At 38.1% G+C, this 288,358-nt stretch overlaps 1 protein-coding gene across 2 annotated transcripts; it reads right to left on the bottom strand.

Moving 5' to 3' along the window:
- Nucleotides 1–87,836: 87,836 nt before the first annotated feature.
- LOC149154739 (fumarate hydratase 1, mitochondrial-like) lies at nucleotides 87,837–266,381 on the bottom strand. Of its 2 annotated transcripts, none has more exons than XM_089440812.1 (18): nucleotides 266,223–266,381; nucleotides 251,028–251,192; nucleotides 218,382–218,499; nucleotides 217,487–217,636; nucleotides 196,230–196,340; nucleotides 184,580–184,663; nucleotides 183,714–183,812; nucleotides 183,451–183,501; nucleotides 183,325–183,374; nucleotides 176,140–176,221; nucleotides 145,360–145,454; nucleotides 145,207–145,273; nucleotides 144,796–144,846; nucleotides 94,033–94,128; nucleotides 93,398–93,496; nucleotides 93,242–93,271; nucleotides 93,044–93,109; nucleotides 87,837–88,126 (listed from the first exon to the last, which is right to left on the bottom strand). In XM_089440812.1, exons 2-18 carry the CDS (start codon nucleotides 251,177–251,179, stop codon nucleotides 88,040–88,042), a joined length of 1,488 nt encoding a protein of 495 aa, XP_089296938.1. In that variant the 5' UTR covers nucleotides 251,180–251,192; nucleotides 266,223–266,381; the 3' UTR covers nucleotides 87,837–88,039. The 2 variants fall into 2 exon arrangements, with proteins under 2 accessions (XP_089296938.1, XP_089296939.1); XM_089440813.1 differs by lacking the exon at nucleotides 266,223–266,381 and adding an exon at nucleotides 251,469–251,490.
- Nucleotides 266,382–288,358: the final 21,977 nt, after the last annotated feature.

Here is a 288,358-nt window from a genome sequence, read left to right as displayed (position 1 = left end):
GCCATACCATACTAAGGAAAGACAAAAAGGTCACCAGAACTGACAATAGCATATCAAGGAGTAGGGTGGGGAGGGAGTACAGGGGGAGCTGCAAAGTATCCAGCACAATCGTGCATTTGAAAATCAATATGTTCCACCCACGCTTCTAGATTATGAAGGTGGTCATTCATGTGACACTGGTTGCAACAAAGGCTATCCAGTTGTTTCAAAATTTCATTTTGACTGTATTGAATATCATTTATGTAAGCCACTAACTCATTGCGGTCGTCATACCCCTGTTCCTAGAGAATATCCATATCAACTTAGATGTTTCTAAGTTGCTCTGTTGTGGATTCCATAGTTGTTGAAGCCATAATATGACTTGGGGAACGAGCAGGAGAAAGCGCCACCTCGCCCTTGGGGTCCAAGCTGACCAAGTTCCTGAAGGACAAGTTGTGGCTCGAAGTTGGATGACCCACATTGTTTTGATGACCCCCCCACCATCACGACGAGGCCTTCCTCGTTGACGAGGCATTGCTTGCACTATTGAAAGGCTAGCTAGTGGGGTCGTGAAGTATCCTTCCATGAACCTGCGGGGAGAGGGACATTCACCAGAACCAGGATGCAAATAAATTGACTAGAAACAAACTGGAACCCAACCACAACAAACTTTGGGTCAGGTTGAGTAAGCCTCCCCCGAGGCCAAAATACTATCTAGGGCAGATGAAGCCCACCAACCCACTAACTCCTTGATAAAACGATAATTCCCCGGGTGAACTAAGAGTCTATCCCTAGAATACCAAACCTGAATTGACACCAGTTCAGACAACAATAGGTACTAGGAGGAGAAATACAATGACCTAAAAATTAGTAACCACTAGAGGCGACTTTCAATGGGAAACTAGCGGCAAGACACCCGCAATAACCCAATAGTTGAGACCTCCAAGTGAAGCTAAGAGCAAGGAAACTATAAGGAGATTTAGAAACTTTTACACAGGAGAGAGATAATTCACAATAGTTCTTAGCCCTAAACCCCCAAAGACAACTTGTGTGGCTGAAGAAATCCCACTTAGCTAGGAATATACAATAGGACACAGTTACCTATTCGCTCTCGGTGCAAGAGGCCACCAGGAGCTTGTTGCTCCAAACTGAATGTTGGTGGCGAGGCTTCCAGGAAGAGGCATGTAGACGACTCAAATATTTGGCCAAGGAGGTTCCCGGATCCATGCAAGCCAAATTTGGACCAGACCAAGGCGGATCAGGCTTCCACTTCACATCTCATCCAAGGCCATGACCCCAACGAGTTTCCATGGACCTTGTTCCTCACGCTGCAATACTCCTCCCTTCCTAAATTCAATGCCCAAAATTTCAAATAGGAGCGGAATGCTCGCTTTTCCTTTAATAAAACTAATACACCATTTGGAAAGATCATTGCGCAAGTGGATTGATTGAAGGCACGACTCATTAAATCGAGCATTATTACCACATGGAGGAGGGGAGGAGCCCCGAGGACCTCCCATGTGACAAGTGGTCACTCCCATTGAGGGAAGGGGAATCGACTTCGAGGAGGTCTTGGAGAACTTGAACTTCCCAGGATCTAGGTCTGCGGTACTCAAGGAAACATGTCATGGGGCGGGGGGGGAATCCCAGTGTTGATCTGTCGATCCTCTATTGGCCAACCAATCTACCACTTTATTACCAGCATAAAGGATTTGGCTGATGGTAGAGTAATCAAATATTTCCAAGATAGTTTTTATTCTCTCCACCTGGGACTCTAGATGCCAACTTCTCGCTATTTTGGATGGGGGGGAACCATCAATGGTCTTCTAGGCCATTTGAACAACCAGTTTGGAGTCCCCCACAATATGAATCCTCGAGCAACCTTGTGTGAGAGCTAGAGAGAGACCCTTCTCCAAAACGATTAGTTCGACAACATTATTTGATGTGCATCCATGATATCTATCATATAGACTGATTGGGGATCCCACTGAATTTCACATTACACCACATGTTAGTGTTTTCCAGTCATGTCAGTGACTAGTGATCAAATATGCTCTTACAAAGTTTTTGTTAGGGTCCGATTGCAAATTTTTATGGTTTCAAATAGGTTTTCAATAAAAATTTGGTCACTGGTTAGGTTAGGTAGGTAATCACTACTTTCAACTTCATGGTCAGTGGACATCATCATGGTCAGTGGACATCATCATGGTCAAATAATTCCTTGTTGTAAGGGTGTCATAGTCATTATGGTTATCATTCTGTTCATTCTTTCCATGTCAAGTCATCATTAGGTCATTGGGTCAAAATCATAAAAAATCAGTCATTTCACTATCAAAGTCATCATTTCAAGGAGTAGTGATGGAAAGAATTCCAATAAAGTTTTCAAAAAGTGTTTTATATTTTCAGTATGATGTATTATGATTGATAAAGTTCCAAAGTTGCATTTTCAAAAGAAAATTTCACCACCCATGGTGGGCCAACTACACCACCCATGGAGAAAATCGCATTTTTCAAAGCAATAAAATACCAAAGAACCTCTCATTTTCTCATTTCACTTCCAAGAGACCTGTCTCTATCCTCAAGGAGCTCTAGCACCCTCAGAGAAGCATTCTCTTGCCACCAAAGTGCCTCATTTGGCCAGCGTTATGCTTTTGTTGTGCTTTTCCCAGAATTGTTGTGTTTTCCTCAAGGACATCAAAACTCCATTTCAGCCTATTCTACATCAACACAGGGTTTAAGCTATCATTTACAAGTAAGTTTATCATCTCTTAGCTTGCTTGTGCTTTAGTTTGTGCTTGAAAGTCAGTTTTCCCTCTCCTAGGTTTTTCTTATTTTCATGGTCTCTATGGTTGTCGTGTTAAGAATAACCCTTTAAAAACAACTCACTCACTTCCTACATGTCCTATATATCCCCATAGACACATTCCCATACCCCTATCCTTCATGTACTTCCTTTTTCCCAAAACCCTAACCTAGACCCTACATTCCTAGGCTAGCACTATTTTTCTCTCTTTTGGACCCTTTCCCCTCATCCTTTCACTAAAATTCCACTTTTCCCTACTCCCTCAAAGTCTAAATGGAGGGTTTGTTACAACCTCACCAGTCATTAGGTGTTGGTTGAGATATTATTGTGATCAGTTCCTATACTGAGGGATTTGACCCCTGAGAGTGGGGAAGGTCTTTCTTGGTCTATCTGTATCTATTTTTCAGTCAAACAAAAGGTTGGACATCAGAGAGTGGAAGTCTTGTAGCTTGTATTTCATCACACTTTAACAAGAAACCAAAGGCCAGTTGCAGCTATTATCTAGGGATTCTTGTGGTATGAGTTTGTGATAATGTTTTTCTTCTGTTAATAGCTTATATGAATGATAAATGCATCTCCTTTCCATATCTATGCTCTTCAGTGATTTTCCTAAGAGGTATTAAACAGAATTCTTATGATTAAGCTATGTTTTGTTAGGAAATCATATTTGTGTACTTAGTCTTCTGATAGTTGAATTCATGGTTCACATACTCTTGATTTTCTTATCTTTTCAACCCTACACTACATCGGCCAACTCTTAAAATATCACAAAGGCATACCTACCCTACTCCTTTATATCTCTTGCAACTGAACCCTTGAGACCTGACCTAGTTCCTTGATTTTGACTCCCAATCCAGAAAAACCCTAAAATCTTTCAACCTTAGAGTTGAAATAGACCTAACCTAACATATTTTCCCACTCCATTCATCATTGGCTCTGAGATCATAGAGAGAGCCCTCTCTGATTTGGCAGGGCTAGCTGCTAAGCCCCAAGTGGTCTGAGGTTACCTCCATCAATCTCCTTTCTCAACCTTGGGATATTGTGGAGGATAACATTTTGGCATTGTTGTCAGGGACACGAGTGATATATCTTCCCTGGGATTAGTTCTACAAGTGCATTCAAGACTGGTCCTATGGGTGACAGGTTCCAGTACTCAAAGAAGGTTGATCTAAATCACATCAATTTAAGGTGAAAAATTCTAGCTCCTAAAAGACACACGAGGTCAAACCCTGACCCAAATCCACCTCCTGTTGTTGATGATCCCGAGAAACTACTAAGGAAACTCAAATCTCCTCCTCCTGAAAGTGGAGCTCGTAAATTGGTAAGTACTACTTCTTTGCCTGATCAATTGCTTATCTTCGAATATCTTTCTTTTGATATCAAGTTTGAGCTATCTCTTTTCCGATCGAAGTTTGAAATCTTTCCTTTTAGAAGTAGTATTTGACTGTTGGATTGTATTATTCTTTCCACGACTAGCCCACGTAGTTAACTAGGGGGTTAGAAGGGGGGCGGAGCCCCCCCTTCGTTGTGCCGATTGCATAGCCGGAAGGGGTCACAGGGGGTTTGAGGGGTGCAGGTAACCCCACTCTATGGGGTCTGGGGCACCGCCCCGGAAAATTTTGGTTTTGGACCCTATGTTAGGTTACACGAACCTACCTATGGTTTTGTGCATGATTTTCGCACATGGTTTTGGACGCGATGGTTTTCGGTCCATGGTTTTGGACGTGATGGTTTTCGTTCCATGGTATTGGATTCTTTGGCATGTATAAATATGTATTGTAACATTGAAAGGAACATAATGAAAAATCATGCTAGTAGTCCCAGTTTTGGGATCCAGGGGAAAATCTCTATGTATATGTGTTCTATGTGTTATTCTCTCGCATTGTTTATTTTGAGTGTTTTAGAATTCGTATGCAGGTAATTTCTGTACAGGGTTACAATCTACATTTGGTATCAAAGCTGTTTTGGCTTCAATGGGACGCCTTTGTTGCTAAGGGGCTTCGCTCAGGCCTGTGGTAGACCCTGTTTAGTGGGAGATCTGCGAGATCGATTCTAGTGGTGAAAGAAGATGGTGAGTCGTGGAAAGATAGAGATAAAGAAATATAATGGTCAGAGTTTTGAGTTGTGGAAACTCAAGATGGAGGATCTCTTGGTGGATAAAGATCAATGGATCGTGGTAGATCTGGGTACTAAACCAACGGGAGTGTCTGATGAAGAATGGAAGAAGTTGGATCGGAAGGCAAAGAGCACAATACGATTATGTGTCTCAGATTCAATATTGCTGAATGTATCAGGGGAATCTATGACGAAGGCTTTGTGGGACAACTTAGTGACTTTGTACCAATCTAAGTCTCTGGTGAATAAACTATTCCTACAGAAAAAGTTGTATAACCTGAGGATGAAAGATGGAGACTCGGGGACAGAGCATCTAAATGCGTTTAATACTATGGTAAGTCAGTTATCATCTGTTGATATCAAAATTTCAAATGAAGATAAGTGCATTAGTTTGTTATGTTCTCCACCAGATTTGTGGGATATTCTGGTTATTGCAATAGGTAGCAATGCAACTGCCTTGCAGTTTGATGAAATAGTCTCATCCTTGCTAACGAAAGAGATGAGACGGAAAAATATGGAGAGCCGAAATGGTGATGCCTTGTCTGTACGAGGACAGTCCTAGAACAGAAACAAAAATAAGTCATTGGTTGGGAGATCTAAATCTAGAGGGAGATATAAATCTCCAGGAAAACCTGTAAAGGTGGTGTGCTAGAAATGCAGAAAGGAAGGGCACTACAAAAGGGACTGTAAATCTAAAGCTCCTAACAAAGGAAAGGGATCTAATGATGCTCCTTCTGCAGAGGCGAAAACCACCTCAGATGAAGGTGGGGATGTGTACTTGGCTTCTTCAAGTACACATGTAGATCATGAGGCATGGTTGATTGACTCAGGTGCATCCTTTCACTTCACTCCCCATAGAGAGTGGTTTTGTGAGTATGAGGAATACAATGGTGGTGATGTCTTCTTAGGTGATGATAGGAAGGCTAGAATTGTTGGTCGTGGAAGAGTAAAGTTGAAGTTGCAAGGTGGAAGGGTTAGAACACTTTTGGGTGTTCTACATATTCCTGCATTGGCCAGAAATCTGATTTCTATAAGCAAGCTAGATGATGCGGGTGTAAAAACAGTGTTCGACAAGGATACCTGCAAGATGGTTCAGGGAGCACTGGTATTGATGCGGGAGTTCAGATTGGAACTCTGTACAAGCTATAAGGTAGCACTGTTGTTGATGGGTGCAACAGTTCTGTGGTTCCTGAAAGTGGAGCAGAAAATCTAGTGGTCTCTGGAGAGAAGACCATGTTGTGGCATCAAAGGCTTGGACATATTGGAGAGAAGGGCCTTTGAATACTTCATGGTAAATGTATGGTAGAAGGTATGAGTAATAGCTCTCTGGATTTTGATTTCTATGAAAATTGTGTAGATGGGAAGAAGAATTGGGTGAGTTTCCCCTTTGGTGGTAAGAGGGCCAAGCATATATTAGAACTTGTGCACAGTGTTGTGTTTGGACTTGTGAAGGTTCATCACTGGGTAAGTCTATGTACTATGTATCATTTATAGGTGACTTCTCAAGGAATACATGGTTATATCTCCTTAATAAGAAATCTGAAGTCTTTGATAGGTTTAAAGAATTTAAGGCTCTGGTGGAAAACCAGACAGAGAAGAAGATAAAGGTGCTGAGGACAGATCACGGTGGAGAGTTTTGCAGTAAGGAATTTGAATAATTCTATAAGAAGTGTGGTATAGCATGGCAGAAGACTACTCCATATACACCTCAGCAAAATGGAGTTACAGAAAGAATGAATAAGACGTTGATGGAAAGAGAAAGAAGTATGCTTAGTGGTGCCGGGTTAGGACAAGAATTCTGGGCAGAGGCGGTGGAGACAGCGTGTTACCTGGTCAACAGATCACCTTCATCAGCGTTGGAGGATAAGACTCCACAAGAGGTATGGACTAGTAAGAAACCATCTCTTTCACATCTGAGGGTATTTGGATGTGATGCATTTATACATGTTCCAAAGGAGAAACGAACCAAGTTGGAAAGTAAATCTGAAAACTGCATCTTTGTTGAGTATAAGGATGGTTTAAAGGGTTATAAGCTTTGGAACCCAGTAATAAGGAAGGTTGTGTACAGCCGAGATGTGGTGTTCAGAGAGGTGAAAGATGTTATTAAACATGAATTCCAACCAAAGGAACCTGAGAAGATAGAGTTTGAGCTAAAGGAGGAAGAATCAAACTCTACAGTAGAGGAGGAATCAGAAGATGAAGAGCCACAAAATCCAGGTGTGAGAAGATCAGTTCGAGAAAGAAGGCAACCAGAAAGGTATAGTCCATCTACTTTCTATTCAAATTTTTCTTTATCTATTACTGATGATGATCCTAGAACTGTGAAGGAAACAGTAGATTCAGAGGATGGAAAACTCTAGAAAGAGGCCATGGTTGATGAAATGGCATCTTTGCACAAAAATGAGGCTTGGGATCTGGTGGAGTTGCCGGCTGGAAGGAAACCCATTGGCAGCAAATGGGTGTTCAAGAAGAAGACAAATGCAGAAGGAAAGGTGGAGAAATACAAATCTCGGTTGGTAGCAAAAGGTTATTCCCAGGTGCCGGGAATTGATTTTGGTGATATTTTTTCCCATGTTGCCAAGGTAACTTCTATTAGATTACTTTAATCTGTTGTTGCTGCTTTTGATTTTGAGGTAGAACAGATGGATGTGAAGACAACATTTCTTCACGGGGATCTGGGAGACGGGATCTACATGAAGCAACCTGAAGGCTTTGCAGTGAAGGGTAAGAAAGAACTAGTATGCAAGTTAAAGAAGTCTCTGTATGGGTTAAAACAGTCACCAAGGATGTGGTATCAGAAATTTAATACATTTATACAGGGACTTGGCTTCACGAGAAGCAAAGAAGATCACTGTGTGTATTTTACATCAATTGGTGACCGTGTTATTTATTTGGTCTTGTATGTGGATGATATGTTGCTGGTTGGAAATGACAAAGAAATTATCCAGGATTTGAAGACCCAATTGTCCTCCAAATTCGACATGAAAGATCTTGGTGCTACAAATTATATTTTGGGCATGGAAATTAAAAGAGATCGAGCAAAGAGGAAGCTCTAGATAAACCAGAGGAAGTATGTCGAGACAATATTGTAGAGGTTTAATATGGAGGATAGTAAACCGGTGAAGTTTCCTATTCCTGTAGGTGTAAAGTTATCTGCTGAACAGTGTCCCAAGACACAAGAAGAGGAAGAGGATATGTCCTGTGTTCCATATGCAAGTGTAGTTGGTAGCCTGATGTATGTGATGGTTTGTACTAGACTAGACATTGCACATGCAGTGGGAGTATTGAGCAGGTTTACGTCAAAACCAGGGAAGGAGCATTGGATAGCAGTGAAGCAGGTTTTTAGGTATTTACGTGGCACTAGTGATTATGGTTTGTGCTACCAAGGAAGACCAAGATTCGACAGAGTTTTGGATATCCGTGGCTTTGTTGATGTGGACTGGGCTGGAGATCTGGATCAGAGAAGATCTACAAGTGCGTATGTGTTTAACCTATTTGGAGGTGCAGTCAGTTGGATGAGTAAGAAACAATATGTAGTGGCACTATCAACTACAAAGACAAAATACATGGCAGCCACTCATGCAAGCAAGGAAGCAGTTTGGTTGCAGAGATTGTGTTCAAGTATGGGGTTAGTACAGGGAGCTATAAGGATAGATTGTGACAACCAAAGTGCACTTTTCTTGGCAAAGAACCCTGCTTACCATTCAAAGACAAAGCACATTGATGTTCAGTATCACTTTGTGATGGATATGATAGAAGACAAAAAGGTGTTGCTGGTAAAGGTGGACACTTTGAAGAATACTACAAATGCATTGACAAAATCTGTGAGCTCTGAGAAGTTCTCTTGGTGTAGAGAAACAATGGGCATTACAGGGCTGGATAAATGACTAAGCTCTCTTGTGGCCCCCTATGGAAAGAAAACAACAAGTGGGAGAATGTTGGGTTGTGTTATTCTTTCCACGACTAGCCCACGTAGTTAACTGGGGGGTTAGAAGGGGGGCGGAGCCCCCCCTTTGTTGCGCTGATTGTGTAGGGGGGGGGGGGTTCACAAGGGGTTTGAGGGGTGCAGGTAACCCCACTCTATGGGGTCTGGGGCAGCGCCCCAAAAAAATTTGGTTTTGGACCCGATGTTAGGTTGCGCGGACCTACCTATGGTTTTGTGCACGATTTTCGCACATGGTTTTGGATGTGATGGTTTTCGGTCATTGTATTGGATGCTTCGGCATGTATAAATATGTATTATAACATTGAAAGGAACATAATGAAAAATCAAGCTGGTAGTCCCAGTTTTGGGATCCAGGGGAAAATCTTGTGTATATGTGTTTTATGTGCTATTCTCTCGCATTGTTTATTTTCGATGTTTTAGAATTTGTATGTAGGTAATTTTTGTACGGGGTTAAAACCTACATTGACCCTATCAAGATTGAGTCTTACTTTCATTCTTCTAGATCTTTGTTTTCTAAATATGATCATGAGATTTGGTCAAACTTTAACAAGCACAAAATTCTAGCTAACTAGCTTCAGATCACCACAGAAAAGGCCAACATTCAATATCAACTTGAGAATCTAATTGTTACTACTTCCTCTGCCATACCTCAAATACATCAGCCACATCATCTGTCATTGTCAATCCACCACCACCACCTCCATTGATATCATCATCCCCATCAACACAACCCGTTGTAGTTCCCATACAACCTCCTCTAGCAGTTATGGCAAGGTTTTCCCCTCCAATATTACCTACTCAAATTTCTGCTCTACCTCAAAACTATGGCCAAAGACTTCCTCTTTTTGATGGAACTTCAAAGATCATAGCTCAACAAAATCTTGACAAATTGGTGGGTTTTATTTATCTTGAAGAGGTTGATGATGAGGATGCTAAAATGAGAATCATAGCACAAAGATTTATGGAGAGGTCAAGAAGTGATTTCGTAGTTTGACAACTGCTTCCATCACCAGCTATTGACAACTGACATACTTGTTTTTAGCCTGATGGGAAGAAAGGAAGAATCCATTACAGATTTTGGCTGAATACAACTCCATGAAGAGAAAACCAAATGAAATAGTGTAGGAGTTCACAACTAGATTTAATAAGGTGTAAAATTATATCCCTGATGACATGAAACCTCCCCCTGGCTTAGCACTCCTCCACTATCCTGATGCCTTTGAACCAGACATGGCTTATTAGCTTAGGGAGAGAAGCCCTACCACCTTGGAATACATGCAAAAAAATGCAGTGAGTGTTGAAGCTAATTTGTTGATTAAGAAATCCAAAATGAAGTCAGAGAAGAAAGTTACCATAAAGGAGGAGTCCTCCTCTTCTTCTAATGGTAAACTCGACACTCTTATAAAAACCATGGAAAGAATGATGGACAGAATGACCATTGCAGACCGACAGGTGGATCCTTCAATAAGGAATCCAAATTATAGGGGTCAACAATAGTCACAATTCAGAAATAAGCAGAAAGAGCAGAAGAATCAAGATCCTTAGGGACATCAGCAAATTAGAACTCCGTTTCAGCAAAATTACACTCAAGGCCCGGAAGAAGAAGAAGAAGAAGATATTGTTGAAGCAAACCATTTCTTTGAGTAGGATCAACATGATCATCTACCTATTTTTCTAACTGAGGAAGTTCAATTTTCTCAAGATTCTTTTGCACCAAGTGATTAGCAACTTGTCATCTCAAACGATAATGTATTGGCAGTGTAGACCGAAGAATACCAAAGGGGCTATCATAATGCTCTCATCCATGTGCAAAGGCAGTACAATTTGAGGAGAATAAATGTGCATGTTACATTGAATCAAAAGAGGCAAAGTGCTCAAAGAGATTCCCAAGACAAAGAAACAACCCTTGTCGATCAAAAAAAAGAAAAGGAGATTGTTGTTTTAAGTCGAGACAAGACCAATGAAGCCACTACCAGCAATGTCAGGAAGGATAAGGAGACTCAAATTGAAGGTCAGAGAAAGGATTCTTCTACCAAAGGACAACCAAAAAAGAAAGACACCACCTCAAAAGAGGTAGAGAAGCAATCTAATTTGTTTATTTTATAGAATGATATTTCTAAGTTGAAAGTTTTTATCCCTCTAATTGAACTAGTCAAGAATGATAAATATAAGTTTCAAATTGCCAAGATGTTAAAGGTAGATCATATGTCAGATATGGTTAATGTCACCAATGATCACCCTGGAATTCTGTTTGGTCCAGCCATAGATGGGAGTCTAGAAGATAGTGAAGTCCCACCATTCTACCTTAGTCTAAAAATCCATGATTTTATCCTTCATAATGCCATGTTAGATTCTGGGGCCTCACACAACCTCATGCCTAAAGCCATTATGGACAAACTAGGATTAGATATCACCCGACCATATCATGATCTCTATTCTTTTGATTCAGGAAGAGTGAGGTGTATTGGTCTTATCAAAGACTTGGTAGTGTCTCTATACTAGATTCCAACCAAGAATGTGTTGATGGATGTGGTTGTTGCTGATATTCCTCCAAGGTTTGGCATACTTCTCTCTCGGTCTTGGGAAGAAAAGTTGAAAGGTACCTTACAACTTGATTTCTCTTACGCTACTATATCGGTGTTCGGGCAGCTTAGAAAATTGTACTGAGAGAAAAAGATGAAGTTCATGATTGGTAGTAAAGAGAAACCTAACAATCACCCTATTCATGTTGTACATACCGACTTAGGGTCCTTTATTTTGTAAATGATGTCAGGTCAATTGATGATGACAGTTAGATTATTGAAATTTCAAAAGTTTCAGAAGTTGTTAATAGTGTACATAAGGATTTGATTACAGAAAAAGAGAAACATGATGTAGACAGTTTGTAGTCGAGAAGTTCACCTGAAAAGACTGTTGAATCGGTGCAAGAAACATAAATTGTTGAGACAGTGAGTCATCCTCCAATAAGTAAAACATATCAAGCCTCCAAATTTCAGTTTCCTGATGAAGAAGATGGTCTTTGGACCCTTCAGTTTGACAGAGCATTGGGAAAGGAAGGAGCTTGGATTAGCATGTGGATTCATGGCCCTTGAATCAGTCAGGTAAAGTCCCTCACAATGCAAGATTAAGCTCATATAAGTTGGCTTTTGATTGCTCAAATAACGAGGTAGAGTATGAAGCATTGATCGCTGACCTTAAAATTTTCAAAAATCTGGGAGAAAAGAAGATTTCAGTTTATGACGACTCTGAGTTGGTGATTAAACAGTAAAAGGGGAGTACCAGGCCAAGCATCCAAGGTTGCAAGCTTATCAAAATGTTGTCCTTGATATTCTCAAAACTTTTTCAGAATATACATTGTCTTTGATTCCTAGAAGTCAAAATTTTATGGTTGATTCCCTTGCCACTGTAGCAAGTACATTTACGATCCCCATCCATGACAATAAGAAGTTTTCAGTTAATGTCAAGCATCGTCTAGCTATCCTTGAAAATCTGAGATATTGGCAGGTGTTTTGGGATCATAAGAAAATTAATAATTTTCTACAAATGGAGGATGAATTCTTGCAGTCCCATATTGATGACGTGTATGATGAGAATGATCAGGTAATTGAGGCCATCAAGGTTGAAGTGTTGCAGCTAAAAGACAATAACATTCCATAAGGTCTCATGCCTTTGGAAGAGTTATTTGATCATGATGATGTCGCCAAAAATCCAAAAATGGTCCCCACAGTAGTAGGTGTTGAAAATATAAACATTGGCACAGCTGACAAGCCAAAAATGGTCAAGTTGTCGAAGTCTCTATCCCGTGAGATGAAAGGTAAATATGTTGCTTTAATGGCTAAATTTTCTAATGTATTTTCTTGGGACTATTCAAATCTAAAGGTGTATGACAAGAACATCATCCAGCATACTATACCAGTCAAGCCTGATCAGAAGTCATTCCACCAAAAGCTGAGGAGGATTAATCCAAAATTGTTTCCCTCCATTGAGAAAGAGGTAAATAGACTTTACAAAGCTGGTATCATAGTTCCTATTCATTTTTCTGAATGGATGTCGAATCTTGTGCCAGTGAGGAAAAAGACGAGGGAGATTCATCTTTGTATTGATTTCAGGAATTTGAACAAAGTGTCCTTGAAGGACAATTATCCTCTTCCGAAGATGGACCACATTTTGCAGAGGGTAGTTGGGTCTTCAAGGATGTCACTTCTTGATGGATACTCTGGATACAACCAAATTTTGGTGCATGAAGATGATCAATTGAAAACAACCTTTATGACACCATGGGGTACTTTATATACGCCAAGACGCCATTTGGGCTAAAAAATGCAAGGGCTAAATTTCAATGAGAAATGGACATTTCTTTTGTCAATGAAAAAGATGTATTTATGGTTATTTATTTGGATGAACTTACATTTTTTTCTAAATCTGATGAAGACCATTTGCATCATTTAAGGATTGTTTTTTAGAGCTGCAAAAAATTCAACATTTCACTGAATCCAAAGAAGAGCTTATTTTCCATGGAGGAGGGCAAATTGTTGGGGCACATAATCTAAAATATGGTATTCGCATTGACCCCATAATAGTTGAAGCAATCCAACAGTTGGATTTCCCGATAAACAAAAGAGAGATTCAATATTTCAATGGCAGAATCAACTTTTTGAGGATGTTCATCCCCAACCTTGCTAAACACCTGAGAGAGATGACTAATATGTTTAAGAATGATAGTGAGGTAAGGTGGTCAAGTGATGCAAATAAATCTTTTAATTCATTTAAATTTTCATTGTCTTGTGCTCCCACCTTGATCAGCCCTAATTATACTTTAGATTTCATCATATTTTCATTTGCTTCCGAGCACACTTTGGTTGTTGTCCTAATGTAGAAAAAGGACCAAAAAACTGAACAACCCATAGCCTTTTTCAGTCGAACTATAAGAGATGCAGCGCTAAAGTATAACATTATTGAAAAACAAGCTTTAGCCTTGGTGAAAGCTCTAAAGGATTTTTGGGTATACATTCTTCATTCACACATTCTGGCTTATGTTCCAACTGCAGCAGTGAAGGATGTTCTCATGCAGATAGATCCAGATGGTAGGCAGGGAAAATGGATTGTAGCGATGCTAGAATATGATCTAGAGATAAAGTCGACAAAGTTGATCAAGGGACAAGGTTTGGCAAAGCTCATGGCCAAATATAACTTGCATGCATTGGATATCAATCTAATTGTTGCCCTCTCTGAAGAAGAAGTGGAAGACTTGCCGGTACAAGTATCACATATTTTTATTTCATCTCCTTGGTATTTTAACATTGTCTTTGTACTTCAACATTTGAGTCCTCTGTCACAAGTGCCAAGAAGTAAGAGTATATCCTTGAAATTAAAAGCTTCAAAATACTACATCCTTGATAGTGTCTTATAGTGGAAGGATCTGGGTGGTGTGTTGTTGAATTGTCTTGTTGAAAGTGAGGTAAAAGAAGTAATGAACAGTTTTCACAAGGGATATTGTGGTTGTCACCTCTTCTGGAAAACCATAGCCAACAAAATTTTGAGCTGTGAAAAGAAAACTGCTACCATTGTCATTGCAACCCATTTAAGTCTCAACACCATTTCAGTAGTAGGGTATTGATTTTGTTGGGGAGATCCATCCTTTATCTTCAGGCCAACACAAATGGATCCTAACAACCACATATTACTTCACAAAATGGATTGAGGTGATCCAAACCAGGAAAGCTACTAATTCAGTAATCATTCAATTCATTGAATCTAATATCTTGTCCAGATTTGGTCACCCGTAGAAAATAATCGTTGATAATGTTGCTACCTTCAAGTCAAAAAAGATGATGGAATTTTGTGAAAAGTATCATATCAAATTATGGCATTCAAATGCTTATTATCCACAAGGTAATGGACTAGCTGAATCTTCAAATAAAGCATTAGTCAATATAATAAAAAAGATGTTGGAGGTCAACAAGAAGAACTGGCATAAAAAGCTTATCAATGCTTTATGGGTGCACAGAGTAAGTAACAAGAAATCCATAGGTATGTCGCCTTTTCAGTTGGTATATGGGATTGATAATATATTTCCTACTTCTCTTAATGTCCTAGTCATGAAGATTTTGCAGGAAGTTGACAGTGAACCAAATGATGTACATCAAAGAATAAATCAGATGATTCATTTGCAGCAAACCAGGGAGGAAGTATTTCATAATACTTCTAAACTTCAGGAAAGAACAAAGAAGATTTATGACCGCAAGACTAAAGCAGATGATTTCAACATGGGGGATAGAGTTCTTCGTTGGGATGCACGGAATGAAGAGAAGGGAAAGCACGGTAAGATTGAAAATCTATGGAAAGGACCATACATAATCTCATCTTTCATAGGCAATAATGCCTATTTTCTAGAAGAAATGGACGGACAAGATTATTTAGGAGGAGAAATCAATGGTAGGCTTCTCAAGAACTACCTTACTGGATCAATTTCTAAAAAATTTCATTATCATTGTACATACCAGTTTACTTTTCTGTCAGAGTGTGAAGTAGCTATCATGGGAGCCTAAAGCCCGAGGAGAAGACCATAAGGTTTCTTTGACCAGTTGTTGGTTTGAAAGGTTCAATTTGTTTTTTTATAGTAGAATTTAGGTTCAGTTTGTCATTTGGTTTACAGTTTTGAGTTTAATTTTTTATTTTCGACTCCATGCCCAATGGGTTAGGCTACCTGGTCTACGATGTTCTTGACACATCCTAAAGGAGATTCCATCCCCAACAGGAGTCAATTTTAGTGTTTTTCAGTCCTGTCAGTCACCAGTGATCAAATATGCTCTTACAAAGTTTTTGTTAGGGTCCTACTGCAATTTTTAATGGTTTCAAATAGGTTTTCAATCAAAATTTGGTCATTGGTTAGGTTAGGTAGGTCATCACTACTCCTTTCACCTTCATGGTCAATGGAAATCATCATGGTCAAATAATTCCTTATTGTAAGGGTTTCATAGTCATTATGGTCATCATTCTGTTCATTCTTTCCATGTCAAGTCATCATTAGTTCATTGGGTCAAAATCATAAAAAAATCGGTCAATTCACCATCAAAGTCATCATTTCAAGGAGTAGTGATGGAAAAAGTTTCAATAAAGTTTTCAAAAAGTGTTTTATATTTTTAGTATGATGTATTATGATTCATAAATTTCCATAGCTGCATTTTCAAAAGAAAATGTCAAAGTCCATGGTGGGCCCACTACACCACCCATGGAGAAAATCATTTTTTCAAAGCAATAAAAGACCAAAAAACCTCTAATTTGATAATTTCACTTCCAAGGGACCTTTACATATCCTCAAGGAGCTCTGGCACCCTCAGAGAAGCATTATATTTCCCCCAAAGTGCCTCATTTGGCCAACGTTGTGCTTTTATTGTGCTTTTCCCAGATTTGTCATGTTTTCCTTAAGGACATCAAAACTCCATTTCAGTTGATTCTACATCAACACACATGGTTTAATCTATCATTTACAAGTAAGTGGATCATCTCTTATCTTTCTTGTGCTTCAGTTTGTGCTTGAAAGTCAGTTTTCCCTCTCTTAGGGTTTTCTTGTTTTCATGGTCTCTATGGTTGCCATATTATGAAGAACGCTCTAAAACAACTCAATCACTTCCTACATGTCCTATATATCCCCTTATTCAAGTGGATATTGGTGGCCACCCACCAATTCTACTTGGACCCCCACCATTGCTTCTTTCATTTTTCAGTTTCCTTAATTGTAGCATAGTTTACTATTTTTAGCAGTTTTTCGGGTCTTAAACTTTCGAAGCCGTTTTGAGGCCCTAAACGATGTTTTTTTGGAAATCTATCGCTAGTGTTTTTTTGTCTAAAATCGTTTTTATTATCATAGTCCTCGAAGAGATCTTTCCAACGGGCTATCATGCATGTCAAACGGAGATAATATGACCAAGTCGCGACCCTGTGAAGTTGATTGTCCAACTCACCCCAATGGGGCCCATAAACTCTTGGTGTTACATCTCCTCAGGTTAGGGTTTTGCTTGTTTATGGTTTTCTCTTATTATTAAATAATAAAAAGGCCCTTGAGCCTCATTGTAAGGCAGTTCAGAGGCATGTAGCCGCCACATCTCTTCTCAAAGATAAGCTACCATCGCCCTAGCTGGTTTATTTACATTTCTGTTTGTAAGCATATTTCAGTATTTTACATTAATGAAATAAAGTATTATTTTCCGCTGCATCTTTGTGTTTATGGTTATCTCTGTAATTTGTGGCATTCCTGTTTAAATCCGAATCATCCCCATAAACACATTCCCATACCCCTATCCCTCATCTACTTCCTTTTTCCGAAAATCCTAGCCTAGACCTTAAATTCCTAGGCTAGGACAGGTTTTCTCTCTTTTGGACCCTTCCCCTCATCCTTTCCTTTAAATTCCACTTTTCCCTACTCCCTAACATCCCTCCTTGTCTCCCCAAAATTTCCCAAGAATTTAGAGACCCCCAAACCCCTTCATCTCCCTCAATTTCAAAAATTGCTTAAATCCCTTGTTTTTCCCTTCACAAAAGCCTAATTTCCCCTTCCATTGATCTAGGTTTAACTATAGATTCAGAGACCACTGAACATGGGAGACATCAGGGAGGTTTAATTCAGCACAAGAAATCATTTCATCTCCTTATCTCTTGAAGTCTTTTCAAGATGTTGGTTTCCTTACCTTTTGCCAGAAAATTGAAGAACTTGGTTCTAATGACAAACTCACCAACATTTTTGCCACTAGTTTAAGGAGAGATAAGGTGACCATTAATGGAGTGGTGTTCACTCTTCAAAAGAGACCATTGCTACAACTACATGGATCCCAAACACTAAAGAACTTTGGTTCAAGAACAGAGACCTTGACCTTGAGAATTCAAGATGTATCTGAAACCTTCATATAAAACTCCTCCAAAGCACATCTTCCCTTTCAAACGTCTGTTGGACAAGTATGCCCCTCTCATGAAAATGATCATGAAGTATTTTACATGTGAGGGTAGATTCTCAAGATTGTATCAATACCATGTGAGGCTTTTGATGCATTTCACCAGTGTAAAGGCTCTCAATACCTTTACAGAAGCATGGTTACAATGACAGTGAAGGTACATAGGTAGGGATAATATCATCATGCTAGTTTCTTCCATCATGTCTTAGCGAAGATTTTGGTTTGCCATCATCTGTCACAAATTAACATGTCTTGGGATGGTTTCCTTCAGTCAGCATCTTATTTTCACTCTCCATCTTAGTCAAGTAGTCACTCTACTCCTTTCTTCTCTAGAAAAACAAGAGGTGGCTTCCACAAGCAGACATATCAAAAGAAATCCTAGGGCAGAGGTGACCAAGACCTACACAAGATGGAAAAGGCTTTCGTTTGCTCCATGTTGACATGGCGAATTTTCGCTATACCAACAAGGGGAACTAACCCGATCGTAGAACCCAATTAGATCTGCTTTCATTAGGGGTGGCTAGCTCCTACGGGTTTTAAAGGATCTCGTAAACTATTATAGGTGTTGAGAGATTTCTTCCTGGAGAAAGACTTCAATTAAATCAACAAAAGAAACATCTAACTTATATGTATCAAATCCTATCTACACTACTTCTCACTACTTAAACTAGTCCTAACTATCCTAATCTATCCCGCAGGAGCATAACAAAAAGAGGTTAAACATCATATATAGATTCTAAGTCCAAATGAATCAATTACTGGTTCACATAAGAAAAAGGTTGTATTAAATCTTAATTGCAATCCAATCACTTATACAGGAATACACATTCCTTTCCATACAAATAACACTTGCAACTGATGTTTAACAAAGTTTCGAATCAGCAACCTTTCATGAGTTAACCATGCTATTGAATTATATTCGAATAACCAGGAATAATCATGAACTGTATGTTATCAATATGCACAAAGCAAAACACATTTATATTTATTCCAGCAACAACACTCTGACTCTAAACACATAAAAGCAGAGGAAAATAAATCTGAAACAAAATGCTCCTTCTTAACCCAAACAGTCTTCTTTATTCACAATAAATCAAAAGTTGTTCTGTCCAAAAAAAAAGTCATGCTCTCATCTCCAGAGGTAATACTTATGCAAGAGGAAATGACCCTCGGTCTCCTTTAACTTTTCACCTCCCCTTTCCTTTCAATATACAAATCAGAATATACAGATGTAGAATAGTCGGTGTAACAGCTGACATGTAAAGGGTATAACTCCTAGAGCGCCTCATTTCCTGGGGAAATGAATAGATGCCGATGAGAAGGAGAATGACTGTGTGTCATCTCTTCATGATGAAACCCGGGACAACTTCATTTTGGAATACACAGGAAATGTGTGGAAACCAGACCAAGAACCCCTAAGGCCAGATCTTTAAACATAACACACCCGCATATATGAACTCTTCAGATCCGCTCATGCGTCTTTTACTCCTCGCCTGCAGAGATAATTAACATTAGCTTTATGATTATGAAACATATGGTAGAAATGCCTAAGAACAACTCTTGCCATCATTAAAACTTTATAAAATGATAAGGCGTAATGAAATCAAAAGGAGCGAGTGTGAAAGAATCGGCCCCTGGTTCAGCCAAGGTTGTGCTGCGACCGAGTCGCAATCGCACATCGCAACGAGCAATCATATGCAACATCACCCTATCAGATTTTCCTTTGAAAACCCGGACCACAACATTTTATCGAATACACAGGAAAACACAAGAAAACCCGCGGCCGGACCATAAGGCTGAACTTCAAATATTATGCACCCGGGCATATAATTATCGTTGGGTCAGCCATATGGTATCGCACCTTATGTATAAGCACTGGACTCGACCGACTGCGATTTGTGATTAGGGGAAGCGGACCCGAAATATATATGTTTCACAGTTAGTAATCCCATTGGGTCCACCATATAATACTTTCCTTTGAAAACCCGGACCACATCACTTTATCAAAATACATGGGATAACATGGGAAACTCGCATCTAACCACAAGGCCAAACTTCAAATACTATGCACCTGGGCGTATAATTATCATCGGGTCCGCTCATCGCCCCTTCACATATCGCATGGGCTTCACTTTCACCGACTGCCGATTGCGATTAGCAATAGGCCAGACCCAAAAAATATATATGTTGCATTTAATAATGTCGGTGGGTCTGCCATATCGCATCGTGTTTTATGTATGGGCCATGGGCTCCACCGATTGTGATTAGCGATAGGCTAGACCCGAAATATATATGTGTTATGGTGAATACTGCTGGCGGTTCTGCCATATGGGATTTTCCTTTGAAAACCTGAACCAAAACATTTTATCGAAACCATGGGAATACATGGGAAAACCCTCATCCGACCATAAGGACGGACTTCAAATATATGCACCATGGTTAATACTGTCGGCCGGTCTACCATATCGCATCGCAATGTTCCATGGCAAGTGAATGGACCTTGAGTTTCATTGAAGCACGATCGCGATATGTGATGGGCTCCAGACCCGAAATATATATATTGTGGTTAATGATCTCGGCGGGTCTGGTAGATCGCGGTGCGCCTTATATACAAGCCTTGGACCCTGCCGATTGCAATATGCGATGGGCTCCGGACCAAAAATAAATAGGTGTTATGGTTAATAATGTCGTCGGGTCTAGTGTATAGTGGTGCGCGTTATGTATCAATGTTGATTGCGATAAGCGAAAAGGGTAAGTTATGCATGTTGTAGAGTATTTCTATTATCAAAGCATTGATATAGAAATAAGGATGTGATGGGAGGTTTTGAGGGTTGAAAAAGTCCCGATGAAGGATATGAATGAAGGGCTAGAAAGGGTTATAGATGAATCACGCAGTAGAGATTTATTAAGGGGGGCTTACCCACTAGGAATTAAAGATTTGACTCGGCAAAGAGTTAAAATCCCTGGGATAAAACAGATCATTCGGAGAGGTGAAAGATCAAACTTCTAGGGGACCCATTCAAAATTGCTACGAGAGCAGGTTTTAATAGAGTGGTGGTTGTGGCCACAACAAATGGTGAACCGTTGGGCGAACCAGTTATCTATGTTTCCAAATAAACCTTGGATCAATAGAACATCAGGGTGTTAAGATAAACTTGAAATGAAAACTTTATAGATGGACAGGAATGGGTTCCACTTCAACATTAATTGCTTCAGGTGGGATAAAGACAAATAGCTTCTACTTACTGATAGGGTTTTGAGATGAATTCTCCAATGGTAGTATTATGGGATTTATTGACCCTCCTTTACCTGTTTTCTATTTTCAAAAATCCTTTCAGGGCCATCACTGGTCTGTCAATACCTATTTAGGTGTGTACCTCAGCTCTTTATCGCTCATCAAACTTGATGTAGATATGTTTATCTACACTTTATATAAGAATTTTAGTGCTATATTTTCATATGATTGAATGGGGCACAGTCATGGATCATGCCATATTTTTAAACTGTTTAAGCAAGGTTGGGCTTGCTGTGTCAACCGATACTCTGAGCCCAGCAACAGTCCCTACTCCAACCAGCTTTCCAAACAACCTGTCCTTCCAGATTGGCACAAGGACTCGACATTTCATTTTCTTTTAAATAAGTCCTTCCAGTTTCAAGCACAAGGACTATAGCACAATTGGATTTGCCACAGGGTATATGATAGTGAGCTTAGCCCATGAAAGGAGGTTTACTTGTAGATGACAGGTATTGGAAAACTTAGTGTGGTGGATGGGACCAATGGAGAATAACTGCAAACCTTACAGGCAAGTATAGGCTAGGTCTGAGTGGGATTTTTTTTTTAAATGCAGCATTCTGCCATGCCAGTCCAGCTGTGGTTACACATTTTTTTGTTTTATAAAGATGCCCTTACATGCTCCATGTATCTAGGTTATCAACAGATCTTACCTAGTTCCCAATAGATGCTGATGAGTGGCTTCGATTTGAATTCCACAACTGATTTTCAAGTTCTCATATGCTCATTAAAAGTTTGTTTGATTTGCAAGGTAAGGATGAATTTAGGATCGGAAAACTCATCAACAGGTTAATCAGGGAGGCAAAAGCCGAAGGTGGCGAATGAGGGCAATATGAACAGAGTTATAAAAGTGAAAACGAGAGTGGAGGACCAAAATCCGTTGGTTGAAAAGGACTGAAATTAAAAAAAAAAAAGAAATTAAACTTTGCGGAAACAACAAGAACGGAAGGGACGAAAATATAACTAAGCTAACAACAAAATAAAATGAATTCTAACCTACTCAGGAGGTAACCACCATGTGGTGGCTACTGGAAGTATCTCTTGAGATGTTGACCATTAACAGGGAGTTTTTCAGTTTCTCCCTGTAAAGTTTTCAATCTGTAAGTTCCCTGACCAATTTTCTCCTCAACTTGGAAAAGGCCTAGCCATAAGTGTTGGAATTTCATGTGTTTACCTTTTGGATCATTCAACTTGTCCCATTTCAAGACTAGCTCTCCTATTTTGTAATCTTTATCTCCTGCCAAATGGCGATCAAACCATCTCTTCACAATCATTTGGTTATTTCTAAATTTATTTATGGCTTTATCTCTCAATTCCTCCAACCTCACCAGTTGGTTGATCCTTTCTTGAAGTAAGGCTGAAGGGGTCCCTCTTGAAGCTTGGGAGAGCTGTAAAGAGGGAAGGGTAATGTTGGGAGGCAGGATGGCTTCCTATCCATAGACGAGGAAGTATGGGGAGTTTCCTAATGCTACTTTTGGGGTGACCCTATCGAGCCAAAGGGCATTTGTTAGAGCGTTGTGCCAATTCCTATGGTTGTCGGCGACAGATTTACGGATTATGTGGATGAGGTTTTTATTCGAGGACTCTGCAACTCCATTTCCCTGGGGGTAATAGTTTGATGCATACCTTATGTGAATTGATTTATCAATAGAAAATTCAGTTAATTTCAGTGATGAAAAGTAAGAAGCATTGTCAAATATGAGAGCGTCAAGGATGCCAAACCTATTAATAATAAATTTCTCAATAAATGATATTACCTCGTCTTCGTTTACCTTCCAAAGCGGGATGGCTTCGGTCCATCTGGTGAACTAGTCAATCGCCGTGAGTATATACTTATGTTGTTGTGAAGAGTTTGGAGTGATCTCACCTATGACATCTAGGCCCCATTGCTGGAACGGGTAATAAATCATAATGGGCCTAAGGGGAACAATTGGCTTTCTTTCTCATCCTGCGATAGTTTGACATACCTTGCATTTCTGAGGGTAGGCATGCAAGTCTTTGAACACTGTGGGCCATTAATATCTAGCTCTTAATATTTTGTGAGCAGTGATCTCTCCACCATTGTGACCACCTATTGGGTCGTCGTGCATTTCTTTCAAGACATGATCGGCACCATCCTTTCCCAAACACCTCAGCCAAATTCCATCATATTTTTTTATGTATAATGTGTCATTGGCCAATTGATACTGATTATATTTCAATCTGAGCGCTCTCCTTTGTGATGCATCCATGTGTTCAGGACATGATCTCCGTGTGAGATAAAAGCATATGTCGTAATAACACGACTCAGGATCCAAAAGGGCTTCCAACATTTCACACTCACACATTAGTGTCTCATTAATCCATAGGGGCTCTGTTACACAGTAATTTGTCACCATCCCTGTTACTCCTCTTGTCGTACCTTAGAGGACTCATTCCGGGAGTTATAAGAAGTGACAAGGGCTAAAAACACTTGCATTATGTTCCCCTGAGTATGTACTCCATGTTCCCTGAAGACACCTTCTGCAGATCATCCCTAAAAAGTGCTCTTTTTCCATTGGCGCAAGTCCACAGTATCCTACCCGCGCCAATGATGGAGATCCTCAAAAGAGGGCGCGACCATTGGCGCTCTATCTTAGAGCAACAGTCGCGCCAACCAAATTTAGTCGTGCTTTTTGCCTTAATGCACGTCCGACTGTTGTTTCCTTCATTACATGGAGCTTTTCTGAGGATAGAAAATCAGTTTTTGTCGAGCTTTATCCATCTTTATGGCTTTTGCTAATTCCACGAAAGGTGTCCCGGTTCATCGCATCCTCCTCCCTTCTTCATCTATATAAGCTTGTCATTATGCATTGGACAAGCTAGAGTGCAGGAGAGAGTGTTGGTGTTAGTGTTATGCTAGTGATTTGGTGATTGAGTGATAGTAGTGATGATTATTGGTCATGGAGTGTTAGATGTTGAGTTCTTGGAGGAATGCTAGTGAGTGCTAGAGAGGTTATGCTGCCGGAGAAGAGATGCATGTCAAGATACATATAGTTACTCGCCCAGCCAGGAGAAGGGTCGACGTCAGAACAATGGTTGTAACTTTTCCTGTTTATTAATTGATGAGTGACTGCTATTATAGTTCCAATCTCATTATCTATCATGGTGATATGTTGATTTATTTCCTTTCTGACTGAAATATAGTTGTGCCTTGGTAGTTTTTATGTTGGTATCTGTCTCTTCCTTTGCATGTGCAGGTATTCGTTATGATCTGTTGGAGCAAGGGAGCGAGGATATCAACTCTGCTTCAATCATAGCGTTGGACTCCAGGTTAGTCTTCTTGATTCACCTTTGATGCATAACTAGGAACTTGCGTAGCAGCGTGGTTTGTTTGTGGCTAGTTCTGTGATAGGCTAGTGGGATCGCCTCTGTCCGCAGAGGGGATTTACCTTACCAACAAATTGGCGACTCCACTGGGGAGTAACTCTTTGATTTATGTCTTGCATGTTAATTTTCTTCTGCTTGCTTGAGTGCATGAGCTTCCTGAGTCAGTTTTGAGTTGATTCTTTACTGTTTGACCCATCTGAGCACTGTCAACCCGACCTGAGGTCGTATCATTTATCTTTTTAGTTGGCAAGCTTAATTGGCGCGGTTATTTCTCTAACAGTCGCGCCAGTTGATGCATGTTGCTCAAAAGCAACTCGCGCCAATTCCGTGGTAGCGCAAGTTGCAGGCTGACAGTCGCACCAGCTCTGTAAATTTTGCCTGTGTGTGGGTGGAAAGCTCATTCAGTCTCTTTATATATCTCTTTTAGCCTCTGGAACTGTGTTGAACCTCTGCTTGACTGGTTTTAGCCTGTATCCCTCAGCTGTTTGCTTATTTCCAGTGACTTTGCATGTCTAGCCTTCTGTGAGAAGTTTCGGTCTCTTGATCATCCAGTCAGCTTGTTGATTGTTCTACACCTATCCAGTGCTTTGTTAAAGCTTGATCTTCTATACTCTGAATACTTCACTTCTAGCCTCTTTGAAGTTCACTAGTTTTTGTGTTTTTCCTTGCTTGCATGGTTCATTTTGTGTTTTAGAATTGGTTCTATTTCATTGACTGAACTTGGATTGTGCATATCTCTTAGAATTTGTTTACATGCATCATGCCATCTTAAAGGAAAGAAAAACAAAAAATCTATTGCATTATAGTAGTTAGCATTTATTGTTATTTGTTGCTATTGAAAAGAAAAAAGACAAAATTTCGTTTCTTGTTATTAGCTGCATTAGGATCTTTGTTCTTTGTTGAAGTGATCATTTCGTTTGTGAAAAAGATCTCAACCCTCCTGTAGATAGAATTCATCGAATCAAATGATTTAATTTCGGCATATAGTTTGCATGTAAGAAGTTTTCGAGATATCACATACGGTAGGACCAAAAAACTGAAACATAATCAAAGATAAACTTTAAAATGAACTCAATGAACATAACAACGCATTGGAACATAACGCAAACACTCTAGAGGTCTAGGTTAGAGACGTGTTCCGGCGTCATTAAACCTGGTAGTTTATCGTCGAGTGGTTGGGTGATTCCTCCACGGTGAAACGGTAGCTGCCAATACGGATTGTGCTCCCACGTACCGTCGAGTATATATTGGGAGACCCCTATAGAAATAAAGCCTTTATCCATAGGAAGCCGTGTCAGCCGCCGTACGATTCACAATGCAGTGAACACAGCATTCACGAAGATCGACCACCTGTACCCTAAAAAGTATTCTGTGGTTTTGCGAAAAGTTTGGCACACCCTCTACCTAGAATTCCAGAGCAGTCACTTTTGATCCTTTTCGGACTCCTTAAACGAAAAGGTGCCTGTGAGCGTCTTGTCACTTCGTGCTCATTAAATATTTGAAGGAGACTAGAGTCATCTTTTACCCTTTTCTCGACTCTTAAAAAATGAAAAGGTTAAGTTCAGTGTCTTAAAAATTATTGGCCACGATAACATCTACCCAATTAGATTTTGTTTGTGTTAGCTTGAGTAGGGTTATTCCTCGTTCAATGGCGGCCTTTCCGGTGCCCACCGGCCAAGGTGTTCCTCCTGATGGATACCCTCGCCCATTTCCTTCTGTTGGAAATGTTGGTGTTCAGTATATCGCAACATTGTCTTTGCCTGGGTTGACCATTGGTCTACCCGTATGGTTGTTTTCAAACTCGGTGGTCTCAAGTGTGATGACTCCTGTCCCACCACCACCTCCTCCACCCGAACAACACCATGTTGATCCTAAGGTGGACCCCTTCCCTTCTTCACCTATTGCTGCGTCCTCATCTTCTACTTCGCCTGGTGAAACCTTGGATTTCACTAACCAGGTGGCTAAGAAGAAGAAGAAGAAGACCAAAAAGAAGAAGTCTCCTAAGGGAAAGGTCGTATCTACCATGAAACTATCAGAAATGGAACCACCTTCTGCTCCTCCGCGGAAGCTCCGGTCTCCTTGTCGATTATGCAAAGGGGACCATTTTCTTTCTGATTGTCCTGGCATTCCCAGGATCCTAGATATATGGTCCCGTGACCCGACTCGCTCCTTGCTGTCACAAATCGACGATACCTTACTAGTTGGTAACAGAAAAGGGAAGGTTCGTTTCCCTTGTCGACTTTGTGAAGGTAATCATCTCCTTCGCCTTTGTCCACTTATGGATGAAGCTTCCCGTCTTTTGGCAAGTCTGTCGGATTCCTTACCCCAACTACCCGCTGGATATCAGCGTCTTGTTACACCTGCAGAGCGTCTCTCCACTAACCAAGTGATCAAACATAATTCCTCTTTGGTCCAGCTTTCTCTTCCTGAACCTACCTGTGCTCATCCTTCTCCAGACCAATCCCTGGTCGGAACAAGTGATTTATATTCATCATCTACGCACTACTTGATCATCAAAGATGAACCCCCTGAGTCCAAACCAATCGAAAGTCCACAGTTCAAGCTTACAAGTAACCCGGTCTTTCAAAAGGTCCAGCTTACAAGTGACCCGGTTTTCCTACAGAAGTTCCATCTTTAGCTGCTCTTACATCTGAATCTAAACCAGACGAAAGTCAAAAGGTCCGGCTTACAAGTGACCTGGTTTTGCTTTCAGAACTTCCACCCCTAGATGATCCTACATCTGAATCCAAACCAGACAACAGTCAAACGGTCCGGATTACAAGTGACCCGGTTTTGCCTTCAGAAGTTACCTCCTCAGATGATGTTATCACTGCCAAGAATGACGAACCCACCGTCCAAATTCTATTCATTGACGTAGACGTTAATGATCAAGTGAGCATCCCTCTCATTTCTTCACAACAGGAAGAAAGTCCATTAGAGGCATATCCGGTTGTCTATCCAGTCCCACCTCCGAGCAACCTAGTTATTTCCTTTAATTGGGATCAACTAGTCAATCCTCGGTTACCAGCCTCCATACCATTTCGAATTATAGTTCAAGTCTATCGCATGGTTATTGCTGGTACAATTATTAATGAAGGATATCCTATGAGTATCCTTTCTTCAACAGCCTGGGAAGCACTTGGTTCCCCACTGCTTCTACCTGAGATGCGAAGCCTTATAGGTTTCCATCGAGAAGTCACTCGACCTTTAGGAATTCTTCCCAATGTACCTATCACGTTAGAAGGGAAGACCATCCAAATGGGTCTCATGGTAGTCCAAGGTCCATTAGATTACAATTTACTCCTTGGACGAGACTATATTTATCGCATACGTGCTATTGTGTCCTCACTCTTCAGAGTGATGTGTTTTCCGCATGAAGGAAGAACGATCAAAGTCGTAGACCAACTTTCATTCCCCGGTTCACACTTCACATATAGCCATTTGCCATTCCTAAATGGTCTTATTTCCACAGGAAATGCCCCAGCACCCACCCCGTCATTCTGATGACGGCAGCTCACCCGGGCGCGTGACTGAAGCCCGGGGGCATCCTCCAATCGAGTCTTTCCAAGTAAACCTTCATTCCATCCACTCCGTGAATGCCATGAAGCTTGGGGGGCATGTACCTCGATTGGTATAATCATGCTGGGGGCATGCAACAAAATTTTTTTTTTAACAAGCATAGTTTTTCGTTTCAAGCTTGTGTAAAAATGAAACCGAATCCAAGCAAAGTTCTTCATGGTTCAAGCTTGTGTAAAAATGAACCCAGTTACATCCCGTGATTGCCTTTTATCCGCTAAAATTCTGCTAGATGAGCCTTGGTTGTTTCATTCCATCGCCACCATCTTTTTGGCCGATCATATGCTTTCACTTGGTTGTTTCTCCTTTCCTGAGGAACCGCAACGATGAGTGGTCTTATTAGCCAGCCTCTTAACCTTTACGTGTTTCAAGTAAAGTTCCACCATTACCGGAACTAGTTGCTATCCCTTATACCACTCGTTCCTTCAGGACGAGTCACCTTTACGCTCTTTTCTGACTCGTAAAATATGAAAAGATTGCCGAGTATTTTTCCCTTTTTGACTCATTAAAGAGAATAAAAATGGAGGTCCGCTTTCAGCTCTTTTCTGACCATTTAAAGAAGAAAAGATTGCCGAGTCGCTCCTCTTGACTCGTTAAATGGTGATAAGGGGCGGTCGTGTTAAGTTCTTTTTGTCGATCGTTAAAACATAAAAAGATTACCGGGTTTTTTTCGTTTCAAACTTGTTAGTGGTTACGAAACGACATGGTTTTGACCGCTTTTTTACTTTTTCAGGTCGAAGTCACTAATCATGAAAAGTACTCCTCGATCGTAATGATCGGGCGGTTCTTTCGAGTATTATTTTATACTTTTTCGGGCCCGAGAGACACAACTTTACGAAAAAGGACATCCCTGGAGTTTCCTTTTCTGCTGTCTTTTCAAACTCTCTAAACAAGAAAAGACGCCGAGTTCTTCCTTTGTCAGACTCGTTAAAACTTAATGACATCGGATTTTGTCACAACACAAGCATATGCTATCCCCATCAAGCTTGTTAAAAATAACTGGGGTACTCGCCAGAAATGGTGGGGGAAAATAAAATTTTTTTGAACCATAATTGTTACCGTAACGGCAGTATGTCGCTCTTGAACATAGCACTTGTTGCTTTCGTGTCCAGGGCGGGGATATTTCATCTCATATCTTTCACTTGCTTCCATGGATTTGGGTACCCTATTTGACCTCTCATTCACTCATTGCCTCGTCATAATGACCTTTGATACATTGATGTCAAATACTGCCAATTCCGTTAATGTGCCGCCGATATGTTCAAGAGAAGTTGACCTCTGCAAATAAACAACCTCCCTCTGATAGTTCGCACAATCTTGATTCACGACATTATCTCTCTGTCTCGTGTTGATGATGTGGGAAACATTATGGCCCACCTTCGATCAAGGTCACTCCCTGTCGACTTCAGCTCATTATCCAGGAAGTTGACCTAGAGACTCCCTTCCGGTGCCTTGGAGCCTGCATGCCTCAATGGCAGGTTCTTCGTGTTCGACGTGAGGTTTTTATCATTGGCCTCCGATCAAATGATTCTACGGGTGTTCGACTTCAGCTCATTAATTCACACGCCGTAGATTGTACCTATAGTACCTTGAGGGCCATTGTCATTATTGGTCGTACCTCTCGCGTCTGTTAACAGTTTCCATTATTGACTGGTAATCAGGCGATGTTCATGCATGTTCGACTTCAGCTCATATATTCACATGCTTGGACTTGTACTCTTGTTCGGGTCAAGATGGAGCGCAAGACCCTGGATTATGTCTGTTGTAATCCAGGCGTGATTCTTGGTACTTGACTCATTCACTGGATGGCTGCGACCATACCTAAGTCAGTTCATTGATCCTAACCAGATGACTGCGTCCATACTATGGATCCAGATTATTTATGTACTCTCTTATGGATGGTTGCGACCATGCCATGTACATCATGTAATTGAACTATCAGTCATGTCTCTTAATACAGCTCCTCGGCGGCAGTAACTATATGTGCTCTTGTGTGCTCTTATGTGCGTTCTGGTAAAGCATTTCACCCCTCTCCACCTCTCGGACTTCATGCTTTAGGGGGCATCTGTTACACAGTAATTTGTCACCATCCCTGTTACTCCTCTTGTCGTACCTTAGAGGACTCATTCCGGGAGTTATAAGAAGTGACAAGGGCTAAAAACACTTGCATTATTTTCCCCTGAGTATGTACTCCATGTTCCCTGAAGACACCTTCTGCAGATCATCCCTAAAAAGTGCTCTTTTTCCATTGGCGCAAGTCCACAGTATCCTACCCGCGCCAATGATGGAGATCCTCAAAAGAGGGCGCGACCATTGGCGCTCTATCTTAGAGCAACATTCGCGCCAACCAAATTTAGTCGTGCTTTTTGCCTTAATGCACGCCCGACTGTTGTTTCCTTCATTACATGGAGCTTTTCTGAGGATAGAAAATCAGTTTTTGTCGAGCTTTATCCATCTTTATGGCTTTTGCTAATTCCACGAAAGGTGTCCCAGTTCATCGCATCCTCCTCCCTTCTTCATCTATATAAGCTTGTCATTATGCATTGGACAAGCTAGAGTGCAGGAGAGAGTGTTGGTGTTAGTGTTATGCTAGTGATTTGGTGATTGAGTGATAGTAGTGATGATTATTGGTCATGGAGTGTTAGATGTTGAGTTCTTGGAGGAATGCTAGTGAGTGCTAGAGAGGTTATGCTGCCGGAGAAGAGATGCATGTCAAGACACATATAGTTACTCGCCCAGCCAGGAGAAGGGTCGACGTCAGAACAATGGTTGTAACTTTTCATGTTTATTAATTGATGAGCGACTGCTATTATAGTTCCAATCTCATTATCTATCATGGTGATATGTTGATTTATTTCCTTTCTGACTGAAATATAGTTGTGCCTTGGTAGTTTTTATATTGGTATCTGTCTCTTCCTTTGCATGTGCAGGTATTCGTTATGATCTGTTGGAGCAAGGGAGCGAGGATATCAACTCTACTTCAATCATAGCGTTGGACTCCAGGTTAGTCTTCTTGATTCACCTTTGATGCATAACTAGGAACTTGCGTAGCAGTGTGGTTTGTTTGTGGCTAGTTCTGTGATAGGCTAGTGGGATCGCCTCTGTCCGTAGAGGGGATTTACCTTACCAACAGGCTCCTCCCTGAATTCTACTTGTGCATTGTGCATGCTCTACGTTTTTGGTTCTTTGGATGCCCCTTCTTTATCCGCCAAGGTTTTGCTGCTAGCCTACACAATCCCTGCCCTCGAACTATCTTTGTCGGCTTATTCTCGAGGTCGAATTCTTGAAGTGTGGTTATCTAATTCCCTCTCCATTCACCCATTTATTTCTCCACGAAGAGGGCTTTTACAACAGGATGGGGAGTGATTACTTTAGTCTTGGCCTTTAATAAATAAGGGCATAAGTGTTTTACAGCTTTAAAAACCACAAAGCCTTGTTTCTCCACGTCTGGGTAGTTCAGTTCTACTCCCTAAATATTAGAACTCGTATAAGAATTAGGGACTTCGTTGCCATCATCATTTTTTTTGAGTGAGGATTGCGACATACGAAACATCAGAAGCAAAAGTATACAAGAAGAATTCCTTGTCAAAATTGGGGCTGACCAATGCAAGAGCTTCTGCAATGGCCTCCTTAATTTGCTAAAACGATTTCTTAGCTTCATCGCTCCACCTATACACAACGTCTTTCTTCATCATTAGCTACATGGGACACACTATTTTAGCGAAACCTGAGACAAATTTCCTAACGAAATTAATCTTCCCAAAGAAAGGTTGCATTTCCCTTTTATTTGCAAGGGGTTATATTCTCATGATGGTCTCTATTCTTTCGGGATCAATAACAATCCCTTCTTTAGAGAGGATGTGACCCAATAGTTTCCCTTCTGTAACTGTGAAAATGCTCTTCTTGGGATTCAATGATATTCCATACCTTCGACATCTTTCAAAAATTTGTTTCAGGTGATAGATATGATCCCTTTTGTGATACGAATACACAGTAATGTCATCCATGTACACTACTACTGATATGTTAATCAATCCTCGGAAAGCTATGTCCATAGCTCTTTGGAATGTGGTGCCTGCATTAATAAGTCCAAAATACATTTTACGATATGCGTAAGTGCCCCATTTAGTGTTGAAGGTTGTCTTAAGCTGATCTCCATTAGATACCAACACTTCATTATATCCTGAAAACCCATCTAATAGGGGCAACATTTCAGACCCAAAAACGCACTGAAGAATGTGTTCCATAGAAGGGATAGGATAGTTATACTTTTGTGATGCTTTGTTCAGGTTTCTGAAATCGATACATAGCCTGATGTCTCGATATTTCTTTCTTACTAGCACGAGATTGGCTACCCAATGAGTGTGTCTGACCGAAAAAATGATTTTAGCATCTAGCATTTTGTTCAATTCTTTCTTCACCAACGGTTCTAGGCTTGGATGCATCTTACAAAGCTTTTGTTGGTAGGGCTTAGCCTCCTTTTCCAAAGGAATTACATGCTGCATAACGTTGGTACCGCAGGTTTTTAAATCATCATATGTCCATGCAAAGACGTCCTTGTACTCTTTAAACAACTTGACAAATGCAGCCTTTTCTTGTGGAGAGCACCCCAAGCCCACATTGACATTTTTTGGATCTTCTTTGGTTCCAAGGTTGACCGATTCATACTTCATGGATGAGCTATGCATTTGTAGTTAGTCGGCTTCTTGAATTTATCATACAAGTCATACAAGTGCTCCATCATGACAACTGACTTGGGAATCATATTGGGCTAATCTCTTTCCTCATCTTCCCTCTCATTCATAAGCCTGTCATGCTCTTTTTCATCGCAACGGACAATCATATGCAACATCACCCCTATCGAATTTTCCTTTGAAAACCTGGACCACAACATTGTATCGAATACACAGGAAAACACGGGAAAACCCACGGCTGGACTTCAAATATTATGCACTCGGGCGTATAATTATCACCAAGTCCGCCATATGGTATCGCACCTTATGTATAAGCGTTGGACTCGGTCAATTGCTATTTGCGATTGGGGGAAGCGGACCCGAAATATATATGTGCCGCGATTAGTAATCCCATTGGGTCTTCCATATAAGATTTTCATTTGAAAACCCAGACCAAAAAACTTTATCGAAATACATGGGAAAACCCGCATCCGACAATAAGGTCGGACTTCAAATATTATGCACCCAGGCATATAACTATAGCAGAGTCCGCTCATCTCCCCTTCGCGTATTGCATGGGCTTCACTTTCTCCGACTACCAATTGCGATTAGCGATAGGTCGGACCCGAAAAATATATATGTTGCATTTAATAATGCCAGTGGGTCCGCCATATCGCATCGTGTTTTATGTATGGGCCATGGGCTCCGCCGATTGCAATTAGCAATAGGCCGAACCCGAAATATATATGTGTTATGGTTAATACTGTCGGCGGTTCCGCCATATGGGATTTTCCTTTGAATACTCAGACCACAACATTTTATCGAAACTATGGGAATACACAAGAAAACCTGCATCCGACCATAAGGCCAAACTTCAAATATATATGCACTGCGGTTAATACTGCCAGCGGTTCTACCGTATCGCATCGCAATGTTTCAATGGCGAGTGAATGGACCTTGGGTTTCATTGAAGCGCAATCGCGATATGCGATGGGCTCCGGACCCGAAATATATATATTGTGGTTAATGATCCCAGCAGGTCCGATAGATCGCGGTGTGCCTTATATACAAGCCTTGGACCCCGCCGATTGCAATATGCGATGGGCTCCAGACCCGAAATAAATAGGTGTTACGGTTAATAATGTCATCAGGTCCGGTGTATAGTGGTGCACGTTATGTATCAGTGTTGATTGCGATAAGCGAAAAGGGTAAGTTATGCATGTTGTAGAGTATTTCTATTATCAAAGCATTGATATAAAAATAAGGATGTGATGGGAGGTTTTGAGGGTTGAAAAAGTCTCGATGAAGGATATGAATGAAGGGCTAGAAATGGTTATAGATGAATCATGCGGCAGAGATTTATTAAGGGGGGCTTAACCATTAGGAATTGAAGATTTGACTTGGCAAAGAGTTAAAATCCCTGGGATAAAATAGATCATTCAGAGAGGTGAAAGATCAAACTTCTAGGGGACCCATTCAAAATTACTACCAGGGCAGGTTTTAATAGGGTGTTGGTTGTGGCCACAACACTCCAGACATTGTTGAAAGGGCCAAGCCTACATCATCACAACAACATGAGATATAATGAATAAAGAAGCATAGATTCATCTTGACACTAATATGGCATATTTAGAATTGCATGAAGAGGAAAAACCTTCCGAGGAGATCCTTCAAGAGAAAGAGGTTGAGATTAGAGAGTTGAGAGATAAGTTGTCAAAGGCTAAGTTTGTGAATTTCTTCCTTCAGCAAGAGAACAAACAACTCAAGGTCAAGCAATTCTTGCTTGACAAACCTAAAACAAAGATAGAAAAAGGTGATGCCAAGGGTAATACAATCATAAACCTAGAGGAGATTGAGGCCATAGGTTTTCAGCTCAGACCTAGGAGGCCTAAGACAAGAGGATTGAGGAGGAAAGAAGAGCACATCACTGAGCTATCTTCTCCCATGAAGCAGCCAAGTTTTACCAAATATCTTGTGGAAGACTTTGGGGAAAATAAGGCATAATTGTTAGAAAGGATTAATTATCACTTGGAGGATCTCCTTAAGAAGGCCAACAAGTCCACTAAGCTTCAGAGGCACATGGTCATACACTATTGCACTAGAAACAATGTCTTGCAAGTCAAAATCAAGCATTTGAAGGACAAGTTAAGGCAAACCCTAAGGAGGCAAAAGGACAATGACAAAACTGATTTTCTTATTGTGGCCTACCTCATTATTTGACATATCATTCCACGGTGCCATGGACCAATTTTTAGCAAATTTTGAGGAAGTTTTGTGACTTTTGGCAGAATGTGAAGGCCAGTCAGCCAAAAGGTGTTGCACTTTTTCCTCAGCGCTCCAAATGCCTAGAAATTTATATGCCTAGATATATATTTCCCTAAGGATCTCATATATCAAAATTTTCAAGCATGACAACAAATTGGTTAGGATAAAAAGACAAAAAAGAGGTAAAAACCACTTTCTGCCACCTTTTCAAACCAGGCGCTGCGCTTTTGGAGTACTTGTGTGAAAATGTATTTTTCTTAGTGATGGAAGCTTCATTTTGACTGCTTAATGTATCTAATGACAACTAGATATCCTAAGATTTCCAGTGGTATGCTCATTTTTCAATTTGGAGCAGTGGAAGGCCTTCAAAAGTGAGCTGGAAAATGGCATTGCACTTTTGTCGGAGGCATTGCGCTTTTGCAGAGATGTGTTGCGCTTTTGCGTGATGGTCACATTTTCAAGTTTCTTCAGTCAATTTTGGTTTTTCATGATGTAAATCTTCTTGTTTTGAGTTGACCTAATGTAAGTGAATGTAAATATTTTTGTTAATGTCATTTTTATGTAATTATGAAGCTCATTTATGATGGGTAGGTTAGTCAAAGTCTAAATGGAGGGTTTGTTACAACCTTCCTAGTCATTAGGTGTTGGTTGAGATATTCTTGTGATCAATTCCTATACTAAGGGATTCGACCCCTGAGAGTGGCGAAGTTGTTTTTTGATCTATATGTATCTATTTTTCAGTCAAACAAAAGGTTGGACATCAGAGAGTGGAAGTCTTATAGCTTGTACTTCATCACACTTTTACAATAAATGAAAGGCCATTTGCAACTATTATCAAGGAATTATTGTGGTATGAGTTTGTGATAATGTTTTTCTTATGTTAATAGCTTATATGCATGATAAATGAATCTCCTCTCCATATCTATGCTCTTCAGTGATTTTCCTAAGAGGTATTAAACATTATTCTTATGATTAATCTTTGTTTTGTTAGGAAATCATATTTTTGTACTTAGTCTTTTGATAAATGAATTCATGGTTCACATGCCCATCTTGATTTTCTTATCTTTTCAACCCTACACTATAGTGACCAACTCTTAAAATATCACAAAGGCATACCTACCCTGCTCCTTTATATCTCTTGCAACTGAACCCTTGAGACCTGACCTAGTTCCTTGATTTTGACTCTTGATCCAGTAAAACCCTAAAATATTTAAACCCTAGAGGTCAAACGGACCAAGCCTAACATCTTTTCCCACTCCAGCCATCATTGGCTATGATCTCATAGAGAGAGTCCTCTCTGGTTTCTTAGGGCTAGCTGCTAAACCCTAAGTGGTCTGAGGTTACCTTCGTCGATCTCCTTTCTCATCCTTGGGATATTGTGGAGGATAACACCAACATAACCAATAGGCCCTGGATTTCCCTTGGAGGCTCCATCGAAGTTTATTTGAATAAAACCTAATGGAGGTTGTTGGAAGACTGATGGAGATGATATTGGAACTTCCACTTGCGGTGTTGAAAAGAGGGGGATCATATCTTGGGATAAATATAGAAGAATCTCTTCTTCTAGAGGATCCAACTTCCAATCGCCAGGATCCCATTTCCCCGATAAAATTTTCTCCCTTGTAATTTCTTTGACTTCACTCCAAATGGAGGCACTAGAGGGGGTATGTTCTTGAATTATAACACTATTCCTTTCTTTCCAAATATTCCAGAGAATAAATCCAAGGACCAAGCACCAAGCTGTGTTGACAATCGGGTTTTTGAAGCGATTGTTTGGCCAATTTACAATTGTCGAAAAAATTTCATACCGATTGCGATCAAAGGGTAAAAAGAGGGAAACTACCATATTCCACACTTCTACAACAATTAGACAGGAATTCAAAATATGAGGCATGGTTTCGTCTTGGTGTTTGCATAGGGCACATTTAGAAGGACCCATAAAACCTTTCTTTAACAGCCAATCCCAGGTGAGAATTCGCTTGTGTCCAGCTAACCATAAGAAATGCGCGACATTTTTGCCAAAATTTCCCACCTCAAATTTTGCTCCAAATTTATTGTCGTGGAGTGGTATGAGCATTGAACTTAATGAGATAGGCTTCTTTGAGGGAGAAGTTGTTTGTAGTCGAATAACCCCATCTGTGTTTGTCTTTCTCCTAAGAGAAAGGAATTATCCTCTTTTGTAATTGATGCGATAGAGTCTACCAAGCTTCCTGAGGTGCTGTCATATTCATTAGGCGCTTTCCACTTCCTCCAGCTCTGGTGGGTGATATTATCAATCAAGAAGTTGGAAAATCGTCCCTCACTTTGTAGATACAGATGGTTCTTGAGGTCTAGAAGGGAAGCGTCCCTATCTAAATGAGGAAGTTGTTACCATGATTCTTCCAAGAATAGGGAAGACATACATCCTTAATTTCCCAGAAGAAGTGATCACAAATGAGATAGCTATTCTAGTTAGATAAATTCCATATGGAAAACCCTAGAGGGAAAGAGGGTCCCACAGGAGCATGCATTAGGACCTTCCTTAACTATATTTTGAAGCCCATATTTGTTTCCATTGCTCAGTACCACCCTCGATCCAATGCCATCATATCTTTGCCCCTAATGTTGCATTCAAATGCTTAGGATCTCGCAAGCCCAAACCCCCTTGAGCTTTGGGAAGACAGATTTTATCCCATGCCACTAAAGGCTATTTATTTTCAAGGGTGGCTCCATGCCACAAAAAATTCCTGAAGATGGAAATCATTTCTCAATATATACTTTTCAGGGAAAGAAGGACTGAGAGTTGATAGATCATTATTGCTTGGAGTACTATTTTAAGGAGTGTTGCACGCGCAGTCAGATTAAGGACCTAAAATGTCCAGTTAGACAACTTGTTTATGATTTTGGAGCATAAATATTTCCATCATGCAATATGTAAATGGTTAGAAAGAAGAGGAACGCCCAAATATTTCGAAGGGAGAGAGTTGATGGAGAAGCCTAATATACGAGTGAGGAAGAGTTAAACATCATGAGGAGTATTAAAGAAGTAAATACTAGATTTTTCCTTGTTGAGGAGCATACATGAGGAAACTTTGAATTCAGTGAGGATCCCATCGATCATTAAATCTTCCCTGACCTTGGGCTCTCCATACAAAATATCGTCATCAACGAATTGTTGGTGGGTCATGAGTATATCTTTGCTTGGGAGGTGAAGCCCTTTCAATTCATTTCTTTGTTTAGCTGCCATAATCAACCGACTTAATCCCTCAGCATCTTTGATAAATAGGAAAGGAGAAATCAGATCTCCTAACCTAAGTCCCTTCCAAGATCGGAAGGTTGTTGAGGTTGCACCATTTAGGAAAATTTAGAAAAAGGGGGTGGATATTACTGAGTGTATCCAGCTAATCCATTCCTATGCAAATCCAAAAGCTCTCATGAATGAAAGGAGGTATGCCCAACTGAGATGGTCATAGGATTTGGACAAATCCATATTCAGAGACATCCCTTGTTTCTTGTGCCTCATAAGCGAATGAATGATTTCGTGAGCAGGAACTATTCCATCCAAGATTTGACGCCCTTCTACAAATCTCGATTTCTTCGGGCTAATAATTTGATGAAGAATGGGTTCCAGCTAGTAGACGAGGATAGAGGAAAGGATTTTGTAGATCACATAACATAAGGAAATATGTTGGAAACCACTTGGAGTGCTCGCCTCCTTTGATTTTGGAATGAGGGTGAGGAAGGTGGCATTTAGACCGAACCAGATTTTCCTTTGTCATCGAAACTCCTCCACCAGCTCTACGATTTATGGGACCAAGAACGACCAACATGCTTTCAAGAATTCAGAGGTATATCGATCAGGGCTAGGCACCTTGTTATGAAACCAGCTCAAGAAAAGATAGAAAAGATAGATCAACGCCTTAGAATTCAGCCTCTTCGAGGGGGCAACCTCCTTTACATTACATAAATGAACAATTCTTGGATGATACAAATGACAAAACCTCCTTTCTATATATAGGAGTCTAAGGAGTCACAATATAATCCAGCCGACCTAACAATAATAATATAAAGCCACAAAAATAACAATAGAGGGATTCTATGGGGCACAGAAATAACAATATGGGGGTAATAGGGGCACAACAATATAAATAAGGGGTATAACTACAATAGTAATGGGGTAATCACTAGTATTATAGGGACCCAACATGCCCCTCTCCTTCAAAAAAGTGTTGTCCTCAACGCTTGAGTAGTTATGGATACTTCTGCATAAAATTCTCATCCTCCCATGTGGAATCTTCAGCGGATAAGTTCTTCCACTTGATAAGATACTCTGAAATTGATCGATTTCGTAGCTGTCGAGTTCTTGTTTCTGTGACTGCTTCCGGTTCCAATATAATTTTTCCTTCCTCGTCAAGTTCTGGCAATATTGTTTGAATTGGGAGCTTGTCACCTATAACCTTCTTTAAACATGAAACATGGAAAACTGGGTGCAATCGAGAAGCTGCAGGAAGCTCCAATTTGTATGCCATAGTACCAATCTTTTGCAACACCTTGTACGGACCATAATACTTTGGTGATAATTTATTATCCTTCTTAGCTTGCTTTAGGGACATTTGCTTATATGGTTGTAGCCGTAGGAATACCCAATCACCTACATCAAAACTTCTTTCACTGCGATGTTGATCTGCCTGTTGTTTCATTCTATTTTGTGCCAACACGAGGTTATCCTTTAAGAGTTGGAGGACTTGTTGTTGATGTTCGATGTGATGTTCCACTGCTTGAACCTTAGAATTTTCTCTTAAATATGATGTGATGGATGGTGGTTGATACCCATAAAGTGCCATAAATGGGGTCATTTTTGTTGCTGTATGGAAGGAAGTGTTATACCACCATTCAGCCAGAGGCAACCATTTGACCCATTGTGTCTGTTTATCAGATACAAAGCAACGAAGATATCCTTCCAAACATTTGTTTACTATCTCAGTTTGCCCATCAGATTGAGGATGATAAGATGAGCTATGAGCTAACTGAGTACCAAGACAAGAAAATAATTATGTCCAAAAATTTCCAGTGAAAATGGGATCTCTGTCACTTACAATAATCTTTGGGTTTCCATGTAGCTTTTGAAATGTTTCCATAAATGCAGTAGAAACTGTACTGGCTTTAAATGGATGTGATAATGCACAAAAGTGTGCATACTTGGTAAGTCTGTCAACTACCACCATGATGACACTCTTTCCCTCAGACTTGGGTAAACCTGTGATAAAATCCATTGAAACCTCCTCCCAACGTTGGCTTGGAATGGATAAAGGTTGTAATAGACCCGGTGTCTTAATTGTTTCAACTTTATTTTGCTGGCAAACCAAACATTCCGCCACAAACTTTTGAATATCTGATTTAAGGCCATCCCAAAAAAATTCCTTCTTAACCCTGTGGTAAGTTTTTAAAAATCCTGAGTGCCCTCCTAAGGGAGAAGTGTGCAATTCCATAAGAATCTTTTGTTTTAGCTGGGAATTCTTACAGAGGTATAAGCGATCTTTGTACCATAACGAATCATTTTGCCAGCTAAATGTATCAGAAGTACTGGAATCTTGTTGTAGCTTTCGAATAAGTGCCCACACTTCTTCGTCATTCTTCCATTCCTCCCTTGCTTCGTTTATCCAATCTGGTTGGATAATAGAAATGGCACACAACAATGCTTCCACATCCTCATCCTTTCTTGAGAGTGCATCTGCCACCACATTTTGCTTCCCTTTTTTGTAGATGATTTCAAAGTCATAACCCAACATCTTTGTGACCCACTTTTGTTGCTCTTCAGAGGATAATCTTTGTTCTAAAAAGTATTTAAGGCTATCATGATCCGTTTTTACCTTGAAGTGTCTTCCCATTAGGTAGGGTCGCCATTTCTTAAGTGCATGGAGTATTGCCAACATTTCCTTCTCATAAATAGCTTTGCTTAAAAACTTTCCCTTGATTGGACGACTTTCAAAAGCAATGGGTCTTTCATCTTGCATTAGAACAGCACCAATTCCATTTCCTGAAGCATCACATTCCACAATAAAGGTTTTTGTGAAGTCCGGTGTAGCTAAGACCGGTGCTTGGCACATTGCCTCTTTAAGATGTTCAAAGGCCTTTGTTGCTTCCGAAGTCCATGAAAATGAATCTTTCTTCAATAATGTTGTTAGAGGTGCTGCTATTCTCCCATAATTCTTAACAAACTTGCGATAATACCCTGTCAACCCAAGAAATCCTCGCAGATGCTTTATGGATGTGGGGATTTTCCATTCCTTAATGGCTTTAATTTTGCTAGGGTCTACCTTAACTCCTTCATGAGATACAATATGACCCAAATATTCCACCTCCTGGACTCCAAAGAAACATTTGGATCTTTTTGCATATAATTGTTTCTCCTCCAATAGTTGTAGCACCCTGTCAACATGTTCAACATGATCCTTCCAAGACTTGCTGTAGATTAGTATATCATCAAAAAATACTAACACAAATTTTCTAAGGAATGGTTTGAAAATTGAATTCATCAAACCTTGAAATGTTGAAGGTGCATTGGTAAGGCCAAAAGGCATGACCAAAAATTCATAATGACCCTCATGAGTTCTAAATGTCGTTTTGGAATGTCTTCAATCTTCATTCTGATTTGATGATATCCCGAACGAAGATCCAACTTGGTGAAGTAAATTGATCCATGCAATTCATCCAGTAATTCATCAATAACAGGAATGGGGAACTTATCTTTAATAGTGAGCTTGTTGAGCTCCCTATAATCTGGACACATGCGCCATGATCCATCCTTCTTGTGCACCAATACTACGGGAGCTGAGAAAGAACTTTGACTCGGTTGAATTATACCAGCCTCTAGCATTTCTGCAACCATACGTTCAATTTCACTTTTTTGGACATAGGGATATCTGTACGGCCTGATGTTTGGAGGAACACTTCCTGGAATCAGATGAATAGCATGATCATGATCACGCATAGGTGGGAGACCTTTGGGAGTCTCAAATACCTTGGAATGATTGTCCAAGACTTTTTGGAGATCTGGAGAAATAGATGATTCCAATGTGGAAACATCTAGCGAACATAATTGTGCAATTACACCTCTTTGCTCCTTTTTTAGAAGCTTTGTCATACCATTAGAGCTGATTATCTTTCCTGGTTTCCCTGCAATACCCTTTAATTCAACTTCCTTTCCTTCCGAAGAAAATTTGATGAAAAGTTCTTGAAAATTAAAAGCTATTGTACCCAAGGATTGTAGCCATTGGACTCCTAGTACAACATCAGCACCTCCCATTGGAATGGAAAGCATTGGGCTAGTCAATACATATTCTCCCATGGATAGCTTGATATTATGGCACTTTCCAGAGCAATTTATTGTTCCTCCATTTGCAATCATCACTTGACACTCTGGTGCTGGATATAGGAAGCAATTCAATTCTTTTGCTACCCTACAATGAATAAAATTGTGGGTGCTTCCTGAATCAATCAACACTATTACCTTTTTCTTCTTGATTTGTCCTTCTATCTTGATGGTTTGAGGAGTGGTAATTCCCGCCAATGCATTACAAGATATGGTCGGATTTATTTGTTCTTCATCTAGGCTTTGTTCCTGGAATATATCCTCTTCTTTTGACCTTTCTTGCTCCTTTTCTTCTTCCTCTTCACAATCTATGTAGAATAATTTCTTCTCAGCACACTTATGACCTTTTGTGTATTTGCTATCACAATTGTAACAAAGCCCTTTTGCTCTTTTTTCTTCCAATTGTTGTGGTGTCAACCTTGTAGGTTGTGGAAGACTATGGGCAACAACACTTCCATCTTTATAGTTGTGAATGGTATGCTTCCTAGTTGCCATAATTTTGCTTTCCATTTTTCTTGCTAACCTGAATGCCTTCTCTAATGAATCAGGTTCCCAAAGGCGCACATCATGTTGGATATTATCCTTTAAAGACCCTATGAACACATCAATCCTATGCTCCTCTGGAATATCTTTTACCCTTATGTTCAATTTTTGGAACTCCTCAATGTGCTCCATTATTGAACCCTTTTGTTTGAGACTTATCAATTGGCTAAAAAAAGTGTTGCTTTTTGTATCCTCATAATGTGCTATCAATTCTTCCGTAAAAATTGCCCAAGTGATAAATTGTTTACGAGAACAAAGCCATTGATACCATACAAACTGATTTGGTTCCAAATATAAAGTTGCCATACGTACCTTTTGTGTGTTTTGCACATTATTGAGATCGAAGAATTGCTCCATCTGTAATATCCATGTGGCGGGATCCTTGCCATCAAACTTCCTCATATCGATTTTTGGAACATGGTGAGTCTTCGATCCAACATTAGAGTCTATGGAATCATGATTAACATTTCTTTTGTTCTCATCATGAGTTTCCTTTACTACCTTTTCACCATTAGTGACCCTTTCTTGTAGCAAGTTCTTCAATTCTTCCATGTCTATCTTCAAATCTATCTTCCAATTTACCATCGAATCCTCCATCTTAGATTCCATGCCCTTTATCTTAGATTCCACGCCATTCATCTTAGATTCCACACCATTTATCTTAGATTCCACGCCACTTATCTTAGCTTCTGTTAGCTTTTGTGAGCGTGACATTTGTTGCACTTGTTCTTGTAATTTTGATATATCATGTAGCATTTCTTCCTCTTCTTCATGAGTCATGCTAGAGCTTTCAGGTTCCTTACTAGGTGTTTGCATTTTCTTTCCTCGGGGCATCAGTTATCGATAATAATGCTTTACTATGCCCTTTGAATTCCGTTAAACCAAGCTTAGATAAAAAAAAAAAAAAAAAAAAAAAAAAAAAAAAAAAAAAACTACACACCTTTTTTCACTTTATAGAAGCCTGATATTGAATCTGATGTATCTCTGTAATTTCGGATCATCCAGTTCTGAAAATGCTACCTGTAGTAGCCTTCTACGTCCTCTTTCCAATGCCACAAGTCTGAGCCAAATTGGATTCTCCAATTAAGAGTTATGTGAAATCTCCCACAGTGACTTGCTTTTATACTGGTTCAGTAGAGCGAACTTGTACGACGTGCCACGAATCACTGTTTCAACCTTTGAATATGAAACACACATAAAAGAAACTACAGTCCGTCCTCTTTCTGTACCTTTTTACGAAATTTCAATCCGATCCTCAGAAAGAGAGTTATGACTATTTTCCCCAGGTCACCTGTTTTGAATGTAATTCAGGAGTGCAAAAAGGCCAACTTCCTCAGATCATATCTCCTAAAATATCACGCGAAAAGCTCTGAAATTTGGACCCAAGGTTCAGCGCCAATTCTTCTCAAATGGGTTTTTTTGCGACTTCTGAAACGTCACAGAAAAAACGTTATAGCGAAAATGCCACGATGACCTGTTTGGAGCAGCGAAACCCTAGAATCCAAAGCTCTGATACCAAATGTTATGAAACCAGCTCAAGAAAAGATAGAAAAGATAGATCAACGCCTTAGAATTCAGCCTCTTCGAGGGGGAAACCTCCTTTACATTACATAAATGAACAATTCTTGTATGATACAAATGACACAACCTCCTTTCTATATATAGGAGTCTAAGGAGCCGCAATATAATCCAGCCGACCTAACAATAATAATATAAAGCCACAAAAATAACAATAGAGGGATTCTATGGGGCATAGAAATAACAATATGGGGGTAATAGGGGCAATAAGGGGTATAACTACAATAGTAATGGGGTAATCACTAGTATTAGAGGGACCCAACACACCTTGTTAGATGGAATCTCTTTGACCATTGTTTCCACTTCTTCATATGATATGGGTCTCATTAAAGCCTCATTTTTTTTTCTCTGTAACTAATTTGGGCCTATGGCAGGTGATTTGGTCAATGTCCTCTGTTTGGTCCAGTACTTCCTTAGACAGAAGGGAGGAGAAGAAGGATATTAATTCGTGTTCCATGTCTTGATGATTTTCCATACATATCCCATCTCCAGAAGTGAGCGAAGTAAAGTGGTTGTGTTACCGATGGCTAATCATGGATTTGTGAAAGAATTTAGAGTGCCTCTCCCTCCCGAAGCCATCGTATTTGAGATTTATGTTTGCATAAGGATTCTTCTTGGAGTCGTCTTTCTTCCAATTGGGATAGAAGATGTCCTTCCTCAACCGCCAAATCATCGGTGCATCCTTCACAAACTATCCAAATTTGGGTCGTCTCCATTTTTGCCTCAAGCCTATGCTTCTCCGTAAAGATGTCTACAAATTCTTCTCGATTCCAGATTTTGATTTTTAGCTTCAGAGATTTGAGTTTTCTCTGGAATATTTTCATGCATGACCCTATGAGCACCTATAGATTCTTCCACCATTCTTCTAACTTCCCCACAGTTCTTTGGGGGCAAGTGAGAGGTCATGTTGAGACAGATAGGACAATGATCTGAGCCTAGGGATGGAAGAATTGATGCTTCGATGAAAGGCTCCTTTAAGGGAAATGCTTAAGACATGAGAAAATTGTCTAAACGACAAGCCACTTGGTGTTGTCTACATCTCCTATTGTTCCAAGTATGTAGCCATGTCTTTTTGTTCACATTTTCCAGTTGAAGCTCCTCTATCAGTTCATTGAAATCCATCGAGCTAGAGTCAAGATGTCTAACCCCTCCACGTTTTTCATCCAAATTGTGGATCATGTTGAAGTCTCCCCCTATGATCCAATCAAAGGTAAATATACTGGAGAAATGGCTATGAATTTCCTTGAGAAGTAGATCTTTGGTTTGAGGGGTAGATGGGTCATATATAATTGTCAGACTAAACCAAACATTAGATCCAATTGGTCGAAAGTTACCTGAGAGAGTGAAGTGAGTGCCAATCCAATCCTCAAATATCACTTGATTAGGATTCTAGTGCATTGTTATGACTCTAGCCATCCCAATGGCATCAATCATCATTACTTCACTGTGTTTCTAGTAGAGATGGCTTGCCTCCAATATTTTATCTATTGTCATTTTGGTTTCCTGTAATAATACAATATTTGATAACTTTAATAATTTTTTATTTCAAAGAGCGGAGCTTACCTTTTCTATTTAAGTCGTGAATGCTCCAAGAGACTACTTTCATTGGGAGGGGGATTGGGAGCAAGGGAAGTAATTTGTCAATTGTCCCATTTGGCCAAAGTTGAGCGGAAGTTTACCCGCTTCCCTGATGACTTCCTTTGTCATCTTCCTGCCCTTTTTTTCTTTCTTAGGAATGCCCGGGTCTAGGAGTATGATGGGAAATATACCTCCGTCTTTATTCAAACTAGAAGGTTTTGGATTTGCATCTGCTTCCTTGATCATGAACTCCATTGATTGAAAAATATGCCTGAGATGATTGAGCTGATTTACAAGGATGTCTTTGATGTCCACTTTGAGCCACCCTGAAGATTTCAAGCATTTTTCTTTTCTCAGGCCCAAATCTATTATACTTCTCCTCCACTTCTATTACTCTACTTGTGTGATTGAGAATCTCCTTCAATTTTTGATGTTCTTCTGTGGTTTCAGGGATTTTTATCTTGGGTGTGAATTTATCCATCTATAGTGGGGTTTGTTTATCTACTTCCATTTCCTGAAGAGGTCTTTGAGACGAAGCTTCCAACTTTGCCAGATCTTTTGTCAACGACTTTAAAGTCTCCAGGAGGGCGAAAGGGTTTTCATCCCCTTGAGAATGGGTTTTTCCAGCTGATTGGGGCATTGGACCAGATCTTGGAGTTAGTGGGGTTGGACAAGCATTAGGAGGTGTAGGTTACGTCCTTGGTTGGCGATTTATTTTGCCTCATACTTGTTGAAAGCCATCTTCGTCTCGCTGGTGGGTTTCATGCTAGGCTTCCTCAATTATGGTGAGAGGACAATTGTGGAACAAGTGGTTGTATTGGGGGAAACGACGAAATTTGAACGACACATGCTCGTAGTCCAGTGTCTGTATCCATATGGAATCATGATAGACGAGATCAATAGACTCTAAGAGGGGTTGGGAAATATTCATGTGAACACAGATATGGGAATAGGCTACATGTCATCTTCGTTTAGTTATCTCTTAGACTTTCACAAATTGCCCAATTGCATTCCTGATCCCCTCCAGGATATCAGGTTCCCAAAAATAATCTGGGAGTGAGAATAATCGGACCCAAACTGGAGCTTCTTGGAACTCTTCTTTTTCTGGATTGTAACATTCTTCCCAATATCGTAGAAAAATTCTTGTACTATTCTTGAAATAAGGTCCATTCTTAAAAATTCGCTTCCTATCTTCCAGATCTGCAAAAATCAAAGTGAAGAAAGCCCTTGGCTCTGAGGCGAAGCTCGAAATGACCCTATGGGGCCCATTTGTTTTGGATCCACTGGAGAATATCTTGTTCTCGAGGCCAAATTCCTAAAAAATTGTAGATTAATGCATGATCTTTCATATATTGGAGAGATTTCTCCAAACGGTTGTTTGGAATCACAAACTTGGGGTTATTTTCCACTTTTGGGAGGCAGTGATTGCATCCACGTGTCTGCCATTGTGCCCCCAATACTAGTGTATCCATAGTCGTTGATGAGATGCTCCTGGATTGGCTTGAATCGATCGGACAAAGGGTGTGTGGTTGAATACATTGTGGAAGGAGGAAACCCCCTCCCGCCCAAGCAAGGGGGATGCTCATGGGGACTTCGCCCCTCAACAATAAAACGATAGACAAGAATATGTATGATCATAATAGAGTGATTTGGCCGCCTGACTGGAGCCAACCAATACGAGTCCTACAAAAAAATCGATTTAGATCTAAACAAACCCTAGGTGCAGAGCTTCACCCTCACTCTTTCATATGTAGTTGAGAGGAATGTTATTCTCTTTAGTAAAAATTAATTTGTATATAATAAATATTTTTTATAATAAAATTAATATAATAACATGTTTAAAAAAATAAACCAGTATAATTAAAAAGAATATATTAAATAAATATAATTATAATATAATTAAATCATATCAATATTTTCATTAATAAAAAATATATAATAGTTAAAAATAAATTAAATAATTTATAATATAATTAAACATTATTTTTCAATATTGAATTTTGAAAATTAATTTATAAATATTTTAATTAATTCACACGATTTTTATTTAACAAAAATAAAACTAAATAATTAACAAAACTAAATAAAAATAATAAGAATATTTCCAAATAAAACAACAGATATACAATTTTATAATATAATCTATTAATATTTTTAATCAATAAGAAAAAGTGGCAATGGGGTTTGTAGGAATATACTTACATTTCAAAAAATGCACACACTTTCTATAGCCTCAAGCTTCTACATTCCCAAAATTGTCATCCAAATTACTAATTAGAATTAGGTAGAAATTCTTAAGAATATGTACATATTCTTCAAAAATAAATGTGTGTTTCTAAGAATACATACACATTCTAATAACACTCACCCATGCTTCTTTCAACATCTTTTTAAAGCCATGGACAGTCCATTTTAAGGAGACATAGACAAAGCACTCCTTATTGATGTGAGCATTAAACACTAGAGCACATGATTTAAGTTTATTGAGAAAATGAAGGAGTGACAAATGAAAAGAGTTTGACAAAGAAATTCCTACTGACATGGGCATCAAATGAATCTAAATAAGTATTTTGATAGAATTTTATTGTTTTCTTATTTCAAAATTTGTTTAAAAATTATTCTAGCGTAATTAAATGGCTAGTAAATGTTGATAGACATCAATAAGTATAGAAAACACTCACCCCAAGATATTAAATGGCTAGTAAATGTTGATAGACATCAATAAGTATAAAAAACACTTACCCCAAGATGCATCTCACACTGCCCAAATTAAAAAAATCGTAAAAATTAACTAAATTATAACTTTATTTTAAATTATTATTATTATTATTTATAAAAAGAATTAATTTATGAATTAAAATTTAAACCATGGAGATTTATCCCCACTTTACTATTGAAATTCTTAACTTGTAAATAGATTTTGTTACTGGTATCACTTAAAGAAAACCCTAGTTGTGGGAAAAAAAATATAAGGTAACCTCTAACCAATCTTTTGGATTGAAGGCTAGCCCTTTCAATCTGGAGGGAGATCCCTTCTATAACTCAATCATAATGACCAGTTATGTATTCAAAATATTGACTGGATCATATGTAGAGTGAGGGGTTTTGAAAAAATGAGTTTGTTTGGGAAATAAAGACAATCCATTAGGCGATGGAGTTAGGCACATGAAATAACAAAGATTTGCAAGATGCTGGTTATATGGTCAATGATTGGTAAAGGCAAGGTAATATCAATTTCTTAGACATCAATATATCATTGTAGACAAAAGTTGAAGGAAGGAAACAATCCACTACAATTGGGCATACATGATGAATCCAAAATCAACTTTAGAGGACAACGTTGATAAATATCTTAGTACTATTGAAACAGAGCAGTGAAGAATTCTGATTCATTTGTCTCTACTCAAATACTGAAGTTAAAACATTAAATGAATTAACTGGAGAAAGGAAAAATAGTCATATAGAAGAAAAACAAAGAAGAAATTGATGGCACAAGAATATTTGCATCAAAGAATAAGTACGTGTGATCTTATAGTCTCAATTAATCAAAATCTAAAGAATACAAAGCCCAGCAGTGTTCAGAACCCAACCAAACTCCTTTTTTCAAAACCCCTCACTCTACATATGATCTAGTCAATGTGTTGAATACATAACCAATCATTTTGACTGAGTTATATAAGGAACCCCCCTTCGGATTGAAAGGGATAGATTTCAATCCAAAAGATTGGTTATAGGTTACCTTAGAATTTTTCCTGCAACCAGGGTTTTCTCTAAGTCATAACATTTTGGCATCGCTTTTGGGGGACAAAATTTCATGTCAAATCATCCCTGGGAGAATGACAAAGAAACAGTTCTGATTGTTGATGGTGAACAACGGTTAGACATCAATCAAGTTGTGCTGGTGACTCCATTCTCAACTGAATCTAGAGTTCAAAACTTTCATGACGACTCCACTAGTTGAAGACTCAATGGTTTGAAATAACTGTTTGGTGACTCCACTGTCTCAAGATGGATTCACAATATACAAGGCATGCTTCTATGAATTTTTCTCATATTCCTAGGTTTCCAAATCGTATTCCTCGTATATATTGGCAATTATATTTTCTTGAGATTCAAAGATAAGGATGAGGATGATGTTGCACTTGATTTGGCGAAATTTCATATCCATATACATAGGCTCGAGGTTAAATTTCATGAATACTACCTGATGAAAATGTTAATGGAAACCTTAGAAGAAAAGGCAAGATCCCGATATGAAAGGTTGCCACCTTTTAGTCTTTATTTTCTTAAATAATTTCATAATGTTTTCTATAAGAATTATAAGGAATGCTCTCAATTTTCATCACTTTTTGGGAATTATTGTGAATCTTTCAAAATATTTATTAAATATGTGGAAATTGACATTGATAATGAAGATTTAATGGATGAAGAAATCAAAGAAGCCCTCTCTGAATTATGTTTTCATTAGGAGGAAATAGTATATGATGGCTTCCATCATACTCAGGAAAATATTCAACATGAAGTAGTTCATGTTTTGGTTATAGATGAAGGAAATCAGGAACTTAACTTTCAAAATCATTTTCCTTCCCTTGTTGAAGAAAGCCAGCAATATTTTCAAATTTTAAATGACCAAGATAGGAATGAAAATTTCCAATGGAATTGTTCTTCATATCATTAATTTTCTGTAGCATGTATGTCGCAAGAAGAAACTAGTGAAAAACAGAGTTCTGAAATTGCATGCCTGGAAACTCTAGACAATGAGCCAGTTCATGAAAATTGTGAATTAGAGTTTAAGGGAAACAGTGAAGAAGAAAATGGTGTCTTATATTCTTTTGAAAAAAAAGATTTCATTGAGGAATTTTCACCTTTTGAAGTAACAAATTCAGAATTTTTGATAGTCAAAAGGATATTCCTATTATGAATAATGTAGCTGCCACGTTTGAGGATTTACAAGAATGTACATTTTTTTCTCTTGAGACGGATGATAAAGAAGATTAGCAAATGGTTGTTATTTCTTTTCAAAATGATCTTGAGTTTAATGAAACGGGGAAACAAATAACAACTATAGATGACGACTATCGTCTTCTTCTTGCTGATCAACAAAGACTATTTGTTCATGTTTTCGATGACCCTCTTGTAAAATTGTTGAAATCATCGGTTAAAGTGAATTTCACAGATTTCATGAGCTACGGGAATAAATTCACTGAGCATGTTGAGTTGTCATTTTTAATTTTTCTCTCTCATTGAAGGAGATGAAAACAGGTTCCAGTGAAAAAATCAACTGTTTGGTTGGTTTCATTGAAAACATGATTTCACCTGAGATGAGTTGTTTTCAGCTGATTGGAGGGTAGCTAATGTACATAGATAAGCTCAGTTTGTTCGAACATTTCTTTAGTTTGCAGAGTGTGGATTTGATGACAGTAGTAGTGAATTTTCAACATGCATGTGAATTTCCAGTTTGGTTATCAGGTACAGAATAAGTGCAGGTTGGAGTTGTTGAGTTGGGATCAACCTAATGGATCAGGCCTTTGGTCTATGGGGTTTTTGCTGTCATCCATGATCAACAACATCCTCGTGAAGCCAGATGTTATCCCATTATTTAGTCTGAATTTTTTTTAAAGGGCTGAGAATGTCAATGCAAATTTTTAATAAACAGGGTTAAAGCACTGATAACGGAAGTGCTTGCGCATGTTTGTAAAAATGGTTAGTTAAAACTCTGTTTTTTTTCCTTGTAAAACGTAGTAAATTCGGACGCGAATATCGAACATATGGAAACTAATTTTCCAAATATGAAAAATCTTTTATACAAAATGGAGCCATTAACTAAAACCTCTTTCAGATTTTACACAAATGTCACGGTTTAAAATATTTGAAGGGATATTTTAAAGCCTATTTTTCAGTATTGTGCAATCTCGGTTTTTACACATGTCACGGTTTAAAATATTTGAAGGGATATTTGAAAGCCTATTTTTTTCTAGTATTTTGCAATCTCGTCGTTTTAGTAGCTATTTTAAAAATCATATTCTGAACAAATGAGAACGAATTTTTCAGAACTTAAATAGGTTTTTTTCCATAACAAATTCATTTTAAAAAACCTCTCTCATTTTTCTAAAAACTATTACTGTTTCGGAGTTTCCAAGGGATAATTTTTTTTCCAAGATTTCATAAAGAAAAAACTTATGGACAGTTGTTGATTTGGATGCCACCTCATCAAATTTGAATTGATAATCTTTATCTCCAACCATGACGCCGGTAACAACATGATCTTTAGATGTAAACAGGCTTGGAAAAATGTTTATGTTCATGTATTTGAGAAATACAGTTTATGTCTTCCATTTTTAAAAATTGTAATGAAAAATACGCTAGAAGCTTGTTTTAGTTTGTAGTATTTTCTATAAAGATAAGACCTATGTAATGAAGAAGGGTTGGAAATTTTTTACAGAACTTTGATATATTTTGTATACCGTTTTACATTAATATAATCTATTGTGACTGTTGTTATTTGTTCAGAAGTTCAAAGATTAGTGTGTGATGATATTGTGACTGTTGTTATTTGTTCAGAAGTTCAAAGATTCGTGTGTGATGATTTTCCGGTTTTCTTCTAGTATTTGTTCTCTTTATTGTTTCATAATCTTTTTCCATATGTCTTTTACATTTTGGAAATTAAGTTATTAAAGTTGAACTCGGTTTATCAGCTTAGTTTTACTAATACCAAACTACTATATTTTCCACTTAGATATCTTAAACAAAATTCATTAATTGCTCCGTTTTTTGGTATTTATTCCTACTTGCTTCTATCACAGCTAAGTGATAAATTGTCTAAGAAAATTGTTGTTACCTTACCTTTATTTTCTATTCATATATCCTGTAAGCAGTGACAACCGACTCCATGTTGGAGGTAAGGGTATGGACTTCACTTGAAATAGGTAAAACTTCGAGGACAATGCAAGTTCAAACTCAATCAGATCTAGATCCAGTAAAGTGGGAGCAGTGAGTTAGAAACTGAAGCACTGAAGAGGATCCACTTTCGAAAGAAAGTAAGTGATGGCATCACGTAGAGAAGGTAGAAAGGAAATTTCTCATCTTCCCATTGTATGATATTTTGAGAGACCACTATACTTTGGTCATAGCTCCCATATGGTTTCAGACTTAAAACAGAAAACTCACACAACTTCATTCAATACTTTACTCAATTACATCACACTTATATAAGAAATAACACAAACTAATTCCTAACCACTCATAACTAATTCTGTTCAACCACCTACAACTAATTCAGTTCAACCACTCATAACTAACTATTTCTGCGTTATTCTCACATCCTCCCTTAATGGAGAAATGGATTTTCTACAATACCTAACTGACTTCTAAAAACTTCAAATTTGATTTTACCAAGGGGCTTAGTAAATATATCAGCCACATTATCCTTGGTGTTACAAAATATCAATCCAATTTCATTTGACTCAAGTTTCTCACGTACAAAGTGGTACTGTAACTCAACGTGTTTTGTTCTAGCATGGTAAACTGGATTATGTGCTAATTTGATAGCACTCTGATTATCACAATTGATACATGTTGCACCACTTTGCGCTTCTTCAAGATCTGCAAGAAGTCTCCGCAACCAAATAGCTTCACAGGTGGCATTGGTCAAAGCTTTGTACTCTGATTCTGTTGATGATAAAGAAACAGTTGGCTGTTTCTTACTACTCCAAGATACGACCCCTGATCCAATATGAAATGCATAGCCAGAGGTAGATCGTTTGTCATCTGGATTTCCTGCCCAATCTGAATCAGAAAACCCTGTCAGTGCAACATCAGATTCATCAGTATACATAATACCAAGATTCATTGTTCCCTTTAAGTATCGGAGAACTTTCTTTGCAGCATTCCAGTGATTTCCTGAAGGCTTAGCCATGAATTGACTAAGGATACTGACTGAGTATGCAATGTCTGGCCTGGTAGTGGTGAGATAGTTCAAACTTCCCACTAACTGACGATATAATGTTCCATCTGCCTCTTTCGAACCATCTTCTTTGTACAACTTTGCATTCTGTTCTAAGGGAGTTGACATAGCTTTACAATCTGTCATATTGAACTTGTTAAGAATCTCCTTTGTATATTTGCTTTGAGTGATCAAAGTTTTACCAGTTTCTCTCCATACCTCAATGCCTAAACAGTAATGCATTTCACCCAAATCTTTCATTTCAAAATCCTGTGACAACTGAACTTTAATTTCTTCAATTAACTTGTGAGCACTGCCTGTTATAATGAGATCATCCACATACAAAGATATTAAAGCAACATTTCCTTTTTCATCTTTCTTAAAATACAAGTTAGGATCATTTTTGCTTTTCACAAATCCATTCTGAAGAAAGAAGGTATCAATATTTACATACCATGATCTTGGTGCCTGTTTCAAACCATACAATGCCTTTCTTAACCTGCAAACCAAATGCTCCTGTCCTTGTTTGACAAACCCTTCAGGTTGAACCAAATAAACTTCTTCCTTTAAATCACCATTTAGAAAAGCAGATTTGACATCCAATTGATGTATATTCCAATTATGTTTTGTGGCTAAGGCAATCAGTAATCTAATTGTATTCAACTTAGCTACTAGTGCAAAAGTGTCTTCATAATCAATTCCCTCCTGTTGAGCATATCCTTTTGCTACTAATCTTGCCTTAAATTTATCAATTGTACCATCTGCTTTAAATTTTGTTTTGTACAACCATTTGCTTCCAATTGGAACTTTATTTTCAGGAAGTTCCACTAATTCCCATGTTTGATTTTTCATAATAGAAGCATACTCATCATTCATAGCATTAATCCATGGTTCATGTTGTTTAGCCTGCTCATAATCAATTGGTTCTTCAACATTCATTATATTAGACATTAAGGCATAGTCTCTATACCTTTCAGGAAGCCGAGTCTGTCGGGACGACCTTCTTAGTGTGGGTGTTCCATCCATGATTCGTTGGCTTTGAGGTGTATCACCTCCTTGTGATGACTCACTGCTGCTAGATGTGCTCATACTGCTGCTATCATCCTGATCCTGTACCTGTACCTGGACCTGTTCCTGTTCCTGCTTAATCAAAGTATCAAGCTTGAGATGTGCATCATTAGAAATATGCCATGTATCATTCTTTGTGTTACTTTTATCAGTCTGCTCATGAAACAATACATCACGACTTGCAAATAGTTTATGGGAACTTGGATCAAACAATTTATAGGCTTTCTGATCCGTACAATATCCAATGAAAACACACTTGATGGACTTGGCATCAAGTTTGCTTCTGTTAGCCTTAGGAATATGAGCAAAAGCAGTACATCCAAAGACTTTGAAATGACTCAAATCAGGTTTATAACCATAAAGAACCTCAAAAGGAGTTTGAAAAACTAATTGCTTAGTGGGACATCGATTCTTCAGATAAACAACAGTGTTAATGGCTTCTGCCCAGAAACCATTAGAGATGTTCTTACCTTGCAGCATACTACGAGCAGATTCCACCAAGGTTCTATTCCATCGCTCTGCAACACCATTTTGCTGAGGGGTATGTGGCACTGTGAACTGTTGTTGAATTCCATTAGATTTACAATAGGTGTTAAATGCTTTTGATTTATATTCACCCCCTTGATCAGATCTGAGTATTTTGATGCACTTTCCTGTTTGTTTTTCAACCATATTTCGAAACTCTTTAAAATACTCAAATATGTCACTTTTCCTTCTAATGAAATAGACCCGGGTATATCTAGATCTATCATCAATAAAAATAACAAAGTATGAAGCACCACCAAGAGACCTAGTTTGCATAGGTCCACATACATCAGTGTGAATTAATTCAAGTATATCATACTTTCGTTTCTCAGTATGAACAGGAAACTCTTCTCTATGCTGCTTACCAAGTGCACAAGCTTCACATGGTAAATGTTCACACTTCATAACAGGAAGACCTTCAACCATTGATTTCCTTTGTAACAACGATAAATCATTGTAATTGAGGTGCCCATACCTGTGATGCCATAATTCTGTTGTCGATGTCTCTTGAGATGTCAATGCAACATGGCGCTTGACTGTCACATCCAATCTGTACAATCCTCCAACCCTGGTACCTGTAGAAACAACCTTGTAGTGGTCCTAAACATCTTTCACTATACACCCCAATTTACCAAATTCTACTTTTAAATGATTATCAGTGATAGTGGAAACAGATAGCAAATTCTTTTTGAGAGCAGGTACATACATCACATTATGAATCTGTCGCATTTGTCCATTAGGTAAGTACACATTTATTATGCCATAGCCTTGAACGTTAAGTGACCTATCATCTCCTAGGTAAATGTGTGTACCATCAGATTTCTCATAATATTTATCATACCATTCTTTATTACAAGTCATGTGTGTCGATGCACCAGAATCTATAAACCAAGCATTCTCATCATCAGTTTCAGCAGACAATGCAGCATCAGAAAGAAATAACTTAAGATTTTTAAATCCATCATTCACTGAGGTGTCTCTGTTTATGTAATTTCCATTATGCCTGCTATGTCTTTGATTTGATTCATTATTCTTTCTCCTATAGCAATCTTTAGCCAGATGTCCAGGTTTTCCACAATAATGACATTCAATGTTCCTTTTAACATAAGAATCAGGAGGTGCCATACCTTTCTGCTTTGCTTGAAAACGACCTATGTTTCTGTCCCATGGTCTCCCACGGAATGGTCTTTGGCCTCTTGCAGTCAAAGCCAAATCAGAACCATTTGACTCCAGTTCAAAAGTTTTCATGCGCTCTTCTTCTTGAAGAAGAATTCCAGCCAATTCTTCAAATGTAGGAGGTGTCGGTCTAGCTGAGAGAGCTGAAATAAAGACTTTATAGTCTGGGACTAACCCTTTTAAAGTAACAGTTACCAAGTCTGTACTAGAAACCTTTTCACCAATATCACCAAGCTTATCACTAAAGTCTTTAATTCGGTAAACAAAGTTGCTAATGCTTTCATTGGTATCCATTTTGATAGATAGCAGCTTTGTTTTTAAAAATAAAATACGGTTTGCATTAGTAGTCTCATACAAACCTTTGAGAGTGTCCCATGTCGCCTTCGAAGTTTCACAGTCCCGAATGTGAGGAATAATATTGTCCTTCACTGACATGCGTAGCAGCACCCTTGCTTTCATTTCACGCTTCTCCCAATCTTGAGTATTAGTAGGAGGTTGAGGCTTGGTCTCGTCACCTTTGACAATCGGCCAGAGATTGTATGCCTCCAGTACTGTTATGATCTTAAATTTCCAATTGACATAATTTTCTCCATCAAGTCTTGAAGACTCATTTAAATATGAATCTGCAAGGGGATTAGCCATTTCTCCACCAATATGGAGCAAAACCGAGCCAAAAGGATCAAATCTTGACTGCTTTCTGGAAACAATTTCTGAGGCAAAACAGCTTTAAAATTTTCTGAGACAAAAAATTAAAAAATACCCGAGTTCTGGCAGCCACAATCATGCACCATCACACGCAGGATTTGGACTCACGTTGGTCTTCACACAACACGTCTTTCACGAACAGCTTCAACGTATGGACAGCAGGATCGCTTCACGCACAACCGCTTTTCTCAAGCTACTTTTCGCACAGGACCAGCACCAGCACTGGAATGGTTCTTCAGCAACGCTGATACACGCAGCAAGAACAGCGTCACGACTCCTTCACGCAGGGACGGTTCTTCAGCAATGCTGATACACGCAGCAAGATTCGGCTCCACTTTTTGACGCAGAACAATTTCAGCCCTTCACACCTCACGTTGAACACCACACGCCCAGGTTTTGGACCACACGCCCAGGCTCTGATACCAACTTAAAACAGAAAACTCACACAACTTCATTCAATAATTTACTCAATTACATCACACTTATATAGGAAATAACACAAACTAATTCCTAACCACTCATAACTAATTCTGTTCAACCACCTACAACTAATTCAGTTCAACCACTCATAACTAACTATTTCTGCATTATTCTCACATTCAGAATTCCAGTAGACTTCACAGGGAGGTTGATGGCACTGATAGCAACATATCCATATATATCTAGCATGGAATGCTATCTTTCGATCCTTTAAATGCATAAAAATTGATCTGCTTTAATTTGGCCATAATCTGGGCATTACAATGTCTAATTGGGCTGAAATTGTTGGCGTCATCCTTCACACGGTCACCAAAACTCAGCTTTGAATTCGATCATTTGGTCCCTCACACGCCAAAAAAACAGCCCACTCCGGAAGTTGGGAATTTAAGGAGTGGAATAGCATGAAAAAATATCCCAACATAGGAAGGATATGTGTTAGCATTAGGTGGATCAAAGGGATGTTAGTAGGGTCTGCTGTACTTTGGGCATGACTCGGGCATACAAAATCCGATTGGGCTGAATTTGCACTGAGATTGTTGACGTCATACTTCATGTGGTCAGCAAAACTCAGCTTGAAATTTGAAAATTTGGTTTACCAAACACCAAAATCCATTTCACTCCTGGAGTTGGAAATTTGAGGACTGGAATGGAAAGGACAAGTGTCACATTAGATGAGGGGAGGTCGAATGAGACCCCACATCATCCCTCAGAGTCCAAGAATCAATTGCAATCTTCCTTGCATGGAGAATCCTGCAGATTTGGAAAACAAAAAGGAAAAGCTGAGGAGTCATTGTCGTGGTTGGAGTACAAAGAACAAATAAGAGCTCTAGAGCAGAGCAGAGTAGAGAATCAGAAGGGGAACCACCCATTAATTGAGCAAAGTGAAAACGAAGAAAATGGTGAGAAGTTGGCAACGAATCACAACGATCCAATTACTCCATAATGACTATAAAATCTATTTCATTTGCACTGCAGATTGTGTGGTCGATTGAAAGCACAATTTTAATTAGTTCTTTGAAGACATTGAAGATTGTAAAATCAGAGTGTTTTCATCAATTACATGAATGGATACTTTCCATAGCTGGGCAATAATTAGATTAAGGTGGATCTGCTCTATTCATGACTAGTACCAACGTTTTGAATAGAGGGGCAGAGTTGGAAAGGAAGGCAGAATCTTCCATAGTTGACGAAATTACTTCAGCAGCTCCACATGAACCACAAATTTGTATTCTGTTGTACCAAGAGGATTTAAAGGAAACCTTGCTTAGAGTGACTATCACACCATTTCTATAACTGTTATCAATTACAGAACTGCAACATATCATAGTAGCATTATAAAACAGAATAGCTTGGGCAAAAAGAGCACCGCCATCTTAATATTTGTGGAAGATTGTTTTTGAAGTACAATCACATAATGAAGCCTGCAACATAGACTTAGTACTCGCCGACTTGCAGTAGTTAAGCTTGAAGAACAATGCATTTAAAGCTTACCAAACCCTATGCACAACAGGATATGGAAACATCAATGCAACTCACCCCACTATGATTACTATTGATCTACTTATTAATGTTAAAATATAATAATGTTACCCAACAATGAAATTACATCGACGGGTGAAGATTGTGCATTATGAAGATTTCTCAGCAAGAATATGGGATCTATCATTTTCCACCAAGGTGTAGACGTACACCAAAATGTGCGTAAGACCTACAACAACTACAGTAACTCCCCATTTTAATAATATGAAACTCAAGCTAACAATTATTTGTAAATTGAGGAATTGACAGTCAACAAATATTGTGATAGAGGATGTGTAACAATTGGGATACACAATCATAGGGATTTACACGAATCTTGATTGTAGTCAATAGTGCAATTTGAGTATTGTAGAGCTTTGCAATTTGAAATTTTTGCAGATTGGTAATGATTTGCTGGAAATGCTGTCACTTTTAATTTGTTACTTGAAGAGCTTGAAGAATTTCCAAGTGTGTCATTCACTGAAATTGAAATGCATGTATGGATCCTTTGGAAAAATTTTAAAGGTTGATGTATTAAGGTGTAAATGACTGTGTAAAAGATATTTTGTGGAAAGACATAAATAAAAGAGGCTTTAGCATTTCGAAAGTAAACAGTTCTCTCTAGTCACTCAATAGAGAGCAGCGAAAAATGCGATGAGAGCAGAGGAAAAGGCATAAGATCGATCACCGAATGTTGTTGAAGATCACAAAACTATTTATTTTGTCGAATAAGTTTTTTGTAGCTATAGTTTCTAGGCTATCATGGGAACCACTATTGCTTCTAGTTTTTTGTTTTCATTTTGTAATATAAATGTGTCTAATCTCAAGCTCAAATTTTCCCTCCAAAGTATTTGTTTGTACCAAAATTGTTCACTATTTTCCCTTGGTCACTGCTACAGCCATATCCAGTCACAACATTAAGCCCATTGGGTATGGATAAGGTGATGTAAATGTTGGAGTTACTTGGTAAAATTTTTACGTTGTTTCAGTCGAAAAAGAATGAATTGGTTTTAAAAAATTCCTAATAATTTTCATTGTCTGGATTCTAACCATGCGTAATCTGAGATGGACATTTCTCACTCTCACAACACATCGAGATAAACATAAATTTCACCAAATTGCACATGAATATGTTCAAGTTGATTAGATTTTATTTACTTTGTTTACTATCTTTTTTTTAAATGCCTAATAATTTTTGAAGTGATTAACAGATATATATTATGTTGAGTTTTGAAAATAATGATTCACCAATGGCTAGGTTGAAAACAGTAATTTTTAAAGTGATTGACAGATATATATTATGTTGAGTTTTGAAAATAATGATTCACCAATGGCTAGAAATAATAGTCTCGTTGAAAACAGAAATTTCATTATTGATTTAAAGTTTGTAATGATGAAATACCAAGTTTTCATATTTCTTGCCAATTGTTGGTTTTTGAGTTTTATTATTAATCATTCTTCTTATTTTTATCTTCGAAGTTGTGGGGTCAACACACACCATGCTTAGAAAATATTTAAGCCTACCATGACTTTTTTTTCTTATTTTTTTCTTAATTTGAGGAGTGCCTTAAAATTTTTAGTTCTTTGGTCAATTGTACAGGATTACAGGAAGCAACATGTGGAATTTGGAGAGTACCATTACTAATGTGAATGGGAGCCACTCTTTTCTCTTCCAGTTGATCCAGGTATACAAGTTTAGAAGTTGGCTAGCGGTGTGGCTTCATTTGGAAAAGTGTGGCTTCATCCTCTCAATCACAACAACAAAAAAAATGGCTACTGCATTGGAGAGTACGAAAGAAAGAATATGTGGCTCTTGTTTCGGAGGATATTGTAAAAGTTGTGCAAAGGTTTAATCCATTATTTAACACTGCCTTATTTCCTCACAAGCCACCACCTACAGCTACTACTCATCGAGTACTCTTCACTGATGCAGAAGATGAGTAAGCTGCCAGATTTTCATTACCATGGGTATAACTTGGTTTTTCTGGGTGTTTACATCTGTTTGTATGGGAATTTTCACTTATGCCTATGTGGATCTTTGAGACAAAATCTGCCCTTGTATTCTTAACTTATGCTTCCAGATCAAAATCAGGTTTTTCAAATTAAAGGAGAAATCTCCTCTCTTGGTTTTGTTTTGGAAGTGAAACCAACCATGAAGGTGACATTGTTTCTTTGCAAACCAGAGGAGTTGTGATTGTTATCCAATTTTAACTGTTACAGAGAAATTTCTTCAAACTTGCTAGGGAGCAAGTTGAATAATTATAGCAGAGATTATCTGGGCTCCCCTCCCTTTCCACTTTCTTGGATGCCTGCACCATTTTGAAGGAGATGCCTTTTCGTCATTAGTCTTACTATTTTCTTTGCCATATTTTGGTTCTTTTTCCTTCACGTTCTATGGCACGTTTGTGTGTTTTTTCAACGAAATAATTTTGACTATTGGAGAAGTTGGCCTCACCAAACCTTCCATCCTAGTTGTACTTCTCCTATTTACTTCCTTGAAAACTTTCATCTTACAACTTGCTTTCTATTGTAATAAATTAATTACATTGAAAACTTTTTATGTGGGAAGCATCTTAATCACCATGGATGTGACAGTTTCTATACTTAAAAATAGTGCTTTCATAATCCAAAGGTCATTTCCAGTAAATGTGTGCATACTAAAGCATGATTGTTTGAGGAAGACATTTTTGAAAACCAGTTGGATGTAATTTTCATTAAGAGAATGAAACTCTCTCTCTCTCTCTCTCTCTCTCTTAAAATTGAAATAAACTGGCTAATAACATTTTCCATGGCTTTGAAATAATTTTGTACCCAAAAAATGCAAGGAAAAATTTGGTAGCTTTCCTGATATTTGAATGGTTGGCAACTCCAAAAATGCAAGATGGAAGCCTTCAAATCAAGGCTTTTTTATGTTGTGTGATGTGTTTCTCCAAACAACAGTCTACCTTCAAGGATACTACCTCTTTAGGTTGAGATGTCCACCTAAGGCATGTTTTCAATGGGCAGGCCATAAGTCACAGGTTTAAATTTGATTGAGTCCCTGACTACCTAACTAGAATTAATGACCATGATGGATTTCACTAAATAACAACCTCCTTGCAGGCTTTCACAAATCCACTTTAAGATCTTCTTTATTGTTTACAATACACGATCTTCCTGCATATGCCACTTGACTAGTCTCAATGTTCATCTCATGTATACCTAGGAAAACATGTTATTAGAGTTGTTTGATTGAGATTGAGTATCCCTGCGCTAACTACTCTTTATCTTGCTTATTGAGGAGATAATCTCATCCTTTTGCATTTGGAAAAGACTTGAAACATTATTTGATCTTTGAAAACCAATCTAGAAAAAGATGTTCTTCAGTCCAAGTTTTGTAACAATACCTTTGGCCTGGTTTAGAGTTGTCATTTTGTTCATGAAGTAATAATTGTATTTGTGCATTTTTTAGAAATTTATCATTGTATTAGTTAGATTTCAAATTTTATACATCAACTTAGCTTCAGCTTTTGCTTTATAAGAGTGGCCTTAGTATTCCCACTTTGTATCCACTCTTGTACTGACCCTGTCTCAGACCTCTTTTTGGTCATCTAATAGACATTAATAAACTTATTTTATCTTTTGGATGCATAATAATTTTCTGCTAGTTTACAAATAAAAAAGGGTGAATTGCTAACACTTTTTTTTGGATACTATGCTTCTTTTGGTATTTTTTTCAATATTGAGTTAAAAACAAGAATACAAATGAGGGAGATTACTTTGTTAAGCCACGACAATTAGCAGTGTGAAGTCCACTGACAATTAGCATTGAAAACTCCCCTCAAGATCTACGGATCGGCCTTCAAGGCCTCAAGCTTCTCCTTGCAATGACCCTCTTATGGTTGCATATATTGTTTGGAGAATTTGTTGAATGTTTGGCTCTCTTTCCCCAAAAAAGGCATATGTCAGCTCTCTTGATTAATGTTTGAAGCATTCTTTTTCATCTTGACACTTCAGCGTTATAACATAACTCTAAACTTTGCAATTTTCTTGAAGCACTCTTGTTGATCTTTGACACTCTTCAATATTGTCATCTTTGGACACTGTTAATTCACAAAGTTATAGATTTAAGTCCTTGTAATTTATTTCTTGTGCTTATTCTCACTGTGTTAAGAGGCACACCACAACCCAGAATGGTGGATATATTGTCATGCAACATAATGTAACATGACAATAAAAAATAAATAAATAAATTCAACAAATTACATGTCGGCTGGAAAAACAAATGTTTTGACACTGACACACATTTATCTAGTTATCCATTTATCCATATGAGGAGAAACAAACCAAGGAGTTATGAACTCTAACAACATACATTTTGATTTTTGATTGTTGTAAATTTCTGCGTGACTTTTAGGGTTTCAAATTTACATTTAGGATTTAAGAGATCTGTGGCTAGTGTTTTTTGAATCAGTGATCGGAGAATCCACAGTTTTAACATCTTTGTACCAACGTTTCAAATCCCAAGTGGGATCCATCATCATTCTTCATCCCTGATGATGGATCCCACTTGGGATTTGAAACGTTGGTACAAAGATGTTAAAACTGTGGATTCTCCGATCACTGATTCAAAAAAATTTACATTTAATATGATTAAATAACTTTTGGTGTGCTTCCTTCACCTCAAGGAACATCTCACCTATTCACAGTTTGATTTATATTGGAGTTGTCAACATCTTTGTATTGATTTATGGCTTTCCAAAATACATTTTATCCAATTTATCAATGATTTAAAAAAATGGACATATCTATTATATAAAATATTTTTAATGCTACTTCGCCAGAAAATTTCAGAATCTATTAAACCAAGAGTTAAAAAAAATGCGCTTTTAATTATTTTTTATCTAATTTGAAATTTCTCTCACCTAAAATTTTTCTATTGATGGTTAATTCTTCCTACTTTACCCATAATATAACAAAATTTGCTAAATCTTAAACCTAACCTAGATCCATCATAACTCCATATTTGTTAAACAGTGAGAGCGATCAAATCCTCTAAGGTGCAAACCTTTTTTAGAGTGCAAAACTAGAGGAAACATTTTCACCTTGATGGATTTTATTTCTGTTGGTGCTTCATAGTTCTGGAGTTAAGATGTGATACAGGCTGGTTCATGAAAACCTTTGTTAGCGTTGCTGGTTTTGAAGAGGTTCACATGAAGATTATTGGTTTTTGGAGGTTATAGTCTCTAACAAGGGATCTCTAAGATGAGCTTGTCTACACCTTGTTATGATTAAGATGTTAGTATTGGTCATTGTGTTCCCTTCTTAAATGAACATTAAAGGGGAATTATTGTAATGTTTATTTGGACAACTTCTATGTACACTTTTCCCAAGTGAAGGGAGATGTTTACTTGGTCAAATATTTCTTATGAGAACTTTTACTTGTGGCCATATTGGCCCTTAATATCAATCTTTAACTCACCACTTTCCTACTTTCAAATATGTATTTGTGTATATGTGTATGAATGTTTGCATGCGTTCCTTTGTATACCTGATCAATCCTTATCTAACGAAGGGTTCCTGAAAGGTCAATCCAGTGAGGCCCTGATCATTTCTGACACTAAGAAAAGGGTTGCTTGTTCAGGGTCAATCCTTCAAAATTAAGGTCCTCGGTTGTCCTTGTTTTGTCTTTTGCTAGATTTAAATGGGTTGTTGTGATCAATCCTCAAGGATTCAAGTAATGTCCTAATATATGTACGCATGCATTTCCATCACTGTAGCATGCAATCATCTGCATTGCCATTTCCATTTCATCCTTATCCAAGTAAAATAAATTGTTGAGGGTGACCGAATGTAATTGAAAATTTAGGTTTCCAATGTAGAAGCCGGATTCTACAGTGTCCAAGTACAATCCAACAATATTGCTTTTCATGTGGTTTTTATTAAATTTTAAAGGTATATGATGGCTTGGAGTTTGATAACCATCACCTGCTTTTTAAAGCAAATATGGTAATATTTTTAACTTGAACTGAACTTTTAATGAACCTACCAAACTAATTATTTATTCGAAGTAATTTTATAAAACCTTGTAAGAAGGGCAGTGTTATTTGTGTAATTGTTTGAAGATTTTGGCTTAGCAGGGAAGGTACCTATCAAATTCCAAGTCTGTATAAGGCTATAAACATGACAGAATTTTTGGTTTACATAGTGTAAGCATAGACAGACAAGAAATACCAAGTTTTCATATTTCCTGCAAATTGTTGGTTCTTGAGTTTTATTATTAATCATTATTCTTATTTTTTGCTTCCAAGTTGTGGGGTCGACACACGCCATGCTTAGAAAATATTAAAAAAAAATTATGCAATACAAAAATGGCACCAGTATATAATTGTTGGGAAATATTTCCCAGTGATATCCCAAAGTTGAGGCCACAAACATTCCCATACTATTTCCATGCCAAAAATGTTTTTCTCTATGAAAACAAGTTCATTTTGATCTCATAGATGTATATCATATTGGATATATTAAACTATATTTATAATAATTTAGTATAATATATGTTTTATTGTATAAGGTCCCAAATGGCCTAGGTATTTTATCATTTACCTGACACTTTTGCTTGAGCATTGTGTGAAGATATACATTACCGTATAAAGTGTATATTGAAAACATTAGGCACCACTCACCTACCAAGATACCCAATCCATCACTGTAGTGATGAAGTTAATAAATTGGGGACAGTATATTGCCAATTAGTGAGGACAACATGTTATGAAAAAGTTGTAGCTTTTTGTTCATTTTTTTTTATGTTTTGATTTCTTAAGTGTATTTTCTTTTTCGTTACCTTTCTTCTCTAAATATGACCATTGTGCTACCATAAAAATTACTACCATTATCTTTTCCTAAGTACAACATCAAATAATGGTGCATATGTCATTCACATTTTGTTTCCTTCAGTGGAAATTGTTGCCAATAAAGTTAAAAACTGACAGTTCGTCTCAATTTTTCTCAGGAGAAATAATAAGACTAGGGGAACAAGTAGAAGATCATGTTGGGTTGCTACAAACCTTAACAACACTTCTTGAGCATCTAGAGAGTGTTCGTATAAATGCTTTACCTGCAGCGAAAGGCACACCTCTTCAAGATCAAAAGGTGCTTAATTTTCCTAATTTTAGTGAGCAAATTTTTTCTCAATTGAATGATATGTTATATTTCATTTTATTGTGGTGATAATTTTATGAGGCTTTGACATTTATGGGTAACAACACATAAATTGTGTCTTCTCACAACCAGTTGAAATATGGGAAATTATTTGCATGATAGCAACAAAACTAATTGTGATGCCAAAGGCCATGGTTCGATTATTTGCTGGGCAGGTTTATTTCTCTCTTCCAGAATAGGCGTTGTGCTTTCTAGTAGGGGAAAATTCCATTTTTACCGGTGATAAATTGTTGACCACACCTAATAATGACTTTGATGTTGATCAACAAATGTTCAAGTTGTTGGGTCTTATACCCAAAGCTACTAGCATTGTAGATGAAATCAAGTGTGAGGCTGAGACTGTAGAGAATGATGCAAATAGTGAAAAAGATGAGGCGGCTGCTGCCAATTCCATATGACAAAATTCAATTGATTTAATATAAAAATGTTAAAAGTGTCAGGTATGCTTCACGTTTTTTTGGTGTCAATATTATTTTCACTAATTGGTGAATACTTGGTTAGAGGTTAATATATGTGTGTTTGGACACTTTTTAAGGCAATTTCTCTGTTGTATGTACTCTACTTACAACTTTTTCAAGTGTTGCATATATTCACACATAACAATGGGTCCGAAAATTCATGGCATTATTGGTGGTGTTAAATTTCTCTATCTTATTATTCATTTTGTAGTTTTCTTTCATTTATATTTCCTATTACCATGGTAAGGTTTTCAAGATTCCAAGATGCCTTTCTTTTTGTCTTAGATTTCCTAATGATTTGCATACGGTGAAATTCACTGGTAAGTAATTTCATTTTATTGATATTAAAACTTAATGTCAACCTGTTACACATTCATAAATTTCAATTGAAATCAGTATCATGGTTTAAGCTATAATGCTAAGCTCATTTCAGAACTGGAAGAAAGTAAACCAGTTGCGCTTTGATCCAAAAATAATAGTAGGATAGCCTTATGAAATCATATTAAAGAAGTTTTATGTAGTGTAACTCGAATCAAGTTGTTAGCTAAGATATCCATTTTTTTGTTTTTGTTGGTTGAAGACTATTTTGGTCCAAACCTTTAACTCAGGGTTGCCTCTACGAGCTGGAGCTTTGACCTCTTTGGGTGCAATAAGGATGAACTTATTTTTATTTTTTGGACTCACAAAGGAGAGGCAAGGCCAAGATGCAACCAATCAATCATTATGTTAGTAGGAGGTTTACTTCCTTTGGACTATAAGGATCATGGCATATTGGGGCATTTTACCCATCCACGTGTATCGATAACCATATTTTTTATTTTCTTTTATGATGCAATTTGCCATCCAGTTGTCATACATTATTTATTATATGTTGTCTTTTTCTTTCCATTTGTTTTCACAAGTTATTTACAGCTTGAGCTTTTTAGCATGTAACTTAGTTGGCATGATTGTGCCTAAGTTTTTCCTGAAGGTTGAATATCAAGTTCCTAATACGTTCTTTTCCATGGTGACGTTTTATTTGCTTTGTTTTTACAAGTCATCTAGCCACACTAGTCACTATCACCCAATCAAAGAAAACTTATTCAAGTTTCTTACTTTTCTAGGGAAAAATGGCATTGACATTGTTGATGTTGAGGTATATGTCATATAAGTCCTTTATAGTCTAATTTAGTTTATATTCCTGTGTTCATCATCTTTCATGTCTTATATTTTACATTGTACCTTCTTTCATTTTCAGAAGAGGAACTCAATATTGATATTAAGAAACAGGAATTGAAAAATGAGGAGAATAACAACACTGGAGCGACAAATGTAGAAAGAGAGAGAGAAGAGAACTAATCTAGTGACACCCTTAAAGCCAATACCCCGCATGAGACACACATATAGACTGATAAGAAGTATTTAGAGTTGGTAAATTCACCTGAAATGCCTTGGCAACACAATGATAATTTTTTAAAGTGATGAAACAATATTTTATGTGTAAATTGTAATCCAATCAATATTAAGTTGGAAACTCATATTGTAATACTTGACATTTCACATAATATAATTTGTGGTTGAAATTATGTATAGTTGTACTTGATATTATTTAATATTGTAATTAACATATATAACTTTGTGTTTTCATATTAGATTAACATGCACATTATATGAAATTTTTAAAATTTAGTTGCAAAATCATACTAATTAATTTACATTGATTAATAATGAACACATAAAATCAATTTAAAACTACTAAATTAGCAGTTTATATTGATTAATGATGAACACAAATAAAATGAGTATACTACAACTAGATTAGTTGTTTATAATGATCATTAATGAAAGTAAATAAAATGATATAAACTACTAAATAAGTTGTTTATATCTTATAACACGACCAACATTTTAATCATATTTTTTTATCATTAATTGGCTTTCTCAGGTGATCATATAGTAATATATTTTGTTGTATATTTGGTCATTAATTGTGACAATTAATGACTAAATCGATGATCAAATTTATGACTAAATATACTACTAGATGATAAAATTGAGACAACCAATTAACGACTAAGCTAAAAATGACTAAAATTTGGTCGCGTTATAAGATACTGTAAATTAGCTACTATTGGTCACCAACTGAAAAATGGTCATTTATATGCAAATTTTAGTCATTGTTTTAGTAACTAGTTAGCCATTTTGTACTAGTGTTTTCCATACCAACATTGCTCAAATCCAATTAAATCTAGTCAATGAGCTGAATACATATTTAGTCATTTTGACTGAGTTATAGAAGGGATCCCCCTTCAGATTGAAAGGGATAGATTTCAATCCAATAGATTGGTTAGAGGTTCCCTTAGATTTTTTCTAGTAGTCATGGTTTTCTCTAAGTGATAACAGTTCCATGCCATGGTTTATGAATACCACATACCCAATATGACACGTGTTAATATGACATTTGAGAATAACCAACTTAGAGATAAATCTTAACCTAGAAGGCTTATTTTGAAATAGACATGCCTACCGACATAAATTGTAATAATTTTCCCATTAAATTGTAGCATATTTAATCAACATGTATTTTGGAGAAAATCCAAACTTAACATCACTAGACAAAGACACATCAAATCTCGAGCCAAAATCAATAAATATAAATAAAAAAATTATGTAGCATCGAGGTCTCTAAGAATCTATATAAATGACTTAAGAAATATTAGAGAGGCCTCACCAGTGTCACTAGCCACATCCCTAGACACCATTGTTTTTCTATTGAAAATGTCCCATGCAATTAACACATGTATTTCTAATTACATAGCTAAAATGTATGACTATTTTAGGACGACTCTAAATAAAAATCAAGTTAGAGACCTCAACATTTCAAACATAACCTAGTGAAATTTATTATTGACCTAAGAAATATATTATTACAAGCATCAATCACAAACAAGCACATTTGTATGGAAAAGTGCACCTACCAACCATTTTTAGGCAATTAGATGGATAGGTGGTCTATGGTATTTGACAAAACTCTATGCAATAATAGGAGGGTGTATTTGTATTTCCTTAGAAACGTATGGGTAGAGTTTGTTTTAGGTCACTAAGTCAATTACTTTAACATTGGTAAATTCTAGGGAGTGGATCATGGTCCCACATAGGATAGATAAAATGCTAGCCATGACCCATTGCTAGGTATTTTTCCTCTTAAGCAAAGTCCTACCCCTCTTTCTCAACATCTTTCCATAGTAGAAAACATCAACCATACATGGACATCCATATCCACGTTGCCCTATAACCTAATGTAGCACAACACATTCATAACATTATCCAACCATGAGGGACTTTCAAGTGATGTTGGAAGGGAGGTTCGACCTTTAGGCCTTGGAACAAATTCTAGCCAAAAGAAAGCACATGGATATACTAGGCATTCCCATCCTAGTTCATCTAACCATCACAAATTCTCAAGCTGCAGGAAAACTTGATATGGATTTATGGATGCAATTGAACATGAATGATGCATGGAGGTTAGTATCTTGATCATCTTTATGTTCCTCACTGATATGCGTGCATGTGTGTGTGTGCTTTATTCTATTTCTAATAATATTATTTTTGTAACCACTATGCTCAAATTGCAAACCCTCAACACCTGCAAATGTTTTAGTGTAAGGTTTTCCACTTATGCAGCAATAACACTAGCTTGTTTTTTTCGATGTACCACACACTCAAATATGGTGGAATAAGCGATTTATAAACCAAAATGATCCTTCCTAAAAGAAATGTCAGCATATTTTTAGTTTATGTTCTAGATGTTTTTAGTTTGAGTGTGCATGGTTGCAAATTGAATGCTAACTTGATATTGTTTAACCAAGTATGCACTTCCACTTTGTTGTAATAGTTATGTTATGGGGTATAGTTGTGGTCTTAGAACTCAAGGAATCTTGAACCTCTTATAAAATAGTGTTATGTCCTCAACAACAAGGATAACCACCACCTAGATGATGTAAGTCATTGCCTAGAAGATCACATGTAGCAAGAGGTCCCCTTGCCTAGTTAGCCTTACCTTATTTTTTGGCTAGTTGAAGTCAAGATGTTTTAAAGTTTATTCATAATTATATAGAAATTGTTCTCATATATGTACTATATAGGTTGATATAAAGCTTAGAGATAAACAGTAATGACAATATCAATGTGGCTATACTTCTTGATACCCTATGGTTTGGTTTCCTTAATTGTGGGCCAAAGGGTTTGAAGATGTAAAACATCTTGTATGATAATAATATAGGTACTATCTTGTGTGTGTGCATGTGTGTGTGTGTTTCAAATATACATGTAAAATATATATCATAGAAATAAAATATATACATGTCAATAAATGTTATAAGCTAGGTCCACCACTAAAGCCAAAAGCATCACCACATCTAACACCAAAGCTAGAGGCATCGATACTTCCACTAGATAATAGTGTAGGATGTAGTACAAAATATATATCTTCGCCAAAACCTATATCACACAATGTTATCATCATTTCTATAATATCAATAGTGATTGTAGTGGATGTAGCATATTTTTGGTCAACTATTAGAGAAGAAGGTGGTTGATCGACTATTGGAGCAAGAGATGGTGGTTGGTCAGCTACTAGACGAGGAGGTGGTGTAGGAGATGGCGGTTTTTAAACTACTAGGAGAAGAGGTGGTTGAGGAAAGTTTGGTTTATATACTTGTGTAGGAGATGGTGGAGGTGGATGAGATAGTGGCTAGTTTTCTCATATAAGATATGGAAAAGGTGGTGGAGGAGGAGGAGGTAGATGAGATGGTGACTATTTTTCTCATGTAAGAGATGATGAACATGTAAACTGAGGTGGTGGAGGAACATTGTCCTCAATAAATAATTTTGAAGTAGGAAAATATGAAGAAAAATACTAATGTTGATGGTGATCCCCCAACCTCTTGAACCTCTTGAGTAGGTTAACTACATTAATAACATCATATCACATGGAAGGGTTCCAAATATCAATGTAATATCAAGGCACCATATGATCATGCTAGCTCATAGAGGGACCAACCCATGGTAATCCATTAATGCACATATCTAATCCATAAACTTTAAACATGATCTATGACTGGCTTATGTCATAGGTTGGGTCCTCATATGTAAGGTATCTCATCAACCTTGGTCGTTTCCTCATCTTGTTGGAGAGACACCTATCCAACATACATGTCAACTTCTACAAAATAGTAAACAACAATACTTAGACAATTTAAACAAAATGTTACAATAATTACTAATGCATTAAAGAAGACAAAAATATGTAACAAGTAACATAATGATAATATTACCTCTATCATATGGTGGCTTAGCCTTAGTATATAGGATGTTCAAATGTCCTTACTAGTCGATCTCTACATATGGCCATTGTACGAGATTGAGGGTGTGGTCATCCTCATTTTCTAGAAACTCTAATGCATCTAAAATAACTAGCCTACATGTCCACTATGTTTAGTGTCTCTTGGGAAACATCTACCCCACATGTGCATATGAACATCAATTATCATCATAAGAGGGGGGCATTCAAATGAAAACCAAGTGACCAAATACCTATCAAAAAATAAAGTAAATTGCTTTTAACTAAAGGTGAAGACCATCCTCCCATCAAACATAGCATGACAATGATTGAGTGAAAAAAATGTTATGAAACCAGCTCACAAAAATATAGAAAATATAGATAAATGCCTTCAAAATAAGCCTCTTCGAGGGGGCGACCTCCTTTACATTACACAAATGAAAAATTCTTTGATGATACAAATGACAAGACCCCCTTTCTATATATAGGACTCTAAGGGGTCACAATATGATCAGAGCCGACATAACAATAATAATGTAAGGGAACAATAATAACAATAGTGGGCTTCTATGGCGTACAATAATAACAATATGGGGACTAAATGGGCACAACAATATAATAAGGGGGTGGTATTAATAACAATAAGGGGTTACATTAGTAGTCTAGGGACCTAACATGCCCCTCTCCTTCAAAAAGTGTTGTCCTCAACACTTGAGTAGTTCTTGATGCTTTTGTATAAATTCTTGTCCTCCCATGTGGAATCTTCAGCGGGTAAGTTCTTCCACTTGATGAGATACTCTGAAATTGATCTATTTCGTAGCTGTCGATTTCTCGGTTCTGTGACTACTTCAGGTTCCAATATGATTTTTCCTTCCTTGTCAAGTTCTCACAATATTGTTTGAATTGGGATCTTCTGCAACTTTTGAATGAGTTCCCACTCCTTTGGGCATACGGATATTTGTAAGGTCTGATGTTTGGAGGAACACTTCCTGGAATTAAATGAATAGCATGATCATGATCACAAATAGGTGGGAGGCCTTTGGGAGTCTCAAATAACTTGGAATGATTGTCCAAAACATTTTGGAGATCTGGAGAAACACATGATTTCGATGTGGGATCCTCTAGTGAACATAATTGTGCAATTACACCCCGTTGTTCTTTATTTAAAAGCTTTGTCATGCTGTTAGAGTTGATTATCTTTCCCAGTTTCCCTTCGATACCCCTCAATTCAACTTCCTTTCCTTCCCAGAAAAATTTCAAGAAAAGTTCCTCAAAATTAAAAGCTATCATACCTAAAGGTTGTAGCCTTTGGACTCCTAATAAAACATCAGCACCACCCATTGGAATGGAAAGCATTGGGCTATTCAATACATATTCTCCCATGGATAGCTCAATATTATGGCACTTTCCAGAGCAATTTATGGTTCCTCCACTTGCAACCATCACTTGACACTCTAGTGCTCAATATAGGAAGCAATTCAATTCCTTGGCTATCTTACAATGAATAAAATTATGGTTACTGCCCGAATCAATCAACACTATTACTTTTTTTCTTGATATGTCCTTCTATCTTGATAGTTTGAGGAGTGGTAATTTCTTCCAATGCATTACAAGATATGGTCGAATTCATTTCTTGATGCTCGATGTGATCTTTCACTTCTTGAATATTTTTCTTCTTGATATGTCCTTCTTTATTGATAGTTTGGGGAGTGGTAATTCCAACCAATGCATTACAAGATATGGTCGGATTCATTTCTTCTTTCTTGATGTGATCTTTCATTTCTTGAACCTTTTTCTTCTTGATATGTCCTTTTAGCTTGAGAGTTTGAGGAGTGGTAATTCTTTCCAATGCTTTACAAGATATGGTCGGATTCATTTCTTCTTTCTCTGGGGTGGGTTCCTGGTGTATATCCTCTTCTTTTGATGTTTCTTGATCCTTTTCTTCCTCCTCCTCATAATCTATGTAAAATAATTTCTTCTTAGCACACTTATGATCTTTAGTGTATTTTTTATCACAATTGTAACAAAGCCCTTTTTCTCTTTTTTCTTCTAATTGTTGTGGTGTAAACCTTCTAGGTTGTGGAAGCCTAGGAGAAAAAACACTTCCATAATTATAGTCGTGAGTGGTGGGATTCCATGTTTCCATAATTTCGCTTTCATTTTTTCTTGCCAACCTGAATGCCTTCTCCAATGAATCAGGTTCCCGAAGATGAACCTCGTGTTGAATATTATCCTTTAAAGTCCCTATGAAGACATCAACCATTTTCTTCTTTGGAATATCATTTACCCTTATATTCAATTTTTGGAAGACCTTAATGTGTTTTTCCATTGAACCCTTTTGTTTGAGATTTATCAATTGGCTAAAGAAGGTGTTTCTCTTTGTATCCTCATAATGTGCTATCATTTCCTCTGTGAAAATTGACCACGTGACAAGTGGTTTACAAGAACAAAGCCATTTATACCATATAAATTGATTCGGTTCTAAATAATTAGATGCAATACGTACCTTTTGTAAGAGTGGTACACCATGTAGATCAAAATATTTCTCCAACTGTAGTATCTAAATTACCAAATCCTTGCCATCAAACTTCCTCATCTCGATTTTTCTTGATTTTAGGAGCTCGATCTTGAAAAGACTGTAACTTTGTACTTTCAAATCCTTAAGCTCTGAAATTCTAGTCTGTAATGGCCCTCAGAGTCCTCTTTCTAACTCCACAAGTCTTATCGCAATTGGATTCCTGAAGAAAGATTTATGCCCAATCTTCTGTGATGACCTAATTATAGACTAGTTCACTAAAGTGAACTTGTATGACATTCCATGTGTCACTATTTCAACCTTACGTTCTGAAAATTATACCCAAAACAAATAAAGTCCATCCTCTTTCTATAACTTCTTAAGTAATTTCAATATTATTCTCAGAGAGAAAGTTATGACGATTTTCCCAAGGTGACCTATTTGGAATGTAATTCGGGGGTCTGCAAAAACCTAAATTCCTCAGATTATATCTCTGACTATATAGCGACACAGGGTCTGAAATTCAGAGTCGAGATTCAGAACAATTTCTTCTCAAATGGGTTTTTTTTTAGCTTCTAAAACTTCGTAGCGAAATAGTTATGGTGAAAATTCCACGCTAACTTGTTTTAGATGAAATTATGGAGCTTGCAAAAACCCTAACTTCCTCAGATCATATCTCTGAAAATATAGCGATAAAAAAATCTGAAATATGGACCAGAGTTCAGCACGATTTCTTCTCAAATGGGTTTTTTTTAACTTCTGAAACGTCGCAAGAAAGAAGTTATAGTGAAAATTCCACGATGACCTATTTGGAGCAGCGAAACCCTAGAATCTAAAGCTCTGATACCAAATGTTATGAAACTAGCTCACAAAGAGATAGAAAAGATAGATAAATGCCTTCAAAATAAGCCTCTTCGAGGGGGAAACCTCCTTTACATTAAACAAATGAACAATTCTTCGATGATACAAATGACAAGGCCTCTTTTCTATATATAGGAGTCTAAGGGGTCATAATATGATCAGAGCCGACATAACAATAATAATGTAAGGGCACAATAATAACAATAGTGGGCTTTTATGGGGTATAAAAATAACAATATGGGGACTAAATGGGCACAACAATATAATAAGGGGGTTGTACTAATAACAATAAGGGGTTAAACTAGTAGTCTTTGTGAAAAAAAAAAAAATAGAGACCACCTAATCAATATAGGTGTCTAAACCAAAGAATCTACATAGTGCATCAACAACTAATGTAGTCCCCATTAGACGTATAGTGTGTTGGTTCCAGCCATAAGCAATAAGAACTTAGTCTCCTCTACACCAAATTCATATAGATGCAACTATATCAGTGACCTAAAAGTCACTAGAGTCAATGATGTTTTCATTGACATATATCTACACCTATGCAATATAAACCTCTTCTACAACACTAGGTTAGATATCGAGGAACTGGAGAAAATATTCCCCTCATAAACAACCAAGCAAAGAAATAAATATCCTCTTTGTGGATTGGTACTACATATATAGATTGGCCTTAAATGCCTACCTCTCATCATCCCAACAATGAGTTGTTTGTGTCAACAAGAACATGTCACCCTTCATGGATTTAAACTCCTCATAAAACTTGAAGAGGTCAACATCATTAGAAAAAGGGCATTATATTGTGATGTAATATGGTGATGATACATATCCCTTTCCCTCTCTCAACCCTCCCACTCCCATACAAGGTTATATGGGTTGACCTACTCATCATGCTTCCATCATCGTCTCTAATTCATATGCAAATTTTATTACACACATATAGACACACGTACAAATAACATAATCAATCTATAATATGTTGCAATTTTAATTTATTTTGCAAAATAATTGTGTAAAACACGTTAATGCACCATAAAAATAAAGGCACACCATCTACCATGGATGGTAGCTTACATTGAATCATAAGTAGTGCTCCCTATTAAAAAGTAACACGTTGGGAAAGTGCATGAGGTTTTATTATTATTGCTAATTGATGTGCCACAATATAAGAGCACTGAAACCTAGGTAGTGTGCCTTATATTCTTATATGCATAAACAATGACATGTCCATGAATTCTAGATGGGAATGAGAAAAACAAACCCTTCCTAGATGTATTGCTAACCAAAATGGAAGATGGAATTAAAATGTGTTAGATCTATAGAAATAAGACCCACATTGAAAAGTATATTCATGTAAGATCACAACACTTATTTTCACAAAAACTTGAAGCAATCAATACCTTGGTGACTATGGCCATTAAACTTTCTAATGAAGATCATACTAATCAAGGACTAATTCATATGCCAAAAGCTTTCGAAAGCAATAGGTACCAAGCAATGCAATTAGAAAGAGTTATCATTAAAACAAAAAGAGGTCCATGCCTAAGATAGCAAGAACAAGAAAGAGAAATGGGTACACAAATTTTCTTTACATCCAAGGTATTTCTTCCCCCCCAAATACAATTGGCAAGATGATTGATACTACAAAGGATTCTCCTAACCCTAAAATATACAAAGGAATGTATTGTATTCCATGTTCATGCAGAAAACTTTACGTTTTCGAGGTTGGAAGATCCATTTAGGTAAGATTAAAAGAAAATCGTGCATATTTAAGGCATGAGATAATTTCTCTTATTGAGTATGTGCATAACACTAGTCACCAAGTGTGTCTGCAAAATGCAAAAGGTTATGAAGGAATAAAACTACATCAAATGAAAATAAGAGAAACCCTAGAAATATGATTACATCCCAATATTATTAATCATGATGATGGTACTAGGCTACGAAATGTTTGGATGCCCCTAATGCGCATGCTATAAAACAATCATGAAGAAATATTCTTGAAGAAAATTAGGCCAACCGATATGGTTGAGCAATTAAAATTATTAATTGAATGATATAACATGGCACATCTATGAGCTTCTTCAAAATATTGATGATGATCCTTGAGAAGGATCAAAATTGTTGAGAGAAAAACACCAAAAAGCACATTCTCTGTGTCAAATAATGTCCATACATTATAAAATACATGACTACCTTAGAAAATTTTCAAGTTATTCATAGGAATCATGATGCATGTAGAATGTAGGAGATAATTGGTAGTGATAATTCCTCAAATCCACAAAAACACAAACAAAAATGGAAAATTTTAAAATTTACACAAAGTCTATCAAATTATGTCTGGTATGTATGGAGGCATCACTAAAATTGCCTTAATACATTTCTTAACTTAATGATTATTTAGCATAATCATCATTTCATCATTTGTTATTTATATTTATTTTATTTTAAACAATTTGTGTTTGTAACACAAGGTCTCTCAATCCATGGCCCAAGGGAGGAATCCCTATCTTGATATTAAACTCCCTGACTATGTAGTCTCTCGGTCCACGGCCCAAGGTCGAAATACTGATCTCAATGTCAAAAGAGAATATTCCCGACCATATGGTCTCTCAATCAAACACAATGACCCAAGGGAGCACTCCAAGCCTCAGAACCAATTTTCCCAACCATAAAGGTTTCTTAGCCAAGCCCAAGGAAGATACTATACAATGAATGCTCTCTCTCTCCGAGAGGAATTCTCATCCACTCCAAGCTTCTCATAGAAGTAGGAAAACTCCATTTATAGGCATCTGTCACTAAGACAAGAACATCATTTGCCACAAAGGCAGGCATCAAGACAGGAATATCATCTACCACCAAGGCAGGCATCCGTTACCAAGATAGGATCATCATATATCACCAAGACAAGAACATTATGATCTCGTAAATGAACAACATCTAGAAGTGATTTTCATGTCTTCAGTGCATCCATCCCAATCAGAATATGCAAATCCATGCAATAGATGATCCAATCAATAGGATCAACCAAGGCAGAATCAGACTTTCACAGCTTCTTCAAATTTATCTTCATGGGAGTGTCTATGGACTCAGTCCATCATGCCAAATTTCTAAAGGATCTCAACAAAGATTTCACTAGGTTTTTGTCATACTTCTAAGGGCCAGGTGGTACTTCAAATTCAAGAAATCAACTCCCTCTTAAACTGACAATAGGAGCAAATGGTTCTTCATTATCTTCTCTCTCTTACTAAGGTAATCCTTCGCTATGATCTTATATCCATCTTCATCTTTGAATTCACAATTGAATTCTTTTTGGCATAGATCAAGGCATACTTCAATCTTGTCAATCTATTTGCTCTTTCTAAGTCTAGAAATTAACATGAGTCTCCATGTCACAAGCTTTACTTTGTTCTTCCATTCTTTTCATCTACTGCCACGGCCTTGGCAACCTTCATTATGTATTTGCAATACTCACTAGGAGGCCATGGAAGAACAAATACAACCAAGTGAGATATGCAAAGACAAGAGACTAATAGTAAAAATAACAAAAATGGTAATAATTAAGAAAGAGAGATATAAGATACTTACCTTTTGAGAACATGTTGGTTCCCTCTTGATCTTAGTCGTCTTACATCCAACTCACAAATCAACCTCGTCCATATCATCATCGTGATTTCATTCCTTCCTTGTAGGAGCAAGGGTTTCTTCTATTAGCATAAGCAATAAATCCTAGGGTTTTAGTTATCAAGCCTTGTTGCTTACAAGGGTCTTCAAATCTTTGATTTTAGTTTCATATTCAAATTTCCACACCCTAGACTCGTCATGCACTTTTCTTTATTCAAGTAACTCAACAATTCTACATGAGATGTTGAACTTGAAGAGGGACCCAACCTCTTCTCCATTCATCAAAATAGATTTCCTTATTTCAGGACTAATCATCAATAAATCATAAAATATCATTTTTCAACTACCCTATGAGCAATCTTAATTATTTTGAAAACACAAGGGATGCACATGATTGATACTTCTCTCACTGCTCGAATCAAATTGATGCCATTTCTTATATGAAAACAATATATACAAACAATATTTCCTTAATAATGAAGAGACTTCATCAAATTCTATACTTCAGCCTTCAATCTTGAATGGATACAAATGATTGTCACAGGTATGTAATCTTTGTAGCTTCAACATTCAGATTTTGCAATGTCTTCAACATTGAACCTTTATCAGCAATTTGATGGCTTCACATTTTAAGAGATGTCAGACTTGCAACTTTGTTCGTCTCCTAATGATTTTGAATTCATCACTGTAATGTCTTTCCCATGGAGACCTTCAGGTTATGAAATGACTTGTATTGATTGTTTGTTCTAAAGGCCAGAACAAAACTCAAGGAGAACTTAAGCATGAGGTACTTGTCAGTGCCTTCCATAATCTGTTCGCAAACATAACAACTAGCCTTTTGTAATATATTCTGAACTTTTGTAGCATACTTTAGATTTTTGTAGATGGCCTTGTGATACGTTTCATCCTATTACAACTTCTGTAGCAAACTTATATTGAAACCTTGAACTCCTCATAAATGCAATAATGATTTAGACCTTTCATGAATTGCAGGGAAACGATTCTAGAATGTTATCATAGTCCTCTAATGCATTGATAGGTTTTTATTCTTTAAGATACCAAAAATCAATAGGTCTAATAATAATTTTTGACACGATTTTATAATACATACTTCTCCATCAGATCTATACTTGGTCCATTAACAAGTAATTATAAAATGTTGCTAATAAAAGCACGATGTTGAACAAAAGAATTATTGATACATATATTGACTTCAAGTAGACTTCTTATAGCTTGTTGGTCTCTTGTATATCTTCATCAATTGAGTTTCGCATGGAAGTTATGTTTCATCACTTCAAAGTGATCGTCCTTTAATCTCGTTATGAGACTAATCCCTTAACTTGAGCACAATAGATGATATTACTGAATTTAAACAAAGGACATGATTCAAACTTCTCTTGATCACAGGACTTTAATGAACTTCGACCTTCCATAGGGGTTTGAAGCAGAGGCTTAATAGGCCTCTAGCCTTCTTTTCTTCGCACAAAATTTGCTCAGTGGATTCTCATTTAAAGCAAAATTTATCCATGGGTATACAATTTGATGACAAATCAAGTCATAAATAAAGCTTCCTTTTTGTTCTAGGTCATGATCTGAGATTCACAGATCTCCTCATGTTATTTCGGCCTTATCATATACCCTCAATAAACCATCACAACTTATGTATACTCGATCCAGTTCTCTTGACAAGATTAAAAAAAAAACTCATATTTAAATTTGGCAAGCTTGTTAGAAAAATGAAAACAGTCTTTCAACGAGGGCTTTTCCTCCAAAACAAGAGTATTATCTCAAACCTCCAGTTCAACAATCCTCATTATTCCTGATCTTCTAAAGATTTGATGCAATATTGATGAGTCTTGCAATCTTTAAGATAAGGAGATCCAATCCTTCCATACTAGACCCATACTTGATCTTAACATAGTTCCTTTTTGAAAAAAATATTACCGAGATGTGAATACATACCTTGTTTGCAAATGTCAAACTTCAAAATTCAATAGTTGAGTTTTCAATCCTTCACACACTTCAAGATTTCTCCCTCTCGATCTCTCTTCTTTGACATAGATAGTCTCAACCTTCAAAGATTCAGTTCAAAGGTCTATTAGGTCTTCAAACCGAGGTATCCTTTTTCAGTATTATAAAAGACTTATAGAGGTATCTTCTACCAATCCTTATAGACAGAAATATGAACCAAAACACTTGTAGCACATCTATCATCTCAGGATTTTCAAATTCTTCTCCTTGCTTGTAGACATGTCTGATCTTCTCCAATTATGATTCTATGACAACATACTGAGGTTCAAAGCTTGAGGTGTTTTGGTCTTCAAATCTTCTCATGAATGCAAGAAAGAAGTTTTGATCTTGAACTAGGGTTTCAACTCTTTTCAGAGTTATTCCCCAAGGTTTCAGTCTCCTTCAAATGTTTTGTAGCACAACCATAAACAATTCTTTTTTTCTACTGCAATTTGTACTAGGACTACTTCAGACTTTGGCCTACATAGGGCTTCTAGAGATCAAGGCTTCTCTTGTGAAATTAATCAGTTAAATTATGATCCAAGGAGATATATAATTTGTGTGTTCCAACTTGGTTTTGCTCACGCGTGTGAAGATTCTGCAGAATCTCTGCAAAAATTATAGGTCTGAAACTTGTCCTTCATTGCAAGTCCGAAAATTCTGTGATTTGACTAGATTTCAAAGGGTTTGACCATCATTGACTTTTGTTGACTTTGACTTGGTTGGAGGTGATTTGGAGGAGGGTTGACTTGGATCTTTATAGAATTCTTGGTCATGGTCTTTGGGTCTTGTGTATCTCATTTTTATTTGATTCTATAAGAGAAGGATTTTTTGGGTTTTCCACTTGTGGGGTTTTGCCCTGGATTGAAGCCTAATTTTTGGTGTTCTTTGTCTCTTTGTGATCTTTAAGGTTTTCATATTTGTATAATTACTTGATGAAGAAGATAATATAAGCAATAATAAACCAACATACATTCACAAGTAATTATCAAGTTAAGAGAAATCAATCATTATCTACTAGCACTTGGTTTCTCAACATGGTATTAGAGCTAAGTTGAAAGGAAGACATGTTTGAAGATCATAAATTGTTGGCATATTTGAAGACTCCATTGTAGCAGTTATCTCTCCCTCTATCAAAGCAAATAAAGAAGGCTTGAAGATCATATTGTTGAAGACGTCCTCATAGCAACCGTCTCTCTCTTGAAGACATTGTTGAAAGATTTTGGAAATATCATCAAGGTCTCACTCTCTCTTTAACACTCTTATTCAATCATCAACATTCTTGAAAAACAACTTCCCCATTTTTCTACACTCTATGTCTAATCCTCCTAGTCAAATGGCATCTATTTGTAAGGAAGGAGACAAACTTAATGGACTCTAATTTCAAGGCTTGGAAGAAGAGAATTGATTTGGTCCTTAGAAAATGAAGTCATGCAATTTGTTGAAGGAAATGTTCTAGTACTAGACAAGGACAATGCTCAAGAAGTGGCCAAATACAATATGGGAGAAGTTAGAGTTCAAAGGATTCTCTTTGAGTCTATCAAAGACCATCTTGTCTCTTTTGTTTCATATTTGACCACATTCAAAGATGTCTATGACAAATTGGTCAAATAAGTTAGAAGATATCACTAAGGAACCAACTTTATAGAATAAGAATATCAAAAGATGAAGATGTGGCTTCATATCTTATGAAAATATCAAAAATAAAAGATCGACTTCAAGGAATAAGGGAAACCATATTTGATTCTAAATTAATCAATTTTGTAAACAATGCTCTATCTCCAGATTGGAATGGTTTTGTAAGTGGAATCTATGCAAGAAAAGATACTCTAAAGTTCGAAGAAATTTGGGTTCTATGTGTTCTAGAAGAAACAAGGTTGAATGCCAAGGATGATACCGAACCCCATAATGAAAACTATCAAGCATTCGCCGCTAAAACAAAGAAGTTTGGGAAATTTGGAAGATTTGGATCGCATCACAAATACAATAACAATAAAAATCCTCAAGGAAACAAGTATATGTCCAAGATTCAATATTTTGGTTGCCATGAATATGGACACATAAAAATAGATTGCCCTAAGAACTCCAAGAAAAATAGAAGCAACAAAAGGAAAGAAATGAAGCACATATAGTAGAAGATGAAGAAGCCAAAAATATTTTCAATATTAATTTCTATAGATTATTACAATACAGTAATTGGAAATCCATTTACTCTAGATTAGAGTACAATAGTAGTTCCTTAGCCAAAACTATAAAACTGCTAAAAGGAAAAATTGTGTGCCAAAAACAGACACAAAAAGCCATCCATAATTTTTTACGAGGGTAGTCATGCAAAGAATATAACACATACCTAACACTATTCATATGGTATGACTTGGCTATCATGTCTTTGTTGTTCATTCTCACAAATGTATTGTGTAATTCATGACATGAGGCTCATTATATTTTCATATCAATATTTTTCTCCCAAAAATCCACCAACAAATGATGATTGAAAGGATCATAGATGTTGATATGGTGCTTACATCTACCATACATCTACTCATATGGTATGATGTAGGCTATCATGTATTTGTTGTCCATTCTCATAGACGTATTGTGTTCTTGGTCACACTAAACTCGTATTTTCACCAACACATCCCAACATGAAAGTACCACTAGTATATCTTATGTCATGTCTATGTGCATAAGAAATATTAGGTTTGCCTATATGAATACCTTGCAAATCAATGAGGTGCCACGATTGAGTTTTAAGTTTATGATACTTTTGCCACTTCATCCCAATATGTAACCATTGTTGTCCTGCAATCTGCCATGGATGTGTGCATAAAAAAATCATGGCTTTTCTATATGATTATCATGTGCATCAATGATAAACCATTGTTATGTTTTCAACTAGAAGAGGATTCAATAAAGACCATTGAACAAAACATCATTAGAGGAGATAGAGAAACCATCTTGTGTCTTTCTAAGGAATTAATAGCACTTTATGGCCATTAGTTCCAACACCACTTGTCTAAATTATATGGTAAGATATTTGACCTATGTTTGTTTGACTTTGTCATTAGTTTTGTATTTTCAATTCTTTTGTAATCATATAAATAATAATTATTCATTTTAATGAACTTATTTCATTATTACTTCTATTTAAAAAAAAAAAAAACATAAACCAACACCCTCTCTTTCTCTTCCATATCCTATATAAATTTAAATATATTTGTATGATATATTTTATATATTTAGCTATATAGATTTAAATATATTTATATTTGGATATAAACAATTTATATGATATATTTTATATATTTAACTAGCAAAATACATTTGAAGTATCAGTTTAGTGAACATACATTACAGGCCTATTGCATTGGCTATGGATTTGTGATAAGGTCCTAATATTTTATAGCAATTTGAAAAAATATGGTGTATAACATAGAATTATTGTCATTCTCCATGGAAGAAAATATGGTTAGCTTTTATGGTTAGAGTGATTGGTATTTGGATTGCATTAAATATTATAAAACTGTGTTAGCTCATTGTTTATATTCTATTTTGATGCTCCAACTTTTTTTTTGTGAAACTATTTGCATTCCATCTTTTAGAGGGGGGTCTTAAAGTCCCTCATATCATGTTTATAATATATTTTTTTATGATTGATGGCTTTTTGCTCTTTTCCCTTCACTTTATTAATGACAAAAACTATTTACATCTATAATTTTTCTTGTTAAATTGTTTTTATATGTTTCAAAACTATTTCGCTTGATGATAGATAATGTTCACTAAAAAAGTTGTGATAAAAACATAAGAACACATTTATTCCAAAAGATGTATTACTTTTCTGTTGAACTATGAAAACCTTTATTTTCAATTTACTTTATATCGTTTAAAATATTTTTTATCATGTATACTATGTCTTTGTTATTTAATTATTTTGAGTTAAATAAATATACATATTTTGTCAATCAAATTTAGTTTGAGTGGTTGGGAGAAATGTCGTTTTCCTCCACACAAAAGTTAGTTCCCACCTATAACATGTTGAACTCATAATAAGAATTTGTTTATAATGACTTAAGCTGTGTTGTCTCAATGGTACTTCAAGAGTTAGAAAATTTATATTCCTCTTAAAAAAAAAAAAAATTATTTCAACGCCTACAAGACTAAAAGTAACCTATAAAACAAAATACTTTCATGTATAAATAACTTTTTTATTTATTCCCTAATACAAAATCTATTAATGGTATAATTTCATTTCATAACGTATACATTTTATTTTTAAATAAATATTAAAATATAGCATTTCTATTTTCAACTACCCATGCATGTTCAAACACCCACATATACAACACACAATACTAGTGATATTTGAACCAATGTACAAACCAATGTACAAGCTCGCATTGACGTTATCGTGTATAAATTGATGTAAACCCATGGTAAATCATTTTATTATTTTATTAAAATGCCCTATTCTACTACTCCTTTATCATCCGTATAAAACACATGTGCTTATTTACATCATCATCATCAAACATATATGTTTGAAGGAATGTGAACCGATGACAAATGATTTTATTAAATTATTACTCGAAATTATTTTATATATCGTCCATCTATTCTCCTAAAAATCGTTCTACCTATTTCAAATTATTAGCATGTGCTTACCCATTCTCCTAAAAATATTTATACCTATTCCAAATTATTGTGTTGATTGAGTTTATTGAATATACAACGGAGAAGCAACACAACGCTTAAGGAATACATGGGTACACAGATCAAATAAGAAATATCCGGACAGAAACGCTAAAAAAAGTCAAATTTGGTGATTCTTCAAAGTTGAGCATTCCCAGAAAAGAGGACAAAAGAGTTTGTATTTCATGAATTATTAATTAGGAATTATTGGGATTTGGAGTTGAGAAGAAAAAAAAATCACTATATTGAAGTATTTAATCCTACTCATACTCATCAACCACAAATATACATAGAGACCAATATTTTTTGGAGAGCCAAAATTTTTATTGCTTAGTTAAGGACTAATTCTCATCAACTCCATTGTGAAATAGGGCGCTGGAAAAAGCCAAAGGAAGTGTGGGAGGAAAGGGTATACATTTTTTGTTCTTCCGGAAAAGTGGAAACAGAAAAACATTTCATTTTAGAATGTGAGGCCTTCAAAGACAACAGGGAAAGTTATGCAGATATGCTGGCAGTTAGATCTTGGGATAATCTATTTAGCGGGGGGTTTGTCGAGAAGCTAACAGCATTTATTGTGAAGCTTCACAAAAAAAAAGGCCGAATACATCAAGCAAATGAAGAAGCAATCTGTCCCATAAGTTATCTTTAACCTCGTGGATATTAAAATAATTTCTTTCTTTCTTAAGAAATTTAGAAAAAGACAAAAAAAAAAATTGGATCTCATGGATTAAACATTTGTTAGATAGGGAACATATCATGAAAAGATATGGCCATTGAGATATATCTGTATAATGCCATAAATATTATGATTTTGGTTTGAGCGATGAAGCTTATAATTCAAATGTACCTCTGCTTACAAGACACATTTTTCTCTCTTTCGTGGCCATCCTTTCTATCTCTTTAAGCATGCATAAACAAGTTAGAAAATTATAAAAGATCATCCTTTTCATGGTTTAGATGATGTATCAATTCAAGCATAAACAAGTTAGAAAATTATAAAAGATCATCCATTTCATGGTTTAGATGATGTATCAATTCAAGCTGGAGCCTATCATATAGCCGAAAATGCTCAAAAACAAAGCTGAATGAGTGCAAACTAAAATATAACCCAGGGATTAACAGTAGCAACCATTCAACTTCACAACTTTGATTCGCAAGTTAAAAAACACTAACTATTGAGTAATTAATTCGATTCACTATTCTGTTCTTTTCTGAGTTGGTTCTCTCGGGTTCATAACTTAGTTCGCCTCCAACAATAACATCAACATCTGGAAGAGCTCCATCTTGTATGTTGTTGCATAAACTGGAGAAAAACTGGTAACTGGTTTAACTAGTCCAACTATGGTTCCTGATTACACCTGGGAATGGATTTTACCTAAAAATGACACTAACTTTTCAACATTTTGTTTTTCATATTCTCGTACTTCTCGTTTTTCTTCAGTTTCCTGTTCTCTTGGAACAAATTTCAATCAAAAGCTTCCCCAGCATAGATGTCAATATGGATAGATTATCACGCTTTTATAATTACAAAACTACATGTCAATATGGATAGACTATCACGATTTTATAATTACAAAACTACATCAGTAATTACAGGTAAAAAAACTCCTTGAATTAGTAATGCGCAATTATAGTTGGCGTGTTGACATTATTAAATAATTATCTGAAGTATAATATTTAAAAAACGCATATAAGCTACATAGGAAACATGCTCCACACTACAAGCAAATTAAATGAACTCAACGGATGGAAAGAGCAAGTTTTATTGAATAACTGAAAGCTGAACACTTAACTCGTAAACTTGATCGAACAGCTTTCATGAAAATGGAGGAACACTGTCGGGACAGATCAAAATTGACAGTTGATGCCTCTTATTTATTTATGATGTTCACATCATTGACAATCAAATTTTATGGCAGTAAATGCCAAAACAAATAAAATATATAAAACTTAATCTGATGGTCCAATCATCTTCTCCGGCACGACCAATTCATCAAACTCTTCAGATGTCAGAACTCCAAGCTGCAGTGCAGCTTCCTGCACATAGAAACCAAAAAACATTGTGAGAGCTAGTTCACGTTTCTGTCGTTATAGACTCAAATCAAGGCTGGAGAATACCATAAGAATGAAATATCTTTAGTATTAAGATTTCACAAAATTCAGTCATCAAATTCAAGATAGCACAACCACCAAAGAGTTCTTCCATAGTTAATCCACATTCTCAACTTCAACTTGTTATTTATTTTATTCAATAATAATGGCCCATATTGTTTATATGACTTCATTCTGATTCAAAGAAAGCCAGTTCATAGCATTCATGCCAAGATAACAAACGAGCCTTTCTCTTGCTCCCGTTTTCTGTGTCTCCCAATAAGGGTTTAGGTTGCTAGGAATTATGTTTTTAGATTTTTTTTCTAAATTGACTTTTCTAGATCTGATGAGGGACATGTCATCGGAGTTAAAGAGAGTAACCTATATAAAAGGCTATCCTATTCAATCGATGGAAAGAAGCAGAGCAGTGACAAAGAACAAGGCACAGGAAGCTTTGAAGGTTGAGCAACTCAGAGGGAGTCATCATTTAGCTTCAAGAGCAAAGGAGCAGTCACTATATTCCTCCAAGTTTGTCAAGAAGGTCTCTTCGTATGAAATGACCTTACAAGATGTTTAGGCACATGAAGCTTCCGGGAACCAGACCAAGGAGAGTAGGATTTCAAGGACGTTTCCATCCCGAGTGGCAAGAAAGGCTTTCAATTCAGAGAGAGCAACCAAGGCAATGGACTCATTTCTAGGATTGAAGTCCATTCCAGGGGATAGAAGCAACTCTTTTGCTAAGAGGGAGTGTTTATGTTTGTAGCTCAAACAGGTATTTTTGCACAAGCCTAAGTGTCTAGGCATGCAAAGGTGGCCCACAAATATCCTTAGGACACTTGCTCTAATGTGAGCAAGTTGATTTTGTAGCTTAGTCTAAGTTTTGACTTAGGAGAAGCACGTAATTATTATGTTGGATAATTGCACTAAAGTAAACTTCGGAAAAGTAAAATATTTACTTTAACGATTATGTTTTAATCTTATTCCTTGATCTCAAGTGAGGTGAGATATAATCTCGACTATCAATTAGTTTGGAGATTAGAGTTAGGGATTTAGGTCAATATAAAGTTATAAAAGCATTACTAAGGAGAGGAAGAAGACGCACCATACAACAGCGCAAGACATTGAGAGAGGCAACTTAGTAAGGAGTGTGATACTCTAGTGTGTTAGGTCTGAGAAAGTGCAGAAGGGGAGCATGTGCGATCCAGATCAACCAAGGAGATCAAGGACCATTTTAGGGCTGATCTACTAGATCAGATCCAAAGCATTGTAGTCTATATTTTCTTTAGTTGGTACATCGTCCCAAGATGAGAGCCCAAGTAAGTTTTGAATGTTAACGAAGAGTTGTTGATTGGACAGAATTTGTTTGCATCATTGTGAATGAGATTTGCTAATGTTAAATTTGCTTCTGCTAATTAAGTTAAGAATCAATTTGTGCTTTAATTCAATAGATTTGTAATGTGCTAGGTCAATAAATTGTCAGGTCCTAGGTTTGCAAGAATATTAACATTCAAAATGAGAAAAACCTCTTAGCATCAAGTGAGATTCGAAACTACCCACGGGGAATAGAATAGTTGGTGAATGCGTACACGGTTAAGGTACTCCTTGAGTAATGGTCATCGATTCAAAACCTCATGGGTATCCCACTTGCCTAAACCTCAACTAGAGGTTATATTTGTAATGACGAAAAGTCGTATATGCAGTAGAAATCTTTAAAATACTTCAAAGACGTAAATGTCCATTGTAAGACATGTTACTGTATATTGAATATTATATATTGAATTGATGTAAGATATGAGATGATTACAAATGAGAATGAGGGCCTGCTTATATACCCTAGGCAGGTGCCCTTTCATGAATGGTCATGTCTCTAAGACATGCCTCTTCATTACTAACTAACTAACCATTAGTTAATTAATTATTATTTATTATTATTATATTTATATTTATATTTATTATTTTTATATGAATTATATTCATAACATTGCCTCTCTCTTCAAGAAGCTTTGTCCTCAAAGCTTACTGAGAATATCTTCTCGTCTCTGAACTTTCATCTTCATTGATACAAGATGATATGATGATTTGAGTGATAGATAAAATTGTCGTACTGAGAACAAATTAGACCATCCTAGGTTAATCTTTTGTGGAATCTTCTGATCTCTGGAAATTTGTGATGAATAGTTACATAGGACTGGATTCTGCAAACTTCAGTGTTCTTGGAACATAAATTTGTCGTTTATGTTCTGAGCGATATTGGTACGTAGATTGATTGGAAAGTTTGCTCTTGTGATTCAGATGTCAATAAATAGTTCTTCTAGTTGGACTTTCCCTCATCATGTTAGTGGTTGTTTCATGATTTCCTTCAGGGGTTGTTGTTGCTGAGTTGGCTACTAAATCATCATTTGGAATGTCCATTGTTTGAACTACAACTTTTGCATGTGTCTTCACTTTAGTAAATTTATCATCTGCTTGAGTTACGATTTTGACTGTATCGGTATTTGTATCTTTATCTTCAACTTGGACTGAAACAACTAGAGACTTCGATACTACTTGAAGTTGTTCTAACTTGTCATTTAGTGATTTCTTGTCACTTTTAAACTTCTTTATTTATATAACTAAGGCTTGGTTATGATTCCTTAAACGTGAAAGTTTACCATTCTCTGAATCGTTGACTTTGTCCCTAGTATCTTTCTCTTTATTTTTATTTATTTTTATTTGCTCTATTAATTTATGATTAAGGGTTTCCAGGCACAATTTTTTTTGTTCTTTTTCTGATAGATTCTTCTTTAGTTCCTTATCAGAACTATTATTTTCTTGTTTTAGTCTTTGTTTCTTAACCTTGGACTTTTTTATCTGTTAAAGTAATTTCTCATTGTGGTCCCTTAGATGCCAAATTTCTTTGTTGTTTTCTGTTGATTTTTCATGAAACTAATCTTCGCAATCTTTATATTTCTTTTCTGATGCTTCGTTCTTGGTTGAAGTTGTGTGATTTCTTCCTTTAATTTTTTTATTTGCATATGTTCATTATTATTATGTTCTTCGGTACTAAATAATCTTCCACATGCTAGACATTTTAAATTGCATTTATTTTTAATATAAGTGTATCCAATAATGTCTAGACAAAATGGACATTTAGTCCAAAATAACGATTGTTGTGTGGAACTCATCTTTTCTTCCTTCATACTTAGATATCAATGTAACCTTGTAATCTTTTATGTAGCCACAATTTTTAATATAATCCCTTGCACTTTGTACTTCAACTTGTCTTTTAACTTTAGTAATAATATTTTTTTTAAATAGAATTATAATATTTTTTTCTTAAACTCTCTTCTTTTTTTTATAATTTTTTTTAACTTTATTTTATTTTATATTTTTTATTAACCTTTCTTTTCTATATATATATTTCAGTTACAACCCTAGTGAAACGTGGCTATTCACTTCTTTGCAGTATATTATAAAATACATGTCCACTTATGTGCCTTTGACTCAACTAATTTTCTCACCGTAAAAAGTAAAACTTATCATTCACATAAAGAAAATTTGTATTCCTTTTGTTTTTCTTTTACCTTGAAAATATCATGGTTGCTAAAACCATGAGCTTGTAAACCACTTAATGAAGAATCAAGATAATCTTATCTACTCTTCCTTCTCTTACAGATAGTTTTAAAAATATTTGGAAAGATTATCTTTTAATGATAATATCATGCACTTTTTATCAATAATGTAGAACCTTTTTATATATATGAATGTTCTCCTTCAAAATTTACATCGGACTTCTTTTTTAATTGTATATTTTTTATATGATTTTTTCTTTAAATCTTTTTTTTAATCTTTATATGTACTTTTTTTCTTTTCTCCTTTTTTTTCTTCGACTATCTTCTTTTCTTCTTTCTTTTTTTCTACGAAACTGGCGAAACAAAGAAACTCGAACTTTGTGTAGCGAAACGTTTCAATTGTGATGACAACAAGGTTGACAAAAGATTAGTGGCCAAGGGCTGGATCCGACTGGTTCTGTTCAATGGTTGAGCATCCAGAGGATCGAACAACTTTGATACCGATGTAACAACGAAACGTCGTATACGCAATGGAAATCTTTAAAATACTTCGAAGACGTAAATGTTCATTGTAAGACATGTAACTGTATATTGAATTGATGTAAAATATGAGATGATTACAAATAAGAATGATGGCATGCTTATATACCCTAGGTAGGTGCCCTTTCATGAATGGTCATGTCTCTAAGTGATGCCTCTTCATTACTAACTAACTAACAATTAGTTAATTAATTATTAATTATTAATTATTTTTACTATATTTATATTTATTACTTTTATATGAATTATATTCATAGCAATATTGGTAGCAGTCATAATCGACCCTATGTCACGTGAATACAAGACTGGCCTAGTTGTCGATTTGTCCAGTCAGAAAAAAAGTGAGATTCAACACTCAAATTAAATATATGAAAGCTTTCCTTACATTATGCATACAGCAAGCATGATTTTTATAGGTCATCCATTATGCACAATACGTAATGTTGGCTGGTTTGTCTAGGTTCTGCAACTACTAAAAGGTTACACGCAATCCACTGTATCCTTTTAAAACTATCGTTAGATTGATGTCGCTCATTGATCCATGAAGTATAACCTAATGTATTTCTCCAAGAAAACCAAAATATCCAGGATTTTTATGCAACATGTTCGATAAAAGCAATAATATAGATTGAGCATTAAACCATAATTGTTCATTGATTAAAGAAAAAGCTTTCAATAGATGATCACTTCTTTGTATGTAAAAGATAAGCAATAATCTCCTTAGAAAAGATAGCATCCAGGTAAGAGTTGCAATTTAGGAATTCACACTCACCTTTAGGGTTGATCCCTCTTTATGGGCTTTTTTTGCAGTTGCTGCTGCTTTGTCATACCCAATTTTCTGAAGCAAAAGGAATAAATATTAGTAGTGTTAGAATTACTAAGAATATATGGGATAAAGACAGCAAACATGATTGTTTTACAGCTGTTCAAAATTGGCAGGAAGGTTTCCCAACCGAAAGGAAAAACTCACAGGATTCAGAGCTGTAACAAGCATCAGTGACTGCACAAAACAACAAATAGTCAGAATTTTGTAATATATAGTCAAAAGTGCAGTTATTTAATTCATGTTTTGATTTTTACTATTTATGGCTTAAAGTGATACATCCATTGCTCTTGCCAAGCCCACCTCTCGGACAAGCTGTCCTATTCTTCGATGGTTGGCCTGAATTCCCCTTACACAATTCTTTTCAAATGAAGCTGCAGCATCTCCTAGCAATGTCAAAGACTGCAAGATAAAACTAAATCAGAAACTTTGAAGCCTGAAGATAATCCACCCTTTTTAAGTTTTTATGTACATCAAAATTTACACACTATTAGATGTGGGTCAATGAACTGAAAACTTTGTGCATTCCTCAGATAATATATCACGACTGAACAGAGTGAATTATGTTCCTTTTAGGCTTGGTCATTTTAGACAGCAGAAATCTCTAATGGTCAACAACGGCATTGTTAAACTCATGAAAATCAGAATCTCACATAAAAGGTGTATCAATGTGGTAAAAAAGGTTGTCTGATTCACGTGTGAAGGCTAAATGGCTTAGGACTCTGGTGTGCATTACATTGATATTAGGTCTACTCGACAAAAATGCAGTAAATAATATAATTGTTTTATTTACCAAGGAAAAAAAAAAAAGGAAAGAGCAAGCAGATCGAAAGGGTATGGTAGATCAGATAACCAACTTCTTGAGAAACAGCAGAAATAAGACATGAAACAAAATTACCAAGTCTAGAATAATCAGCAAAAATGCAAAATCATAATACCCGAAGTAGAGCACTTGCGATCAATGGCTTAAAAACATTAAGCTCAAAATGACCATTTGATCCCCCTACTGTAATTGCAACATGGTTTCCCATAACCTGCAACATAGATAGCACTTATATAAATCAGCTAATTTCCCAAAACAAGGTTCTCCTATACAGAAACCAGGAAAGAGAAAACCATTCCCGAGTCGAGCATGAAAATTGAACATCAACACATAGAGAGCAGCTATCTGATCCACTATAAATTTGACTACATATTAATTGAAGCAGAAGACAGATAATACATAGTAAATTGACTGAGCAATAGTATTGAGGTTTTATTGGTTCTTAATAGGAATGGCACCCAATAAATTAAAAGGGCATAATCTGAAATGTATACAAATCACCCCAAAAAAATAGTTACAACTCAAATTTAAACATTATGGTTGTCTTCAATCTCATCATCATGTCATCATGGCCTTATATTTTAAAATGGCATTGTGCTTGAGCTTCCTGAAAAGAGTCTCATTTCACCAAATAGCTATTAGATGTTAATGCCCCTCAAATCCAACTCCAGCAGGCCCTTTGCAACTTTTTTGTACGAGCATCAAAATACAATGCAATACCACTTTTGAAGGATATATTAAGCTATTTGCAGTATTCCTTAGGAAAGACTGATTATAGGATGATGAGCAGGGATTTATTGTTTTGACCTTATTCAAATTACTAGTCCATGATGTAATAACCTTGGGGAATTTTTTCCCTGGGTTATTCTTAAGCAACTAGGGTTTTTCCACAAAAAAAAATTCAGAAAATCAAACAATTATTCCAGCATAAATATACCCTTCAGTAAATAGTCATGCTCATTCAATAATATGTCAAACCATACAGTGCAAGGAAACAATTCAACAAGTTTAATATAGTCCGCATTCAACTGTCCAGATGTATCCAACCAGTCCCAATACAATTCTAAACAATTTGAATCTAATTCTGAATTCCAAAGAGCTTTAACACTATATCCTATCAACTGATCCAGGCTACAATATGCTAGTTTGTGTGATTCTGATCAGAGAAGCTTTTTGGCTAGCTTCAGGACGAACTCTTGTCCTGCTACAGGGACTGTCCGCAATGTGACTTTAATCTCAGAAAAAGGTTGGAGTTGATTCAGGGATAAAGCGAGGTTTCTGAAAGGATAAACTAATTTCGGTCTGCCCTTAAATTGCTCGGAACTCCTTCAAAAATGTGTCACCGGGTCTCCTGTGTTTGCTTCAGGGATTTCGGCCTATTCCAGATCTCCATCTATCCTTAATGAGGGCTCGGACTAGCCTGAAAGGGCTCTGTTCGCACTCAAAACACTTTTGGGAAGTCACAGAATGGCTGTCAATGCATTTGCCCCACAATTTCAACCTCAGAACTGTCCAGGAGAAAATTGGCCCATTTCAGAAGGGTTTCTCCTCTGCCACAGGGTAACCTCGCATAGTTTTGGACCTCAGAAACTTAGATCTGATCAGGAGTTTGCCTCACAAAGTTTTGACCAGTTTCAAGTGATATGATTTGCCTTGCCACACAACTCTGTTGCTCCTTGATAGAGAATTCCCTGTTATCAGAACAAAGTAGAAAATAGAAAATAGAACTAACTACGGTGGAATCTTTCACCACTGAAACTAGTAAAAGAGATGGGGACTTAAAACCCTCAGAGCCACAGCTCAAGAAAACAGATGATTTGATCCACAATTGATAATGATTCATTTGATCTCACTCTTCTCTATTTATAGATTTTTCCATGGGCTCGAAAATGAGAGGGATTGTGCTGCAACCCCTAATTTTGGGTTTTTTGCCCCAACCGATCCAACTTTTTCCCAATGTTGCCCCAGCATAGGAAATTTTGGATTTTTACCCTTTTATCAAGACTATAGCCTACAGGGTCAGATAGGCTATTTCGTCCTCTATTAATCCATCAATTTTGAGAGGACATTGCAATCCCCCTTCCCAAAATTGCTTTCCCTAAAACAATTGCAAATTGGGATGTGTCTTCTTCTAAAAGATTCTTCCATCTAATAAGATATTCTGAAATTACTCTGCCCCTTAGTTTCTTTTCTTGTACTGCCATGATTGCTTCTAGGATTAGCTCTAGTTGTCCCTCTTCATCCAAAGGGGGCAGTTCGATAGAAGTAGGGACCTGTTACCCAAAAACCTTCTTGAGACATGAAACATGGAAGACATTATGAATTCTACTTTCTTTTGGTAGTTCTAACTTCTAACTCATACGCCACTTCTCCTACTTTCCGTAGAACTTTGTAAGGTCCATAAAACCTCGACTTTATCTTTTCTGCACCACTTTTCTTGAGTGTAGATTTCCTATATGGTTGCAATCTCAAAAATACGAGGTCTCCTACCTCAAAGCTGCATTTTGTTCGGTGTTGATCTGCATGCATCATTTGTCGCTTTTGGGCAGCCTGTATATTTTCTCTGAGTGTCCTGAGAATATCCTGTCTTTCTTGTATCCAATCTTTAAATACTGTACAGTGCTCTGAAAGGTGTCATCCCAACAGATAAATGATAAGTGTGTTGAAACAATGCTCCCCGAGGTATAGCCATTTGATCCATGCTTTCTACTAACCAGTCATGTAGTTACGTAAGTATCCTTCAATCCATTTATTCATGATCTTTGTCTGACCATTTGTTTGAGAATGATAGCTAGTGCTTGGGGTTAATTTTGTCCCTACTAGCCTGAAGAGTTCCTGCCAAAATGCTCCCATAAATCTGCTATCTCAATCATTGACTATATTTTTAGGCAGTCCGTGAAGTCTAAAAACTTCTTTGAAGAAAAGTTTTGCTGCCTATTTGGCCAAGTACTCAGTTGGAATCGTAAAAAATGTGCAAATTTCATCAACCTGTCAACCACTGTATAGATGCAGTCTTTGCCTTGTGCTTTGGGTAGTCCTATAATGAAGTCCATTGAGATGCTTTCCCATTTTTGTTTTGGAATTGGTAAAGGTTGGAGTAAACCTGCAGGATACGTGTGCTCGACTTTATTCTGTTGGCATGTCATGCATTCCTTAACGTATTTTCATACATCATCTTTGAGACATTTCTATCTAGGTTGCCAAAAACGCCGGCCCTAACCCTCCAAAACAAAGATCCCTGTTTCAGATCCGAAAACCCATACATCTGCCATGGACACGGCCAGGATCTGTATCTGTCCCGTTTCAGAAAATTTGGAAACGAGTTTTTTTTAGCCGGATCCATGTTGTTTTTCGCTTTTTTGGAAACGTATTGGAAAATTCGGATCCGTACCATGATTTCTGGATCTGTATCACAGAAATCATGATACGGATCCGGAAATCATGGTACGGATCACGATTTTCCGGAAACATTTTTCAGTTTGCGATCTGTTTTATGCCGGAAACGGTTTGTAGATTTAAGTCGTCGGGAACAGGGTCATCGCCAAAGGCTTTAAAAGGTCGAATGGTTGTAACAGTTTCAAGTCTATGTTAAAAACCTAACATAGCTTCCGCACTTATTTAGCTTTAAGTGACTTTAAGTGTTCACCATTCAACTGGGATCAGTCGTCGCCGTGTCTGGACTCTCAAGCAGTGGAGCAGTAGTTTTGTTGGACAGTCGAGATGACAAGCAGTGGCGCTTGGGACAGTCGAGAGGCTAGAGCCTGCAGTGTACGTGAGCGAAGTTTCAACTTTCAAAGTTTCACGTGAGCCTGTAAAATGTGAGTCTTTGCTCAACTTTCAAAGGGTCAAAAATTTGAGATATGTGGGTTCTATGTTTCTATGTTTCATGGCGGACACCCTATGTTTCAAGAAAAAAACATTATATTTGATATTTTGATAGTGCAACCAAAATATACATTTACAAGCTTTTTGGCTCCAAAAACCAGAAATGTACAATGCCTTTGATCATGCTTTCCCGAGCCTTAAAAATTCCCAGAAACATCATTTGGAAAAGAAACCTAGACAGACAAAACTACCTGTAGCATTCAGCTTCAGATATGAAAATAGATAAATTGAAGATTCAGAAAAGATCACATCTCCCTTGAATTTTGAGTAACCAAAATACCTTCCTGCAAGGCGAGAGCAGCTTTAGAGAGAGAATCAGCTTTTGAATTTATTTCTCTGAATACATGTGAGAAGGAGATGAACTCAAACTGGGATTTTACCAACACGACTATGCATAGTAGGTCCTAGAATCAAGTTTGTATTATGGTACTTGTCATTTGCCCAATCCATCAGCAACTTGGAATTTGCCAACACATCCAAATAATGAACACCATTTTCTGTCGCAAATTTCAACGAAATCCTTGTGCAAAGAATTCAGCTCTGATAGCCTAGGCCAAATTTGAGGGAAAAATTAATCATGATTGTTGATGTAAAGAGTTGCCCCAACTCCACACAAACCTAGAGTTCATTGGCATGCACCATCAAATAATCCCTAGCTTTTGAGACATCGATTGGTGATTTGTTTAAGATATTTGTTGCCTTCTATTTTGGAGCGTTCCAACATTCTCTGTAGGAGAGATTAATTTTATGAGATGCCAGACATGTTGCCAAGTTTTTTTCCTCGAAAAGACATTTTGTTTTTAGTGAGCTACAAGCCCATAAGACATAAAAAGGTTGGGCTTTATGGCTGCAATCCAAGACTCATAACAATTTATCAGAGTATTCTTGTTCCACTTGTTAGTACCAATGATGGTCTGCAACACTTATTCCCAGCCAACTGTTGAATAAGGATAGGAAAGAAAAAGATGTTCCATAGTTTCACCATCTGCCTTGCACAGGATACATCTGTTTGACCCATTCCATCTCCTTTTTTGGCATTATCCCAGGTTAGAATTTTATTGGAACATGCCAACCGATTCAGAACCAGCCCATGGAAAATTTTGAATTAAATGTGTACGGTTCAATTTTATCAGAAGCAGAACAGTTTCTAAACTGGTCAACCCCAAAAACGGGAACCAAAAACAAAATCCAGTCAACCATTTTTGTATTTCTATCATTTTTGTTATTTATTTTGATTTTTGAAGTAACAGAAAACTGACAGTTGCACACAAATTCACATAATATTTTTGCAAAGATTTTCTTTGTTGAAACTTGAGAGTCGAGACTCGAGACTTGAGAGGCTTTTCTTTGTTGAGATTGCATTGTGACCCATCAATTTTATTTTGCAGATTAATTTACAACATCATTAATGGCAACTTCAAGTTCAGCCATTTGTGAGGCAGAGACATGGAACATGAAATTGAATCTGCGCCTAAAGTTGATCCAAAGTCAACACTTTGAAAATATGTAACTATTGTTGGGAAGATCCGAGGGGGATCATTGGCATGTGTTTGTAGTGAGTGTAAAAAGGAGTATAAGGGATCATATACCCAAGTTAAAGCACATTTACTTGGGCTAAAAGGCAATGGGATTCGAATATGCAATGGCCCACCTAAAGAGAATGGGACAGATGGAAATGGTTTAAGCAAGGTGAAACTTGCAAAATATCATAAAGAACAAGACGAGGCAGGTGATAAAGCAAATGAGGCAAATCCTTCCTCTCAATTAAGATAGCCAACAAGGTTGGGAGCATCTTCATCAAAGCCTCCACTTCATTCTCATGGAATTGTTTGTTCAAAGCGGTCTAATTTGGGACCACTTTAAAGGAGTTTTAATAATGATGCTTGAGAGACAACAATTGCAGCTATAGGTCAATGCATTTATGCAAATGACCTTCCCTTTAACCTTGTGCAATCTCCTTACTGGGCAAAGATGATAAAAGCAGTGAATGAAGCCCCAAGAGGGTTCAAGAGCCCTGGATATGAGAAGGTATGCACCACAATGTTGAGTGTTGAAAAGTTAGATTTGGAGGCTAAATTAAGCCCCATTCGTAATTCATGGCGCATTTCAAGGGTGTCCATCATTTTTTATGGATGGAAAGATCAAAGAAATAGGTCTTTGATCAATGTGATTGCTCAGAGCCCAAAGGGGGCAATGTTTTTGAAGGCAATGGATTGTGAGAGGCAGATGAAAGATTCTCAATTCATCGTTGACATCTTGATTGAAGCAATTGAATTGGTGGGGCCAGAAAATTTTGTCCAGGTAATAACTGACAATGCAACGGTGTGTAGAGCAGCATGCCTAATTATTGAAGACAAATATCAGCACATCTTTTGGACCCCTTGTGCTGTACATTCATTGAACCTCATGTTGAGCAAAATGGGGAAGCAAATTGAGTGAATTCGAGTTAATTTTGAAGAGGCAAAAGAAATTCAAGCCTTTCTCACAAACCACCACATCCCAAGGCATCTACATGGAATTTGCGAAGTTGGAGCTCCTTAAGGTACCTAAACTTTAAAGTTTATTTCATAAATTCTAATTTCTATGACTCTAAATTCAAATATGTAAATTGGATTCTCAAATGTCATGATTCGTGAACCATAATAGTTATTCAATCAAGTTATGATTTTTAATTTGTTGAAATTTGGAACATTGGCAATTTGGCACCTGCAGGTTGTCAAGACTCAATTTGCTTCTCACATCATAGTCTTAACAAGGCTTATGCAGGTAAAAGATGCATTACAATAAATGGTATGCAGTTCTCTTTGGAATCAATGGAGGGAATCCCAACCTGATAGAGCACAAGCAATGAAAAAGTTGGTTGTTGATGATGAATGGTGGGATAAGGTGGAATACCTCTTAGCATTTACCAAGCCAATTATCGATTTAATCCGTATGTTTGACACATATATGCCTAATTTGGGAGAGGTGTATGAAGGCATTGATTCCATGATAGAGAAGATAAGGGTGGTTATAAATGCCAAGGAGAATGACCCAGATGAATTCTTTTACAGAGAAGTAAAAGATATATTGACCAAAAGGTGGAACAAGATGACCACCCCATTGCACCTTTTGGCCTATGCAATGAATCCAAAATATTATGCTGCAAAGTTGCTAAGTGATCCAGAAAGAACCACACCAAACAAAGACCTAGAAGTCGCAGAAGGATTTAAAAATGCTTTTAGAAATCCTTTTGTAGATCCTAAAATTGGGCTTCAGATTCATTCAGAGTTTGCTCATTTTGTGGGATCAAAGAGTTGGGGTTCTTGTTGAAGTTTCTAAGTTTACTTAGTTTAGAAACCCTTCATGCACTTTTTCTAATTTATTCCTACCTACTTGTTATTTTTCTTTAACAAGTTATTTACAAAGTAAATACTGAAAATTAACACCAGTGCATGCTCAACATATTACAGATCAACAACTAAAAAAACAAGAACAAACACACCACATGACACCATTATTTTTGGACCAATGTCCCCGGAAAAACCCAATGCAGGAAAACTAGTGCAGCTATCTGAGGGTTTTCTTATTAAGCAATATCAGAGTACAATCTGGGTGGCGAAATTGGCCTACCCAACAGAGAATTTCCTTAGCGGCTATACCTCACAGTTTGAGAGAAATCTCCTGGCTTAAACCCTGGAAAATCCTTCCGGCAGCTCCTCAGCACAAAACTGCTCTGCAACCCCAGCGTTTGTCCAATTTGGACTGCATCAACCCCTCTTTGTCTCACGTTGGCCCTGCGTCAACTTTCTGGGCCTCTGCATCAGACACGCTAGCCTCTCTGGTGCTCTGCGCAGCACTTGGCTGCCTCTGCGTGGCCCTGCATGAGGCCTTGCTGGCTTTGTGTCACTCTCCTTGGCTGTTGCGTTGCTCTCCCAACACAATCTCTGTCTTCTCTGTTTCTATGTACTCAATGCCCCTCAGCTGCTCTCCCGATCATTGATTCTATCTCTCTTAGCAAACCCCACACTAGATAATAAAATGGCTGATCACTCTGGAGTGTCCTCCAAGTGACTCTCAAGCCTCCTCTTATACTTTTCCTGTTGACATCTCAACGGTTGAGATTAAGTCCCTAATCAATGGATAAGATTAGATCTAGCTTGATCCATGTCTTTTGGACCATTCTAACATAAATTCATATTAATACACATTAATATACTATTTTCCCTAAGTTCAGATTTAGGGACTCTATTAAAAATATTAATTATTTTAATATCTCCTGATTTGTTTAAAATTTGCCCAAACCCTTTCTAGGTATTGGAGATCTCATGTGCCCCAACCTCTCCACCAAATTTTGTGGCTAGAGCACATCCGATGCTACCCCAAGTCAACACTCCCTCTTAGCGAGGACTGTGCTCTAACAATACTCCTGAGTATTACTCTGATCATCTGGCATCCATACCTGTGCTAATGCTAGGCCTTCCTGTCCAACATCCTTTGCACTGTTGCATCCTGTACTGCTACCCATGGTTCTACCACTGCCACCGCTGTATCTGTACGACAACTCCCTCTGCATCCATGTTACTGCTGGTCCTTCCTCCCAGCACTGCATCTGCACTGCACCTCCTCTCATCATGTTGCATCGTGTTGCCCACTGCTGCACTGCAACTCAGTTACTGAGAAGTAAGTAACTGTTCAACCAACTAACCTCCCTGTTGGGCTAGAAACACACACTGATGTTGAAGCTCCCTCTGTCGCTGACAAGTGCTCCCTCTCTGACCTATGCGCTGCTACAACAACTCCCTGCATCTCGCATCATTGCACACCTCTTTGTGTCATCCTGCACTGGTGCAACACTCCCGTGCCTCTCGCACTGTTGCAGCCTGCTAGCCTCGCGCTGTCTCGGGACTCCTGCACTGTAGCTCTCTTTGTCGCTCCATCCGCACCCGTCTCTACCTGACTCAGTCAGTCCTACTGCTCCTCTTCAGGGCTCCCGTAGCAAGGTCTAATCCAAGAGGCTGGGTACCTCGAGGATCCTGCCCCTCATCGCCTGTAGTTCGCCTGACTACAGCTCGATGTCTCCCCACTTCCGCTCAAATGGCGCGTGTGCATTCATGGCACAGTCATCGTCTGTCAAAACTTCCATCTCTACCCGTGTTGGCGCTGCCTTAGTCTCGGAATACTCTCCCTTACTCTTCTTCCTTGGGCACTGGGTCGCATAATGACCCATCTCCCCACAGTGGAAGTACTTGATCTTGGAGAGATCTTTCTTCTTCCGCTTCTCCTGCTTTCCCTCAAATGCTAAGGCCACATCCTCCTCTTCCTGCTTGACCTTGATCCCTTTACTGCTGCTACCTGTCTTCGACTGCTATCTGATCTCTTCCTGGCGAAGAGCTACCCACATCTTCTGTGACAGCATTCAGGGATGTCCTCACCATAAGCTCCTGATCCGTTGTCGATCCTATAGCAGTGAACTGGTCTCAGATCTCATTCATCCCTCCGAGGAAAGTGTCAATTGATTGACCCTTCTTCATCTGATACGACCAGGGTTGCAGGAATCGCCCCCCCCCCCCCCCCCCCCCGGATCCTAACCCGGAACCGCGACCCGTGCAGAAGCGTTCCGGAATCTCCAAAGGAATCGCGATTCCGAATTTGAGGTGGCGCGCTTCCATGTTTTAAAAACGATTCCTGCCAATAAGGTTGCGTTGCCCCCGGAATCGCGCTTCGAAAGGCGATTCGGACAAGAGGTGGCGCCACGCAACCTGCCCGGAAGCGCACGCCACCCGCACGCCACCCGGGCGCAACCCGCGGGGCAGCAAAATAAGCATATTTTTTTTTTAATTTCATTTAAAATTTAACTTAACTAAGCATGAGGGGGTGGGTTAGGGGTGGGTTAGGGTCACTTTAGGGTGAGTTTAGAAAAGAATAAAGCCCCCATTCTCTTCTCATTTTCTCACTTTGAGTTTATGAGAGTTGGAGAAGAGAAGAGAGGAGAGGAGAAGAGAAGAGAGGAAAGGAGAGGAGAGGAGAGGAGAGGAGAAGAGAGGAGAGCTTGGAGGAGTGAAGAAGGAGGAGCTAGGAGAAGGAGGAGGAGCTTGGAGCAAGAGCTTGGAGGACTTCATCTACAAGAGCTAAAGAGGTAAGTTCAAACCCCAAACTCCCTTGTTTTTTTGAAAAAAAAATTGTATTTTTCTCCTCCCTCTCCTACTCTTTCCCATTGTTTCTACTTGCTCCTTTATTTACAGGTTGTCCACCACCTATATCCATATTCCAAGATGGTGTTCTTTTGGCTTCTATGTATCATTCCACTCTTGGTTTTAATGATGGCAAGGGTGAGGAATAGAGGGGAAGAGGAAGGGGATGAACTTGGTCCTAATAGTAGTGACCCAATGTATGATGAGGAGGAAGGGTTTGAAGAGGAAGGGGATGAACTTGAAGGGGACACTGAAGCACAAGATGGGAAAGGTACATCAAATCCCTTGTGGAACTATGTGACCAAACTTGAAGGGGGAAAGGGTGGTGGATCTTACAAATTTTTGTGCCCTCATGGTTGTCATGGAGGAAAACCATATACGGGTTCATATACCCGTCTGAGGAGGCATCTTTGTGGGGTGCTGGAGAGTGATGAAAAAAAGGGTTCTGTGGGGGTAACCATTTGCCCAAACATTTCAAGTGAACAAAGACAAAAATACATCCAAATAGAGATGGCTGCACAACGAAAAAACAAGAAACAAAAAACTCATTCTGAATCAAGTGCAACCTCTAAATTTGGTAGTTGCCCATCTCCTCATGGTACTTTTGCAACCTCTGGAGGTAGAAAAACAATAGGGGATTTCCTTAATGTTGCTGGGAGGGATGATGTGGATGGAAAGATAGTCTGTTTTCTTTGTGCTTGCGGTGTACCATTCAATGTGCTTCGCTCTCCCTATTGGCATGAAATGGTAAAGGCCATCAATGAAGCCCCAAAAGGATACAAGGCCCCCAACTATGAGAAAGCTAGAACAGTGTTATTAGAAAGAGAAAAAGCTAAGGTTCAAAGAGCTTTGACACGTTTTACACATGAGTGGGTGGATTCTGGGGTATCCATTGTATCAGATGGGTGGACAAATATTAAAAACCAACATTTGATAAATGTTCTTGGTGTTTCTTCTAGTGGTGCAGTATTTATTGCATCTCATGACTCCTCCTCCATCAGTGCAACTGCACAAAACATTGCAGATCTCCTATTGAAATCAATCAAAGATGTTGGTCCGAATAATGTGGTTCAAGTGATCACAGATAATGCAGCAAATTGTAAGTTAGCAGGAAAAATTATTGAGCGTACTCATCCACACATCTTTTGGTCTGGGTGCCTGGTTCACACATTGAACCTTTTGATGCATGATATTGTGAAACACAAAGATTGTGGGTGGATTGCTGAGGTTTACAAGAAAGGGAAGCAGCTCATTAAATTCATCACAGGGCATACAAGGGTAAACTACTTCTATGGCACTTACTCCAAGTTGCAATTGCTTAAAATTGCAAAGACAAGATTTGCTAGTTATTACCTCACCTTTAGGCGGCTAGTGAGGGTGAGACAAGCTTTAACTAATCTGGTGTGTGCTGAAACATGGGATGAAATTAACACTGACACAGATGGTGCTAATGAAGTCAAGGACACTGTTCTTGACAGTTACTTTTGGTCACAGGTTAAATATGTTTTGCAATTCACCAAACCAATTTATTACATGATCAAGTTTGCAGATTCAGATCGACCAGTAATTGGGGAGGTGTATGAGCAAATGGATAGCATGTTGGGGCAGATTAAAGACATTGTTGAGCCTAGAGATACCACCTTGTACAATTATATTCGTGAAGAGGTGGAAAAACGATGGGATATGCTAAATGTTCCATTGCATGCATTAGCATATGTTTTGACACCTAAATACTATCATCCATCATGGCTTTCAAAACCAGCACCTGGGGGGGGAAGCAGGAAAAAACCACACCAAGATAAAGAGGTTCACGAAAAATATATGGCTGCATTGAGTAGATTAATCCCTGATAATGAGGAGGCTGCATTGGTACGGAGACAGGTGAGCAACTATACGAGCAACACTGGTCCATTTGGGAGCATGCATGCAATTCAAGATCGAGAGCATTTTTCTGCTCTTGAGTGGTGGAACATGCATGGAGGGCCTACTCCACTTCTACAGAGTTTGGCATTGCGGGTGCTATCACAGGTGGTAAACACTTCTTCTGCAGAGAGGTGTTGGAGCTCTTATTCTTTCATCCACAGTGTTAAAAGGAACAGGTTGAATTTAGACCGGGCAGAGAGCTTGGTTTATGTTCATTACAACTTGCGATTGTTGTCCCATTACTGTGAAGATGCAAAGTCTAATAAAGACTTGTTGACTTGGGACAAGAATCCAGAGGAGCCCAATTTGGAGGATGGAGTGTTGCGACTAGAGCAATTAGAGGATTCTCTTATCCAGGTATGTCCATTGTGGTATGAATTTTCCAATTTTCCCTTATAAAGCATTTCTCTAATTCATGTTTTTAATTTTTTTGTTAACTAGTGTTTTTTTTTTTGCATGAATTTTTTGAGCGATTCTAGGATGATGACACGGGAGTTGATATGCCACAACCCCCACCCCCATCTGGTCCCTTGGTTTCTAGGTTCCATGGTTCAACACCAACGGCAGGGGGTTCTTCTTCATCAGTTCCAGTGCCACGACTTACACAGGGACCATCTTCTTCATTGCCACCACGTGGAGGCCCGCCATCACGTTCTATTCGTGGTGGAAGGAGGAGAGATTAGTAGATATATTCACAATCTACTTCTTTTTGTCATAGATTACTCATTAGACTTGTAGACTTGTGAATTTGAATTTTGAACCTTTTTGGCTTGGCGGTGACCAAGTGACATATTTTGTAAACATTATTATTTGAATTTTGGACATGACAAATGTTGACAGTTGCTCACTTGCTAGATAAATCATAATATGCTCTATGTTTTATGTTTTATAATATGCTTAAATGTTTTATGTTTTATAATATGCTTAAAAATTTGATGTATGTTTGTAATAGCTAGAATATAGATGATTGTTGTACATACTAGTAACTACAATGGAATCATGGATGCCATATCTATCTTGATTTATGCAAAAATATGCATGTTTTCATGTCTTCTACAATTAATTTGGTATTTGGGATGTTTGTTTTGAGTATAAATGCAAAAAAATATAAAAATATATATATATATAGCAGACGCTTCCGTGGACGCTTCGCTTCCTAGATTTTTGGAAAATGACGCTTCCGCGCTCCGCGCTTCTGCTTCGCGCTCCCGCTTCGTGCAACATTGGATACGACCTCATCTGGCTCTCGAGCAGTGTTCTTCTCTGCACAGAAGTATGTTAGTACAGGTTCTTGAGAGCCTCCCACATCTCAATTGTCGTTTCCTTCTCGACTACATGTGGTACTACATGATGTTGGAAATACCGAGAGGGGGGTGAATCAGTATTCCCTTTCAATTATATTTTTACCAGTTAAATCATTTCTATTTAGAACACAAAATGAACAATAGGAATAAATGCTTTTATTAATATAATCTTTACAATAAATCAAGTACAATATATATAAGGTTCCAACCTGTTGCCAAGCACCAACTTGGTCTTTTGTGAGGCTCCAACCTTTAGGGCACCAACCCTATCTTCTCAAGGCACCAACCTTGTGTTTAGGAGCACCAACTCCAAGGACACCAATCCTTCTAATTATGAGGCACCAACCCCAAGAACTCAGACCCTATCTTATCAAAGCACCAACCTTGGATTTAGGAGCACCAACTCCAAGGACACCAATCCTTCCAATTTTGAGGCACCAACCCCAAGGGCTCCGACCCTATAGTTTTTCTTTGTCAAGAAATGTTTTGATTGTATTACACTGCTCTCAAAATCTTCTTCACTATGTTCTGTCAATCTACAGCTTCACTGCTACATCAATGATAACCTGTCTTCATATGATCTACAATAGTCTTCACACAACTTCAATGTGTCTACAATGAACTACAATAAGCTCTGCACAAAAACAACTCTCTATTTCAAGCCTTTGTTCCCACTGTCATGATGAATGCTTCAGGAGTGACTGTTTTAAGAGTAACTGCTTCATGAGTGACTTCTTCAGAGGAGTGACTGTCGCAGTTTTATATTGTGCGTTCAATTAAAAACAACCCTGTTCATACTCGGATAATCTTCTTAGATCCACAGAGCATCCTTTTGAACTGTTATCTGAATCACTGTCAAACACAGGTTCGAGCATTTCAATAAATAACCCAGTCAGCACACTGCTCGACTTTCAGCTTCCTTCTTCTTCCACTGGACCTTTCGGCTTCCTTCTTCGCTCGCTCGACCTTCTGCTTCCACTTTCGCTCGCTCCACCTTTGGCTTCCTTTTTCGCTCGCTCAACCTTTCGACTTCTCGATCTTCGGCTTCCTCTGTCTCTTCAAGTTCACAAGTTGTGAACTGTTACTTCTTCTCTCTGTTAGATGCCCGAGATGGATTCCCTGAAGTGAAGCGTTTCAACTTGTATATATGTGAGTTTTGCCAATAACCAAAAGACATGTTCATATGGAGGAGAGGTCGACTTATGAGTTTGCATATTAAAATTATATCGAAGAGTCTTTCATCCATAGACTTGATTATTCACGAAAACCATATAAGAGAGGCTATACCCATAGGGACGTGCCACATGCCACGTCACTACCTCAATCGCAATCGCAACTTTCAAAGGTCTTTTACAAGTTGTGCCCATAACATGGCTGATGGCCGATTCCCCCACTAGATGCGATATTATATTAAATTGTTTTGATAAACCCATTGGGTCCACCACTTTATTGCAATCATAATTTCATAAGACTCCCACAATTGCAACATTATGAAAATCCACATTAATAGAGGTCCCCACACGTCATGGCTTTAATCCCGCAATCGTAACTTCATGAGAATCCCTCAATCGCAACATTCAATATCACTGATATTCACATATCACCCCGTAGTGGATGCAATATTTAATAAACCGTTTTTAATAAGTCTGTCGGGTCCACACCTCTATCGCAATCAGCGGTTTGACATCCCTTTGAAACTTGTAATTACTGTGGATGCGATATTTTATTAAGTCATGCTATAATGGTGCAACGGGTCCGCAATGCTATCCGAGTGGGTGATTTAGGGGTTTACCACAATCGCAGTTTTAGTGTGACATTCATTTAAGACTTGCGATGTGAAGGTTCTGATACATGCGGATGCGATATTACAATAGGGCGATTACCATAACCTATTTTCGGGTCTACAGTACATATCGCAGTCAAGGGATTCAACGTGACACATAATAAAATGATAAAGTCGTCGATAACCTACCGATATAATTCCTCCAATGCAATGTTCCTCTTTTTTCTTCCAATAGCACTTACCCTTGGGCATATGCGAAAACCTGTGTCTATTGCTTCGTAACCTGCTTCTTTGATGGCTTCCGATGAACTCTTCCTCTCACTTTTTGGCTTCACGATGGCTTCTCCTCTTTACTCTTTCTCTTTCTCTTCTGATGGCTTCTGATATCTTTCCTCCTCGGTTCCACTGTTTTTATTATGTCTGTATTCAAGATCCTCCATGAGCATAATTATGATCAATGGGCATCAATGGGCAACCATGCATGTCACAAGAATTTGCCATCACAAACACTACCATATTGACATCAATGACAACCTAGATTAACAATCTCCCCCTTTGTCATTGATGGCAATATTCTTCTTCTCTCGCCCTTTGACATCAATGGCAAAGGAGTGCACAAGGACTCCCCTTGTCGAACTGCTCCCCCGTCAAACTACTTCTATTCTTTATGAATAGTATATTTTTATGGGTATGTTACTCCCCCTGTCATGGTGCTCTTCTTTTTACTCAAGATAGAAGGATTGTTGCCTCATCATCAACTAGCACATTATCCCCTCTTCATGTCTTAGAACTTCTTCATAATGCTTTCAACAATGCTTAAATATGCTCCACTTCAATGCTTCAAAACAAACTCCAAATAGTCATACACCAAATGTCCAAGTCCAATTTTTTATGCTTCTACACCGTATTCTATTGTCTCCACAGTCAGAATTAAGAGGCCTTCACAGTCCAAATCAAGAGAAAATGCCACTGAAATTGTCATTCTCACTATCTTTCTTCAAATCAGGATTCCTTTGTATCTTTGTGCTTCTCCTTAAGTTGCTGAGCTATATTCGACAGCACAACATTCTCCCCTTTTTTTTTAATATCTAATCCTTGACTGTCTTTTAAATTCTTTCTACTGGTTGACAACTTTTTGCAATGCTTCAATTATGCTAGATTCTTCCAACTGCTCTTGCTTCAAGCTCCATTCCCAGATGTGTCTATTTGTTTGAAGGTTGCCTCTATTACTGTCCTTGATTTACCTGTTCTCACATCATATCCCTGAGTCGAGACATTCAACTTCTGTAATACCAACAACATAGTTATTTTCCCTATTTCTCTAGCATTGGATGGCCTTCTTTGCTGCTCCAATTTATCCTTAGTGATCAAGTGGAAAACATCTTCAACAACAGTCCAAAGAATGGTTACAAGATCATGTTCTTCAATGTAGTGCTCCTGAGAAATGATCTTTATCAAAGAATGATTGTTAATATAGCTCATCAAGGATTTCATAAGGACCCTTTCACAAATAGCTTCTGCAATAATGATCAAGAATCACAGGCTCCCCCTAACTGTATGCATCATCTCTTTTGGTAGAGTCTTCCCATCAAATGCTTAGATTGTCGAAGATCAGGTCAATAACATGTGTTGTTCGCTGGAGAGTTCAAGGGACTTTCTGATTGTATTTGTTTCCTTCTCCATACTTGTGTAACTTTCTTATCTGGCATAGCTCTAGCTTGAGAAAGTCCCCAAATCAAGTTACAATTACGGGCCCTATGACCAATGTTATGACACTTGAAGCATTCTATGTTGTTCATGAATAGGAATTCATGACTTCTTCTTGCGAAATTGCTTCTCGGAGATTGACGGGGATCATTATAAGGCCTACAATCTTTTGCCATGTGTCCAAAGTTTGTACAAGCATAACAATAACCAAGAAATAAACTTTGGTACCTGGGAGATGGAGATTTCCTTGATGTACTTCTGAAGTCTTTCTGCCTTGAGATCCTTTGATGATAATTATTGCTTCTCGCATCCTTGACAACATCTGCATTTCTTCTTGGAACAGGACTTCCTTCATTATCGCCTTGACTCTTATCTTTACCTTTGCTGAAACTGGGAGCATCAACATTTCTTTCTAACTTCCTCATATCCTTGTTGTTTGAAGCATTATCATTCTTGCTTGAGGATTCACCTGCATACCTGAGACCTGATTTATCAAATGGAGATCTTTGATGGTAAAGCATGTCATCTAAGGCTTGAGAGCTGTTCAAGATTTTGTCCGTCTCTTCAACCTTTTTCCTGAGGGAGATAGTCTCTTCTTCCAATCTTTCACAATCATTATTCTTCTTAGCAAGTTGTTTCTCAATTTCTTCCTTGATACGAGTAGCTTCATTTGCTTCTATTTTAAGGGAGATGATATCTGATTTCATTTTGAAAATTTCTTCATTTTCCTTAGCTAGACTTCTCTCCTTTTCTTCCTTGATCCTTGTAGCTTTACATGTTTCGACCTTGAGAAGGTTGATGTCGGATTTTAGTTTGAATATCTCTTCATCCTTTGCTTTTAGTTGGTATATCACGGTGTTTCTCTCCTTTTCTGCTTCATCAGCCTGTCCTTCTATGATTACCAATGCTTCCATTGTCTTCTCAACTCCTTGTGCTAACTTTCTCGCTTCTTGTACTTGAGATTTGAGAGAGGAGACCTCTACATTGTACTGACCAATCTCTGCTTCAAGTTTGTTCAAGCTCTGGTGCCTTTGTTCAAGGTGGCTTGACAAGTTATCTTCCCGTTTCTTTGCTTACCCAATTGATTTGTCATGGATATGACTTCTTCATGATGCTTTCTTTTGCTTTGATGAAATTCCTTCTTAAGCTTGGCAAGCTCTTCATCCTTTTCTTGTACTTGAAGCTTGACAAGGTCAACTTTCTTCCTTGTTTGGTCTTGGTCACCAGCTACTGCTTTCTTCTTAAGTTCTTCGTTTTCCTTTTTCAAATTGATAATCTCTTCCATGGCAGCCATAAGTTTAGTGACGAGATCTTCTTCAAAGTCTTTTTCATTCTCTTCATTTTCTAGATCTTCTTTAGACTTGATGTCATCATTCTCATTTTCAGCTCTATGATGGGTTCTAGATTTCCTTCTTGGTTTCCATCATCTTCTTGACTAGTGGTCGTGGTCAATGCTCCTTTTGAGTGAAGGTCATGAAGTTTGTCCCATATACCCTTCGCTGACGAACATTTTCCTAAATTGTTCTTTATAGAATCTGGTAGCCCATTCAAGATTGCCTTCATCACTTTTGCATTGTACTCCTTGGATTCTCCATTCATCATGTTATCAGTAATTACTGATTCCCATACTTCAATGCCTTGAGTCTTTAAGAAATTCCTCATTCTTGCCTCCCATATATCAAAGTTCCCATTGAACAATGGAGTCGTCACAAATTGATTGACTTCAATTTCGGTGGTTGAGGGAGACACGTCTTTAGGAGGATTGGAGACTTTCTTCCTTGCCTTCGCCATTTGTGTTCTAATGATCAACCTTCAAGCTGTTAGGCTTTGAGTGAAGGTACTGGCTCTGATACCAATTGCTGGAAATACTGAGAGGGGGGGTGAATCAGTATTCCTTTTCAATTGTTATTTTTACCAGTTAAATCATTTATATTTAGAACATAAAATGAATAATAGGAATAAATGTTTTATAATATAACCTTTACAATAAATCAGGTACAATATATATAAGGCTCCAACCTGTTGCCAAACACCAACTTGGTCTTTTGTGAGGCTCCAACCTCTAGGGAACCAACCCTATCATCTCAAGGCACCAACCTTATGTTTAGGAGCACCAACTCCAAGGACACCAATCCTTCCAATTCTGAGGCACTAACCCCAAGGGATCCGACCCTATCTTGTCAAGGCACCAACCTTGGATTTAGGAGCACCAACTCCAAGGACACCAATTTTTCAAATTCTAAGGCACCAACCCCAAGGGCTCCGACCCTATAGTTTTGCTTTGTCAAAAAATGTTTTGATTGTATTACACTGCTCTCAAAATCTTCTTCACTGTGTTCTGTCAATCTATAGCTTCACTGCTACATCAATGACACCCTGTCTTCATATGAAGGAGTCTTCACAATTCTTCATATTGCCCAAACGGAGTCTGCAAAGTTACCTCATGATGATTTCAAATAGCCATCATGATCTACAATAGTCTTCACACAACTTCAATGTGTCTACAATGAACTGCACTAAGCTCTGCACAAAAACAACTCTCTGTTTCAAGCCTCTGTTCTCATTATCACGATAAATGCTTTAGGAGTGACTGCTTCAAGAATGACTTCTTCAGAGGAGTGACTGCCGCAGTTTCATATTGTGCATTCAATTAAAAACATCCCTGTTCATACTCAGATGATCTTCTTAGATCCGCAGAGCATCCTTTTGAATTGTTATCTGAATCACTGTCAAACATAGGTCCGATCATTTCAATAAATAATCCAATCAACAGACTGCTTGACTTTCGGCTTCCTTCTTCTTTCGCTGGACCTTTCGGCTTCCTTCTTCGCTCGTTCGACCTTCGGCTTCCACTTTCGTTCGCTCCACCTTTGGCTTCCTTTTTCGCTCGCTCAACCTTTCGACTTCTCGATCTTCGGCTTCCTCTGTCTCTTCAAGTTCACGAGTTGTGAATTGTTACTTCTTCTCTCTGTTAGATGCCCGAGATCGATTACCTGAAGTGAAGCATTTCAACTTGTATATATGTGAGTTTTGCCAATAACCAAAAGACACGTTCATTGGGAGGAGAGGCTGACTTATGAGTTCACATATTAAAATTATATTGAAGAGTCTTTCATCCATAAACTTGATTATTCACGAAAACCATACAAGAGAGGTTATACCCACAGGGAGTTCCCACATGCCACGTCACTACCTCAATCGCAATCACAACTTTCGGAGGTCTTTTACAAGTCGTGCCCATAACATGGCTGATGGTCGATTGCCCTACGGGATGCAATATTATATTAAACTGTCTTGATAAACCCGTTGGGTCCACCACTTTATCGCAATCATAATTTCATAAGACTCCTGCAATTGCAACTTTATGAAAATCCACATTAATAGAGGTCCCCACACGTCATGGCTTTAATCCCGCAATCGCAACTTCATGAGAATCCCGCAATCGCAACATTCAATATCACCGATATTCACATATCACCCCGTAGCGGATGCAATATTTAATAAACCGTTTTTAATAAGTCCGTCGGGTCCACACCTCTATCGCAATCAGCAGTTTGACATCCCTTTGAAACTTGTGATTACTGCGGATGCGATATTTTATTAAGTCATGCTATAATGGTGCAGCGGGTCCGCAATGCTATCCCAGTCGGTGGTTCGGGGGTTTATCGCAATCGCAGTTTTAGTGTGACATTCCTTTAAGACTTGCGATGTGAAGGTTCCGATACACGCAGATGCGATATTACAATAGGGCGATTACCATAAACTATTTTCGGGTCCGCAATACATATCGCAGTTGGGGGATTCAACGTGACACATAATAAAATGATAAAGCCGCCGATAACCCGCCGATATAATTCCTCCGATGCAATGTTCCTCTTTTTTCTTCCGATAGCACTTACCCTTGGGCATATGCGAAAACCTGCTTCTGTTGCTCCGTAACCTGCTTCTTTGATGGCTTCTGATGAACTCTTCCTCTCACTTTTTGGCTTCACGATGGCTTCTCCTCTTTACTCTTTCTCTTTCTCTTCTGATGGCTTCTGATATCTTTCCTCCTCGGTTCCACTATTTCTATTATGTCTGTATTCAATCCTTGGATCCTCCATGAGCAGTATTATGATCAATGGGCATCAATGGGCAACCACACATGTCACAAGAATTTTCCATCACAAACACTGCCATATTGACATCAATGACAACCTAGATTAACACATGATCCTTGGCCCCGTCAAGGATAATGCACTTGGCCCTCGCCATCACCTCTTCGTACTTGTCGTTATCGTTGGGGTCGACTAGGATAGCTATAACCTTCAAGGCGAAGTTCTTGACACGATTCTTGTCAAGCACTGATAAGATTCTGGCCTTCCAGACTGCGAAGTTCGATGCTCCATCCAGTCTATCCTAGTCTCTTACCCTGTGTAGTGCCATGACACTCTACTTCCCTCCTGGAAGTTCTTTGTTCGACTCCTCTGAGTCTCTACTTCCCGTCTGGAAGTTCTCTTCTAGACTCCCTCTGAGTCCTGATTTCACTGCTGGAAATCCTTCTGTCGCTTGTCGAGATGCTCCCTGCTCTATCGTCTTGTGCAACTGCACTGTTGATCCATGTTCCTCGGCTAGAAACCCTTGGTAACAACTCCTCTAGCCCTGCTCTGTCAGGTACTGTTCTAACTACAGTACCTCACCAATGCCACTCTGCAATATTTCTGCACCCTTTTAGACTCCAAGAACTGCCTCTCTGTGAACTACATCAGCCCCTCTCTGCCTCACGTCGGCTCTGCGTCACCCCAGATGGGTCTGCATCAACCCTAGGAGGCCTTGCGTCCACCCTCTGGTCCTCTGCGTCAGCAACGCTAGCCTCTCTGAGGCTTTGCGCAGCTCCCAACTTCTTCTGCATGGCTCTGGCTAGCTCTGCGTCACACTTCTTGGCTTCTGCGCTGCTAGAAACAGCTTTTGTCACCTCGGGACAGTGGTTTTCTGTTGCTATTGCTCCGCTCGGCTGATGTCTTTTAGCCCTCCTATGATCTGCAATCACGCTCTGATTCCATGTTGAAGTTTCTAAGTTTACTTAGTTTAGAAACCCTTCATGCACTTTTTCTCATTTATTCCTACCTACTTGTTATTTTCTTTAACAAGTTATTTACAAAGTAAATACTGAAAACAAACACCAGTGCATGCTCAACATATTACAAATCAACAACTAAAAGAAACAAGAACAAACACACCACATGACACCATTATTTTTAGACCAATGTCCTTGGAAAAACCCAATGTGCGAAAATCGGTGCAGCTATCTGAGGGTTTTCTTATTAAGCAATATCAGAGTACAATTTGGGTGCCCAAACTAGCCTACCCAATAGAGAATTTCCTTGGCAGCTGCTATACCTCATAGTTTGAGAGAAATCTCTTGGCTGAAACCCTGAAAAATCCTTCTGGCAGCTCCTCAGCACAAAACTGCTCTGCAACCCCAGCGTCTACCCAATCTGGACTGCATTCGCCCCTCTATCTCACGCTGGCCCTGTGTCAGCCTTTCTTGGCCTGCGTCAGCCCCAGGAGGCCCTGCGTCAGCTTTCTGGGCCTCTGCGTCAGACACGCTGGCCTCTCTAGCACTTGGCTGCCTCTGCATGGCCCTACGTGAGGCCTTGTTGGCTTTGTGTCACTCTCCTTGGCTGTTGCACTGCTCTCCTGACACAATCTCTGCCTTCTCTGTTTTTCTGTATTCAATGCCCCTCAGCTGCTCTCCCAGTCATTGATTTTATCTCTCTTAGCAAACCCCGCTCTAGAGAATAGAATGGCTTATCACTCTGGTGTGTTCTCCAAGTGACCCTCAAGCCTCCTCTTATACTTTTCCTGTTGACATCTCAACGGCTGAGATTAAGCCTTTAATCAACGACTAAGATTAGATCTAGCTTGATCCATGTCTTTTGGACCATTCTAACACAAATTCATATTAATACACATTAATATACTATTTTCCCTAAGTTTAGACTTAGGGACTCCATTAAAAATATTAATTATTTTAATATACCCTGATTTGTTTAGAATTTGTCCAAACCCTTTCTGCGTATTGGAGATCTCATGTGCCCCAACCTCTCCACCAAATTTTGTGGCTAGAGCACACAAATGCTACCCTAAATCAACAATTCTGATATTGATTGTATGCGGGACAAGACCAGATTAAGTCCAATTGTTTGGTAGAACTACTATGGTGGGGTACTTCCACATATCCAAAATTGGCCATCAGGATCTTGTCACAGGTTGCTAGTTCCTCTTCAGCAGAAAGGAACTGGAGTACATATGACTTCATCCATTCGGTGAAGCGAAACAGATTGAGCTCTAAGAAGGCTGAGGAACTAGTGTATATTCATTCAAACCTTCGCCTTCTGCAAACAAGAGAGATGAATACAAATTTGGGGGCACCAAATTATGGGATGTGGAACTAGAGTTGCCTGAATTGGATATGACATTGAATGCCATGTCTCATATGACTTTGTTTGATGCGGAATCACCAATAGGTGGATGTTCAAGTGGACATGGCAACAATGTTCCCACTTCTGGAGAGAACGTGGAACTTCCTAGTGACAGGAATGAAGATATATTTGATGATATGTAAATGTAATTTATGATGGTGTTTTAACTTTTAAACTTTTGAACAACCATATGAATTATGAATAATGATAGTAGACTCCCAATCATAGTTCATTTTGTATATTGTAGTATGCATTACTAATTTTGGTGATGATGTTGTAACTTGTCATGTTGATTATTGAAATTTGAAACAAAAACTTGATGATATGTTGAGTCATGAATGTTATAATAATCATTAATGATGATGACAATGTTTATGCTGAATTGATGATAATGATAGATCATAGATGATAATTGATTATGTATTTTTAGTCTTTAGATATAATCTAGATTCTAAAATATGAATGGTAATATGAAATTTTTATTTTGTTTATATGTGTGTGTGTTGTTTCCTGTCGTATCATATCCAGATTTTTGAAAATTTGTTGCATTCGTTTCAGTGCAACTTAGCTTTCCATGAAAACCGTTTCTTGATTTGTCGGTAAGTTTTGAAGAACCCTTGGTGTCTAGCTGATGGTATGTCATGTGAAGCCTTCAATATTGTCTCCTTGAGCGTAGATTCAAGAACCAATTATATATTGCCTTTATAGTATATAATATCATTAGATATCTTGTAATTGTCATCTTGAATGAATTAGTAAGTCAGAGCATAGGCAAATTTGTTTTTGGAATATTCCACCAAGAGTTGAGCCTTCCAGTATTCTGTGAGCTTCATGAGAGAACAAGTTGGTTTTTTGGAGAGTGAATCGGCCACAATATTCTCTTTTCTTTTTATTTTCAATATCAAAATCATAAGCATGGACCTTGCATACACACTTTTGTTATCATTCATTCAGGTCTTTTTGTTCCAAGAAATGGTGCAAGCTATTCTGGTTTGTCTTCACTACAAACCTGTTTCCCACCTGTTGGAGAATGTAACTAGTTTTGGTCTTCCTAATTTGTACCATTATGTATTTTATGTAAAAAGCAAAAGAAAAGAAAAAGAAAAATTATTATTATTTTTCTAGATAAGCATGTTCTTCGTGCTTCTAGGTTTTTGGGACAAAGAGTCAAAGTCCTATTTTGGACCTATTGTAAAAGAAGAGGAAAACGAAATTTTAAATGTAAATTTTGGGAAAGAAACCCTTTTAGATGCCAAGTCGGCCTTGCCCAATGGACATGTCTATTTGCACCCCTTTGAACTGTATAAACAGAGGATAGATGGAGCTCATTTGGACACACAGTTGGGTGTTTTTGGTCTGAAATATCACAGCGAAGATGGAAAAGATGAGGAAGGCTGATGTTTGGAAGAAGATTTGCCTTGGTAAATCTCTTGTTGTTGGTATCTTGCTGGTGAATCTGTTGGAAGGAAGAATGATTTGACTTAGCAGAGGTGGAAATTTCTATGGTTATGGGTCTTGGATAGCTCATTTGATTTGATTCTATAAGATATTTTTCTCGGTTTTCCCCCTGGAGAGGTTTTTCCCTAGCTTGGAGCCTATATCTTGTGTCCTATTGTCTTCTGTGATCTTCATGTTTTTATGGTAATTGCTTGATGAAAAAATATAACATAATAATAATGATAATGCTAACAGATTCACAAGTAATTATCATGTAATGGAAATCTAAGATAGAAATTGAAAAACCTCCCGATTTCCAACATGGTATCAGAGCTGAGAAGGTTTGAAGGCGGAGGCTAAAGATCACATTATGGTGACATTAAACCTAAAAGAAAATCAAGATCCGAGATCTAAAGCATTATTTGGCTCGAATCTCATGGCACTTCGCTTTTGTGTAAATCATAGTGGATCACAATGGTTCTTCTATGTTCGCATAACTACATTGACAAAGATTGGATCAAAGAATCCGCTACAATGGTTCGGTGCAATTATGGCTAGTATGATCTATGATTTGCGATTAATAACTTTCGCGGCCATGGCTCTCTATGTTCGACTAGCATCAATGGTTGTACTCACGTAATAATGAATAGTGGCTACATCTTGCAAAAGCGTTGCATTAAAGCACTGTAACGTCAGATGGTTCGTTAATACACGGTGTCAACGCATGACATACTGCCTTAATTGTGACTATAATCATTTCAGATTCCCTACAATGGCTCAAACACTACAATGGTGTAGTCAGACTTTGAAGGCATTAATATATTACATGATGATGTAATTGTACAAAGGATCTAACATGAACCCGAAAGATTGTATTAAAAATTGCTTACGATTTATGGATCATTATAGTATGGTTTGGCTTCTTGTAGTGGTTCGTATAATTCATGGTCTTGATGTAACTTATATGAGGCTCGCATTTCAGTACAAAAGCTTTGCTTCTCTGGAATTGTGTAAGGCTGTCTTGAACCATTGCTTTGGTTCGTTCATACAACAAACCGCTCACTCATTGGATTCTCTCTCAGTGGATCGAAGCTACACTATGGCTCATTCAATGTTTTTAAAACCGGAACCGGTGACCGGACTGGTCCACCTAATGAACCGGTTTACCGACCGGAACCGGTCTAACCGGGACTGGTTTGGTCTAAACGAACCGGTTTTAAAAAAATACATTAAATAATTAATTTTTAATGAAACAAAACTATTTTTAAGATGTAAAACCATGATTCCAAGCCAATAGAGACAAAATATGCAAAGTTTGCTCATTTATATACCATGTAAAGGTGAATATATCAAAATGGCATCGAGTACAATACATATCATCGACAAAATAGCAAAATACATAAGAAATGAGGCTCTAAATGGCCTATAAAGTCCAAGCTGTTGAAACTTGAAGCTTTGGAAATGTGTCTAAATGGATAAACAACAGAGATAGAACATCATGTTTTTGTCAAATAGGTCTAACTCAGGTGGTTGAGAGAAGAAACTATTATCTTCCCCACCAAAGTTCAAATCCTGCAGATGACATGTTCACTATTTGTGAGGCAATCGACATTGAGGCTCTTCATAAGCTATGAGGAATACCTCTCGCTTATGGGCTGGAGGGTGGGGTGATAAATTGGATGTAAACAACAACAAAAAATTGTCAATTTTCTGGTAAGGATAAAGAAATAAAAAATTATCGGTGGAGAGTTATGAACCCCATGTCCACATTATCTCAGTCCGAGTTCAATGTGGGGAGCTGTCAAATTCAGCCAAAGCATGCTCTGTTCTATGGCTCTATGCCCATCAAGGTATGAACCGGGATCATTTGTGTTAACACCCCATTTTAACCATTGATCATAGCCCAACAGACCAGACATACGATGTCATCTGCTACCTGAGCACATTTCATAATCCTTTCTTGCTATTTATGGCCTAGGTCAAGGTTAAATTTGAGCTTCTTAGTGCAATGGGGGCACAATCAACTTCCTTGACACTGGGAGATAATCAAAGAGATGTGGCAGAAGCAGGCTTTAAAAGATATTCTAAAGCAGCCAACATATGTGAGGCACTTACCAAACGGGTTCCATGTAGGTTACAAGAAGGCTAGGCTCTCAATAACTTTGGCAACTATCCCTTTGAAGAATTTTTTTTTGCAACTTCTGTGAAAGAATTCATTTAAAGGGGCATGAAAATTGTTGTACTTTTGACAAAAAATCTCAGATGTGCAGTGGTTAATAACTTAATACCAATACAGGCATTCGAATACAAAAAAGTAAAATGGTTATGCAAGAACAAATATTAAGGATCTTTATCAAACTAAACTACACAAAAAAAATACTACTGCTTCATTCAAGAACACTTTGGATGGACTTTCAGATATCTGTGTGCCAAATTAACAAGCTTTTCATTCACAAGACCATGGTAGACTCGAATGACCTCTGCCCCTTCCATACGTAGCAAATCACTTTGAATTCCAGTTATAGGATCTTTCATAACAATATATCCCACCTTTACTTCCCCCCCAAAACCCCTAAACCACAGTCAAAATCTGCCTTTTTGCATGTTTCAGTGGGCATGCCTAAAACCGGCCGGTTTGATACAAACTGGCCGGTTCCATCCTAAACCGGCCGGTTTTCACTGGTTAGGGCTAAAAAATGGCGAAATGCCCTATCAAACCGGGTTTTTTGGCCGGTTCGGAACGCAGCCTTGCTAACCGGCCGGTTTGACCGGTAACCGATTTTTAAAAACGGTTTTAAAAACACTGGGCTCATTTGACTCATTTCTAAAAGCACTGCACTGAATTGTAGGGTTCGTGACATGTATTAACTTCTCTGAGAATCACGATGGTTTGTGACCACAATAGCTCATAAAATTGACATGATATTACTATGAAATTGCAGAATCTCGAATGCAGTTTTAATCGTCTCATTGTAGCTCGCTTCACTTCTTACTATGGCTAGACTATATGGCCCGAGAGTTTTGTGTCATATGGCTCAGAATGTTTTCCAGTAGCTAGCATGGCAAAAGGCTACATTTTTTGTGGAGCTCATAATAAATTGTATTATTCAAACATATTCATTGTGATGGTGGACTTGATATATACATTTAAAATTGCCTCATGAATTGGTAACTTGAATTACAGAGCGTCGGTATACATATATGACAATATGACTGCGATTGGAATAGATGGTCTTGCATCTATGGATGATCACTCTCTACTTAACCTCGAGTAATCCTGCAGTCAATAGATGTCTAGCTTTATCAGATAGTACCGCACTATGGAATATTCAAGGATCTTGCTATGATCTAAGTGACTTATGGATAGACGGTCAGTTTGATGATATTCCTTGAGGCATAGGTCCAACAAGGTCCGAGAGTAAGAATTGCAAATATGAAAGAAAACACCATACCTAGCAATAACAAGCTTTCTACAACAACCTCTAATAGAAGTGACAGTAATACTTCTACGATGCTTTGAGATCAAAGATCTTGAGAAGAATATTCCTCGGAAGAAGGTTTGTTGTGAAGGGCAAAACGCTCGAGTTTGTATGCTTTTGAAGTTGCTCCCTGTAATCATGAAATTGAGAGCTAAGTATAAATCATGATATACTTATAATGCATGGTCTTTGCATATGAGGCATGTAAGGGTTTTTCTATATGCTTGAAGGGTCTTGTAATTTCTTCATAGGTCTAAATAGTTAGGGTATGAAGCTGACATTTTTGCATATGTGAAATCAGAAGAAATTTGAATACTCTTGGTACTTAGAGCTTCAAAACCCTAGATTGAACTAACCCTAGGAATGAAAAACCTTATCTGGTTGTTCCCTCTAAAGAAACCCTAGCTTTTGATACCTAGGGAATTTTGAAAAATAATCTGGGATATATGGTAAACTGTAGCAAGAATTGAATTGGATAAATCCTAGGAAGTGACATAAAAAATCCTAGGGTTGATGTTTCCGCTAAAAGTAAATTTTAGCGAGGGTAAGATCAAGAAATTTAGGGTCTGTATTTAAAAAAACCTAGGAGTCCACCCTCTAAGATACCATAGAAACCCTAGATTGATAGAATTGAAATCATGCTCGTCTTTGTATATTTTGCTTGGTTGTACTTGTCATTGAATATTGCAGGTACATGATGAAGGAACCAAGATGAGAAGGATGTCTAAGCAAATGTTGTTCATGTGTTGGTTAATGACTTCTTGAAAATGATGAGCATGATGGAAAGAGGGAACTTTAAGGACCTTGATGGACGTGATGAGTTCATAGGATCACATTGATGATATGAAGAGGAAGCATGGCATTGTAAAATTAGCGTCTACATTATCAAGTTGCTTTGGACAATATCCTATAGCTCACAAAAATTAAGAAGATTGGGACCACATCGAATATTATTGTTCATCCAAACATTTTCTAACATAATGTTAGAGATGGTCATTTTGCAAATATGGATCATCAAGATACCAAAAGAACCATAATTTAAGAGGTTCTTGGAAGAAGCATTATGACATGATTGCTATATATTCCATCTAGGATGGAAACAATAGTTTTGAAGGATGAAGGAATGTAGATGGTCAAGTCGCAATCTTTCCACTACTAGGAAAGAATTCTATTTTCGATAGGCATAAGAAGCAGGCTCATTTAAGATCAGTGGCTAGATGGTGTTGATTTGGGGTAGCATTAGATGTGCTATAGCCATGAAAACTAGTGGAGAGGCTAAAGCACATGAGATCTCCAAGACCCAGAATGGCTTGAGCAGATTCTACCCGGTTTAGGAGATATTAAAATGATTAATATTTTTAATGGAATTCCTAAGTCTAAACTTAGGAAAAATAAAATATTAATGGGTATTAATATAAAATTGGGTTAGAAGGTTCTAAATGACATGGATCAAGGCAAATCTAATCTTAGTCGTTGATTAGAGATGTAATCTCGGCCGTTGAAGGACCAACAAGAAAAGTATAAGAGGAGGCTTGAGGGTCAGTTGGAGAACACACCAGAGTGATCAGTCATTCGCTTTTATAGAGCGGGGTTTGCTAAGAAAAGTCGAATCAATGATCAGCTGCAACGAGGGGCAGTGAGTACGAGGCAGAGAGGCATAGATAGTGTCGAGAGACTAGCACAGAGTACGAGGTAGAGAGGTATAGATAGTGTCGAAAGACCAGCACAGAAGTAGATAGAGGCAGACGCTGAGCCAGAGAGAACCACGCAAAGCTAGCAGGGACTGCGCAGAGGCCAGAAGGGTCTGTGTCATCCACGCAGAGGCTGTAGGAGAGACGCAAAGGGTCGTAGAGGTTGTGTAATGCCTCTCCGGGCTGACGAAGGGGGTTCCAAGCTGACGATGAGCTTCAGAGGTGGCTGGAGAGGGTTTCGTGGGGCATATTTTCTAAATATCTGCTTCCGAATAGAGAGGTATTACTGCCGGATTATTTTCTTTGTCGGGTGAGCCAGTTTGGCACCCAGCTGTACTCAAGGAAAGACTGCATTATAAAATAACCCTCTGTATTGCTGCACTGGTTTTCCCAAGTTGAGTTTTTCCAGGGACGAGTCGTCCAAAAATAACAGTGTCACTTGTGTGTTTGCTATTTCCTTCAGCGGTTGATCTATAGATGGTTGAGACTGTATTGTGTTTATTTCGATATTTATATTTTTAAATAACTTATTCGTAATTACAGATAAAATTTATAACTGGTAATACTTAGAAATTTCAACAGATGGTTGTATGGAAGCGAATAAGATATTGATCAACATCAAGGGTAGCCTCTGGAAGAAAGAAAGGGAGTTAATAATAACAACTCTAAGGAAGATATTGTAACTTGGTAATCAAGTTCAATCCATGGGCACTGTGATTAAAATGAATGCGTGAAGAAAGATTCATGTGGAGATGGATCATGTGAAAGGATGTTGATCTCGAAGAAATCAAGAAAATTGATGGTTTGATGAGAAAGCCATCATGATAAGGTAAGTTTGATGTTAAAATTTTTGTTAATTGTCATTTGGTTAACGTATTGTTTTGCTACTTGGAAGGATATTGCAGGAATACATGATGACAATTGAGGCAAGTTCAACTATACGGATTGAATATGTGGTTTTGGCAATCTGTTTGCATCATCATCTTGGGTTTGAAAGGTATCAGCGTGAAGAGATAGCCTGAAGTTCAAGTTATATAATGAAGATCACTTTCAGAGGGAGGCTATGATTAGCTTGAGGTTTGATAAGGCTCAATATAATCCCTTCATTGATGATAAAGAAAGGAAAGTGATATGCAAGGTCAATGGCTCGAACCCTGTCACTAGATGGAAGGAAGAGATACCAAGGAAAGAAGGAACCACGCAACTATCTCCATGAAGAACTAGTAGTTGATACTCTTATGGGAACAATCTAGAGAGCTTGTGGTTACGACTTTCCAAATTGAAAGAGCCTAGATCGACCTCAGGCTGAAGGGAGGCAATCCTAGGATAACTACAAACCACGCTTAACTTGGTAACTAGCCCTACCAGGTCGAGAGAGGGCTCTCTCCTTGTCAATCTCAGTTAGGATGGTTGCAATTATGACTTGAGATGACTGAATTGAATATAGATTTTAGGCTAGGTATAGTAGCTTAGGGTTTCTGGTTTGATTTTTAGGTTTTGGTTGCTGGATCAATTGGAGAAGGCAGATTGGGTCTGGGAAATCAACTCAGGGATACAATTATGTTCTGTGGGGTGAGGTACACAAGGGTTTATGTACTAGAAATGGATTGAGATGGTAGTTTAAGACAGTTGAGGAGTTGAGAGGGCATAAAGAAACTATGAGTCCTCTTTAAACAATTGAAAACATTGAAAACCAAATGCATTCCCAAGACAAAGCACAGCAGTGTATTTTGTCTATTCACCTTGATTCATTTAGCTTTAGAAGAGAAAGATAGATTTGGATACATATAAAACATAAGAAAAACTCATTACAAAGAAGAAACAATACATGAACTCACTGTCACAAGAATCCCACAAAAATTGCTGTGAAACCTGGTTTTATTCCTTGCCAAACTGTTGTAGAGATATACAATAGAGTTCAAAGCTTTGACAAGAGTCCAACCTTTACAAATGATTGAAAAAGTACATAATATAGGCATCAAACAACTCATGCTAGCTATCAGGGGTCGAATCCATGAGAAGAGGGGTGGTTTCAACCATATCTAAACTAGGAACACAAAAGTAGGCAATGGAACATCTTGCCTCTAAAACCAAGGAAACCAATTCATTCATTTCAAAACCAGCTTTGACTTGATGTATCTACCCTATCCAATGTTTTACATCCATAATTATATCAAGTTACATCATTTACCATGCTAATTTCACCAAGAGAGCAAGAAAAAGTCAATTGTAGAGAAAACTAGGTGAAATTTGGCTTTTCTAGCAAAATGGAAAAATTCATTTAATGCGCAGCGCCAGAAATTTAATGTGCAGCGCCACTTCAAAGGTCATTTTGAAGGTCTTACACTCATCCAAATCAAGCCGAAGATGGATTGTTGGAAAGCCCTGCCTGTCTAGTTTCTGGAACAATTTGAATTTCCTGATTTGTAGGTCATTTGCCCCTCCAAAAGTTACTTCTGCCAAGACTGCTTCTTGTGGGTCAAAAAAGGTGGCAGAGAGTGCATTTTTTGGGTTTTTTCACCCTTTTGGTGGCTAAGATCTTCACTAAATTTTCTCAAACTTTCTGGGTTTGCTTGTTTTTTGATGTTGATTCCAAATATGCAAGCCATTTCCAAAATATTGTCCCCATCAAAAGCACAGCGCGCACCTATTGGAAATCCTTGTGTAAAAATTTCCAAAAATGCAACATGACCAAAATTTCTCAAAATTTCTTCAAAATTGGCAAGAGGCATCTTCATTAAGTGTTTTGCTTAGCTAATGAAACTTCAGCCAAGATATTGAGTTTATCATGCTCTTTTTTCTCCTTAAGGCCTTTTTCAACTTAGCCTTAAGCCTCTTCATCCTTGAATTACATATCTTGTTTCAGGTCAAATAGTGATAGGCCATGTGGCGAAGCATTTTCTTCTCTTTATTGGCCTTCTCAAGCAACTTCTCAAGGTGTATGTTAACCTTTTCAAGACAAATCTCCCTAGGATTCTCAATTTCCTTTTCCTTTTGTCTCCTAGCTTTACCTCTTTACTTCCTCTTGGCCTCTTTGCATTTTTGTTTTCAGTATCTCAAGCTCCATGAGATCTTGTTTGTCACTCAGCTATTTGTTCTCCTGCTCAAGATAATTAATGATAATGTATTTGGCCCTTGCCAACTTGTCATTTAACATCTGAATATGTGCCTATGGCTATGAACACTTGTGGTTGTATGAACAATGATGAAGTGAAAACAGAGTGGAGGAATGGAGTGTATGGAGGGGTATGTGAATGTATGATATGTAAACAGAGTTTAGGGAATGTGAATGGGATTTAGGAGAGAGGGTATGGTTTTAGGGAAGTAAGTAGGGTTTGTAGGGGAGTAGGTAGGGTTTGTAGGGTTTGGGGAAAGTGTAAGTAAGAGTGGGGAAATGTATGAGGGGAATGGAATTAGGGAAAAATATATGTGGGAGTGGAGTTTAGGGAGAGAGTGAGTGGGGTGTAATAGGATAGAGGGAATAGGGTTTTAGGGGGACAACCAATGGATGAGATATGACAACAATCTATGAATGAGCTTTAAAGTATATGAGAGGGTTTGGTGAAAACTAGGGTTTGGTTTTTGATAAACACAATTACCATAGACTGATGCAAAAAACCCTTTTTCAACAAGAATAATTGTGTTACTTACTTGTCAAGAGGCAAATTTGGAGAATTGAGGCAAATTGGAGTGATTTGGCAGTGTTTTGGGAGGGTTCAATAGGTGCGCAGCGCCCTCCAATAGGTGCGCCGCGCACTTTTAATGCGCAGCACCTGAGTAAAAATACACTGCAGGAATTCAATAGGTGCGCAGCGCACTTTTAATGCGCAGCGCCTCTTTGCAAACCAGTTTTGGAGGCCTTCCCAGTGTCCAAATTGGGCGTGTGATAGCTCGTTGGAAAGCGTATTGAGTCTACTTTCCAAAACATCTTGAATTTTTCAATTTGGAGTTCATTTGCCCTGTCAAAAGTCAAATCTCCCAAGACTGGTCAAATGTGCAAAATGAGTCCGTCGAAATGCAGAGTGCTGTTGCAGTCAACTTTTGAAGGTCTTCCTCAACTCCAAATTGAGCTCATGATAGCTCATTGGAAAGCTCTTTGTGTCTAGTTATCATTTGACTCATCAACCAAGTCATTTGGCAAACCAAGCTAGGATAAATCTTGATTTTACCAAGGTCACTCCAGAGGTGCAGCAATCCTCTGAAGGCAACAATATTTTTGACATTTCTCTAAAACCATGACACCTATGTAAAAAGTGAAGGAGGTTTTTCTTCCTTGACCTATTGTGGACAAGAACCTCTCACTTTTTCCAAATTCATTTTTTCTTGCTCAAAAACAAAAACCCTAGGAGAGGGAAATGAGCCTTACCTGAGCACAACTGAAGCACAACAAGGTGTAAAACAATGATGACAACTCTTTTAATGAAGATACACTCATTCGAATGGTGACATGGATCGACACTTGGAAAACTTTGGAAGGAATGAAAACAAATCCTAGACCTAATACCTAGTGACCAAATTTTACTTGAAGATTCTCTGAAATGACAAAATTTGACTTTGACACCCTAGGACCACTTTGTAAGAGCATGTTTGATCGTTGGTGGAAGGCTTCAAAGACTAACACTAACAAGGAATATCCTCTAGATTTGAGAGGGAGTAAAGGAGTCTCCTTGACCAGGAACAAGGAATGGGGATATCCTCTCTAGTTGAGAGGGAGTGATGATGGACATCACATTTGTATTCTCTTCTTCATGTGTCATGCCCTTGACCAGGACTAACAATTGTAAGTCTAAGTAAAGGCCATGGAAACAGAATGGTGGAGGATTAAATGAAGCATCTGTGGTTTCCTTAAGGATAGACAGTCCAAGAAGGGAAATATACCGACACTCTTTGAGGATAGGACAGGTATCCAAGAAAAGAGTGGTTAAAGAGGACTGATATTCTTTGAGAATTGAGGATTAAAAATCCAAGATAAGAATAGTCCTAAAAGGACATGCCCTGTGAACATCCGAATGTGGTATGTGCCTTAGAGGTAGTACGATATCTCACATAAAGCCTCCCAACATAATGCTCTTGAATAAAGTTGAGTTTGTCAAGTTAGGCCTCGATGACAGTGTTGGCCATAATGTTGATGCTTACAAATGGCTTATCAATCTGACTCGTCTTATGAGAATATTTCAGTTTGAGAATATCCCTGTACCAAGTGTACAATTATGAATACTTCCCTAGTTAAGAGGGAGAGTTGAGGAATGTAACTACTTTTGGTCTTCATAATTTGTACCATTATGTATTTTATGTAAAAAGCAAAAGAAAAGAAAAAGAAAAAGAAAAATTATTATTATTTTTCTAGATAAGCATGTTCTTCATGCTTCTAGGTTTTTGAGTCAAAGAGTCAAAGTACTATTTTGGACTTATGTAAAAGAAAAAGAAAAAGAATTTTTATATGTAAATTTTCGGACAGAAACCCCTTTAGATGCCAAGTCGGCCTTGCCCAATGGACATGTATATTCGCACCCCTCTAAACTGTATAAATAGAGGATATATGGAGCTCATTTAGACACACACTTGGATATCTTTGGTCTAAAATATCACAGAGAAGATAGAGAAGATGAGGAAGGCCGAAGTCGGGAAGAAGATATGCATTGGTACATCTTTTGTTGCTAGTTTCTTGCTAGTCAATATGCTAGAAGTAAGAATGATTTGACTTGGCATCTAGAGGTGGAGATTTTTGTGGTTATGGGTCTTCGATATCTCATTTGATCTAATTCTATAAGAAGAAATTTTTATGGGTTTTCCCCTTGGAGGGGTTTTGCCCTAGCTTGGAGCCTATATCTTGTGTCCTATTGTCTTCTGTGATCTTCATGTTTCTATGGTAATTGCTTGATGAATAAAGATAACATAATAATAATAATAATAATAATGCTGACAGATTCACAAATAATTATCACGTAATGGGAATCCAAGATAAAAATTGAAAAACCTATTGATTTCCAAAACCACCAAGTATTGCATAGACTTTACCAAGTCGTGCATAATAGCCAACATTTCCTTGTCATATATGAAGTAAAGTCTCTCTATGTCCTAGAGTTTCTAACTTTCGAATGCAATTGGATGGCCCTTCTGCATTAACACTACTCCTATTCCTTCTCCCGATGCATCACATTCTAATACAAAGGGTTGACTAAAGTTGGGAAGTGCTAGTACTGGACATGAACTCATTACTTCCTTGAGCTTATTGAATGTCTTTTCTAATTCCTATATCCACATGAATGCTCCCTTCTTTATCAAATATGTTAAAGGTGCGCTTAGTTGAGAGAAGCCCTTGACGAATCATCTGTAATAGCTGCAAATTCCAAAAAGTTCTCGCAAGTCGGTCAGATTCTTGGGTGTTGGCCATGTGAAAATTTATAACCCGAAATTCTATTGCAATAATTGATTTATTTCACCTACTTATTTCTCACAATAAGTTATTTACGAAATCTCTTCAGCAAACATTAAAATAAATTCTACTGCAGTTATCACATAATTACATAGAGAAAATAACAAGCACAAGCACCAATCACATCAACACAGTTGTTTTTGGACAATTGTCCCCGAAAAACCCAATGTGGGAAAACCTGTGCAGCAGATGAGGGTTTTATTAACCTTCAGCAACAATCGCTTTACAAGGAATGATTTTACAAAGAAACCGAGGTCCGAGACACTACTGAGAGAAAACACCTGAGACAAGGTTCATCCCTTTTTTGGAAACTTTATGACACCCTGGAGACCCTTCTCCCACTTCTGCATCACTCTGTGTGGTTATGTGTCCCTTTGCGTCAGCCTACGTGAGGATTGTGTCTTCCCTCTGTGTTGTCTCTCAAAACCCTTGCGTGACCTCCTCCTCAGTCATTGACTATTGTTGATGCCCTCCTCTTCCTCCACCCTGCAACTCTCCCTTTGAAATCAATCTCCTTCTCTTTGAGAATCGATTTTCCTTGTGCTACTGAGTATTCGCTAGTGTGTCTAGGAATGATCCTCAAATCTTCTCTTATACTTTTCCTGTTGATGAATCAACGGCTAAGATTAAAACAGGCTTGATCCTCATCTCTTAGAAGCTTCTCACCCTTATCTTTATTAATAACCAAATATTTTTATTTTCCTAAGTTTATATGTAACGACCCATCTCAAATTACAGGCAACATAGGAATACTAGCATGTATACAAGGCATGCATATGATAGTTGCATATGCATTGCATTGCATGCACTGCACTAGTATGCATATTAACTTATTATGAAAATTCCCAGGTAAAGGATAAATGAATTAATTATTGAAAGTATTGTACTAGTATTCATACCAATTTAATTGCATAAAGTGTTTATGTATGGAAAATTAATTAAATAGTAAAAGAATTAATTAATACCCTATTTTATAATATATTAATTTCATTTCATTAATAACATTTTAATTAAATAATAAATAATTATTAATATTACTATAGGACAAGGTTAATTAATTTCATAATCCTTGGGCATGTCATGCTAAGGTACTTAAAAGATCCTATTCTCGAAGTCAGTTGAAATGATAAAGTTCAAAATTCCATCTAATATATATCTAAGTAAAAATCTGATTTAATGTATGTGTAATTTAAAATAAAGATGACCGACTCAAGTAATAAAATATTAATGGATAAGGACAAGGTTAATTGGAGGAAAAGAGGGCGGGATTTCTTCGGAGGGAAGGATCCTTCCCTATATAAAATCAAAAAGGAGAAATGAGTTGGGGGGATACTTTGGGATGGAAATTTGGACAGGGAGGAATAAAATGGAGAATCTGGGAGAGAAATGTTGTGAAGTGACGAATAAGCCTTGGGGCTCAGGATTTCAGATATAGATCCCTGTTCGGAGGTTTTGGGCACGGGGCCCAAAAGGTTTCTCTTTTGAAGCCTTTTGGGTTTGGGATCTAGAAAGACTGATCCCAGACAGGCAAGGAGTAATTTGGTTGGTTTGGTATCAGGAGAACAACATCGTCCAGGGATCAACACCAACTCAGAAAAACCAAGTACATATGTCTATATTGATTTTAGTTATAAAATTGAAAAGTATATTCAGCGAGAAATGAAATTATGTGAAATTATAATTACAGTCTGTTAGAAATGAATTTAGATAGACAGGCATACACTACTAAAAATGTAATTGTAATTACAATAACAAGCGTTACATTAGACTTAGGAACCCATTAAAAATAATAATTATTTTAATAACTCCTCATCCGGGTGGAATTTCTCCAAATGATTTTTGGGTTTTGGAGATCTCACGTATTCTAGCCCCTCCACAAAATTTTGGAGCTAGAGCACATCTGATGCTACCCAAGATCAACACTCCCTCTTAGCGAGGAACGTGCTCTATCAGTGTTTCCCAATAGAAGCACCATACTAATCCATGGCATCAATCCTCTGCCTCTCATCTATTGTGCTGCTGTAACCTGTATTACTGCCCATGACACTGCAACTGTCACTGCTCATCTATACTGCAGCTCCCTCTGAATATGCTGCATCATGCTGCCCATAGCACTGCTATTGCTAACTGTTGCACTGCAACTCCCGATATTTATCATTTTTGTTACTGAAATGGATTCTTTACCATCCCCATCTTCTCCCTGAAATAAACAAACTTTTTTCTTCCTAGAGCCTTGGTAAGGATGTCTACCACCTGTTCTCCTATAGTAGTGTACCTCAACTATACTACCCCTCGTTGGACATAGTCTCTGACAAAGTGACACCTGATATCAATGTGTTTCGACCGATCATGAAATAGTGGGTTCTTAGAGAGCTTGATGCAACTCTGATTATCACACAAAATCCTAGTCGCTTCCATCCTTTTCCTAAAAAGAGTCACAAGCAATTTCCTAAGCCATATGGCATCGCACAAACCTGTGCTAGTTTCCATATAATCTACTTCAGTTGAGCTCAAAGCCACGGATTTCTATTTTCTACTACACCAAGAGATCATTCTTGATCCAATGTTGAAATAGTACCCAATTGTACTTTTCCGATCTACTGAACTTCCAGCCCAATATGGGTCAGTGAACCCACTCAACCTGATGTCATTGCCTTGGGTGTACAGTGGTCCATGCTCGATTGTTCTTGTATATACCTGAGAACATGTTTGGTTGTTGCCCAGTGCACCCTCTTGGGTTCCACCATGAACTAATTGAGGGTGTTGACAACATAAAAAATGTCTAGCTTGGTATTGACTAGATACATCAGGGACCCTATAAGCTGCCTGTACAAGGTGGGATCAACGTCTTTATCCTCTAATGCATCAATCTTCTTCCAGTTGGTGATCATTGGAGTAGCCATAGGTCTACAGTCCTGCATCTTGAATCTCTTCAAGATCTTTGTAGCATATCTCCCTTGTCCAAGGAAGATCTCGCCCTTCTACTACCAAACTTCCAACCCCAGGAAATAGTGCATCTGTCCCAAATCCTTCATGTCGAATTTTGTGGCTAGGTTCTTCTTGCAGTCTTTGATGAGCCTAGATGATCCTATCAGGAAAAGATCATCCACATATAACACCAACATTAGAGGCTCATTCTCTACGACAAGATAATAGAGATTAGGATGTACGTCACTCTTGACGAACCCCATCTTCTGCAAGTAGCCATCAATTCGACCGTGCTATGCTCTAGGTGCCTGTTTAAGCCCATACAAGGCTTTCTTTAACCTGCATACATGAGATTTCTTCTCATGTGTCTCAAAACCCTCTGGTTGTTCAATGTATACTTCTTCTTCTCTCACCCCGTTCAAGAACGTCGTCTTGGCATCCATTTGGTGAATCTCCCACCCCATCTGTGCTGCAAGGGATATCACGGTTCTAATAGAAGTATACCTGGCTACTGGGGCAAAGGTCTCTTCGTAGTCTATCCCTTCCATCTGAACATACCCCTTAGCCACAAACCTGGCCTTGTATTTCTCTACACTATTGTCTGCAACATATTTGACTTTGTAGATCCATCTCGAACCTCCCACTGACCTATCCTGAGGCCTAGGTACTACTTCCCAGACATCATTGACCATTATAGAACTGTATTCCTCCACCATAGCATCTACCCATACTTGATGATGAACGGCCTCCTGGAAACTAGAGGGTTCCCCAACTTGAGCTACTAGGGCCTAGTATCTGTCTGGTTGTCTTCGCTCCCTTTTATCATTCATTCTTGGGTGCACCAATGAAGTCCTCTGCATCCCGTAGAATCTGTCGGAGTTCCTAGCTCGTTCTTCCACTAGTAGTGGGTACATCTATCAACTCTTCCTCTTCCTGAGCTTCCTCCTGTTCTGAAGCTTTGCCTTTAGGAGAATTGTTGGTACTAGTTTCTGTTGGTCGAAGCTGTTGTACCAACGGATCGTCTTTTGACTGCTCCTCGGAAGGCATTTCTCAGGATTTCCTGAAAGCTCTATCCTCCATGAACTTTACATCCCGCCGAACTACTACCTTCCTACTCCCTTGAAGATAGACTCTAAATGCCATAGCATTCTTGCTATATCCCACAAGATATCATTTCTCAGCAATTTGATCTAGTTTCTTTCTCTTTTCTTTGGGTATATGGCAATATGCCAAACTCCCAAATATCCTAAAATGACTGAATTCAGGTGTCTTCCTGGTGAAGACACTTTCCAGAGTGATCTTGCACAATGCCCTGTGAGGAGTCCTGTTCTGGACATAAACTGTCGTGTTGCATGCTTCTGCCCACAGGAATTTGGGCATATCCTGATCATACAGCATCGCCCTAGCTACTTCCACAATAGTCATGTTTTTCCTTTATGCTACTCCATTCTGCTCCAGATTGTAGGGAGTTGTCCAATCTCTTCTAATGCCTTCTCTAGCACCAAAATCGATGAAGTCCTTGTCAACGTACTCTCCACCATTGCCTAAGCACAACACTTTTATCTTATTTCCTGTCAGATTCTTTACTAGAGCGTTGAACTCTTTGAATCGACCAAAAACCTCATCCTTGGTTTTCGGAAAGTAGATCCAAGTCTTCCTGGAATGGTCATCGATGAAGGTGACGAAGTATTCGGCACCACTAAGAGCTTTTGTGGACATAGGTTCGCAGATGTCTGAGTGTATCAATCCTAGAACACTCTGAGCCCTATTGTTACTTCTGGAAAATGCTACTTTGGCATACTTGCCTAGATCACACCCTCTGCATACATCATCCCATTTGGTACTTAATTTTGGAACTCCTAATATTGTTTTCCCGAGAATTCTCAAAGCCCATGGTGTAAGTGTCCCATCCTCTTGTGTCATAGTTCATTCAAATATTTATCTCCATTGCTGCCTATCAGTGCCATTGGAGATTCTAGCTATAATCTATACAACCTGTTACTTTTGATTCCAATCTGGGTCTTCTTTTTCCAATTTGGGTGTTATACGTTCTCCTTGATGAAGAAAACATCATAACCCTTGTTTTGAAGTTGAGATACAGAGAGTAAGTTCATCCCTAATTCTGGCACATGCAGCACATTGGTTGCTCAAAGCCGCTCTCCTGCTTCAGTTTAAAATACTGCAGTACCTCTTCTTATGGGGGTACACTTTGCCTTATTTCCATGGTGATCTGAAAATTCATCCTTTCTTCTTGATAATTTTAAAAACATTCTCGAATTCTTGTCATATGCCAGGAAGCTCCGCTATCTATATACCAAAACTCAGAGGAGGCAGAACTTGCTAGGCAAGTGACTTTTTCTTCCAATCTAGAAGCTAACATAGAATAATCGCGATCCATGTTCTTCGTGCTTTCTTCCTTTTCTGGAAATCTGCGTAAGTCCCTCAAAGTTGATGCCTTTGCATCGTGCTCCTGACCCATAGTCGATTCTTCTCTCCTATTGCCAGATATATGATCTGATACCATGTGAAAATTTCTAACCCAAAATTCTACTGCAGTAATTGATTTATTTCACCTACTTATTTCTCACAATAAGTTATTTACGAAATCTCTTCAGCAAACATTAAAATAAATTCTACTGCAGTTATGACATAGTTACATAGAGAAAATAACAAGCACAAGAACCAATAACATCAACACAGTTTTTTTTGAACAATTGTCCCCGGAAAAACCCAATGTGGGAAAACCAGTGCAGTAGATGCGGGTTTTATTAATCTTCAGCAACAATCGCTTTACAAGGAATGATTCTATAGAGAAACTGAGACACTACTGATAGAAAACACCTGAGATAAGGTTCATCCCTTTCCAGGAAACTTTTTGACACCTTGGAGAACCTTCTCCCACTTCTACGTCAATTTGCGTGGTTTTGTGTCCCTCTGCGTCAGCCTGTGTGAGGACTGCATCTTCCCTCTGCGTTGTCTCTCAATACCCCTACATCACCTCCTCCTCAATCATTGACAATTGTTGATGCCCTCCTCTTCCTCCACCCTGCAACTCTCCCTCTGAAATCAATCTCCTTCTCTTTGAGAATCTTTTTTCCTTGGGATACTGAGTATCCGTTGCTGTGTCTCCAAATGATCCTCAAGTCTTCTCTTATACTTTTCCTATTGATGAATCAACGGTCGAGATTAAGTCTCTAATCAACAGCTAAGATTAAAAATAACTTGATCCTCATCTCTTAGAAGCTTCTCACCCTTATCTTTATTAATACCCATTAATATTTTTATTTCCTAAGTTTAGACTTAGGAACCCATTAAAAATATTAATTATTTTAATAACTCCTCATCCGTGTGGAATTTCACCAAACGATTTTTGGGTTTTGGAGATCTTGTGTATTCTAGCCCCTCCACAAAATTTTGGAGCTAGAACACATCCAGTGCTACCCAAAATCAACAAGCCAGTCCAATATTGCCTAAATCTTCTCTTGATGTACTTGCACTCCTTTCGCACTAATTATGTGTCCCAAATAAAGAATCTTTGTCATCCCAAATTCGCATTTTGATGCCTTGGCATAGAGTGATTGTTGTTGCATTATGCTCAAAATTTCATCCAGGTGCCCCAAGTGATCTTCCCATGTCTTGTTGTATATGAGAAGGTCATAAAAAAATACTAATAAGAATTTCCTCAACTACTTGTTGAAGATGCTATTCATGCAAGATTGGAATGTGGCGAGAGCATTGGTTAGACCAAATGGCATGACCAAAAATTCAAAGTGTCCATAGTGGCATTGAAATGTTGTCTTCGACACATCTTGCTCTCGAACCTGGATTTGATGATATCCTGATCGTAGGTCAATCTTTGAAAAGTAAATTGCTCCATGTAACTCATCTAGTAACTCATTGATCCTAGGAATAAGATACCTATTCTTGATAGTATTTTTGTTGAGTGTTTAGTAGTCAATACACATCCTCCATATTCCATCCTTCTTTTTAACCAAAACCACTAACGAGGTGTACGAACTTGAGTTGCATCCAATGTGGACCATCGCTAGAAATTCTTGGATTGCCTTTTCTATCTCGTCCTTAAATTTCTTTGGGTGTCGATATGGTGTAGTGATTATGGGCTTGGCCCCTTCTTCCAACTCTATAGTATGTTCAAATCCTCTTTTAGGAGGCAATCCCAGAGGAATATCACCAAATACCTGACAACACTCGTTGAACCTCTGCTTTGTACTACAGGTTGCTATTGTTGGGTGTCTTTTGACTTGTAATCATGCATTCTACAGCATATGCTACATCTCCATGCCTAAATATGGCCTCCATTCTTTTGGCGGAAAACAACTTGTGGGCTACCATTTTCCATGCCTCTCAAAACTACCTTACTACCATTAGGGGCTTTAAATTCCATTTTCATTGCTTGGTAGTCCATAGTGTGCTTTCCCAATGAATACAACCATTGAACCCCTAATACCATATTGATATTTGCAAGATCTATTACATAAAAATCACTAGTGAAAGTGTAATTACCAAGTGTTATGCTCAAACCTGGGATCATTTGTGTGCAATCCAAGTTGTACCCATCCGCTACTATCACATCAAGGCCTTCGAACTCTTTTGTGGGAAGCCCTCTCTTTGCTACTAATGTTGCATCAATGAAGTTGTGTGTAGCTCCCCCATCAACCAAAACTGTGATGTGTTGTCCCTTGATGACTCCCCTGATCCTCAAAGTGTAATATGTGAAATTTTTTGAATCTAACACATTAGAAACCCCTACTACAATATCTGGTTTACTATCTCCCACTTGTTCTTTACATTAACAAGTTATTTAGTAACATAAACATCGAAGTAAACACAAGTGCAGCCTTCAAAAATATATAGATCAACAATTGAAATAAACTGAGACAACACAAGGGACACCGTTATTTTTGGACAATCGTCCCCGAAAAAACCAATGCGAGAAAACCAGTGTAGCATATATGAGGGTTTTATTATTAAGCACATTTTTTAATACAACTAGGGTGCCAAAAATGGCTCACCCTTCAGAGAATATCCTTGGCTACTGTACCTCTCTCCGAAGACAGATATTCCAGCAAATCAACAACCAGATGATTAACCCCACAGTGACTCTGACTGCTCCTTGTGCTGGACAGCGAAAGTTGCTCCAAGCACTCCTCTGGAACTGTGTCACCCTCTCCCGGTTGATCTGCTCTCAGTCTGCCCACAGAACCTCCTCAGTGCAGCCTCTTCATCCAACGTCAGCCTCTACATCCCTCTACGTTGTCTGCGTCAGCCTCTACATCCTTTGCATTTGCCTCTATGGCTTCTGCGTCCTCTGCATTGGCCTCCTTAGCCTCTGCGTCAGCCCTACTAGGCTCTTCGTTGCCTCTCTGATATGTATTCTTCAGCCTTGGATCGAAATCCCTTGCTGAACTACCTCACTAGAACTGATCTCTAACTCGATTTCCTCAGTAAACCCAACCCCAGAAAATCGAATTCTTGATCTCTCTTGGTGTATCTCCAACAGACCCTCAAGCCTCCTCTTATACTTTTCCTGTTGACGGTTCAATGGCCGAGATTAAGCCCCTAATCAACGGCTAAGATTAGATCTGACTTGATCCTCATCTCTTAGAACTTTCTCACCCATTTTATATTAGTACACATTAATATTTTAATTTTCCTAAGTTTAGACTTAATGACTCATTAAAAATATTAATTATTTTAATATCTCTTCATCCGGGTGGAATTTCTCCAAACGATTTATGGGCCTTGGAGATCTCATGTGCCTTAGCCTCTCCACCAATTTTCATGGCTAGAGCACATTTGATGCTACCAAAAATCAACATAATATTTGGGGGTTCCGAATAGAGATGCAATCTTAACTTGCGATCATTATTTCTTCTCTTCACGTTGCTTTTCCTCTTCTTTAGCTTCCTCATTGGATTGTTCTTTCTTTGGGCTGCTAGGTGTTGGAATAGTAACTAGGTTCGGTCTTCATAATTATCTTTGTTCTCATGTCATTATGTATATATTATGTAACAAACAAAAGAAGAGAAAAATTATTATTTTCAAGCATAGGTTTCAGGGTTCTTTTGTTTAGTTAACTAGGTAAAGCATGTTCTTCATGCTTCTAGGGTTTGTCGTGTCATAAGAATAATTGACATGAGTGAAGAGAGTCAATATTAATTGTATAAGACCCATTTGGGCAAGTTGTAACATGTAAAAGGATTTATCTTGAAGTGTGTGTTGAAATCTTGTTTAGAGCAAACTTTGAAGGAGTTGACTCTCGTTGACTTTGGAAGACCTTCTCTTGTCTTGAAGGAAATCATTTGGAGGGTTGACTTGGTGCTTGGAGGAGGTTTGACTTTAGTCTTTGGATCTTGGAGATCTCATTTTGATCTAATTCTATAAGAAAAGGATTTTTTGGGTTTTCCCCAATTGTGGGGTTTTTCCTTGACATGAAGCCTATATTTTGTGTTCTTTGTGTATCGTGATCTTCATGTTTTGATAATTGCTTGAATAAGAAGTAAAACAAAAATAATAAAATGCCAACTAGTATCACAAGTAATTATTAAGTAAGGAGAATCAACATTAAACTACAACTACCTTGATTTTCCAACATGGTATCATAGTTAATGTGAAGAAGAAGGTCGTTTGAAGATCACTCATGTTGGAAAAATTGACACCTCTACAACAAGTTCATTCATCAGACTCTTTGTTTTGACTTCCAATTTAGTATGAGAGACAAAGTAAAAGAACTATGATAGGACAGCCTAAGTCTTCCTTTGTAATATTATCTGAAATTTGTTCAAGGAAGAAGAAAGTATACGAGGTTTGTAAGTCCACTTATGTTCTACAATAAGCCGAATTTGAAGGATCAAAATTATAGTAATACAAGTATTCGAGTAAGATTAAAATCTTGAAGCATTAAGGATGGTTAGAAGATATGCAAGGTCTTCAAAATGACTACAAATAATGTAAGCATGACAATATGATCCAAGTACCCCTCATTCAAGTTAATATGAGATATGACAAAAATCCATATACATAAAAGGGTGACAGTGATCCGAAGTCATCATAAGATCTGAAGTAAGATGATACAAGCTATGAAGTTGTTCAAACAAGGCATAACTTGTTTGCTATGTTGCATGGGTTCGCGAACCCGGGGTGGGGTTCTCGAACCTGTCCCGGGTTCTCCTCCCCAAGTATCGGATTGGGGTACAAGTGCTTTTGAGAAGAACCCATAAGATTTGGGTTCTTCTACGAAGTACCAGTTCTCCATTAAAAAAAATTGGGTTCTTTTATCTTGACGAGTACAAAGAACCCTGATGATGGGTACTTGGAACCCCAAAATCGGGTTCTTTGGGGTTCATTTTAGTTTTTATTTTTAAATTTTTAATTAATTTAATGGGCTTCCCCTAATATTCTAGGTAGCTAGTTCTTCATCTTGCGAGAGGAATTGGAGTACTTATGCCTTTATCCATTCAGTAAAGAGAAATAGGTTGGGCTCAAAGAAGGCAGAGAACTTAGTGTACATTCATAGCACACTTCGTCTCATATCTCGAAAAGACCCTAGGTACAAGGACGGTCCTTTCAAGTGATGAGATCAATACACAGATGATGTTATGTGTGTGGACGAGGAGATGCAACCAATTAGCCTTATTGAGCTACCTCCAGTTGGTATGGATGAGCAGGAGCCTCAAGATGAGAGTGATTCCTACGTAGAGAGCATGCTAACTGAAGATTTGAGTGATGCTGATGACATGGCTCGAGGAAGCCATTGTTCACTATTAGCTATTTTTATTTTAGTCTTTTAAAATTTCCTAGTTCTTGTTTGCAGATACCTTAAGGCAAATTTTGAATGTAGTATGACAATGGACATATATCATGATTTTTATTAATATGTAAACTCCAATTTGCACTTGATATCAAACTAGAAATTTTGAAATTTCATTGTGATTGTTGAATGTTCAATGATGTGCATGTTTGGATATTTAAATTTTAAATCATAAATATTTTAGTTTTCTTGTTTAAAGTTGAAAAATATACAAATTCATATATAGTATAATTTATAAAATATAATATTTATATATTATATATAATAAACTATATTATACCCCGACGAACCCATGCACCTTGTTTCAAAAAATGACGTCCCCGTCCCCGTCCCAGTACCCATCCCCATCCCAGTAGTCGTCATCGAACCCACGTTTCCTGGCAACATAGCTTGTTTATAGTACGAGCTACACCATTGATGATACAAATTCTCTTTAAGACTATCAAGAATATTTTTGTCAAGAAGGATCAAGTTCTCAAGGAGTAAGTTGGGTTTTGTAATCTAGTCATACCCATGGAGGACTTGTTCTTGATCAAGGAATCTCATAGAAGTATAATCCTTATGGAGGTCAAGTAGGCCTAGTAGGGCTACAAGAATAAGACAAACACAAGTGCATCACATCAAGTGAAAGAACAATCTAAGGTAGTCGAACTCTACAGAAGCAATCTGAAATGGAGAAAAGGTCAAGTTTGGGTCTCTTTCTTCTGATCTGATTTGCCAACGTAGGAAGAAGACTAGTCGAGACTACAAGAAGAAATATGGGCATGGTTTTGGTATATACCTCTCTAAAATATAGGACCGAAGACCTCTGTTACCTCAAAGGGTCAAAAGCCCTATTTTGGAGGGTCAAAGGCTCAAAGACATTGTTGAAAGGAAGTCACAGTTGTTGAGAGACTAGCGCAGAGATTTGAGAGAAGATTATGCCAGTATTTAGGAGGTTGAACAAGGGTAGATCAAGAACCCTAACCAGATAGAAAATAATGTCAATTTTTGTGCTCAAATCCATGGAGAATTCAAGGTAGTTGATGACGTCTTGAATAGGTATGTGTTTATCTCTTTGTGATTGTTGAATGCTAGTTGTTGTAGTCCAGTTTGGACAAAAAAAATTAGCATTTTAAAGACTGTCAGGAGAGGTTGGGATTTGAGCTTCAGGGACTGTTCTTTGAAGGAAATTTGGCCAAGATCTAGAAGGTTGATTCTGAGCAGGAGAAAGAAGATTCTCTCAGCGTAGAAGCGACAAAATTTCCCTATAATTGCAAGTTGAGAGAAGGACTTGTTCGGGAGGTCCGGTTACCTTCCAAAACCAAGTCACATCTCTTTGTGGCAACTACGTAGGAAGAAGGTCCTTTGGCGAGGATTTTCTGTTATGTTTTGTAGGTACAAGAAAGCCCTAAACAGGGGTTGGATGTTGTAGGCTCAAGAATTGTTTAGAGGGTAGACTTGAAGGAGATTTATGTATCGTGAGTGCAAGAATTGGCTCACTATTGTGTGGGTAGATCTGTGAAAACCCTAAGTACAGTGAAGCAACGGACATTCACTATCAAGTGGTTTGTGCTTGGAAGACATTATGATAGTAATCATGGAGAAGCGAAGTCACTATTGAAAGGAAGTTTGATTGATGCGCTAAGGACTTTCTATTTGAAGCAACAATAAGACAGTTAGAGGGCTAAGGACAGTTATCTACGAGGCAGCTAGAGTAATGACAAGAAGGCTTATTTGAAAACCCTGGGAATTGGCTAATTTGGAAAAGATGAGAATAGCAACCAGAGGGCAGAATTATTTTTCACTATGGGGTTGTGTTTACTAATAAAGATTGATTGGAAAGGTCAGCAAAGTTGTGCTCAAAACAATGGATTTCTCCTCTCAGGTTGAGAGGGAGTAAGGTTGGACACTAGTTCTCCCTGTGTCATGTACTAGGCCAGGACTAACAGTCGTAAGTCTAGTGCATGCATCACAGATAGGGAGAATGATGATTTGAATTAGCATGGTTCTCCTTGTGTCAGGTACTGTGATGGATTAGGACTGATATCCTAAGTCAAGTACATGGACATGGCGTGGTCAACAAGTATGAGAATGACTATCTTGACTCAAGACAAAACCTAGGAGCCTTCAGTGGAGGCTATGACCTCGAAAATAAATGAAAGAGCATGAAACCCATTCTTCAAAAATATTTTTCTTTTACAATAAATTTTTCTTTTGACAAATACAATTATGAAGACCGACACTAGTTACATTCTTCAACATATCTTAGCCCTCGCTTTACATTTTATTATCATAGTTTCTAGCGCTAAATTTGCTGTTATATTACTGCAGTTTCTAATTTCTCAAGCTAGATTATGATAGTCAAGTGTAATTTATTGATTGTGCATCTTTGGGAGCCTACCTTGAGCCTTTATTGGCTGACCTGCACCTTTAGAAGAGCCATAGGAACCTTTGAACTCAAATCTGGAAATCACTGTTAAATCCACCTTAACCCCTAATTACCTATCTTTATTCTTTGGTGGAAATCATTGTAGAACCCTTCGAGGCACTTATCTTTCTGTTGATTGGGTTATTTGACCCATGCAATCTAATAGGGAAACCTCCTCTTGTGTTGGATTGTGCCAATCACTAAAAGGAGGGAAGTAGTTGCTAAGGTGACAATGGTGACACTCCCATTATTACACTTTATCTAAGTCACCTAGCAAGGCTTTGCACTAGGGTGCTAGATTTCACTGTAACAAGAACCTCTCTCAAACATCCTGAAACAATTAATGGTAATGTAATGTTAAAAATCTAAGTAAAAGGATAGGGTTAAGAATTTAGTATTACCATTAATTACCAAAGTCACAAACTCCTAAAATCTCTATCCCCTATCTTTGCTCTCCATTTTCATGGGTTGTTGGTAAAAATATCTCCGGGGGATACATTGCCCAGGCATCCCCCTTCTGGGGGAGGGGGTTTTCTAGACATTCCCCTTTAGGGGAAACGTGTTCCCCACACATGGGAAACATTTCTCCGAGTTTCCCCCAAAGGGGGATTTGAGAAAATGTTTCCCTAAGGCCCCTCACCTCTTTGGATCGTGGGAAATGTAGGGTGCATCCACCCCACCACATGGGGCACATCCCCATGGAACACTGTAAAAAAGCTTATCTCAGCATTGTGTGGGATGCTTTCAAAAAGTCTACAAAGAAGCAAAATCCTTTCGAAGAGAGATAATGAGCCTCCTTGGTAATGGCCCTGAGTATGATGATGTGATATGTTCTCTAGTAACCAGAGTGGAAACTAGCATGCCCTCTAACCATGAGGTTTCTACTCTCAAACTCATCTGAAAACCATAGATGCAGAAATGTCTATGTTTGGATCCGAGCTGGCTCCCAATTTAAGATTTGGGTGGATGACATCTCATAGCTATGCATGAGGAAAGCTAAACCAGACCACATCTTTGTATAGATCACCAATAATTGAATCAAGGGGCTGGATGCATGGAGGAGGAACTCAGCTTGGGAGCTGCCTTCATCCACTCATAGTCTTAACTGCTCTCCTCAAGTCCACTAATATGCTGAAGTCGAACCAATGCTTGTTTTTGTGATTTTTTGGATACTAGCATGCAAACAGATGCCCAATAGATCAGAATTAGGCCTGCCTCCAACTATACTATGGAAAACTTAGCATTCCAATAGTATGTCTAAAAAATAATTATATACAGCTGTGTTCCTATTTGTACATCAATTAAAACATGCTCTTACCAAATCAATATACAGATTAAGCATTGCACATTTCAGAATGAAACCTCTGGCTCTCATTAGGATGATTGTGAAATTTAACGACTATAACTGAAGTAGAAGGCCAGTTTACCTGAGCACAAACCATTGTCAAAGCCTCACATTGAGTAGGGTTCACCTTTCCCTGCAGTAATTTTTAAATTTAATATGAGAAACCAAACATCAAAATCTATACAAAATCAGTACTATTGAGTAGACAATGATTACACAAACAGAACACATTGTAGGACACATCTTACTATGGACTATCCCCAACAAGTACACATTGCATCATAAAATATTATGGAAGGGAGCACGAAAGAACTAGAAAACATCATAAGTCGATAGAATTGCATGTTTTTGTGTGAGAACTTTCTATTATCTATGCTTCATAGCTAGCTATTCCTTGAAATGGATATATGCACATTTGCAAAAGTTCACCAAAATATAGACAGAACAAAATTGCAACACTTTATATACTTTGAAGTCTACTTATGATACATACAGGCATGATGCTGCTGCCAGGTTCGTTTTCAGGTAATAGCAGTTCACCTAGTCCACAGCGAGGCCCACTGAAAAGAGAGATATGTTAGTACCATACATTAGTGTGTATGTTATTAGTTGACAATAAAACTGACCAGGATTACAGCAGAAATACCTTCCTAGGAAACGTATATCATTTGCTATCTTCATTAGAGAAACTGAAACAGTGTTCACAGCTCCACTGGTTTCAACAAAAGCATCATGTGCTGCCTAAAACAGCAGACAAAAGTGAACCATTACAGATAATGTCTGTACTTGGTATTGTTTAACATTCCAAAAACAAATTCATTAGAAAGAAGAATACGCATGGATGAATATTTATCATACATAAGCCAAATGTACCTCTTAAATAATTCATAAGGACTAGGACAACCAGACTGCCAGGAAAGCAGACTCAGGCACTTCCCTATGATGAAAAAAGTGTCTTTTCAGCACACTTTCTATTTCTACCTGTCAACTCCTCAAAAAAATCTTCCTTATGAATCCTAATCTCAAGTGTCTATACTGCCCTATTTTTGTAGCAAAGCTGTTAAAGTTGAGAAGGCTTCTTGCCAGAAACAGCTACACAGAATATTTTGTTTAACTTGTATTTATACGGCAATAGGATACTATGTAACAGCATGTCACGCAAGCTTGAGTTAGCACTTTCTCAAAATTAGGAATGTGCATAACCATTCTCTTGGACTGAAGACGTATGGATTATGTTTACCCATTATTTCCAGATTTCAGCCATAAATTGCCTAGATAGCAACCAGGAGCAACTACAGGTTCAAGTGTGTCTATGATTTTAATTTAATGTAATTTGTGTATTAATGTCCATTGGTGGCCAAAGATGCTCAACGGGACTGCAGAATGTACATTGGAAGTGCCTAACGCATATCCAAAATAGGTAGAAACAGAACAAGACCAAGAGACAAATAAAGTAGGTTTACAGCAATTATAATGAAGCCCTAGAACACACAAATGGGTGATGGCAAGTGTTCGAAGAATTGAATCAAGATAGAAGCCATTACAAAGCAGCTCTCTTAGCATCCAAGGCTGTAAAAATGTTGGTGATGTAATTTGTGATGGCAAAAGTTCAAGGACTCTTGAATCCACACTGTCTAAACAACCTCATAATAGAAATTTAACCATTAGGCCTCTTGTGGTATGAAGTATGTACTATGAACCATATAGAGGCTGAAACAAATGATTATAGAACTGGCAATAAGGAAAGACTGCTTATAAGAATATTTTGTTGGAGATGTCACATCTTTCAAAAGGACAAGGTCAGACATCTTTGCTCCATGTAATGTACAAAAGTTCTCAACATGCCATGCAAATTTATAAACAAGCAATCGTGACCACAGATCTAAGAATAAATAGGGCATCTCAAAAAGAAAGATCCTTGGACTTAGATACCTTTACATGTGCATCTCTTTCTCAAAAGAAAATCATCTAACTCCATATGTGGCTAATGCGAACAAACCCAAAGTTGTGCAAGAAAAGCCATCAAGCTACAATGTAGTTGCATTTTGACATACATTGGGGTGTAGGAAAGGCCATCTTAAAATGCAAGTAGCAAAGAGAAGAAAAGCGACCCTCATACACCAAATCATCCAACAACTTGCCTAGCAAGCTACATGGATTGGCAAATTACATATGCATATCTATTGTGCCATAAGTAAGAGTCAGCCATGCACTGGATCCTATGTAATATTGTCACAACAAAAATAACCATTGAGGTCAAAAGAGTGTGTGCACCAACATCAGCTATGATGACAGAGAGTTTAATCATTCTTTTGCATGCATATGATTAATCATTAGATACAAGGTTATCATATACAGGTTCAAATTTGAATTCACATTCCATACAATTCGAAAAAAATCATAGTGGGAAAATCCAATTTGAAAAAAATATGGGAGTATATACTATACACCTTGCCCATGGGGCTTTGGATTGACGGTGAATGGGTGCACTGCTAAGGCACTCCTTGCGATAGGTCACTGGTTCAAATCCCCCGTGGGTGCTTACCTACCAAATAAAAATTTACTATACACCTTACTATTATGAGAAAGCATGCAATTGTTAACAAATTTAGAAAACCTCCGTCATTGTCTATGTGTATCTTGTCTAACTTCTAACATGCTATCATGGTGAAACTGGGCTGGAACCTGTGATCAGCTTTGAAGATTCTTGCAGAATGTGCCTTAGAGTGATCCCAACAAGGAGAGAGAAGAGAGACCTAAGAAAAGGCAAGCACCATGAAGTTTTATCGATTTGAATTGACATAATAATAATAAGGTCCATGAAATTGTTTTCTAAAGATCGAGGTTAATCATTTGCTGAAGGCTTAAAGATCATGTTAGAACTTAGAAGACAATACTTTGTAGTGGCAATCACATTATACAATTACTCAGGACATTATTAAAAAAATTGACAGCACCTTTTGTAGGCAGTAAGCACCACATTCAACATGGAACACAATTGTAGGCTTTACATGAAGGCTTTCTTTCTATGAGGAAAGTTGTTGGCAGCTACAGTGCTGAGGGAGCTATGCACAGATGATGGGCCAGGAGTGCTGCATGTTGAATTTTGTAGCTATGGTCGGTCTTCATAATTAACATTTTAGCCCTTGATATGCATGTAATAATAAATGCCAAACATGTTATTCATGTTGGCTCCAAAAAGAAAAATTTTGAATTTGTAAAAGCTTAAATTTTTGGCTCCAAAAGCTTAGGTTGACTTGCCCTATTAGATACACCCATTCGGTCATCAAAATCTCTATATATAGAGAACTCGTCTCTCTCTCATTCGGACCATCTCATCTTCTATCAATACAAAGTATTCTGAGGCAGAGTAGCGAAGTTCTCTAACGCATAGTGACGAAGATCTCTGAGGGAGAGCAAGGAAGAATTTAGAAGAATGAATTCTTCTAAGGCAGAAGGCAGACTAAGTATATGAGGAGACCTACTTTTCTAGAGCACACCTGTGATTTCCCACTTAGCAACATTGCTAAGGGAAATATCAATTTTGCCCCGTTTGAATAAATTCGCATTAGCACTTAAGAAGTGTGGATTTAGAGGCCCCACATGTATTTTTGGTCAAAAGTGAGCCCAAACATTAGGAGATGGAGGAGGAATACTGAGCCTCCAGTGGACCGTGGGGGCCACGCATAGAGAAATGTGGCCCACAAGGGAAACACGCACCATTGGAGCAAAGTTGGCGAGGGAAAGTCGAGTTGGGCCCACATGCAAATTTTGGAGGCTTTTGCACAAAAGGAGCAAGAGGCACTCATTTCAGTCATTCATGAATATTTAAGAAATTGTCTTTGACATGGCATGCTTGAGCTGAAGCCAAGTCTGCAAGTGTTGTTTAGCACAAGAGTGTTTCCAAGTGGAAATCTCAACCCTTGCTTCGGTGGACTTTGAGTGCCAGCCCAAGGAGGGAGTCCCATCTATTCCAGTTCGTACTAGCAGCGGGGAGTGCGAGTTTGTGTAGAGGTTCAGCAACAGCGCGCACGGATTGCGCAGTTCTTAGAGGAGGCACGCTTGGAGGTTGAGGAGTGAAGTGAGTTTGGCGCTGAAACTTGAGGAGCTTGGGAAAGTATTTTGGTGGAGATTGCAACTATTTTGGGGGATTTTTGCAACAGGATTTACAAGTGAGTCGAATCACCCAGCAACAGAGCCATTGAGGGAAAATAGGGTCAAAATTCCAAGGTCAACCATCGGCAAATTCCTTCGTGGGTTATTCTGGGTATTTGGTGGAGAGCCCGAGGTTAATTTCCCGAAATTTTCTAAGCACCGAAGGAAGCCCTAGAAGCCATTCTACTCAACCAGCAGCTCATTTTTGGGGCATTTCAGTGCAGAGCCAAGGAGAACCAGCTAACACGCTTGGAGAAGATCTCACACTCATCACTTGGGCTTAGCTAGCTTGCCTTGGGCAAGGCAAGCCCAAGTGCATACTTTCCAAGCACCTATTGTACTACATTATTTATCAATAAAATGGCTCAGCAGCGCAGTTTCTAGCTCTAAATTGGTGTTCTGATGCTTGAGTAATTTTTTGTGTGTTTATGTCTATGCAAGCTTTGATTATTTATTGTTAAATTTCCTTAGGGATATTACAACACTGAGCTAAGGCAGAAGAACGAATTCTTAAGTCATCTTGGACAGTAGAACGAATTAGGGCAAACAGAATAAGACGAATACCGAGCAGGCCAAGTTGACAGATCAGATCAGATCAAGCTTATGGGCAGATTGATGACTTCACATAAGGGCTAATTGATCAGGTTAGACCAAAGTTGCATTGCTGATCAGTTTGACCTTGTATTTGACTAGATGTATCTCTGTTGAACTTAATGATTTCTCTAAGGAAAAGGTTGTTGGGTATTTCCCCCATGTGGATTTTCCCAAGCTAAATGCTTGTGTCTCTTGTTTGGATATCTCTTTGTGGTTCTACCGCTCTATTGTTGAGGATCTTCTGTGTAATTGCTTAATGATAATTGTAAATACAAGTAAAATGAAATAAACATCATTAGAAGTAATTATCAGTCTAGGAGATCTATGAAAAATCAACATGGTATCAGAGCTTGGTTCAAAAGGAGCAGTCTTGAAGGAGCCCTTATCCTCTGTTTTGCAAATATACATGTCCTGACTCCTGGCTAACATTGATAATGAGAAGCGAAACCCTAAGTGCAAGATTAAACTAGGCTGAATTATAATGTAACGAATAAAATATATAAATAATATAAATATAATGTAAAAGATAATAATCATAAATATTAAGCTAGTAATTAGGTTGAAGAGGCATGTCTAATAGGACATGACTCTTCATGAAGAGACACTTGCTTGGTATATAAGCAAGCCTCTCGTTCTCATTTGTAAATCATCATCATTCTTATTCTTATTCACATATTTAATATAATATTTATATCCTTAATGGATAATTTGATATTCCAAGTTTTCTGGAATAATTAATTAGTAGAAGGAACTTTGTTCGCTTCATTTGGTATCAGAGCCACGTTTGGCTGATCACCAGGCCTTTGGCTATCAACCTATCATCAACCTTGTTGTTGTCATAATTGAAGTATTTCGCTATATATTGGGAGATTCTCCATTTTTTAGGCCTTTGGCCATTAAAAAAAAAAAAATAACCAAAAAAAATACAAGTAAATAAATTAAAAAAAGAAGAAGAAAATAAAAAGTAAAAAAACAAAAAACAAAACGGATACAAAATCTCATACCAAGTATATTTAAAGCTTTTTAGGTGGAGAAGCCCATGGTTTTAAAAACAACCCATGGTAATTGCCCATGGTATTTTAAAAAGTTAAAGGAAAAAAATAAAAACAAAAAACAAAAGGAATACGTTTTACTTTTTACGTGAACATTTTAACGGAGGTTTTAAAAACAACCCATGGTAATAGCCCATGGTATTTTAAAAGTTAAAGAAACAAGAATACAAAAGCTCTTACGTGAAAGGTAAATATTACTTTTTACAGGAGGTTTTAAAAACAACCCATGGTAATAGCCCATGGTATTTTAAAAGTAAAAGATATTTTGATAACATTGGAGAAAAAAAAGTGTGATCTAAATAATTTTAATTGTTCAAATCTAAAGATTGTGACCGTACCAAGAGTCACGTCTCATCCAAATTTTCCGAGAAAAAAATATTATTATAATTATAAAAAAGGATACTATATAAGCCTTATATAGTTACATATAAAAGGAAAAGTGGGTCTCAAAAAAGTATATATAAATTTTATATAATTATAAAGTATATATAAATTTTATATAGTTATAATTTTATAATATATATAAATTTTTTATTAAAAGAGCGAACCAAAAAAAGAAGAAGAAGAGGAGAATATTTGAAAAATATATATAGGAGAAATAAGTGATATTTTATAATAAAAATAGCTCCAGTTGACATATTGTTTACGTAAAAACATCAAGGAAAGTATGGAGACTAGTAATGAAAGGTTTCCTGAAACCCGTAGTACATGTGTTCGCACATTATTTAACATCAAAGGATCACTCGCAGGAAGAGACATCATAATCTCGATCAGTCCTACTGAAAGAAGTTATTATGTTAGTCCTAAATGTGCTAATCAATTGGTGATTCCTGAATCAAATATAGTTGAAACAAATTTTTTTGGCAAACAATACGATATAAGCAATTTACACCTAAATATTGGAGATTATACTTTTACCTCACAATTCACCGTGCAAACCCTATCTTTTAACGATAGTGACATTGTTTTGGGATCACCATGGATGAAAACTCTAGGTTCCTTTATTCTAAATACTAAGAAAAAGTTTTTAACATTTTCTTACAAGAAGAAGAAAATAACGCTCCAAGATGTTACACTGAAACCTAATTCAGTAACGCCAGAAGATATATCGGATATTTCAAAAGTAATTTCTCAAGAAGGTAAAAAAGTATTACAAAATATGCAAAATGAAATTGACAAAATCACTATTGACAAAAATGAAGAAGTTTCTCGACTTAAAAACCATAGTGAAAAATTGCTGACGCAAATTAAGATACTAAAGAAGGATAAGAAGTCATTAGAAAACCAGGTACAACAACTTATCAAGAAGGAAGCATCAAATGTAGGAATTCAAGTTGATAACAAAACAACACATACCGATTCAGTGAATGTCACAACTCAGGAAGGAGACAAGCAAGTTGGAGAAAAGACGCGCGTGGATGTTGCAACTCAAACGATGAACATCCCCAATGAATGTTTCATAACAAACTCAACATCTTCGCCAGAAGAAAATATAAAAATTGTCACATGCCCAGTAAGGAAAAATCAAACAAAAAAAGTTCCATATCGGCATCCAAATCATGAGAATAGACGAATCAACCATACTACATATTTGAACCAGTCAGAACCGAAACAACAAACTAATGTTCCAAAAAAGAGTAATGTAACCTCAACCCAGTGCTACGAGGACAAGTCGTTACAAAGTTTTAGTTATCAGAATGCTATACAGAAGATTAATCTAGGATGGTCTGATCCCTTCTCAATGCAACAATTTTGTTTGCCACTAAGAAGATCATATCAGCTTGTATCGACGAAGATGACTGTTCCAAGAGAGAAAGACCTTCAAAGCCGAAAAAGAGATCAAGCTTTTTTTTATCGACAAGCTTTGAGGACAAAGCTTTTTGAGGAAGGAGGCAATGTAATGAATAAAATATATAAATAATATAAATATAATGTAAAAGATAATAATCATAAATAATAGTTAGTTAAGCTAGTAATTAGGTTGAAGAGGCATGTCTAATAGGACATGACTCTTCATGAAGAGACACTTGCTTAGTATATAAGCAAACCTCTCGTTCTCATTTGTAAATCATCATCATTCTTATTCTTATTCACATATTTAATATAATATTTATATCCTTAATGGATAATTTGATATTCCAAGTTTTCTGGAATAATTAATTAGTAGAAGGAACTTTGTTCGCTTCAATTTTCCCAAGCTAAATGCTTGTGTCTCTTGTTTGGATATCTCTGTGGTTCTACCGCTCTACTATTGAGGATCTTCTGTGTAATTGCTTAATGATAATTGTAAATACAAGTAAAATGAAATAAACACCATTAGAAGTAATTATCAGTCTAGGAGATCTATGAAAAATCAACATGGTATCAGAGCTTGGTTCAAAAGGAGCAGTCTTGAAGGAGCCCTTATCCTCTCTTTTGCAAATATACATGTCCTGACTCCTGGCTAACATTGATAATGAGAAGCGAAACCCTAAGTGCAAGATTAAACTAGGCTGAAGCCTGACTAAGTAAAATCGCAAGAGAATACCTTAGGTAATGTCAGGAAGGATCGAATGGCCTCATCCCTTTATAGACCGAATCTGAAAACTGGTTAAGAACGCCTCAGAAGTCTGAAATTAACCTCAGAAATGTCAATCCAAGTTCAGAAGGCCAAAATTCTTAGAGACTGTTGTAGAGGACTGAGAGGCTCAAGAAGTGGATGAAGCTTAGAAGTTCTTAACCTTTTTGAAGTATAAGCCTAAAAACCTTAGTAGGCCGAGAAGACCTTAGAGTATGTTTCAAAGGACTGAGAAGCTTTCAAAGATTGTTGTTGTGGACTGAGGAATCTCAAGAACCTCAAACAGTAACAAAGAGAACTATGAAAAACTTTTTAAAAGGCTAGCAAGTTATCCCTTGGAATCACGTTTTCGTCAAGGACTGATAGAAGATACTCATAATCTCAGACTGAGTATGTTAGTATGTGATCTGTTCATCATTAGTATGGAACAATGAACAAGGAAGCAACATTAAACAAGTGGTGCGCACAAGATCAAGAGTGTTATCTCTGATCTATGGAGCAATCAAGACCTCAGATGAAAGATCCATGACCGAAGAATTTCAGAAGACGTCCGAAATGCTTCAGTCAGTGACAAAACCAGCGAAGGTGTCCCTCTACTAAGTTCTGATCAAAAGCAAGTTTGAGAATGCAAACTCAAGATGAGTCTGTGCCACATGTCATAAAGCAAATTCAAGGTATTGTACTTCATCTCGAAAATCAAGAGGCAGCATAGATGAGTTTGTTTAAGCTAGATAAATAGAGACAGCATTGATTGATAAAGTCCAGATCTCTGTGGAAAATCTTGAAATATCTTACTCTATCGAGTTGATATGGCTTCAGCAAAAATTTGTTTTGTAAACCCTAGAGAAACCTGAGAAGCCTGATGATGAACAAAGGTTGCAAATTATAGTCTCCATGGTTTAAAAGGAACTGAAGCCAAGAAGTATTAGCTTTATACATTATTGTCTCATGATGTGAATAACCAAAAGGGGCATTCTTGAAGAAGCAAAGAACCTCTGCTCTATGATTAGATGTCACGAAATTCAACATGTAATCTGAGTCCAAGTGCACAACATAAAGAGATGCTTGGATGCTCATACCGATCAAGGGAATTAAGAGTAGTTAATCAATATGTTTTTCTGGAACCATGGCAAATTCATAAAATAAGAGTTTACTTGCTGATGCATGAGATATACAGATTTCAAAGCACGAATGGACAGTCTCTTGAATGCGTTGATAAATGGATATTGAGAAAGCTGGTAGTTCAGATCATAAGTGTACAGATATTGCCACATCATGTTGAATATACCACTGTTTAAAAATTCAGAGGTGTGTTGCATTCAGTCTTGTATTGCAGAAAGGTCTCATATAAAGTTGTCTTAAAAAGAGATTCCTGCCAAAAAATTGACAGCCTCATAATTTATATGATGAGAGACTATTTTGAAGTGTATATGCCATTAGGGTTTTTTATTGAAATTCTGTTGTTCTATGCTGTAACAATCACTTATTCTAAAACTTCTTTCTACTGCAATATTAGTTAACCAATTGTAGATAGAACATAAAACAAATGCAAAATTGAAGAGAGCCAAGAACAAAATGAGACACGGAGAATTTAGGTCCAATGAACATGGAAAAACCCACAAGGGGAAAAGCCAACCAGATTCTTCTTCTATTAAATACCAAGTGTTCAGCAGAGATACAGAGTACAATGAGAGATCAAAAGAATGAGTAAGTTCACCCAAATCTGAACAAGTTGTAGCATGAAGATCACCGGTAGCAGAAGCAGATGCAAACACTGAGTCAACCTTCCCTTCCACTGAATCAACATTGAAACAATGAACCAATCCTTGGCTCACCAAGTTTTTCTCTTACTCTCCAAGTCTTTCTTCAAGTCTCTTCAACTCTCTCTCTCAAGATCGAATTCTTCTTTCACAATGCACTAGTAAGAAGATGAGATGATATGAGATACATATATAGGAGCAACAAATTCTTATCATAAAGGAGGAGTAATACGCATGCCTTGAGGAAGTGTAACATACGCCATTTAGGGGAGTGTAACTCATGCCATTAAGGAGAGAAACGCGTGCCTTAATAACTTATGCCATTAAGGAGAGGTACGCATGCCTTAGATAAGGAGAGTAACATATGCATTAAAGAGGGCATAATAGGAATCTTTTATAACATGCCTTTAATGAGTGTAAGAGGAATATGCCATGTCTTTAATGAGTGTGTAAGAGAGAGTGTAACGTGTCATTAACAGAGAGACAGAGAGAACTACATAGCACTATGTGATACATCAAGGAGAGAGATGCGAAGTGATTGAGATGATGAAGGTAAACTGAGTTGTAATTCTTTTTAATAATAATATCGTAAAGGATAATAATAATAATAATATTAATAATATTGATGATTAATTCGAGATTGAACTATCAAGATTGATTAATGATAAGTTAAGTGATATTCCATCAACTATACGTGATTACCAATTGATGCAAGGTGATTTACTAATTTTGGAAAGTCATACTTGAGATACTAGACATGACTTTCTATCTTTAGAAAGTCACTCCAAAATTGACAGAAATAAGGTTTATTTAAGGAAGTTCATCCCTGAGCTGTCAATTTTCAAACACTCTGCCTCAGCTAGGGAGAAATTTCTTTTTGCAACAAATATCTTTGCTTCCTTTGCTTATCTTTGTTCATCTCTGCTCTAGAACAATGATGTCTCAAGTTTCAACCTGATGAACAAGAATCATCACAAGGGAGATTCATCTATCACCCTATATCCATTGATATTCCCACATTGACATAGACTTGGGGGATTACCACTTGTCAACACCTAAAAAATATCACGCACAACCAAGCTTTACCATAAGAGACATGTGATATAACACCTTCATCCACAAACTTTAGGGGAATTACGACTTGTCAACACATGACAAGGATCGCGCACAACCAAGTCTCATCTTTGCTTGGGGGGATTACCACTTGTCAACACTTGACAAGGATCGAGCATGACCAAGCTTTACCACACTCGTTGGCCAGATGGGTGGCAATCCCAACAAGCCGAGCTTGTGGGTAGGATGCATACAGGGGTATATTCTTGGCAAGTCCCAAACTTGATAGTAGGGAGGATTACCACTTGTCAACACATGACAAGGTGTGAAAATTTCTAAATCTACACATCTGAAATCCTGCCGCAACCACTGGTTTATCATCTCCTACTTGTTTTTACATTCAACAAGTTTATTTAATTACTTAAACAGCGATGAAAACACTATTGCAGACTACACATACATACAAATCATGAACTGAAATATAACAAGACAAATACACAAGGGACACTGTTATTTTTGGACAAACATCCCCGAAAAAACCCAATGCAGGAAAACCGGTGCAACAATTCTAAGGGTTTTATGTTATTAAGCAGTGGTTTTGAATACAACTCTGGATGCCCTCCTGGCTCTCCAGTTACAGAAAAACAAAAAAAAAAATATATATATATATATATATATACTGGCAGAAACCTAAGTGAGATTACCTCACTTCACCCGGCAAAATCTCTTTGTTCCGACAACTGCACTGACTATCCCTATCTACAATTGTGCTACCCCTTCGCATTAGCTGTGTGGGCCTGCGTGGAGCACACTAGGACACTACGTCAGCATTGTGCTACCTCCTCTGCCTCCTGGAACTCTGACGTCAGCCTTCTCGGCTGATCCTGCTGCTCCCCAGCTGAATTCGGACATTTGTTGGAGGGTGGCTCTACCCCTGCGCTGGCACTACGTCAAGTAATGCGTGGGCCCTTCCTGGCCCAACGTCAGCCTCCATGGGTCTGCGTTGCCTCCTCTAGCGTCTCTCAGCCTCTCTCTGTTGTGTATTCGAGGTCTCAGAGAAGATCCTCCAACCTCAACGATCCTTGCCCCTCTGCTGCAACAGATCACTTGTTCGATTTTCTCAGCAAACCTTGCCCCAGAAAAATCAAATTGACTGATCTCTCAAGTGTATCTCCAACTGACCCTCAAGCCTCCTCTTATACTTTTCCTGTTGATGAATCAACGGTCGAGATTAAGTCCCTAATCAACGGCTAAGATTAAAACAGACTTGATCCTCGTCACTTAGAAGTTTCTCACCCATATTCTTATTAATACCCATTAATATTTTTATTTTCCTAAGTTTAGACTTAGGAACCCATTAAAAATATTAATTATTTTAATAACTCCTCATCCTGGTGGAATTTATCCAAACTCTTTCTGGGTCTTGGAGATCTCATGTGTTCTAGCCCCTCCACAAAATTTCGAAGCTAGAGCACATTCGATGCTACCCAAAATCAACACTCCCTCTTAGCAAGGAATGTGCTCTAGTAACACTTCTCAACAGAAGTACTACACTAATCCACTGCATCGGTCCTCTGTGTTGCTGATGCTTGGTCTGATGCCCTTCATCCACTGCATCGTTGCTTCGTGTACTACTGCCCATGATTCTGCCACTGTCACTACTACATCTGTACTACAGCTCCCTCTCAAAATGTTGCCTCATGCTGCCCATAACACTGCCACTGCTAACTGTTGCACTACAACTCAGGGCTGAGAAGTAAGCAACTGAAACTTCACCCAAGAACTGACATGTTGGTTAGTCTGGATGCCTCGTGATGTTGAAGCTACCTCTGCTGCTAATCTGTGCTGACCCTCTGTTGCTACTGCAAACTGCTATGTGCCTCAAACTTTGGCACTCTAGCTCTACCACTGTTGCTCCATCACATGTCGCTCCAACCGACACCCGTCATTTTGCTACTATCATTCAGGGCTCCCGTAGCTGTATGTAATCCAAGAGTTTAGGCACCTCAAGGATCCTGCCCGAGTTCATGTAGTCCTCTCGACTACAACTCCATGTCGCCACACGTCTTCTACAGAGGCGCATGAGCACTCGTGGCACAATCGTCATCCTCGCCTTCCCTGTCAACTTTCCCTAAGCAGCCTTTGAGTCAGAAGCCTCCTCCTTGCACTTCTTCCGGGGGCACTAGGTGGCATAATGTCCAAGTTCCCCACACTTGAAGCATATGACCTTGGTTATGTCCTTCTTCTTTCTCTTTTGCTACCCTTGTTGTCCCGATGATGCGAGAGTTGCATCCTCCTCTTCCTCCTTCTTGAATGGAGCTCTTTTGTCGCTACCCGCCACCTTGGTCAACCTCTTGATCTCTTCTTGTCGAAGAGTTGCCCACATCTCCTCCTAACTGGGGAGAGTCGCTCTACCCAAGATACTTTGGACACATGTCTCCTAGTCCTCAGTGACTACATTCAGGGCAGTCCTGACCATGAAGTTAGGATCTGGTGTAGACCACACGAAAGTCAACTGGTCTCTAATCCCTTGCAACTTGAGGAGGAAGGGATCGATCTCTTCTCCCTTCTGCATCTGGTACTATCTCAGCTGATTTTCTAATAGCATCTTCCGCTGGATGGAAGTGCCCTGGTACAAGGTGGTCAGCATCTCCCACATCTCCCTTGCTGATTCTTTTTCAGCAATGTGTGGTACTACATGATCTTTGACCTCGTCTAGGATCATGCACTTGACCTTCACCTGGGTCTCCACGTACTTCTTTAACGGATCAGCATCGACTGGAACAACAACTACTTTCAAGGCATAGTCCTTGATGCGATTCTTGTCTAGGACTGCCAGGATCCTGGCCTTCCAAATGACAAAATTGGAGGCTCCATCCAATCCATCCTGATCCCTCAATCCATTGACTGTCGTCTCTGCTCAAAAATAGGATTGGTTCTCTTCTCCCTCTCTTGTTGTTAATCTAGCAAGACTCGGATCTGGATTTCTTCAGCGCTAGAAATCCTCTAAGGAACAAGCTCCTCTAGACTCCCTCTAAGTCTTGATTTCCTTCACGGAAATCCTCCAGCCAAATGTCGAATCACTCCTCTCCAAAACTCCTTTGCTACTGCAACCCGGATCTAGATTTCTTTGGCTAGAAATCTGTCACAACAGTGACTCCCCCTACCTCGGCTCTGTCTCCACAGACATTGTTCTGCACCAACAGCAATCACTGCCCAGAGCGCTGACTCAATCACTGCGTAGGCTCCTCTTGGGTTTTGCGTCACCCTTTGCAGGCTCAAAGTGTTGATGCAAGCACTGCGTGAGCCTTTGCATCACTTCTCTGGCCCTGCTTCACTCCTGCAGCTGCTCCTCTGCCTTTGAAACGGTGTTGTCACTCGGGACAGATGCTTCTCTGCAGCAAATTCTCTGGATCTCTCGGCAGGTGTCTTAAGTCTCCTATGATCTGCAATGCTCTGATACCATGTGAAAATTTTTGAATCTACACATCAGAAATCCCACTGCAACCACTGGTTTATCATCTCCTACTTGTTTTTACATTCAACAAGTTTATTTAATTACTTAAACAGTGATGAAAACACTATTACAGACTACACATACATACAAATCATGAACTGAAATATAACGAGACAAATACACAAGGGACACTGTTATTTTTGGACAAATGTCCCCGAAAAAACCTAATGCGGGAAAACCAGTGTAGCAACTCTGAGGTTTTTCTATTATTAAGCAGTAATTTTGAATACAACTTTGGATGCCCTCCCGGCTATCCAGTTACAGAGATAAAAATACACTGGCAGAAACCTAAGTGAGATTACCTCACTTCACCCGGCAAAATCTCTCCGTTCCGGCAACTGGACTGACTGTCCCCGGCTACAACTGCGCTGCCCCTTCGCAGTAGCTGCGTGGGCCTGCATGGAGCACACTGGGACATTGCGTCAGCACTGCACTGCCTCCTCTGCCTCCTGGAGTTCTGACGTCAGTCTTCTCGGTTGATCTTGCTACTCCCCGGCTGAATTCAGACTTCTGCTGGAGGGTGGCTCTGCCCCTGCGCTGGTACTGCGTCAAGCAATGCGTGAGGCCCTTCCTGGCCCGACGTCAGCCTCCTTGGGTCTACACTGCCTCCTTTGGCATCTCTCTACTGTGTATTCGAGGTCTCGGAGAAGATCCTCCAACCTCAACGATTCCTGCCCCTTTGCTGCAATAGATCACTTGTTTGATTTTCTCAACAGACCTCGCCCCAGAAAAATAGAATTGACTGATCTCTCAAGTGTATCTCCAACTGACCCTCAAACCTCCTCTTATCCTTTTCATGTTGATGAATCAACGGCCAAGAATAAGTCACTAATCAACGACTAAGATTAAAACAGACTTGATCCCCATCACTTAGAAGTTTCTCACCCATATTTTTATTAATACCCATTAATATTTTTATTTTCCTAAGTTTAGACTTAGGAACCCATTAAAAATATTTTTATAACTCCTCATCCGTGTGGAATTTCTCCAAACAATTTCTGGGTCTTGGAAATCTCATGTGTTCTAGCCCCTCCACAAAATTTTGGAGCTAGAGCACATCCGATGCTACCCAAAATCAACGAAAAGGATCGCACACAACCTACAGTCAAGAGTTCCCTCAACCCCAGGAGCTCTCCTAGCTCCATTCCCATCTTGTGAGCTGAAACAAGAGAGAAGAGGATAGCTCAGTGTTTTCAATAATCCATGACTGCGCCTGCCAAGAAGGGTCACATCTGTCAGTCCAAGCTGCTCTCTGAATACCAAGAACTTCCTTTTCAGGAAAGGCTTCATAAGTATGTCAGTTATCTGATCATCAGTCGCAATATGATGGAGCCTCACTGCTCCTCTCTACACCATATCCCAGATATAGTGATATTTAATATCAATGTGCTTGGACTTGTCATGTAACACGAGATTTTCTACAAATTGAATCCCACTTTTACTGTCACAGTATATTATTGTCGTGTCTAGTACATGCTCAAACAACTCTCCAAAGAGCTTCCACAGCCATACTGCCTCACGGCTAACCATGCTAGCAACAATGTACTCGGCTTCAGTCGTGCTAAGGGCTACAAACTTTTGTTTCTTTCTCATCCAAGATATCATGGCAAATCCCAAGCTAAAGCAGCATCGAGATGTGATCTTTCTGTCAACAGAGTTACCAGCCCAATCAGCATTAGAGCACCCAAATAATCCTACATCTCCAACAGTATATCTCAATCCAAGATTAATAGTCCCATGCAGGTATCTCAACGCATGCTTTGCAACAATCCAGTGTACATGTGATGGCTTAATCATATATTGGCTTAGAGTATTTGTTGCAAAACATATGTCGAGTCTAGTATTCACTAAGAACATCAGTGCCCCAATCAGTTGTCAATAAGGATTTGTCAAATTAAGACCTACAACTTTACCAAATAACTTCTTGAAATTCATTTCCATTGGTGTATTCATGGACTTACATTCTGTCATACCAAATCTTTCCAGTAGCTTGACAACATATTTTCCTTGAGAAAGGAAAATCTCACTAGGTCTTTGCTCGGAAACCTATAGAAAATTTAGAACAATAAACTCTCCATGTTATTGTGGTCTTTGTGTGTTGTTGTAGGCAAGGATTTTAGCAATATGTTTGTAACTAGTTCCCCTGTTGTTGCATATCTTGTGCCATTTGCACATTGAATTTCCTTCTTGTGGTACTGGATCCTAAGCTATAAGGTCGAGGGTTTAGGAAATGAATACCATAATGACACAAACTGTATTAGAAATGAAAAGATCAACCTGAAGGACCTGCACATCAACTTGAAGGTCGGACACATTGAAAGAAAAATATGACAAGAATTCTTCTGCTAACCTATAGGCCCAGGAAGTAATGCATCAAATGAAGATCTTTCATTTCAAACTTAGAAGCTAACTCCCTCTTACACTGGAGGATAAGAGGTTCTTCACCTGTCAAGAATAACTCATCAACATATAATACCAAAATCAAAGGCATACCTTGGATCGTTTTGAAGGGGAGATTTGAATCAGCATTGCTTCTGGTAAAACCAAGCTTCATCAAGAAGATATCAATGCGGGCATACCAAGCTCTTGGGGCTTGCCTCAATCCATAAAGAGCTTTCTTCAGTCTACACAAATGACTTTTCCAGTCATGTACTTCAAAGCCTTGTGGTTGCTCCACAAATACTTCTTCCTTGAGGAAGCCATGTAGAAACGCAGTTTTCACATCCATTTGGTGAAGAGTCCATCCACAACTAGTAGCTAGAGACACAATAGATTGGATGGTAGTATACTGAGCAACACGTGCAAAAATATCATCAGAGTCTACTCCCTCTTCCTGAGAGAAACCTCTAGCCACAAATCTAACTTTATATTTTTCAATACTTCCATCTGCACCATGTTTAATTTTGTACAACCACTTAGAAGTCGCAACAAACTTACCTTCGGGTCTTGGAACTACTTCCCATACATCATTATGTATGATGGACTCATATTCTTTGACCATTGCCTCTTTCCATACTTGATCTTTCACTACTTCTTCAAAAGTGCATGGTTCAGCACGAATAATGTTGCTCATGGCTACAAAGTATCCCTAGAATCGGCATGGCTTCTTGCTTTTTTTAAAGGTTCCTCTAAGGGTAGCATGTCTATCAGCATCTTGTAAAGTGTCATGAATCCATAATGGTCTCTTTCTAGCAGGAAGATCACATGGAGGACAATCCAAGGGATCTGTCGTCACTTTTTCTAGCACCTGTAGCACAAGTGCTTCAGGAGATATAGAAAGCTTCCTAGAGACAGCCTCTGGGTTGATTGTAGACCAGTGCCTAGGACATCTTAGATAGAGGAGTGCATGGAAGATTATCAATGAGGGGTTTCTGTTGCACTCCAATTGTCACGTAGTTTGGAAAGATAATAAAGGGGGGCTTGGTTCAATAGTCTTTCATCAAGGTGAACTCAAGCAGATACATGGATCCAAATACAGGGGGTGAATCAGGTTGATCTCAAAGAGGAATGTCTTGTTCTGATGGCCGACACACAACAATGAGCAGCTTAATATTGAAGTTGTAGTAAAGGTGAAGAGGAGGAGAGAAAGGAAGGAAATAGATGCAAAGGGTTGTAAACAAGACAGAATCCTAAACAACAATGCTCTAGTAGAAGGATGGAAAGCAGAAGAGATGGAATGATAGGAATTGTGGAGAGCGCATTAAGGTTTCAAGTTCTATAGCTCATGGATACACTTATCACTAACCAGCATATGTAAACATGTGCTCTTAAAGGTACATAAGTAAATCTTTAAATAACACAGGTACTGTTACTATTTAGCAGCATACATATAACCATGAGAGAATGAGACCAGCAGCTTCATTACACAATTTCAGTAGAAGAGAAACATACATGAAATGAGATTTACAAAGGGGAAAACATACTTCTTACAGCCATGATTGGAATCACCAAAGAGTTTCATTAATCCTCAAAATGAGTCCAATATACCAGTCCATTACATTTAGCCATACATCACTCGAGTCCCTCATGAATAGGCAATTAGAACCAAAGTGGAATCACAAAATTTGGACCATTGCGGGTGCAGAATTCTGGAACCTGTATTAAGTCTTTCTTCCCTCTATTTATAAGGAGAGGGGAAGCTTTGGAAAAAAATTACAAAATATCACAGCCTGAGCTCCAACTGTCTAATAGACCAGTTGTCTCGGCGTGCGAAGGTTGCTGCCCACAATGATTTGATTCAGATTTGATTCTGTTCTTGAAAATATAGAAATTACAAAATAATAATAAAAAGGAAAAAAAATTATGATGGGAGGAAAATATCTCTCAGACGCCCCTAGTTTGGCCTCTGCTCAGGCCACGTCTCTGCCTCAATGATCCAACCAGTCTGCCTATCGCTTTCACCTTAACTGTCTGGTTTCACCACTCTCTAGAGTTGGTAGGGATCAACTGTGTTTGTCTCAGAGTGGAAGCGAAGATTGATCTGGCAATCCTGCATTGTATGACTTAGTGAAGCTCCATGCTACGGCATTAGGTCTTCCCTAAGCCCCATACTGATTTACCACCGCTCCATGATTTCATTTAATACTGCAGTTTCCAACCCATACGCCTTCAAAGCTCTGTACCATGTTATCGGAATGCAACATGCCTCATAAAATAACCATGGTGTGATATCGGGGATTCTCCAGTATGGACACTTAACACTGCAAAACATTACGCATCAGCCAGTTCCAATCCCCTTAGACCCCTTTTGCTTTGAGCCCTTTCAGTAATTTTTCGTCATATGACCGAGTGCTTAGCCAAATATTGGAGGTTGCCAAATCGAGACTTCACACTGAACAGGCTTCATGAAAAAGCAAACATCGATCACCTTTTCTACGTAGGTCTTGGTTATTTGGCTCTTCTCGTGAACATAGGCCAACCCCTATATCAGAGGTTTCAATCGACGATTTAACTTTGGCGCACAACACTTCACTTCGCCAATCGCCGAACTTCGATCACCTTTTCTTCTTAACCCTTCGTTCTTTGGTGCTCCTTGTGACTGTAGGCCACCCCCCATATCAGAGCCCCCCAATTAGAGGCTTTTAATTGGTGATTCCACTTTGATGCACAACACGTTGCAACCGCTGATCTCCAATCTCTAATGCGTGACATCATTACTACCACATGGCACAACCTGGGTGGCGACACGTATCACCTGGATATGTCCCCATAAGACCCTGAAAATGCCAGATCAGCATGCCACGTGTCCACCGTACTACCATGTCAAGGTGATGTCAGCTGCCCATATGCTGCCAAGTGTCATGTATCGGAACCAATCATGTGTGGCCACGTTTCATTTATCGGATCCAATGATGTTCAGTCACGTAGCCCCCTCGAGGAGAGAGAAAAGATCAGTCCTCTTCTTGTTTTCTATTGATTTCCTTTGTTAAACATTTCAAGGCTTTCTCGACGCTTTAACACTAGAGGACCAAATCCCAGCAATCTTAACCGCAATTGGAACTTTAAAAAGGTATCATCTATTTTATCGCCGATTGTGATCTACCGATCTCCTATTGCTCCGACGCCTCTAACCTTTGATATGTGGGATTGTCGACGTGTGACCCTGTCGATACTGTAGGACCCCCCGATCGCCGATATATATTGTGCCTTGGACCTCTGATCTTTGATTGCCGATATCGTTGATCGCTAATCGTTGGTTTGCTCTGACCTCCCCTGCGACTTCTTTAGAAAACTCCGATTTGCAGGATTCAGGATTGTTTAGTCAATTTAGTGTCCTAAATTGCTTGCATGAATTGTCAACCGAGGTTTGTAGACTGATGAAGTGTGATGCACTATATGTGCTTAGTTAACTTTTCTCTTACTTCATTGTTTTGTATTTTTATGTTTGTTTTGAGGGTTTTTGTTCTTTGATGTCTAAGAATATACAATCTATGAGAGATTTACATGGATCTAATGAGTTTTTAGAGGAAGGATAGGTTCCTAAGTTAGTCTAATCTCCTAAAAATGGACCAAGAATCATTTTTAACTAGTTAGGACCTAATAAGAGAAACAGAGCATCTATCTTATCTACCTTCCAGTCCTAATCCATGGATCTAATTCTTAAAACCAAAAGTAATACTGATGCAGAAGGTAATTCAATAATTGCATTCATTTAGTCATTCAACCATTCAATGTTAGAACATGATAGAATCAATCTCCTTGAAATGATTTTTGGAATGTCAAGTGATGCAACTAAGTAATGACCTGAAAACATAAAAGAAAAGATGACAGACTGTAAAACTAACAATACGATGAGTAAGTTCAATGACTAAATGAATTAGATATTCAACCAATTAAGTTAGAATTTTCATCATTTAGAAATGGTTTTGAGAACATCTATTAATACAGGTAATTGACAGTTCTATGCTAAGAAAATGAGTAATCAAAAAAGTAAGAAGCTAAACAATTGTGTATTCTCATTACTTCATTTTTCATTCAATGATTTCTCATACAATATCTCAGAAGAATAAGACTTGCACAGTTGTGATTTTTATCCTTACATGACTCGTTACAAACTGAAATGAAACAAAACTAGAGAAAACAGACTTGTAGAAAACAGAGTAGTAGAAGTTAAAACGAAAACAAGTAGTGAAAAACCTCCTTCAGTGCAGGGGCCCTCTGCGACTGATGTGGCTAGATGATAGCTATTTAAAGATGCACTTTTAAACCACCATTGACAAAACAGAGTTTGTATTATCAACAAAACGAAGTCTGAACAGAGTTTTTAACAAAAAGCCTGTAATCCCTTCTAGCTTCTAACTACTTCTCGGTCTCATTTAACCAATATTTATAGAAAAACAACATAACTGTCTAAGAGAAAATCTTGTTACAGGTGGCTTGATCCAAATCTATCATGACTATTTATAGAAAGACATGCTACAAGTGGCTTAATTCAAATTGTAATGAGACTGTTAAACTTTTGAACAGCTACAGGTGGCCTGATCTGTATTAACTCCTCAACTTATGATCAGCTACAGGTGGCCTAATCTGCATTAACTCTTTAACAGAACTGTTAGACTCTTGATTAGCTACGAAAGAGCAAATCAAGAGTCATACTGCTACTAGATAACGTGTTTGACTCCATCTTTGACCATGACTTTAGGCATGCTTTTCTGTCGATCTGGATCGAGTGAGTAGGATAGAATCCATGTAGAGATGATTCTGGAGATGCCCATGTGGCCCAATTCTTCATATGACACCTGTAACCTGCCAAACCATGAGAGTGGCTACGAAACCCACAGTTAGTTGCAGAATAGGCTGCGTTCTATAGCTAATTTGCAAAAATCTATTAAAATAGAAAGAACATGAAAATATAATATGGTGATCATTTTAATGCTTTCCTAAGACAAAATCTAGCATTTATCATTGATTGAATTTGTAGTCTTGTGAGAGATCAAGAGAAAAAGGTGAGAACAAATGTCAAGGGGAAGGTAATTCTGAGGTTCAACATACCCCCACTGCAAAATCATTGCATGTCTTCATGCAATTTGACAAAAATGTGAGTTCTTCTTCTCTAATGCATTTGCTTAAACACTTTTGCTAGTACATCCATTTTTCTTCTTTTGCTCTTCTTTGAAGTGACTGTCATTCTGGGTTTCCTCATAAGAAGCCTGTATTTGAGGTTGATGACTATTCTATTCAAACTTCTATTCTTTCTTTTCAACTTCCTATTTTTCTTATACCACAGTCCTAGGTGCAGAATGGTATTATCATGAATAACCTTGTCCAATTTACTTTGTTCCTTCAAGGTTTCATTCTCCTTTTTGAATCTTGATATGTCTGTTCAATATCTCTAATTCATAAATTTTCTGCGTGAGAGAGTCAATTAGAAGTTCTTGTGGATTGACATAGGGTTCTGGATTCATTAAGGCACTCTTCTTCTCCATTGATTCTGTATAATCATATATTTGTTGTCGTACTGGGTCTATGCCTGGAGATCTTCTGCTTGGGCTATCTTCAAAATGATGGTCAGGAGAATTTTGAGGACTGTGTGTAGAAGAGATGTTAACAGGAGAAGTTTTTGGGGTTTCTATTCTAAGTTTATGAACTCTGTCTCTTTTGACGGTGTTTTCTTTGCCAACCCTCGGAGTTCTTCTTCTCTAATGCATTTGCTCAGACACTTCTGTTAGTACATCCAATTTTCTTCTTTTGCTCTTCTTTGAAGTGACTATCATTCTGGGTTTCCTCATAACAAGTCTGTATTTGAGGTTGATGACTGTTCTGTTCAGATTTCTATTCTTTCTTTTCAACTTCCTAGTTTTCTTATACCACAGTCCTAGGTGCAGAATGGTATTATCATGAATAGCCAATAATATGAAATCTATCAAACAATAATGCAAGAAAGAAATCTCCAAAAACGAAAGAAAGAAATCTCCACTAGATTTGCCAATGATGAAACGAAATAACAAGCTTCCAATGAATCTACTGTGAAAATTCCTAGATCTAACAATCTCAAGAATCCTACTACAACCAACTCAGTTTACTTCACCTAGATTGTAAATTATATTACAAGCTTATTTCATATTTCTTCATGAAACATTGAAGTAAATTACTGAAGCAGCCTACACCAATTTACTTATGATTCTGAAAAATAGAAACTGAACAAGGAAAATAGAAACACATAGTACACAATTATTTTTGGACAAAAATCCCTGGAAAAACCTAATGCAGGAAAATCAGTGCAGCAACTCTGAGGGTTTATTATTATTAAGCAGTAGAAAAATCTGAATACATCATTAAATACCTCACAGGTTTATTCAGGTACAGAGAGAAATACTGGCAGAAGCTTTATGAGTTTACCTCACACAATCACTCAGAAAAAGTCTCAGTTGTTCTAGCTGCTAGATGAGGTGCCCCTGGCAGGTTCGCGCTATCACTGCGTTGCCTCTACGCTGTCCCAGCATCAACCCTCTCAAGCATAGCGTCACCCAACTGGGAAATCGATCAGTAGCTCAAAGTCATTGTTCTCAACCTCTTAGTCTCACACCCCAGCTTTTGGCTGCTGAAACTGACCATACGCTCTGACTTTCGACTTTCTCTCTCCCTCTGTGTTGCTTCTGTGTGGCCCTTCTAGCCCTGCATCAGCCTCTGTGTCAAGGCTTCTGGATCACTCACTGCCTCTCTCTACTGATGTATCTCCGGCTGAGAATCTCTCTCTCTATAAGCTATTATCCCTGCCCCTCAACTGCAAGAGAATTCCTTAATCAATTTTTCCTCTTAGGAACTTCTCACTTCAGAAAATCGATTTTCTCAATCTCTCTATGTATCTTCCAAATGACCCTCAAGTCGCTTCTTATATCTTCCTATTGGACAACCAACGGCCTATATTAAATCATAATCAAAGGCTCAGATTGTTTTGGCTCGATTCGTGTTTCTTCTAGAAGTTTCACCCATGATTAGATTAATACCCATTAATATTTTAATTTCCTAAGTTTAGACTTAGGAACCCCATTAAAAATATTAATTAATTTAATAAAATCACTTCTGGGTGGAATTTCCCAAAACACTTTATGGGTTCTTTGGAATACATGTCCCCAAGCCTCCCTACAAAATTTGAGGCTTAGAGCACATCTGATGCTACCACAAATCAACACTCCCTTCGCGAGGAATGTACTCTAGCAATACATTGCTACTGCATATTGCTCTGACTCTGAAGCATCGTCCTCTATGATGCTAATGTCTAACATGTTGTCCACCAACCACTGCACTGATGTTGCTACTATACTGTTGCGTTTGACACTGCCACTACCAATGCTACATTCGTCCTACAACTCCCTCTCAAATGTTTCATCTGCTATGATACTAGCACTGCCTCCGCTAACATTGCATCCGTACTACAACTCAGTTGCTGAGAAAAGCAACTGAAAACACCCAAAACAGGACAAGTATCCAGTGGGTACACCTTGGTGCTGAAATCTCGATTATTGTTAGTCCCATGCTTTCTTCTGAAGCCACTGCGCTGCTAAAGCTCTGCACTATGCCTCCTCGCACTGTTGCTTCTCTGCTCTGCGCTGCTCACATTCTGGCGCTACTAACCACTGAATCTGTCGAATCAACACTCCATGGCACCAACTAAAAACTCCTCCATCCTGCTACTACTGATCATGGGCTCCCGTAGCAAGGTGATGATCCAAGAGGTGGCCTCCTCAAGGATCCTGCCCATTTGTAGCTCTTGTCGAACTACAATTCTATATCAGCCCACCTCCCTCCTGGAGGTATCTTGGTTGTCATGGCGAACTCCTCCTCCTGTTCGATTTTTGCAGTTGCAACCTTAGGATCATGCTTTTCATCCTTGTCCTTTTTCTTCAAAGGACACTGGGATGCATAGTAGCCCATCTCACCACATCTGAAGCACATCACCTTGGAGACGTCCTTCTTATGTCTCTGTTGCCCTTGTTGTCCCTTCGATGCAAGGGCTACGTTATCCTCTTCCTCCACTTTGGGCTTTGACCCACTGCTGCTACTGCTCCCATCAAGTTTGACCTTGAGCAAGTCTCTCCTCAACTCTTCTTGTTTCCGAGCTACCCACATCTCATCCCAATTTGGCAATGTTTCTCTGCCCAGGATACTTTGGACAAAGACTTGCCAATCTTCCAAGATGGAATTTAGAGCCAATCTCACTAACTTCGAATCATAAGGTGTATGTCCCACAACTGACAGCTCATCACGAGTCTCCTTCAATTTCGTGAGGAATGGACCCACATGTTCTCCCTTCAGCATCTGTGCAGATCTCAACTTCTATTCTAAGTACATCTTCCACTGCTCGGAATATCCCTGATACAATGTGGCCAAGGCATCCCACATCTCCTTAACGATTCCTTTGCTAGCAACACGTCACACCACGTGATCCTTGACTCCATCCAAGATCATCCTCTTGGCCTTTGACATCTCAGCCTTGTACTTTTTTAGTGGATCTGCATCTGTAGGTTCAGCTACCACATTATCAACATATGTCTTGAGGGCATGCTCATCTAGAAGGAAAGACATTCTAGCCTTCTAGATGGCATAGTTGGAAGCCTCGTCCAACTTGTCCTAATCCCTCAAGCCACCGGTCGCCATGGATGGTAAGTTGTTAGTGCTCTGTTGCTCAGCAAATGAGAAATACTTATTTCCTCGCCAAGAAATCATTGAGGAAGTATTCCCTCACTATGTGATCTGCTTCTTCCTTCTGACGGCTTTAGTGCCCAGCACACAGCTTGAAGAAACTCTGTCTCTCAAGCTCCGCGTTGCTACTCCCCTCTGCCTTGGCAAATTCTCGATTTGGCAATATTACCTCTCTGTCGGCTCACTCAAAGAGAGAGACACACAAAAATATAGCCCTCCGGGCTAGAACTGCGCAATTCCTCAAGGGATTCGAACTACTACCTGTTGCAGCAAGTTGGCCCTTGCGTCAGTGCTAGATCTGCTCTTCCCTGTTTCACATCAACTTGGCTCCGACACCATGTGAAAATTCCTAGATACCAATTCCTATTACAACCAACTGAATTTACTTCACCTCACAAAATCACTAAGAAAAAGTTTGGGTTGTTTCCGCTGCTGGATGAGGTGCCCCTCGCAAGCTCTATGCTGCCTCTACATTGTCTTAGCGTCACCCAACTAGGGAATCGATCAATAGCCCAGAGTCATTGCTCTCAGCCTCCCGGCCTCAAACCCCGACTTCCAGCTACTGAAACTGACCCTCTGCTCTGACTTTCGACTTTCTCTCTCTCCCTCTGCGCTGCTTCTGTATGGCCATTCTAGCCTTGTGTCAGCCTCTATGTCAAGGCTTCTAGATCACTCACTGCCTCTCTCTATTGATGTATCTCTGGCTGAAAATCTCTCTGGAAGCTGCTATCCCTGCCCCTCAACTATAAGAGATCTCCTCAACCGATCTTTCCTCCTGAGAACTTCTCACTTCAAAAAATCGATTTTCTCAATCTCTCTGTGTGTCTTCCAAATGACCCTCAAGCCCCTTCGTATATCTTCCTATTGGACAACCAACGGCCTAGATTAAATCATAATCAAAGGCTCAGATCATTTTGGCTTCATCCGTGTCTTTTTCTAGAAGTTTCACCCATGATTAGATTAATACACATTAATATTTTAATTTTCCTAAGTTTAGACTTAAGAACCCCATTAAAAATATTAATTATTTTAATAAAGTCACTTCTTGGTGGAATTTCCCAAAACGATTTTTGGGTTCTATGGAATACATGTGCCCAAGCCTCCCTACAAAATTTGAGACTTAGATCACATATGATGCTACCCCAAATCAACACTCCCTCTTAGCGAGGAATGTGCTCCAGCAATACACTACTACTGCATACTGCTCTGACTCTGAAGCATCGTCCTCTGTGTTGCTAATGTCTGACATGTTGTCCACCAACTACTGCGTTGTTGCTGCTACTGTATTGTTGCCTTTGACACTACCACTGCCAATGCTACATCTGTACTGCAGCTCCCTCTCAAATGTTGCATTTGCTATGCTGCTAGCACTGCCACTGCTAACATTGCATCTGTACTGCAACTCAGTTATTGAGAGAAGCAACTAAAAACACCCAAAACTAGACAAGTATCTAGTAGATACACCTTGGTGCTGAAATCTTGACTGTTGCTAGTCCCATGCTATCTTTTGAAGCCACTGCGTTATTGAAACTCTGCATTATGCCTCCTCGCACTACTGCCTCTCTGCTCTGTGCCGCTCACATTCTGGCGCTACTAACCACTGAATCTGTCAAATCAACACTCCATGGCACCAATTGAAAACTACTCCATCCCGCTACTACTGATCATGGGCTCCCGTAGTAAGGTGATCATCCAAAAGGTGGGCTCCTCAAGGATCTTGCCCATTTCTAGCTCTGTCGAACTACAGTGTTATATTAGCCCACCTCCCTCCTGGAGGTATCTTGGCTGTCATGGCAAACTCCTCCTCCTATTCGATTTTTGCGGCTACAAACTTAGGATCATGCTTCTCATCCTTGTCATTTTTCTTCAAAGAACACTGGGATGCATAGTGGTCCATCTCACCACATCTGAAGCACCTCACCTTGGAGACATCCTTTTTATGTCTTTGTTGACCCTATTGTCCCTTCGATACAAGGGTTGCATTATCCTCTTCCTCCACTTTGGGCTTCGACCCACTATTGCTATTGCTCCCATCAAGTTTGACCTTGAGCAAGTCTCTCCTCAGCTCTTCTTGTTTCAGAGCTGCCCACATCTCGTCCCAATTTGGCAATGCTGCTCTGCCCAGGATACTCTGGACAAAGGCTTGCCAATCATCCGAGACGGAATTTAGAGCCAGTCTCACTAACTCTGAATCCTAAGGTGTTTGTCCCGCAGCTGACAGCTCATCATGGGTCTCCTTCAGTTTCGTGAGGAATGGATCCACACATTCTCCCTTCAGCATCTGCGTTGATCTCAACTTATGTTCTAAGTACATCTTCCGTTGCTCGGAAGATCCCTGATACAAGGTGGCCAAGGCATCCCACATCTCCTTAACGGTTCCTTTGCTGGTAAGTTTCTACTCCTCTACTGCTCAGCAAATGAGAAATATCGATTTCCTCGACAAGAAATCACTGAGGAAGTATTCCCTCACTATGCGACCTGCTTCTTCCTTCTGACGGCTTTTCTGCCCAGCACACAACTTGCAGAAATTGCGTCCCTCTAGCTCTGCAATGATGCTCTGTGTGGTTCCCTTTGCCTTGGCAAATTCTCGATTTTGCAGTCTTACCTCTCTTTCGGCTCAATCAGAGAGAGATACACATGACAATATAACCCTCCTGGCTAGAACTGCGCAATCCCTCATGGGATTCGAACTACTGCTTGTTGCAACAAGTTGGCCATTGCTTCAGTTCTAGATCTGCTCTTCCTTGTTTCACATCAACTTGGCTCTGATACCATGCGAAAATTCCTAGATCCCAAATTCCTACTACAACCAATTGAATTTACTTCACCTCAGCCAATCACCAAGAAAAAATCTCGGTCGCTGGATGAGGTGCCCCTAGTAGGCTCTACCCTATCCCAGCGTCAACCCTCTCAAGTAGAGCGTCACCCAACTGGGGAATCGACCAATAGCCCATAGTCACTTCTCTCAACCTCCCGGTCTCACACCCCAGCTTCTGGATGCTGAAACTGACCCTCTACTCTGACTTTCGACTTTCTCTCTCACCCTTTGCATGGCCCTTCTAACCTTGCGTCAGCCTTTGTGTCAAGGCTTCTGGATCACTCACTGCCTCTCTCTACTGATGTATCTCCCGCTGAGAATCTCTCTCTTTGGAAGTTGTTATCCCTGCCCCTCAACTGCAAGAGATCTCCTTAATCGATTTTTCTTCCTGAGAACTTCTCACTTATGAAAATCGATTTTCTCAATATCTTTGTGTGTCTTCCAAACGACCCTCAATCCCCTTCTTATATCTTTCTGTTGAACAACCAACGGCCTAGATTAAATCATAATCGAAGGCTTAGATCATTTTTGCTTGATCCTTATCTTTTTCTAGAAGTTTCACCCATGATTAGATTAATACCCATTAATATTTTAATTTTCCTAAGTTTAGACTTAGGAACCCCATTAAAAATATTAATTATTTTAATAAAATCACTTCTGGGTGGAATTTCCCAAAATGCTTTCTGGGTTGTTTGGAATACATGTGCCCAAGTCTCCCTGCAAAATTTGAGGCTTAGACCACATCCAATGCTATCCCAAATCAATATCTGCTAACAGTGAGAAAGATAAAATACTTATGCAAGGGTTTTACCACCAATGCGAAAGAGATCACCAATGATGATAAGAGATCTGCCACTAATAATCAGATCTGCCACTGATAATCAGATATGCCAATCATGATAAGAGATCTGCCACTGATAATAAGATCTGCCAATGATGATAAGAAATCTACCACTAATAATCAGATTTGCAATTGATGATAAGAGATTTGCCATTGATAATCAGATCTGACACTGATAATCAGAGATCTGCTACTGATAATCAGATCTGCCAATGATGATAAGAGATTTTCCACTAATAATCAGATCTACCAATGACGATAAGAAATCTGACATTGATAATCAGAACTGCCAATCTACAATAGATCTGCTAACAAGAAGAGAGATAAATTACTGATGCAAGGGCTTGATCACCAATGTGAGAGCTAGATCACCAAAGCAAGAGAGAGAACTCGATGTTATGCAAATGAATGCTTCTCTTCAATATATAGAAATCTTTGAGGCAAAAATTCATACTCGAATTAAGTGTTTTGGAATCTCCTAGAGTGATCCCTTAGAATTAGATAACTTAAGTGATTTTATTTTGCACATGTCTAATTGCTTTATAAAATATTTTTAAATAACTTTTGCTCTTATGAAAAATAATTTGCTCTCTAGAAATAATTTGCTTCAAGGGCGAAAGGAGTTAACCACATAAAGTGATTTCTAGGGAAATTTCTCCCTAGATGCTCAAAAATTCAACAGCTTGAAGGCCCTTCTCTCTAATATGTCCCGGTCTTTGATGTTATAGCATGGTCTTTTCTCCAAAGATTATACATGTTTTTCTTTCTTCTGCTCCACTCTCAGGAACAACAAGATTGTTGTACCCATTACTAACAGTGCTTCCTAGCAGTTTCCATAAAGTCCCAATCTAAACTCCTCTCATCAATACCAATGCTCCTCGAACCATCCTACAGATTCCATACATCGTTTTCAAACACTCTTTTTACACCTACATCGCTCATGTTGCTTACAGAAATCAAATTTTTCACCAATCCTGGGATGTGCAGAACATTGAGCGCAAACAAGAAAAAAAACCACCCAAAAATATTTTTTCCAAGGGCATGTGCAGATAGTCATGCAAAGAAGATAACACATACCCAACATAGCCAAACATGTAATTTTGCTGGAACATCCAGACCCCGAACAAAGCAAGCAGAACCATTGAAAATGAAAAATTAAAAACAAAACAAAACAAAAATGGCTTTTCTTTTCAAATCCAGCCATAAAATTCCTCCAACAAACTCCATAAATTTTGTGAGCATTGGTGAATGTTCAGCAGACTCAAGAGTGAGTCAAGACTAGTTTGAGTCTAGAATTCAACCAACTAATATTGTGAATTCCAAATGACTTATTCACAAAACACCAAAACCCCTCGAGCTTCTGCAAGTTCTATCACTATGGCCAAGATATGCAAGAAAGAGTTTATTGACAATTTAAATCTTAACACCTTGACAAGTATAATGTTGACAACATCATCACATCATTCATATTTCTAATTCTCATTTTAAAGAGATCATATATTCTTGATAGATGTCATAAAGTGCTTGATAGAAGTGAATAATACATATAAGACAATATTTACAGTACAAGAAAACAAAATCACTGATCCTTATTCTCATATCAATCCTAGACCTCAACAGAATATTCAACTTAAAAATAGCTTATGCCGCTTAAATCTGCATGCCATCCTATCATCATTTGATGAATAATTCGGAAGTAGGCCTAAGACTTAAAGAACTAGCCTCAAGAAAGCAGTTTCATGTGTTTCAGCATCCTCTCATCTCAGACAAATCAATAAGCAGAGAGAAGTAAGCACACCAACAACCCAAGCTACTTAAAAGGTATTTCTTGGCAACGTTTAAATTGTATCGAAACTTTAAAAATATTAAAATATATATATTAAGATAAAAAGTGAAAAATATCCAAAAATAAATAAAAGCTTAAATTTTTTACATACCAAAGCTTCAAACTTGTTCTCAGCTGTAATAAATGGTAGCTGTGTTTCTTCAGCAACAGCTGCAGCAATTTTAACGTCAAACCTACCAAATTCACACAAAAGCATATTATGGAAGACTGAAAACACCCAAAAGTCAAGAACTGCAGATACTTCATTTACAATTCTGTAGAATTGTCTTTCAAAATCAATGAAGGGATGAAATTGTGATTAAATATTATTAACGTTTTTTATGCTTAAACTCTAGGATAGTTTGAAGAAAAAAATAATAATTTATAACTGTGATAACATGGCTTTATAAAATATGTCTAGAATCCTAAATCTAATTTTTAGTAAATGACTGTATGAGTTATTAAAGTCATGTGAGGTGATTTTATGAGTTACTAAAGTCATGTGACTTCAAATCACTTTATGACCATGTATTTTATATTATTAAAGTCACTTTAAGTTTTTAAAGTGACTTTATGAGGAAAAGTACATGGTACCTTGTATTAATAAATTCACTTTATGTTTTTAAAGTGACTTTATGTGAAAATGGTACAAGGTACAACTTAAAGTTATAAAGTGACTAGAGAGACTCATTAATAAGGGGGAACACGTGAAAAAGGCGGTCAAGTGAGGAAAAGATCTCCACCATTGGTCTAAAGGCCTGAGATCTAATCTCATCTCTAGATCAACAGGGTTAGGGTTCTCTCATCTTAATGAAGCTAAAAAGGGGGGAAAAGGCAAGAGAGCATTCATCCTTCATGAGCATTGTCGGAGAAGAGGAGCAAGGAGGCTGAGAGAGTTTCAAGGAGAAAAAAAGAGGAGGCTTAGAGAGCTTCAAAGAGGTGGAGAGAACAGTAGCTGTGATAGCACAGAATTTTTGCAGGAGGAAATCAACCAACAGCAGGAGAAGACCACACAGGCCTGAGTTTAAGGCTGAAGCCTAAGACACTGGCATGCAGCTCAAGGACAAGAGCAGCAGGTAGATTCCAGTAATATTTATGAGATAGCAGAAGCAGACTATCAGCTCAAAAATCAAGGAGCAAATGCAAAGTTGTAGAACGCAGACCAAGGCAGCTACAACAGACTTTCAGCCCAGAAATCGAGGTGTCAGCATGGTTTTCAAGGGAGTGTCAAAGCATTAAATGCTGTCTGACTTGCCTGAATTTCAAGGAGAAATTGGGTCAGAAGGTGCAAAAATCGAGGAGCTGAAGTGTTGAACAGCAGCACGAATTTCAAGGCAAAGGAACATGTCTGCAGCGCTAGTTTAATTGAGCTTCCAGCAGTCTTGATGCCCATTCTTCTGTAGTTCATCAAAGAGGGAGAATCCATGCCAACAAAGTGATCTTCGACTCTTCCTGACCTTAGCTCTGAAACCATGTTGGAAAATCAAAGTAGTTATATTAGGGATTGATTCTCCTTTCTTGATAATTACTTGTGAGTGTGTTGGCTTCTTTTACATCTTTATTATCTTATCTTTCATCAAGCAATTACCATATTATGTGTGTATGAAGATCACAAAACAATTGACACAAGATGTAGGCACTATACCAAGGCAAAACCCCCCTCGAGGGGAAAACCCAGTCAAAATAATTCATCCTTTCAATAGTATTCTTTGAGACTCTTCACCCTAGACAAAGATCAGACCTTCCCTCGACACCAAGTCAGCCTCCCAGATCTTCGACCCCTTTACAGCAACTTTGACTAGATAGAACCTTCCGGCATCATGCAACTTCCGACAACAATGAAACTTGGAAGACTTCGATCTCCCAATCTAGGGCACGAAATAGAGAGAGAGGCACCAAAAGTTTGATTTTCTTCTTCTCCTTAGACTCCCCCAAACTCGCACTTCCTTTGGCTTCCCAGCAACAAACTTCTCACTTCCCCAGCTACTCTTGAGATATTAAACTAGCTTGAGATGTGATGCACCAAATGACTTCAACTAGCTTGTATTTATAGACTCCAAATGAGGTCGAACAAGTGTCCTTAGGCCGACTTGATCTCTTCTCGACCAACTTGGTGTGAAGGGTATATAAATCATTTATGACTCAATAATAAACCTTTTTACATGATTCAAAAGCCCAAGAAGGGTCTCTTTGAATGTAAAATGACTCTATAAACTCAATATCAATCCTAGGAGTCCACAATGGGGACTTTGACTAATATAAAGATGACCCAAGGATGAAACTCATGCTTTAATAAGTCATTGTTACAATAATAAAAAAATATTTTCTTTATTCTTTTGACAAGTACATTTCAGGATGACTCAAATACATTAAATGAAGACCAAACCTAGTTACAATTTCCAACAAATGCTCAGCAAACAAATCCACACTTTCCTGCAATTTTTGGAAGTCTTCATTATCAAGTTTATTGCAAGGAAAACCAAGTGTTCTTAGGCCGACTTGATCTCTTCTAGACCAACTTGGTGTGAAGGGTATATAAATCATTTTTGACTCGATAATAAACCTTTTTACATGAATCAAAAGCCCAAGAAGGGTCTCTTTGAATTTACAATGACTTGATAAACTCAATATCAATCCTACGAGTCCACAATGGGAACTTTGACTAGTATAAAGATGACCCAAGGATGAAACTCATGCTTTAATAAGTCATTGTTACAATAATAAAAAAATATTTTCTTTATTCTTTTGACAAGTACATTTCATGATGACTCAAATACATTAAATGAAGACCAAACCTAGTTACAATTTCCAACAAATGCTCAAAAAACAAATCCACACTTTCCTGCAATTTTTGGAAGTCTTCATTATCAAGTTTATTGCAAGGAAAACCAAGGACAATCTCTCTTTGACAATAAGCCATTTTTCATGATTTTTCATATGAGATCAAAATGGAGTCACTAGGGTGAATTTAAAAGCCTTGATAGATGCTTGCTTCACCCTACAAGCATTAACCTTGAAGTTCAATGAAGAACTAGGGCTTCGTTCTTCCAATGGAGTTGCAAAGAATGATATGTCGATAATGTCGTAAGGGAACAAGACACACGTCTCGTGTCCCCAGCAACGGCGCCCAAAATGTTACCTCTCAATCTAGCAAGGGTCCTAGGAGGGGTTCCAAAGGGGAAACTACTAGACCAAGTGGCAACAATGGGAAAAGGACCCATTGTCACCTAAATCAATGTCCCCTTCTCTTTACGAACTTTCCCCGATGGGAGCAGTCCCAATATAAGGAAACCACAAGGGCGGATAAGCCAATGATAGGCTATATAGTGATTTCTAAAGCCCATTCACTAGGAAGGGCGTGGGCAGCAAGAGGAAGAGCATGGGCAACAGCTAGTTGGGTGAGTTTTTCATTTCTTAATTTTGCATCATTCGTGGCTTCTCAAACTAGTGTTTCAAGTGCCCCTAAATTGGGTGAGTTTTTCATTTTGTATTATTGTTATTTTGTAGCATTCATGGCTTCTAAAAGTTGTGTTTCAAGTGCCCCTAAATCCACTCAAGCAAGCAAGCAGCAAGAATATTATTCTCTATGGAAGTATGTTACCAAAGTGAAGCATATGGATTACAGTGGTACATGGGAATGGAAGTGCAATTTATGCAAAAATAAAAAGACATTAAAGGGCTCTTACACAAGAGTGAAGGCTCAAATTTTGCATGAAGAGATAAAGGGTATTGATGTATGTGTTGTGCACATACCAAAAATGCAGAGGTGAGGGCTAATTCAAGAAAGAGAGTGATGATGCTCAAAGGTTGAAGGATCAAAGAAGCAAGATCAGCATGGGCACTACCAATCTTCGCATGTCTGATAGTGTTGAGCCAAGGATTGTTCAGGAAGCAAGAAAGAGGAGGGCACTAGAAGTAGAAGCAGAGTTATCAAAGCCATCAACTCCAATTCAAGACAGCAGATTGTTGAAAATGCTTGATAGTCAAGGGAGAGAAGAAGCTGACTCAAGAGTGGCAAGGGCCATCTTTGCTTGTGGCATCCCCTTTAATGTGGTTCGATCCCCATATTTGTGGGATTTGGTGAGAGCAATTAACAAATCTTCTTAAGGTTACAAAGGCACAAACTATGAAAAAGTCAAAACAGTTTTGCTGAAGAAAGAGAGGCAACTTCTTGATGATGTTCTAAAACCAATTCGTAGCTCATGGGGTAGTACAGGGCTTTCTATTATCTCAAATGGTTGGACCAATACAAGACATAGGCCTTTGATTAATGTCATTGCATCATCACCAAAAGGAGCCATGTTCATCAAAGCAAAAGATTGTTCGGGTGAGATAAAGGATAGTAAGTTCATTGTTGATATTTTAATTTCTGCTATTGAACAAGTAGGGTCAGAAAATGTGGTGCAAATTATCACAGATAATGCACCTGTTTGCAAAGTTGTTGGCTTGATTGTTGAGAGTAGATACAATCACATATTTTGGACTCCTTGCATTGTTCACAATTTGAATCTGATTTTAGAAGAGATTGAGACAAAAACAGAATGGATTAAGGAGGTCACAGGGCAGGCTAGGGAGATTATAAAATTCATCACCAACCACCACCAATCTCAAGCAATATATCAAGAATACTCCAAATTGGAGTTGTTGAAAGTTGTTGAGACACGGTATGCCTCAAACTTCATCATGTTGTGTCGCCTTGTTGATGTTAAAAATGCATTAATGAGTATGGTGGTGGGTCCAACTTGGGTTGAGTGGAGACAGGCAGATTCAGAGAAGGGAAGTATGGTGAGGAGGGTGTTGGTTGATGAAGATTGGTGGAGCAAGATTGATTTCTTGCTCAAGTTCACATCACCTGCATTTGATCTTCTCCGAGCTGCAGACACAGAAACCTTTCCTAAGAGAGGTTTATGATGGCATGGATACCATGGTTGAAAAAACTATGGAAATTATTACACAAGAGGCTCCCACTCTTCCTTTTGTGGATTTTGATTTTGCTGAACAAGTGAGGTCCATTATTGTTACCAAGTGGAATAGCTTCAACACTCCACTGCACACTTTGGCACATGCTTTGAATCCAAAATTTTATGATGAAGAATTCACTGCTAAAAGCGATGGGAAGAGGAAGGCTCCACATAAGGACAAGGAGGTGGCCAATGGAGTGAAGAAAGACTTTCAGAGGATATTTCTAGCTTCTTTACAAACTGATGTAAGGCAAGAATTTGCCTGTTTTGCTATTGGATTAGAGGATTTTGCAGACATATCAGCTTTGGATGAGAGGAGGACCATGGACCCAATTAAGTGTTGAACTTGTCATGGGGCAAGTGGTGTTCATTTGCAAAGTCTTGCCACTCGTATTCTATCACAAGTGGCAAGCACTTCATCAGTGGAATGGAATTGGAGCACCTACAGTTTCATTCATAGTGTGAAGTGCAACAGGTTGGGATCGCAGAAGGCATAGGACTTTGTATATGTGCATTCAAACATACGCCTTGTGTCTCGTAGGGGTGAAGAATATACAAGTGGACCTCGTAAAGAATGGGATGTGGATGCAGAATATCCAGATTTAGAGCTCTCTCTCTACTCTTGATATTTTTGCCAGTGGTGATGCAAGTGCAACTGGAACCACTAGTAGAGTTGCCTCTTCTGTTGAACAAGCATCTTGTTCTATCTTTGTTGATGAGGATGAGGAGTTTTATTAGTAATGATATCTTAATGTAGCCATGATTGTCTTTAGTTCATGTTTTATTTCAGTGTTAGCACATATAAAGCCTGATTTTGGAGTCTTGGATGTAAAGCCTCATGTATAAAGGCTAATTTGGATATTTTCATCATGTAATCATCTGTTGGAGTTAATACAAATTTGGATTTCCTTCTAAAATGCCATTTATATGTCTCATTCTTTCTTTTCTTGCAAAATAATGTGTTATAATTTATTTAATATTGACTATTTATACTATATATATGACATTTCGGCCACCTTTCCATTTTCCAGGGGTTGCGTTTCGGGTTGTCGACGTTTCAGAAACTTCTAGATGTTTCAGCATTTCGTGCAACTTATATATATGCTTCGGAGATGCTCGCTTCCGACAATTTTTGGAAAATGACACTTCCGACACTTCACTTCCAAAAAACGTCTCTACTTCATGCAACATTGAGTTGTGGAGAGTCAGGCACTAACATTTGGCAAAGGAAACCTTTCTTTGATGGACTTGGACCCACCCACCTCCACAGGGAGAGATACCACAACCATCAGGACCGAGGAATCAAACCAAAATCTCACTGCAGAGGCTACTCATTTTGAGGCTGAGGATGGCAGGATGATGATTCTGATGATTTTGATGATAGCTATTAGCACTAGTAGCTGCAGTATTGTAGTATTATGGTTATTTTTGGACTCCATAGGCCATTTAGAGCCAATTTGTCGATATATTTTGGTTCATAGATGTATTACACTAAATGATATTTCTGCTATATGAAATCTTGCAGTATAAGTTAAAACTTTTGCATATTTGCATATAAATGGTTTGGATTTACATGGATGCACATGCATGTGTGTGTGTGTGTTTCTTTAAAATTTGAATATTTTATATAAATATTGTTTGGTCGACCGGTTTTGTGCTCCAGTTTTTTTCTGGTTTTTTTCTGGTTCAGATCCAGTTTGTGATTCTAAGATCAACTGGTTCGATGACCAATTCAGTTCTTATAACATTGACAAGTATATTATACCATGGAATTGTATCAAATGTTCTATCATTTCTTATTCAATTATATTTATGCTTTCCTTATATGGATTTTAAATTATCTGTCTTTCTTATCTTAGATATTCGATAAAAGAACCTTGTTCATTTCACTGGACCATACTCTGGTAAAGTGCATTGACCAAATATGGAACCATCAATACTTCCATACTTACATGTATTGACAAGAACTCATCATAGAAGGCTCCATGCTAGCCAAACTCATGTTAACCAAGCATTATATGATCCAGACTCGTGGTACTTTTCATGCAGTGAAAATGTGATTTTTTACCTTTTCCATGATGCTGAGTATGCCAAGCATGTCAGACACCATGGAGTCAAGTGCCCCAACAAATACAAGTCAAGCATGATAATTATGCCTCGCAAGTTTGGAAATAAGCATGAGTTTCTAACCAACTATTTATGTGTCCTAGGATAATGTGACTATGTAATTAGATATGAATTGTCTTGTCATTGTAACAGTTGCATAATACTTATAATCCGAACATTAGAATACTCAGAAACCTTTGTCATTTACAATCTTGGAAAGAGAATCTCACCCTTTTTTAGTATTGAGACCAGTTCCAACTGCAGTCCCTCCTTGTGCAAGCTGTTAAAAAAGCTTTCCCTCAATAAAACTTCTGAAGGAAGGTATTTTTTCATAAAATTTTCAGAAGATCATATACCTGGTATATACGAGGTAATGAATTTGTAACACGTTCTATGCCGTATTTCACCTGCATTTTTCCAAGAAGAATATATAATCAGAGAAGCAATCTATCGGTTGTTAAAACTCTATACTTGCCCAACAACTTCTAGAAGGAAATTGCATTCGTAGAACAATATCAGCTTAGTTTTATGGGTATGACTTCGATAACTCAACACACATCCTATGCACTAAGAGAACTCTCAATGGTGGAATGAAACCAAAGGGTGTAGGAATAAATACCTGGGTAGCATAACCACTAAACTCTTGACCAAGAGTTAGCGGTGTTGCATCTTGGGTATGTGTACGTCCAATTTTCACTATATCCTTAAATTCATTGCTCTGTACTCAAAAGATGAAAATTACATTGAGAGTGTGTTAAGACTCCTGAGAACTGCTTAGTGGGTAGACTACTTGCCAAGAAATAAACGTAACTTTGTAAGTAGCCAGTCTTAATCTTCTAAAAATACAATAAATTATACAATGTTATATAGCAAAAGTAAAAACAAGAGGAACAAATAAATATAGGTAAAAGAAAAATAGCAATGAACGAATTATGAAAAAAAAACTAGTCATGAATATAGAACGTTTACAGATCCCGTGCTTAAGATATAAAAATTAAGCAGATGACATTTATAAAATAAAACGAGTTGTAAGAGAGTAATTCCGTGTGGGAGATTAATGAAAATATTTCCATATTAACAACCTATAGCTATTCTTCAACTAATTAAGAGATCAAAATATCTAGTAATAGTACTGCTTCCTGGTTCAACAGGGTCCATACAACTCATTCAACAAAAAATAGCAATCCTATAGCTATCCTTCAACTAATTAAGAGATCAAAATATCTAGTAATAGTACTGCTTCCTGGTTCAACAGGGTCCATACAACTCATTCAACAAAAAATAGCAATCCTACTAAGATGGTTCAAAAGGGAAAACTTGAAACCAGTTCTAATTGGATAGATCTTAGATTAAATAAAACTGGAAATTAAACATCACAATTATATTGAACACAAGTCTAATGCATAGCAATATATGACTACAAAGATCACTACGGAGTATTCATCATTTTTCTGTCGACACTAGCTAGACTTTAAAAGTTTATACCTTAGCTTCCAATGTAGAAAGAAGCTGCCGCAAGCTTGGTATGAATTCTGAGTTCATTTCCACTGCTGCAGCAATGTGCATAACCTGTCAATATTTCAACTAGAAATCAATTTCATAGGTATGAAATAGATCATCTTTGGTCATTGCCATAGTAAAAAGATATCATTTCATGACATATAGCATTGCAGCACAAGCCATTCAGAGGAAGAATAATTCAATCACTTCATAATCTCTTTAGGGAAAAAGAATACCAAACCACTAGAGTTAAAAATGCAAGAAATATACTAATTAAAACAAGGCAAAACTTAGTTAAGCATTACAAGTCTCCTTAGATAAAACAAGTAAAACGTACAAACTATAAACAAAAAGTGTATCAATGAAAAGCAAGCTTCAAACTTAGGAAATGTACTACATATTATAATGAAGTGCACACACAAATATGGGTTATAGGAATATTCTCCCATAAAGAGGCATTTTTATTTATCCCTTCAAGTTCATTAAGTTTATTTTGATATTCCATACATACTGTTAGCACCCAGAGTTGGATTTCTTCAAAATTAAATTAGAGTGCCTATCTTTGTTTGTTCATGGGTATACCACAAGATGGATTGGTTGGTCGCTCCATTGGCAGGGCATAAATGCTTCATGGTGTGTCTTTCAAACTCAGCAAATGGCCACATGTTTTGTTACTTAGGGATAAATGGTTGAGCCAACTTGCCAAGTTATTCATATAGGTACATTCATAGGTACAGGTAGGCAGTTGATTCAGGGGCAACAGGTGCCCCATACTTCTATTTTCAATGCGGCATTCAGAGCAAGTATTGGACATCAAAGATCCCGAAGGGTATGATCAAGTTGGTTGTTATAGGCTTATTTACTTCAAGATCTCATCATAGATTCCGATACCCTTTGAAGAGATGTGCATGGGGTTCAAAATTATAGCAAATATGAGAAGTTGCTATTTTTAGTATTTGTTATTTTTAGCAGTGCTAAAAGTAGTCCAATTAATAGGATGATTACATTTTTGAGGGCCCAATTTCGAGATTCTCCCGTGGTTTGAGTTCTAATTGATTCAGAGGCTAGGCTAATTTTAGCAGTGCTATTTTTAATAAGGTTGACTAGACTTTTGGGTACCAAATATGGTGTGGCATTGATGCTGTACAATTTCAAAACATCCTGAGTACTTCAAAGCATTGCTGATAAAATCACCGATTTTTCGGCTATGTCCCAAAAAAAGGTGATTTTTTCAACCAGCCGATTTTTCAGCCTGACAAAATCATGATTTTTTCCTTTGGTGATTTTTTTTTATTTTTTCCCAATTTTTGCCAATTTTTTTCAATTATTCCCAATTTTTGTCAATTTTTCTGATTTTGAAAAAAATGAATATATTTTGTATTTTTTAATATGTGCCATGGTTTGCCGATTTTCACCAATTTTTTTGCCGATCTTTCCCTTGACGATTTATTTCCAATGCCTATTTTTTTGAACACTACTTCAAAGTTCGAACTTTCAAGGATTGGCATAGTCAAGAGAGTCTTTGTCGGTCCACATGAATTGTACTTGCAATTTTAGGACACTATGTTAATTTTAGGATAACAATGGTATGTTCTATGCTTAGAGCAATTTTCCTTCAATTTCTTTATTCACCCAATATCAATATACAGTTTAGCAATCACATCAACATGATAGTAAAATGCAGATAAAACATAAACAAAATAGTAGAAGACTAACCAAGACAAGAGGACACAAGATATGGCACCATCCAGGGACAAACCCCAATGTGGGGAAACCCTTGATCAATTCTTCTTATAATTCTTCAAAGGTTCAACAGATAGAGTGTGTACAATGTATAATATTCACTTGTCCAATTACAGTGAAAATCTGATCAGTCAAACAGCAGAAACAGAAAGCCCTAACCAGAAAGTCAACACTGGTCAACAGGGCAAATTTCTTCCTCAATTCAGCTCGGTCAAACCCAGTCAACTTCGGCCTCCAATAGTAAGTCTAATCAGCCCAAAACAGTCCAAAAAGTCCAGTCAAACCTGGTCAACAAAGGTCAACGCTGCAGCCAGCCCTAGCACAATCAACGCTGGTCAAACAGGAGGTCAGATTGCCTCGGATTTTGTGCCCAGAACTGTGGCCTGCTCAAACAGAATTCCTCCACCCAAAATCGCACCTAAAACAGGTCAACGCAATCAAAAATAGCCTCTTCAATTTCGGTCAAATCTGGTCAACAGTTGGAACAGAAAACCCTTCCTTTCCTTCGCATGTGTGGAGAGCAGCTTCTGATTTTTGTACCCAATCAATGAAGGAGAGAGAAGATGTGAGTGAGTGAAGTGTCCAAAATGAGGAGGAGGCATCATGTATTTATATGCAAACGTTGAGGATGAATAGACATGACTGTTGGGCTTCTAAGCCTACATGAGTTCACCGGCCGACTTTGACAATTTGTCCATAATCAAAATAAATTCATAATTCCATTTGTACATGTCAGAATGGGTTGATCTTCAGATCAATCCTACACCTCTCGAAGAGAGGAATCCAAGAAAAATAAGAGTTGCCTCATATGAGTTGTCCAATATGACGTTTGGCCCTAGTTTCCAAAATTAACACTCCCTCTCAACTAGGGAGAACTTCACCTGCAAAACTGTCTGACAATTTGTACCATCATTGTCTCTACTCTGCTCTACTCTAATAAAGTATGAAGAAAGAAGAAATGATCGAGACTGTATCATACCATTCTATTGACCTGAAGTCAGTCTGCAATAATAGAGTGTGTCATACCACTCTTAACCAACCCGAAGTCAGTTTCCATTGATCTCAGATCAATATCAACATCCTAGCATAGAGAGTACGGTAGTAAATGTCGCGTCCATTGCTAGTATTATGGTCCCTATCCTCATTTCCCTACTCATTGGCCAAATGAGAGGTACTTCCCCATGAGTCCTAGACTGCATGGGTAGGATGTGCCAGTAGGAGAAGGTGAACCACTCATCTTGCTCATATGCCACAGGAGAAGGTGAATCATTCATCCTATGCATATCCCACCATGTGGTATCACAGGGGAAGGTGAACCACTCAACCTATGGTCGCTCATCACTCCAAGAAGTACCCCAAGCCCCCCTGGAGCTCCAAAGAGCTCAACATCCATCTCATACGGGACCCTCATAAGAGGGTCTCTCCACGACTCCAAGTCGTTCACAGAAGGTTAAGAATTTAACCTTCCCCAGGGGCTTCGTAAGAATATTGGAGACTTAATCATCAATTCCAATGTGTTGGAACCTTATTGCTCCTCGTTGTACCATATCCTGGATAAAATAGTACTTGATATCAATATGCTTGGAGCGGTCATGAAACACGGGATTCTCAGAAAGACAAATCCCACTTTGGTTGTTGCAGAAGATCACGGTGGTATCCAGCACATGTCGAAACAGCTCACTAAAGAGCTTCCTCAACCAAACATCTTCATAGGAGGCCATACTAGCAGCAATGTATTCAGCCTCAGCAGTGCTAAAGGCAACCAACTTCTGCTTCCTGCTCATCCATGATATCGAAACAGAACCTAGAGAGAAGTAACATCCAGATGTGTTTTTACGATCCACCACACTGCCAACCCAATCTGCATCAAAGTAACCATCGATCCTCACATTCCCGGCCGGCGGCAATGTATCTCAATCTATAAATGATTGTGCCCCGAAGATATCTCAAGAGATTCTAGGCAGCAATCCAATGTATGTGATGAGGCTCAACCATAAACTGGCTCAATGTATTCATTGCAAAACATATGTCTAGACGAGAGTTCACCAAGAACATCAAGGTCCCCACAAGTTGACGATAGTCAGAAGTATTTCCCAAATCGGGCCCAGCAACACTGCCGCATAACGTCTTGATGTTAAGTTCCATCAGAGTAGTCACAGACTTGCAGTCCACCATCCAAAATCTTTCAAGTATCTTCACAATATATTTTCCTTGAGAAAGGAAAATCTCGCTTGGATTTTGCCAGACTTCCAACCCTAGGAAGTAATGCATCAACCTTAGGTCCTTCATCTTGAATTTGGAAGCCAACTCCCTCTTACATTGATGAACAAGAGGGTTTGCACCTATTAGAAAGAGATCACCCACATAGAGTCCCAATATGAGAGGTCTATCATTCTCAACCTTAAAGTAAAGGTTCGGATCAGCTTCACTTCTTATAAATCCCAGTTTCATTAGATAGATATTGATCCTCTCATACCAAGCCTGGGGTGCTTGCTTCAACCCGTACAAAGCTTTCTTCAACATGCATACATGTGTCTGACGATCTTGAACTTCGAACCCCTCAGGTTGTTTTACATAGACTTCCTCCTTAAGTGAACCATGCAAGAAGGCAATCTTGACATCTATCTGATGAAGATTCCATCCTTGCGAGGCACCAAGGGCTATAATCGAACGGATGGTGGTGTAGTGGGCAAACGTGAAAATATCTCATCATAATATACACCTTCCTTTTGAGATAAGCCTCGAGCAACGAATCTGGCCTTGAACTTTTTAACACTTTCATCAACTCCATGCTTGATCTTGAAGAGCCATTTCGAGGTGACAATGGATTTGTCCTTGGGTCTAGGAACCACATCCCAGACATCATTCTACATAATCGACTCATACTCTTCATTCATTGCATCCTTCCAAACCTTGTGTTTGGCAGTTTCTTCAAATGTGCAAGGCTCAGATTGAACAATAGTGCTCATAGCAGTTAAGTACCCTTGGTACCTATTCGGCTTCTTGCTATCACAAAATGTCCCCCTAGGTGCAACATGTCTCTCAGCATCTTCGAGAGTCTCCCTAAGCCATGAGGGTCTCCTTTTCGAGGAGGAGGGCTCATGAGGGGGTGGAGCAATGGGATCCATTGGTCCTTCAACATCAGGCATCTACTCATCCTGCAGTTCTCCCTGCTTTCCAGAATCTGCTTCTTTGTCCTTCCTTGGAAGAGGAAGGTTACTAAACTTCCCAAGGGCAGTATCCTCATCGAAAGTGACATCGTGACTTATCTCCACTTCTCTTTGACCATGCACATAGATTCTGTATGCCTTGGAAGTTTCACTGTAGCCCACAAATGTTCCTTTCCTCCCAAAAACATCCAATTAGCTTCTCTTTTCTTTTGGCACATGAAAATATACGAGGCTACCAAAAATTCTAAAATGAAAAACATCAGGTTTCTTACTGGTGAAAACTTCTTCGGGAGTTTTGGAGTCCAATGCTCAATGAGGGCATCTATTTTGAACATACACAGCGGTGTTTGCAGCTTCATCCCACAAGAACTTCGGAAGGCTTTGATCATGAAGCATAACACGAGTGGCTTCTATGATAGAACAGTTCTTCCTTTCAACAACACCATTTTGCTTAGGAGTATATGTGGTAGTTGTTAGGTCTCAATACTACTAGTGTAACCCGTTATTGTTAGTAGTACAACCCCCTTATTATATTGTTGTGCCCATGTAGTCCCCATATTGTTATGATGTTTGAAGGAAGGTGGGACAATGCTGCTACAAGAAAGGCCTCCTAATGGCGAAAAGGTAGTAGAGGAAGCTCATGATGAGACAAAAATAAATGTTAATTATGATTTCATAGAATCTAACATTGGATTGAAGACCCATCATATTCCAAAGATAGATATGAGGAAGTTTGATGGAAAGGATCCCATAACATGGATACTACAGATGGAGAAATATTTTGATCTACATAATGTGCCATTGTTACAAAAGGTACATATTGCATCTTTATATTTAGAACCGAATCAAATTTTATGGTATAAAGGGCCTTGTTCCCGTAAACCACTTGTCACTTGGTCAATTTTCACGGAGGAAATGATAACACATTATGAGGATACAAAGAGCAACAACTTCTTTAGCCAATTGATAAATCTCAAACAAAAGGGTTCAATGGCAAAGCACATTGAAGACTTCCAAAAATTGAATATAAGCGTAAATGATATTTCAGAGAAGCAGAGGATTGATGTCTTCATAAAGACTTTAAAGGATAACCTTCAACATGAGGTTCATCTTTGGGAACCTGATTCATTGGAGAAGGCATTTAGGTTGGAAAGAAAATTTGAAAGAAAAATTATGGCAACAAGAAATCCTACCACTCACAATTATAAAGATGGAAGTGTTGTTGCTCCTAGCCTTCCACAACCTACAAGGTTGACACCACAACAATTGGAAGAAAAAGGAGAAAACGACCTTTGTTACAGTTGTGATAGCAAATACACTAAAGGTCATAAGTGTGCTGAGAAGAAATTATTTTACATTGATTGTGAAAAGGAGGAAGAAAAGGATCAAGAAACATCAAAAGAAGAGGATATACACCAGGAACCAACCCTAGAGAAAGAAGAAATGAATCCGACCATATCTTGTAATGCATTGGCAGGAATTACCACTCCTCAAACTCTCAAGATAGAAGGACATATCAAGAAGAAAAAGGATAACCTCACTTTCGCGCAAAATCGAATGAAACAACAGGCAGATCAACATCGCAGTGAAAAAAGTTTTGATATAGGCGACTGGATATTTTTACGAATACAACCATACAAAAAAGTGTCCCTCAAGCAAGCTAAGAAGGATAATAAATTATCACCAAAGTACTATGTGCTTTATAAGTTTATAACCCATGTGACTTTAATAAATTAAAATACAAGGTACACAACTCATAAAAAGTACTTTAGCTCCTTGACATTAATAAAGCACATAATGTCATTTAGACAAAAGGATATTAATGTGTATTCTTGGGCCAAAAGGGTAAAAATGCCTAGGAAACACACACTTGGTACCATTTTTCTCAAGATATATGACATAGAGTAGAGTGAAGTACAAATCTTGTTACAATAAAAATGATAAATAATAAATTAGCAGTGTTATAAATAAATATAATAAATAATTAGTTAGTAAAGGGTGCATATCATACCCCCTCATTCGCAATCAGTCAACGCTATATAGCACACCATGCAAGTGACATTGTAAATCATATTCATCATCTTATTCAATAATAATTATTATCAATTCATACTGTAAGTGTTCTTGTTACATTCCTTACGTTGAATTTTGTAACTAGTATCGGTCTTCATAATGTATTTCTGTCATTTGTAAATTTATTAAAGCATATTTAATATGCTTGGGTCATAAAAAGAATTTTATTTGTAGCATGGGTTTCATGCTCAAAAAAAAATTGTATATTTGAAAAAGAAAAGAAAAATCAAATTTTAAGTGTCTTTTTGGTCAAACCCCAAATGGTCAAGTCGGCCTGCCCAAGAGACATGCCCCTTCGCATGGGCAAACAACTATATATTGGCATTATCACTCACCAATTTTGGCAACCATCTCGCAGCTTCTGTGGAAGAGAAATTTAGATGTCTGAGGCACAGTTCTCTGTGGTTATGCAAGCTATCTATGACAATACTTTTCTGAGGGATGTGAGCTATCTATGGGACTACATCTCTGTGATATATAAGCCATCTAACGCACTTTACTCCTGTGGACAAAAGGCTGGTTTGAGGACAGACAAATGGGATTTTATAAACATGGCATCTTGTGGACAGATTTATGACAGGCTTCATGTGGACTATTGTTGCTTAATGGAGGGCTGACTTGGCACTTGGGTGACCTGCTTCTACACCGGTCAGTTTGTTTATGACTTGGATTTCACTTGTTGACAAAAAAATTTAAGGAGAGGATTGTTGGGTTTTTCCCTTGTGGGTTTTGCCCTGGCCACTGGCCTGATTTATGGTGCCTCTTGTCTTTTTGTGGATTGTGATCTCTGTTGTCTTTATGCATGCATAATTGCTTGATGACCTAATTAATGAAGTGAATGCTAAAAGGAAAGCATATATAACTGTCCCAAGTAATTATCATAATCAGAAATTCTAGTTTGCAAACAAATTTCAACATCTCACACATTCCTAACCAAAAAGGGGAAGACATATCAATGGACTTCATCGAAGGATTACCCATGTCCAATGGAAAAGTTAAGATTTTTGTCGTAGTTGACAGATTAACTAAATATGCACATTTTATGGAAGTTAAAAGAAGGATTCAACAAAACAAATTGTTGATGTCTTCTGTAAGAACATTTATAAATTGCATGGTTTTCCGAAGGTCATTGTCAGTAATAGGGGTCAAAAATCTAAAGGGAAATTTTGGAGAGAATTTTGCAAACAAACTAAATATGCACATTTTATGGCGGTTAAAAGAAGGATTCAACAAAACAAATTGTTGATGTCTTCTGTAAGAACATTTATAAATTGCATGGTTTTCCGAAGGTCATTGTCAGTAATAGGGATCCAAAATTTAAAGGGAAATTTTGGAGAGAATTTTGCAAACAAACTAGAATATCCCTTAATATGAGTTCAGCTTACCATCCACAAACAGATGGCCAAACAGAAATTGTAAATAAATGCTTGGAAACTTACCTCCGTTGTTTTGTGACAGATAAGCAAAACAAGTGGTCCCAATGGTTGCATTTAGCCAAATGGTGGTATAATTCTACCTACCACACATTTGCCAAAATGACTCCCTTCCAAGCCTTATATGATTATGAACCACCAAAATGGAATGAATTTGCACTAATTAACACTTAAGGTCCAAGTAGTGAAAAAGCAACCTGACGAAGAGCAAAATATCATCAAAATATTAAAAGAAAATTTAGCTACAGCTTGTAATAGAACAAAACAATAAGCAGACCAACATATATCAGAAAAAAAGTTTGAAGAAGGTAATTGCGTGTTTGTAAGACTCCAACCTTACAAATAGCTATCCCTTAAACAACAAGGAAAAACAAATTGCCTCCAAAATTCTATGGGCCTTTTCAAATCAACAGAAAAATTAACGAAGTAGCTTGTCACAGTGCTTCAGATCTAAAGGTTTACATTGCAGTGGCTAAACACATAAAGAAATAATAATAATAAGCCATAAAAACATTAAAATTCATCACATAATAATCATAAGAATAATCATAAGTGTTTGGTTCTTGTTCTTACACCTTTGTGACTGTGTTATAATTGGTGACTGATCTAAGAAACAGTGGTCTGATCTCATCTTGACAGTGGCATCTCTGAGGTTTGGTGCATCTTTCGAGGTTGATCTATTGGCATTGGGCAGCTAGAAATAGTAGATTTGCATTCGTCTTGATTCTTCTCTTGTGATCTTGTTGAGGATAATCATTGGTCACTAACCATCTCTGTTTCCTCTCTTGACTAATTGCATAGCTGCTTCTCTCTTGATAGCTAAGTTGAATTGCATGTTTTGATTTCTTGTTGCATTTCATCTTCTAAAATCACTGTTAGCAATCTCATCTAATTGTGCTTATAATTGTGCTTGTTAATCTTGAGATCCCTCTTGTTCTAATTTCTCATTTATGCAAGTGAAAGAGAATCCTAATAAGCACATACAAGTAACCAAACATCATTGCTATCGTTGTTTCACTAAGTAACTTTGAAGTGTTTCTCTAATTGTAATTGGCATCTTGTAATCTTGGGTTGATAAGCGATATTCGAATATCTTGGTTACAAGTGAGTTTATATTGTTCGTGATGAAGCACTTCTCATAATTGTGATCTCATTTGCACTCTCATCCTAGATTAGAATTGCATTGTTAAAATTTACCTCCAAGCCTAAACTTGGTTGAATAGCATGTTAGGACCACCTTCTTCATCCAATTTGTGAAGCTTGACCCTTGCTCAATGGTTAAAACAAGTGACCTGGCAGTTCTCTTGCGGGAAATCCCTTGTAGGAACGGAGGCACTTGGGTCGTTAGAACTCCAGGGTAGGTATCGTTAATGAGGCCTTAGCCTCCTTCCCCTGGACTTCTTTCTACAACCTTGGGTTAGACTTGCTTCAAAACAATTGAGAAGGCTTCACCTAGACTAGGCATATAACTAAAATCAACCAAGATTTTGCACTTCACCTAGTTTAGATTTTGCATTTCATCTGTCTAACTTTTCCTTTTCTTGCAACAATTGATTATCTGGTAACTTGATATATTTAATCACTGTTGTGCAAGTATTTCTTAATTTCATTTGAGCAGTTAAGGCACTGGTCTCTCACTGATATATTTTAAGGATCTAATTGAATCTAATTGGTTGCGATCAATAATCTTGCTTGCCATATAAGTTCACCTCAAGTTGCTAATAGATTCATTTGTATCTCATAGACTTGTTGATCCTCAACAAGTTCCTCATATGTTTTCCACCTTTAGGGACTACCCCCTTAAATTTCCTAAGAAATAGCTTAAACAGAGACGGAGTGAGAAGGGATCAGAGTGACAGCCCCTACTCTAAGCATTGCAGCTTAGGTGTACACATTAGGCGACAACATAGCCTATAGGTTGAAGTTACTGAACAACTGTCATATCCATGATGTCTTCCATGTGTCTTGCCTCAAGAAGGTGTTGGGACAAGCCCAACCGATCAAATAGATATTCCTGATTTTGATGAAGGAAGAGTTACTTTAGAACCAGAAGGTATTCTTGCAACTAAGGAAGAAGTGTTACATTCCAAAACCATCAAAGAATACCTTATCAAATGGAAAAACCGTCCAGAAGAAGATTCATCAAGGGAAACAGAAATTTTTTGCCAACAATACACCCTCACTTCCATTGCTTTGAGGACAAAGTAATTTTAAAGGGGGTTGGAGATATTACAAATAAAATAATAAATAATAAATTAGCAATGTTAAAAATATGAATAATAAATAATTAGTTAGTAAAGGGTGCATAGCGTACACCCTCACTTGTGACCAATCAATGCTATATAGCACACTGTCAGAGTCACACTGTAAATCATATTGAACATCTTATTCAATAATAGTTATTATCAATTCATCCTACATGTTTTTTTTTACAAATACAAGATCAAAGACAAGATGCATGATATCTAACTCCCAAAGGAACTTGTGGTGGACCCACAGGATAAGGTGTTATGTTATGCCAAAGCTAATGACCAATGATGGGTTACTGAGCCGAGAGGGGACATCGCCATCAGAGTCCTCAATGACTGCGAAATAACTGATGAACTAGTGGATGATGTCCTCTGGTGTGTGTCTTGGTCTGATAGACCCTAGATGTATGATCTTGGAGGGAGCCCAACAGCAAGAAAGCACAGCTCTCCTAACATCCGAGGCTGTGAAAGAAAAATCTGCAGCACTCACAAATGCATACTATTTTGACCTTATTTAACTTAGCTTATTTTCTCATTATTCATATTCAAGGTGCTATAAAATCTTTCAGGTTAGAACAACGAGAGACTGCACAAGCTAATATTTTAGCATTTTCATGCATTTATTGAAAGGAACTCATTATAGGTAGCCATTGAAGACTACCAGTCGCATAAGTGGCAGCCATGTTTATATAAATACCGCTTGGAGAATTATGACATGACCATCGTACATCTTGTCTGGCCAAACAGCACTCAAGAAAATAGTGAAACTAATTTATGGCAGAAAACAGTGCATTAGACAATGAGTGAGAGATCCAAGCTTTTGTCCAAAAAGTGTTTGGAAGAGGCCTAACAATTTCAGCTAAAAGCCAATTATACTTCAAGTACATTACAACAAAAGCATTAGTGTACCATCCCAACCAACATCAGGAATTTTGTAACACATATGAAACCTGAAAATGTCACTTACAGTAGGAAATGTATCATTAGAAGATTGAGACATATTGACATGGTCATTTGGATGTACACATTTTTCACCACGTTTCTTTCCAAGAATTTCAGCAGCACGATTTGCAATCACCTGTCAAATGCATAAGAACAAAAATTGAGAAATTTGAAATAGCATATTTTCATAGGCTAATATGGAGTCAGAATAACAGAGTCTAAGACTAAAATCTTTTATATTATAAAGGTTGGATTCCTCATGTGGTAAGATAGTGACCATTGCATGTGCATTATATCATTGAGGCGCATATTTCTGCTTTGGAGGGTCATACACAATAGCAGTAACATGTCAGATGCATTTTGTTACATGGCACGATGCTATTCAATTCCTGAACATATCATCCCATAATGACTTTATTTAGCCTGTTGACAAGGGGGATGTTTTGTTGATGGTTGGGTCTACCAATTTCCTACCCATTCAATCTGCCAATATAAAGATGCATAGAAGTTGTGCAGGTTAGTCATTATCCATGACTCATACCACGGGTATGTCCCCTTGTTGAATCCACAAGCTATGTTCACTTGTACATATTCTACATTATTGTAAAAATGACAGCATACTGTATTTTGCTGCTAAATGTAATTTTATCGATTTTTTTTTGAATAATTAAAATTATCTGTGGTTCCTACCATCCTGGTCCATCCCCATCATGTAGTTTTGAATTACACAACTCATGGGGATTACTGAACATCATTGAAGATTGTTTTAGTTATTGAAATTATTTAAGCATTGTACAAATTACAGTGTAGCCTCTAAATGTTGATGCTGATTCAAAATCAGCATAAGAGATTCCAATCACTATCAGTGACAGGAACATGGCTTCAAGGCAGAAGAGAATGTAACTGTGTTGTGAATATCATCCAATCATTTTTAAGAAATTAAAATGAGAGAGAGAGATACATGATATCCCATATACACATATCAGTACAGGGGAAGCTCTATTTATCTGGGTATTGTTGAAGAATGTAACTAGGTTCAGCCTTCATAATTGTATTTGAGTCATAAATAAATGTATTCATCCAAAGAAAGAAAAAGAAATTTTTATTATTATTGTTATGACTTATTAAAACATGGGTTTCATTCTTGGGTCATCATGTTTTGGGTCAAAGTCCCCATTGAGGACTTCTAGGTTTTGTCTTGAGTCATGAGAGTCATTGTCCATTTAAAGAGACCCTTCTTGGGCTTTTGCAACATTAAAGAGAAATAATATTGAGTAAAATATGTCATTTGTCACCTCCACACCAAGTCGGCCCTTACCTGATCAAGTCGGCCTAGATGAGGGTAATTCGACCTCCAGAAAAAGGTATATATACAAGTAGTTGGATTCATTTGAAGGACATCTCACACACAAGTTCGATGTCCAAGAGAAGGTGGCAGAAAAAGTGTGAAATTCCAAGAGAAGAAGGAGATTTGCTAGAGAAGAAAAATCAAAGTTTTTGGGTTGTCTCTCTCTCTCTCACTTGTCGATTTACTGGTCAAAGATTCTGCTAGATCAAAGTATCTACAAGATCGAAGATTCTGCTGGATCGAAGTTTTTGCTGGGTCGATGTTTTGTTGGGCTAACTATTGGGTCAAAGTTTTGTTGGGCTACTGTTGGGTTCTAGTTTTGTTGGGTCGAAGCCCTGTTGCTGAATTTAAGTCGAAGTTGTTGTTGAAAGGTTATCATCTGCAAAAGAAGGGAAGGGTTGACTTGGTGGTTGCAGGAACTCTGTGTCTAGGTCAAGGAGTCTTGGATAATCTCGTGAAATTATTAACAAAGAGATGTTGATTGGCTTTTCCCCTAGATAGGGGTTTTGCCCTGGTTGTCCGCCTACATCTAGTGTCTTTGATCTTCGTGTTATTGTTATTGGTAATTGCTTAATGAACTAAGATAAAAGAAGAACTCAAGAAAGTTAATAGGAACATAAGAATATCACAAGTAATTACCAACATAAAGAAAATCTTTTTGCCTTTCTGATTTTCTAACATGGTATCAAAGCTAAGGTGAAGAAGGAAGAAAAAGGCAGCTTGAAGATCTATTGAAAGGAGAATAAGGAGATTTAAGAAGTTTGAATAAGGGTCATCAAAAGGGTCATATAAGAAGTCAAGCATACCATCTTCAAGGACAATGTCTAACTCAATGAAGGAAGAAAACAGATTAGAAGGAGCATCCAACTACAAGGCATGGAAGAAGAGGATAGACCTCATCCTCGAGAAGAATAAAGTCTTAGATCTAGGCAAAGGAAAAGTAAAGTGTTGCAGAAAAGGCAAAGTTTAGAGAAAAAGAGATATTGGTCATGAGTCATGACACTAGTGGTGGATGGAATAAAGGATAACCTCATCCCATATATATCCAACATAGGTTCTGCTCAAGAGATGTATGATGTGTTATCCAAATTATTCACAATAAAGAATCTTGGTCAAATAGCAAGTCTTGACTCTTAAGAATGAACTGAGATCTATAAAGATGAAAAAAGAAGACATTGTGCCATCCTTCTTTGTGAGAATAGCTAGAATCAGAGATGAACTCCAAGCAACTATCACAAGATGGGTCATTATAGAAGCGATTGTCCTGACAATCTGAGAAATAAGAAGAGAGAAGGGGAACTTGCAAATGTTGTTGATGAAGGACCACCAAAGAAGAACAAGAAGGAAGAATCTGAAGTCAAAGACTTATTTTCTAGGGACTCTTAGGGACTCTATCCTTCTACTCTAAACTTTTGAATTATTTTCTTTTATGCTTTGATTTATAGTACTTGTAGATTTAGCATGCTTTGGAAAAGCATTTTTGAATTGTTTTATTAAAGTTATAGATATCCCTCAAGATTGGTTTAAGAGGGAGCCCTCACCATTTTTCCAAAGATAAGTATCTTACTCCTTGTATTATCCTTTTTATATTTGGTTTCCTTCTCTTATTTAAACGTGTTTGTATTAGATGCTAATGACATTTCTTTGTATATTTTCCTTGTTTAGAAAAATCTTACTGATATGATCAAGGGCTTTGGAGAAGATCTTATAAAACAAAGCATGATAGAAGTTCTATTGGAATTGATGTCCTATAAGGTTTGTTAAGAAACAACTCAAAGGTATGTCTTAGACCATAAGCCTTGTTCTCTTCATGATAAAGGTATATTCATTCATTCTAATAAACCCGCTTTACATTACTAACAAGTGTTATGTCTAGGACGTTTGAATCATAGAGATTCTTGTTTGGGTGATTAATCATTAGATTAAATCTACCCTCACTAAAATCATTATGTTTCTGGAACCCTAAAAGGTTCTCTGTAAAACCCTAACCTAAGTGGTATGTCAATGCTATGTTAAAAACCCTAGTCTACTTAGTGTTACTGATGAAATCTAGAAAATACTATTCTTTTGATGTTTGGGGTTTTGATGTTAATGTCATGTTTGAAGTTTTAGTATTATTGTGGAAACAATGGTCCTTTAGGTTTGGATGGTAATGTGTTCATTGTTCCTAGACCTTGAGGTTTTGGTAAATTAGGGTTTATGAGTAAAACCCTTATGTATCAAGAGTAAGCTCCTAGGAATGAAATCATAGGTGTATGTTTCTCTATCTGATCAAAACCCTAGCCTAATCAAGATCATTATATGTATGACTTCAAATGTATTGATATTTGTGTCTAGAGTTTGTCCTATATATGTTATGATATGTTCATGCATGATTATCCTAGATATGTATATGTGCTAATCTATTTGTTGATAAGTTCTAGGGTTTGTAACTAAGCCCTAGTAGAAATTTGATCTTCTAAGATGATAGTGTTTTAAATGTGATGATAAAATCTAGGGTTTACAACAAACCCTAGTAGAAGTTGGTCATTTAGTTGAAAACTTTGATTGTGTTGTGATTAGTTTTGATTGTTGACATCTAAGGCTTAACATCTCAAAGATAGAATCTAGGGTTTGCATTAAATCCTAGTAGAAGTCTAACATATGAATTCTAAAGTTGTTGGATGCATTGTAGAACTATACTTGTTTGAATTGCTTCTAGGGTTTGCAATATATTATAGTAGAGTATGTCATATCTCTGGAAGAAATATTGAGACCCTAGATATAATGAAGATTGTTATCTTGATTGAGTTGCTCGAAGTCTTGATGAAGTCTAGGGTTTATGACAAAACCCTAGCAAGAAGTTGAAGTATAAAAGTATGTGTCTCTTGTTGATTATGAACCCATCTAAGTTTATGTATTTGATGTCTAAAGTTTAATGCTTCCATTATTATATGATTCTGATATAATTAAGTCCATGCTTCTATATGTATTTGGTTGTACTTGTTGTCTAAGTTGTGCAGGTACATAATCTTCAAGATGCTAAAGATATTCGTAAGTAAAGTTGATTTGGTTGATAAGCATGATGAAGTTATATTAATGATGATGATCAAGATGACTATAATAAGAAGGATAGAAGCCATGAAAGATTCTTCGATGTTATAGAAAGAAGTTGATCTCCCTAAGTTAAAAGGGAATCGAGATAAAAGGAAGGATATCTCCCAAGCTGAGAGGGAGGGCATATTATAGTCATGATGGATACCTTGAAGTAATTGGAGAATGCATATTGAGGTGCTACAGAAAGAAGGAAAGCAGGATTTGGTTGTTGCAAGTGAAGTAGGAAAGGAAGTTGGATGACTAAGGAAACTTATGTCAATATTTGTTTGGGAAGCCTCTAAATCCTACTGTGATAAATTGTGAAGCAGCATCAAGATGATTGAAAAGCCCCGAAGGTTTGTGTTTACTAATGTATTTGAAATTTTGTTACTGATTGCGGTTGTGATTGTTCAGGTAAATCTCTCGAAGTTTTGGAAGCATGCTCGATGTTACCGATCTGTTTGATCGGGAGAGAGATTTGATGTGTTGGGGCATTGTGTGTGTAAAATCCCTGGGAGGACATCCGGTCTACATATGTGTTGATGTCTAGTTCCCAAAGTAGGGAGGGTGGCGTTGGTCATAGAGATCTAACTTTGCATTACGCACCTAGTTCCCTGGGTTGATGGTTAGTAAGTAATCCTAATGGTACCTAGAGAGACTGAAAGCTTTAAGTAACAGCCCTAGTTAAAAAAACATGTAAAAATATACAAGGCCACGATTGATGGGACATGTATTCCAAGCTGAATGGTGGGAAAAACATCCTAGAGGGTGTTCATTTTTGTTATTATAACCAAGGAAATTGGCAGAGGAAAAGGAAATGGCAAAGGTTTTGGAAAGGCGTGAGGCATTAATTGGCATTTTATTTATGAAAATAATGGAAATTAGGAGAAAAGGGAGGTAAAAGGTCACAAGGTTGCATATGAGGAGGTAAATGAAGGAAAATAATGGAAAATGAAGAAAGAAGGGGCCTCGTTGATAAAAAGGCTTATGAGGATCAATGGGCAAGCTTGGTCAATGAAGATTGGTAAATGAAGGTTGGTCAGTTCAATTTTGGTGGAGCTCTCTTCTATTCCCTCTCATACTCTTGGATACTTAGAGTTTTCTTGGAGCACTCTTGGAGAGTGTGGCATACTTGGAGTTTGCAGGAAGAAGGCAAAGGAAGAGCAAGAAAGCGCAAGAGGGCATTGGGATCAGCAGCTACAAAGGGTTTTGCTTGCAGGTACTGAGTTGCATGTATGTTTTCCTCACTAGTTTTGGCATGCATGGCACATGCATGTGGTTTATTGGTCACGATATGTCATTGGCATGGAGGATGGCTGGGATTGACAGTGGATTTGCCTAGCCTTATCATTTCCTGGATAGCCATGGAAATTGTGGGTTCATTTCATTGTTTTGTTTTGGTTGGTTCCCGTGTTTCTTTAGCTTGGGTTGAGTTACTAGTTCCTAAAGCCTTGGTTGGACAAACACTTTGAAGCCCTATAACAGCGTGGGTTGAATTGCTAGTCCTGTAACCTTGGTTGGAAAAATGCTCTAGAGCCCTTGGTGGGTTGAGTTACTAGTCTTAGAGCCTTGGTTGGACAAACACTCTGGAGCTCCGTAAAAGTTGTGGGTTAAGTTACTAGTCCTAGAGCCTTGGTTGGAACAAATGCTTTGGAGCCCTGGAAGGCTTGGACAGAGACTGATCGGATGATGGTTTTGTGATGTTCGACCATGAGGTGGAATCATTGTTTGATGCGTTGAGGTGGTTGGCATCTAGAAGCCCTGGATGGTTTTGGATTGATGTGTTTTACGATATCCCACATTCATGCTTGGAATATGGCACAGGGGTGAATGGTTGAAGAGAGATTTGGCTCAGCCATTCTACGATCAGGTGGAACGTGGAAGTCCCATCCCAAGTTTGGATTTTGCATCATCAATATTAGATTATTTCTCCTTGTATTTCTCTGAGTATTATACCGGTTTATATGTGGATCATGTGGTTGTGATTCCATTGGTATTTCTACTGCTATTATGTTGGTTAAGTATGTGTTTTATGACAATATCTATGTATGGCTCTCATCATGTTTTTACTTGTATATGAATGAACAATGTATCTATGGCCTAATGGATGAAACTGCAGCTAAAGTGACAAGAAAGCAATGCCTCATAGCGAATCTCAAATAAGTATGACACCCCTATGCTTAGAACTGTTGTTTACACCTGTAGATTACATATGCATGATATCTTTGACGAAATGCCTATCATGGCTAGTAGGGGTCCAGTCAAGGTCTTATTCAAGTAATTGCATTAGTACTGTTATTTCCATGTTATCTTACTGTTTTGAAGGTCTCATTCAATTATGGGCAATGACCTGGGCTCTGGGCCTAAAAATGTGGCTTCAATCTTGGGGAGCTGGCACAAAACTAAGCAAAATGGTCCCTGGACGTTGGCTTACAGGCCTGTGACCCCTGGACGCTGGCTTGCAGGCTTGTGAGAGCATCCAGAGGTCCCTGGACGCTGGCATGCCCATAGCATGAGAGTGTCCAAAGGTCAAGTGGTCCAAAATCTTAGTGGGACCCAGGGGCTGGTTGGCAAAAAGGTTGGATTGGTTCCTAAGGATCCTAATGCTGATGTTGAATGTTTGTATGGTGTGTTTCCGTCAATTAAACTTCCTTAACGTGACTTAAAAGGTCGAATCATATCAAAGTGGCCTCTCATTGCATGTTTACCCTAGCTGGTTGGTTGCATGGGTAGATGTGGGAGGAGGGGGTTACACTTTAGTCCATCTTAGTCCCACCCGGATAGATTTCCCTGGTTAGGAATCTAGTCCGTGGCATCGTCAGTTCCTAAACTCTTCGTGGTTCATGTGCTTTGAGATCTTTCATGTACTTGTATATGTAAGTATGAATACCTCCCTAGTTAAGAGGGAGTATTGAAGAATGTAACTAGGTTTGGTCTTCATAATTGTATTTGAGTCATGATGAAATGTACTCATTAAAAGAAAGAAAAAAAAAATTATTATTATTGTTATGACTTATTAAAGCATGGGTTTTATGCTTGGGTCATCATGTTTTAGGTCAAAGTCCCCATTGAGGACTTCTAGGTTTTGTCTTGAGTCATTAAAGTCATTGTCCATTTAAAGAGACCCTTATTGGACTTTTGAATCATGTAAAAAGAATTAATATTGAGTAAAATAAGTCATTTGTCACCTCCACACCAAGTTGGCCCTTGCTTGATATTGCACCAACCAAGGACAAACCCCAATGTGGAGAAACCCTTGATCAATTCTTCTTATAATTCTTCAAAAGTTCAGCAGAGAGAAAGAGTACAATGTATAATATTCACTTGTCCAATTATAGTGAAAATCTGATCAGTCAAACAGCAGAAACAGAAAGCCCTAACCAAAAAGTAAACGTTGGTCAACAAGGCAGATTTCTTCCTCAATTCAACTCGATCAAACCCAGTCAACATCGGCCTCCAACAAGTCTAATCAGCCCAAAAACAATCTGAAAAAATTCCAGTCAAACCTGGTCAACAAAAGTCAACTCTGTAGCTAGCCCCATCACAGTGAACGCTGGTCAAACAAGAGTCAAAGTTGCCTCAGAATTCGTGCCCAGAATTGCAGCTTCCTAAAACAAAAATCCTCCACCCAAAACCGCACCAAAACAGGTCAATACAAGTCAAAACAGCCTCTGCAATTTTTGGTCAAATTTGGCCAACGGCTGGAACAGAAAACCCTTCCTTCCCTTCCCACGTGTGGAGAGCAGCGTCTTACTTTCGTGCCCAATCAATGAAGGAGAGGGAAGATGTGAGTGAGTGAAGTGTGTCCAAATGAGGAGGCATCATGTATTTATGGGCAAACGTTGAGGATGAATAGGCGTGACTGTTGGGCTTCTGAGCCTACAAGAGATTGTTGGTCGACCTTAACAATTTGTCCATAATCAAAATAAATTCATAATTCCATTTGTACATGTCTGAATGGGATGATCTTTAGATCAATCCTACACCTCTCGAAGAGAGGAATCCAAGAAAAATGTGACCTGCCGCATATGAGATGTCCAATGTGAAGTTTGGCCCTAGTTGCCAAAATTAACACTCCCTCTCAACTAGGGAAAACTTCAACTGCAAAACTGTCTGACAATTTGTACCATCACTGTCTTTGCTCTACTCTACTCTGCTGAACTATGAAAAAAAAAGAATTGATCAAGAATGTATCATATCATTCTCCACTGACCCAAAGTCAGTCTCCAATAATAGAGAGTGTGTCATACCACTCTTAACCGACCCGAAGTCAGTTTCCATTGATCCCAGATCAATATCAACATCCTAGCATAGGGAGTAATAGAGTATAGTAGTACACAATGTGACCATCGGTAGTACTATGGTCCCTATCCTCATTTCCCTGCTCATTGGCCAGATGAGAGGTACTTCCCATGAGTCTTGGACTGCATGGGTAGCAAGTGCCGACAGGAAAAGGTGAACCACTCATCCTGCTCATATGACACAGGAGAAGATGAACCACTCATCCTATGCATATGCCACCATGGGGTATCACAAGGGAAGGTGAACCACTCACCCTATACATCGCGCACCATTAAGGGAAGGTGAACCACTCACCCTATGGTTGCTCATCGCTCCAAGAAGTACCCCAAGCCCCCCAGAGCTCCCAGAGCTCAAAATCCATCTCATACGGGACCCTCATAAGAGGGTCTCTCCACGACTCCAAGTTGTTCACGGAAGGTTAAGAATGTGATCTTCCCCAGGGGCTTCGTAAGAATATCGGCGACCTAATCATCAGTCCCAATGTGTTGGAGCCTTATTGCTCCCCATTGTACCATATCCCGGATAAAGTGGTACCTGATATCAATATGCTCGGAACGATCATGAAACACGGGATTCTCCGAAAGAAAAATCCCACGATTGTCGCAGAAGATCACAGTGGTATCTAGCACATGTCCAAACAGCTCACTAAAGAGCTTCCTCAACCAAACAACTTCACAAGAGGCCAAACTAGTAGCAATATATTCAACCTCAACAGTGCTCAAGCCAACTGACTTCTGCTTCTAGCCCATCCATGATATCGAAGCAGAACCTAGAGAGAAGCAACGTCCAAATGTGCTTTTACGATCCACCACACTGCCAACCCAGCCTGCATCAAAGTAACCATGGAGGCTCACATTCCCAGCAATGTATCTTAGTGCATAAGTGATTGTGCCCCGAACATATCTCAAGAGATTCTTGGCAACAATCCAATGCATGTGATGAGGCTCAACCATAAACTGGCTCAATGTATTCACTGCAAAACATATGTCCGAACGGGAGTTCGCCGAGAACATCAGGGCCCCCACGATTTGATGATACTTAGAAGGATTTCCCAAATCGGGCCCAGTAGCACTTTCGTATAACTTCTTGAAGTGAAGCTCCATCGGAGTATTCACAAACTTGCAGTCCACCATCCCAAATCTTTCGAGTATCTTCACAATATGTTTTCCTTGAGAAAGGATAATCTTGCCTAGCTTTTGCCAGACCTCCAACCCTAGGAAGTAATGCATCAGTCCTAGGTCCTTCATCTCGAATTCGGAAGCCAACTCCCTCTTACATTAATGAATAAGAGGGTGTGCACCTGTCATCCGCATAGAGTACCAAGATGAAAGGTCTATCATTCTCAACCTTAAAGTAAAGGTTTGGATCAGCTTCACTTCTTGTAAATCCCTGATTCATTAGATAGCTATCGATCCTCTCATACCAAGCTCGGGTTGCTTGCCTCAACCCATAGAGGGATTTCTTCAACCTGCATACATGTGTTTGACGATCTTGAACTTCGAACCCCTCAGGTTGTTCTACATAGACTTCCTCCTTAAGTGAACCATGCAAGAAGGTAGTCTTGACATCCATCTGATGAAGATTCCATCCTTGCGAGGCAGCAAGGGCTATAATCGAACGGATGGTGGTATAGAGGGCAACCAGTGCAAATATCTCATCATAAGCTACACCTTCCTTTTGAGAGAAGCCTCGAGCAACAAATCTGGCCTTGAAGTTTTCAGCACTTCCATCAGCTCCATGCTTGATCTTGAAGAGCAATTTCGAGATGACAATGGATTTGTCCTTGGGTCTAGGGACCACATCCCAGGCATCATTCTTCATAATCAACTCATACTCTTCGTTCATTGCATCATTCCAAACTTGGTGTTTGGTAGCTTCTTTGAATGTGCAACGCTCAGATTGAACAATGGTGCTCATAGCAGTTAAGTACCCTTGGTACCAATTCGGCTTCTTGCTTTCAAGAAATGTCCCCCTATGTGCAACATGTCTCTCAACATCTTCGAGAGTCTCCCTAAGCCATGAGGTTTCCTTTTCGAGGAGGGCTCATGAGGGGGTGGATCAATGGGATCCATTGGTCCTTCAACATCGGGTATCTGCTCATCTTGCGGTTCTCCCCGCTTGCCAGAATCTGCTTCTTTGTCCTTCCTTGGAAGAGGAAGGTTACTAATCTTCCCAAGGGTAGCATCCTCATCGAAAGTGACATCATGACTTATCTCCACTTCTCTTTGACCAGGCACATAGATTCTATATGCCTTAGAAGTTTCATTGTAGCCCACAAATGTTCCTTTCTTCCCAAAAGCATCCAATTTGCTTCTCTTTTCTTTTGGCACATGAAAATATACGAGGCTACCAAAAATTCTAAAGTGAGAAACATCAGGTTTCTTACCAGTGAAAACTTCTTCGGGAGTTTTGGAGTCCAACGCTTGATGAGGGCATCTATTTTGAACATACACGGCAGTGTTTGCAGCTTCAGCCCATAAGAACTTCGGAAGGCTTTGATCATGAAGCATGGCACGAGTGGCTTCTACAATAGAACAGTTCTTCCTTTCAGCAACACCATTTTGCTTAGGAGTATATGCGGTAGTAGTCTCCCTCTTAATGCCAGCTTCTCTACAATAATCTTTGAACTCATTTGATTCGTATTTGGTTCCATTATCGGTCCTCAATATTTTGATCTTCTTCCCAGTTTGATTTTCGACCAAAGCTTTGAAAGAACGGAACCATGAGAATACTTCGTCCTTCTTCTTCAAGAAATATATCCAAGTCTTGCGAGAGAAATCATCCATAAAGATGGCATAATATAAATATCCTCCCAATGAGTTCACAGGCATTGCACCAGATAGATCAGAATGAATCAATTGCAATATGTCAGTAGTCTTGCTATCACTTGAGGGGAATGGTCCCCTTGTATGCTTTCCTTTGGCACACCCCTGACAAACACCTTCATGTTCTACCTTAAATTCAGGCATACCTATCACCATCTTCCTCGCATCGGATAGAGCCTTATAATGTAGATGAGCAAACTTCCAGTGCCATAATTCAGATTGAAGTGATGTATCGCAAGACATAGCTCCCAATGGGCTTCCTCCAACTTAATATAAGCTATCAACCCTGAAGCCTGTTGTAAATTCATCTTTGAAATTTTTATTCCACACATGTACCTTTCCATCGATGAATGCCACCTTGAATCCTTTGTCCTCCATTGCCGAGATAGATACCAGGTTCTTCTTTAGATCGGGTACATATAGTACTTCTTGTAGATGAATGGTGTTACCCTGATTCAATTGAAGAGTAACATTCCCAACTCCCTTCACGAGATAGGTAGCATTGTCTCCAAGGATAATTTCTAAATTTGTATCCCTTTCAATCAGATTTGAAAGAGCTTCCTTATACCCGGTGAAGTGCCTTGAGGCACCACTATCAATCAACCAATTTCCCAAAGTGTCCGAAGGAGATGCAGTAGAAAGGGCAGATATAAGATAGAATTCTTTTTGCTTGTTATCAACAACATTAGATTCATCATACCTGGTGTTTCTTGATCTCTTGGAAGGGCGACCATTTCCTTGATGAGAAGCGGGAGCATTCATTTTTCCTTTGTTGTTGAATCTTCCATTCCTTTGATTATTGTTGCCCCTGAAATTGTTGTTGTTGTGGTAGTCATCATCATGAGGTGTATCCCTCCTCTTAGGACACTCACTAGCATAGTGACGAAACTTGTTGCAAATGAAGCATCTTCCCTTCCTTCCATTTTTGAAACCCGGCCTTCCTTGACATTGCTTCTTTGGACCTGCATTGTTCTTCTTTTTAGCATGAGCGGAGAATGCAGTAGGATCATTCCTATTTGAAGCCATATCTAGTTCCATCATCCTTGTTTCTTCTTGAGAGCACCTAGTCAGCAATTCTTCAAAACCTGGAATCTTGTCGTTGTTAAGAATAGTAGTGTTGAACACGTGCCATTCACAAGGGAGTCCTCCAAGGGCAATGAGGGTAAGCTCCCTATCAGTAATAGCTTCTCCAATCGAAAGAAGATCATTTTTTATCTCAGTAATCTTGATGAAGTAGGATTGAATATCTTCATTTCTTCCTTTCTTTACATCCTTGAACTTGTTCTTGAGGAAAAGAATTTGATTTGCATTGCTAGATTTGAACATGCCAACCAACCTGTCATATATCTCCTTTGATGTGTTCAAATCAGAAATGTAAGCACTAAAATGCTTATGAATAGAATCCCGGATGATCTTCTTGGCTTTGACTTCAACCTTCTTGTATTTGGTCTTAGCAACAGCCGGTGCATTAGAAGGAGGTTCTGAAATCTTTCCCTGCACATAATCCATCACATCTTGCTCTTCTAATGTCAAATCAAGAGACATCTTCTATGGGTGATAATCAGACTTATCATGAAGCTTATCATCATACTTGAAGTAGGATGTGGAAGCCATTGAATCTTGTCTTTGATCAGTGATTGATCCTCTTGGTGATTGCTCTTCTCACTCTTGATTGGGCTTTGGTATCAAAGCTCATGATCCTATGGTTTTGTTGCATCAAACAAGTCATATTGGAATTTTTGCTATAACTTTTTTTCTAGAAGGCTTCAGATGTTGAAACTTGGAGAATACTAAGAAGACATCTGACAATATCTAATTCAAATTTCAAATATTGGTTCACTATATTTTCAAAGATATGTCCAAAGGAAGATCGGGTTTATGAATGCTCCTTAAATCTGTCTCAAATAGGTTAGTTCGACATTTTCGCTGTAACTTTTTTTGTGAGGTTTTAGACCGTGAAAGTGGACCAAGTTTAGACGAAATCTTGGTGAACATCGGATTCAATTTTCAAATTTTGGTTCGCTATAATTTCAAATATATGCTCCAAGTCTAGGTTCCTGAATGCTCCTGAATCAAGTTTCAACAGGTTAGTTTGGCATTTTCACATTTTTCTGCAATGTTTTGAATAGTGAATCTTGGACCACATTAAAGAGAATCTTTGAGAACGTTTGGTTCAATTTTTGGAATTTGGTTTGCTATACTTTCGGAGTTATACGCTCTAGAAGTTAGGGTTTGTGATCAGTGTTGAAATAAATTTTAAACAAGTCAACTTGGTGATTTTCCTATACATTCTTGTCTAGAACTTTTCAGACTATGAAATCTTCAAGTATTTTAGGAGACATACAGAAGTACCTTTGGTACAAAGTTGAGAATTATATTTGAGGAATTGGACGTGTGATACACTATACAAGTGTGTTCATAGGAAGAGGCCAAAAATTAGCAATTTTTGGGAAAGTTACCATAACTTTGATTTGACACATCAAATTCAGTTCACACCTGTGGAATTGCAAAAAAGACATATCAAAGTATTATAGAACAAATCTTCAGATCAGTGTTGCGGGGGAGCCCCCCCCCCCCTTGATCCTGCTCCCAATCCGCGCTCCAGGCGGGAGCGGGTCGGGAGCATGCTCCCGTAAAAAAAATTGCACTCCCTACCTATTTCCGGAGCGAAGCAGGGAGCGTCGCTCCGGGAGCGGTAAGGGAGAAATCGCTCCCGAAGCGACGAGAGCAGCCGACGGAAGCGGAACGCGCCAAAAAAAATGGTTTTCTTGGAAATAAAGTGAGGGAAAAATTAAAAAAAAAAATGAATTTTTTGGAAATAAAGTGAGGGAGGGAAGGAGGCAGGGTTTCATTTCATCATTGTGAGAGTGAGAGTGAGATTGAGATTGAGAGAGGGTGAGAGTGAGGAGCAAGGAGAGAGTGAGAGAGAGCAAGGAGCAAGAGAGTGAGAGAGCAAGGAGCAAGAAAGTGAAAGAGCAAGAGAAAGCAAGGAGCAAGGGGAGATTGAAGAGCTTGTTGGAGAGTAGAAAAAGGAGGGTTGAAATTGAAAACGAAGAAGGGGATGAAGAAAGGGGACATAGTGGATTTGATGAAAACCCTGGTGAGGAGGCGCTGAAGGAGAGTGAACATGAGTCAGCTCAAAAAACTAAACAAGACCAAACCCCATTGTGGAAATATGTTAACAGGCTTGAAGCAGGGAAAGGGGGTGGAACCACTAAATTTCATTGCACCCATTGCAACAATAATTACACAAGTTCATACACCCGTGCCAGAAAACACCTCTACGGGGAAATGCCATGGGATGGAGATAAACAAATAGGAATCAAAACTTGTACAGGGGTGTCAATAGCAGATAGAGCCAAATACATAAGGGAAGAGGAGGAAGCCCAATACAAATCTAAAAAATCAAAGGGTTTCTTTGAACCAAGCTCACAATCACATGCACAAAGAACTCCTTGAGCATCCTCCCAAGGCAGTGGATATGGAGGCACAGGGTCACCAGGTTTAAGGCATAGAACCATATCAAATTTCCTTGATGAAGCATGTAGGAATGATGTGGATTCAAAAGTTTATAGGTTTCTCTATGCATGTGGGATACCATTCAAAGTTCTTTGCTCACCTTATTGGCACGAAATGGTTTCTGCCATAAATGATGCCCCTAAAAGATACAAGAGCCCTAGGTATGACAAGGCAAGAGCCATTGGACTTGATCATGAAAAAGAAAAAATATCACATTCTTTTTTTTAATAGAATGACAAGTTCTTGGACTGACCATGGGGTGTCCATTGTATCTGATGGATGGACAAATGTAAAAGGCAAGCCACTGATAAATGTTCTTGTTGTGTCTGTTAGTGGTGCCATCTTTCTTTTAGCATATGATTACTCAGACAAGTTCAAGACCGCCATCAACATTGCAGAACCATTACTTGAAACAATTGACCGTATTGGGCCATACAATGTCATCCAAGTCATCACTGATAATGCTTCTAATTGTAAGGCAGCGGGAGCAATTATTGAGGATAAATACCCCAACATATTTTGGTCTGGGTGTTTGGTTCACACAATGAACCTTTTGATGCATGATATTGTTAAGAACAAAAACGAACAATACAAATGGATTGGTGATTTGTACAAGAAAGGCAAACAAATGATAAAATTTATTACAAATCATAGCAATACCCATGGCCTTTTCCGCAGTCACTCAAGATTGGAGTTGTTGAAGATTGCGAGGACTAGATTTGGTAGCTATTACCTCACCTTCAGGCGCCTTTTGAAGGTAAGAGAGTCATTGGCTAGCATGGTATCAAGTCCACACTGGCAGGTATTAAAGGAAAGGGCTACAAAGGCAGCTAACAGGTAGGTATTGAACAGGTGGAGGAGGCCGCTCTTGATGGTATGTTTTGGGCACGTGTGAGGCAAGTATTGGATTTCACTAAGCCCATTTATCACATGATTCGGTTTGTAGATACGAATAAACAAGTGATTGGCGAGGTGTATGAGCAGATGGATACCATGTTAAGGCAAATAAAAGATATTGTTCATAACAATGATCCCAACTTGTACAAACTGATTCACGATTGTGTGTGTATACGGTGGGATAAACTTAATGTTCCACTACATTGCTTGGCGTATATCCTTACGCCAAAATACTACTCTACATCTTGGTTGGGCCAACCTGCACCAAGGGGTGGGGTTAGGGCCAAACCCCATATAGATGAAGAGGTATCTACAAGATATTTGCAAGCATTAGAAAAGTTGATACCTAATAGGGAGGAATGTGCTAGTGTGCGTCTTGAAATAGGCAGATACTTCAGTTGCACTGGTTTGTTTGGTACCTTTCATGCAATGGAAGATAGAGACAGATTTGATGCTCTCACATGGTGGGAATCATATGGCGGCCATGGACTTTTGCCAAAATTGGCAAAAAAAATTCTCTCACAGGTTGTAAATACTTCTTCTGCAGAGAGGTGTTGGAGCACCTACAACTTCATACATAATGTGAAAAGAAACAAACTCAATGAAAATCGAACAGAAAGCTTGGTTTATGTGCACTACAACTTGAGGTTGTTGAGTCATTACTATGATCGGGCTTATGAGGATCCAACATATAAAATTTGGGACAACCACCCAGAGGATGATAATTTGGAGGATGGCACTATACATCTTGAAGAATTGGAAGCAAAACTTATAAGAGAGGAAGATGAAGCAACAACCATGCCACCTCCACCATCCAGTAGCAGTGCTTGAGTTCCGAGTCTTGTTCCTTTGTTGTCGCCGCCTCCATCTACACCCTCACGTGGAGGGCATGTGCCTTTTGGTTCTGGTCGTCGGTCTGTGCGGGAGACTCCTAGAAGACCACCAAGACCTGCTCATACATTAGACACTTCTCGTGGCAAGGGCCACATGCAGTAGTAGATAATAGATTTACAGTTTACTTGTCTTTTCTAGTTTCTATTAATTTTCATAACTGTTGAGTCTTGACTCTTTCATATCATAATGATATTTTTTGTAAACAATATATGATTGTGACAATTTAAATTTGAAGTTTGAAGTTGGCAATTATAACTCATTGGTAATGATTCTGAATTATGAATATGATGCTTTGTGAAAGTTGTTTCATTTCATTTCATAATTCATTTTATAACATTTCATTTCATGTTAGATATTATTTCTTGTAATGGTTAAAGTTTAAAGTTTAAACTTAGCTTACAAGTACAACTTTGGTGATCAATGATGATAAATGTTATATATTGAATTTTCAATTTTGAAAGCTTGAAGTTGAAACTTTAAGATTGACGAATCATGATTCACGAGACTCAATATGTTGTATATTACTAACTTGTGGATGTGGTTGATGAAGATTATAACTTCTAGATGATTGATGTTATATGGTTGATGGTTCAATGATCAATCTATGTTTTTTATGTTTTTTATGTTTTTTATATCTAATTCATCATTCTACATGTTTTTGTTGACATATATGTATCAAAATATAAAATATATGAAATATATATATATATATATATATGTATATATATCGCTCTGGGATTCGCTCCCAAACCAGGAGCTTTTGGAAATGTCGCTCCCACTCCTGCTCCCAAGTAACACTGCTTCAAATCCAAAAAGTAAAATCTCATAGATATATCAATATAACTTTAGTCATTCTGATATTCTCTAAATTAAGGTATGTAACTTACTAGTGACCTAATTGTTGATTAGAAGATCCCTTTTTTTGGTGACTGGAAGTTGTAATAAAGAGGAGTGCTATTATTATTTTCCAACATGGCTCCAATGAAAGCTACTACACCAATTAAATCTACTAAAGGCTCATCCTTGACTCATGAAGAAAGTCAAGACTTAGAATTTAGCTTATCTCAATTAGCGAAGAAAGTTAATGAAATGGATGGTAGTGTTACCTGCTCATATGCACATGGTAGGAAACGAAGACCCCATTGCCAATAGACAAGACACCTGCAAAAATTTTGAAGATCGGAAGTCTAGAAGGGCATTTTTCCCCTTTTCTCTCTCTATCTTCTCTATCATCTCTCTCAAATTTTGTAACCCTGCAAGGGAATTGTAATAAAATTGCGAAAATTCCTATATCTAACAATTTTTGGAATCCTACTGCAACCAACTGAATCTAATTCACCTAGATCGTAAATTACATTACAAACTTATTTTAGATTTCTTCTTGAAACAGTGAAGTAAATTACTGAAGCAGCCTACACCAAATTAAATATGATTCTGAAACATAGAAACTGAGCAAGGAAATACAAACACATAGGACATCGTTATTTTTGGACAAATGGCACCAGAAAAACCCAATGAGCGAAAACCAGTGCAACAACTCTGAGGGTTTTATTATTATGCAGGAGAAAATTTGAATACAATTCTAGGATGCTCAACTAGCAATCTGATACAGAGAGAATACTAGACAAAAGAATGGTTAAATGACCTCACCCTGCCATTGGGAGAATCAGTGACTGATCATGCTGAACTAGAGGCTCAGCGTCACCCTCTACATGGCCTCTACGCAGAACTGCGTCACTCAAGGCAATTTTTGCGTCACCCCTGCTGGGTATTATGTTGTCCCTCTTCCGGATCCTCTACTGGCTGATAAAATCGATCTTCTACCTTCCGGACTCACACCCCGACTTCTGGCAACTGAAACTCGACTTCCCTCAGCAGGAAACTCAACTTTCCCTCTATGGCCTGCACTGCCTCTGCGTGGGCTAGCATCTACCACTCTCTGGACATCTTTTTTGCTCTCTCTGCCTCGTACTCTCTGGAACTTCCTTCTTCCGGATTCTCGCTGCTCCTCTATTGCAAAAAATCTCCTCAATCGATTTTTCCTCTTTAGAACTTCTCACTTCAGAAAATCAATTTTTTTGATCTCTCTTGGTGTATTTTCCAAATGACCCTCAAGCCCCTTCTTATATCTTCCTGTTGGATAACCAACGACCTATATTAACTCCTAATCAAAGGCTTAGATCATTTTGACTTGATCTTAGTCTTTATCTAGAAGATTCACCCACAATTAGATTAATACCCATTAATATTTTAATTTTCCTAAGTTTAGACTTAGGAACCCCATCAAAAATATTAATTATTTTAATAAAATCATTTCTGGGTGGAATTTTCCAAAACAGTTTATGGGTTCTTTGGAATGCATGTGCCCAAGCCTCCCTGCAAAATTTGAGGCCTAGAGCAAATCCGATGCTACCCAAAATCAACAAAAATGACACTAGCATGATGAACTTATGTAACAGACTTAGACAACTTAGGACCTAGATACTAAGGGAATCAACCCCTGAGTGTTTTTTTTTCAGTTGACTAATTATTTTCACTTTTTAGCGATAAATAACTAGTCGAGTTTTTTCAGTCATAACCTCTAAAGCTGGAATGCGTCTTAATAGTTGGGCGTTGAGTGAGTTCTAAGTCTAGGATCAATGTATATTACCATGCTAGGCATTTCCCAAAGTCTTGTGCAATTTGACTAGGTATTTTTTGGATATTTAAAATAATTAAAATTTCCCACAGAATGGGATTTTTAATTAATTTTTTATGTAATAAGTAAAAAAGTGGTGCTAGGAAATGTTGGTGGCATGCGAGTACTCAAATTCATGCTCAGAGCATCAACATTATCTTTGTACCCACTTTGGGGTCCAACAAATGAATATTTCCCCGGAAAAAAAGACAAGGAAATTAGAAATTAGTAACTGGGGGCAACCCAAAAGTATTATATCCCTATGAACCCCGTTCACCTAAGGATTGGGTCATTCAAAATGTTAAAGTTCTTGTCATAGCCGCCACACTAAGGCAAGCACATAACACCTTTAGCATCCTAAAGGACAACTTGTTCAACAAACAAAACAAAACATGTTGACAAACACTGCTCAGAAAGACACTTTGAGACTAGAGACATGGTCCTTGTCTGACAGAAATCCTGCAAACAAACAACTCTCCAACAAGGTAAGGATAGGCTTCAACCCAAGTTCTATGGCTCATATAGAGTATGAGCAAAAGCGGATAAGACTAGACATTCCTGACAAGGGAAGACTTCATGATGTATTCCATGTATCATGTCAAAAAATAAGTTGGGTATTGAGATGATTACTCAAATATGTGTCATGTTAAAAAAGCAGTTGGGCAGTGAGATGATTACTCAAACAATGATCCCTCTCATAAATGAATAGGTCAAAGCTAATTCGGGGAAATTGAAGGCATCCTTGAGGTAGATGTAAGGAAACTTTGTAAAGGCAAATGGTGGAGTACAAGATTAAATGTAGGGGCCTAGAAGAAGCCACCTTCGAGTTAGATGCATTTTACCAATATACTGTATGGTAGGTACCACCACTGTTGTGTAGCCATTGGCTGGGAAAGGAGGACTTTCTATTTTCATGATTTTAGACAAATAATGTCTTTAGTATAACCAGTTGCTGCAGTCATGTTAGCATCAGAAAAACTGCTAAGAATAGTTACTAGAGTTGGTGGGTGATATATACAAGGATAGTTGTGTGTATAAATACTCTCTGTGGAAATAAAAATGTAGGGAAACTTGCCATTTGGGTGCACATTCCCAGTAACACTGTAAAAGGCTCTTAGCTGACATGATTCTATTCTCAATGTGTTAAATCTCCTAAACTATTACACAGCATTGCACATGTGCCTGGTGCCACAGTAAGCTGGCTATCTGATGCACCTTGGGTAACCCGGGTTCAGGTACCCTGTAGTTTTGATGTGACAACCCTGGTAATACTTATAGGTCATATCCTTTTTAGGTAAAAAGGCAACAAATATGAAATTGGACATTATACTGTGGCAATATCAAATGCATGTATCAATTTTGATTACCAGTGACAGGTTTGACGTAACAAAACATTTCAGCACCAGTCATCTAAACATTTTATTAATTTGATAGATGATAGAAAAACTTTCCCAGTTGTTTTAGGCAACCCAAAAGAGGAATTCCTTGAACCAATGCCACGACATTCCCATCCAATAAAGTATATTAAACGTTCAGAAACTTAAATGGTCTACTTTGGTGATATTTTATAAAATATCACGTTCATGACAATATAACTAGTGTCAGCAACAAGAAACTGATCAGAAAGACTACTAATATTTTTGTATAAAATAAATTCAACAGCATTCATTTCCCCCAAAACCAAAAACAACGAGTATAAAATCTCAGCCCCTGATATCCAGTCTCACTTGCTCTTTTCAACTGACCTCGTTAGCGTTCATGTTACTTTGAGTCCCACTACCAGTTTGCCAAATGACCAAAGGGAAATGACTGTTCAGCTTTCCTTCAGCAACTTCTTGAGCAGCTTGCATTATCGCTTTCCCAATGGTTGGGTCAAGACCATACTCCATATTAACCTACAATGGTAGAATTTAAGCACTCAGGGAAAGATATAGTGAATTCTATCAAACAAATTAAATGATTTCTATTGAGCCTATTCCATTGTACTTCAGATAAATATAGATCTTGCAAATCGATAAGAAAAACCAGATAATTCCATCACAAAACATCCAACTTTCAATTGATTAAAATAGAAGCAGATCAATGGAGATATTTTTGCTATTCCTATGATTGGAAGTAGATGTTAGTTCTGAAACACTACTACCTCGAATCAAATATGATCCTTCGATTTTAGCATGAATTACAAACTCAAACCAGGGTCATTAAATTTTCACTTTTTGTTCAGAAGAATCTCTTAAATTGCTTATTTGACAGCATACTTCTGCAAAAGATTGCTTCACTGCTCCCAACTTGCCACCATTCAAAAAAAAGATACTTATATTGTAGACTTACGCCAAACCCATTGCAAGGACAAGTTATCAGTACATCATACAAGCCACAAGGTTATAACCTACTGTAATTTACTTAGTAACAATTGTTCACAGTGAAAATCTAACTCTATAAACAAATCATCCGTGTTACACTCATCAGCATCCTACAATTAGCATTGACTTAGCAGGTCAAATCCAAGTATATAAATCAACTTTGTATATGTCAAAAGTCCTGTCAATCTTGAAATCCTGGAAGACATAAAGCTGGGCAAGCCTGTGCTATGCTTTTAAATGCATTATGATTGAAAATAAAAGATAATATTAAATACACCTTAGCAGCGCATTTTTTTAGAACACCAAATGATTGTATAATTTGTTCAGGCATCTGCTCACGCTCTCCACCAATTTCAAAGTTTTGCAGTGACCGTTGAGTCTGTGCACCCCATAATCTGTCAAAACAAAGTACAATCCAAAGCACATGGAGATCAGAAACACTTCCCAATAATTGCTGTAAACAGATTTACTCTGCACTGTATGCATGCCAAGATTTCCAAAATATATATGAATAAAGTGAAGCAAGGCATTACCGAAGAAAACCATATATAGCTGCCACAAACCTATCAGCTAGAAATCATCCTTCTTTCCATAATACGAATGGAAAGTAGAGAAAAAAAGGATTTCATCTGCACTGTAAGAGCACTGAGATTGCCAAAATATAGATGAAAAGGGTCAAGCAAGGCATTACAAAGGAAAGGCATATAGCTGCCACAAGCAAATCAGCTAGAGGCCGAGAAATCACCCATCCATACAAAGTGCATAATGAAGGTAAAGATGTATTATGTAAGTAATATTGTCCAATGATCTAACTCTTGCATAGTTCAATGTGGATGTGAAAAAAAGTGGTACTGGCAGATTCTCAAAAGAATTCTGTCCCATGCAAACATGTCTAGATTTAAACAGGGAACCTGATATACAATCCTTCAACTGCCTTTGACCAGAAAATCAAGTGAATGGTATCACAATTTCGTTGAATAATTCCAACCAGAAATAATATAGATATAATAGACCAAAAGTTGAAGGTGAAACCTTTTAATGGTTGATAAGAACACCACAAAGTGGAACATGCTACTTTATTATGAATTATGGAGATCTTAACTGATAAAATCCAGAACAGAAGAAGAAAGCAAAGAATTTTTCTACTGAAGAATGATGTTCACATTATTAAGTTTCATCCAAAGACTCATTAGAATATAATTAAAATAAACTGAAATAAATAACCTGCTTCAATTTCAATGAGACAAAAGGAAAACAATCGAGTGCATTTCAGAAATTTTTCATCATGCAACGATGTCAAAATTAGAGGGGCATCAATCTCCAAACACAACAGGGTGATTTAGATATTCTGGATTTCCAGATATAGATACCAATAAAATGCCTGTGGTCGGAAGTAGAGATAAACCCTCAAGTCAAGCCTGTCTTTCCATTTGATGAAAATCAAACACAGTATACACCAGAGAGAGAAAGAGTGTATATTCAATAAAGGAAAATGAATGGCATATATCGCAAGTCTCTTGAAGGAGATTACCATTAAGATATCATTAAAGCCTAGTTCAAACTTAATACATATCATGTCTTGAGCCCATTGTTTTTTCCCACAGAAATTTAAAAAGAAAAAGTATTTTTTATTCACAGACAAGACGAAAATTACATATTTATGGTGCATAAAGCACTTCTAGAAAGGTCTTTCCTCTAATCATACTTATCAAAAAATATTTTTCAACATAAACTGTATCATAGTAGAAATTTTTGACAGACCAGGATGGTAACTCCCAAATTTCAATGCATTTGTATCGATGTGAAAAGACTTATATAACATTACAAAAACAACCCTTCATCTGCCAAGGTTGGTTCCTATTCTAACTATTCACATTTCCTATATTTAAATATTTACAAGATATTCACCAAATCCCCAAGGATTAGGTGTTTAACATTCCCCCCCTAATCTGAAAGGGTGTTAGTGAGCCCAAGCATCATTCTGAATTTTTCAAACATTTCTCTTCCAAGTGCTTGAGTTAAGAGGCCTGCAATTTGTTCATTTGTGAAACAATGTTTTAGATGAATAGTCTTGGCCTCTACATGATATCGAATCAAATGATGCTTTGTGTTGATATGTTTGGTGCGATCATGGAATTTGGGACTGTTGGCCAACTTAATTGCAGAAGTATTGCCAATCAAAAGAGAAGTAGAGTTCACTTGTTTCTCCTGCAAGTATTCAAAAAAATTCATGAGCCACACAATCTCCTTCGTTGCTTCTGCAACTGCCACATATTCTGCCTCTGTCGTGGAATCTGCTGGAACTTACTGTTTACATGACTTCCAAGAGATACCTCTTGATCCAAGGCTCATAAGAGAGCATAAAGTAAACACTCAATTTTCCTTCTCTCTGTCAAATTCTGAATCAGAATATCCAATCAAGCTGAAGTCATCCACTTGTGAATATTTGAGTCCAAAGTCTCGAGTTCCTTTCAAGTACTTTAGAACTCTTTTTGCAGCAGACCAATGTCCTTCACAAAGCTTTTGCATAAACATGGAAAGGATTCCAACATCAAATGAAATATTTGCTCTGGTAGTCGTGAGGCAGATAAGAATTCCAACAAGCTGTCTATACTTAGTTGCATCCTCAAATTCATTCCCTTCTTTACATGTGAGCTTTCATATTTTGTTCCATTGGAGTAGACAAAAGATTGCATTCAAGTTTCAACCATGCCAAACATGTTTAACAATTCTCCAATATACTTCTTTTGAGAAAATATATATCTTGAATGTTGGGTCACTTCAATGCCCAAGTAGTAGTGAAGGTACCCCAAATCTATAATCTCAAATCCTTTCTTCATCCCTTTCTTTATGGATGCAATATAATTTTCATTGTTCCCTATTATCAACAGATCATCTACATATACCACAATATAGACAATAGTTTTCCCAATTTTCTTGACAAACAAAGCTACATCATCAAGATTAAAGTGTTTGAAGTTCAATCCCATAAGATAATTAGTCAATTTTTCATACTAGGCTCACGCTGCTTGGTTTAGGCCATATAAGGATTTGATGAGTTTGCACACTTTTTGTTCTTGTCCCTTTACAACAAAACCTTATGGTTGAGACATGAAGACATTTTCTTTCAAATCTCCATTCAAGAAAGCAGTCTTCACATCTACTTGGTGAAATTTTAATCCATTCTCAGCTGGTAAGGCAAAGAGAGTCTGGATGGTGGCCCATCCTACTGTGGGGGCAAAAGGTCTCTTCATAATCGACACCTTCTCTATATGCAAATCCTTTTTCCATGAGCCTTGCTTTGTGCATGTCAAGTGAGCCATCTAACTTGTACTTGTTCTTGTATACCCACTTGCAGCGAATTGTTTTGTTTCCAAATGGAGAGTCCACTAGCTTCCATGTCCCATTCTTTATGAGAGCGTCATACTCCTTATGCATTGCTTCTTTACATTCATCATGACAAGCAGCGTCTTTAAAGGAAGTTGTTTCAAAGTTAGTATAATTCACAATCATCCATATCATCAACTGAATCAAATTATCAATTTGCTTTTGTACTCTCTACCTCTGCTGAACTATTGAATAATAATAAGAAGATTTGATCAAAGGGTTTTCCCCACATTGGGGTTTTTCCCTTACATCCGCCAAATCCGGTGTTCTCTTGTCTTGGCTTGTCTTCTGCAATTTTGTTTTATGTTCTATCTACATTTACTGTCAATGTGATTAATGGTTAATGCGATTGCTACTGGAAATAATTGGAGATTGTTGTTGGGCTACTAAAGGAACATTGAAGTAAATTGTGCTAAGCATAGAACATACCATTGTTATCTAAATTTAACATGGTTCCAGGGCCCATGTGAAGACAAAGCCCAAGTAAGAGTGAGAAAAGCAATCACTAAGGAAAGTTGTTGGACAGGAATTTTGAGCTAGCTTCAATGACGACTACATCATACTTCAAATCCAAGGACCAACTCGAGGACAAATCCGACTATCATGCATGGAACATGTCTCTGGGTTTGACTTTGGAAGAGAATGATGTTATGGACTATGTAAAAGGAAGAGTGGTGGAGCCTCCTTCAAATGCACCTGCTGCTGCAAAAACAAAGTACAAGAAAGGTAAGGTCAAAGATAAGAAAATTATTATAAATTCCATTCACAAGTCGTTGGTTGCCTATATTTCTAATTTGGAAACATCTAAGGAGATGTATGACAAGTTGGTTGGGATGTTCAAAGTAAACAATGCAAATCAAGTCCTCTTTCTCAAGAACAAGTTGAAAGACATCAAGATGGATAGAGGAGAGTCCATTCAATCCTACTTCATGAGGATTACCAAAATCAAGAATGATCTCATATCTATTGGAGAAGTTGTTGGTGACAGGAAACTCACTCTTATTGCACTTGGAGGTCTTACAAGAGAATGGGATGTGTTTAACACCACCATCCTCAACAATGACAGGATTCCGAGTTTTGATGAATTATTGGCTAGATGCACTCAAGAAGAAATAAGGATGATGGAAAGAGATAAGCCCTCAAATGGAAATAATCCTACCGCTTTCTCCGCTCATGCTAAAAGGAAGAACAATGTTGGTCCAAGAAGACAAGGTCAAGGATTTAAGTCAAGATTCAAAGAAGGAAGAAAAGGAAGATGCTTCAATTGCAACAGGTTTGGCCTCTATATTAGAGAGTGTCCTCACAAGAAGGATACTCTAAGAGATGATGACAACAACAACAACAACAATTACAAAGGCAATGGCAATCAAAGAAACAACAAAGGAAAGAGGAATGCTCTCGCTACTCGATATGGAAATGGTCGTCCTCCCAAAAAGTCGAGAAACTCCAGGTATGAGGAAACAAATGTTGTAGATAAGCAAAATGATTTTTATCTTATTTCTGCCCTCACCATTGCTTCTCCTCCAGACACTTTGGATAATTGGTTGATTGGTAGTGGTGCCTCAAGGCACTTCACTAGGTACAAGGAGGCCCTCTCAAATTTGGTTTAAAAGAAGAAAAATTTGGAGATCATACTTGGGGACAATGCCACCTACCCCGTGAAAGGGATTGGGACTGTCACTCTTCACTTGAATCAAGGTCAAATCTTTCATCTACAAGAAGTATTGTATGTATCTGATTTGGAAAAGAACCTAATATTGATTTCTGCGATGGAAGATAAAGGCTTCAAGGTAACATTCATTGATGGGAAGGTACATGTTTGGCAAAGGAACCCGAAAGATGCATTTACACTTGGATTTAGGGTTGAAGGTCTCTATTAGGTTGGAGGAAGTCCTTTGGGAGCTATGACTTGTGATACTTCTCTTCAATCTGAATTATGGCACCAAAGATTTGCTCACCTTCATTACAAAGCCTTACCTAATGTAAGGAAGATGGTAATAGGTATGTTTGAATTCAACATAGATCATGAAGGAGTTTGTCAGGTTTGTGTAGCTGGAAAACATACTAGGGGACCATTCCCTTCAAGTGAAAGTCAAACTACCAATATTCTTCAATTGGTTCATTCTGATCTATCAAGTATGTTGCCTGTAACATCTTTAGGAGGATACTTGTACTATGCAATTTTTGTGGATGACTTCTCTCGCAAAACATGGATCTATTTCTTAAAGAAGAAGGACAAAGTGTTCAAATGGTTCCGCTTTTTCAAAGCCTTGGTCGAAAATCAAACAGGAAAGAAGATCAAAATATTGAGGACCGATAATGGAACCAAATATGAGTCAAATGAATTCAATGACTATTGTAGAGACAATGGCATTAAGAGGGAGACCACTACTGCATATACTCTTGAGAAAAATGGAGTTGCTAAGAGGAAGAATCGAACAACCATAGAAGCTACTCATGTTATGCTTCATGATTAAGGCTTATCGAAGTTCTTATGGGGAGAAGCTGGTAACACTGTTGTATATGTTCAAAATAGGTGCCCGCATCAAGCATTGGACTTTAAGACACCCGAAGAAGTTTTCACCAATAAGAAACTTGATGTTTCTCATTTTAGAATTTTTCGTTGTCTCGTATATTTTCATGTGCCGAAAGAGAAAAGAAACAAGCTAGATGCACCTGGGAAGAAAGGAACTTTTGTGGGCTAAACTTCGAAGGCATATAGAATCTATGTCCCTACTCAAAGAGAAGTGGAAATAAGTCATGATGTCACCTTCGATGAAGATTTTGCCCTTGGGAAAATCAGAGATCTTCCTATCTTTAGGAAGGATAATGATGATGATGCGGGAAAGAAGGATGAATCTCCGACAAATGATCCGATGCCCAATGTTTAAGGCCCGATGGATCCCATTCATCCACCTTCTGGTGAGCCCTCTACTTTAAGAAGAAGACCTTTGTGGCTCAATGATACTCTCGAAAATGTTGAAAGGCATGTTGTATCAAGGGGGAAATTTCGTGAAAGCAAGAAGTTGAACAGGTACCAAGGGTACTTAGCTGCTATGAGTACCATTGTTCAATTTGAGCCATGTACGTTCGAAGTAGCTGCAAAGCACCAAGTATGGAAGGATGCGATAAATTGTTGATTTTTGGTAGCATCAAATGTGCTCTAGCCATGAAAATTGGTGGAGAGGCCAAGGCACATAAGACCTCCAAAACTCAGAAATCGTTTTGGGAAATTCCATCTGGTTGGAGAGATATTAAAATAATAATATTTTTAATGGAGTTCCTAAGTGTAAACTTAAGAAAATTAAAATATTAATGGGTATTAATATAAAACTAGGTGAGAAGATTCTAAATGATAAGGATCAAGCCAAATCTAATCTTAGTCATTGATTAGGGACTTAATCTCGGTTGTTGAAAACTCAACGAAAAAAGTATAAGAAGAGGCTTGAGGGTCAGTTGGAAACACACCAGCAAATACTCAGTGTCTCAAGGAAAATCGATTCTCAAAGAGAAGGAGGTCGATTTCAGAGGGGGAGTTGCAAGGTGGAGGAAGAGGGAGGATTAGCAGCAGTCGGAGAGCTCAGAAGAAGTGACGCATGGAATCTGAGAGACAGTGCAGAGGGAAACGCAGGGATGACGCAGAGGGAGACGCAGAGCCACGCAGAATGACGCGGGGCTAACGCAGTAGAGAAAGGAAGCTCTCCAAGGTGTCAGAAAGTCTTGGAGAAAAGTCTCAGGTGTTTTCTCCCAGTGTCTATGTAAATTTTTTTGTAAAAGTGATTGTTGCTAAAGATTAATAACACCCTCCTCTGTTGCACCAGTTTTCCCACATTGGGTTTTTCTAGGGACAATTGTCCAAAAATAATTGTATTGATATGATTGATTCTTGTGCATATATTTGTTTCTGTATAATGATGTGATATTTGCAGTAGAATTTATTTTAATATTTACTAAAGGGATTTCATAAGTAACTTATTGGGAATACTAAGTAAGTGAAATAAATCAGTTGTTGTAGTAATAGAATTTATGTTCATAAATTTTCACATAAATCAGGAATATGAATCGATCATGAAGAATGATGTACGGGATGTGGTTCCTGTTGACCCTACCGCTTACACCTACCTACAAGTCAGTGGGAAAAGCCTTCAACCCCACAAGGTGTGGTTGGTGGCAGGGAACTCAGAGAAGGGGTTGTCACACTAATCCCAACTCTCTTCGTTTGAGCTATCTCCTAGGTTAGCTAAAGGAGGTGGCCCCTAATGAAAAGTTAATTTTAAAAGGATGTGAGTTTCTAGGAGAATTGTTAGAGTTAAATAGATTATCTCTTTAAGATTTCTAAGCAATTGATATGAGCAATAACCATCATAAGATAAACATAAAATACATAAACAACTAGTGCCTTCCAAGTATTTGCTCTTTAAGAAATGAAATTGTATTTTGCTTAAAATGAAGTGAAATACTTTCAAATGGAGAGCCAAAATACACCTGAAAAGTGAAACACTAAATTGTTAGCACAAGATATTATAAATGCTTTCAAGATGAAAAAGTCTACAAATCAAAGCATGGAGACTATCTTACTCAAAAGGATACAAAAATAACTCAAATGTTAGACCAAGATGACAACAAAGTATGTTACAAAAATAATCTACAAGAGGCTAGGCCAAAGAGTATGAGCAAGCTCTCCTCTTTGACTAGCTATGACTTAGCTCTTTGAAATAGCCAGATATTGATAAATGAAGTATAATATGTAAAAAATAAATTTTTCCAAGTTTGATATTTTGATGCAAGAAATAAAAGCTTTAAGAAACTTGAAAGAATCTCTGCAAGACACAAATAAGATATAGATGAGACTTTGGAATTCAAAGCATGCGGGTTCTCCTTGAATATTTTTCAAGAATGAGTTGATTCCTCCGAGAATTTCCCCTCGTGCTTAAAAAGTTTGACCAAATAATGATTCATTTACAAAACTTCACCACAAATCATTAAATCGACATTAAATTAAATAAGTGCAGTGGAAAGAATCCCTAGAGATACATTTATTATCCACTAGAAGATTTTTTTCCCTAAAGCAAATAATTAATTCTTATGCTAATATGAGATAATTGCATACTAACATAACTTGAAACAAGCATGAAAGAAATAATGACATGAGGAAATAAATAGAAGCATAACAACAAGTCAAGAATTTACCACATGCAAGGAGAAAAACACCATCATGCTTTACCCCAATGACTATTGCATTATATTGCAAGTAGTGAATACAATCCCGCAGAGACTCCTCAAGCACACTAGCTCGTACTACATGATACAATGTGAAAACCCATGGCTCTATTATATAAAGAGTTGGGAGCAAATCCCAATGAAAAATGAGAATGACAAATGGCATTAGAGCCAATCCCAATGTATAAGTGATTAAACAAGTGGCATGAGGTGACAACCCCAAAGAGAAATTCGAATTTGTTGAATGGAGCTCCAATGCCAAGTGTAAAAATCGAATTCTGGCAAGTGGACATCATTTGCTTCTTCGCTTATGTGCCAAATTCGAATTTTATGATGGAATGACACATGTATATGGGTGGTAACCCGTGTGGGGACAATTTCCCACAAAAATCTCCACCAAATATTCTCCCAGATCCTCCCAGATGTGCATTAACTTCACAAACATTCTCATTTAATGCCAGAAATTCAATTTTATTTGAGCACATGTCCTTTCCTTGATTTTAGGAGTCCACATCAACTTGGGACTCTACTTTAACTCCCCCATAATTTTTCACCTCATTTCCACAACATTTAGCATGTGTGGATATTTATTTTTCTCCATTTATTTAATTTTTGGCTTAATTAATTGCCAAAATTCTCACTAAACCTAGGAAAAGTGGGTTTTGAGAGTTCAAAACACATTTTTAACTCGTCAAAGTGTGTCATAGTAGAAAGTTGAGGGTGAGAGGTGCAAATTTCATTACTCATACCCCATACAACTGCTCTAGACATCACTTACTACATTACAAATACAATTTTATTAGCAATTTTCACAGTGCGGAAAATCTAAAAATTTAAAAATGACTACCTAGACCTAACCAAATTCCACGAAATTTTTTGTGTGATCTAGTATGGTTATATACATCGACTCTAGACACTAAGATGTGTTAGGGGCTCAACCTTCAAACCGTCACCCCGATTTTGGGGTAAAACGCGAGTGAAAAAACCCAAAAAATTATCTGCCTTTGAAAAAGAAGGGATAATTAACTAGATAAAAAAAAACACTCCAAGGTGTACTCATTTGTTGATCGAGTCTCAACATCCTAGCCCTGTTACAGACTCAAAAACTCATCATTACTAGTATCACTTATTACAATTCCCCGCAGCGTGTGGAATCTGGGTACAAGAAAGATGATGAAAATATAGAAGTAGAGTTTAAAAACTTTGTTGAGTGATGATATCTGATGGTACAAGTGTTCTCTGGATCATCCTTGGGCATGGAGTCTTCATATAATCAATAGGTGTCACTCCAGTGGTCAACAGTTCCTAGACCCAAGGGCAAGTTAGTGATCACTTCAAAATGGCTTTACAAAATCATACATGGAGTTGATGGGAGTGTTGAAAAGTTCAAGGCCAAGTTCATTGCTCGAGGTTTCTCTTAAAAGGAAGGAGTGCACTATGATGAGATATTTGCACCGGTTGCCTGATACACGACTATTTGATCCATCATTGTTCTTGTTGCCTCTCAAGGATGGAGCCTACACCAAATGGATGTCAAAATTGCCTTCTTGCATGGCTTGCTTAAGGAAGAAGTCTATGTAGAGCAGCCTGAGGGGTTCGAGGTTCAAGATCGAAAGACACATGTATGCAGATTGAAGAAAGCTCTCTATGGATTGAAGCAAGCCCCTAGGGCTTGGTATGAGAGGATTGATAGCTATCTTATGAAGCTGAGTTTTACAAGGAGTGAAGCTAACCCGAACCTATACTTCAAGGTTGAAAATGATAGACCTCTCATTCTGGTCCTTTATGTGGATGATATTTTTCTAATAGGTGCAAACCCTCTCATTTATCAATGCAAGAGGGAGTTGGCATCCGACTTCGAAATGAAGGGTCTGGTTTTGATGCACTATTTCCTAGGCTTGGAGGTCTAGCAAAAGCTAGGTGAGATTTTCCTTTCTCAAGGAAAATACATTGTGAAGCTACTCGAGAGATATGGGATGGTGGAATGCAAGTCTCTGTCTACTCCAATGGAACTCAACTTCAAGAAGCTATGTGGAAGTGTTGTTGGACCTGAATTGGCAAATCCTTCCGAGTATCGACAACTTGTGGGGGCCTTGATGTTCTTGGTAAACTCCCGTCCAAACATATGCTTCACCGTGAATAAATTGAGTCAATTTATGGTCAAGTCTCATCACATACATTGGATTGATGCCAAGAATCTCTTGAGATATCTCTGTGGCACAATCAATTATGGTTTGAGATACAATGCGGGGAATTTGAGGCTACATGGATATATTGATGTTGATTGGGTTAACAGTGTGGTGGATCGTAAGAGCACGTCTGGATGTTGCTTCTCATTAAGGTCTGCTTCAATATTTTGGATGAGCAAGAAACGGAAATCGGTTGCTTTAAGCACCGCCGACGCCGAATACATTGTTGCTAGTATGGCTTGTTGTGAAGCTATTTGGTTGAGGAAGCTCTTAAGTGAGTTATTTGAGCACGTGCTAGATACTACTGTGATCTTCTGCGACAACCAAAGTGGGATTCACCTTTCAGAGAATCTCGTGTTCCATGACCGCTCCAAGCACATTGATATCAGGTACCACTTTATTCGGGATATGGTACAACGAGGAGCAATAAGGCTCCAACACATCAAGACGGACAAGCAAGTCGCAGACATTCTCACAAAGCCCTTAGGGAAGGTCAAATTCTTAGCCTTCTGTGAGAGAATTGCAGTCGTGGAAAGACCCTCCTATGACAGTCCCGCATGAGTTGGACATTGAGCTCTGGGAGCTCCTGGGGACTTGGAGTACTTCTTGGAGCTATGAGCGACCATAGGGTGAGTGGTTCACCTTCCCCTACGATTGCAGACACATGTATGTAGGGTGAGTGGTCTACCTTCCCCTATGATTGACATATGCATAGGATGAGTGGTTCACCTCTCCTATGGCATATGAGCAAGATGAATGGTTCACTTTCTCCTGCTAATCCCCTCGCATACATCCTACCCAGCTAGTCCGGGACTCATGGGAAGTAGTAAGTACCTCTCATTTGGGCAATGAGTTGGGAAACGTGGATAGGGACCATAACACTACCGATGAACGCATCGTGTACTGCCATACTCCCTATGTCTAGGAAGCATGGTGTTCAACAACTTGATTTGGGATCAATTGAGGATTGACCTTTGTCAATGGAGAGTGATAAGGTCTTGTGACTCACTCTCAGTCAATTCTTCTTCATTATTACTTCATGGTTCAGCAGAGCAGAGTAGAGATGTCAAAGATGGTACATGATGACAAATGGATTGGCAAGAGGAATTCTCCCTAGTTGAGAGGGAGTTTTAAAATTGGCAACTAGGGCCAAATTCCACCTCAGGAAAGCTCATTTGATGAAGATAATGATTCCATTGGATTCCTCCTTTTGAGAGATCCAAGATTGATATAAAAATCATCTCATTTAGACAAGCAGAAGTGTGATTTTAAATTTATGACCACACACGTGCAAATTGTTCAGGTCGGCCTCAGCTAAATGTATGTTCAAGAAGCCTAATGGATGTGTCTCTTCACCCACAACAAAGTGCATAAATAGAAGAGACCTCACACCTCATTTGGACATCCATCACTCACACATTCTTCTCTCTCTCTTCATCAGATTGGTTCGTACAGCTTGGGCAGCCTCTCTCTCTCTCTCTCTCTCTCTCTCTCTCTCACACGTGTAGCTAGGAGGACAGAATTTCTGGGCTAAATCGCAAAACCGAAATTGTATAATTTCAAACAGTTTACCAACAATGACCGAGGTTGTTTTGACCAATTTTGACTGTGGTTTTGAGGGAAGAATTTCAATTTCCTTAGGCAGCATTGACTGGCACAGAAATTAATGTTTTCATGGCAGTTTGACTTGCGTCGACTGCAGGCCTGTTTGACCGCAAGTTGATTGAGTTTGACCAGAGTTTTTGTGACTGTTTTGGGTTGACTTTTACCATTGATGGAGGCTAAGTTTGACTTCCTTTGACTGAGCTTCAAAGGAGGTATTTGGTTGTTGTTTTAACGAGCATTGACTTTCTGGTTAGGGTTGAAGTTTCACTGCAGCTAACTGTAGAATTTGACAGGGTTGATTTAACTTTGTATTGGTCTAATCAATTTGACTTTTGTACTCTCTCTCTCTCTACTCAACTATTGAACAATAATAGGAAGATTTGATCAAAGGGTTTTCCCCACATTAAGGTTTTTCCCTGGCAACCGCCAAAACCGATGTTCTCGTCTTGACTGGTCTTCTGCAATTTTGTTTTATGTTCTATCTACATTTACTGTCAATGTGATTAATGGTTAATGTGATTGCTACTGGAAATAATTGGAAATTGTTATTGGGTTGTGTTGTCACACAAAACATCTAGGCACTGTGACAACAGCTCAGATCAAGGGTCGTCACCCTGATCCCCAATCTCTCCATTTAAGTTGTCTCCCAACAACAACCTAAGGGGGGTAGACTCTACGGAAATGAAATGAAGGAGAACTAGTTGGGAACCAACCAGTTCGGGAGACCAGTTAAGCGACCAAGTACTTGATTTAGATTTAGCAAGACTTATAGGATTCGATTAGATTTAAACGATTGATACCAATGCCTTATGGAGTCAACTATCTTGCTAGGAAATTTAGGACCAATTAATTGATGAGCAACTGCTGCTTGGATGAATAACTATCTTATATGAAATGCAGATCCTAAAACTAATGTGAGATGTAGGAATCTTGGTTAATTTTAGTTAAAATATCTAAGTTTTAACTCTTCGATTCTTTCTATATCGAGCCTGATTTCGTAGTAAGTGGCAAAGAGAAGATAAGGTGAAGCACACTAACGTGTGATTAACGATACCTCCCCTGAAAATCTAACAAACCCGGTGCCTCTAGCGCTGCAAAGAGTTGTGGCTCTGAGGACTGCAAAGTCACCATTTTAAGTATTATTAAAACCAAGTTTCTCAAGCAAAGATGGATGAGTACCTATTTTTCTAATGACCAAGCTAATGGAGCGAGATGAAGCTATATTAAAGGATTTAAAACACTTATGTCACAATTGATTTCTAGGTTATATATTAAAGACCTTAATCGCCCAAATAAATATTCACTTCACTAGATTGAAAGATAAACTTTTCAACAATATGCTTAAAATATCACAATATAATGCCCAATTAAATCACAAGCTTATCACTGCAATTTATCTAGATTCTTTCCAATGCAATTATAGCTCAAAGAGAACAAAAATTTCTTCACAATTCTTTAATATCAATGCCAATTATATAGATGCTCAAAATAACTCAGTTTAGGAAACGAATGATATGCAATTTACCACAATTCCATGAAAAAGTATTTAACAATTACTTGAAAAATTCTCAAAAATTTAATATGCAATAAATATCCAATAATTCAAGTAATTCAAACCACGCTTGGAGTTAATTAAACGACAAGCAATCTCAATAGATGTAAAACCCAAAGTCAATGATTATGAAACTTAGCATGCAAAAGACTTGAGCACTTAAATTTAGAAAATTAATTACCATGGAGAACCATGAAATTCATGCTAAACACTTCAAGCAATTCCGAAATTAAAATGATTTTCTTAAATGTTCCAATCCATAAATTTTTCTTGTTTTCCTATAATCAAACTTTAGAGATAATTTAAAAAATTTAAATGTGCCTTGACTATAGAAGAAAAAAAAATTAACCCCACAAAGATTTCCCTTTTAAATATTTAAAGTCCCAAATCCTTAACACAAAAAACCCCAAAAAGGAACTTCAGATTTAAAAAAATTATATTATTCCTTTGGCAAAGTTAATGTGATAAAGTTCGAGAATGAAGATTAAAAATTTTATATGGCAAATGTGAGAATCAAAAGGCTTAATTAATTAAATTTTTGATGGGCCAAAGGCCACATAAAAATTTTAATTTGAAATGTTAAAGCCTTAAAAAAAATCCTTTTAGATTTAACTCCTTTTAAATATCAAATTCACACTAAAACTCGAAATTTTAAATTTTTCTTTTTTTAAAACCCAAACAAAATCAAAATGAAAATGAGCAAATTAAAAAAAAAAGAAGAAGAAGAAGAAAATTTCTTCCTGCTTTTGAAACTTAACCCTAAAGAAAAATTAAAACAAAATATAAAGGGAAATCGAAAAAGGGAGTCGGGGGAGAGTTTTGCAGGGATGCGAATGGAAAGACGGCAGAGGAGAGCAAGCTCGATGGAGGAAGGGAAGCAGGACGCAGGAGAGAAAAGGGATATAGCTATGAGGGACAAAGAGGGATGGCAACGCAGAGAGGAGAGGATCGAAGCACGTTGAGGAGAGGAGAAAATGCAGGTTGAAGGGAAGAAGAACGCACGTAGATTAGGAAGGTGGAGGAGAATGTTTACACATATGCGAGAAGGGAGAAGGGTTACAGGTGGTTGCGTAGGAGAACAAGAAGGGATCGGGATGCACGGATGGCAGCGAATGGAAGCAGAGAGGGAGAAGTCGTGAGCAGAGGGAAGAGGGAGGAGCTGGGACGCAGCAGAAAATGAAGAAAAGGGCCGCGAGTGGGATAAGCTAGCGAGGGAGGAAAGCAGAAGCAGAAAGGAGGAGAAGAAGTAGAAAAATGAAGGAAAAGGGAGAAAGAATTGTGTGAGGATAAATCGCGGAAGAGAAAGAGAAAATAAGCAGAGAGTTGAGGGTTTCGCAAAGGAGAAACCTAGCAAGGATGCTGATGAGGGGAGAAAAAAAATCAGAAATGCAAAAGGAAGAGACAGCTAGAGCCTCAAGGTAGCGAATAGGATAAAAATGGTAGCCCAAGAACCTTGAAAATTTCCCAGAAATTTAAATATCAAACTGATATATTTATGCCTTAAGATTTTTTTTCTCAAAAAAAACTCAAATCTGAAACTTCCCTGCAAACAAATTGTTTCTGAGACAAGATCTTGCCCTCTAGGGCCTAGATCTGTCTCAGATCTTGAAAAATTTCCTTGAAAAACCTTCAGATCAGCACCTGCAAAATGGAAAACAAAAATACCCAGATCCCGATATACAAAAATAAATAAAACCCCAAGACCCCAAATTAGAAAAAATCTCAGATCTATACAAAATATCTACAGATCTATGTTGCAGGAAACGTGGGGCAGAAGGGCGTTTCCGTATGGAAACGGGTATGAAACGCTGAAACGCGTTTGGTACGGCCCTGAAACGCGTTTCAGGCCGTACTGCCACGTTTCACGAAACTGAAACGTGCCCAGTACGTCCTGAAACGTGTTTCAGGGCTGTACAACCCACGTTTAAACATTTACTTGTGTTCTTATTTTATTTTTTATTTTATTTGTTTTGTAATCTATTCTTACGTTAGCCTAGTGACTTCTAGTTGCTTTGAGATGCCTGTCTAAAGTTATAAAAGTGAACTTTTGCCCTAGTGTTGATATGCAGTTCATGGTAATGTTAAATTCTTAAAGTAAAAGTGATATTCTCCTTTATTTTTCATTTTCATCATTTTACTTAAATTTTTAACATTACCATGAAATGACTCAGGATGTTTGAGAGTGGTTTCGCCCTCATTGGATTTCATATGGAGAAAGTAGAATTTTAGATCTCACTCAAAATCCAGCAGACTTATCTGTTTTTCAAGATTTCAGGATTGGTGGGATTGCAATGTTTCCATTGGATTTTATCATGTACTAGGGTATGGAACTTGTATTTAATCAAGAGAACCAAGCCCTCTATGCAGGGGAGACTCCCAATAATCAAAAGAATGTAGTGTACTAGGGTCTAAAACTTGTATTTAATCAAGAGCATTAAGGTCGTTCGACTATGTAGGAGGGGACTCCCAATCAAGCACGAGACAAGAAATTAGAAATTTCTCGTGGCTGATTTTGGATATTTCTATTTTCATTATGTGATTATTCATGAGTAAATGTGATGCAAATTTAGATACTTATAGTTTATGCATTGACAATTCACAGTTTTATCATAATGTAATAAATTAAAATGTATCATATATGCTTTATGATTGCACATATTTCTTAAATGTCCTAATATATATATATATATATATATTCGCATTTCCCCGTTTCCAAAATTTGGGGAGGTCGCGTTTCGTATCGCTTCCCGTTTCAGAAACTCGTACCCGTTTCCCCGTTTCGTGCAACCTTGCTACAGATCTATGCACAAGAGTTGCGGATCTGTAAGATCTGAGGAGTATGAGTCCAACTCCACTCCCAAATCTTAAGATCTAAGGCTCTTACTAGCCAGATCTATCAAATTTTCCACAAAATATTTAAAAGATTTTGGTTTTTTAGAGAGGTACTAGCCCAAAAACATCATGCATAAAAAATTAATCGTTAGATAAATCTTGAAGCTTATATGAGGTAGGCTCTTCAAAAAATATGTGTTGAGAGTTGGCTAGTCCAACCGAGGACTATCCCCAAACACTCAATGAAAACTTGAGAGATCTTCTGCAAACACTAGATCAACCATCAAACCAAGTAGAAAAATAGAATAACAATAAAATTCTGAAGAAATAGAGATACTTGTTAATTCAATCAAAATTAAAAATGTTACCCTAGATCCAACAAACTGAATAAGATACTTGTATTTAGATTATTTTAAGAAAGCTATTGATTGATAGTATTCACATAATACTAAGCAGAAATTAAAACAATGTTACCATAGATTCATGAAGAAGAACACCACCACAAAGTGAAACCCCCAAGACTTTTGCATTTATTCTAGAAAATAGGCAAAAGAGCATAAGAGCTTAGTACACGACTAAAAGATCGGATGAAAAAATTAACTAGCACTGACCTCTAATTTATAGATAAAATCTCCAACGGCTAGTTGGCTTGATCTCTGTCAAATTAATCTTGACTAATTCATAAGGACTTAATTAATCTTTAATCATCACCATCGAAATTATTTTTTGAGGAAAAATCGAATTTTTCATTTAATTGATTTTTAATTAACTCAAAATTAATCATTTTGAGTTACTTTCCTTAAAAAATTGACTTTGAGTTAACCACCAAGGCCCAAGGGTCCAAAATTTCTTGATTTCTTCAATATTCCCTTGGTCGGAGACCTCCAAAAATTAATTTCTTTAAAACCCATAAATTTCACCTTTGGAGAATTTAATTTTACCTAGGACAATTAATTAAATTTTTGGCTTAGGAATTTAATTTAATTTTGCCAGAAAATTTAATTAATTGACTGATGAGAGGATTAATAATTTTTCCAACCCTCTAATATTTAGCCATGGTGTCTAATTATGAGGGACCATGCACTAAATATTTTTTATATGAAGATTTTACATTTTAATACATGAAGGGGGAAAACTAGTTCGTTATAGACCCTCAACATTTACCCATTTATGCGCCTCAAAATATGATCTAGTAGACCAAGTAATTTGTAATAAAATAATCTATCCAATTAGCTAAGATTATTCCCAAATTATTTTTACAAGGACTCGATAGAAAACACTAAGACTCACTTAATATCTTGATGACAAAATCCACCCTAGCTTCAGAAGGAGGTTGGAGGGAAAAACTTTGCCTATCATTTGTGTCTAGAAACAAAAATGAATCAATGATACAAAAAACCTCATATGATAGAAATCGTCACCAAAATACTATGTTTACCTAGGTTGTTACATATATGATGGTCTTACTAAGATCGTTTACATTATAACCATGCAGAATGGGTTTACATCTTTAACAAACCGCCCACTGATAATGAAATATGAATGATGCGAACACTTGAACATGATAGATCCATTTTGCGAAATAAGAGGTGTATTGCGATGGGGTCGTTGACCACAACGAACTGCTAAAGGATCATTAAAGTAAATTGTGCTAAGCATAGAACATACCATTGTTATATAAATTTAACAGATTTCCTCTCAAGAGGAAAGAATTTGGCCCTGGCTAGTAGCCTATATTTTGTGTCATTGTTTCATTGATCTTCATAGTGAAAAAAGAAGCTAATTAAAAGTACAAGAAGTTAAGCAAAAGAACATCACAAGCAATTATCGAAGTAAGAGAAATCACTCTAATCTAGCTGCCCTATATTTCTCAACAAGGTCCAATGACTAGGGCAAAACCCCTCAAGGGGGAAATCCAAATGATTCTTCTTCTATTATATTTCTTCAATTGTTCAACAAAGTATAGAGAGAGAGAGAGAATGAGAATGAATAAAGTCACCAATATCTGATCAACTTGCAGTTGAAGTGCTCTTGCTCTTTGCTTGAAGATCTCCTCCTTCTCTTGATCAGATCTTGTTCTTCACACTTGTTCTCACACTTCTCTTGCACACACTCAACACTTGCTCTACTTCACAATCAGCATACTCTCAACTCTCACTTGCTCTTACTTAAATAGATGACAAAGGAGAGGATTTACAAAATGAATTCATGCCTTGAGCCAACAATAGAATAATAGAATTTCATGAAGGAGGAGTTACTTGAGGAAAAGTGTAACTCATCTTAAGAATAGAGAGAGAGGTACACTTGTCTTGAGGAGTTACAATTCGAATTAGGGAGAGAGAGAGTTACACTTATATATGAGAGAATATTTGGTGAGAGTTACAAATCGAATTGAGTGAGGGAGTTACAAGTGCATTTAATGAGAAATTACACTTTTGCCATACATCGAATTAGTGAGAGAGAGTTACATTGTCTTCGGTGTGGAGTTAATATTTTATTCCAAAAGAGAGGTTCGATTTGCCAAGAGATCCTCAATTTAATTGACTTATTCCATGGGACTATTGAGAATTCATTTTTATTAATCCATTAAAGGTGAATGACTTTAGACTATTTTATAAATAAGTATCATAATACTAATAATACTACTAAGGATTAAATTATTAATTCTTGACTTGTATAATCATGATTGATTTGATTTTAAAGTGGATTCCATATGTCGAGGTCATCCTAGATCATTTAGACATGACTTTTTATTTTTGGGAAGCCACTTCCAAATTGAGATGTGACTTACTATTTTTGGAAAGCCATATTAGAATAGTCATGAATGAAATTTTATTATAGGTGGCTCAAACAAAACTAAAAGATATGATTTCTTTTACAAGAAATTCATCCTTGAGCAGCTGAATTTTAACACTCCCTTTCAGCTAGGGAGGAATTTCTTTTTGCATCAAATATCTTTGCTTCCTCTGATCTCTTTCATTCATCTCAATTTAACTCTGCTCTGTAACAATGAAGTCGCAATCGAAAGAAGAATCGTCTACTAGACACAAAGTTGGAAAGGAAAGGATCATCACATGTCACATAGACAAGGATTACACTCAACCAATTTTCATCTAAAAAATTGAGTGAGAGAACATAGGCATCACATAGACAAGATTCAAACAAGTCACACAGACAAGAATCAAACACAACCAAGTTTCATTGAACATCAAGTGGTGGAACACCTGCATCCTAGACAAGTCTCACTACACCTATTGGCCAGATAGGTGGCTCTTCCCATGTCCCAGATTGTGGGTCGGATGCATATTGAGGCCTACTCTTGTGGCACACACTACACAAGAGGTCCCTCATCCTCAGGAGCTTTCCAGCATCATTCCCTAATCCTGTGAGCTCTGACAGGAGGGAAAGACAGCTCAATGTTCTTGATCAACTGTGATCGCTTCCCAAAAGGGTCACGTCCATAAGTCCAAGCTGCTCTCTAAAAACCAAGAACTTTCCTTTCAGTAAAGGCTTGGTAAGAATGTCAGCTATTTGATCATCAGTGGAGATGTGATGGAGCCTCACTGCTCCTCTTTGCACCATATCCCGGATATAGTGATACTTGATCTCAATATGCTTGGACTTATCATGAAACACAAGATTTTCTGCAAGATGAATCCCACTCTTATTGTCACAATATATAATTGTTGTGTCTGGAACTTGCTCAAATAGTTCCCCAAAAATCTTTCTTAGCCAAACTACCTCACAGCTAGCCATGCTAGCAATAATGTACTCAGCTTCAACTGTACTTAGTGCAACAGACTTCTATTTTTTGCTCATCCAAGAGATCATGGCAAATATCAAGCTAAAGCAACACCTAGAAGTGCTCTTTCTATCAGCAGAGTTACTAGCCCAATCAACAATCAGTATATCCATGAAGTCTTACATTTTTAGCAGTGTATTTCAATCCTAGAGTGATAGTTCCAAGCAAGTATCTGAGTACATGTTGTTATAGGCCATTTTGTCGCATCTGGCCTACAAACTGGATCAATCCACGTCCGTGAACATGTTGTCATCATCCCTACACAAAGGCCTAAGCATGACCATTCCAAAGTGTCTAAGTTTCTAGGTCTAACTGCTCAAAATCAAGCTTTTAGGCCCTAGCGCACCCTGCACCTTTAAAGATCTATGTTAAGCGTTGGTTGCTCCCTTCTGCACCAACGCTGGTTAGCAGCAGCTTGCTCCTTGCTGGGGTGCGTTGATTCTAGAAATTCGGGAAAATTAAAAATATTTCTGAAGCTTCCTCTTCTAGAAGCTTCTAGAGGTTGTTTTAACCATTTACCTTGGATAAGAAGCTCGAGTCCTATCTGATCCTACCTTGGAGACTTCACCTCTTATCCCTTGAGTTCATCCTCCCATCATAAGTGGATCTCAAGCTCATTATGGTAAATCTTAAACTACCATCCCTCTCCTATAAATTTACTGCCATCTATAACATCAAGGTTGGCTTTTGGAGACTGATCATGCCCTCATGCCACTGTCTTGAATCTAAGAGAGTCATCATCTTCATGCATTAGGGTGACATTGAGGTGTGCTTTGTGACAAGGACAACTCAACTTGGGGAGATCTCTACAAGATCAACTATTATTCTTAGTTGTAAACTCTCTCGTATTTCTATTAATACAAAGAGTATATTGTTTTCCTATATGTGTTTTGTTACATTTACATTCATGTATTTCAATGCCTCGTTCATTCATTGAATAGAGTAATTGAATTATGCTACGTAGATGTTATGGATCCTTGGCTTGTTTTGATTGTATGTGCAAGCCCTAATTGTAGCAATCAGAACTACAATTGTAGCTTACAAGACAAGAGGAAAGTAAAGCTTGCGATGGATTCCAAGTAAGCCTCTTTCCATTCTTCAATTTCTCTAAGGGAAACTCTATATTCTTTGTTTTTGTTGTTCTAGACCAATCCACAAGGTCTAGGGAAGATATTTTTTTCCACAATCATAAATTTCGCATAACACATGTTTTGCAGTAATCCAGTGGGCATGAAAGGGATCAATCATATGTCGACTTAAAGTGTTTACAACAAAGCATATGTCAGGCCTAGTGTTTACCAAAAACATCAAAGCACCAATCAATTGTCTATATTCTGTGGGATTTGCCAGATTAGGTCTTGCAGCGTTGCCACATAATTTCTTAAAGTTCATTTCCATAGGAGTATGCATGGACTTACATTCTACCATAGCAAATATTTCAAGAAGCTTAACAACATATTTTCCTTGAGAAAGATAAAATTCTCTTTGTCAGACCTGTAGACCCAGAAAGTAATGCTTCAAACCAAGGTCTTTCATTTCAAATTTCGTAGCTAACTCACTCTTACACTAGAGGATAAGAGGTTCCCCTCCTGTCAAAAATAAATCATCAACATACAAACCAAAATGGAACTTCACTTTAAGAAGTTATACCTTTGATTTTGGATTGAGTTTCCGCTGCATTTTTTCTATACCTTAGATTTCTTGTTTTCTTAGGATGGCATTTTCCTTGATTTTCGAAAGTGTCTTTTCTATAATCAGATTTGTTTTTGAATCTAGGTGTTCTTCTTCTTTTTCTACACTCACGAGCAAAGTGACCATGCTTTTGACAATTAAAGCATCTAACTTTTGACATGTCTAGATTCCCTTTAAAGGAATCATTTGATTTGAAAGTAGATTTCTTTGAAAAATGATGAGACCCTTTATTATCTTTCTTTCTCGTCATAGGTTGAAAATGCAGTTCTCCTTATTCATGATGTGAAATTCTCCTTCTAAAGATCATTCTAGCCTCTTAAATACACTTTCTCAAGAGCTCATCAAATGTGGAAATAGTGTTGATATTGTTAATGGTGGTGATAAAAGTATTCCAAACAGGAGAAATGCCACCGAGCGCAATCAACACCATTTCCTTGTCGGGTACAACTTCACCAACTGTTGACAGTTGATTCCGAATTTTGGTCATTGTCATGAAGTATTCTTGAACCATCTCTCCTTTGTTCATCTTGATGTCCTTCAGCTGATTCTTCAAGGCAATAAGTTGGTTCAAGCTACTGATTGCAAACATGTCAATTAGTTGTCATGCATTTCTTTAGCTTTCTTCAAACCAGAAACATAAGTAATAAGATGATCACTAAGAGAACCAAAAATAATTTTTCTAGCTTGAATTTCACCATTTTTATGTTTGGATTTGACAGTAGCACTTGCATTCTCTGGTGGATCATCTATTGTGCCTTCAACATACTCCAAAACTTCGTGTTCTTCAAGAGCGATATCTAGCCTTGTTTTCCATGGACCAAATTTTCAAGCATCATTCAGCTTCTCCTCTACCTTGAAGTAAGACAAAGACATCTTAATCAAAAAACTTTGGCAACAATTGGGGTCTCTTTAGGTGATCTGTGGTCTCCTTGGACTTGTCTTCACCAAGGCTCTGATACCATGTTAAAATCTGAAAGTTCTATGCAGAAACTTAAAAGTTCTTTGCAGAAACTTGAAAGTTCTATGCAAAAAACTGAATGTTCTGAAAATACTTTGCAGAAAACTAAATGTTCTATGTTGTTACAATTACTTAGAATGCAGATTTCTTCTTCAAAACTTTTCAGATCAGCAATTGTAAATAGAACATAAACTTAAGGATCATATGAAGACAGTCAAGCACAAATATGAGAATCTGAGAGTTAGGTCCAATGACCAGGGCAAAACCTCTCAAGAGGAAAAACCCAAATGATTTTTTTTCTATTAAATTTTTTCAATTGTTCAGTAGAGTATAGACAGAGAGAGTGAGAATGATGCTCTTTCTCTTTGATTGAAAATCTCGTCCTTCTATTGATCAAATCTTGTCTTTCACACTTGCTCTCACACTTCTCTTGCACGCACTCAACACTTGCTCTCCTTCTTCACAATGAACATGCTACTCTCAACTCTCACTTACTCTTGCTTAAATAGATGAGAAAGGAGAGGAGTTACAAAATGAATTCATGTCTTAAGCCAACAATAGGAGAATTGAATTCCATGATGGAGGAGTTTACTTGAGTTGAAGTGTAACTCATCCCAATAATAGAGAGAGATACACTTGTCTTGAAGAGTTACAATTCGAATTAGAGAGAGAGAATTACACTTAGACATGAGAGAATATTTGGTGAGAGTTACAAATTGAATTGAATGAGGGAGTTACAAGTGCATTTAATGAGAAGTTACACTTTTGCCATACATCAAATTAGTGAGAGAGAGTTACATTCTCTTAAGTGTGAAGTTATTATTTTATTCCAAGAGAGAGGTTTGATTTGCGAAGTAAAAGATTCTCAATTTAATTGACTTCTTCCATGGGACTACTGAGAATTCATTTTTATTAATCCATTAAAGGTGAATGACTTTAGACTATTTTATAAACAATAGTATCATAATAATAATAATAATACTAGTAAAGATTAAAATATTAATTCTTGAATTTTATAATCATGATTGATTTGATTTTAAAGTGGATTCCATATGTTGAGATCATCCTTGGTCATTTAGACATGACTTTCTATTTTTGGAAAGTCACTTCCAAATTGAGATGTGACTCACTATTTTTGGAAAGTCATATTACAATTGTTAGGAATGAAATTTTATTGTAGGTGGTTCAAACAGAACTGAAAGATATGATTTCTTCTAAGAGAAATTCATCCCTAACCTACCAAATTTTAACAGCAAAGACTTGATGAGATCTTCCACAAATAGGGAATGTGCAATGTCCAAATTTTGAGGAGATTCAGTATGATGGACTGTAAGTCCATCCCTACACCTATAGTGACCAATCTTAAGATATTGAGAGATTTTGCTTCAGATTCAGATTTGGTCGATCCCACAATGTACAGGCAATTGATCGAATCCTGGATGTACCTGGTTAACACCATGCCTGATATTTGCTTTACAATGAATACCCTGAGCCAATATATGGTTGAGCGGAGGCAGATATACAGTGTTGCAGCAAAGCATGCGTTGAGGTACCTACGTGGTACAGTTGTATATGGTTTGAGATATCTCTCAGGTGGTGAAGTGAGGCTACAGGGATATACTGATTCAGATTGGGCAGCGAATACAGAGGACAGAAAGAGCACCTCAAGGTGTTGCTTTAGTTTATGATCGGCTATGATATCTTGGTTTAGCAAGAAGCAAACTTTTGCCACACTCAGTATAGCTAAGGCAAAGTATATCACAGCCAGTGCCACAAGTCAGGAAGCAGTGTGGCTTCGGAAACTAGTTACAACGCTATTTCATCAAGAGCCAAAGATGACCTTGATCAAAGTTGTGTTAAGCTTTAAGAGAATCTAGTTTTTCATGACAGGTCGAAGAATATTGAAATCAAATATCACTTCATCTGAAACATGGTGTAGAGAGTAGCAGTGAAGCTCCAGTACATATCCAAGGGGTCAATGAGAGATTAGATCTCCACCCTTGATTAAGGAGCGCTGAGATCTAATCTCAACCATTGATGCTAGGGATAGGGCTTCTCATCATTATGAAACTAAAAAGGAGTAAAAAAGCAAAGGAGAGTTTCATTCTTCATGTGTAGAGTTGGAGAAGTGAAAAGGAGAAGTTAAGAGGACAAGTTGAGGTAGCAATTGCTAAAGGAGAGACAGATTTACAGCAAGGAGAAGACCACACAAGCTCAAATCCCAAGACTGGAAGGGTGGCACAAAACCTGAGAAGGTATAGTAGTACTTCCAGTGCATTTCTCGAGGAGGCTTAGCACATTAAATGTGGGTCTTTCAACACGTAATACGAGGCCGAGATTGCAAGTTTGAAGCATGAAATTTGAGGCAAGTGTCAATGCATTTATTGCAGGGAAACTGACATGAATATTAGGTTGCCTATGCATGTATTTCGAGGCTGCCTATGCATGAGTTTCAAGGCAGTTTGGGTGTGTTTTTCAAGGGAGCTGGGCACAAATTTATAAAGACTGCCTCAGCACGAAATCCCAAGCAAAGGTCTGGACAATGGCACGAGTTTCAAGGACAATAGCACAAACTTCTAGAGTGACCCGAATTTCAAGGGAGAGATAAGTACCTTGTGTTATGTATTGAAGGTTGTAAAAATTCTCTGAGATAAAAGCAAACACAATCCCTCTTCTAACTAGTCTTCCTTTCGGGGTTTTTCCAGGGCCATGTTGACCCAAAATAAGTGTCCAAAATTTATGTGCATGCTTGTGAATTTCTTATCAGCTAAAAGTCAAAGTGAAAAGTAGAGGTAGTCTCATGTGTTTCTATTGAAATTTTATATACATGTTTAAATCAACATATAACCATGGGATGTGGGCATCAAACATGATATGTAAAACAAATTGAAATCGGGTGGAGCTACAGGACACAAAATTTCTACAAGAAGCCATAAATGATTTTCGCTGGGCCATGCTAATTTAGCCAAGGGTGAATGGTCCAGGGACAGATCCTCTCCAGAAACCATGAAGGACTTTGGCTGAGTCATGCTAATTTGACCAGAAAAATTTATGTAATTCACCTAAGAAGCCATAAAGGACTTTGATTGGGCCATGCTGATTTGGCCACGGATGAATGGTCCAGGGGCAGATCCTCTCCTGAGAAGCCTTGAAGAACTTTGGCTAGGTCATGTTGATTGGACTAGAGGAGATTGATACATTTACCTGAGGAGCCATGCTGATTTGACTAGGCCATGCTAATTTGACCAAGGGTAAATGGCCTAGGATACTCACATTGCCTACTCAAGGATGGAGTGATCTATAGACGTGCATGTGAAAAGACACTACATCAACGTAGCAAGCTCATGAACTTTTCTTGTGGAGGAGGAATTTCAGCTGAGGAGAAATTTGTTTGCAGCCAAAGGGAATACCTCTCTCGCTAAGAGGGAATGTTGATTTTTTGTGTAGCATCGAGAGGTATTCACGCATGCCTAAGTTGGCTTAGAAGAATTAGGAAGAATTAAATAAAAATTTGAATTTTCTACAAGTCAGCCCAAGAGGGTGAAGGGACGTGCCCCTTGGGTTATTTCACACCAACTGACTAGTATATATAGATGATGTGACATTTCACTTTCATGATCAAGAAAGAGCAATTAATCTTCTCTGTCATCATCATCTTATCTCTCTGAGAGAAGCTACACGTGTGAAAAGAAGGAGGTCAATTTTGACTAAAGTTGACCGAGATTTGACCAAAGTGTTTGACCAAGAGTTGACCACAGATGTACAGACTCGCACGTGTGGATTTGACCGCAGTTTGACCAACTGGAGGCCACACGTGTGGACTTTTTCCACAGGTTTGACCGCAAGTCCGAGGGTTGACCACAGGACCAGATTTTGACCACAAGAATTTATTTGACCATCGTTGACTTTTGAGTATTTTGCATAGTTTGACTAGTGTTGACTTGCTAGAGTTTGACCAGGTTTACTAGTATTTTGACTTGGATATTGGCACAAATTTGTAGACAAATTGAATTTGTAAATCTTGTTGAAGAATAATTTCTCCTAAAGAAAAGTTGTTGGGTTTTCTCCCAAGGTTGCGTTTCCTAGGTGGAAATTTTTTGTGTCTATTGTGCATGGTTGTCTTTCTATGATCTTTATAATTTCCACTACATTTACTGTTGATATTTTCTAAAGTGTAATTGCTCATTGATATCAATGGCATAAGAATACTATGTGAAAATCATTAGGAATTAATTATCTGGCAAAAAATTGTATTCTATTGTGCATCTTGTAGAAAATTCAACAATGCCATGGTGGAGTACACCTCCATCATGAAGAACGATGGTTGGGACATAGTGCCAAGTCCAAAGGGGAAGCCAATAGTGAGTTCCAAGATTGAAAACTAGGCATGCACCTACATGTGTATTGTCATTTGCGCTTGTATTTACGAATGAGAACTTCATGGTCTCAAAGTCAAAGCCAAAGGTCACAATTATTCAAGAAGGTAATAATGGTGACAAGGAAATGTTCGCTATGGTTTATGCTGCAAGTTTTGAACCTTGGGATGTGATAATGTCAAATATTTTGAATGAAAGAGTAACTCTGCAAGACTTCAAAGGCATAATTTTTTGTTGCAAGGTTAGATTTTGTGAAGGGGTGGGTTGCTACAAGACAATTCAATGACTCTCACCTTACAACAGTTTCGAGAGTTTCATGAGTGGCTCGACACATTCAGCCTTGAGGTATATAATGGATGTCAACTGACAATCCAAGTCACAGGGCACATCCCTCAGGGTCATGTGTCCCGTATTTCACGTGTCGGACACGAAATACGACCTAAAACGTGTCGAAAACAGTTTTTATCGTGTCCTCCAATTACGACACACATTTTCGATGTGGTGAAAACGTGCCCTAACTTTTTTTCCTCTTAGGACACGTGTCCCACGAAAAGTCACTCATAAAGCCCACACATGGCTCATCTTTTTTCGGTCATTTTTCACCATCGAAGCTTGCTAGAGTCGCTGCTGTGTTGGAACTTGGTCATTGTTTGCTCGCTGGAGTCATTGTTGTGTTGTGTTGGAAGTTCCTTCAACAATTCCCAACTGTCAACTTCACATCAACCTGGGTCCTGCATAATAGTGTTCATGGTTTGGAGCTCGTGGTTTGGGGCTTAAATTTCTTGTTTTGGAGTGCGTGGGGGGCAGGTCAACATTTTCTTGTATTCCATACACCCATATCTATATAATTTGTATCAATGTATTCAAGTGTCTTTTCAGGTGTCGGCTGTCATTCACGATTTTTAACTTTTGAAATAGCTTTCTTCATGGTCTTTATAGCTCGATTCATTTGCTTGTTCTCTAAATACCCATCCACAAACATTTCCCATGTTTTAAAATTTGGTTCTCCTCCTTTTTCTAAAACATGTTCAAGAAAGACTTTGTGACCTACCTTTTCAATCATTCCTTTTGGGATATAGTGGCATCAATTAGTACATTGGGCACTCTGATATCATAACTTAGGCCATCGAATTCCCACGCTTCAAAACATTTTTTGACTCGCTGCATATCTCCAAGTTTGACCAATGAAGAAAGCATGCATACATAGCCATTGTATTGTTTTAATTGCAAATTCCAATGGTTACAAAGAGTTGACTTAAATATATAGGAATCTACCTAGTTGAGTATATCTTGCAATTGCCCACATTTTCCAGGATGTGCAACTTGAGTAACTCAGATTCATATACTAGTTAACAAGAGAGCTAAAACTGTCGAGAAAGAAAATATCAGCGTATAATGTCACATGTGCAATACGCAGAATGCCCCTGTTGAGATCCTTGATTTGGTTTTCAATCTGTTTAATAAGTTAATAACATGAAGATTCAAGAATGAACATTGAACTCTGAGCAATGAACATCATTGATGTAGTAAAATAATAAACTAATACTATATTTCGGTAACTTAATATGGATCAGGAACTATATATATATATATAAAACGTGTCCTTCGTGTCCTGTTTCCGGGTCGCTGTATCTCGTGTCGAATACTCGTATTTACGTGTCCTCCATGTCCCGTGTCCTCATGTCATGTGACTTAGCTGACAATTCTTCTTGGTTGGGTACTTGGAAGAAAGTGAAGAGGACAGATTTCAAACTGGAAATTCAACACTAGAACGCAGCTTACTAATGGTACATATAGTAGTAAAGGAAAGGGACAATAGCAAACTAGAATTTGGGATCCAAGAGGTAAAGCGGGCAATTCAAGATAACAACAAGTACAAGTAGAAAAACTGCAGAAAGGCGGTAAGTTTGAACATAGAAATTTTAGCAGATGCACCTGTAATTGGAAAAAATGTCAGACAGCGGATTTGGAGCTACAGCAAAAACAATTTGAAACTCGTGAACAGAGTACATGAATTATTTTTACCCTAGGAATCTGATTCAGGAGCATATCTTCAATTTCACAAGACCTAAAAGGTCTTGTCAAGTTTACTAAAGGGAGTGGGTTCCCTTAATTTAAATTATCGTATTTTCCTAAGTTTTAATTATGTTCTAGAATATTTTTAGATGATAACACTTTGTCTGAAAATGTCGTAATTGAAACTACCTTTAACAATTTCTAAGGCTTTGTAGAAATCTTAGGAATTAGTTATAGATTATGGGAGGATATTTTGGATCTAAAACCAATTTCTAGTTTTATTTTTTCGCCTATATATTGTAAACATTCGAGCAGAAGCAAAATAAATGTGCAGGGGGCAAGAGAGTTCAAAGTGTGAAGATCCGAAGAGACCAAAGGGGAGAGGAGTGTGATATCATTGCCAAATTGTAATCATTCTCCCTCAGTTTGAATGATTGAATAAATCTTAAGTTTTCTTTTGTGTTTCCTGGTTGATGGACAAATGGTGTATATGTCATAGTTTGATTGTATTGCCCATTTTGTAATCTCTATTAAAGAGTTGGGTTACGGGTAACTAGCCAAAGCTCCGGAGGAGGTTTTAATTCTCAATTTCAAGACTATCAAAGGTTTCATTCTTTGTTATATCAGAAGACTCTGAAATCATGAAAATCCATGAATTTTCCCAAGTAGTGTGCCACAGATGTCAATTAACAAATTTGTGTAACAGCAATATTGTTGTCAACTTTGAAACCTCTGGTAATAAAGTTGCACCTTACAGAGTTCTGTATCGGCATTGGAGTTCTTCAATAAAACATTTGCATTTTCTATAATAGCGATATTGAATATTGTGGTTCCATAGTAGAGCTCCACGCCGGACAAGGTTTGTGTTCCAGAGCAATGTTATGTATTGAGTCTCATTGTTTGAAGAAATTTCTGTTTTTCAATTCGGTAGATGTCTTATCTTTGGTGCTAAGATCGTCAATTAATGAAAAGTGGAACAAATAAATTCACGACAATTGCCACCCCTTGTGTCACGCCCCTACACCTGCGGTAGTCTTCCAACCGCTTGTAGCAAGGTGCGGCACCACCGAACGCTTTCTTTTCACCAATACTAACATTCGTGGACTACGCCTACTTTCACATTAACATACTTAGCTTGTGTTTCGCAACTAAGTAAAAGCAATTATCCTTTATACTTAATGAAGCCCATACTCATTCATTATCATCATGCAATTATACCGAGAACAACAACAATTGCAACAAGTATAAAGGGGAGGGGCAACTCCCCGTAATGTGAGTCTGCCCGACAATTTTATTAAGAATATCAGTTTACAATACAAGTGTGTCTTGGCTGAACCAAGTCTCACACTTAGACAAATTTACAAAGATAAGCAACCTGCTTTTACAATCATGTGCACCCTTGCACAAAGAGAAGTGCTCACCCGAGCCACTTTTCCTCTCTACCAAGTCCTGCACAAATCTGCATACAAACCGAACCCCGGCACACTTGCCTACACCTCAACCGGCACAAGAATATACCAAATCTGCACTTAGATAGTGCGCATGAGATGTGCGCATCTCCTATCTCCCCTTGCGCAGATTTACTCCTCTCCTTATGCGTAGAAGTGATGATTCAATTCGATGATTTATGAGCCTTCATGCTCCACATATATATACCAAGGCTACGTGGGTTTACATGGGGTGTGCAGCCCCATGGCCGACCCCACAACCACTCACGCATGCCCATATGCACCATGTTTACAAGTGGGCTTTCATATGTTTTAATATCGCATATATATATATATATATATATATATATATATATATATATATGCTCACGTCCAACACTTAGTCGCATAAGTGTTCTCCATTTTGTCGCATTTAACGTCGCATTCCGTCGCATGCATTTGTCGCACCCGTCGCACATTTCCTCCGCGCGCCCGTGCGCCCGCCCGCGCGCCCGCTCTCGTGCACGACTCGCCGGTGCCCGTCACACTCTTCTCCCGAAGGCCTTACACCTTGTATCTCATATTGGGCCGATATCGGATCGGGTCCCACAAGCCATTGTAAAGCCATCTCGGCCCGATAAATATCAGCCAATATCATATCGGGTCTGCCTCAACACACTGAGATCCCAATGTCAGGATCTGTCAATTGTTCCAACCAGAAACATTCACAGTATTTGTGGTAAAATTCACCATCATCTCGGGGGGTTTATATCGGGTCTTGTTTGTAACTTTGTTATGCAAGGCTGATGTCCGCTGGCCGAGATCCTTCAGGCCCTCAGTCATAGCACCAGTCCTATGGGGAAAACAAATCAAGTACCTGGCCCTGAGAAATTTGGGGTTCTGTCTGCTTCACACTATGGTCTGAGGCTGAAACACATCCCTGTGCTACTTAGACCACAGAACTTGGGATTCAGAAGTATTGATCTGGGGATTGTCAGTAAGGTTGGGGTTTGCGCTGTGATTTCTGTATAAACAGAAATACACAGAATATCGAGAGTTAAGAGCTGATTGCAGACGAGTGTGGACCTGAAGCCCAATCCATAGTCATGATTGCTACGAAGGTATGGGATCTGGCAGTGGTGCTAGATTAACCAAGTTCTGCCACTACACTGTAACAGGGAATATTGATGCAGTCAGCATCAAGAACTCTGAAGATTGGGCTGAGTAAGAAAAAAATAGAGACAAGCCAAGGAATTTTGCCCTTGTAGATTTTGCATCTGTAACATGGTGAATATGTGTTACAGAGAGCCTATGAGTAAAACACTCTGTTTGCAGTGAATTGGTGGATAAATATTTTTGGTTGTTTATGAGTTTTCAATTATTATTATTTCTCTGTATATGAACTTACTTCTTGTTTATGATTTGCTTCCACTTAGATGGATTTAGTTTATCATAGATTATATGGCTTGCATTCCTAATTACATTTTCATGAATATAATTGATGCTTAAAATTGTTTTAAATTCTGCATTAGAATGCATGTATGGGGCACTGGACATGTTACAAATACAATTTATTTTATTTCTTTCTTTCTTGCAAACAAGTAGATAACAATACTGGGTACTCTTCAAATAGACAACATTCAGTTTTCTCTGTTCTTTATTTGAAAAGATATAACTTGATGCAGCAGTTGTAGAAAATATATTCTTGTTGCAGCAGTGTTAAAAAAAAACTTGATGCAGTAGTATAAAATGCATAGGTGCTTTTAAGTTTTTAGAATATTTTGCTCATGTGCAAAAAAGAGGAAACAAAGAAACCATCAATATTTGGAATTTCCAAGAATCTAAAAAATTTGGAGCAGTTACATACTTGTCTGCCGGTACATTGATGGGACCAAATGTATCCCTCTCCTCTCTGAAAGCTGTCGAAAGTGATCTGCTGTATGTAAATGATATGCCATGCATCAAGGAAGATGCAGTAGATATAGATAGATGGCGTCGATATGCTGAAATGAATGCCATTATATCACACCACCTGCAGCAATGATAAAATGAGTTAAGGTCCTTTCAAACTGATAGTTTACGTGGAGTAAAAATCAGACTCTCAACAGTTCTCTGATGTTGGATTTTAAAGGGAGAAGATTGTCAGAAGGTGTGATCGCTGGCTTCTAAGAAGATAATCCATTGCCAATGTTATTTATTCTGCTTCAAAAACAGACTAAGGTGTGTGTGGCAAGAATGCAATATGTGTGAAAATTCTAAGTCTAGTATCAAGAGTGAGAAGAAGAAAAACAAAAAAAAAAGTATCAACCTCTCAAATCACAATCTTAAGAGCCCTCCATGCTGGCTCTCCTTTCAGCTGGGAAGTCCCTTGACTACAAATATCCATAACCATGAGCAATATGTTCGCCAATTAAACTCAGCCGAATGGAATGAATCTCATTTCCATTAAAATTGCATTCAGATTGACCTTTAAAATCCTTCGTTTTTTTGAAAAAACTTGCTAAAATTTGTTTCTCTCTCAAAATTAAATGAATGTAATGTCTAGTTTTACGGTTTACCTGATGAAAGCAGACAAGCCATGGTTTCTTCTTGTTAATTTTAGGATAACAATGGTATGTTCTATGCTTAGAGCAATTTTACTTCAATTTTATTTATTAGCCCAATATCATATCCAGTATAGCAATCACATCAACATGATAGTAAAATGCAGATAGAACATAAACAATAACAGTAGAAGACAAGCCAACACAAGGGGACACAAGATATGGCACCAGCCAGGGACAAACCCCAATTCTTCTTATAATTCTTCAAAAGTTCAGCACAGAGAGAGAGTACAATTTACAATATTCACTTGCCCAAACTGATCAGTCAAAACAACAGAAACAGAAAGCCCTAACCAGAAAGTCAACATTGGTCAACAGGGTTGAAATTGACCTCCAAAACAGCTCGGTCAACCTTGGTCAACTCGGCCTCCAACAGCAAGATAATGCAGCCCAAAACAATCCGAAAATAACCAGTCAAATCTGGTCAACAAAAGTCAACACAGCAACCTGAATTAGGGCAGTCAACGCTGGTCAATGCAGGGGTCAAACTGCCTCGGTTTTTGTGCCAAGAAAAGCGGCCTGCCCAAACAGAAGTCTCCCCCACACAACTGAGGTCAAACAGGGTCAATGCTGATCAAAGTCAGCCTCCTGAAATTTTGGTCAAATCTGGTCAACACAGCAGCTAGAAAAGACAATCTTCCTTTCGCACGTGTGGAGAGAGAGAGGCCCAGAAATCCGTACCCAATCAAAATGAGAGAGAGAAAGATGAATGAGATGAGATGCCAAAATGAGGAGGAGGCACATTGTATTCATATGCAACGTTGAAGGCTGGAGGAGGCACCTTGTATTTATATGCAACGTTGAAGGCTGGAGGAGGCTAATTTGATGGCTGGCCGACCTTGACAATTTGTCCATAATCAAAATAAATTCATAACTTCATTTGTACATGTAAGAATGGGATGATCTTTAGATCAATCCTACACCTCTCGAAAAGAGGAATCCAAAAAAAATATCAGTTGTCTCATAAGAGTTGTCCAAAGTGATGTTTGGCCCTAGTTGCCAAATTTAACACTCCCTCTCAACTAGGGAGAACATCACCTGCCAAACTGTCTGACAATCTGTACCATCCTTGTCACTGCACTACTCTACTTTGCTTTTCTCTACTCTGCTGAACCATGAAGAAAGAAAAAATGATCGAGAATGTATCATACCATTCTCCACTGACCCGAAGTCAATCTACAACAACAGAGAGTGTGTCATACCACTCTTAACTGACCCATAGTCAGTTTCCATTGATCCCAGATCAATAGAACATCCTAACATAGAGAGTATAGTAGTACACGATGCGTCCATCGGTAGTACTATGGTCCCTATCCTCATTTCCCTACTCATTGGCCAGATGAGAGGAACTTCCCATGAGTCTTGGACTGCATGGGTAGGATGTGCCGACAGGAGAAGGTGAACCATTGATCCTACTCCTATGCCATAGGGGAGGGTGAACCACTCAGCCTATGCATATGCCACCATGGGGTATCACAGGGGAAGGTGAACCATTCATCCTGTAAACAGCTCACCACTAGGGAGTGTGAGTACCCTATGGTCGCTCATCGCTCCAAGAAGTACCCCAAGCCCCAAGAGCTCCCAGAGCTCACTATCCATCTCATACAAGACCCTCATAAGAGGGTCTCTCCACGACTCCAAGTCGTTCACAGAAGGTTAAGAATTTGACCTTCCCGAGGGGCTTCGTAAGAATATCGGCAACCTGCTCATTGGTCCCAATATGATGGAGCCTTATTGCTCCCCGTTGTACCATATCCCGAATAAAGTGGTACCTGATATCAATATGCTTGGAGCGATCATGAAACACAGGATTCTCAGAAAGACGAATCCCACTCTGGTTGTCACAGAAGATCACGGTGGTATCCAACACATGTCCAAACAACTCACTAAAGAGCTTCCTCAACCAGACAACTTCACAGGAGGCCAAACTAGCAGCAATGTATTCAGCCTCAGCGGTGCTTAAAGCAACCGACTTCTGCTTCTTGCTCATCCATGATATTGAAGTAGAACCTAGAGAGAAGCAACATCCTGATGTGCTTTTGCGATCCACCACATTGCCAGCCCAGTCTGCATCAGAGTAACCATGGAGCCTCACATTCCCGGCAGTGTATCTCAGTCCATAAGTGATTGTGCCCTAGAGATATCTCAAGAGATTCTTGGCAGCAATCCAATGTATATGATGAGGCTCGACCATAAACTGACTCAATGTGTTCACTGCAAAACATATGTCCTGGCAAGAATTCACCAAGAACATCAAGGTCGCTATGAGTTGACGATACTCAGAAGAATTTCCCAACCCGGCAACACTTCCGCATAACTTCTTGAAGTTAAGTTCCATCGGAGTAGTCACGGACTTGCAGTCCACCATCCCAAATCTTTCAAGTAGCTTCACAACATATTTTCCTCGAGAAAGGAAAATCTCCACTGGCTTTTGCCAGACCTCCAACCCTAAGAAGTAATGCATCAGTCCTAGGTCCTTCATATCAAATTCAGAAGCCAACTCTCTCTTACATTGATGAATAAGAGGGTCTGCACATGTCAGAAAGAGATCATCCACATAGAGTACCAAGATGAAAGGTCTATCATTCTCAACCTTAAAGTAAAGGTTCGGATCAACTTCACTTCTTGTATATCCCAGCGTCATCAGATAGCTATTGATCCTCTCATACCAAACCTGGGGTGCTTGCTTCAACCCATAGAGGGCTTTCTTCAACCTACATACATATGACTGATGATCTTGAACTTCAAACCCCTCAGGTCCTTCCACATTGACTTCCTCCTTAAGTGAACCATGCAAGAAGGCAATCTTGACATCCATCTGATGTAGATTCCATCCTTGTGAGGCAGCAAGGGCTATAATCAAACGGATGGCGATGTAGTGAGCAACGAGTGCAAATATCTCATCATAGTCTACACCTTCCTTTTGGGAGAAGCCTCGAGCAACAAATCTAGCCTTGAACTTCTCAGCACTTCCATCAGCACCATGCTTGATCTTGTAGAGCCATTTAGAGGTGACAACAGATTTGTTCTGGGTCTAGGGACCACATACCAGACATCATTCTTCATAACTGACTCGTACTCTTCGTTCATAGCATCCTTCCATTTGCTTCACAACTTCTTCGAATGAGAAAGGTTCATACTGAATAATGGTGCTCATAGCAGTTAAGTACCCTTGGTACCTATTAGGCTTCTTACTTTCACAAAATGTCCCCCTCTGTGCAACATGTCTCTCAGCATCTTCGAGAGTTTCCCTCAGCCATGAGGGTCTCCTTTTGGAGGAGGAGAGCTCACAAGGAGGAACAATGGGATCCATCGGTTCTTCAACATCGGGTATAGGCTCATCCTATGAATCTCCCTGATTTCCTGCATCTACTTCTTTGTCCTTCCTTGGAATAGGAAGGTTGTTAATCTTCCTTAGGGCAGCATCCTCATCGAAGGCGACATTATGACTCAACTCTACTTCTCTTTGACCAAGCACATAGATTTTATATGCCTTAGAAGTTTCAATGTAGCCCACAAAAGTTCCTTTCTTCCCAAATGCCTCCAATTTACTTCTCTTTTCTTTCGGCACATGAAAGTATACAGGACTACCAAAAATTCTAAAATGAGAAACTTCAAGTTTCTTACCAGTGAAAATTTCTTCGAGAATTTTGGAATCCAATGCTTGATGAGGGCATTGATTTTGAACATACACAGCAGTGTTGGCAGCTTCTCCCCGTAGGAACTTTGGAAGTCCTTGATCATGAAGCATGGCACCAGTGTTCCACGGGGACTCGCGCCCCCCTAGGGGTCTAGTTTCCTCGCTCCCCGCGCTTCGGGGACTTGGGGACGAGTAGGGGTCGTTTCCCCACGCTCCCAAAAATGAGGAAACTCAGAGGGACGTGCCAGGGAGTTGTTTCCCTTTCCTGAGGGGGCGTTTCCGAAAAGGCGGGCGAGGGGGTCATGAGGGGACGTGGTACACGTTTATGAAAAAACGATTTTCTATAGTTTCACTGTTTTAAATTTTTTAGGCTGCTGTTTTTTTTTCATTTTTTCATTTCTTTTTTTATCATTATGTTTTGAGTGTTCACTGTGTTTTAAAAAAAAATGAAACTGTTTTTGTAAATTTTAATTTTTTTAAATTGTTTATAATTTTTTACTGTATCAATATGGTTTAAAGTTTAAAGTTTAATCATAATGTATGATGTATGATTATAAATTAGAATTTTAAATTTATATGATATTAGAAATTTAGATAATGATATTCACATCAATGATCATGCTTTGCAGCTTTTCAATTCAAACCAAATTGTCATAGTGGACTCAATTAATAAACTATATTTTATATTTATAAGTTTTTAAGACCCTGATGCTCCCCCACGTTTCCTAAAAAATGGTGGGGAGCTTTTGCATAGGCCGCTCCCACGCCCCCTCGCTCCCTTGCCCCCTCGTCCCGGAACCTTGGTGGAGCATTGCATGGCACGAATGGCTTCTATAATGGAACAATTCTTCCTTTCAACAACACCATTTTGCTCAGGAATATATGCAGTAGTAGTCTCCCTCTTAATGTCAGTGTCCCTGCAATAGTCATTGAATTCATTTGACTCATACTCGATTCCTTTATCGGTCCTCAATATCTTGATCTTCTTCCCTGTTTGACTTTCCAGAAAGGCTTTGAAGGCACAGAACCATGAAAATATTTCGTCCTTCTTCTTCAAGAAATATATCCAAGTTTCTCGAGAGAAGTCATCCACAAAGACAGCATAATATAAATATCCTCCTAATGATGTCACAGGCAACATACCAGATAGATTAGAATGAACCAATTGCAAAATGTTTGTGGTCTTGCTATCACCTGAGGGAAATGGTCCGCTTGTATGTTTCCCTTGGCACATCCCTGACATACACCTTCATGCTCTATTTTGAATTTGGGCATACTTGTAACCATCTTCCTAGCATCAGATAGAGCCTTGTAATGAAGATGAGCAAACCTCTAGTGCCATAGTTCAGATTGAAGAGATGTGTCGCAAGACATGGCTCCCAGTGGACTTCCTCCAACTTGATATAAACTGTCAACCCTGAATCCAAGAGTAAATGCTTCTTTGAAATTTCTTTTCCACACATGTACCTTTCCATCGATGAATGCCACCTTGAATCCTTTGTCTTCCATCGTCGAGATAGACACTAGATTCTTCTTTAGATCAGGTACATATAGTACTTCTTGAAGATGAACGATGTTACCTTGATTCAATTGAAGGGTAACATTCCCAACTCCCTTCACGGGATAGGTGGCATTGTCTCCAAGGATAATTTCCAAATTTGTATCCTTCTCTATCAGATTTGAAAGAGCTTCCTTGTACCTGGTGAAGTGCCTTGAGGCACCACTATCAATCAACCAATTTCCCAAAGTATCCGGAGGAGAGGCAGTAGAGAGGGCAGATATAAGATAAAATTCCTTTTGCTTAGAATTTACAACATTAGACTCATCATACCTAGAGTTTCTTGTTCTTTTAGAAGCTCAATCATATCCAAGTTGAGTAGCGGAAGCATTCCTTTTCCCTATTTTGTTGAACCTGCCATTCCTTTGATTGCTGTTGTTGCCCCTAGAATGATTGTGATCATCATCATGAGATCTGTCCCTTGTATTTGGACACTCCCTGGCATAGTGACCAAACTTGTTGCAAACGAAGCATCTTCCCTTCCTTCCATTTTTGAATCTCAATCTTCCTTGACTTTGCTTCTTTGAACATGCATTGTTCTTCCTCTTGGCATGAACGGAGAATGCAATAGGAGTATTCCTATTCGAAGCATCTCCAATTCCATCATCCTTGTTTCTTCTTGTGAACATCTAGTCAGCAATTCTTCAAAACCTAGAATTTTGCCATTATTGAGAATAGTAGTGTTGAACACATGCCATTCGGGAGGGAAACCTCCAAGGGCAATGAGAGTGAGCTCCCTGTCAACAATAGCTTCACCAATCAAAAGAAGATCATTTTTGATCTCGGTAATCCTCATGAAGTAGGATTGAATATCCTCACCTTTTCCCTTCTTTATATCCTTCAACTTGTTCTTGATCAGTGATTGCTCCTCACTCTTGCTTGGGCTTTGTCTTCACCTCAGCTCCAATACCATGTTAATTTTAGGATAACAATGGTATGTTCTATCCTTACAGCAATTTTACTTCAATTTTCTTTATTAGCCCAATATGATATCCATTATAGCAATCACATCAACATGATAGTAAAATGCAAATAGAACATAAACAATAACAGTAGAAGACAAGCCAACACAAGAGGACACAAGATATGGCACCAGCCAAGGACAAACCCCAATGTGGTGAAACCCTCGATCAATTCTTCTTATAATTCATCAAAAGTTCAGCAGAAAGAAAGTACAATTTACAATATTCACTTGCCCAAGCTGATCAGTGAAAACAGCAAAAACAAAAAGCCCTAACCAGAAAGTCAACGTTGGTCAACAGGGCTGAAATTGACCTCCAAAATAGCGCGGTCAATTCGGCCTCCAACAGCAAGATAATGCAGCCCAAAACAGTCTGAAAATAACCAATCAAATATGGTCAACAAAAGTCAACGCAACAACCTGAATTAGGGCAGTCAACGCTGGTGAATGCATGGGTCAAACTGCCTCAATTTTTGTGCCCAAAACAACAACTTGCCCAAACAGAAGTCTCCCTCACAAAATTGAAGTCAAACAGGGTCAACGCTGGTCAAAGTCAGCCTCCTGAAATTTCGGTCTCCTGAAATTTCGACCACCTGAAATTTTGATCTCTTGAAATTTCCGCCTCCTAAAATTTTGGTCAAACCTGATCAACGCAGCAGCTAGAAAAAACAGTCTTCCTTTCGCACATGTGGAGAGAGAGAGATGCCCAGAAATTCGTACCCAATCAAGATGAATGAGATGAGATGCCAAAATGAGGAGGAGGCACCTTGTATTTATATGCAACGTTGAAAGCTGGAGGAGGCTGATTTGATCGCTGGCTGACCTTGACAATTTGTCCATAATCAAAATAAATTCATAACTTCATTTGTATATGTCAGAATGGGATGATCTTTAGATCAATCCTACACCTCTCGAAAGAGGAATCCAAAAAAAATATCAGCTGCCTCATAAGAAAAATATTTCCCAAAACGTTAAGTAAAGGGGGTCACGTTAGGACACTCTTTCCTAGGCTAGACACCAAGCCTTAGGAACACTTGTCCTTGGTAGTCCTTTTCTAACAACCTCACTCTAGCCCTTGAGCTAAGAGGGAGGCTGATTTCTTTCCTCAGATATAAAACACACACACACACATATATATATAAACAATTTGAACTAAGGAAATTACAAAATAACTGAGGAATCTACAAAAACGAGGATACCCTGAGGAAAGTAGTAAACGTAAAATTTTCAGGTATGAATTGCTTTTGGTTATAGTTACTTAAGCATTTATCCTTAGGAACACTTGTCCTTGGTACTCCTTTTCTAACAACCTCACTCTAGCCCTTGAGCTAAGAGGGACGCTGATTTCTTTCCTCAGATATAATATATATATATATAAACAATTTGAACCAAGGAAATTACAAAATAACTGAGGAATCTACAAAAAGGAGGATACCCTGAGGAAAGTAGTAAACGTAGCATTTTCAAGTATGAATTGCTTTTGGTTATAGTTACTTAAGCGTTTATCCTTAACCCCGAATCAAATCTCTTGAAGTACAAAATAATGATGATTCATATTTGTAACCATGATATTCAGAGACTTCAATTTAAATTTAATTAATAAACATATAAAAACATAATATTGCATGCATTCTCTCTATTTGTTTTTTCAGTAGAAAAAAAAAAGATTATCTATTAATAAAAATTGTTTACATATTCCCCGATGGGAGTGACAAACAACAAGGTCTGTGAGACGTGTGTGCGATGAGAGGGTACATTCGGCGGATGGGAAGGAGGACAGGCTCCATGTCCTCCCATTACGTTTGGCATACAGTTAGTTTAACGGTGTTGTGTGCGAAGTCTCAATCTCATCCATTCTCCTCGGGTTTGAGTGCTGGAGAGGTAAGCCGGTTTATGGCTCTTGTCGAGGTTCAGGCATGTTTTATTGTTGTGGTAGTACGGTGGTTCGTTGCTTGTGGTCCAAGATTTGTTCATCATTTTGGCTTCTCAGGCCCTAGGTTAATCTAGAAGAGGTGGAGGTCTCGCCGTTGTCACCTCCTCCACCGTGAACGGCTCACAAAAGTGTTAAGTTCATCTCCCACAGTCTGGTGCCTCTCCTTTGTCAGCGACTTAAGTGAATTTTGCATGGTAATTGGGTCGATTCTTATGCCTACTCCTACACAGCTTGCTAAATTTCTTCCTGAGTGTCATTTGTGTCTGGGAAGGTGTCTGAGTTTCTTGTCTGTCACGTTTCTTTTGGGTCTTCCTCTTTTTGTGGTCTCTCCCTGGATTCCTGAGCCTCATTGTTGGGCGAGTAGCAATTGGGTTCGGTGGTGGAAGGGCAGTCTAGAGATAATTGTTGTGGCTGGTAATTGGCTTGGGTTTGTTTCTTGTGGGCTTGCGCTCTAGTGTCAAGTTCTTCTGTTCGCGGCTCTATTCCTTGGTGCTCCCCCTGGTAGAGGAGAAGCAAAGGTCTATGGGTTTGCTTGTAACTCTCTAGTTTGGTGATAGGTGGTTGTCAGCCTGGTGGAGTAGACGTTTGGTGGATAAGTCGGGGTTGTCTTTGGCCCTGCTACAATTTCGGCTAGTTGGGTGGTCCGTTACTCGTTTGTGAGGTGTTTCTTTGGGCCTGCACCATGAGACCCGTGCCACATCACTCCTGCTCCCAACCCAAGCGGACAAGAGGTTCATCCAACTAGGAAGGATGTAGTGCAGAGGAGATGGTGACGCTGAAAGGTCGTATTATGGAGTGTTCCAAGCAGGGTGGCTGAGCTGCTGGGGGTGTGGTTTGTGTGGCGTCGGGAGTCCGTGGTGGCAGAGGTGGTGTGAGAGTTGGGGGCGGGGTGGTCGTGCAGCTGGTGGTGGCCAGAAAGCCAGAGTGGTTCATGAGGTTGGAGTAGGTGTCCAGGATCGGAATTGTCGGTCGAGGTGTGCAGGAGATGCTAGCAGGCAGAATTGCTCTGACATCTGTCGTGATTTGCTTCAGTCTATTCTGGATCGCCTGGAAGTTTATGATTGTGCCAGAAAGGAAGAAAACAAGGTTGTCATTGCTACGCTCAATCAATTGCATTATTTTCAATGCCATGTCCGAGAAAGGATTGTGGTGGTGTGGCAAGGTCAAAATCTGCTATCTAAAAAGGTGGAGAAGCTAGAAACGTGGTTGGCTCACTTCGAGCAGCATGTACAATGTACTTATCGTCCCCCTCCCCCTCCAAGGACTAAGCCAGACAATCCAGCTTCCATCACTTCTGACAATTGAGCATGGTTACAGGTGTTCTTCTAGTTTTGCTGGTCTTTTGGTGCTTTTGGCCTGTTAAGCTTTGGACTATTCCTTTAGTTTTGTTTTTGTTTCTTTGTCATATGGTGTTAGCATTAGTCAACAAACCCGATGGGGGTGAGACTACTTGCATTTTTCTATCTATGTACTTTTCTTTTGATGAATGAATAGAACCTTGATTTACAAAAAAAAAATGTTTACATATGTTTATTTGATCAAGTCCTTCTAACATCTATCACTGTGATTGCCCAGATAGACTGATATGACACCATATGTCCCAATGGTTGATTAACAAAATTAATTATGTCACAATATCACCTTCATAACCAGCATAATCCTGTTTACAATATCACCAACAGTTTACCAAAATAAAAGTACCATCAAACTATTAGCCCATCTAGATACTGTATAAGATAAATTTATGAGAAGAGCACCATAAAAGTATGCCTTCATCTATATCAAGTATAGAAAAAAATTCCAAATCCATGAAAGCAGTTGTTGATGTATGCACTTGTAGTTGATCTCTCTAGGAGGATAACAATAGCCACCTTTTGATAATGCATCTGTGAACCCATTTTGCTCCCAAAATATACAAAAAAAAAGACAACCTATCAAATATCCCAATCAGAATTTTTATCTTGTGCATTCAAAATGTAAGCGCGGGGGATTAAAGGAAATCTCGTCCACAACTCATTGAATGACCGCTTTTGAGTCACCAAATACATCCATATCCTTGATGGATAACCAGTTACCACAAAATAAAACACCCCGTAGTGCAATAATCTTTTCCTGCGTGTTAGTACCCAAACCACTAAACCAGCTGAAATGATAGAAGTGTCCAAGCTTAATGACAATGAAAGCACCACTCCACGTTTGTCCCCATTTGACGCCCCGCCAAAAATCCTACAAGATATCGCGCGCTCTCTCTATATGATCAATGCTATGCATATATATTAAAAATTAAATTATAAAAAATTATAAACATATCAAAGAAAAATGCCAATCACATATATATGCAGCCATACACACACACACACACACTTTCAAGTATTGATGATTATACTCGCGAACAACTAAGTGTCAAGCGTGCATGAGTCGTCTAAAGCCTCTCTACGTACTTAAGTTATTAAGTGACTTTTATGATTTTTTCCAAACTTAGGAAAAGCACAATGATTAATTAATTAATTAATGTTGGTTATTGAGCTAAGGTTTTCTAAAGCAAAGTGAATTAGATTAAATCTCTACCGTTGATCTCAAGTGGGTCAAGATGTAACCCTAGCCATCTATCATTTTGGAGATTACGGTTAGGGTTTAGCTCAATGAGAAATTATAAAACAAAGCCTAAGGAGAGGGGAAAGACACATCAAATCATTGTAAGAGTTTCTCAAGTGAAGAGTGAGAGACTCAAGGCTAAGGAGAAGAAACGTTGCAACTGAAAATTCTAATGAGAGAAAACTTGTGGAGGTCGAGATCTTGAAAAATTGAATTTGCAAAGGAGCCGACATCCAACTAGGAGGCTTGTGTAAGGGGCTATACAAGTCATGACCTAGTTGAGGACAAGAGATTCATCCAATGCACAAGTTGTACAAGGCTAGGAGGGAGGAGGTCGAATTGCAGATTGGGAAAAATGAATTTTTCAGGGGCCAGATTTTCTAGAGGACCGAGTTTTTCCAAGGGGTCAAGATTTCTAGGTTCCATTTGTTGTTTAACTTCTGTAATTCTTTGTGGGCCATTTTCCCTGTATGGGAGCCCTTATTTATTCTAAGTAATATGAGTGAAGGATAAATTGGAGGGTTTAAAATTTTGTTGTGTGATTTATTTTCTACTTGTGCTTCTAATGCATATTTATAGTTATTACCATTGTATCTTTCATTTAGCGATTCGGAAATTAATTTACTCGGTTAAAATATTTTTTGGGGTATAAAATATTGCTAGGAATGTAAATCTAATCTAGTATATAGGAAATTTAACGTCAAGGAAATCAAAATGATGCATATATATATTTGAAAAACCTTGCGAGGAAATGCAAACATATATATATATATATATATATATATAGAGAGAGAGAGAGAGTTGCCAATAATCTAGCTCGTTGCACAAGTTCATTAGTTCCATTCCCTTGATGTAAAGCACAATAGTCTACATCATCCACTTAAAAATATTGTCGAATAAGAGGAAGCATTGGTCAACACTTGACTTTTTTAAAACAATTTGGGAGCCAAAATTGGCAAGTCAGCCCATACATAAGAACCAAACAAATTATGGGTTTCCAACATCCATTGGCATGAGTATCATGACTCAAACGAAGTACCATGCTTATATGAAATGAAAACTTGGGGTTGCCAAGAAAGTGCCATGGCAAGAAGGCAAATGCACAAGTGAAATGCCTTGCAAAGAACAAGCAAAATGGTGAGAGGAAGAACAAAGAGAGAACGGTCGCATAAGGGAGTGCTCAATGAGAAGACAAAAATATTTCAAATAAGAGGAAGCATTGATCAACACTTACACTAGGTACCATCCTTGGATTAGGGAAACGTGTCTTGGGGTTATCCAAGCAGTCATTCCACAAAATATATATATATATATATGCAAAATATTATATTCAAACTTAATGATCAATTTTGTCAAACTTTTTTTCGCAAAGGGGATTTATCTCGAACCTTAATGTTATCAAATCAAAACACAAACACACCCTTGAATGGAGTGACAAGGAGGCATGTTGACGAGGCATTTATTGCAATAAGTAGATGTAGTGCATGTAGTGTTGATGAGGTGGAGGGTCTTGCGATGGAAATTTCAAGCTCATTTCAGATGGGTGTAGACAAGATCGAGGAAACGTAGTGGTGTGAAGAGATGATGAAGGCACACATGGAAGGACTTGGTCCGCATCATGAAAGTTCGTAGCTTTTAAACATGACTAGTAGGACATTTTATTGCCTATTTCTAAAATACCCTCAAGAGACTCCAAGGTTAACACCATAGCTTTGTGTCTCCATAGTCCCTCCATCCTAAGCAAATGATTTAACAATGGGAATGTCGACAAGGGGTAGTCATTAAAGGAAACAAGTATAGGCCTAGTTCTGAGCCCAAAAGCATGGCTTATCATGCTCCAATGCCAATTTTCAAGGCTAGGGATATCAACCATTAAGAATGGAGGCTCAAGCAAAGCCACCCAAAACTCATAACAAAGGTCAACCATTGAAGCCTAGGGGCCATGAGGGTGGTGCTACAAATCAATATTGCACCATAGGAAGTAAGAATTCATAAGCTTCCTAACAAACAAAAAGCCACTAACCATTCAACATTTGAACATGTTTGAGGATAAAGTTCGTGCAAGGAACAAAGCCACTCCCTGCGAGTCAACTAACAAATAGTTAGAAAAGACTATGCCAAACACAAGGATCTCCTAGGGCATAAGCACGCACTACTCTGTCATAATAGCCATGCACTGGCACATCAATGAAATGGTTTTGGCAAGCTCTTGAATTGTTTTTATTATTTAATTTTGGTTACCTCTATACAAGACTTTGTAGACTTTAGAGATGATTATGTTATTATCAATATTTATTTAAATCATGTAACAAAGTTGCAATTAACCACTACACTACTCAACCTCTTAAATTTTCATGATTTTCATCTAAGAGATCGACAGATAATCACACATTTCAACTCTCGATCATATAAAACAAAACAAAATCAAACAAGAACACAAACCAAGCGACTTAGCTTGCAGATCAACCTCTAAACCTACCCAAAGGGTCAGATTTGTTAGTGATGAGTGATGAATTTTTCATTAATGAGCAGGTTCCAATTCTTGTAGGGGCTTTTCCTAAAGCCATGAGGTCACATTGAGGTAGTGATCAAACATATGGTTGCACTGAAACAAATTATATTAAATGATTTTGTGACCCATGCACGCATAAGTGGATCAAGGCCCACCCCCATGTTCTTCAAATTTAAAGCCCAATAGGCTTGCTCAAGTGGTTGCTAGTTGTGAATAACAAGCAATGATTCTCAAAATTAAGTCCTTGGCTCAGTTACTCTTAAATATGTAGGTTTCACTAGATGTCCATGTCAGATCCACGTACAATAATTTACAAGGTCCACTTTACACTAGGTGTGATCCTCAAACTGAGAGGAAGTGCCAAAATTTTCACGAACATATATTTTCCAAGATTTAAACAAATTTTTCCAAAACGTAAACGCTATAAAATATAAATTAAAGAACAAATGGGTGCACATTTAAAAGGAAAAACAAAAAAGGACACTAATCCTACGAGGACTTTCCAAGATTTTTACTCATTGGCAAGTTTGACTCGAGAACCCCATTAAAAAACTTGGCGGGAGCCTTTCTATAATCCAGACTGGAAAAAATGGACATTCCCCTCTGCTTTTCCAGGGTTTTCGTCTACTAGTTTTAGTATCCAAACTTTTGCCAAATCCAAATCAAACTCTCAATCTCTCACCTTGTCGACCCTTTAGCGAAACCGAGTTTTGTAGCATTGAACCGTTTTTAGTTTTATACTCACGTGCATTTGCAAATACTATATAGACCTCGGTATCAAAAAATTGCACCACAGCATTAAACATGAAGTATTTGCGCTGTATATATTTTTCGTCTGAAGATTTCTAACTTGGGATTATTGAATCACATATAACACAAGTTAGAGTGGCGAAAGAAACTAGCAAAAGATCAGATCATGACAGAGATCATCTCAGTATCTTTAGATCGGTTCTGTACATATATTGCTGCATATAGAATCCGGAGGCATCAAACCTCTGCTTATCCAAATTCGGTTTCTACAAAGTAGAACACCGCGTTTAGGGAAGGATCAGGCACTGATCATCATGTGTCAGTTTCGATCCCTGAAAATGCGATGATCACAGATGCTAGGGTTTACTAAACACGCTGAATATTTTTTCTGCACCGAAAGAATATCGTTGTGTCTTTTGAAATTTAATGTGTCTTAGGGGATGGAAACATAGAGAAATGAGAGAACCCGCCAAGAGAAAGCATAAAGCAGAGGTTCATGGAATTACATACCTAGTGTCCCAAGCAATGTTCCGGATCTCCCTTCGATTGTGCCCAGGTGCCTAATCTTCTTTCGCCACTAGGCCAACAAGAGTTGGTTGAATCTCAATGAACCTCTTCGGCTTTATTACAGTCCTTTTATCACATGGTGCCACTAATATTGATGTTGGTGGGCCCTCTATAATATGAGTTTGTTATGGACATGACGCCCTACGGACGGACTTATATTGACAAATTCGCTTGTTTTTAAGGTTGAGTGGTCTTTTTTTGTTTTGGCCCCCTAATAGGGAAAATATCGTCCATTTTTAAATTGAAAATTTAAGTTTGAGTTTATCAGTGTAAGAAGAGTTTATTGATTTGAAATATATATATAATAATTAATTGTGGAAAATTTTAGAGATTAATATTTATAAATAGATTAAATTTTATTTTTAGGTATTTATTAATTTTTATTTTTTAAATTATTGGTTAAATTTTAAAATGTAAAATTATTTTAGTTTAAAATGTTTATTTTTTCTAAATTTATATAAAATTATTATAAAAATTAATATTTCTATAAAAATATCGTCTAATATTTTATAATTTATATGTTGGGAATTAATAAAATTGCTAAAACTTCTAAATTTTAAAAACAAAAATTTATATTTATTTATTTTTTTTTCTGTAGCACCCACGGGGGATTTGAACGAGTGACCTATCACAAGTAGTGCTTTAATAGTACACCCATTCACTGTCAATCCAAAGCCTAGTGAGCTATATTTATTTATTCATACTTATTGTAAAAGATAATTGAATAGTTATTTTAAAAGAAAATGAAATTTAAATCTTCTAACAAATAAAAAGTAAATTAATGTGAATAATTATCAATTGTAAATTAGATATTAACATCATCTTGATAACTCAATCTATTAGTTTTATCTTTTATATATTGGATATTATTATTATGTCGTATGTAAAACTTTCATAACTAAAAAATAATTGAGAAAACTTTTTATATCAATTATAATTATAATTTTTATATTTCTATTTTAGTCTTATTGTTTTCTAATTTTGACTTTTCTAATTTGTTTCTCGGTCTTTTCCTTGTTTTTCTTATTTCCAAGTCAATAGTCACCATTTATCAATAAGACTTCATTCTCTCCACACGAAGAAGAAGAAAAAAATAATAATAATAATAATATTAAAAAAAATAATAAATAAATAATGATACAACAATAAAATTTGAATATATCACAAAAATTAAAAAATCATTTGCTTAGTATTTAACATTAGCAAATATGTAAATACTTATAGTCAAAGTATAACTAATACAAAATCAATGTTCCATATGATTGATATAGTCTTTGCATGAACTAATAAATAAGGGTGTAGTATAAGTTATAGACAAAATGGTCTTTTTCACAACATTTAAAAACTTGAGTTTAAGTTGTTTAATCTATAGAATTTGAGTGTCCCAATGTTTTTCAAGGTGTTGAATCCATTTAGGCATTCAAAAATGTATTTTAAACAACAAAAAATCACATTGTTGTTTGACATTGTATCCCTGGATTTTGTGAAAAAAAAATTATTTCGTCTATAAGTTAGACTGCACCATAAATAAGCAAGTATTAGGTTCATTTAAATAATTAAATTTTACCTTAGCTGGTGGCCAGTGGGCGAGCAGACAAACCCTGTTGACCGGCCGGCCAACGACAACGATTGGCGATATATATATACATACAACGACCTGCGACGAGAATTGAACCTGCCTGGTGGATTCGCTGGCATCGACACATTTCAAATAACGTGCCAAAATACCAAACGGGAACCGACACCAAAATTACAACAACAAGCGGGTTGGGCGGAGGGTCAACCCTGCGACCTCCGCTAAGTCAAAAGCCCCCACATGTTACCGCCACCAACGCACCAACGGTGCCATGTTGGTGGTAACGTCGACCCACATATATTTAAGTCTCTTCAAACCTAGCACTAAGGAGGAGGTCGCATGGCAGATCAGGAGCCACATAACCTAACACAAGACCTGTGTGCATAAGAATCGAGGTAATAGAATATTCGCATGTATTACTATAGGGAATCTTACAGGGAATCTAAAAGATTCCCTAAAGCTCCATAGGCCAACTGCACAGAACAGGGTCGACTTTATAGTCATTTTTACAAATTTTCACCATGAATCCAACTGTGCAATCTGTTTCTTTAGCAGAGATCTAAATTTTCAGGCCATCCTCAGAAGTGGAGGTATAAGGTGTCATTTTTTAATTCTTGAAATTTGATTTCACTGCCAATTAATGAAAAAGGCCTCCCCACATTGAGCAGGGCTCGGAGACATAGCCCACACTAGGTGAACTCGTTATCAAGTTGTTTGCATGCCTTTGATCACATGGTTGCTTTTGATTTCCGCTTCTTTTCTGTGTATGTTTCACTTGGTTACATGATCTTTCAAAATGCAATTTTGTATGCATCCTTGGAGTAAAAGATCTGGATCAATTTTGGTATTAGAGTAAGTCTTCTTGATGCGAGTTGCATGAGTGAATGATAACCAGGAACAAGCTCCAAAAAGGTGAAGGAAAACTCAAATCCTTTGATCCCAAAGCGGGGAACGCAGCACGAAGGCGGGAAATGGTAGATGAAGAAGCTCAAATGGAGGAAGAGCCAATTTATCACAAGATCTTCTTCACCATGGTAGAAAAAGTGGAAAAATTGTTTGCAGAATATGAGAAGACAATAAAGCCCGAGAAGAAAGAGTTAGTTGATCATGCCTCGGTAAGCCATGGAGGTGAAGAAGAAGAGACCCCTCCCTTCCATCTTATAGTGACAGTTATTTTTCTTCCTCTTCTCATCATTCTAACAGCATCATAGGAATGCATCTAAAAACCCATTTTTAAGCAAAATGTAAAGTTTGATTTGCCCACTTATAATGGAGAATGTAACACAGAGAAGTTAAACAATTGGATTAAACATGTCGAGGTATATTGTCGGATTCAACAAATCGAGGAAGATGAGGCTAAGATCTAATTAGTGTCTCTTCGGCTGAGTGGCACCACTCTCGTCTGGTGGGAGAGCAAGTTGCAGAAAGGTAGAAAAAACTTGGGTAATCTCCTTTCTTCTTGGTCTAATTTTGCTTCTGCATTAAAAGATCAATTCTATCCTTTGGGGACAAAGGCTTTAATGGAATGGAAATATTTGAGACAAGGAAAGGGCCAAAATGTACAAAGATTCACATAAGAGTTTAGAAAACAAGCTTTAAATTTGGGCATTTCACTTGATTCACCAAAAAATGTAACAAAGTATATTGGTGCTTTACATAGCTACATCAAGCATTCTTTGTTATTATTTGAGCCTACTACTATTAATGCATCCAGTGTGAATGCCACTCACCTTGAAAGCAGGGGAAAGAATGACAAAGAGGATCAACCAAGAAATCATCTTTCAAACTTGGAAATTTCAAAGGAAAAGGCAAGGAAAAGGACAAGAAGGTAGCTAAAGCCAAGAAAGAAGAAGGAGCAAAGCCATATTGCACACATTGCAAGAAGGAAGGCCATGATGATGAATATTGTTGGAAGTTGAATCTAGATTTGAAGCGAAAGAGATTTGGTGGAAAGGGGAAAAAAAAAGACGGTGGCAACTGTGTAGCAGGACCTTGGATCTGACTCTGATAACGAGATACAAATCACAACAGTGGGCATACAAGGTAACCCTTCTCTTCAAGCTAATGAAAATTTTTAATTGCATGTGAGTACAAGTTCTTCAAATGAGTCTCTTAGTAATGAACGAAAGAGGACTAAATTGTTTCGCGTTAGTGTTGTGATGAAACATACTAAAGTGGAAACCTTGTTTTATCTAGGTTCACAAGTAAACTTGGTTTCATAATCTTTGGTTAAGAAACTAGGGTTGGAGACCAAGCCTCATCCAAAACCCTACACTCTTGGTTGGGTGTGTGACAAAGCCAAATTACATGTAACCAAACAGTGTAGGGCTAGATTTGTGATTGCATCCAAACTAGTAGATGAGGTTGAACTTGATGTTGTACCTTTGGATATTTGTAGCATTGTATTGGGGAGTCCATATTTGTATGACAAGAAAGCAGTTTTCTTTCGCCATGAAAACAAGTATCATCTCACGAAAGATGAGGTGGAATAAATTGTTAGATCTCATCGTGCCAAGATCAGTGCAAGTCTTGTAAGTGCGGGTTAGATGAAGAGATTGATCAATTCCATCAAAGGTGTATGCTCATGGTTGTGAGAGCAAACGATGCTGAGACAACTGAAGCTTTCCAAGGTTGTGATCCCACTCATAAAAAAGAAATGTATGAAATTGTTTCTAACTATAACATAATTTTTCAAGAACCAAGTGGGTTGCCTCCAAAGCGTGAGATCCAACATGAAATTCACTTGCAACAAGATGCTCCTTTACCAAATATTGGTATGTATAGGTTGTCAACCATTGAGATGGAGGAGATAAAGAAACAAGTGCAAGAATTGTTGAACCAAGGGGTCATAAGGCCAAGTTCTTCTCCATGCGACTCACCCATCATGTTGGTGCCAAAGAAGGATGACACATGGAGGATGTGCGTGGACTACAAGGAACTCAACAAAATAACGATGAAGAATCGACACCCTATCCCTCGCATTGATGATTTATTAGACCAATTGAAAAATGTTATCTATTTCACAAAATAGGACTTGTGCAGTGGCTATCATTAGGTTAGGATTGCATAACAAGATGTATGGAAGACTGCATTCAAGACAAGATAGGGCTTGTTCGAATTGTTGGTGATGCCATTCGGATTGTGCAATGCTCCAGCCACATTCATGAGGATGATGAATGACATTTTTAGACCCTTTCTTGATGATTTTGTACTTGTGTATCTTGATGACATTCTTGTTTCCAACAGAACATGGGAAGATCATGTGAGTCATGTTAAAAGGTGCTTGATGGTTTGCAAAAAGAAAAAATAATTGTCAAAATGTCTAAGTGTGAGTTTGGTAAGACCTCTTTGGTTTACTTGGGTCACATTGTTGGAGGTGGACAATTAAAAATAGATCGTTCTAAAGTTGATGTGATTGTGAAGTGGCCTAAGCCCACCAATATTACAGACATGATTTTTGGGTGCAGTACAATATTGGAGAAGATTCATTGCCAATTTCTCCGTCATCGCATCCCCCTTGCATGCCTTGATGAGTGTGAAGCAAACCTTTCAGTGGGGAGGAAAGCAACAAAAATCCTTTGATACACTGAAAGCGAAGACCGGTACCGCACCAATTTTGGCTTTACGTGACCTCCAACAGCCTTTTGAGATCGAGATAGATGCCAGTGGGTACACCATAAGAGTCGTGTTGATGCAACAAAGGAAACCTGTATGTTACCTTCCAAAGACATTCTCCCAAGATGTTATGAACTATCCCACATATGACAAGGAGTTGTATGCCTTGGTCCAAAGCGTGAAGAAGTGGAATCACTGTTTGATTGGCAAGGAGACCATCATTCATACCGATCACCAGCCCTTGCAATACCTCCAGTCGCAACCCAAGCTTCAACAAGCACATAATTTTAGATGGATGGGGTTTCTTCAGAAATTTCACATGGTAATAAAATACAAGAAGGGCACTAACAACAAAGTGGCAGATATGCTTTCTCGCCCTCATATTTCTGCATCTATTGTTTTACAAAATGCCTCTTTATCTTTTGAAAGTTATGTTGAACAATATGTTGATGATGAATATTTTAAGGAGATTTATGCAAAGATGACTCATGGATCGTAGGTAGACAATTACCATTTGCAAGGAAAATTGTTGTACCACCTTAGCAAACTTTGTATCCCAGCCAATGAAAGAATACATGTAATCAAAGAGGCACATACATCTCTTGTGTCAGGTCATTTTGGTGTAGGGAAAACTTTGTGTCATTTGCAGAGGTTTTGTTATTGGCCTCACATGAAAAGCATTGTAACAAGATATGTAAAGGGATGTGTGTTGTGTTCATTTTGCAAGCCCACTAATAGAAAATTGGGGCTCTACACACCACTCCATGTTCTAAGTCATCCATGGGAAAGTGTGTCAATGGATTTTGTTGGCGGTTTGCCTTTGTCTAGGAGAGGTCATGACTATTTGTATGTCGTTGTGGATCGATTTAGTAAAATGTGTGTCCTAATGCCTTGTAAAAAGCAGATCACTGCAGAGCAGACTTCTCATCTCTTCTTCCAATTTGTATGGGTCCACTTTGGGTTGCCCACATCCATAGTATCTGATCGAGACTCTCGTTTCCTTGGGGAGCTCTAGACTAGTTTATGGAGAATGATGGACACTAAGCTGAAGAGGAGTACGAAATTTCATCTGCAGAATGACAGGCAAACAAAGGTTGCCAACCGCATAGTGATACATTTACTCCAGGGCTATTGTTGCAGGCATCCCAAGTTGTGGGACGATCAATTTCCTTATGTACAACATGCATACAACAGCTCAATGCATTCACCCACTCAGAGCTCACCGTTCAAGACATGCTTTGGATATTTTCCAAAGGATCCCTTAGACATGGTCTTTGTGAGAGATGAAGATTCTAGTGAGAAAAATTACAAGGACAAAGCATGGAAGTTCATCAAGTGAATTTAGATGATTCACCAAGCAGTGTAGGAGAAATTAGATAATAGTCAAGCTCAATAAAAGGCTCGACATGACAAGCACTAGGTTGATAACCAGTTTCAGGTTGGAGACAGGGTGTAGCTCCACATCAACAAAGTTAGAATGAAAGGGGAGGGAAAGATGTTGACACCAATCCGATATTGTCCTTTCACCATATTAGAGAAAATTGGAGACAATGATTTTCATCTCAATTTTCCAGCCTACATGCAGATGTACTCAATGGTGAATGTTGAAAACTTGAAGCTTTATGAGCCTCCTTTGATCATGGACACCGAAGAGGTTGGACAGGTTCCTACAATGGACGATTTTTCACTTGAATACTTGGACAAGCTACTTGAGGATATCATTCTTTACATGAGAACTAAGACTTCATCACAGGAAGACATGGAGTACCTTCGTATTGGTTTCAAATGAATGCATCCAAGTAAGGCCCATTGAATCGAAAAGGAGAAAGTGAAGGAGAAATTCCCTCACTTGCCAATTGAATGATAAATATTTTGGAAACCTAAAAGCTCATTAGTGAGGAGGAATGATCTAGGAGGATCCTAAATGTCCAAATTTTCAAAATCCTCAATCCAACATCATATGAAGAAGTTCATGCTTGCTGAAGTTTTTTGGAAACAACTAAAATTTTTGTAGGTAAGACCCACAGGGACCCTTGGCATGCTGACGATAATAGTACGAATGTGGATGTTAGATGTACGGATGATGAGATCATCATGGTGATGTGGTCGTATGAATGAAGGAGAGCCAACCAAAGCGTGACATGTGGTAGCGTAATCAACATCATTGGATTTCCTTGAGGAGGCAACAATTTGGACCTTTTTGGTGGTCGACGAATTTGTCACTTGTTTAAAATGTCCAGCGACCCTTAAAAAATTGGCGGAAAACCAGGTTGGCGTAATATTAAAATAATAATTTTACAAATTTAGGCCACCAATAGGCGGGCGGTCAAACCCCTTCGAACGAAGGTCGACCGGCCAACGACAAGTGACTTGATTCTAGTATCCTTGGCTAAGAATGAAATCATCTCTAACTTGAGCTGGGACTATACATTATTTAGTGATATCTACAATTTAGAGGCAGACATGGCAGTGTTAGTGAGTGTGGAATACATCATATCACTTGTTTGTTTGTGCAGGTCCATCTAGTTTATGGGATGAATATGGTGTGCACCAAAAGTGAACACAGATTCCTTGTAATCTCCAGGTGACCTGGGAACTGGTACTTTGGCTTCGAGAATTGTTATCTATGTTTTTTCCTTCTCTGAGTCGAATGGTGATAGTAATATGTTCTAAGATACATTTGTTTGTTTCCAGAACTGCGTTTAAGTGTAGCCTTTTAGCATTTCATTCCTTTGCTTAATTGCCTTGTATTTGGCAAAAATTTTGGGCTCAGCAGTGTCTTGGGCAAAATCGACTGTCTTTGGTGTCTGTGGAGGATCTGTGGAAGTAGATGAAGACAATGATCCTATGAAGATATCCTCCTCTCTTCTAGACACATGAGGACCTATCTTTACAATAGTTTGTTGTTCTTCTATGTCCTGCTGAAAAACATTTACAGAGTTGGTTTTTTGCTTCTTTGTATAAACTAGGAAATCTTTTGCTCCTATTTCTATCATAGGGAAAGATTATTCTTCTCTTCCTCTCTTCTCCTGCAATGTTTGAGTGGCTATAATAGAGAAAACTTGCTCCTCTACCTCCTGCAATGTGTTTTCCACCCATTGAGTTTGGTTCATATACTACTCGATTTCTGGTCGAGGAGTATGTGAATAAGGTGTGGTCTTTTGCTCCACCCTTAGCTTTGAGATCAAGCCAAAAGGGTCATAAGACTAGGTGAAACTCAATTTAAAGTTCATTTGCTTTAGCAACAAATTAGCTTCCTCACCAGCTGATCTGGTATCGCAGACAATAGGTCCTGCTTTGGCTTTAATCTTGAACTCGGCCTTCTTCTTAGCTGCCAAGAAATGTAGATCATCCATGTTAATCATATATCGAATGTACTCTAATGATAAAAGTCTCATAGGCACAAATTTGGGCAATTTGTAGGGTGGCAGCTCACACCCATATATCTGAATTTTTGTGTAGGTCTGGTAAAGATACCAGTCCCCTATCTTTACTTGATCACTAAGATGTAGAATCTTCTGAATGTCTTCACCTATCCTGGGCTCCACATCACTATGTAGGAGACATACCAATGTGTATAAGAATTGGTCCACAAAGTCTGTGAAAGAGAATTCTATGGAATTCCTTCTCACCAAGGATGTCCATTGTATGACTGATTGAGCATTACCCTGCTCATCCATCTTCTGCAAGGTGAAAGGGAATCTGTCCGTTTATTGATAAATAAACATGTGCACTAAAACAAAGGAGTATTTCAAATCTCCCTTTGTAGAAAATTTGATAAATTGATCATGCATAGCCTTTGCAATAAACTCATTGTAATTAAAAATGACCAGTTTCTCACCAGTGGTGAAAATTGACAGGAAGCCAACAATGGCCTCATCAACCCACTGGTCACAGTGATAACTAAGAATGTAAGAGATGATGGAAATAATCTACTTGGTTCCCTCAGGGTACACGGAAGATGAATATGGAGGGTTGATTTTTGGTAATTGGGCATCTTCAGGTAGAAAAACTTCAAATATCTTGGCTCTCTGGGGAAAAGTTAAATTCTTGTAGAGCTTTGTGAGAGAGTCTACTAATTGTAGCTTAGCTGACTCTGGGTTAGTTACCAGGAGAATTTGAGCAATGGCTTCAACTATGACAATTATCAAAACTTCACCATTGCGACTTACAATAGCTCTCTGAGAGGGGACATAACTCAATTGACACCATGAAACTAACTTAGGGAAAAAATGGGTCTGTGGGAACATGAACTAAGGTAGGGTGGACTCCCACAAATTAATTTCATCGCTTTGGTCAAGGAATTTATGCTTTAACCAACTGTGAAGTTTGAACAAGTCAAATTCACAGTTGGTTTCAACAATTTTATATTGCAGGTCCAATAAGGGTACATGATCTAAGTCTACAGGTGGGGGCATCATGGGGTTCTCTTCTGGTTTCTTTCCCTTTTCTTTGGGGAGTTTCATTTTAAGCACCATGATGAATTTATTGAGATGAGGAAAGGTCAGAGACTACTTGGAGTAGGAAAACGAGAGAGGAATGCAAAATTGGGTCCCTGATGATAGTTTGAAACAGTAATGGATGGGAAATTTAACCGGTCACTGTTGTGGCTTAAGAATCTGTAACCTGCTGCTGATCATACGACACGGTGAAAGAAAGAAGTTTTACGATTTTAGAGCGTTTATAGAGAGCAATTTCCCAATTAAATGTTTTACCGTTATCAAGAGTGGGTCCGTTGCACAGGGAATAAAAAGGAGTTAATACAATAACGACTTGTTGACATGGAGAGAGGGGCGCCAGATGGCAACATAAGGTTTGGATGAAGTGAGTCATCGAGATAAGTTTAATGGTCAAGAGTAGTCGCAGGAGTGGAGTCCGCAAGGGTGAGGTGGCAACGACCACATAGAGGGAAGGTAGGCTGACGTGGTAAGTATGGTGGGGTCAAAGATATGTCATGGAATGTAGGCACTGATGGAAGGTGAGGACAGGAGGTCCACGTGGCAGGTGTTGAGTGGAAGTGGAAGCGGCGGAAGTCAACAGTGGAAGACTTTTCGGGGCGGTGGGGGGGGGGGGGAGGGAGGTTTCGAAACGCCGAGAGGGTGGCACGTAGTAGGAACTTCAGACCCCCCCTTGGAAAAAGCAGAATTGAGCTTCGGGGGCCATAAAACATTCCCTCGTTGTTGTTCCGGGCAGGGGATGATCTCAGCCGTCTATCTTATTCTAAAGTGTGAACTTAGACTAAAATACACATTCCACACATTATTACAAACACGTTAAAGCGCGATTAACGCTTACTTAAGGCAAATTTAATCAAAAACTAATTTTTCCTTAAAACTATTTAGAAACAATTCAATGTTGCATTTGAACTAGCATAGCACATTTTTTATTGATTTTTTCTTATCGATTAATCATGATTAAACCAAGTGATTAATTTATTCACTAATCTAACCTATTTTATTCCTAGCCTAATAACAATTAAATAGTGTGATTAGCCCAAATTATTTCCAATTTTCCTTTTACCAAGTAGCATTTAAACAAGATGCACAGTTTATTCAAAAATTCTAAATGTAAACTAATGCAATACTGATTTTCCTTGGTGGCATTTAGATTTTCTCACCTAGGGGAACATTTTCACACATATTTTTTCTTTTTCTTTTCTTTCCTTTTTCATTTCTTTCTTTATTCTATTTTTCTATCGCCGACAATTTATTTTCTTTTTTCTTTTCATATATATATATATATATATATATATATATATATATATATATATATATATATATATATATATATATATATATATATATATATATATATATATATATATAGATACGTTATTCTTTTGGAAATAAATTTCAAACATTAAACATTATTTACATTTTTCAAATATAAAATCGTCACGTAAAAATAACTCCCCCGCTGAAATATAGGACCCTAATAGTGGCTCCAATGGGGAGGGCATCCTCCTTGTGAGGTGCCAAGAACACCGTAGATTCAGTAGCCCTGATCCATTGGGAATGCTGCAAAGATCTTCCAACTGAATTGTTTCACCTGTCCTTTATTCATATCTATGGTAACACATCAAATAGAAGCTCAGGGCATTTACTGCGGGCTTCAACTTATGTTGATACTCACCTACACTCTTGTAATATAAAAGTAAAATGGTATTTTACAAAGGTGATGAATGAATAGACTTACTCTGATAGGAAATAATGCTTAATATGCCTACCATTCACTCGTCCACCTGGAAGCTCTTCTCCATTCAAATTGATTAACATGAATGCATTGTTGCCCCCGGAAGCTTTAATCTTAAAAGGCCCTTTCCATAAGTTGTCAAATTTGCCATGTTTTCCTTTATCCTCATTTTTGGAATCTCATTTCAAAACAAGAACATTGAGTTGAAAATCATCTGTCGTAGTCCTTCTATCATAAATCCTTTTGATATTTCTTGAGTGACTTGTGTTTTATGATAGACTTCTTCCCTTGACTGTTGTAACTGAATAATATGATTTATCCTTCTTTGCATGTCATTGGTCTCCACTTGAGCTTCTTGCAGAAGTTTTAACACTGGAATTCCCAAAGAAGTTGGGAAAACAACATCTGTCCCATACACTATCTGGAATGGTAAATTTCCAATGGATTTCTTAGTAGTAACTATATCAACCTATATGCATTGATTAATTTTTTTCCATGACTTTTTGTTCTCCAACAATAATTTCTCGATAATGTTAACCAAACTTTTGTTTGAGGACTCAACTAACCCATTCCCCTGAGGGTAATAAGTAGCAGAGTGCCCTAACTTAATATGATATCTGTTACAAAAATCTATTATCTTTCTGTACTTGAAAGCAACAACATTATCAGTTATGATTTTACAAGTGCAGCCAAATCGAAACAATATATTTCCTTCTAGAAATTGGATGATAACAGGGTCAGTGGCTTGTCTAGTGGGAATGGCTTCTATCCATTTAGTAAAGTAGTATGCTGCTGTCAGAATCCATTTGTGTTGGCCCGAGGAACTGGGGTGGATTTCACCAATGAAGTCTAAACCCCATTGTTGAAAAGGGAATTATGCTGAAATTGCTTTCAAGGGTAGATGTAGCGGCTTTCTTTTACCTTCAAATATTTGGCATTGATGACAAGAGGTGACCTTTTTATGTACATCAGAGAACAAGGTTGGCTAGTAAAAACCAGCTCTAAGGAATTTCTTCTCGCCAAGGATGTCGATTGTATGATTGACTGAGCATTACCCAGCTTATCTATCTTCTGCAAGGTGAAAGGGGATTTGCCTGCTTGTTATAAATAAACATGTACACTAAAACAAAGGAGTATTTGAAAGCTCCTTATGTATAAAATTTGATAAACTAATCATGCATAGCCTCCACAATAGACTAGATGTAATTAAAAATGACTAGTTGCTCACCAGTAGTGAAAATTGACAGGAAGCCAACGATGGCCTCATCAACCCACTGGTCATAATGATAACTAAGAATGTAAGAGATGGTGGAAATAATCTGCTTGGTTCCCTCAAGGAACATGGAAGATGAATATGGAAGGTTGGTTTTTGGTAATTGGGCATCTTCAGGCAGAAAAACTTCAAAGATCTTCGCTCTTTGGGGAAAAGTTAAATTCTTGTAGAGCTTTATGAGAGAGACTAGTTATAGTGGCTTAATTGAATCTGAGATAGTTATTCAGAGCATTTGAGCAATGGCTTCAATTGTGATAGTTATCAAAATCTCACCATTGTGACTTACGATAGCTCTCTAAGAGGGGACATAACTCATTTGACACCAGGAAACTAACTCAGGGAAAAAATGGGTAAGTGGGAACATGAACTGAGGTATGGTAGACTCCCACAGATTAATTTCATCGCTTTGGTCAAGTAATTCTGCTTTAACCAACTGTGAAGTTCGAACAAGTCGAATTCACAGTTGGTTTCAACAATTTTATATTGCAAGTCCAATAAGGGTACATGATCTAAGTCTACAAGTGGGGGCAACATGGGGTTCTCTTCTAGTTTCTTTCCCTTTTCTTTGGGGAGTTTCATTTTAGGCAACATGATGAATTTGTTGAGATGAGGAAAGGTCATGAATTACCTAGAGTAGGAAAACGACAGAGGAATGTCGAACTGGGTCCTTGATGACAGTTTGAAATAGTAATGGCTGGGAAATTTAATCGGTCCCTATTGTGGCTTAAGAATCTGTAACATGCTCTTGATCATATGACATGGTGAAAGAAAGAAGTTTTACGGTTTCAGAGTGTTTATAAAGAGAAATTTCCGAACAAAACCATAATACTCTACCGTTATCGGGAGTGGGTCCGTTGCACATGGAGCAGAAAGGAGTTAATATAGTAATGGCTTGTTGACATGATGAGAGGGGTGCCAGATGCCAACATAAGATTGGAAGGAAGTGAGTGATCGGGATTAGTTTAATGGTCGGGAGTAGTCACGGGAGTGGAGTCCGCGAGGGTGAGGTGGTAAGTATGGAGAGGTCAAAGATATGTCGTGGCTTGTAGTTGGTGATTGAAGGTGGGGACAAGAGGTTCATGGTGGCGGGCAGTGACTGGAAGTGGAAGCGGCGGAAGTCTACAGCGGAAGTCTACAGCGGAAGTTTTTTGGAGGGGGGAGGTGGGCATGATGAGAGGAAAGTGAAGGGGGGTGGGTGTGATGAGAGGAAAGTGAGGAGGGCGGGGGGGGGGACATTCCCCCGCCATTGATATGGGTGGGGGATGATCTCAGTGGTCCATATTGTTCGAAAGTGGGAATTTAGGCTAAAATACATATTCCACACATTATTACAAACACATTAAAGATCAATTAACCTTTACTTAAGGTAAAGTTAATAAGAGACTGATTCTTCCTAAAAACTATTTAGAAGTAATTCAATGTTGAATTTGAACTAGCACATCACAATTTTTACTGATTTTTTCTTATCGATTAATCACGATTAAACCAAGTGATTAATTTATTCACTAATCTAACCTATTGTATTCATAGCCTAATCACGATTAAATAGTGTGATTACCCCAAATTATTTCTAATTTTCCTATTTATCAAGTGGCATTTACAAAAGCTGCACACTTTATTCAAAATTTCTAAATATAAACTAATGCAATATTGATTTTCCTTTGTGGCATTTAGATTTGCTCACCTAGGGGGACATTTTCACACCTTTTCTTTTTTTCTTGTCCCCATAATTTATTTTCTTTTATCTATCTATCTATCTATATATATTCTTTTGGAAATAAATTTCAAACATGAACATTATTTACATTTTTCAAATATAAAATCATCAGGTAAAAACAACTCCTCCTATGAAATATAGGACCCTAACACAACCTACCATGCCAACGACCACATTAATGTGCCGCATTAGCATACAATGTTGGTTGCCACGTTAATGTGCCACATCATCAAAGATTGTCCTTGATTACACATTACCTTGCCACACTAGATACCACGTGGATGACACCTAAAATCAATCTTCCACATCTACTTACCACACCAACACCTTATTAACTTGCCATGTTATTGATCCTACAATGTTTGCACCATCTTATGTTTCTTCAATATCAAAGGAAATCCTGATAGTAGGGCCTTCTTCCCCTAGTACCCCACCTATGAAATCCCAACACCCCATAGCAAATATCCATCACTTGACGTCCTCTTCCCTCTGCATTTGTTAATTGACAAATATGTTGGGTCCATTAGTGTCATGGAATTGATTTCGACTACTACATATTGAATTTCCTATAGTCGATCACTTGATAGATAATAGATGATATCCCAAGGGCCGACCTTTTGTTTGACGGGTCATCCTCCAATCGGTACTCCTCTATTACATGATAGACAGTGTGGGACTTGTTAGTATTGGGGGTTCGTGCTGTTAGTATTCGATTATTTCCCAATACCCTAGGGCTTAAGCCCTTATCAGCTAAGCTCTTGTTCTTGCTCTTTGTATTAACAATGTGACCATGAGATGTAGCTAAGGACTCCCAAACCCAAAATTTTCAAAAACTCCTAAACCAAAGGAATTCCATCCCCAAATATCTAATAACCCAAAACCAAGGAAACACTAGCTTACACTCGCAATTTCTTAACATTGCAATTCATTAAAAGTATAATGACAATTTTTTCTTAAATCTTTTTAACTATACAAATAAAATTTTGTAACAAATCAATTAGTTCATTATCATCAATTTTTGTATATAAATGAATGTTAAAATTTAAATTCCATACTCAACACCTCACTATGCTTCTTCTTTTCATTAGGGGTTGTAGGAAATTGAATCTACGATGTATTTTTTTTTCTTTTTCTACAAGTTTTTATATGGTGATGAGGCTAGAGAATTTTAAAGACATCTCCAAGTAATGTGGAATCACATGACAAATATTTATTAACAAAATTTTGAGTTCTTTATCTCCATGTATCTGCCATATATTGGTGCATATCTTATCCATAGTAATGCATCGTCATATTTGCTTCTGCTATTTTAAAACTAGGTCACAAAAAAGTAGTATTGAATAGTTCCATAATACTTTTTTCCATGACATGTTAATTTATCTAGAGGAGATATCCTATTTCTATAGTAACGAGGAAATGTCACATGATCATTTTGAATCAATGACTCGAATTCATTGTTCTCTTTTTAATTTTCATCCATTCATTTTGTTTGTTTTCTTATTTGTTTTAATGCATTGACCAATGGCTCCTAATGATTGTCTGCACTACTAAAAGAAATGAAGGATGTTGGTGGTCCTAGTTGGCGTATCATTGTATATCTAATTTCTAATTTCAGAATGTGATCCAACTTTAGCTTTGACTCAACATCTTTTGCTATTAACTTTTTTCGTTTTAGTTGTCCTTTTCTTATGTTATACTTCTAAAGACTTGATTTAGAAGAATGTGTATTACTTTGTAGAATAAGTTTGTTAATAAGCAAAGTCATGTTCCTTATGTAATACTTCACACTTGACAATTTTTTGATATGTAAATGTTTTAATTACATCATTGGGTCATTTTTCATCATAAAATAATGTGGGAAAACTAATTTCTTCTGAATACTTATCTTGGAAAATTCCCAATGGAACATAGCCTTCACTAGAGTAATGTTTATTTTGTTGTCTTGAAGATCGAAAATGTTGTATGAATTGGTGAATGCTTGTACTAGTGTTTTAGTAATTGGTTCTTCAGTGCCTTGTTGATCATATTCTTCAGTTCCAATAGTTGTTTCATCTTCATAAGTTTATTTATTTTCCTTGAATACTTACTTCCACTTACCACTTATTATTATTTTGTCTAATTTGTAAAGTGTTGTTTTGCACAATCATCTTAAAGCTCGGGGCACAAATATGGCCAACAAAAGAAGCATTTTTTGGCCAAAGGCTATTTTTTATTGCTATTGCAATTGTGTAAGTCCCATTTATGTCATGATACAACACATTTTGAACCTAGAAATGTTAGTTGGAACATTGATAACTCAACTAATTTGTTATAATGGTGGATTTATTTGTCCAAGTTCTCTTATTTGTAAGGAGGGAAATTGTAATGCTATTAATGTTTCTTTTGGTTCATCCAATGCAAGTAAGTCTTTAATTGAGTTTTTGACCAAACCCTTATTGGCATTTTTAGCCAATTTGATGCCCAATATATGCAGAAAAAAGCCGCCCCATAGTCCTCTACCTTTTTGTGCTATATCAATTGATGTTAATCTAGACATCCTATTCAAATACTCTTTTGGGTCACTAACAATATGCATTTCAAAGAACTATTTAACTCAAGTTGTTAAGATATAATTGCCTCTTTATCTTGTTTTTACAAAGATGTCCTAAAGTATTCTATTATGTCCTTTCTAATTTCTATTGATGTGTATCTAAAATGAATTAGTACTTCCAATGCATAAAATAGACAATCTCCCACGATATATGCAAAGTTTTGAAAGTGAAACAAACCATAGTTTTTCTAGCGTAGCGTTGATGTCTATTTTTGCCTCTAAAATTTCTATTTTTATTTGACATCTTCTTCTTGTGTCATTAATGTTTTCCAATGTTGTTTCATTGCAATTTCTCTTTTTGTTTGGGACCATGCAAGTTATAATTGCAATATATCAATAACTTGTCTACAAGTCTACACATTAGTATGCTATTGTCACCAGAAAAACTAGATATAGCTATAAAAATGAAATGCCATCTAAGGATTAGTTACAAGTGTGCAAATATATAGATGTTAGATATTGTATTTATTTGACTTGGTCAATAAACGTGCTTGCAAGTACCTTGGGAAAATATGCTAGAAGTCAAAACTTTCTGTAATAAATGAAACTCGCATTATGTGAATTCCTTGATAATAAAAGAACTTAGATAAAAATAAATATCCATAGTCCTCACAAAATTTTCTAATATGCTTCTTATTGGTTAATGAATTTATGAAAGAAAGAAACTACCATTAACCACCATTATATTGGACTTTTCTCTTGTTACGATCCAAAGTTTCTGATAGGAACATGACAACATCACTTTTTTGAATATATGTAAAGATTTTTTTGAAAAAGAAAAATGAAGTTCCATGTTTAAACAAAATCAAGCTTTGAAAATAGATTCCAACGCAGTTTTCAAATACTTGCAAAGGAAAGAAACTACTATTAAGTATCATTCCATTTCTTCTCTTTCATTGCATAAATAACTTTACGATTACATAGTAATGTTGCTAATAGAAATTTGTCTTTGATAAGTTAGTCCACCATAGACCATTAGGAAACTAATGTTGAACATATTATATATTTGATATATATTTTTTTAATCTAATCAATTATCTCCTACAAATAGTATTGTTGTTCAATTCTTTTGTATTTTTTTCTAAGGAAAAAAACCATGATTTTTTTCAACTTGAATCAAGGAACAAAATTACATTTTTTAGATGTTGTAAGCATTCGGAAAGATAAGCCTCTTGACTTATGAGAAAGAAGAAAAACAACTAAAAAAATTACATAAAAACTTTGAAAGTTAAGTGTGATAATAATAATCACATAACTTTTCTTTTTTTGCCTTTCGTTTTTCTAGACCTTCTGTCATCCCCGAGAAATGGGATCAACTATAACCATTGCCAAATCGTTTCTAGTTGTCTTTGGTGGATGTTTGTTTGAGTTTGAGCTCTATGAAACATGAGCTCTCTTTGTACCCCTCGTCCTGTTTTCATTGTGTGCCTCCTTTTTCTATTGTTATGGTGCTCGGATCTCATGATCCAATGCCCTGCTACAGATAGGATTCATTGCCATTTTGTATTGTGGCACTCCCTTTTGCTTGGTTTGTAGGTTTATCCATGGAATATTCTTCTTCCTCTTCTAAGAGGTAAGGATCAAAAGGTTGCCATCCTTTTGGTTTGCAGGCCTTCCCCTTTTTCCTTTTTGGGGTCTTTTTTGCCTGTAAGCATGTGTTATGCAAGTGTCTTGTTTGGTAACATATTTTGCATTTGAATGTCATAGTTTCATAATATAACAATTGGGTCCACTAAACATTTTTATGTTTTAGTTGAATGTGATATGGAAGACCTTTACTGAGGTCTATTTCTATACATATTCTGGAAAAGGTGAATATACCTTTCTCTATTCTTTTGAGGTCCATCTTTTTTAATGATCCCAGGGTGTTCGCAATTTAATCTAGAAACTTCTGGTGCCAGAAAAGAAGAGGGAGGTTTGATAGTCTCACATATGCCGACATTGTTGAGACCATCATTGTTATAGAATTAAAATCTATGAACCAAGTGGCGGTGAAGAGCCCAACTCTTCCCCAAAAGCATGGCCCATAATTTATAACTTTCTCCAGATCTTCTTGACTATCAAAATGAGCTATAAAAAAAACCTTTTGAACTTAAATAAATATTACAATTGGGGTCCAAGTTGAGAAGACCCATTGGTGTAAACTTGTAGAAAATCTTGTAGATTCACAAGCCCATGCAATGTACTAAAGCACAGGACAAGAATCTGCTTCTACTTTCAACCAACGAAAGCCAATAGATCGATGAAAACAATATGAACAATAAGAAGATAAATCAATGAAAGATAACACAAGATGTATCTTGGGAAACCCACTGCTCAAAACCCCACTATATGTATTGCATATATCATAAATATGAGTGAAGATACAAATCATGTTCTCACTAAAACAATTCCGCACAAGTATGCTCAACTCTCTCAGCTCAGAAGCAAGCTCTTGGCCAAAACTTAACCAATTCTACATCTCTCCAAGCCCCTATTTCCTTACATAATTCCTAGGACGAATAGCCCATATTTAAAGGGAATTCATGCTTCCAAAACTGCGCAATCCAAACATAGGATTAATCTTTGATGCATGCATGATATTTACACTCCAGTTAATAATAAAACTAATAGTACATTGTCTTTGCACTCTAGTCTCAATTGGGTCTTTCTCTGAACTAACATGCATGAGTTTCTGATGAGGGAATATTCAGTTAACTAGAGTGACACTAGTGGATGCACTAGTGCACCAACTGACTGTTAACTCTCTATTAGTTCCTCAAACAATTTGGAACTAATTTAACTAAAATTAACTCAGTAAACTGAGTGATCTAATTTCCAACTCAATTTAAACTCATACTGGACCCCTAAAACTTAAGGAGAACATATACATGACTACAAAAAGACTTCCAACTCAAAATTCCTAAGCTAATTAAGTTAATTAAACTTAATTAACTATTTACAAGTTGTTATGAGAATAGAATTCGATTTTAATTCTCAGTTTAATTCAAGGACAAATTAAACTAGAATTTCTTGTTTCCATTTCTCAACACTCCCTCTCAACGAGAAAGGGATTATCAGCTACCTCGATCATGTCTTTGTGAAACTCAAATTTTCATATTGACAATGCCTTTGTCAAAATGTTAGCATCTTGCTCCTCCCTGGGAATGTACTCTAACAACATAATCCACCTCAATACACAATCTCTAAGATGATGATATTAGATATCAATATGCTTGGACTGATCATGAAAAACTGGATTTTCAGAGAGTTTGATATAACTCTGATTATCACAGTTGGATCCATATGATGACCAAAGAACCCAACCAGGATCTTCCTCATCCAGATGACCTCACATGCTGCCTGACTCACAACCATTTCCTCTACCTTTGCCGAACTGAGTGCAATCGATCTTTGTTTCTTGTTGTACCAAGAAACTATCGCTGACCCAATACTAAAGATCCCTCTTGATGTGCTCTTCCAGTCAGATGGAATCCCTACCCAATATTCATCAGTGAAGCCTTGAAGCTTCACTCCATTTGTTCGTCTGTACCACAATCCATACTAAGAAGTGCCCCTGAGGTATCTCAACACATGCTTTTACGCCTTCCAATACAGCTTGGTAGGCGTAACCATCTCTTGACTAAGCTAGTTAACTGCATAACACATATCTGGTCGTGTGTTCACCAAGTACATGAGTGAACCCACAAGCTGCTTGTAAACATTAGCTTCCACTACTTCCCCTGAAGTAGCATCCTTTTTCCTCCAGTTACCTGCTAGAGGAGTCTCCATGGGTTTGTTGCTCTCAATGCAGAATCTCTTGAGTATCTTGTTGGCATACTGGCCCTAAGACATAAACAACTCCCCATCTCCCTGTCATACCTCCATGCCAAGAAAATAATGGATGAGCCCGATGTCCTTCATCTCAATCTCTCTTACAAGGTCCTCCTTGCAAGACTTAATCAGAGGGTCATCACCTGTCAGTATGAGATCATCAACATAAAGTACAACGACCAACATTTTACCTTCCACCACTATGTGGTATAGATTCACATCCACTTCACTCTTCGTGAAGCCTGGTCCAATGAAGTAGCTATCTATCCTGGTGTACCAAGCACAGAGTGCTTGCTTCAGCCCATACAACGCTCTCTTGAGTCGGCACACATGCGACTCATGGTCAAAGGTATCAAACCCTTCAGGCTACTCTATGTACACCTATTCCTTAATCATGCCATTAAGGAAGGTTTTATTCACATCCAACTGATGTATCTTCCAACCCATTTGTGTTGATAGTGCCAATATAGATCTGATTGATGAGTATCTTGCAACAGGAGCAAAGGTCTCATCATAGTCAATCCCCTTTACCTGTGAAAAGCCATGGGGCACAAATCTAGCCTTATGCTTCTCCACATTACCATCTATAACTTTATTTACCTTTTAAATCCAATGGGATCTCACCACTGACTTCTCCTCCAGTGTTAGGACCACATCCTAAACATTGTTACAAACTATGGAGTCATACTCTTCCACCATGGAATCAACCCAAATTGGCTGCTGCACTGCTTCCTTAAAGGAAGATGGCTCTGTCACAACACATTCGCCCATAAGAGCCATGTATCCAGTGTACCTCTCAGGTGACCTCCTCTGCTTGCACTGAGAAGTGGGTGCTCCCAGATTCTACCATGCATCATCCAACAATCTGTCAGCTTCTCTAGTGTGCTTTCTTTCCTCTCTGAAAGACTCTGCCTAAGTGGATATCTCCACTCCTGGATCCTCTGCATCTGGTTGCTCCACATCAATATGAGGATATTCAACCTTAGGATCTTTTTAGCTCCTCATCGCATGTAGCTCAAGCTCCCTCTTAAGGGAAAACTCGCACAGGCTTCTCCTCATCGAATTTGACATCCTTGCGAACCACTGCCATCCTGTTGGTTGGCAAGTACACCCGATAGTTGTGAGGTGTATCAGTATACCCAAAAAATATCCCCAACTCTGTTGTAGGCTCAAGCTTCTTTCGTGCATCTTTGGTCACGTGAAATTATACCGATGACCCAAAATCTTGAAGTGACCAGCATCTGGCCTCTTACCAAAATAAACCTCCTCTGGTGTCTTCATCTCAAGTATCCAATGTGGGTTA

This window comes from Pinus tabuliformis, chromosome 9, assembly GCF_031772625.1.
Source record: "Pinus tabuliformis cultivar Carrire ecotype Pingquan chromosome 9, CPIR1, whole genome shotgun sequence".
Taxonomy (NCBI): domain Eukaryota; kingdom Viridiplantae; phylum Streptophyta; class Pinopsida; order Pinales; family Pinaceae; genus Pinus; species Pinus tabuliformis.
The sequence above is the reverse complement of the archived record's forward strand: the minus strand, read 5'-3'. Positions and strand labels throughout refer to the sequence as shown.

Coding starts and splice junctions, on each gene's coding strand:
- LOC149154739 (XM_089440812.1), bottom strand. CDS start 251,179: ATGGCATTCATTTCAGCATATCGACGCCATCTATCTATATCTACTGCA. Junction 218,500..251,027: donor ATCAATGTACCGGCAGACAA/GTATGTAACTGC, acceptor TTGTTTTGACAG/ATTATGGGGTGCACAGACTC. Junction 183,813..184,579: donor TTTCTACATTGGAAGCTAAG/GTATAAACTTTT, acceptor TTTTGAGTACAG/AGCAATGAATTTAAGGATAT.